This window comes from Dendrobates tinctorius, unplaced genomic scaffold (assembly GCF_039654945.1).
Source record: "Dendrobates tinctorius isolate UK_male_01 unplaced genomic scaffold, ASM3965494v1 ptg000060l, whole genome shotgun sequence".
Lineage (NCBI taxonomy): Eukaryota > Metazoa > Chordata > Amphibia > Anura > Dendrobatidae > Dendrobates > Dendrobates tinctorius.
Genome location: NW_027361728.1, coordinates 43371028 through 43659385, shown reverse-complemented (window position 1 = coordinate 43659385; position 288358 = coordinate 43371028). Strand labels below are relative to the sequence as shown.

The 288358-nt window shown below is 43.1% G+C and overlaps 4 protein-coding genes across 6 annotated transcripts in view; 1 reads left to right on the top strand and 3 right to left on the bottom strand.

Annotated features, from left to right (window-relative positions):
* Window positions 1–34156, bottom strand: part of LOC141092602 (transient receptor potential cation channel subfamily V member 6-like) — a 98723-nt gene extending 64567 nt beyond the window's left edge. For both annotated transcript variants that reach the window (XM_073578930.1, XM_073578931.1), the window contains exons 1-3: window positions 34046–34156; window positions 11588–11679; window positions 4312–4434 (exon numbers count right to left, since the gene is read on the bottom strand). In XM_073578930.1, coding sequence (XP_073435031.1) covers window positions 4312–4434; window positions 11588–11679; window positions 34046–34155 — 325 coding nt within the window. In that variant the 5' untranslated portion in view covers window position 34156. The remainder of the gene's footprint in view (window positions 1–4311; window positions 4435–11587; window positions 11680–34045) is intronic.
* A 3672-nt stretch (window positions 34157–37828) lies between these two features.
* Window positions 37829–63305, top strand: LOC141092601 (uncharacterized). The gene is made up of 7 exons (XM_073578929.1): window positions 37829–38039; window positions 40567–40717; window positions 47576–47669; window positions 47835–47953; window positions 56728–56870; window positions 58981–59178; window positions 63054–63305. Exons 1-7 carry the CDS (start codon window positions 38029–38031, stop codon window positions 63166–63168), a joined length of 831 nt encoding a protein of 276 aa, XP_073435030.1. The 5' UTR covers window positions 37829–38028; the 3' UTR covers window positions 63169–63305.
* Window positions 63306–90560: 27255 nt separating this feature from the next.
* Window positions 90561–280188, bottom strand: LOC141092600 (transient receptor potential cation channel subfamily V member 6-like). Of its 2 annotated transcripts, XM_073578928.1 has the most exons (16): window positions 280121–280188; window positions 248439–248480; window positions 239067–239161; window positions 171354–171476; window positions 169636–169776; window positions 152756–152854; window positions 152201–152373; window positions 143045–143191; window positions 112112–112318; window positions 111910–111996; window positions 111720–111796; window positions 98367–98532; window positions 94556–94622; window positions 92378–92643; window positions 91951–92060; window positions 90561–91370 (listed from the first exon to the last, which is right to left on the bottom strand). In XM_073578928.1, exons 2-16 carry the CDS (start codon window positions 248471–248473, stop codon window positions 91220–91222), a joined length of 1944 nt encoding a protein of 647 aa, XP_073435029.1. In that variant the 5' UTR covers window positions 248474–248480; window positions 280121–280188; the 3' UTR covers window positions 90561–91219. The 2 variants fall into 2 exon arrangements, with proteins under 2 accessions (XP_073435029.1, XP_073435027.1); XM_073578926.1 differs by lacking the exons at window positions 143045–143191; window positions 239067–239161; window positions 248439–248480; window positions 280121–280188 and having other exon boundaries at window positions 171354–171516.
* LOC141092725 (uncharacterized) lies at window positions 183390–211305 on the bottom strand. Its single transcript, XM_073579119.1, has 3 exons — window positions 211279–211305; window positions 205373–205569; window positions 183390–184402 (listed from the first exon to the last, which is right to left on the bottom strand). Exons 1-3 carry the CDS (start codon window positions 211303–211305, stop codon window positions 183808–183810), a joined length of 819 nt encoding a protein of 272 aa, XP_073435220.1. The 3' UTR covers window positions 183390–183807.
* Window positions 280189–288358: the final 8170 nt, after the last annotated feature.

Sequence of the window (288358 nt, the reverse complement as noted above, 5' to 3'; positions counted from 1 at the left end):
GTTCCCTAAAGAATATTGTCCTAAACGCCCACAACCATCTCCCTAAGTGGAGCTTAACATTTTCCTATAGTTTTCATTGCAATATCATGAAGAAGATGAACCAGATATAACTATGGAGAAATCACTGGGATTTTTTTCTTTATATTTCCTGCATTTAATATTGCTCTAAGTGCCATCAAATTGGATATTTTTGTTTGTTTTGACTTTTTTTGGTGTTAGAAGTCTTGTGAGATTGGTGTATTACCTTCTCATATCCTATAAGTGGCACTGTTGTTACTGTCCTATTTCTAAACCTGCAGTTACTACTACCCATCAGTGCATTGTGTTCATGCAGAGCAGTGACTGTACAGAACTAACAGAGTGCCCTTCTGTTGTTCTATGTCTAGTAGTATTTCAAGTGGACTTTTAGATCCTCTCTACACATTCATTGTATCATTTTAATTTACACCATTCTACTCATAGAACCTTATGTTTACTTGAGTTCCAAAATTACTATTTTAATCACCAAACTGTGATGCCAACAGGATTCTTTGTAGACCAAAAACATTTAATTGGCCATTGTGTCTCACTGCAACCCATTGACATATCTCTTATTATATTCAGTGGATAGGGTTACCCCGGGCCCAGTTGGAGTAACCAATGCTCTTAATTATATTAAGTTAATACTGTGATGTAGATATGCTGTGCGGTAAAACAGGGACGCATAGTCTCTTCGCACTGTCAATCTCCTTTCTGTAGCCCTAAGGTTGCTTTAAGCCTGCGGCCAATAGAAAGGCAGGATCATGCAATGGACGACGTGGGGCGGCATGTTGACAATCTCCGCAACAGGACTCTGACGTTCTCTGCAAGCCGCGATACAATGTCATCAATGCATTGGTCAGCCCATTCGGCAAAATCCAGGATTAGGTGAGTATATGATGTTTTTATTTTAATTAGTACTCGTGGTGTGACTGTGGGGGCATCATACAGTCTGGGTGTTACTCTGGAGGGTCATAATACAATGTGGGGGTCTACTGTGGAGGGCCCTCATACAGTGTAGGGGCTACTGTTGGGGTCATCATACTGAGTGAGAATTAATGTTGTTGTCATCATACTGTATTATGTGGGACAAGTGGAGGCATCATAACATGTATCCTGTAGAATGTAAGCCCGAAAGGGCAGGGTCCTCTTCCCTCTGTATCAGTCTGTCATTGTTAGTTTGCTTACTGTAAGTGATATCTGTAATTTGTATGTAACCCCTTCTCATGTACAGCACCGTGGAATCAATGGTGCAATCTAAATAAATAATAATAATGTATAGTGAAGCTGTGGACCCATTATACTGTGTATAGTGGAACTGTGAGGGCATTATACTGTTTATGGAGGATCTTTGGGCCCATCATACTATGTATATGAGAGCTGTACATGGGGGACTCAGGGGACTTAAAAACATTAAGTGGGCACTTTAAAAAGCATTATTGCTATTGGGGCACTCAGGCTGTTGTTACTGTGAAAGGTGCACAAAGGGCATTACTTAGGGGGCAAAATGTGCACACTTTTATGTTTTTTTAGGGCACTTGAACAGGGCATTAATATATTTTCAAGGGGGCAATTTTACCATCTAAAGGGCACAAAGGGGGCACCACTGGCAGACACAGACAGAAGAGGGCCCCTGTGCACAAACAATACATGGGCCCTTTACAGTTCAATAGTTCATCACAATTCACAATTTCACCTGCTTTGAAGGTGGAAATGGGCCCCCTTAGGTCCTGGGCCCCTGTGCAGTTGCACAGGTTGCTCCAAAGAGAAGTCTGTTCTTGAGGGGCACAGTGGTAGGTATTATGTGGAGCAGTAGAAGGAGCCCTGTTTTTGTTCATGCAGCAGTTACAATAATAAAGACACATACGGCAGCTGCGGTTCAGCATTGCGGTGACAATGGGATGAGGATTTTGTGCAGGTTGGAAATAGAAGGGCATGTGCTCAAAATGTGAAGTCAAATGTGACTTTATTGTAAACTCTGCTGACGTGTCGTGCTGGTCTGGGCCAGATGGAAAAGATATGAAAAGCGAATGACCCCATCAGAAAGAACGTCAGCGGTAAGTCACTATCTATAACTGTACTGTAATCTTTCTGATAACTACTACTATATAGATGGTCACCATATGGTGGTAATATCAGTGTTGGTCTATGTATTGAGATTTATTCTCAGTAACAGCCCGATCATCTACTAAGTCTCCCTTATAACCACAATTAGGGTACACACCTGTAGTTGTAAATATAGTTATCTGGTTAGGGGCCCGCCCAGATATTTGCACCTTATTCCCTAAGCTAACTAGCTATGCCTCTGGTAGTGGTATATAAGAAAACTTCAGGGCCTCTAAGTCACAAATTATGATGTGGTTAAAGGGGTTGCTCACTACTTGGAGAACCCCCTCTCAATTGCAATATTCTCCCCTATTAAATAACAGCCTTAACTCACCTTCAGCAATGTCAGTACCAGGTCTCTCAGGATTTGAGCACTGTTATGTCACGTGAACTCTGCAACTAATCCAATCACTCTCCATTCCTTCCGATGTACAGTAAGTGATATTCAGAGGAAGTCAGAGAGTAGCCGCAGCTCTCGTTTCTTCCAGATGTCAGCTTCTTCCTAAGGAAGTGAGAGTGAAACGGCTGCTGAATGGCTGCAGAGATCACATAGCACATAAGCCCAAGAGACCTGGTACTGGCATTGCTGGAAAGGCGCCCGCACTAGAGGGGAGTATAGGCTCTTTTAAACTTACATGGGGCATATAGTTGTCCCAGTAGCGTGTTACCTCTTTAACCTACTACCTCTCTACCCATCATGTATTCTTAGTCTAAACATCCACTAAGCACAAGTTTTCATAGAACTCAAAAATGTTATCAATATTCAATATTGGCTAATAAATGACAATAAGTCAAGGCAATGTATAGGCAGAATAAGTGACTGCTTGGATGATTAGGGAAGGGTGTAAACTATGAATTAAAAAAAGCAGTGCAGTGTCTTTAACCCCTTAGTGATCAAGCCAAATTTTTCAACTCTAACTAACGTCACTTTATGTAGTAATTATCCAGAATGTTTCAATATATCCGATTCTGAGATAGTTTTTTTTTTGTGACACATTGTACTTTATGTTAGTGATAAATTTAGGTCAATCTGTTTTGTGCTTATTTCTGAAGATATCAGAAATTTGCAATATTCAATCTTTAAAATATTTGTGCCCTTAAACCAGATAATTATTAACTATTTTGTTTAGTATAACTAACATTTCCCTTATGTCTACTTTACATCAGCATCATTTTTCAAATGTTCTTTTATTTTGTCAGGATGTTTGAACATTTCAAAGTTTAGCGCCAATTTTTCAAGGAAATTTACAAAACTTATATGTTTCCAAGATCTATTCAATTTTGAAGTGACTTTGAGGGACCTATACATTGAACGACTCCTTAAATTATTAGCATTTTAAAAACAGCACACTTCAAAGTTTTGAAAACTGCTGTCAAGTAGTTTGTTAATCATTCAGGTGGTTTACAGGAAATAAGTTGAATTAATTAATGAAAGAATGAAATGAAAAATTATAATTTTTTCCACTTAAATCCTGACAGGTCACCATAACTGGCAGAACCAAAAGCCATTACTTGGCCTTGGAGGGAACCAACAGTGTCACACAATCACAATCTCAGGATGCTGATGGGGTTAAAGAGGCAGCCCTCTTGCTTTGTTAACCATCTAGATGCTGCAGTTATTATTGATGGCAGCATGTAGGGGTTACGTTTCCTTCAGTGAAAATACCGACCATGGCTGTATTTTCACCTGTCCGATGAAGTTATTTCTCAGGTCAAGAAAAAGACTTATTGGTCGTCATTAAGGGGTTAAGTCTCATTGTACAATCTGTTAGCTTCGGAGAATTTGATGATGCTAGTCCTATACTTTTGCATGGTCAGATGACTCCCTTTTAGTGCAATAAATGCATGATTGATCAATAGGGTGCAGACGGATGGCTGTATTACTCACACAAGGATCACATTGCAATCCTTGGACTGGCTGTTGGCTCTCCTGACCTGAGCGTGACAGCTCCATAGAAATACATTGAGCGGTCACGCTCAGGTCAGGTGAGCCGATAGCCAGTCCGAGCATTGCGATGCAATCCTCGCACGAATAATACAGCAATCTGAATGTGCCCTTAGACTACTATCAGCTAATCTCCACGCACTGAGGAGAGCGTGTATAAATTCCAAAATCCATGCCCTATGCACAAAGGGCATTTGCCCCATGACATATATAGTATACATTTGACTGTCACAACCTCTTACCTTTATATATCTCACATTCTATAGGTGTATTTATCAGGAGAGGGAAAGCATCCAACAATGTAGCTAGAGCTTCTTTATTATTATACAGTGCTGCTATGTGGACTACATTTTCTCCCATGGCACCTAAGACATAAAAGAAATACATTCATAATGTGTTCCCAGCAATGTATTTTCTTAGAATATTAACATTATTTAAAGGGGTTGACCATGTATAAAAAATCATGGCTGCTTCATTTTAGAACCAGCACCACTGAAGTGAGTGGAGCTGAGCTGCAATACCATGGACAACCCTTGAGCAGGGGTGGCACTGTTTCTGAAAGAAAGCAAATAAAGCAGCCATATTTTTTTTTTAATCTCAGACAACCCCTTTAAAAGTCTTTTTAATATTTTCTCACAAAAGAGTGATTTAATTACCCCCAGACTAATGGTTCTATTTTAAAACAATTAATTTATATGTACAGTGTGTTAGGTGTCGGGTTTCTGCCACTGCACAGCAGGAATCCAGAGCCTTGCACCCAGCGGTCTCCCATTCTTCTTCAGCCACAGCGGAGCCTGCTCAGCAGATTCGTCGGTCCCAGTGCTCTGCCCAGGCCACCTCCATGGGTTTGCTTGCTGCTGCCACCTCTGGCACAGCTATGACAATGCATAGTGCTCAGCAGCGAGATTCTCCAGGGACTAAGTCCTCATGTCGGGCCACTGAGCATGCTCGTGGAGTGATCTCTCCATTGGAGATCGAGGGTCACGTGCTCAGGTCCTGCTCGTGTTCGTGCCCATCCGAGAAGGTCCCGGACGCCCGTGGCTATAAAAGGTTCGCATGGCCGCTCACCCATGCGCTACGATCAGACTGTATTTACAGACTATAAGGTGTGAGAGATGTATGCACGTATGAATGTATCTGGTGACTGACTCATTATGAAACCCCTACCCTTGGTACGCATGTGTTGTGCAGCCTAGCCTGCTAGCGCCCAGGCTTAGGTGTAGGTAGGTCAGGGTTTGAGTCAGACATTGGTCCTCACCAGTGATCCAGCACACCTCGGTGCACCTGCTCCACACTCCACTGCCAGCATCTTTAGCGGCGCTCATGGCAGCAACGCTGCGCACTCAGTGGGCCTAGAGGGACTCTAACCCCGTGTCCTTGGGGTAGCGTTCTGTGGCCATACACTGTGCTCTCTTTTAGCTGAGCTGTGTGAGCACAAACAGGCTCCGGCGTTTATGTTCAGCGGTAGTGCGGCTCTGTGAAGCAACAGAGTCCGCCCCCGTACACACTGGGTGATAACCCGCGTGTGTTTTTATAGTATACCGCCATATAGCATCCGCCATTATTGAGCAGCAGGTTACCACCCCTGCACGGTGGACCCCGGGCTGCGAACGCACCTTATTACCATCTTTATTATTTGGTGCATTCCACCAGCCCTAACACAGTGTGTACGGAAAGTATTCAGGCCCCTTTAAATTTTTCACTCATTGTTTTATTGCAGTCATTTGGTAAATTCAAAAAAGTTCATTTTTTTTCTTATTAACGTACACTCTGCACTCCAACTTGACTGAAAAAACAGAAATGTAGAAATTTTTGCATATTTATTAAAAAAAGAAAAAATGAAATATCACACGGTCATAAGTATTCAGACCCTTTGCTCAGACCCTCATATTTAAATATTACTTTTAATTATAACCGTAAATTAGACATGACCCTAGTCCATCTAAGGCTACTTTCACACTTGCGTTTTTTTGCGCTGCGCACCGTGCGTAGTGCAAGCGCACATAAAAAGCGCATCTTGCATTTGTGTGTGTTTTTTTGTGGGTTTGGGTGCGTTTTTTAAAAAAATGCATGCTTTTTTTGCGCATACGTGCGCATTACCATGCGCACGTATGCGCACCCATAGACTATAATGGGTGTTTGGCTGTAAAAAAAACGCATTGCGTGCGCATGCGTTTTTTGGGGGCAAGTCGGATGCACAAAAAATGCAACAGGATGCATTTTGTGCGCCCGAGCACACACTACAAAAAAAGCATGCGCATACAAACGCGTACAAACGCATGTGTATGTGCACCTATGTAAAAGATAGGGAAAAAAACGCATGCTTTTTTTGCGCTAAAAAACAGCGCAAAAAAACGCAAGTGTGAAACCAGCCTAAGATATGCACAGAAGGAATAAATTCTAAATTCCCCTTACAAATATCAGGATATAGTATAGTACATATCACAATATTTATGCCAGACATGATTGAACAAGACTCTTGTCAGTCCACTAGTTCCTGATTCTACAATGTAAAACATACCACATTAAAGTGTCATTGTGCATCAAAAAAAATGTGTGGATATCATCCATTTTGTGCCACAGGGATATCTGTTGTCAGAGTTATTTCATCCTAGACTTGATCCAATTAATCTACCCTGTCATGCCCATTGTATTTGCTTTCACCCTAACAAGGCCAGTACCCAAGTATAGCTTTCTTGCAACAAGAAAAAATGATCCCTCCCGAGTCCCCACACATTTCTTTCTCGGTGAGAAGTCATCAGGGGAGTGTACTTGCAAGTACACTTTAAACTTTAGAAAACAGAAAATCACATTTTATGATTTTTAAATAATTATTTGCATTTTATTGCATTAAATCAGTATTTGATTACCTACCAACCAGCAAGAATTCTGACTCTTACAGACCTATTAGTTTTTTCTTTAAGAAGTCCTCCTACTCTGCACTCATTACCTGTATTAATTGCACCTGGTTGAACTTGTTACCTGTATAAAAGATACCTGTCAACACACTCAAACACATTCCAACATCTCTGCCATGGCCAAGACCAAAGAGCTATCCAACAACATCAGGGGCAAAATTGTAGATCTGCACAAGGCTGGGATGGGCTACAGGAAAATACACAAGCAGCTTGGTGAGAAGGCAACAACTGATGGCACAATTATTAGAAAATAGAAAAAACACAAGCTGTCTGTCAATCTTCCTCAGTTTGTGGCTCCATGCAAGATCTCGCCTCGTGGGGTAACGATGATCCTGAGAAAGGGCAGTAACAAGCCCACAACAACATGGGAGGACCTAGTCAATGACCTGAAGAGAGCTGGGACCACAGTCTCAAACATTATTGTTAGGCGGGGAACTTGGACTGGAGCATTCTCCTGCATAGAAAGACATGCAGCCGCACACTCCGGTCCCGAGTGCCGGATATTGATGCGAGAGACTTGTGTAACTTTCTCGCATTGCACTCGCAAGTGTGACCCCGGCCTTAGTAACACTCTACGCCATCATGGATTAAGGGCATGCAAGGTCCCCCTGCTCACACCAGCACATGTCCAGGTCAATGACCATCTGGATGATCCAGAAGAGGCATGGTGATATGTTATCAAAATGGAACTTTTTGATATTAACTCCACTCAGCATGTTTGGAGAAAGAAGGATTAGTACAACCCCAAGATTATCGTCCCAACCATGAAGCATGGTGAGGGAAATAACAAACTTTGGGGATGCTTTTCTGCAAAGGGGACAAGACAACTGCACCGTATTGAAGGGAAGATTGATTGGGTAATGTATCATGAGATTTTAGATTTTAGCCAACAACCTCCTTCCCTCAGTAAAAGCATTGAAGATGGGTCGTGGCTGGGTCCTCCAGTATGACAATGACCCGAAACACACAGCCAGGGCAACTAAGCAGTGCCTCCGTAAAAAGTATTTCAAGGTCCTGGAGTGGCCTAGACAGTCTCCAGACCTGATCCCAATAGAAAATCTTTAGAGGGAGGTAAAACTCAATGTTGCCCAGCGACAGACCCGAAACCTGAAAGATCTAGAGAAGATCTGTATGGAGAAGTGGGCCAATATCCCTGCTGTAGTGTGTGGAAAAAACTATAGGAAAAGTCTGACCTCTGTAATTGCAAATAAAGGTTTCTGTAACAAATATTACATTCTGTTTTACTATTGTATTAAATACTTCTCATGCAATAAAATGCAAGTTAATTATTTAAAAATCATACAATGTGATTTTCTGGATTGTATTTTTAAAATCTGTCTCTCACAGTTGAAGTGTACCTACAATAAAAATTACAGACCTCTCCATTCTTTGTAGCTGGGAAAACGTGCAAAATCAGCAGTGTATCAAATACTTATTTTCCCCACCATATACTGTATATATCCCAGACACAATGCCTTTATATAAGTTTGTGCACATTACAGTGTATTTCAGTGACTTTGTTTAGATATCCTGTTCCAAGACATCTGTGACATATAGAAAGATTAGCACAAATGTGTCCACTAAATTGAATGGAATGGCACTTCAAATCAAACATAACACTTTCTGGTACCTAATAATACCAGAAATACTGAAGAGAGACATAATACAAAATGATGAAACTTTATTAATAATTATTGTTAAAAAATACAAAAACACAATATTAACAGAGTGCCTCACGGGGAGAGCCACAAAAACAATAAATAAATATACTCAATTATTGAAGTAGGAGAAGAAGCCAGCGGCAAAACACGCTTCGGGGTGTGGGGAGTCCACTCTGCTACAATTTGAGGTATATTATAATGTGATTATGTGTCTTAGCTTATATATCTTCCCCCATTGCTGGGTTTAAGCCATTGGCTGTGGAGATTTCTCTACCTTAAAATATATTGTCAGTGATGTTTCATGATGTTATTTGATTGTTGGTGACTTGCATATGGGGCAGTAGCGTAGCTACCGGGGGGACAGAGGGGGCAGTGGCCCCGCGCTCTGATGGGGTCCACCCGAGCTATACTATGTAAGGCCAGTTTCACATTTGCACTTCAGGGCACAGCGACGGCCGCCGCTAAGCCCCGCCCCCTGCCGCGCCTCTGCTCCGGGCGCATGACGCTGCATGCGTCCCCTATCGTTATCACTGAGGATGCAGGCCGTGCGCAGTATGCGTTTTGCGGCACCTGCGTCCTTTTGACGGTGTGCCGACCAGCACCAAACGCAACCTGTTGCAATTTGGCTGCGCTTGGCGCACCGTCAAAAGGACGCAGGTGCCGCCAAACGCATACTGCGCATGGCCTGCGTCCTCAGTGATAAGGATAGGGGACGCATGACGCATGCAGCGTCATGCGCCTGGAGGCGGAGCTACCGGCGGAGGCGTGGCAGTGGGTGGGGCTTAGCAGCGGCCCACTCAGAAGTTTCGCCCCCCCCGAACCAAAACCCTATCTACGCCTCTGATATGGGGTCTCGCATTGCATACTGTGACTAATTGCATGTCTTTTGCATCAGATTTATTATTTGATTTATCCCCCCTCTTTGAATTATACTTAGTCATTTTATTCTTTTTTTCCTGCTATATATTGATCTACCCCAATTTGTAGCTATTCACTTCTTCAATAATTGAGTATATTTATTTATCGTTTTTGTAGCTCTCCCCTGTGAGGCACTCTGTTATTTTAATATTGTGTTTTTGTATTTTTTAACAATAATTATTAATAAAGTTTCATCATTGTTTATTAAGGATCTCTTCAGTATTTCTAGTATTATTAGTTACCAGAATGTGTTGCTACATATAGAAAGATGTCTGGTAGAAAGCTCCCCATGCATAATTCTTATACATAGATCTTGGTTGCATACTTGAAAATTTATTTTTACACAGATATACTCTAGATCGGATCCTTCTGAACAGCCACAAGTATATAGTAACTACAAGTTTTTTGTGACAATTCCCACCTAGAACGCCAATGTACCCACCGAAAAAAACAATGTTTTGGTCAAAAATTGGCCTTTATCAAGAAGAAATCTAGAAAGACAACAGTAACCTATTTGTGATTGCACTACTCTGTGCCATTGGTTGGTAATGGGATGTAAATCACAACATTTCTGCCATGACTGGAACACTTATGCGTGTGGAGAATTGTTGCCAATGTCCATTGCTATCCATGCATTTGCTCTTTCATTCATCGTTGTATAAAAAGTCTTCAGTCTATTAGGACCATAACATCAAACAGGACAACATCTGCAAGGAGTTTGTATGTTCTCCCCGTGTTTGCGTGGGTTTCCTCCGGGTACTCCGGTTTCCTCCCACACTCCAAAGACATACTGATAGGGAATATAGATTGTGAGCCCCACCGGGGACAGTGATGAAAATGTGTGCAAACTGTAAAGCGCTGCGGAATATGTTAGCGCTATATAAAAATAAAGATTATTATTATTATTATCAAACTGGCTGATAGTTGTGAACTTATTTGTTGCTATTGTGGCGCCCTGCAAAGTCTGGTGTCACAAATGTCTGTGAACTCTGATGGTGTAAGAAGCCAGCTCTTCAGCCATTTTTACACACATGTGTAATTAGTGTAAGGGCTATTGTGAAGTCTGGTGGGTAGCAGGCCCCGCAGAAGAACTGCCGTGCCCAGGAGAAGCAACCCTACTCTCTTGGGATTTATTGGTGATGGAGATCAAGAAGGCCAGCCATTTGCTTTGCTGTGGTGGCTATCGGGACTCCAGCGAAATCTGTGCAACCACATGGGACAAAGTGTCCTGACCGGTTCAAAAAGTGCCCAACTGTCAGACAACGTCATTTAGGGATCAGAGAACAAATATCTAGACTCGATCCTCAGTTGTCAGTGGTGGGAAGAGAGCTGAGGTACTTTCCTGTGAGCCTGAGGTGCCATGGATGCCAAGGTCCAGGTTGAGAGGAGAAGTTTTAGTACACGTATAGTGCTAGATGCAGCGGGAGTGAGGGGCTGGTACACATTGCTGGAAAAGAGCTGGGTTCATCACACCATAAGGGATAGTGTTGGTTCAGTGTACAGAAAAACTGTAGAGCTGTAATGATCATCATCATCAACTGGACACTGCTTATAGAGACAGGCTGATCCTGCATCTCTTCCACAACTCCCTTTTTATTGTGCTGAGGATGGCCCAACAGCCGGAGAGACCACTGTGACAATTGGATGCAATTACACCCCGACTTGGGGGTGGCTGACCCAGACACTATAGTAAATATTCATTGTATATACTGAGAATATACAGTACATTTGTTCTCCATCTTGGAAGCAAACGTTATGTATTATTGTTTCCATTGGTGAATTTATGATGCTATAAAAAATTAAAAAAATATTTAAAAATGACAAAGAAATCTTGTGAGCAATTATGAAACTAGTGTTTTTTTTTTACCCTACAGTGTATATAAATACTTGGTTTACCATATACAGCATTTGATCAATTTCAGAAGACTAGATATGAACAGGGGAAGAAGCCAATTTGGTTAAAAAGCTGAGCCAGTCTGCACGGTTGAGCAACTCATTGACTTACTTTAGACGCAGCATACCTTTCAGAAATGGATCCGCATCACCTCCAATTAGACTTTTCAGAAGTATAACATTATTTTCTTTTGCTGCTTTGAAGAACAGATTTTCCAAACTATTAATATAAAATAAGAGGAAATGTTAATACTGATCTTATATTGAACTTATTTGATTTCCTATCTACAATGTGATTGAGAATTCAAGAGAAGATCATCTATGGTGAATTCACACAAATAGAATATTAGAATATCAAGAATTTATTAAATATCAACCTCCTATATAGTATTCTCATAAGAATGTCTCTTTAACAATGTCTTTAAAGACAACCTGGAATCAAATTCTTATAGCCTGAACCATAGGCAGCATGACCAGACACTGTGTGCACCAGTTAAAGGACAATGTGTAAATAGGTAGAGACTTGTCAGGCAAGGGGAACCAGTTGGGAAAAAACAGCTGGGGAATAGCCTTGAACAAATCATCTGAGACACATAAGTCTCCAGCCTGCTTTTCAAAGTGTGTTCATGGTGAAACACCATAGCGTCTCCGATTAGCCGGTACCTGCCATTAATCGCGAAGCCAGGATCTGATTCATACTACTCCATTATTCAAAGTTAAAATATCTAACAGGGCCTTTGAATATGTTATCCATCACTTTTCAACCCCTTCTTAAATGCTATAGTGTCTCATATAAAATTAAAAAACACATACTCATCTCCCGAACCGAAGCCATTGCTTCGATGTTGACGCCATGAATTCCGGAGTTTACACAACTGCTGCAGCCGATTAGTGACTTCTGATTACTGCAGCAGTCATATGTAATGCAATGTCGCATGAATACCTGAAGTCATGTGAAGCGACACCAGTATAACAGATATGTGTTTATTTTTCTATTTTATGTGCACCATTTACACTTTTTAAGAAGGAGTTGTTCAGTGGTGGACAACCCCTTTAACTCTATATAGAATTTATAGTTTTAGAATACTCTAATATTATAAAAGTACCAATCTATCTCAGGCAACTGTTCCCAGGCATGACTGCAATCTCAGCAATTCATATACTTAAAGAAACCTGTTCCGCACAGCTCACTTCTGCTTTGGAAAGTGAGTGAAGTGATAACTATTAAGTTGAATCCTCACATACCTGCATGGATACGTTCATGACCGCAAAGTGTCATGCAAGTCTTTTAATAGAAAAGGTGCGCAGTACCTGCCAGGTGTGCACATGTCTCAGCAGGTATGTCAGCTGAGCTAGGGATGATAACCATGATGATGATGTTTGTGTGCAGGTTGTGCAGCAGGAAAATAATCCATGGATGTCCCAGCTCAAAAGAACTAGCAACTAGAGCTCTACATCAGCACATAAAGCGGCATCACCTGCTCCTGTCAGAAAAGCAAGCAGACCAGCAATTTGAGGAAGACTCAAGCTTTCCTTCTATCCCTTCTCCTTGTGCTCATCTTTCTGCTAGCAAGGCCATATTCTCAAATAGTCTGCTTCATAATCACCTATTGCTTGTCACACTCTGACTACTGATCATCCATTTCCTCCTTCACACCACCTGGTGTCCATACTTGATTGTGTGGCCAGGAAACAAGCTTATACTCCCCGTCATACGCTGATGACTTCTCAGTTGGACTTTAGGTCTGGTTCCACAGTCAGGCAATGCTTATTGCTTATGCGTTTCCTCCTACACCTCCTTTGCATCCTTCTCCATTAATATGACCCCCAACAGAATCAGGGCAGAATGTTTAATCCACTCTCTGTCCTCAGTCTTTTTATTCTTGTAAGCTTACAGACTAACCATCATTTTAATTTTTATTTCATAAAACAATAGTACACATGAAAATAAGCAACTTTGTAATATATTTTATGAGAAGAATCTGCTTCTTTCTCTGTCAAAATTGGTCATTATCCAAAGTCTTACTTTGAAGGTAAAATTTGTATTTGGTGAAGACAGACTTTCCCATTACTGAGATAGGAGATGGCAGCAGCTATGAATACAATTCTATTCTAGACATAGAGCTTCTCCTTCCTCTTCCTTCTAACTAGATCGAATCTTAGCAGGAGCAACTGCCATCTTCTCTCACCCCAGTGGTAATTTAGCTACAGGTGTGGAGACGATTTTGACTTCATGGATGTTTTACAGAAACAAACAGCAATAGATATTTCTGAGTGAAAATTGCAAATCTGCCATTGTAAATGACCCTGATCAAAAGTTCACATACCCTGGAGATTTTGGCCTGATAACATGCACAGAAGTTTACACAAATAAGTTTGAATGGCTACTAAAGGTAACATCCTCATCTGTGACCTGTTAGCTTTTATGCACATACACTGATTACAAGCAGAGTGAGTTTCTGGGAACCAGACAGACTCGTGCATCTTTCATCCAGCCATTGACATTTCTGGATTGTGAGTCATGGGGAAAGCAAAAGAATTGTCAACCGATCTACGGGAAAAGGTAGTTGAACTGCAGAAAACAGGAAAGGGATACAATAAGATATCCAAGGAATTGATAATACCAGTCAGCAGCGTTCAAACAGTGATTTACAAATGGAAAATCGGGGGTTGTGTAAAAACAAAACCACGTTCAGGTAGACCAACAAAAATTTCATCCACAACTGCCAGGAAAATTGTCCGGGATGCAAACTTGCGGTGTGGCAGATGCACAATAAGGAGGCACTTAAAGAAAAATGGGCGGCATGGTCGAGTCGCCAGAAGAAAGCCATTACTGCGCAAATGCCATAAAGTAACTTGCCTACAATACGCAAAACAGCACAGAGACAGAGAAAGACAGAGAAACAGCACATAATCATCAACATTAACACAAATAAACACTTGAAATAGACCACTCTGTTCGTAATGACTTTATATAATACTAGCTGAAGAGCCCGGCGCTGCCCGGGCATAGTAACTAACTGTGGTTAGTTGTAGCAAATTACAATTATCCTCCATCCCATAGTCCCGTGCCCATATACCCATCACACATCCTCCATCCCATAGTCCCATGCCCATATACCCATCACACATCCTCCATCCCATAGTCCCATGCCCATACACCCATCATACATATTCGCCATCCCATAGTCGTGTGCCCATATACCCATCATACATATCCGCCATCCCATAGGCCCGTGCCCATATACCCATCATACATATCCTCCATCCCATAGTCCAGTGCCCATATACCCATCACACATCCTCCATCCCATAGTCCCATGCCCATATACCCATCATACATATCCTCCATCCCATAGTCCCGTGCCCATATACCCATCATACATATCCGCCATCTCATAGTCCCGTGCCCATATACCCGTCATACATATCCTCCATCCCATAGTCCAATGCCCATATACCCATCACGCATCCTCCATGCCATAGTCCCGTGCCCATATACATATCTGCCATCCCATAGTCCGTGCCCATATACCTGTCAAACATATCCTCCATCCCATAGTCAAGTGCCCATATACCCATCACACATCCTCCATCCCATAGTCCCGTGCCCATATACATATCCGCCATCCCATAGTCCTGTGCCCATATACCCATCATACATATCCTCCATCCCATAGTCCAGTGCCCATATACCCATCACACATCCTCCATCCCATAGTCCCGTGCCCATATACCCGTCATACATATCCTCCATCCCATAGTTCCGTGCCCATATACCCGTCATACATATCCTCCATCCCATAGTCCAGTGCCCATATACCCATCATACATATCCTCCATCCTATAGTCCAGTGCCCATATACCCATCATACATATCCTCATCCCATAGTCCAGTGCCCATATACCCATCACACATCCTCCATCCCATAGTCAACCATTGTGACATCATAATGAGCGGCGGCAGGGCTTGCGACCTATGATGACATCAGCGTCGCCATGGCAACCGTTGTGACATCATAATGAGGGGCGGGGCTTGATACGCACACACTGCTTCCCCAGTATGCAAATAGGGGCATTATGACATCACAATGAGGGGCGGGGCTTGACACGCACACACTTTTTCCCCCAGTATGTAGATAGGGGCAAAATTGTTTGGTGAATTGGAACGCGCGGGGTTAAAATTTCGCCTCACAACATAGCTTAGGATGCTCTCGGGGTCCAGACGTGTGACTGTGCCAAATTTTGTGGCTGTAACTGCGACGGTGCGGATGCCTATCCCGGACATACACACACACATACACACACATACACACATACATACACACTTTGAGCTTTATATATTAGATTTATTTATAAAGCACCATTGGTTTCATTTCTTTCCCTTTCCCTATATCCTTGTTATTCATGTTTCCCTACCCCTATCCCTTTCTCTTTTGTACCCCTTTTCCCTCCTCTTTAAAACGTTTTAAAATTAATACAAAATATTGGAAAAGAAAAAGTATTTTAAAATCTGAAATGTTGTCCTACGGAAATGTATGTTCAGTAAATGCACTCAATACTTGGTCGGGGCTTCTTTTGCATCAATATGGTGTGGCATGGAGGCGATCAGCCTGTGGCACTGCTGGGGTGTTATGGAAAGATAAAAGAAAAAAGTAGCACACACCAGCATAACTGCCATATGGGGGAAATATCATAATATAAGCAATATAGCAAAAAATTGCCCCATAATACTCACAGTACTGTGGACTGTAAAGAGACCAATTGTCAAACTGACATAGGGGGAGGGGGAAGATAAACAACTTCCTGATGACAATAAAGGTCAAAATGTAAAATTGCTTTATTGGACACAGGGCAAGGAACAATACAGATTTAAAATAATAGCTGATAGCTTGTCACAAATAGGTCAAACACACTATGGTCCACACATGCTGCTTCAATGTATCCCATGAAGGGAGGACAAGAAAGTGAGACCAACATTCAATATAATATATAGAGGCATGGCCTACTCAATTTAACAGTGGTAACACATAAATACACTGCAAATGACCATGTAATAAACAGTAAATACGTCCTACATTACCTAATATGTGCTTGTGCACGCAGACAAGTGGAAAGACTCGGTGCCCGGCTGTTTATTACATGGTCATTTGCAGTGTATTTATGTGTTACCACTGTTAAATTGAGTAGGCCATGCCTCTATATATTATATTGAATGTTGGTGTGGTCCCTCAATCTTTGCTTTCATCAAAGAATGGTCCCTTTGCAGCAATTACAGCATTGCAGACCTTTATCATTCTAGCAGTTGATTTGCTGAGGTAAGCCCCTCCCACAAGTTAGTTTGGCTTGATGGGCACTTTTTGCGTACCATACAGGCCAGCTGCTCCTACAACAGCTCAATGGGGTTGAGATCTGGTGACTGCATTGGCCACTCCATTACAGATAGAATACCAGCTGCCTGCTTCTTCCCTACATAGTTCTTGCATAATTTGGAGGTGTGCTTTGGGTCATCCTGTTATAGGATGAAATTGGCTCCAATCAAGTGCTGTCCACAGGGTATGGCATGGCATTGCAAAATGGAGTTAATAGTCTTCCTTATGCAAAATCCCTTTTACCTTGTACAAATCTCCCACTTTACCAGCACCAAAGAAACCCCAGATCATCACATTACCTCCACCATGCTTGACAGATGGCGTCAGGCACTCTTCCAGCATCTTTTCAGTTGTTCTGCATGTCACAAATGTTCTTCAATGTGATCCAAACACCTCAAACTTGGATTTGTCTGTCCTTAACACTTTTTTCAATCTTCCTCTGTCCAATGTCTGTGTTCTTTTGCCCATATTAATTTTTTCCTTCTATTAGAGAGTCTGAGATATGGCTTTTTGTTTGCCACTCTGCCCTGAAGGTCAGCATCCCGGAGCCGCCTCTTCACTATAGACGTTGACACTGGCGTTTTGTGTGTACTATTTAATGAAGCTGCCAGTTGAGGACCTGTGAGGCGTCGATTTTTCAAACTTCAGACTCTAATGTACTTGTCTTGTTGCTCAGTTGTGCAGCAGGGCCTCCCATGTCTCTTTCTACTCTGGTTAGAGCCTGTTTGTGCTCTCCTCTGAAGGGAGTAGTAAACACCGTTGTAGGAAATCTTCAGTTTCTTGGCAATTTCTTGCATGGAATAGCCTTCATTTCTAAGAACAAGAATAGACTGTCGAGTTTCACATGAAAGTTCTTTTTTTCTGGCCATTTTGAGAGTTTAGCAGAACCAACACATGTAATGCTCCAGATTCTCAACTAGCTCAAAGGAAGGTCAGGTTTATAGCTTCTCTAATCAGCCAAACTGTTTTCAGCTGTGCTAACATACTTGCACAAGGGTTTTCAAGGGTATTCTAACCATCCTTTAGCCTTCTTACACAGTTAGCAAACACAAAGTACCATAAGAACACTGGTCTAAGGGGTAAGGTTTCTCCTTGTGGAGAGTGACATGCCAGCTCTGGCTTGTCAAGGTAAGGAGGCTTATTTGCCATGCAATGCTCCTCTGGGAAAATAATATGCAAATTGCCTCTTTAGAGAAAAAGAGGACTTGAACTCTATAGTGCCACCTGTGCCACATGGTGTTTCGAGCTATTGGCTCTCGTCAGTGCAAAGTATGAGAACTGATTTGGCTAGGTGAGAGGCTCTGGACTGAGAGTTCAAGTCCTCTTTTTCTCTGGAGAGGCAATTTGCACATTATTTTCCCAGAGGAGCATTGCACGGCGAATAAGCTTCCTTACCTTCACAAGCCAGAGCTGGCATGTCACTCTCCACAAGGAACGCGCCTGAAAATTGAGATTCTGATTTGGCTTTTATCCTAAGGCCTCTTTCACACTTCCATTTTTGACAATCAGTCAAGATCCGCCAATTTTGAAAAAAAACGGATCCGCCATTTTTCTTTGCGGATCCGTTTTTTTCCCCATTGACTTTCATTATTGGAGGATCCTGACTGATTGTCGTCCGTTGCATCCGTTTTTTTGAGGATCTCTCTCTCTCTCTCTCTCTCCTTCCTGGCCAGCGGTTCCTTTAAATTTCCTCACTTTCAGGATCCGTCTAAATACGGATCCTGTACCATCCGTTCACTTCAATTGACAACGGATCCTCTTGTCTGCCTTTTTGGCGGATTTTAACTGATGCAAATAACTGAAGGGTGAAAGAGGCCTAAGTCATATTGCAAGACTCGTTAAAGGGTGGATTGTGAATTGTAGGATCGCTACTACCAACAGGTGGCGCTATAGAGTTCAAGTCCTCTTTTTCTCTGAAGAGGCAATTTGCACATAAGAACACTGGAGTGATGGTTGTTGGAAATGGGCCTCTATACACCTATGAAGATATTGCATTACAAACCAGACGTTTGCAGCTAGAATAGTCATTTACCACATTAACAATGTATAGAGTGTATATCTGAATCATTTAATGCTAGCTTCATTGGAAAAAACTGTGCTTTTCTTTAAAAAATAAAGACATTTCTAAGTGACCCTAAACTTTTTGAATGATAGTGTACATTTTCACTTACCACTTGCTTTGCCAACCTCATGATAACCCTGTCCCAACTTTTGATATGTGTTGCTGCCATCATCATTTCTAAATGAGTTAGACATTTATCCATTTCATTTATCCATCACCTTCTGATCTGTGTTTTATGTTATGTTGTATATATATATATATATATATATATATATATATATATATATAAAATGATGAGAGAGGCCTGTAATTGACATCATAGGTAGACCACAACTATGAGAGTCAAAATGAGAAAACAAACCCTGAAAATCACCTTGTCTAATTTGGCAAAATTTATTGTGCAAATTATGGAATTGTGGAAAATAAGTATTTGGTCACCTAACATGCAAGATTTCTGGCTCTCACAGACCTATAACTTGTTCTTTAAGAGGCTCATCTGTCCTCCACTCATTACCTGTAGTAATGGCACCTGTTTGAACTTGTTATCAGTGTAAAAGACACCTGTCCACAATCTCAAGCAGTCACACTCCAAACTCCACCATGGTGAAGACCAAAGAGCTGTCGAAGGACACTAGAAATAAAATTTTAGCCCTACACCAGCCTGGGAAGACTGAATTTGCAATAGGCAAGCACCTTGGTGTGATGAAAACAACTGTGGGAGCAAAAATAAGAAAATGGAAGACATACAAGACCTCTGATAATCTCCCTCGATCTGGGGCTCCACATAAGATCTCACCCCGTGGGGTCAAAATGATCACAAAAATGGTGAGCAAAAATCCCAGAACCACATGGGGCACCTAGTAAATGACCTGTGTAGAACTGGGACCACCATAAAAAAGGCTACCATCAGTAACACACTACGCCTCCAGGGACTCAGATCCTGCAGTGCCAGACGTGTTCCCCTGCTTAAGCCAGTACATGTCCAGGCCCATCTGAAGTTTGCTAGAGAGCATTTGGATTATCCAGAAGAGTATTGTGAGAATGTCATATGGTCTGATGAAACCAAAGTAGAACTGTTTGGTAGAAACAAAACTCATCATGTTTGGAGGAGACAGAATGCTGAGTTGCATCCAAAGAACACCATACCTACTGTGAAGCATGGTGGTGGCAACATCATGCTTTGGGGCTGTTTCTCTGCAAAGGGACCAGGACGATCCATATACATGAAAGAATGAATGGAGCCATTTGAGTGCAAACCTCCTTCCATCATCAAGGGCATTGAAGATGAAACGTGGATGGGTCTTTCAGCATGATAATGATCCCAAGCACACTGCCAGGGCAACAAGGGAGTGGCTTCATAAGAAGCATATGAAGGTTCTGGAGTGGCCTAGCTAGTCTCCAGATCTCAATCCCACAGAAATTCTTTGAAGGGATTTGAAAGTCTGTGTTGCCCAGTGACAGGCCCAAAGCATCAGTGCTCTAGAGGAGACCTGCATGGAGGAATGGGCCAAAATACCACCAACAGTGTGTGCCAACCTTGTGAAGGCTTACAGAAAACGTTTGACCTCTGTCATTGCCAACAAATGATATATAACAAAATATTGAGGTGAACTTTTGTTACTGACCAAATACTTATTTTTCACCATAATTTGCAAAATAAATCTTGCCAAGACAAGGTGATTTTCTGGATTTGTTTTCTCATTTTCTCATTTTGACTCTCATAGTTGTGGTCTACCTATGAAGACAATTAGAGTCCTCTCTCATCTTTTTAAGTGGGAGAACTTGCACAATTGGTGGCTGACTAAAAACTTTTTCCTCACTGTATGCACCACAGAGCATGCAATGCTGTATGAATAAATAATTCAAGCAAGGATAATTTTATATTACTTTTTGTGTGTGTTATATACCAAAGAAATGTACCACATATCACATAATACTGTACTGTATGGATGAGGAATTGAATCCAGAAACATTTTTCAAAGCTTTTTTGGAATAATAGACAAGATAGTAATATACCCCAGACCACATAATACTTTAAGGGTAAGTAATTTAACCCAGAACATTTTTAAACACTTTTTTGGAGTGTTAGGCACCACAGTAATGTACCCCAGACCAAGGAATACTGTATGAGTGAGTAATTTAACCCAGTAAAATTTTTTAATGCTTTTTTGGAGTGTTAGATATCACAAAAAATGTATTCCAGAGCACGAAATACTCTATAATAATAATCTTTATTTATATAGCGCCAACATATTCTGCAGCGCTTTACAGTTTAATATTTTCAAACACAACAGTCACAAATAACAACATTAACAATACAATAATTAAAGCAAAATAAGATGAAAATAAGACGACCCTGCTCTTGTGAGCTTACAATCTATTAGGAGGTGGGGGGATACAAAGTACAGGTGTGTATTTATAATGATGGCCCACACACAATTACACACAAAATTATTTTGATTAGGGATAAGGGAGTAATTTAATCCAGAAAAAAGTCACCAGTTTTTTCAAGTGTTATATATCACCAAAATGTACCACAAAGCAAGTAATACTCGATGGATCACACAATATATTCAATTTTTTCACACAAAGCTATATATTTTTCAAGGGACTGCAAAACCCTAATCCCTGTCTACAGACTGTATTCTGCCACTGTCCCGGCAACTCTCCCTCCCTTGATTAAATGCAGAATGTATGTGATATAAACAGCAAAACAAATGATTAACCCTTAGAAGGGCTCTTAATATGATGATTCAGTTTCAGCACCAGCATCAACACTGCAGGACTCTGATTCACTATATTGTGTACACACAGGTCTGGAAAAGCACTCTCGTCCTCCAATGTGAAGTGTCACAGAGCTGTGCAATGGGGTCAGTGTGCTAAGCCTGGCGGTGCATGTTCTTTTGTAATCGCAGATGATGTCACACGGCCAGCCAATCACAGTAATGCCACTGGCTCTGTGACATGCCACAAATATGCGGGATGGGGATTTGAGTTTGAAATCGAGCACCGCCCAATGCTTCCCGAGTAACAAGCACATCCAAGCAACCAGATATTTGAGTGATAACCGAGTATCACCTAGCACGTTCAATCATCCTTAGTGGTAAGTTGTACATATCCTTTTGGCCACACCAAGAATGCACCAAATACATCAATTCGCAAATTTGATTAAACTTCAGTTTCTGCAGAAATTAAGCATGTGCACATGATTGTAATAATCAGATAAGTGCCTCCGTTGTTTTGGTGGGTTGCATTTGTCCCTATGTTATTCTTTGGGTGGTGCACGTGTCTGAATTTTCCTCTAATGAACTCAACGACATCCCAGTGCAATCCAATTTTCACAAACACACTGAATGGAGAAGATCAACATCCGAGAAAATTGGATTACACTCTGATTAACCACTTTCTGATGTCGGACTGTCAGGAACACCGCACTGTACTTGCTCACTGAGCAAGTGCGCGTGTCCTGAGTGTCAGGATCCTGTCAGCGCCGGCGTGCAGCCTTCACTGAGCAGGGACTCACCCACACTGTAGGAGTACCGGGGTCAGGTACAGCCAGAAAGTACCGATGCACAGGACCTGTGGATGCTGAAGTTTAGCAAGCAGACACGGGACCTACGGTCATGTGACTGCAAGGGGGCAGGGCTTAGCGTCCTGCTTAGTGAGATGGAAAGACACTATACAGAATTACTCAGAGTCAGGCAAAACGGGGTTCATACACAGAGAAAGCCGTAACGTACCAAGGATGAGACAGAGCGGATAGTCAGGGCCAAGCAGCAGTCAAAACCAAACAGACATAGAAGGTACCAAGCAGAATCCAAAGCAATATCCAGAGAACAGACCGAGTCATACACAGATTATCAAGCAACCAGAACACAGCAAAAACACACTCAGGGGTCACCACACTATGCCAAGGGCAAGAGTATAACTGACAGGGATGGGAGCGTCCTGAGGCTATAAGAAGCCTCTCCCAGAACCAGGGAGAGGCCACAATCATAGCCCCAGGTGTGCAGGTAAGCCTGCACCGGGATCACAACCTTTAACCCCAGAAATGCCAGTCATCAGCACTGTTTCCAGACATTAACCCCACGTGTGCGAGTCAAACCCACACTGAGATCATGACACGGACCTAATGATCCGTCCATGTGACCTGCGCCAATTTGACCATGGACGGATCATTATGTCATCTCCCGCGATCGCCGCCGGGTGTCTGATTTTGACAGCTGACACCCGGCACTAAGTGCCAGGAGCAGTAACAAGACCGCAGCATTCTGGAAGCCGGCACAGGGCTGACAGCCGGCCCATTGGATCGGAGACCCCACGGCGTGATGCGGGGTCCCAATCGTTGCTATGGTGACCCAATGTCGTCATGATGACATCCGGGTCACCAGAGCTACAGTATAAAACTTGTTAATCATGTGCAGTGCATGATCAGCAAGTCTCTGTCAGCGCAGCGTTGACAGCTTCTATGGCATTCAGATGCTGCTTCATCTGCATGCTATAGAAGCGATCAGCCTGCAAAAGAATTATTGTCCCATAGTGGGACAAAGTAAAAAAGTTAGAAAAAAGTTAAACATTTTTTAAATAATTGTAAAAATATTAAAAAAATAATAAAAAACCAATATATATTCAATCACTAAATAAATATTTGAATGAAAAAAAATCTAAGCAATAAAAGTACACACATATTTGATATTGACGCGTCTGCAATGACCTGACCGATAAAACTATCCCACTAGTTAACCCCTTTAGTAAACATCATAAAAAAGGCAAAAAACAATGCTTTATCATCCTACCGCCGAACAAAAAGTGGAATAACATGCTATCAAAAAGATATATATAAATAAATGTCATCTTGTCCCACAAAAAACAAGCAGCCATATAGCTCCATCACCGGAAAAATAAAAAGATATAGCTCTGAGAATATAGCGGCGCAAAAATTATTATTTTTTTATATAAAATAGTTTTTATTGTATAAAACATCAAAATATAAAAAAATAATATAAATGATGAATCTCTGACGCAAAGAATAAAACTGCCTTATCAATTTTACCACACGTCATAACCCCCCCCCCAAAAAAAAAAGAAATTAATGAATTGCTGGTTTTTGTTCATTCTGCCTCCCAAAACTTGGAATAGAAAGCGATCAAAAAAAGTCATGTGCCCGAAAATTGTACTAATAAAAATGTCAACTCGTCCTGCAAAAAACCTCACATGACTGTGGGCCAAAGTATGGAAAAATTATAGCTCTCAAAATGTGGTGAATGTGATGCAAAAACTATTTTTTGCAGCAAAAAGCGTCTTTTAGTGTGTGACAGCAGCCAAACATAAAAACCCATTATAAGGCATTTTTCACATGTACTGATATTTTCAGTACTGGAGATGTCTGTGCTTGTAATATGTGTGACACACGTGTGGCAACAGTGTGCCGCATCAGTACCACATAGACTGGCACCAGGGAAGAAGCATTACAGTAAAGACGGGGTCACACTAACCGACACAAAATACAGTCCGTATTTTACATGCATAATACGGATGAATGACCCCTAAATAGTGCTCCGTATGTAATCCCTAAGCAAGGTGTGGTCGCGTATTTTGCGCATGTACATATCCGTATGTAATCCGTATGGCATCCGTATGGCGAGATTTTCTCGCAGGCTTGCAAAATGGACATTTAACGGTTGTGAGGCCTGCTAAGTATTTAAGTCATTAGCCTACAGCCTATTGATTAGCTCTGGAACAGGTGGCTGCCTCCATTCTGTCCATTTGTGACCTTGCCTTGACTAGGTGTGTTGGTGTTGTATCTGCAACATGGCAGACAGTCTGAGTTTCAACACAACTGAGCAGGTTCTCTTCAATTGGCTTTTGTCACGCTGCTTTGGTCACCCATACCCAGTGATAGTGGATCCGCGGAGGAGGAGACGCATGTGGGTCCATCCACTTTTGAGGCAACGAGTCACAAGAGGTCATTTTCACTGCCTCTATTCTTCTCTGTGGAATCATCCGGAAAATTTTTCCAATACTGTCGCATGAGCCTTGCAACATTTGATCTCCTCTTGGACACAGTGCGCCCTGGGATCACCTTTCAGGACACAAGGATGCGCAAAGCTATATCTGCAGAGGAGCGACATCTACTCACATTACAGTATGTACTACACAACCACATTCTCTATGTTCATAATGTGTTACCCATAGTATGTTTTTGTTTTTGGACTAATTTTTTGGCCCTCATCTTATTCCAGATATATTTAAACTTACAGACCAGAATGTTATGTGTAATATTTACTGAATATCACGTAGTCATTGTGCGAGCAAAAATATGTGTGCTAGTAGATATGAAACAATAAAAAGTTTGGTATGTATGTACCTGGTGTTTGGTTTATTTTTGCATTCTAAAATGTTCCATTTCGGTTGTTCTTCATCTTCCTGTCTACTGGCCTGTCTTATGCCGCCCTCCACCATGAGTTTCTCATTGGAAGATCTACCATTTCTGGCATAGTCAGGTCGACATGTAGTGAAATATGGTCAAGACAACATCAACTCATCATGCCCGAGCCCAGGATGGAAGACTGGTTGAGGATATCAAGGGACTTTGAGGAGGAATGCCAGTTTCCTAATTGTATTGGGGCCCTTGATGGCAAACATATCCGGGTGCGTAAGCCGCCGAACTCTGGCTCCCAATTCTTCAATTATAAGCAATACTTTTCTGTTGTATTGTTGGCTCTGGCCGACCCTCAATACAAGTTTATAATTGTTGACATTGGGGCCTATGGAAGGACAGGAGACTCTAGAGTCTTCAATACTTCCATTATGGGTCGGCGGTTAGGCACCAACCAGTTGGATCTAACCCCACCACGCCAGCTACCAGGCTCCACTCAAGAATCAGTCCCTTATGTCCTTGTGGCAGATGAGGCGTTTCAGTTAACGCGCAATTTCATGAGGTCATATCCCTGGCGCAACCTGGACCACTGGCGCAGAATTTTTAACTTGCGCTTATCGCGTGCTCGTCGACTGGTGGAGTGTTCCTTTGGCATTCTTTGTGCCAAATGGAGGGTCCTACAGTCTGCCATTCAGCTGAGTGAACAAAATGTTAGAGAAGTTATAAAAGCATGTGTCGTTCTTCATAACTTCACCAGGATACAAGATTGTTCCTCCTCTGCTGGTGTTGTGCGTGGGTCGGACAATGTGCGTAGGGCGAGACCACATATCAACCCTCAATGTAGACCGCTCTCTGGGCTCAAAGTGCGTGATATTTTCACAAATGACTTTATGTCACCAGAGGGGGAAACTTCTTGGCAAGAGCATGCTGTGTCTATGTTATAAATTTTTTATTTCTGTCTGTGTAAATATATATATTTCAAGGCCTTATGATTCTCTGACTGTTTAATTGCCTTGGTAAGCGTATAATATGCTGACACCTTTTTTTATAATTGAGACAGAGACATAAAATGTAGTAGACAAATGTTTACTTTTGCCTTATTTTTTTTGTTTTGAAAAACATATTATTGCCATATGATAAATGTGGCAATGGCCCAAAGTGGCCTTTTTGCAGATGTGCAAATATGGAAACAAAACATTTTTAGAAAAACAAAAATACAACAAAACCATTATGCAAGACCAAAATGGCTACATTACAAATTTTGGTAGGTCGGGGGAGGAGAAGGCGGAAGATCAGCCTGTGTTTGCTGCTGGCTACTTTGCCCAACATGGCCATCGCCCTGTGTGGGGAATACTGTTGCCCATGATGTGGGTAGTATAGTGCCTCCTGGGATTGTGGTGGGTACTGGGCTGACTGAAATTGTATAGGGGCCTCTTGTTGGGGCCCGTGGCTCATACCCACCAAAATAGCCATGTCGTCCCCAACCAGGTTGGGACCAGCCCCAACACTGGGTGGGAACAAGTGGCCATATTGGTGAGGTTGGCTAGAGGCAGATATATGTGGCTGCTGTGGCAAAGGTTGGGTAGCGGAGGAAGGGGGTGAGGTGTAGGCACACGTATTTGAGGAACCTCAGAGCCTGCTTGAGCAAGCATGTGTGTGGGGTGTCTAAGGCGCATCAGATTCCTTGGGGAAAACTGCCACCTCTCCAGATATTCAAATAACTCATATGGGGTATTGGGTGTGTGCTTGCATCAAGCAGGATCTGAAAACATCCTCGAATACGTAGCCTCACCTCACAGGAAAGGGCCCGAAGATAACGGGCCAGGCTGCATGAGTACACCTCCTCGCCATCATCATTATTGACTCTAGCCAGATAGTTCAGTACCCCTGTGTCAACATTGGTACGGGTATCTTGGGCAGGGTTCTGGCGCCTTCTTCTTCCTCGCCGGGATGGTCCAGGAGGCTGTGGGGAGCCCTGGATATGGGCAGTTGGGCTGCTGCTGATGTTGCACTGCTCCTCCTATATGGCGGATGGTGCAGCAGATGGTCCTGCTTGTGGATGTGGTGCTGGTGGTGGGGTTTGTGGTGCAGGCACTGGGTTTTCCGGAGAGGAATCTTCACCCATGCTTCTTTGAGGGGGAGAAGATGGGCCAGCCACCTCTTCCGCTACAGCCCCAGGATCTATGATGGGCTCGGTATCTGAGCCAGTTTCTCTTTCCGTAAGGTTGAACTGAGTTCTGTTATGAAATAGAACAGAGCCTAAATTAAAAACATTTTTTTTGGCCCTGTAAAGTATCTGTGTAATGTGATGTGAGGTATCTACTTACGGTCTCAGATCCAGAATTGGAGCGAGGAAGGAGAGGCGGTCATAATAGATATATTTCCTCTTTATGTGGCCCGCATCACCACTCCTGGCACGCTGCTGACGCTTCCGCCTGTATTGGTCGCGGATGCTGTGCCAGCGTCTCATCACATCTTCCACTGCAATGTGACAGGGAATATTCTAAATTTCACATATTTGCTAGTTCAAATTTGCTACAAGTAGCCTAGGCATGTGGCCTTCTAGGGTTTGCTTTCCCCCCAGGGTGGCATATATAATTGGGGCATCCAGCCCAGATACACAGGGTCACAATAGTTCAGGGATCAAGTAACTACATTTAATAACTTGGTTGGCTAGGAGGATGAGGAGCTTGTGGCCTGGGCCAAATTATGTCAGTGTAAAACAATGGATCACATAAAAATCTACACGCCTCATGAGGCAAAAAGGCCAAGCACAGGAAGGGGGGGGGCTCTGATTCTAAATGCCTTTTTTGATGTGAGGTGATTTTAAACACTTTTTGGGTTGTACTTACTCTTTTGCTGCTGCTCCTCATGTGGCCGATCACCAAAATCGTGGAACATCTGGTGACATATGCGCCTCCATGACGCCTCCTTTCTTGCCCGGTTGGCATAATGGGCATCACGTTGGTCCCAGATTTCCGGACGCTCCTGCACTAATAAAATAAGCATCTCCACATTGTGGAAATATGGTGCTATGATGCTGCATGACTCCGTGGAGGCATACTTCCTGGATGTCTGGAGCGCTTTTTGAGCTAATTAGCATGTCTAAGCTTCCTGATGATGGATTGGCCCATTTCCTGTCACCTGCCAAAAGACCTGCATATTTCTCGCAAGTCACAAATGTGGTCCATGTATAATGCGTATTTTTTGCGCACCCATAGACTTGCATTGGCGTACTACGGGCGTAGTACGCTGACAATCGCAGCATGCTGCGATTGGCACAGACCGTAGAATATGGACGAGAAATATACGGCTGTTGGGAGCTGACCCATAGAGAATCATTTGTCCGTGTGTAATGCGTGGTTTTAATGCCTCTCACTCGTCCGTATTTCACTCTAGTGTGACCCCGGCCTAAGCGCTGTTCCCTGGCGCCGGGTGCTGAACACGGATCTCCTCATTCTTCCATGCTCTGCCGGCAATCGGTGCGAGCAAGGTAGAATGATGAGAATTATATTTAAGTAATAAAAGAGACAGTAGCGGCGGTTGATGGGACTATTACTCCCAGCAGCCTACCCCTGCTGCTGCTAATAACAGTGACAGCAGAAGCGGCTGATGGGGTATTCATCAGCCGCCACCTGCGTTATAAATAAATAATTTTTTTAAAAAGCGGCGTGGTTTCCCCTGTATTTTCTATAACCAGCTAGGCAAAACTCACAGCTGGGGGCTGCAACTCTCAGCTGTCAGCTTCCTCAAGGTTGGTTATCAAGAATAGAGAGGTCCCCACGCTGTTTTTTTTATTATTTAAATAATGGATGGCTGGTTATAGAAAATACAGGGGAACCCATGCCATTTTTTTGTTAATTTATTTATTTATTTACAGCACAGGAGCCGGCTGATGAATACTCCACCCGCAGCTCCTGCTGTTACTGTTACTAGCAGCAGCAGGGGTAGGCTGATGGGAGTAATAGTCCCTTCAGCGACCGTCTGCTGTCTCTTTTATTACTTAAATCGAACTCTCATCGTCCTCCCCTGCTCGCGCCGATTGCCGGCAGAGCAGGGGAGAATGATGAGAGCCGTGTTCAGTACCCAGCGCTGGGGAACAGCGCTTACTGTAGCGCTTATTCCCTAGCGCAGATGCATGTCACATGAATGATATCCATGTGTGTTATACGTATGCACGTGTGTGGGACGTTTTATAGCCCATGCTGACATTAAAAAATGGACATGTCACTGTGTTTTGCCCACGGACACACTGTCCATGGAAAGACACTGACATGTGCACAGACCCATTCAATTGAATAGGCATATAGCGCTCCGTTCCTCCAGTGTATCTCCGCATGGCTAAGTAGCACTGTACATATGTACATATGGGGTATTGCCACGTTCAGTAGAAATTGTGGGACAAATTTTGTTTCCATTTTTACCAACTTCTTGTGTGAAAATGTAAAATCTTTGGCTAAAACAAAATTTTGATTTCAGAAATGTAGTTATTTTGTCTTCACTGCCCAATGGAATAAAATTCTGTGACTCACCCATGGTGTCAATATGATCAGTGCACCCCTAGATGAATTCATTGAAAGGTTTAGTTCATAAAATGGTGTCACTTATGGGGGTTCTGCTATTTTGGCACCTCATGGGCTCTCCCAGTTGGTCACGGCACCTGCAAACCATAAGGGTATGTGCACACGTTGCGGATTCTGCTGCGGATCCACAGCGGATTTGGCCCTGCGGCTCCGCAGCAGTTTCTGCTGCGTTGTACAGTACCTTTATTTTCTATGGAAAATTCAATTCCGCAGCATGTCACTTCTTTGTGCGGAATCCGCAGCGGTTTTACACCGGCTCCATTGTTCAGGTGTCAAACCGCAGGGGAAAACCGCAGGCTAATCTGCAATTAAAATGCAGGTCTTTTTACCTGCAGATTTACCTGTGGATTTTGCAAAATCCGCGTGGAAAAATCCGCAGCACAATCCGCAACGTGTGCACACACCCTAACAGTAAAATCTGGCGCTCCTTCCCTTCCGAGCTTTATCATGCGCCCAAACAGTGGTTTACCCCCACAAGTGGGGTATCAGCGTACTCAGGACAAATTGCACAACTTTTGGGGTCCAATTTCTCCTGTTACTCTTGGTAAAATAAAAAAAATTGAATCTGAAGTAAATTTTTTGTGAAAAAAAGTTAAATGTTTATTTTTTTTAAACATTCCCAAAATTCCTGTGAGGCACCTGAAGGGTTAATAAACTTCTTGAATGTAGTTTTGAGCACCTTCAGGGGTGCAGTTTTTAGAATGGTGTCACTTTTGAGTATTTTCTATCAAATAGACCCCTCAAAGTGACTTTAAATGTGATGTGGTCCCTAAAAAAAGGTGTAAAAATGAGAAATCTCTATTTAACTTTTAACCCTTATAACTTCCTAAAAAAAAAAATTGGTTCCAAAATTGTGCTGATGTAAAGTAAACATGTGGGAAATGTTACTTATTAAGTATTTTATTTGACATATCTCTGTGATTTAAGGACATGAAAATTTAAAGTTGGAAAGTTGCGAAATTTTCCCCAAATCTCCATTTTTTTCACAAATAAACGCAAGTCATATCAAAGAAATTTTACCACTATCATGAAGTACAATATGTCACGAGAAAACATTGTCAGAATCACCAGGATCCATGGAAGCGTTCCAGAGTTATTACCTCATAAAGGACAGTGGTCAGAATTGTAAAAATTGGTCCAGTCATTAACTTGCAAACCACCCTCGGGAGTAAAGGGGTTAACATAATCGGACCGACTTTCTCAGATGTGGACAAAATGGTCATCTGCACCTGCCCTAAAGGTGCAAATTAAGAGTTATATCCTCTAAAATGATACGTGCTTAGCTTATTCTGTCAGAATTTGCTGTCAGACTACCCTTAAAGGTAGTATTTATGTGTGGATGCAATCATAACATACATAAAATTCTCTGGCTGCAAAAATTAACACATACTTTTATTGAGCAGATACATGTAAGTGCTCAGTTTGCTGGAGTTCACTGTGAAAAATCTAATATATAAAGCTCAAAGTGTGTATGTATGTATGTATGTATGTGTGTATGTATGTGTGTATGTATGTGTGTGTATGTCCGGGATAGGCATCCGCACCGTCGCAGCTACAGCCACAAAATTTGGCACAGTCACATGTCTGGACCTCAAGAGCATCCTAAGCTATGTTGTGAGGCGAAATTTTAACCCCGTGCGTTCCAATTCACCAAACAATTTTGCCCCTATCTACATACTGGGGAAACAGTGTGTGCGTGTCAAGCCCCGCCCCTCATTATGATGTCACAATGGTTGCCATGGCGACGATGATGTCATCATTGGTTGCAAGCCCCGCCGCTCATTATGATTTCATAATGGTTGACTATGGGATGGAGGATGTGTCATGGGTATATGGGCACTGGACTGTGGGATGGAGGATATGTATGATGGGTATATGGGCACGGGACTATGGGATGGAGGATGTGTGATGGGTTTATGGGCACTGGACTATGGGATGGAGGATATGTATCACGGGTATATGGGCACGGGACTATGGGATGGAGGATGTGTGATGGGCATATGGGCACTGGACTATGGGATGGAGGATATGTATGACGGGTATATGGGCATGGGACTATGGGATGGCGAATATGTATGATAGGTATATGGGCATGGGACTATGGGATGGAGGATGTGTGATGGGTATATGGGCACTCGACTATGGGATGGAGGATATGTATGATGGGTATATGGGCACGGGCCTATGGGATGGAGGATGTGTGATGGGTATATGGGCATGGGCCTATGGGATGGAGGATATGTATGATGGGTATATGGGCACAGGCCTATGGGATGGTGGATATGTATGATGGGTATATGGGCACTGGACTGTGGGATGGAGGATATGTATGATGGGTATATGGGCACGGGACTATGGGATGGAGGATGTGTGATGGGTATATGGGCACTGGACTATGGGATGGAGGATATGTATGACGGGTATATGGGCACGGGACTATGGGATGGAGGATGTGTGATGGGCATATGGGCACTGGACTATGGGATGGAGGATATGTATGACGGGCATATGGGCATGGGACTATGGGATGGCGGATATGTATGATGGGTATATGGGCACAGGACTATGGGATGGCGAATATGTATGATAGGTATATGGGCATGGGACTATGGGATGGAGGATGTGTGATGGGTATATGGGCACTCGACTATGGGATGGAGGATATGTATGATGGGTATATGGGCACGGGCCTATGGGATGAAGGATGTGTGAAGGGTATATGGGCATGGGCCTATGGGAAGGTGGATATGTATGATGGGTATATGGGCACGGGACTATGGGATGGAGGATATATAATTTGTTATAACTAACCACAGTTAGTTACTATGCCCGGGCAGCGCCGGGCTCTTCAGCTAGTCATTCATAAAGATACAGCATTGTTATAAAGAGCAGCATTTACATACAGCTCTGGCAAAAATTCAGAGACCACTTCTAAATGTTCAGTGTGTCTGAATTTTCTGTTTATAGATATATTTTTGAGTAAAATGTAAATTGTTCTTTTAGTCTACAAAGTTCTGACAACATGTCTCTGAATTTCCACGCAATATATATTTTTTTTCTGAAAAGGAGAAATATCAAAATTAAAAAAAACAGTGCTTTCAGACCTCAAATAATGCAAAGAAAACAAGTTCATAATAATTTAGAAACAACAATATTTTGTGGAATAACCATGATTTTTAAAAACAGCTTTCATGCGTCTTGGCATGCTTGCCACCAGTCTTTCACACTGCTTCTGGTGCAAAAATGTAAGCAGTTCTTGTTTGCTGGCTTGTGACTATCCATCTTCCTCTTGATTACAATCCAGAGGTTTTCAATGGGGTTTAGGTCTGGAGAATGGACTGTCCATGACAGGGTTTTGATGTGGTGGTCTCTTAATTTTTGCCAGAGCTTTATAATTATTATCAATTATGCATTGCTTATATAGCTCCATCGTGTTGTGCAGCACTTTACATACTTCATCAATGTCCCCATTGTGGCTCACAATTTACATTTCTTATCAGTAAGTCTTTGAGTGTGGGAGGAAACTAGAGCACCAGGGGGAAACCCATGCAAACACAGGGAGGACATACAAATGCCATAAAGATGTTGTCCTTGGAGGGATTTGAACCCAGGACCCCAGCGCTGCTTATCTATGTTGCCAACCCCTGAGCCACCGTGCTGCCCTAAAGTTCTCAAATATACTTTCTAGCAAATGTGACGAGTGGGTATAAGCCGTAGCTGTTAGTGCATAATACAAGTAATATACTTAACTGAATAATATATTTAAATGAGTAAAATATAGTTAGGTGTCTATCACATCTTCCCACACATGATGTGTCCCCCTTCTGCCCTGTGTGCCTGGTGCTCCTAGCTGTAGGCAGCACTACAATATTAGTGCTGAATGTAAGAGTTTGCTGGCGCATGATTTACAGATCTGGTCATTTCAGTTAAACCCACAAACACAACATTGATGGTGAAAGATGAAAAATTTACAAAGATAAGACCTATATTTCTGCAGCACTTTTTTAACCATTTGTCTACCTAAATTGACATCATCTGTTTTTGTATATGATCCTGAATATTACTGTCCCATCTTCATGACCATTCACCACAACCTGCTTTCGCATGCCATTAGTTAACACTTCATTTCGGACTTTGCCTATAGTGCTTGGGTTTTGCAGCAGAAAATACATAATATATTTAGGACTTACCCTTTGCTTCTGTCGTCCTGGTAGTTCTGAATATTGATTACACTCTTTCCAGAAGTCATTTTGCCAACTGTATATGCAGACCAGATGTTCCGACATTGATCTCTTTTCATATCTCAGGTTTTCCCATAAAGAAATATGTTCTTCTCTGACTTAACAGACTCAACATGTCCAAAAGGGATTCTTTGTGTCATCTAACAACATGTCCTGCGGCCTTTCTGCAAGGTGTATACAGTAAACAGATGTGCAGTAGTTGTCGTATTTCACCATCACTGTGGTGTTCAGATCACATACAGATCAATGCTGGAGCTGACGGCCTGACTGTAAAACAATTATCAAAATAAAGTGATTCATAAGAGAACAGGTTGTGTGATGCCACAAGATAAGAGTGCAATATGGCCCTCAGCCAGCTTCTGATGTCCCCTTCTGTACTAAGTTCCTAGAAGACAGCGCCTCGAAACACATATTCTAGATGTATCTGGATGTGATTGCCATGAGAATTCACATAAACAGCAATGTGACAATCACAACTGAAAGTCAAGTGTTCATGAGAAGTAGAAATGGGGAATAACAAAACGATGAGCAAAGTACTGGTAGTTCAACTGTAACATCCATCATCTATCTATTATCTATCTGTCTGTCTGTCTATCCATCTATCTATCCATCTAAAATAAAAAGATTGATGCAGCACCAGCAATAGACAAATAATAGGGTGCAAAGCCTCCCAGGTGCGACCAGTCCTCCAATATATACAAAAAATAGAGGCAGCATTCCAAAATAGAAAAATACAAAAATATTGAAAGGCCCATAGCGAATTGCGACATTTCAGTGAGATTGAAGTCTGAGCAATGTAGGCTATAATTATGGACTGCCGCACAGGCGCAGTAGTGTACTATGAATATGCCACTCTAAACATTGCGCGGACAAGTGGCGCTATAGAGTTCTTAAGTTCTGTTCTAGTGATGAGCGAGTATACTTGTTGCTCGGGTTTTCCTGAGCATGCTCGGGTGTCCTCCGAGTATTTTGGCGTGCTCGGAGATTTAGTTTTTGTCGATGCAGCTGCATGATTTGCGGCTGCTAGACAGCCTGAATACATGTGGGGATTACCTAACAAACAAGCCACCCCCACATGTATTCAGGCTGTCCAGCAGCCACAACTTATGCAGCTATGTTGACACAAACTAAATCTCCGAGCACGCCAAAATACTCAGAGGACACCCGAGCATGCTCGGGGAAAACCTGAGCAATGAGTATACTCGCTCATCACTATTCTCTTCCTCTCTGAAGAGGTTATTTGTGTGAATGAGGTCCTGTGAAAGAGAGGATGAGGGGAAAAGAGATGGAGAGCGCTATCTAAGTGTAGTAGATGAGCCAATTCTGTTTGGTGAGAAAAGTACAACTTCAAACTTGCTCACCTGGTGTGGTTGTGCAGGGAGGCAAAACACTGGGACAAGTTTGCAAACAAGGGTGATCCTTCCACCAATATGCCACCTGTCTGTAATAACATGGAGATGATTTTACTCTCCCAGAAAAAATTTTTCTCCACGTGATATTGCAAATAAAGAAGTTTCAAGGCGCTTCCTTCAGAGGATCCTTAACCCAATTTTGAGTAAGAGGGTTATGTAGCCAAAGAAATAAGTATCTCTGATGTTGAATCCGATGATATTTTATTAGCTAGGTAAAATGCAAAATTTTATAAAAGAAAAAACAATGCGTTTCAGCCATGTAGGCCTTCATCATATACCTGATGAAGGCCTACACGACTGAAACACGTTGTTTTTTTAGAACAAAAAATGTTTTAATGTTTTTTTTTGTCTTTTATAAAAATTTTGCATTATAGGTATCCAATAAAAATTGGGTTAAGGATCCTTTGAAGGAAGCACCCTGAAACTTCTTTATTTGAGGTTATTTGTATATTAATTTTCCCAGAGGAGCAAGCTTTATTACAGTACCTTGGCGTGCCAGAGTCGGTATGTCACTCTCCACAAGAAGAAACGTTACCCCTTAACCTCAGTCCAGAGCCTCTCACCTAGCCAAATCAGATCTCATACTTTGCACTGACAAGGGGCAATATCTTGAAACACCATGTCTGCAAATTGACATTGTGATTTGGCTTTTATCCTAAGTCATAAAGAAAGACTCATTAAAAGATCAATAGTGACTTGTGGGATTCCTGCTTCCAACAAGTGGCACTATAGAGTTCAAGTGACAGTCCTCTTTCTCTCCGAAGAGGCAATTTGCATATTAAATTTCCCAGAGGAGCATTGCATGGTAAATAAGCCTCCTTATCTTGACAAGCCAGAGTGTCATGATCCCAGTTCAGTGTTTTGAGCTGCACGTCAGGGGTTAATGTCTGGAGCTCAGTGCAGGTTTTGACCTGCACACCTGGGGCTAATGATTGTGGCCTCTCTTTGGTTCTGGGAGAGCTTCTTAAGCCCCTGGGAAGCTGCAATCCCTGTCAGTTATACTTTTGCCTTTGGCCAAGTGTGGTGACCTCTGTGCCTGTGCCTGTTCGATGTTATAGCTTGATTATATGGTTCTGACCCGGTTCTGTTCCGCGTTGTGAGTTTGCCTGTTGATTCTGTACTGCGCTTCCCTCTCCGTGTTTGACTCATTGCCTGTGATCTGACTACTCTCTGCTTGCCCCTCTTGTACCTTGCAGCTATCTCTGTGTATGACTCATTGGCTATGTCCTGACTATCCTCCCTGTCTATGCCCCTTGTTAACTTTGTCTCGCAGTTACACTATTAGGAGTTCTCTTGCAGCTCCTAGCTCTCTGGAGTTTAGGCCACGCCCCCAGCAGTCACACGCTTCAGGTCCTGCTGCTCTGAAGTACGCATCTACTCGGCTGCTGTCCTCTCCACAGGTATCTTTGAGCACAGTTCGCTTTACTCAGGACACACGCACTGGCTCAGTGAGCAAGTTCAGTGCGGTGTTCCTGACACAGAGCTGGTATGTCACTCTCCATGTAGAGAAACGTTACCCCTTAGACCTCAGTCCAGAGCCTCTCACCTAGCCAAATCAGTTCTCATACTTTGCACTGACGAGGGCCAATAGCCCGAAACACCATGTTTGCAAGTTGAGATTCTGATTTGGCTTTTATCCTAAGTCATATAGCAAGATTTGTTAAAAAGTTGATAGTGACTTGTAGGATTGCTGCTTCCAACATGTGGCACTATAGGGTTCAAGTGTTCTTCTTCTCTTACTTTGGCATGCCAGAGCTGGTATGTCACTCTCCATGTGGAGAAACGTTACCCCTTAGACCTCAGTAATAGAAGCAGCGATCGTGAAATGTACCACATGTCTGCTACATCCAAAGCATCCCTTATCATTATAAGATATTAAAAATGGTCTAACATTTATTTTACCTCTCTCGAATAATTATTGGATAGTATTTTTATTTCCCATGTAAAATGAATACCTCTGTTTTTCAACATTAATACTAAACAGGCTCTGCAAATATAGCATTTTGTCTGTGTCGACAGGGAGGGAACTGAGAGATCTTTATTGGGATCCATGACCAAAAATGACAAATGATGTAAATGATGGGACTGTATTTACGTGGTACTCTTACCTAAGTCGTAAACCCTGTGTGTCCATTTATTCCAAAAAAACTGCACCTACAATGTGTTGTACGGTCATAAAATTCGATTGTGCTCACGTCAGCTGGGACAGTATTAATAATGGATGTACAGTATATCTTTTCTCTCCCTGCCTCCTATTCCTACCATGCACAGATGGCGGTACAGAATGCCTGAATAGACTGAAGAGGAATTCATTGATAAGGAGACACATGGATCTCTGGACAGCGGAAATGACGACGTGTTACCAAGTAACAGATATTGTCCCTGGGGAAACTAGATCCATGGAGTCTTCCTGAACATCCCACAGTGACCGCACAATGCCGGCCGCAGCGGGTCCGCTATGGTGAGCACAAAGAACAAAGAAGTTCTGCAGATGAGAGATACACAGTGAAGGAAGGAGACATGTCAGAAAGGTAAGAAAGCAGGAGGAGAACTTCTGTCTTATTTCTCTACTATCACTTGGGAAAGCAAATGAAAGACAATCTACTGTTACGGGATTAAGTGTCTTATTCAGAGACCTGAACAGCTGACGGTAGCTGAAATGAACGTCAAAAATTGTCTCTTTAATTGAATGTTCGATCCAATTAAATTAACCTTAAACTTTAGATGGCGGCTTATTTAGGAGAGTTTTTCTATGAGCAGATTTAAGTGCCTTTGGAAATAGATTGGAATCATTTCTTCAATTCCAGCGCCATTTAGAAGTCCTTGGAATGAAGTTTTTATTTTACAGCTAAATCTATTTTGCATCAGAGCAGCATTATCCCTAATAACGGCTAATTGCTCCCCGGAATGTAAAAATACAATGTTATCACTTTGAGCTATGCAATTCCATTACATCTCATTGAGAACAGCGTTGAAATAATGTAACACTATGTGCGTGTAATAAAACCTGCATTACCTTTCATTTTACACCAACTGCACACCCGAGCCATACGTTGCCTTGTAATTTGGTGATCCCCGAATGCAATCGCTATCACTTGTTGTAAAGCCTGCATCACACCGCGAATGAGAGCAATATTGCAGATTATAGCCCAGGCATGCTTCATATTTTCTGACATCCGACTATAAAATGTAGAGTTGCAAGGAGTGAATGAAATTGTATCTGTCAAAGGTTTACATTGCATCATAATCTCACAGATCGCATTATTTGCATAGGTTAGTGGCCCTTCACTTTAAAAGAGAGCGCTTATGAAAAATGCATGGTGCAGTACGGGCAGAAACGATTGTATTGCTGTAGTGAAGACAGTCACGTATTTATCACTTTATACTACCAACGAAAGTCACTAGAAGGAAGAAAGTATCTGAAATCGTCAAGCATGACTGATATGTGGTTTGCAGGGTATGACCAGAGCAAGGAGACCTGGGAGCTGCACAGTGTAACAGGGTTTATCCCAATTCCACTTTTTGGATAGTGGTTCTGGTTCCTGTCCTGGTTGTACAGACATGTGACGGCTGCAGCCAATCCAAGCAGGGATAACATGGTCACATGACCATTCTCACAAAATCAGAAGACCTATAGGAGAAGAATGGGTGTTCATTGGCCGTTGACTGTTCACTATTATTATTTTTTTAGTGTGCTGAGCTGCTTTAAAAAATATAACCCCTTTAAAATAAATAAACTGCTGATCACAGGGAAGATATTTTCTGGAATTCCTTTCAGCAATTATATTAAAGGGCAACATTTTCAACTTCTCCTTAGCCAGACATTGCTACTTAAATATTGCAAAAAGACACCCCCCAAAAACTGACCAGTACCTGCTAACACAATAAAGCAAGTGTGAACAGGTGAAAGTGGCTATGACAGCACAAAAAACAAACAAATGAATGCAGCAGCACTCTGCCCCCTCACCCCATATAAACTGCAAACATTGGCATTCAGGGATTTAAAATGTGAATCCACTGACACCTTTATATTTTCTATCTGTTGCTGCATTCTTGAGTAATCTGTATTTTAATTCATATGTGCTCGAATTTAATAAGTGCTCTGGACATGACTAAGCATTTATCATTTCTCTGTCTCCCCAGGTTGTTTCCCCATCCAACACCACCTCTTTAGTTTGATTTAAAGCTTACTGTCTGATTCCCCTGCCTGTTACCTGATGTCACACAGATGGTGAGCTGTCAATTAGGTTTGTGCTGAGCAGGGAAACAAGCTCTGGATGCAGTCGCTCAATAAGTTCTCTGTCATTCCCAGGGGACATAACACCTACTGTGCATATAAATTAAAAGCTAATTATTCAGGATTGCAGCAACAGATAGAGCATAAAAAGGTGTCCTTAGATTTACAACGGATAGATCTCATGCTCAAATATGCAGTTTGGAAGTTTATCCCTTTCACATACACCTTCAATAGCTGTCACATGAATTTTCTTTCTGGGGACAGGTCTTATGGCTTTACCCATGCACATGCACACTCGGCAAAGTAGAATATGCAGGTATTCCTATTGGTATTTAAGAAGACCTAAAGTCTATCACATTTGTCACTTGTAAAATTTGAGGTTATAGAATTTGGAGGTAGTCATCAGACTATGCTGGAGCCCGAGAAGCCCAAAAAGTCCCATGCCATGCACATAAGGAGACCCCAGTATACACATTGCACATAATTTGGGGAAAGGGAGGAGACGTTCAATTTTGTATTGAGGCCCAGCAGCCTTTGTCAATGTTTTATCTAGTCATGCAGGAGTAATCTCTGCCACATTTGTATTACAGGCCTCAGAAATCAATGATGTGGCATAGAAAAGACCGCTTCAGCTTCCTATTTCTCCCATTACTTATTCCAAGAAGAAACTTTTCTGATGATGTGATTTGTGAAATGAAATATTGTGCATTCGCAGAAGGCCGACATCTGTTTGAGGGACAAGCACGTTGACTCGGAATATCGTGCTGAAATGAAGCATAGCTTGTGATTTCCATGCTCCGCTTATAATATTATCTCTTCAGCTCCTCAGGTGTGAACACAAGCAGCAACAGCTTCTCTAAATCCTATTCATCGCACTGCTCGGATCTAAGCGAAACCAACACGTCTTTACCAGTCTTGTCAAGTAACAGACGAGCGTTGCGGCAGAGCTGTGATTCCGGCATTTCTTCCCCGGTGAGAATTTTCTCATTTCCATATGTAGTATACTTATAATGACATGGGCGACCGAAGACCTGAATACAAGTAAATATCTTGTGGCTTTACAGTTTTCTTCTCTCCAGCTGAGCGCAAGCGCTACTTGCGCAAGCGCTACTTCATGTTAACACAAAACATCTCTCCTAGGTCTGTTAACTTATGGAACTTATACAGGATATTGTTCCAATGTCACCATGTCCTAGGAATCTATACTATAAAATGATCACAGAATTTATAAGGGTTGTATCAAAGTCGTCTATAACGTTAGAAAAATGACTTTCGGCAGGAACCTATGGCAGCACATACATTCATCTTTCTACTGTAAAAGAGGTTGAATAAATTTATCTGATTTATATTTAGAGCCATACAGTCATGGCCAAAAGTATTGACACCCCTGCAATTCTGTCAGATAATACTCAGTTTCTTCCTGAAAATGATTGCAAACACAAATTCTTTGGTATTTTTATCTTCATTTAATTTGTCTTAAATGAAAAAACACAAAAAGAAATGTCCTAAAGCCAAATTGGATATAATTCCACACCAAACATAAAAAAGAGGGTGGACAAAAGTATTGGCACTGTGCGAAAAATCATGTGATGCTTCTTTAATTTGTGTAATTAACAGCACCTGTTACTTACCTGTGGCACCTAACAGGTGTTGGCAATAACTAAATCACACTTGCAGCCAGTTGACATGGATTAAAGTTGACTCAACCTCTGTCCTGTGTCCTTGTGTGTACCACATTGAGCATGGAGAAAAGAAAGAAGACCAAAGAACTGTCTGAGGACTTGAGAAACCAAATTGTGAGGAAGCATGAGCAATCTCAAGGCTACAAGTCCATCTCCAAAGACCTGAATGTTCCTGTGTCTACCGTGCGCAGTGTCATCAAGAAGTTTAAAGCCCATGGCACTGTGGCTAACCTCCCTAGATGTGGCCAGAAAAGAAAAATTGCCAAGAGATTTCAACGCAAGATTGTGCGGATGTTGGATAAAGAACCTCCACTAACATCCAAACAAGTTCAAGCTGCCCTGCAGTCCGAGGGTACAACGGTGTCAACCCGTACTATCCGTCGGCATCTGAATGAAACGGGACTGTATGGTAGGAGACCCAGGAAGACTCCACTTCTTAACCCGAGACATAAAAAAGCCAGGCTGTAGTTTGCCAAAACTTACCTGAAAAAGCCTAAAACATTTTGGAAGAATGTTCTTTGGTCAGATGAGACAAAAGTAGAGCTTTTAGGGCAAAAGCATAAACATAGAGTTTACAGGAGAAAAAAGAGGCATTCAAAGAAAAGTACACGGTCCCTACAGTCAAACATGGAGGAGGTTCCCTGATGTTTTGGGGTTGCTTTGCTGCCTCTGGCACTGGACTGCTTGACCGTGTGCATGGCATTATGAAGTCAGAAGACTACCAACAAATTTTGCAGCATAATGTAGGGCCCAGTGTGAGAAAGCTGGGTCTACCTCAGAGGTCATGGGTCTTCCAGCAGGACAATAACCCAAAACACACTTCAAAAAGCACTAGAAAATGGTTTGAGAGAAAGCACTGGAGACTTCTAAGGTGGCCAGCAATGAGTCCAGACCTGAATCCCATAGAACACCTGTGGAGAGATCTAAAAATGGCAGTTTGGAGAAGGCACCCTTCAAATATCAGGGACCTGGAGTAGTTTGCCAAAGAAGAATGGTCTAAAATTCCAGCAGAGCATTGTAAGAAACTCATTGATGATTACCGGAAGCGGTTGGTCACAGTTATTTTGGATAAAGGTTGTGCAACCAAGTATTAGGCTGAGGGTGCCAATACATTTGTCCGGCCCATTTTTGGAGTTTTGTGTGAAATGATCAATGTTTTGCTTTTTGCTTCATTCTCTTTTGTGTTTTTTCATTTAAGACAAATTAAATGAAGATAATAATACCAAAGAATTTGTGTTTGCAATCATTTTCAGGAAGAAACTGAATATTATCTGACAGAATTGCAGGGGTGTCAATACTTTTGGCCATGACTGTATATCCTGACACTTGGCCTTTGCAATGAGCGGTATTGTGTGGCCATTCTTGTCTACATTTAGCAATGTTATCATTGGTTGAAAAGACCATACAATATCAGATGGTTGCTCCAATCCGATAATCTCAGGATGATTTTTTGGGCTATGGAGGTGGAATTCAAAGGTGACTGTAAAAAGTTATGTTTCAAAAAAGAGAAAAATATATAATTGAAGTTTAAGATGTTAACATATTGCTATTGACAACATTGGGTTGTTAATATACCCTTTCAATAAAGAAAGCTTAATTGGAGAAAACTAAGTGCACCCTTCTTGACTCATATTACATGATAAAAAAAATCTGGTCCTTACAAGGTTTTAAAATTAGGTAAATACAGTGTTAGATGAAGCAACATATGACAAATTTCCCTATGAAAATTATTTATTTACCAAAAACTAGGCCACACTGCAGAAGAAGCAGTGTGTTAAAAATTGAGTACAGCCTTACTGCTTCTATAGGCAGTAGGAGGATAAGTGGCAGGCAGGTGATGCTAGTCAAATGAAGAGTGACCATCTATGTAAAAGCAGAAGTTTTGACAGTTTGCTGGTCTGGAGCATTCAAATATATGTTAATACAGTGTCAAGGAGATAAGACATCAGCAATGAGAATCAATTGTTGCTGTCCATCAGTTGATGGTGAGATTATAAGGCTATTTCCAAATCGCAGTCTATCATTATACAGTGATAAAGATTGGAAAGTGGAAAGCTTTCAAGACAGTGGACAACTCTGCAAATTCATCTCAATTCACATAGCCAAAGAGCTACTGCTCAGACTATAAAGGCCTCAGTTAGCATTTTAAATATTTAATTTTGAGACAGTACAATTACAAAAAGACCAAACAATTATGGCTTGTCTGGAAGGGTTGCCAGGATAAAGCCTCTTCTTTATAAAAACAACATGGCAGCGTGGATAAAGTTTGCAAAAATTGCATCTGAAAAAAATACGAGACTTCCGAAACAATGTCATTTGGACAGGCAAAATCAGAGTGGAGATGTTTAGCTCTAAGTATCAAAAGTAAAGACATCCATCCAAAAGCTCTTCTCCGAGAGTGTGTCATGTAACAGGACATCAACCTGTAGCTCAGACTGGCTGAAAAAGAAAAGATAATGCGGTATAATTTTTCATGTGTGTTGTTCATCTAAGCTTGTATTTACCTGTATTTACCTTATTTAAGACCTTCTAAGTAAAGGAACAGATTTTTTGTATCAATCAGCTTTCCCAGCTCTGTAACATGGTGGCTGCAGAATGATTGTATTTTCATGCTGACAATTTCTCATTTACGATCTGTCTTTCTTGCTGTCTTTCTGTCTGGTGAGGATGTAGACCTCAAAAAGAATTCAGACTGGACACTGTCGGCGGGATGCTGTTTTCTGGCTATTTTGGTCCTTTTGCAACCCTGCTTTTACCGTTAGAGAAGAGACTTGAATGACAATGAATGAATGAATGAATGAAGTAGCAGGTGTGCTTATACAATTTAATTAAAATGGGTATAAAAAGCATTACAATTAAAAAAAAGAATTGAAGAAGCAATGCATTAATGTAATCCTTCAATGTCCAGATGCATTTTTTTTTCCTTTTTGAAATGCAGCATGTGCAGTTATTTGGGCACCGATATTGTACATATCGTACATAGGCATTCATGTGTAAGCAACTGCTCGTTCTGCTTTCTGTTGTGTCTTACTCTAAAAATGACTTATTTGCGGCACACAGGGCAAATCTTACACTAGTTCCTTGAACATAAGTCAAGCAGGCAGCATTACTTTATACCATTGTTATGAAGGCAAGTGTTCACCTTACATGTGCCGCATCGCGTTACGTGTTTCCCCATCATTCCTCACAGAATACCAGAAATTAAGTAGTAAACAGACTATCCCAGGTTACTGTTGACTAAATATTAAAAAAGCATTTGTCATTAAATTTGAAGAAAACAGACAATTGTTGATAGTAAAAATATAATAGAAAAGCATGGCGTCGGAATTTTAGTGCACGTGCCAATGAATAGACTGAGTCACTATTTGTGAGCTTTCACGTTACATAAGTCTTCTGTTTTTCTTAGTGCAGCTACATTTCACCTATTACAGCACAATATCTTGTGATATACTAACCATATTTTTGTGTGTGTATGTTTATTTCTATCTACACTGTTTTATGCTGGCGTAATGATTGGCCTTGTAAGAATGGATGTTTTAAGGCCCACATACCCAATGGACTAATGGCAGCTGACACTCAAAGGGTATGAGGGGTCCTTCCTACTGATCATCGGTGGAGATGTCAGACTGCCAATCACTTTGTTCTCTCGAAGATTATCCACCTGCTGAGATCTCTGTCGGCAGCTTTCTTGCACAGGATGGCAAAGGCGAGAGATCGCTCCTGTGTATGGAAGAAACGGCCAAGATAGCTTTCAGCTGTACGATTGGCCAAAGCATCTTTCATCTTCGAGCCATCTAATGTGTATGGCCGGCTTTACTATAGGTATTAATTTGACATCTACATAAAACTTGTAAATTTTCCCTTCAAGGCCACATTCACACTATCAGTATTTAGTCAGTACTTTACAAAAGTATTTGTAAGGGCCCCGTCACACATAGCGATGCACCAGAGATCCCAACAACGATATGACCTTGTCAGGATCGCTGGTGTGTCGCTACATGATCGCTGGTGAGCTGCCAAACAGGCAGCTTCACCAGCGATCAGCACCAGCGACAAGCGGGTAACAAGCATCGCACGTCGCTTAGATACCCGCAGTGTACCTTAGTTACCAGCGCGCTGGTGCAGGGAGCTGGTAACCAAGGTACACATCGGGTTTCTAAGCGGCGCGCGACACTTAGAAACCCGATGTGTACCTTGGTTAGCAGCTACCTGCATCAGCATGGTGGTAACTAAGGCACACATCGGGTTTCTAAGTGCTGCGCGCCGCTTAGAAACCCGATGTGTACCTTAGTTAACAGCGCCAGCTCGCTGATCGCTGGTCTCCCGCCTGCCACACGCAGTGATGCGTGCCGGCCAGTGGGAGAGCAGCGATCAAAAAATGTCTTGGCCATTCCAGGACGATCAGCAATAACCGGCAGGGGGGCCCGTCGCTGGTCAGTGTCACACACAGCGATCTCGCTGTTGAGATCACTGTTGCGTCACTAAACTTGTGACTTGTGATGGGGGCTTAAGCCAAAACCAGGATTGGAACAATCAGAAGAAAGGCATAATAGAAACACGTCACCACTTCTGTATTTATCACCCACTCCTGGTTTTGGCCTTCAAATACTGATGTAAAAAACTCACCAAATACTGAACATGTGAATGTGGCCAATCAGTGTTTTCCCCATTGTACTGTTTTTTTTTTTTCCTCACATTTTAATACGTATTGATGAGTTATTTGCTGCTTGGGAAATTGCTCCATGTGTACCTGTTGTGTAAATAAATTGGAATGAGGATCCTACTGCAACACTGTGTGAATATGCCGGTCTTATATAAGCCACATAATATAAATTCTATGTTAGAACTATTGCAGGAAACCCTTTGAATTTAATAGGCAGCAATTATTTGTCTAAGGCCGGGGTCACACGAGTGTACATTCTCTCACTCAAGAGAATCAAGTCGATTATGTTAATGACACTCTGATTAAACTCTGACGGAGTTTGGTCAGAATGTCAGCTTACTGTGATCCGATTCTCTAAGCATGAAAAAATCGGATCGCAACTGTTGAGAAGATGGAGAACTTAATTGCTCCATCTTCTCCATTGTTTGACGACATCCGAGTGCAGTCCGATGCTTCAGAGGCACCTATCGACTTGTATGGGTGAGTGTGATCTGAATCTTGGATGTACTCGCAACATTCTATGATTATTTTGCTCATGTTGAATCAGCATGAGAAAAAAAAATCAGCTCTTCACTGCCCCATAGTATAACATTTGTCTGAGCGCTATCCGATAAAATCAAATTATTAGTGCTGTTATTCCTGTACCTATATAGAGCCATTAGTTTCCATAGTGTTTTACAGAACATATGTTATTATTTATATAAAACCCCCCGGTGTAAAGACCAATAAAATAGTGTTCACAAAAGTCATTGCCTATGGGTAGGCTCACAATCTATAAGTAATAGGAAATAGACAATAAGTTGTTATTAAAGGGGTTTATCCAATGTTTGAGCTAGATGATCAAAATTATATTTAAATGAGCCATGACTGATTACAAATAATAAAAGAAAAAGGTGCCCAACCTCAGTGATCCCCCAAGGCTGATGTTCCAGGTCTAATCCAGACCCCGCTGTTTGTGCTTCCCAGTCCCATTCTGCTGTAGATCACGATGGTTAAGATTCTTTCTTTTTCTTTTTTAGCTGGCCTGAGCCCTTTTCTGATATGGCCTTGTGTTTCGTCTAAGCTTTTAGTTATTTATTATGTTTTATAATACCCACAGTGCCCCTCAATAGAGGGTAGTCAAGATGTGTACTGAGCCTATGTGATCAGTGTGTTTTCTGGAACGGTGCTGTGATGCCACAGACTATAAAGAGCTTGGTCAGAATTATTCTAGGATTCTCCAACCTCATGTAAGTAATGAAGGTTGATTATATTGACTTTCATGCCGGATGCTATAAGGGTACACGTGCTGAATGCCGTCATTTAGTTCTTCTTTTAATCAAAACAGAGGTAACTTTTACTTGCATATTTAATCTCAATTGTCCTTGTGCGACTTTGGTGATTTCAAGGTGTTGCTTTCCGAGGTTTAATCATTTTCAAGTGTTCTGTGAATGCACATGAAAACACTTCAAAACATAATTAGCTCTTTCTTCTCCGTATTTAAAGCTTCCATGTGACGCGTTCAAATATCTAACTTGGCACAAGCTGAAAGAACATGATGTACAGGGGACTCAAATTCGTTGTCCTAGAGTGAGAGAAGGTAACGTAAGAAGCCTCTTATCTGCAAAAAGCATTAGCTAAAGTCTTACAAAAATGTTTATCCACTCAACCTGAACCATGGATCGCTTCCGTTATTATTATTAGCCGATGAATACCAGGTAGCTGTTTATTCTTTAACGTATGCATACATTTTATATGAACAAAGGGCCGACGGAGGATGAACTTGTAATAAGAGGAGAGGCTCATCTATTCCAAGAAAGGACACAAACGAACGATAAAGAGATATGGAGACAGCGACTGCAAGAAAACTGGGAGAATTGTCTGGTGAGACTAAGTACTCAACTCTTATTTCCTGCAGGTGAAATCTACTATAATCTACGGTATTATAGGCATAGTATAATGTATCTTCTGCCACGATTGTAGTCTTTGGCAGCCCAAGTCATAAATGCTTGCTTTATAACAGTTATTAGATATCCTCATAATTCAATTGTGAATTTAAAGCGAAAAATTAAAGCTATAAACAATGATTAGACAGCCACTAACAACAGTAATTATATCAGCCCACTGTTCTATACTTTTAAAGTATACCGCATATACTCGAGTATAAGCCGACCCAAGTATAAGCCGGGGCACCTAATTTTGCCACGAAAAACTGGGAAAACTTATTGACTCGAGTATAAGTCGGGTACGCATTGTCCCCTCATCCCTATCTTGGTATGCAGGGCCTCCTCATCCCTATCCTTGTATGCATGGCCATTTCATCCCTATCTTGGTATGCATGGCACCCTCACTACTATCCTAGTATGCATGGCACCCTCATCTCTATACTTGTATGCATGGCCCCCATCAGAAAAGCATAAAAAAGTGTATATATTAAATATATGTATATATATATGTGTTATAAAAATTGTACACATAGCTGTATGGCTGTGAATCCTGCACTGAAGTGTTGTGAGACAGTTTTTAAAAGCTGCAGTTGGATGTGCCTGTGTTTGTCTTCCTTACACTCTGCTGATTGCTTATTGCTTGTCACGTCGGCGGTAGTAGCCACCGCCGTCCCTGCAGCGGCGGGGCCCGCCGCCGCCTGTACTCACCAGCGCTCGCCACGCCGCACGGTGCCCGACTCCTCCTCGTTCTCGTCATTCCGGCGCGTGCCTGTCTCATGCGGGCACCTTAGGCCGCGGGCGCGTGCTCTGCAGGTCTCTTAACCCTGCAGCGCCCGCCCAGAAGCCTGAGCGCTCCAATCAGCCAGCATTTTGGGGTATATCAGGCGTCTCCAGCATGGTGGAGACGCCTGATTATCGTGTGTCTTTCCGTGCGGTATCCTGGCCTAGCGTTTAGGGGTTTCCCCTTCTCACTCTCTCTTCATCCTGTACTCCGCTCTCAGTGTCCAGTCCTGTACTCCGTGTCTCCGTCCTGTACTCCGCTCTCAGTGCCCAGTCCTGTACTCCATGTCTCCGTCCTGTACTCCGCTCCCAGTGCCCAGTCCTGTACTCCATTTCTCCGTCCTGTACTCCGCTCTCAGTGCCCAGTCCTGCACTCCATGTCTCCGTCCTGCACTCCGTTCCGTACTGCCTTCTCCATTCTGTACTCCATTCTCAGTCCTGTACCACTCACTCAGTCCTTTGAGCCGCCCCTCTTGGTTCTAGCAGTCGCGGCATCTGTCTTCCGAGGGTCGGCCCCTGTATAGGGGTCGGCACCACCTGGTGCGCTCACCCCCGGGAGCTCCAGTGCCGCGATCCAGAGGGTCCACTCTCGGACGTAACCTTCCTGGCCGTCACAGTATAATCAGGCCATGGACCCTGCTAGCGCCTCGGCGGCCACCCAGAAAGAATTGCTCTTTTTGCGTGAGAATCAAACCAGAATAATGTCCTTTATGAAATCCATGGACACCCGCCTTTCCGCATTACTATCTGCTGATCCAGGGAACACTCCGTTGCTAGCGGGACTCCAGCAAGAGCTCGTGTAGCAGCGTGACGCCCAGTCCCAAATTCTGAGCTACATGGCGTCTGTGGATGACCGACTCCAGTCCCTACAGGCCTCTGCTGCCGCTTCAGCTCTACCTCGGGACCCACTTTCCCATCTGCCACCACGCCTGGGGAAACCTCCCAGGTTTAGTGGCGACCCCAAGTTGTGTCGGGGTTTTTTAAACCAGTGCCGGTTGCACTATGAGCTCCTGCCTCAGCAATACCCCTCTGATCGAGCTAAGGTAGCTTTCATTGTGTCTCATTGTGGGGGAGGCCTTGGCGTGGGTAAATCCTCTGTGGGAGAGGGATGACCCAGTGGTATCAAGCATTCAAAACTTCCTAGATACTTTTCGCAGGGTATGTGGTGAGCCTGGCCGTGTGGCCTCAACCACTGAGGCCCTTTTCAATCTTCGCCAAGGTTCTCTCACCGTAGGACAGTATGCCATCCGCTTCCGGACACTGTCCTCTGAACTGGGGTGGAATAATGAGGCTTTGGTTGGGGCCTTTTGTAGGGGACCTCCGGTAAAATAAAAGATGAGCTTGCCGGCCGAGACACTCATACCACTCTGGAAGATCTTATTTCCCTAGCTACCCGTATAGATTTACGGTTTCAGGAATGCACCCGGGAGTCAGTTAGGGAGAAGAGATCTTTTAGGTTATACCAAGCTCCCATTCCCCGCTCCCCGGCCTCTTCTAGTAATTCCACTCCCGAGCCCATGCAAGTGGACCGAGTAAAGTTGTCCAAGCAAGAACGCAGGGAGAGAAGGACGCAGGGCCTATGCCTTTATTGTGGTGGGGCCAACCATTTTGTGCGTACTTGCCCAGTGCGGCCGGGAAATGCCTCCGCCTAGGCCAGGTAAGAGAGGCCTTCCTAGGTGACACCGATTCCTCTCTGCCCCTTACCATTTCGGCTTTAATTGTTTTAGGTCGAGAGCGCAGATCTGTGGAGGCGTATGTGGACTCGGGTGCGGCTGGTAACTTCATCTGGCTCAAAGAAGTGGACCAGTTTCGGATTCCAGTTGTTACGCTAGAGAATCCACGCGCCATCGCCTCCGTGGATGGCAGACCACTACCTGAACCAATCACCATGGTCACTGTCGAGGTGGAGATACAAGTTGGAGCTCTTCACCGAGAAAAAAATCGCCTTTTATGTTTTGCCCAGTTTGTCCCACGCCGTGCTCCTCGGCTTACCTTGGCTTCGTCTTCATGAACCCGTTCTAGACTGGTGTTCCGGGGAGATCCTCCACTGGGAACACTTCTGTCATGAACATTGTCTGTTGTCGGTATCTAGCCCAAGTCCGCAGCAAGCTCCCACCGATCTTCCTGGGCTTCCTGTGGCTTACCACTTGTATGCTGACGTCTTCAGCAAGAAGGAGGCTGAGACACTGCCGCTGCATCGTTCCCACGATTGCCCAATTGAGCTGATTCCAGGAGCGAATCCTCCCAGGGGAAGAACTTATCCTCTGTCTCCGGCAGAGACCATGGCCATGTCCAAATAAATCCAGGAAAACTTGGCTCAGGGTTTTATTCGGAAGTCATCCTCCCCTGCAGGAGCAGGGTTCTTTTTCGTCCGGAAGAAAGATGGATCCCTTCGGCCATGTATTGATTACCGAGGCCTGAACAGTATCACAGTCAAAAATAGGTATCCCCTTCCGCTGATCCCAGAACTCTTTGACTGCTTGAGAGGGGCCCGGATCTTTACCAAATTGGATCTGCGGGGAGCCTATAACTTGATCCGAATCTGTGCCGGGGATGAATGGAAGACGGCCTTCAATACTCGAGACGGCCATTACGAGGATTTGGTTATGCCTTTTGGTCTCTGTAATGCCCCGGCAGTTTTTCAGGAGATCGTTAATGAGATCTTTCGAGACCTACTCTACACATGTGTCGTCGTATATCTAGATGACATACTCATCTTTTCACCTGACTTATCCACTCACAGAAGGTGTGTCCGGCTGGTTCTGCAACGTCTACGGGAGAACAGACTCAACGCTAAATTAGAAAAATGTCTGTTCGAGCAAATCTCATTGCCCTTCCTGGGGTATATCATCACGGACTCCGGAGTGAAGATGGACCCCGAAAAATTGTCTGCTGTGCTCAAATGGTCACGTCCAGTTGGAGTAAAAGCCATCCAACGGTTCCTGGGTTTCGCGAGCTATTACAGACAGTTCATTCCCTTCTTCTCCTCAGCGACCAAGCCCATCTCTGCTTTGACCCGGAAAGGGACCAAACCAAATGTCTGGACTCAAGAGGCTGAAGAGGCCTTTCTTGCCTTGAAACGGTCCTTTGCCACAGCTCCGATTTTACACCGGCCGTTAGTCAATAGGCCATTCATCCTAGAGGTGGATGCCTCCTCTACTGGTGCGGGAGCGGTCCTTTCTCAGCGGACAACTTCTGGTCAAGTGGTGCCTTGTGGGTATTTCTCTAAATCATTCTCTCCCGCAGAATTCAACTACTAAATTGGAGACCGGGAATTACTAGCCATTAAGATGGCTTTGGAGGAGTGGCGGTATCTTCTGGAGGGGGCGGTCCATCCATTCATAATCTTCACGGACCACAAGAATTTGGTGTATCTTCAGTCTGCGCAAAGGCACAATTCCAGGCAAGCCAGGTGGTCGCTATATTTCTTCCGGTTTGACTTCAAACTTCATTTTCGACCTGGCGACAGAAACATTAAGGCAGATGCCCTATCCAGGTCCCTACATTCACCTGAGGCTGAGGAGGTTTCTTCTCACATCATTGAGCCAGCCAAAGTTATCACCATGGCGCCCGTGACGCTCTCCCCCATTCTGCCAGGCAAGACCTTCTTCCCACAGAATAAGAGGTCGGAAGTCCTAGACTGGGGGCATTCCTCCAAGATTGTGGGTCACGTCGGGGTCAAGAAGACCTTCAGCCTTCTTTCACGCTACTATTGGTGGCCTTCCCTTTGCAAAGACGTGACAGATTTTGTAGCCTCCTGCACGACTTGTGCTCTGAACAAAGTACCAAGAAGTCTGCCGACCGGTCTACTCCACCCTCTGCCTCCTCCTGAGGTCCCTTGGCGACAGAATGGAATGGATTTCATTACTGATCTACCACGCTCTTCCGGGTGTACTACCATCTTAGTAGTGGTTGATCGCTTCTCCAAAATGGCCCATCTGCGGCATCTGAGCTGGCCAAGGTCTTCATACACCAGATCTTTAGGCTTCACGGACTCCCTCAACGAATTGTCTCCGATCAAGGGGTCCAGTTCACCTCCCGTTTTTGGAGGGCACTCAGCAAGCTCATGGGTATATCTCTTGACTTCTCCTCTGCTTATCATCCTCATTCCAATGGGCAAGTGGAACGGATCAATCAGGTATTAGCAGCCAACCTGTGTCACTTCTCTAACGCCCATCAAGACAACTGGGTGTCCCTTCTGCCGTAGGCAGAGTTCGCCCACAACAACCATCCTAATGAGTCCACCACTAAAACGCCGTTCTTCGCGGTTTCCGGCCAGAACCCTGGTGTTCCACTACCTCTCTCTACGCCTTCTGGTGTTCCCGCAGCAGATGCCCTCGCTACCGAATTTTCTCAAGTCTGGAAGGAGACCAGAGAGGCACTTGAAAGATCCAGTATCCAGATTAAGAGACATGCAGACAAAAGACGCAGGGATCTTCCGCCATACCAACCTGGCGACAAAGTCTGGCTGTCAGCTAAGCATATCCGCTTGAAGATACCTTCTTACAAACTGGGTCCTCGGTACATCGGCCCGTTCGCGGTTCTGGGACACATTAACAACGTGGCTTATAAATTAAGACTGCCGGCTTCGCTTCGGGTCCCTAACGCCTTCCATGTCTCGCTCCTTAAACCTGTTGCTCTGAATCGGTATCGCCCTGTCCCACCTCCTTCTCCTCAGCCAGTAGGGACCGATAACATCTTTGAGGTAAAAGAAATTCTTGCCATGAAAAAAGTTTGGGGGCGTACCCTCTTCCTCATTGATTGGAAGGGTTTTGGTCCCGAGGAGAGGTCCTGGGAACCTAAGGAGAATGTTACTGCTCCTCTTCTTTTAAGGAGGTTTTTGTCCAACCTCAGGAGAGGGAGACGTAAAGGGGGGTGTACTGTCACGTCAGCGGTGGTAGCCGCCGGCGTCCCTGCAGCGGCGGGGCCCGCCGCCTGTACTCACCGGCGCTTGCCACGCCGCATGGTGCCCGGCTCCTCCTCATTCTCGTCATTCCGGCGCATGCCTGTCTCATGCGGGCGCCTTAGGCCGCGGGCGCGCGCTCTGCAGGTCTCTTAGCCCTGCAGCACCCGCCCAGAAGCCTGAGTGCTCCAATCAGCCAGCAGCATGGGGTATATCAGGCGTCTCCAGCATGATGGAGGCACCAGATTATCGTGTGTCTTTCCGTGCGGTATCCTGGCCTAGTGTTTAGGGGTTTCCCCTTCTCACTCTCTCTTCATCCTGTACTCCCCTCTCAGTGTCCAGTCCTGTACTCCTTGTCTCCGTCCTGTACTCTGCTCTCAGTGTCCAGTCCTGTACTCCGTGTCTTCATCCTGTACTCCGCTCCCAGTGCCCAGTCCTGTACTTCGTGTCTCCGTCATGTACTCCGCTCTCAGTGCCCTGTCCTGTACTTCGTGTCTCCGTCCTGTACTCCGCTCTCAGTGCCCAGTCCTGTACTCCGTGTCTCCGTCCTGTACTCCGCTCCCAGTGCCCAGTCCTGTACTCCATTTCTCCGTCCTGTACTCCGCTCTCAGTGCCCAGTCCTGTACTCTGTGTCTCCGTCCTGCACTCAGTTCTGTACTGCCTTCTCCGTTCTGTACTCCATTCTCAGTCCTGTACCCCTCACTCAGTCCTTTGAGCCGCCCCTCTTGGTTTTAGCAGTCGCGGCATCTATCTTCCGAGGGTCTGCCCCTAACGGCCCCTGTATAGGGGTCGGCACCACATGGCGTGCTCACCCCCGGGAGCTCTAGTGCCGCGATCCAGAGGGTCCACTCTCGGACGTAACCTTCCTGGCCGTCACATTGCTCCTCTTGTCCTCTTCTTAGAGTATAATAGGCATTGTAACCTGACACCTCACTGGACTGGCAGTCCATCTTACTTTGACCAAGACAGGTTTGAGCTGTTTATTCAGAGTGGATGGTATGTTCAGGAGGCAGTGGGGGAAGAAGAGGGTCACAAGTGGAGAAAGAAGCATATTCCTCTGATAAAATATATTTCAAATTTTCTTATACCCACATGTACTGTTCATTTATGGAAAATTTGTTAAGCAGACAGTGACCATGTAAGACTTCTTTTATTCATGTACTGTATAATATTAAAGCCCTATTCCATCGGGCTTTTTTAGCACTGGAGTGGTGCTACTAAACTAAGGTCCCTGTCTTATTCCCTCCTGCCACCGTCTTCTTCTCCTCTCAGCGCCGCACTGGACGCGAGATGCCATCTTCTGGTGGGAAGTCAGAAGCTATTTCACAAGCTCTCAATGCAAGTCTACAGAACAAGAACAAGGCACTTATAGACTTGCATTGAATTGTGAACCCCGGCTCGTTCCAGCAAATGCTAGGGCAGCCGGCATGTCACAAACTGCTGAAGACTGACAAGATCGGTGGTTCCAGAAGATAAAGACGACAGCTGGAAAATATCAGACTGGATGGAGGCACCTTGAATTAGAATCACCACCTCAGCGCTGCCCTAAAAAAATCTGCTAGAGTGGTGCTTTAAACTTTTAAAGTCAGTGATTGCTGCTTTTCAGTCAACGTTTATGTAGGTGCTTTGGATGAAATATCTACCTTTTTCACCACCTTGCCTGGACTCTGTGAATAATCTATGTAGAACTTGACACATTGAGCAGGATCTATAGCTATATTCTTCAAATACATGTGTCTGTATTTTCTTGTTTCCAAAAAGTTCTGTCCCCAGAGCAGTTTACTTTGAAAAAAAAAATGTGCTTTTATTTATAGGTCCAGTGCTAAATCTCTGCTATTGCCCAAGTCTCGACAAACCTCAAAGCAAGCCGACAAACAAAACAAAAAAAGCAAATGGCATTTTCACATTTCACCTAAATTTGATTTTTTTTTTCTATTTTCTGTAAATTATCTGATGAAATGAATTGTGTCATTAAAAATTACGGTACAACTTGTTGCATAAAAAAAAGCCCCATATCTCTACATTGATGGGAACATTTTTTTAAAAATGTTATGGCTCTTGAAAGAACAGGAAAAAACTAAAATGGAATGTGTCATTAAATGGTCAATACATTGCATTGTTTTGCACGGATAAGTAGGGCTCCCGTATTTAGGCTTTTTCATAATGTATCGAGTAGAACCTGTCACTGCATAGTGATGACAGTTAGAGAAGCTACAAGGGAAAACTTTGCAAGGAGGAAAGAATGGTGTCACTTGATGCACACGAACTGCAGCACTTTTTCAGGGCAGTCGGTCTTTGCAAGTTTTCAGTCTGTTAACCAAGCTCACAATGCATTTCAAGTGATATTTTATCATGTTTTAGCACTCCACGGAGACATAAATCGGCCTTTGCTGGTCTGAACACCGTGTAACACTCCTTGAAATATATATGTAAAACAAAGAGCTGTCTGGAGTCGGAAAGCTGGAAACCATTAGAGACAATAACGCCAGTATGACATGCCTCAGTGGCGGGTTGCCTTCACTGGTGCATACAGAGGTTGCAAAGCTTTGCACTACAAGGTGTTGTAGACAGCCCCAGGGAGCCGAGAAGACTCCAGCTTCAGCGTTGTCTCCTTACAATGAATTCATACATAACAAACTGTAAACCATGACTGACTATGTGCAAATGACTTGTAACGTAAGCCGTGATTGTTAGAAAGAAATCCAATTTTCTCTGAGAGCAGCTGAAGTGGAACTTTTAGCATCTTGTTAGGGAGTATGATAAATCTCAGAAAATCTCCTAGAAATAATATATTCCCGGGAAAATTACATATTGCTGTTTTTCATAATATAATAAAATTTCAATTTCACTGGGAATCGTTTTTTGCCCTACATTTTATTTATGGCGGGTCTATAAATTCCTCAGAAGGAAAGCAAATTGCAAAACATGAAAAATGGGTAAAACCGAATATTGAAAATCAAGAATGGGGTGAGGAAGGTCATATGATGGGAATCAAACCCTGTGATTGACTTGTACTTGTTCATTTGCAGAATATAAATCTGTCTTATCAAGATCTTGGGGATCCTTACCAAGAAAACAACTTTCACCGTATTCTTCGACGTCTGATAAGAATTGAAAGGCTTTGGTTGGTCGACAACTCATTAAAAGACTTGAGTGCCATTCGATTGCCAAGGTGGGCTACTCATGCATGATAAGTGGCTATTAAACAACCAGAAAAAGCTTGATGTAAGAGTAAAGACTGATGAATGTTCATGGGTAGGACTTTGAGTATTATGGTTTTGATTTTTTTAATGTTCCTTTTTTTTTCCATTTACAGTAATTGTGTATGTAGCCACAAAAAAGGAAAACAGGCTAAAACTGTTTGTATCTCTCAGGCCTTCAGTTGAAACTAAGGCCACCTGTACATATTAAACTATTACTCAGTTGGAGCCTCAGATATCGATGGGCCCATCCAATGGTCTAATGAGTTTGGGGGTACCGAACAACTTGATGGTTGTGAGAGATGTTAATCGTGCCTGTCCAATTTAAGACTGTTGATCACATTGCTCTCCCTGAGATAAGATGCTGACTGACATGTCAGCTGGCAGCTTTCTAATAGAGAGCACGAGCAGTCAACTGATTGAGACCTCTTGTTTATGGGATTGTTGGCTGAAATGGCTGCTCGCCAAGAGCATCTCATGTATATGGTTAGCCTTAAGGTGCATTGTTATAGACAGTCATCTTGCGTCTGTACCACTGTTCGAGCAGTCTCTACAGCCATGACAGTATTCAGTAGGGGGTCATAATCTTTTGAGGACCACATTATAATAGCAGAGTTGGTCACCTGCCAGGGCAGTGGGGTACTCAGTACCGGGCCGGTATCTCAGAGGGGAATGTCACAGCAGCAGTGACCTGGTCCGTGGCCCTGGGCACCCATGTAAAAGGGATGAAGTGATGGAATAAAGTTTATGAGTGAATGATTTGTGACGCCACCTGTGGTGTTCGGCAATGAAGATGTTAAGCCGATGCTGCAGACAGATCCTCTGGGACAGATGGTGGGGTGCAGCAATGATGGTGTAGCCCTCCACAGGCAGGGCTGTAGACCCAGGGCAGAGTAGATGAAGAGGATGGGTGTTGAGGAACAGGGTGTAGTGTTTGGCACAGAGATGTAGCAGTGCTGGAGAGTTTGCTGGAAGAAGGCAAGGACACAACAGGGTGCAGTTTCTTTACCTTTACTTAGCTTGGAAACTGCAGTCCAGGGTCCAGATTACAGATGGCACAGGAGCTGGCTAGCCTGGAAGCAACTTAGGAATCTCTCTAGGCAGATGGGTTGTGTAGTCTCCTTCCTAGCGCTTAGTTTTAGGTTCCTCTTGCTTATTCTCTTTATAACTCCCTCGTATGGCAGACAGCTGTAGCCTTCTTCTTCTGGCTTACACGTCGCTGTTGTGCCTCCGAGTCTTATGTGGGAATAGAGCATTTACAGCTTCCTATTCCTCCGATTTCTGTTGCAGGAACATCAGTATCCATACAACCTTGGAGAACGGGCTCCAGATCATGCGCTATAGCTGGGAATGAGCCTGAACTCTCTGCTCAATCTCCCAGCTCTTCTCCTCACGTCCACACACGTTGCCCTCCTCACACGACTTCCTAATTTCCCCTTCCTGGCCCTCAGAGAGCAGCTCTTCCCCCAGTTTTGGGTTCAGAGCTCCCTCTGCTGGCCCGGAGTGGGAGTTGTGTTGTGTGTTGTGATTAACTGCCAGAGAGATCCTTTATTGCTTCCAAGCATGACATCACACTCCCTAGGAGGAAGGTAATGCCACTGTGGCGACCACACTCCTGGGGGCGCCACAAGAGCACAGCCAGGAGTTTGCATAGGATCTAATCAATACCTGTAGGTTTTGTGCACACATTGAGTATTCGAAGATTTTCACCAGCAAAAACCAGAGTGTTGGCAGGAAAAACAGTGTGCAGAATCCTCTTGTTTTTGATAAATTTTTGCTTGTTTCCTCCCCCCCATTCTTTTGAATAGGTGTAAAAACGCTGAAAGAATTGACATGGTTTATACCCTTCTAAAGGATGATTGGGGTCAGACCTCCAGTGATTATTAAATTATCTCTTGTTTAATAGAGACTAACCTATTAACTTGGTACAAACCCTTAAAAGCCACAAATGGTGTGACCTTCAAGGGGTTACATGACTCCTGTTAGCATTTTAGGTTTCAGTAAATGAATTTCTAATTCTTGAGACTTACTGCCCCACATTTGTTATTGCTGTTGAAAATAACAGTGATTTGGTTGTTGCAGGTGCAAAGAGTTAAATTTAAGCAAAAATCACTTTAGGTCCTTTAAGCAGCTGCCAAAGCTTCCTGCAATCCAGCACTTATCACTTGCAGAGAATAACATTGAGTCTTTGAGTGGGCTTGCAGACCTGAAGCATTCTCCACTAGAGTCACTTGTCCTGAAGTCAAATCCATGTGAGTTTTTGGAAGACTACAGACTACGGTAAGTGACAGCCATTATGATGTTAGGGACTCTAGTATGCTTACTTGTAAAGAACTAATTTTGTGGCATTTTTCATTACTTTGTGCTTTTATACTCGGAGACTATATTCAGTATTTACAATATTTAGATGACAAATGATAACGATTACTAATTAAAGTGTGTTACAGACCAATATAAACTGGATTCACAAACCTCCCCTAAATAATACTCATCTTCTTGATACCCCACCTGTTCTGTTCCGATTCTGCCTGGGTCTCACGCCTGGCTCCAGACTTTCTGCTCTGAATGGATGAGTATGTGACCACTGCAGCCAATCACTCAACAGTTTTAAAGGGGTGCAACTCTTTGTTAGAAGCATCTACTAATGATTAGTGGAGGTCAAGTTTTAGAAACTCCAACGATATTGTGTAATCTTTGGGGGAAGCCATTCTAGGTCAATTCTGCAGAGGTTGCACTAAATTTAGTGGGCTGTCAACAGTCTACACACTCTGGTTATTACACCAGGATACTGAACAGAGGACCCTCCTTTATTAACCCTGATATCCGTATTTTGGTATTTTAAAATCTGTTTTTTAAATCATTTAAACACAGAATAGTAGTATCTTTATTTACTTACTTTCAGTGTCAACTTTCTGCACTAAAATACCCCATTAAATTGAACTGTTTTATACTGGAGACTCCTACTCCAAAGAAGCTTGCAGCGGGTTCAAAGCTGAGAACTCCTTTATCCCTTCCATTATCTGCTGTTGGTCAAATAATTTCAATGTTTATACTTACAATGCTGCATTTAAAAAGGAAAGATGCTCAGCGCAGCCCCCATATGACATTAAATGAGGATATCTGGTGTAACAAGTTATCACCTATTCACATGGTAGATGCTGGATTGGTGGGGGTCCTTCAACAGAGACCTCCCCACTGCTGCTCTATTTATTCTTTATAAGACTGTTAATACAGCCATGGTTATCTGTCAATCCCATAAACTTTAATTGTAGCTTTAGTGTATATGTAGTAACGCCACTCTTTTCAAATGTAAGAATACATACAAGTTTTTGTTCATGCGATTTGTGGAAGCACCAATGGATGGAGACCTACCAATCTAGTAGATGTTGCTTAGCTGTGATAATTTGTTAGAACTGGAGTACCTTTTAAAAGGGTGGTGCGACTCTTTGTGACTGCAGTAATAAAAAAAAAAGCAAAGCGATTTGACAGTTCCTTTATTGTAAAAAGCATCCCGTCCAGTTCAACACACTTCTTGAATGTTTTCGGTCATACAATTGACCTTCTATGAAAAATAATTTCACAGTTGATTTAATGAAATTGCAAATCCTGAAAATATTGGAATACTATTGTGGAGGAGTCAGACGTCTGTAGGGCAGCGAGTAATGAAGATGAGAACCATATGAACAGGAGATACTTGAATCTGGCATTTGTACCCCAAAGTATCCTGGTATTGCCAATAATTGGTGCTTGTGTCCACAATTTTGAGCTGAGATTTATTCAGGAAATAAATCCTGTATCATGCGTAGCAGGCATATGTTCGCAATAAAGTAGTGGTACTGTGATAATGAGGAGAGAGTATATCCTGCCCAGGAAGGCAATTATGTCACAGGGAGAGAGGATGCACTGGTAAGAAGAGCACCAGAGGTATAGCGCTTGACCTGTGCCCGGGCGTGTATGCTACTGGTATAGGAGACGCTGTGCATCTCCTATACCAGCAGCATACACCCCCGGACACAGTATAGTATTCCAATATTTTCAGCTCCTTTCAGGTATCTATTTTGGCACCTACTCCATCCGGCTATCACCTACTGTTTGTGGTGTCTATGCACCATTTAGTCCAGCCGACCACGAATCTCTCACACGGACTCTCTACTACCGCCCACGGAACCTGTGGAGTTTCATTAAGCTCACTTGAAACCCTATCTCAGGATTCGCAATTCCATTAAATCAACTGTGAAATTCTTTTTCTGATGAAGGTCAATTGTATGACCGAAAATGTTCAAGAAGTGTGTTGAACTGGATGCTTTTTACAATAAAGGAACTGTCAAATCGCTTTTCTTTTTGAGTGCCAAGTTTTTTTTATACTACATTTGATAGTTGGTTGGATACCTGACTTGTGCACCTCACTCTCATTTATTGAGTGCCGTGTTTTTTTCTATCTTTGTGACTGCAGACTGTCATGCTCCTGGATTCGATCCCTTGAGCTTTTCCATTGTCGGTTTCTCTTTCTGCCAAGCCACAGGAGACACTCCTTTTCTCTGGGTGTTTGGGTTCTGCTGTTCTGGCTACAGTCTGTCTAGCTTAACAAAGGTCTTTTCCTTTGTCTCACCTTTTGGGTGCAGCTTTATATTCTGTCCCTCAGCTGGCATTTCCTGCTGGTGATAGATTCATTGGGATGTTCTGATATTCCATTGATTTTTGCAACCAGTCTGTTAGATTAAAGATAAGAGTTTTTGCTTTGCTATTTCTTTGGTATATTTTGCACCTATCTTCTGTTTATCATTAGGAAATAGCCAGTATATTTTTTAACAGTACTTGGCTTATTCTTAGTTTGGTATTTTGGTATTTACTTTACTCACTCTTTAATCTTTCCTTTCTTCAGCACACTTCTCCTCTTGTAGATAATTCACACTCTGCTCTGCCCTCCAGTTCTTTAGGAGGAATGTGAAGCAACTTGATGGCTGTTTGGGCAGTTTAGGTTCGAGTTGCCATCTTCTAGTCTGTGGTTAGGGCTGGCAGGGCTCAGTTGTGGTTTTTAATCTATAGCCTATTTTCCCTAATTAGTTGCTACATAGGCATGACACAAACTTGTGAATCATCACATCGCGCCCAGTGCAAGCTGTCAGGAGTCTATTTTGCCAATGCCAGTTGTGTGAAAGCAAGTATGTAATTTGCATACATGCTGTCATGAGCTGACTAGATGGGTGCGATCTCACTCAGTGCAAGTGTATTGAGCGAGGCCAGACATGGTCTAGTTGGAATGTGGCTGAAAATATGCAAATTGCATACTTACATTCACATGAGCACCTGCTCCCAGCATCATCACCGGGGAATCCTCACTGCAAAGATTGTGCACGATGTGAGGATTCACAATTCGGCAGTCACATAGAGTGACTTTAGACTTGTATGCCAAGACTGGACAACCCATTTAAGCTTTATTGACACAATTTGGTCATTTTACAGTTTTTAATACTTTTTCTCCAAACTTGCTGAAAAACCATGATATTTTGCATTATGTTTATGAAAAAAGACAGTAAAAAAAGCACCAAGTGACTCTGAAATGTAAATAAACCCTTGTTTGTCAGCTCTGTCAGTTTGTTAAATGATGGCAACATTCTTCTTGCAGCTGAGTTTGTTTTTGTATAAGTTAATTTTTAACCCCTACATTACCTTTGACGAATACTTAAGTCAGAGGCCGTATCCCTGTCTTTGAGGCGCGCTCCAACATTCGTAGCCAGCTCTTGGCTGGCTTTCATAGGAGATCGTGTTTTTTGCTATACTTAGCAGTGCTTCAGAGAATCACAGCTTCAAGTCTCCTAAGGGGACTGTTGAAGTCAATAAAAATTGTGAAAAAAAAAGTTTTTAAAAATATGAAAAAAGTAAAAACAAAACACAAAAGTTCAAATCAACCCCCTTTTGCCACATTGAAAATATAACAATTAAAAAATAAATTCACATATTTGGTGTCGCTACATTCAGAAATGTCTGCTCTATCAAGATATAAAAACTATCCGATATATCTGCATCAGCACCAAAAGCAACATCAATAACCTGATAAAATGCAAATAAATATTAACTTATTTGGACAGGTATTAGACTTGTGATTTGTGTTATTCATCTTTCATTATCACATATTTTTATTTTTAATATTTCAGAGTGTTCTCCCTTTTGCCAAATTTGAAAACGTTAGATGGAATTCCAAAACTTCCAGAGGATTGGTCAGTGGCAGAAGAAAGACATTTTTTAACATTCAAGTGCACAATTTTGTAACTATTTGCTGCACCGGTGCCTGAAATCTGAAATATTTAAGCAAAGCGAATTGACTGGTATCATACAACCTATTTTCACAAGGTGCTGAGCACTTTGTATTTTTGATAATGATAAATAAAAATGTAAAATTTACTGTATGTATCTGTGTTTTGTCATGTCTCACTTCCCGTAAACAGATCCCCCCAAATTTTCTGAAAACCAAAAAAATAACGATCTATAATGCCAAGTTCACACAATCAGAATTTGCAATAAACAAATCTGTGGATTTTTAGAAACATCTGAAACTTTGAATTCTGCCTCAGATTTGATCCACAGCTCTGAAATGAGGATTCCTTGGGAATAAGGAATGTAGTTATTGGTGGTAAGTGTAATATCCAAGGAACTGTCAGTATTCCAGATTTTCTTCTGCATTGCATGTGGCAAAAAAACCTTAATCAGATGTTGAGTCTTCGTGTAAATCTGGACATAATCCACAACATGGGAATATTAGAGATAAGCAGACCTGGCAAAATCCTACTTGTTCAAGAGGATTTTCACAGGAAATTCGATTTGCAGAAAAGTTATTTTCTGTGGAATGAATGTTCCTTATTGTGCTCTGAGGTCTCTTCTTAGAATACTTAATCTCATTTCACTGCTCCCTTACCTGTCCTTCCGATCCGCCATCACCTGTTCAATCCTCGACGAATCTTCGTATCACCGCCAGATATGATGACTAATGCCAGATGTGATGACGATGTGACCTTTGTGCAGTTTTCAATGGGATAGGGATTTCAACGGTTGCAACAACAGTAAGAGGGTGTGATGAGGGGTGTTGAAGAGTGGAGGGGCTGGAAAGGTCATCTGTAGTGACGAGCAAACGTGCTCAGATAAGGCGTGTGCTAACCGAGTGTCTTCGGCATGCTCAAAAAATATGTTCGAGTCCCCGCGCCTGCATGTCTCACAGCTGTTCGACAGCCACAGCATGTGCAGGGATTGCCTGTTCATTAGGCAATCTCTGCTTGTGTTGCTGCTGTCTATCAGCCGTCAAACATGCAGTGGAGGGGACTCGTACTTATTTTTCGACCACCCAGAAGACACTCAGTACACAAGCATGCTCGGATAACGCCTTATCCAAGAATGTTCATTGCTCATCACTAGTGAGCAGTAAGGTGAGTATAAGTATTTTTTTTATATTTAACCTTTTGATGGCCTATTTAAATTCAGAGAAATGGTGGCTAGTGACTGCCATTTTGCTGACTGTGCAATATACACATTTTAGCAAATGCAGATTCCTTGCTAAATTTTTATAGTTATACATATACTGTATATTAATTGAGTATAATTCAATTCCCCTTCAATAAATTTTTTTCAACTCTAGTGAACATGCCTTCTTTTATCATAAAATGAATTGTCAAGGGTACCAATTCTCTTCTTGAAAAGCCTGGTTGTCTTTAATGCACCACTCCAGCATTTATTTTTATTTCAGCACTTGAGTGGTGCCACTAATCTAAGTTCCTTTAGCCTAGTATTATGCTCACCAGCCGCTGTTTTTAGCTCTTCCAGTTGTCGCTTCAGTCCCGATCTCACTCCCTTAGACTTTTATCTTTGGGGCCATCTGAAGGCAATTGTCTACGCTGTCAAGACATGAGATGTGCAGCATCTGAACCAACGGATACTAGAAGCCTGTGCTAGCATTTCTTCTGCGGTGTTGCTATCAGTGTGTCAAGAGTGGGAGATTAGGGTTGCATTGACAATCCAACACAATGGGCAGCACTTTGAACACATTTTATAAGTGGTCATAAACTTGTAAATAACTCATGAAAGAATAAAGTTACGTTAAAATGAAGCACACCATTGTTTTTCTTGTGAAATTCTAAATAAGTTTGTGTCACATGACCCTCTTCCCATTGGAAAAAATAAAGTTGGATCCAAAATGGCCGACTTCAAAATGGCCACCATGGTCACCACCCATCTTGAAATGTTTTGCCCCTCCCATATACTAATGTGCCACAAATGGGAAGTTGATATCACCAACCATTCCAATTTTATTGAGGTGTATCCATATAAATGGCCTTCCCTGTAGTAAGGCAACTCTCACATTCATACTGTGCGCAACGCGGAGCATAGAGTTTCCATCTAAATCACCTAAAAACAGGATTCAGACAAGAATCCAACAAAGCCGTTCACTAAAATAAGACAGACTGAGTCACTTTGTACGCCATCTGACCTCTGAATTGGCAGTGTATATCCTTTTAACGTTGATAAAAAAACAGCTGTCTACCACCCTTTTGATTCTGCCCAACAAATCGACTCATTTAGAGTTGCCATTGGACTCCTGTTTTTCAGAGATTTAGATAGACACCTCAATATTTTGTGCTGAGCAGTGGTGGCGTAACTGTCTCACAGAGATATGGCAGGATGAAAAGGGAGACAGCGGCTGCCAAGGCAAACAAGATCATGGGTACATTAAAAGAGGTCTGGATACATATGATGAGAGCATTATACTGCCTCTGTACAAATCCCTGGCTAGACGGCACATGGAGTACTGTGTACAGTTTTGGGCACCGGTGCTCAGGAAGGATATAATGGAACTAGAGCGGGTACAAAGGAGGGCAACAAAACTAATAAAGGGGATGGGGGAACTACAATACCCAGAGAGATTAGCAAAATTAGGATTATTTAGTCTAGAAAAAAGACGACTGAGGGGCGATCTAATAACCATGTATAGCTATATAAGGGGACAATACAAATATCTCTCCAAGGATCTGTTTATACCAAAGAAGGTGACGGTCACAAGAGGGCATTCTCTGCGTCTGGAGGAGAAAAGGTTTTTCCACCAACATAGAAGAGGATTCTTTACTGTTAGGGCAGTGAGAATCTGGAATTCCCTGCCTGAGGAGGTGGTAATGGCGAACTCAGTCGAAGGGTTCAAGAGAGGCCTGGATGTCTTCCTGGAGCATAACAATATTGTATTTTCCAGTTATTGTTAGGTTCTTTAGAAGGACGTAGATCTGGGGATTTATTCTGACAGAATTTTATAGGCTGAACTGGATGAACTAATGTCTTTTTTTGGCCTTACTAACTATGTTACTATGTTACTATGAGACATCCCCAGGATACTGACTGAAAAACTCGCTGAGGTCTTTAAGCACAACTGTTGAAGGGACTCAGTTCTTAGGCTTCGCAGATCTCAAGACATAGACATAATTAGTTGGAACATTCACAGACAGATCCAAGGATCTCTCCAGTTAGTGATGGTTTCTATTCGGCAGGTGACAATGCACATAAAGCTGTCATTCACTCTCTCTGTCCCAGACTCTCATTTCCACCTGCCGCTGTAATCTGAGAGATGCTATTTTCAAGCCGCCCAGTCTCTCAAGTACCTTCTGATGCCTCAATGGGTGCCGCAATCAATCTGACTGTATGCCTTTTAGGACGCTCTGCTTACAGCTCTTCTTTTCTATTTTTGCTGTAACTTTCTAGATTTCCCTTAGCCACTGGAGTAGGGTTATGTCTGGTTTTGTGTCTACATGACGATACATTGAAGTCATCCCTCAGTTGTGTGACAGAACAGCTCTCAGGATACATGGAGCTTCTCTCCTCATTATGGTGGGAAAATTTTTATTATGGGTGACAGTCCTGGTTAACTATACACAATTTCCATTGGTGAAGAACAACGTAAGGATTTTTTGTGAGCATTTAAATCTCTCCTGTCCTATACACTATGGTGTGGAGGATGTGTTTATAGCATATAGTACAACAGATGCAACTAGCCATACATAATTGCATTTAACTGGGTTTATTGATTTTGAAGTTTTAATAAGGGGAAGAGTGAGGATGGAAAGGTAAGGTTTTAGGAAAATGGGGTACAATTAGTAGAAGGGAAGGGAAATGGGGTGACAATTAAAAGGAGAAAACATCAAAGATACATTTCCATAGTTTTGCATATGAAATTAATGCAGATGTAAATGTGGTGCCCCCAGAAGTATGGTCGCCACAGTGGCATTACCTTCCTCTGAGGGAGTGTGATGTCATGCTTGGAAGCAATGAAGGATCTCTCTATCAGGTAAATCAACACACAGTACGGTTCCCACTCCAGGCCAGCAGAGGGAGCTCTGAACCAAAACTGGGGGAAGAGCTGCTCTCTGGGGGCCAGGAAGGGAAGTTAGTCAGTTCGTGTGAGGAGGGCGAAGTGTATGGACGAGAGGAGAAGAGCTGGATGATTGAGCAGAGTTCAGGCTCACTTCTAGCGTGGCGCATGGTTCCGGATTCCGCTATCCGAGATTGTATGGATACTGATGTTCCTGCAGCAGAAACCAGAGGAATAGGAAGCTGTAAATGCTCTGCTCCCTTCAGTCCCGGCGTCCCCCGATCATCCAGCCTGCGGAGCGGCAACCGGTATGACAGCGCAACCAAGGGCCTGGCCAATATTAACTAGGGGGGAGGAGAATGTCAGAGGCAAGGGAAGATGCAGCGGTGAACGCCACTGCACCCCCCACAGCACCACAAGATGCAGGGGCCAGCGCAGCTGCGGCCCCAATGGTACCGCAGAATCCAGCGGCCAGCGCCGCTTCCAGAGCGCAGCAGGAACAAGCGCACATCACAGCAGTCCCCATAATGCCTCTGTCCATGCCCTATATACAGGGAGCAGCCTGGCTACCGCAGTACTCAGGGGAGTCACATACCCTGAGTGAATTTAAAGAGAGACTGTGCAGTTTGTTTGAGGTGTATCCTCTGTCTGAAAGCCAGATAGTGAACATCCTTATTGGGCCGCTAACTGGTGCAGCGCAAAGGGAAGTAAAAGCTTGGCAGGACTGATAAAGAGACTGTTAAAAAGATTCTGGCTAAGCTAAGAAGCACCTTTTACACCCGCACTGCAGCTGAAATAAAAATGAGATTCTTTGGGTGTAAGCAGAGAGTGCAGGACAGTATACGGGACTATGCTCTTAACCTGCAGGAGGCGCTGCGAGCCATAAAGCAGATTGACCCAGACAGTGTGAAAGATGGAGACAGACTGTTAAAGGGGCAATTTATTGAGGGCCTCCTATCCAGTACCCACAGAGGACAGCTGCGTATCATAGCCCTACAAAACCCTGACCTAGACTTTGCAGACTTCAAAGACAGGGCTCTCCGGGTGCTGCATGAACCAAATGTTAGCGGTCCAGCGCCCCCTAGGTGCCCAGCGATCACATACCACCAAGAAGCAGCATCTTTCCCTCCCAGCCCTGTGGGGGCTGATGCACAGACCTGGATAATGATCCATCTACAGAACTGCGCCTTCAGGTCCAAGAGCTGGCCAAAAGTATGGCTGCACTTGCCAAAACTGTGCAGTCCATGCAGTTGTCCTCAAAGGAGAAGATCCAGCTGGCCTCCAGTCCAGAGAATGTCCCGTGGCTACGGAAGAAGAGGATCCCACCACGCCGAGGGAGAGACAACGATCGCTATGACCAAGACGGACGTCCCATCTGTCGTCGCTGCTGCAAGGCAGGCCACATTGCAAGATTCTGCCACCCTGGGGCAGAGGGCCAACCCCCAGGAGTAGGACCACAAGGCCAAAAGAACTGGCGAGCCAAGTATGTTGGAGGGTGACCGGTCCTCCCAGTGGTGATTGACGGCATCCCCATGAACTCTTTGCTGGACACTGACTCTCAGGTGACAACTATGCCATATATCCTTTACAAGCGGTATTGGGCTGACTCTGAACTTACCCATGGCCCAAGTGATGAACTGACAGTAGTTGCCAGCAATGGTCAGTCTTTGCTGCAAGTAGGATGTAAAGAGATTACCATTAAAGTGGGGCGAGTAGAGTTAAAATCTCAAGGTCTGATAGTTGTAGACATTGATCGACGAGAATGTAACCCAATGATGACGTAATGTGATTGAAAATTGTCTTCCTGAGGTTATTGTTTTGTTGCAACAGGTAGCCGAGACTGCTGGTTCCAGTGAACAACGAGTCCTGCAGAAGGAGATCAAGGCCCTGATGCAAAGACAGCAGGTAGAACTGTCTGGTGGAGAAATTGGCAGCGTCAGAGTGAGTGATTCTTTTCCCATTGCGATACCCCCCAGATGTGAAATGTTAATTTGGTGTCGGGCAGCCATAGGCCTCAGAGGAAAAGATTACCAAGCATTGGTAGAGCCAGTGTACTCTGATAGCAGGCCCACTGTCCTGACAGCCAGAGGGGTAGTTGATGTCCGCAAAGGGAGAGTACCTGTACGCCTCTTGAATTGTGGGGAAGAGGAGGCCACAATACCTCGGTATGCCACTGTTGCTAAGCTGCTTACCATCAGTAACAACGCAATACAGGCAGCAGAGCCCTTGGTCTCGTCCAACCAGGGTGGGGACAATGGCTCTGTAAAGCAGCTGGAGGAGTGGTGTCAGCAACTGCAGGTGGGAACTGACTCCACCCCTTCATACCAAAAGAGTGGGGTCTACCGAGTGACTCAGGAATATGAGCGGGTATTCAGTAAACACCCCCAAGACTTTGGGAAGGCAAAAGGGGTTCAACACCATATCCCCACTGGAGATCATCCACCCATTAAAGAAAGGTACCGGCCTATACCCCCAACACAATATCAAAGTGCCAAAAGTATGTTGCGGGAAATGAAGGAGGCTGGGGTGATCAGAGACAGTTGTAGCCCCTGGGCAGCTCCAATAGTCTTTGTGAAAAAGAAAGATGGCACCATGAGAATGTGTGTTGATTACAGAAAAATTAACAGCATTACATATAAGGATGCCTACCCATTACCCAGAATTGAGGAGTCATTAGCTGCACTTAAAACTATTTTTCCACCTTAGATCTCACAAGTGGGTATTGGTAGGTTTCCGTGGCAGAGGCAGACAAGGAGAAAACAGCGTTTACTACACCGATGGGACTCTGCAAGTTCAACTACATGCCGTTCGGGCTCTGCACCGCCCCAGGGACATTTCAACGGCTAATGGAATGCTGTCTTGGACACAAGAACTTCGAGACAGTCCTGTTGCACCTTGTTTTCTCCAAGACTTATGAAGACCATCTGAAGCACCTGGCTGAGGTGTTTGAGGCCTTGTCCAACTTTGGCCTGAAAGTGAAGCCATCCAAATGCCACCTCCTGAATCCCAAGGTACAGTACCTCGGTCATGTAGTGAGTGCAGAAGGTGTGGCACCAGATCCTGACAAAGTCACAGTCATCCGAGACTGGCAGAAGCCCAGCAACCTCCATGAGGTACGTCAATTCCTCGGGTTGGTAGACTACTACCGAAGTTTTTAATCAAAGGCTTCACTGAGATAGCCACGCCTATGCAAAATCTTCTGGTGGGCCAGCCCAAGAAAGCCAGGAAGAAGAGTCCTACATTTGGAATGAGGAACTGGAGAGGTCCTTCACTCGACTGAAGATGGCTCTCACAGGAGATGAAGTTCTGGCCTACCCAGATTATGACCAACCATTTGTTTTGTATACTGATGCCAGCAACGTGGGACTGGGAGCAGTACTGTCACAGGTACAGAATGGCAAAGAAAGAGTGATCTCCTACGCCAGCAGGAAGCTTTGTCCCACTGAAAGGAACCCTGATAACTACAGTTCCTTCAAACTGGAGTTCCTCGCCATAGTCTGGGCTGTGACTGAACGATTCAAGCATTACCTAGCTTCAGCCAAGTTTACCATCTTCACGGACAACAACCCGTTGACTCACTTGGAAACTGCTAAACTAGGTGCACTGGAGCAGCGATGGCCCGGCTGTCTAACTATGAATTCACCTTCAAGTACCAAGCGGGGCACAAGAATGCCAGTGCTGATGCGCTGTCCAGAATGCCTAATCTGCCTGATGCAGGAGAAGACCCTGAGGCACTCAAAGAAATAGAGTTAGCTGCCTTTCACCGGCCAATTGCGACCCAACGTGCCCAAGGAGTGAGAAACAGATGATCTATCGTGAAAGAGGCCACCATAAATCCATTGCCTCACCATGACTGGGCAGAAACGCAGGATAGCGACCCCGCAGTTGGCCTGGTAAAGGAGCTACTGTCACAAGCTGACTCACACCTAAGTTCAGAAGCTCCTGAAGAAGCCCAGCAGTTATGGAAGGAAAGAGGCAGGCTGTTCATCTATGAGGGAAAGCTGTGTCGGAGGAGTATCAATGCCCGCACTCATGAGTTGGTCTGGCAGGTGGTAGTCCCAAAGAGGAAGGCATCAATGGTCTTGGAAGCATACCACAATGGAGCTGGACACTTTGGATGGAAGAAGTTGGTGGCCTTGCTCCGGGAGAGATTCTACTGGGCTGGTATGAGGAAGGCCATTGAAAATTGGTGCCGGGAGTGTGGACAATGTAACCTACGCAGGAAGGACCGTAACAGCCAGAGAGCTCCTTTGCAGTCAATAATAAGCAAACAACCACTTGAGTTGGTCGCCCTGGACCATGTGAAGCTGGTCCCAAGTCGTTCAGGCTACGTTTATGCTCTTACCATTGTTGACCACTACTCGAGATTCCTGGTAGTCGTGCCTGTCAAGGATCAAACAGCCAGGACAGCAGGCAGAGCATTCCAACAGCACTTTTGTCAACCACATGGATATCCTGAGCGAGTGCTTACAGATCAAGGTCCAGCCTTTGAGGCAGAAGTGTTCCAGGAATTCTGTAACTTGTATGGTTGCAAGAAGATCAGGACAACACCGTACCATCCACAGACCAATGGCATGTGTGAAAAGATGAATCAGATGGTGATCGACCTACTGAATACCTTCCCTTTGGAAGAAAGGAATCTGTGGCCAGAGAAGTTGCCAGATCTGGTAGACCTCTACAATCACATTCCTGTGAATTCCACCAACTGCACTCCAGCCTGCCTAATGAGAGTGAGGCCTGGCAAGCTGCCTATTGATTTGGATATGGGAGTCCTGACACCTGAGGTGACATCACCAGATGCTGACTGGGATACAAAATGGCAGCAGCAATACCGAAGAGTACAAGAGTGTGTAGAAAAGAGTCTAGCTCAGGCGAGACAAAAACAGGAAAAGAACTACAATCAACATGCACCTGCAGTTCCCTTGTCACCAGGAGAGCAAGTCCTAAAGAGGAAAAGAAGGATGCATAAATTGGATGACCAATGGGAAGCTGAACCCTACACCGTCCTACCATCAAACTTTGACAACACCAAAGTGTGCCTTATCAGTAAGGATGGAGGAGAAACCTTATCAGCAGTATCAAGGGATCATCTGAATCTGTGACCTGACCAGCTAAAGGAATGGATGGAAGAACAAAACAACCTTCAACCCATAGAAGAGGAAGAAAAGGTCAGCACTGTACTCGGAGAATTACCTGCAAACTGGACAAGAATGGATCAAGCCATCATAGTTCCTGTCCTAATCATTCCCCAGCCTACTGCAACTGAAGTAGCAGAGACTCAAGACAACTCTGAAAATCAGGAAGTTCTGGCAGCGGATGCCACACCAGCAGTGGAGCCAGAGAATCCTCGCCCTGCAAGTGGTGAATTTGTCATGCCCACAGTGAGTCTAAGTGTTCGTAAACGGCTTCTTCCCAGTTTACCAACAGCAGTAACAGGCCCACTAAACCTAAATAGGCCATTAGAAGTACCCATGCTAGGCAGATCTACCCGTAGTACAAAATGTGAGATCCCAGTTAGATATAGAGATTAAAGTGCAAATAGAAAATGTAAACTGTACATGTAAATATGCAACTTTTCAAGTTTATGTGCCTACAGAGACTCTGTAAGAACCCTTTTTGAAGATCTTATTTTGTTTTGATGGACAATTGGACCACAGGATTATGTGTGGTCAAAACTCTACCTGTACATAGAGATGAGCGACTGCCTTTTTTCGGGTCGAGTCAGGTTTCATGAAACCCAACTTTCTCAAAAGTCAGGTCGAACGAAATCGACCGATTATCGTGAAAAGTCAAAGGCCGACTGAAACACGAAACCCAATGCAAGTCAATGGGGAACCAAGGTCGGCAGGGAGTGGAGGACAGGAAACACACCTACAGTGCCCATTTTAATGCCAAAAACATCAATTCTTATTACTTAAGCTTATCAACCTTAATTTACTTTATAATAATAGTTAGGCATTGAAAACTGGGGGTTATTTGGCTAAAGTTGTGGGGGGGTAGGGCTGGCTCCAGATTTTTGTGGGCCCAGGGCCAAAGAGTGTCAATGGGCTCCTTTAACACATGCCACAATTCATGATCCTCTGATACGGCAGAGAAATAGCGGTATAGTACAATGAAAAATACTTCACTTCATACATCTCATGACTGATATCCATTTTAAATTCTCCAAAAGCTCCAAAAACGGACAGTATATTACTCCATACAGTATTATGGCCACCGCATAGTGCGCTATACAGAGTAATGAGGCCCATATATTTCTCCATACAGAATCATTGGTCCATATAATGTTTGAAACAGTATATGATGAGCTCCACATAATGCTACAGTATATGTTGGTCCCCATGGATAAAGCTCCACTGTGTTATGGGCCCAAATAATGCTCCATATATAATGGGCCCCATTTCTAATGCTGCAGTGCATAATGGGCCCTGTAAATGCTGCTCCAGTGTCTGATGTCCACCTTTGGAATGCTCCAGTGTATGGTGGGCCTCATATATCATTCTCCAGAGTACAGTGCTCCCCAAAAATAGCTGTCCCAACATTGAAAACAATTAAATAAGTCTCCTCGCTAGGGAATCCCTGTACTAGTCTGGACTCCTCGTCGTCCCCATCTTCCATCTCACTGCACTTGGACTGTTTAGGCAGAAGGCGTACAGACGTGATGTCATCGCGCTCTCTGACCAGAATGTCACTGTCAGGAAATGCGGAAGACGTCACGGGAGATGTAAGTATTTCACCTATGCAAGCGCTGTGATCCTGAGCAAGCAGGGGGGCCCACTCGTTGGCGACGGCACTGGCACAGGGCCCCTCATAGTACGCCGGTGTGTCTGACAGAGGGTGTGCACCCCATCGTCAGAGAAACTTGATTCTACTATGAGGGACCTTGTGCCAGTGCCGTTGCCAAAGAGTGTGCCCACCCACCTGTCCAGGGCAATGGCACTCGCACGGGTGCGTGCGCCAGGTGCTGCCCCGGCCCTGTGGGGGGAGGCAGCCCAGTTAGGGAGGTGGAAAAATTGGCACGTGTTGATGTTGGACATTCAGCAGCTGCAAATGGAGTAATTGAAGAAGTCCGCGGAAGAGGAGGACAAAAGCAAGCCATTTTTCTGGCAACCTACGTATCAGCAGGGGAGGGTGGGACAAAATCCTTTGAAACTCATGCATGGTTCATTTTAATGAAGGTTAGATCATCAACATTTTGGGTCGACAGACGGGTCCTTTTTTCTGTCAGGATTGATCCAGCAGCACTGAAGACTCGTTCAGATAACACACTAGCAGCAGGGCAAGCGAGCTCCTGTAAGGCATATTGTGCCAATTCAGGCCAGGTGTCAAGTTTACTGGCCCAATAGTCAAAGGGGAATGACCGGTGAGGGAGAACATCGATATGGGAGGAAAAGTAGTTTGTTATCATAGTTGACAACTGCTGTCTCCTGTCACTTTTGATCGATGCAGTATTACCAGTCGTGTGAGCGGTACTTGAAAAATCAGTCCACAACATGGTCATGAAACCCCTGTGTCCAACGCCACTTCGGCTGTGTGCACCATGAACACCTCTTCCATGTTGCCCCCTACGGCTCGTTGGAAAAACATCACCGCTGCTGTGTGCTGGGAATGCCTCAAACAAACGGTTTACCAGAGTTGCTTGTTTGTTAGCCATTATTAGCTCTAGGTTCTCCTGTGGCATGATGCTTTGGAATTTGCCTTTATAGCGTGGATCCAGGATGCTGGCCAACCAGTAGTCGTCATCGTTCATCATTTTGGCAATGCGGGGGTCCCTTTTTAGGATCTGCAAGGCATAATCAGACATGTGGGCCAATGTTCCAGGTGTCAATGATGCACTGCGATTTCTGGGTGGAGGAGCACTTTCTGGCAAATCCACATCCTTCCAGTCATGCACAAACCCTGTACCTGACCTTGCAACGCCAACATTTTTTCTTGCCCCCTGAGAAGCATCCTCCTCCCCAATATAATCATCCCTATCATCCTCCTCCTCCTCTTCTTCCTCCACCTCGTCCACGAGACTTCCCTGACCAGACAATGGCTCACTGTCATCAAGATTTCCCTCCTCCTCTTCCTCCTCTGCTGCAGACGCCTGCTCCTTATTGTTCATCAAAGTTTGCATGAGCAGATGCTTAAGTGGGATGCTCATGTTTATGATGGCGTTGTCTGCGCTTACCAGCCGTGTGCATTCCTCAAAACACTGAAGGACTTTACAGAGGTCTTTCAGCTTCGACCACTGCACACCAGACAACTCCATGTCTGCCTGCAAACTGCCTGCCGTGTATCCTCCCACAAATTAATTACAGCCTGCCTCTGTTCGCACAGCCTCTGAACCATGTGCAGGGTGGAGTTCCACCTTGTTGCAACGTCGATAAATAGGCGGTGCTTGGGAAGGTGGAGCAATCGCTGCAGCTTCTGCATATGACTGGAGTGTACGGGCGACAGGCGGATGTGCGAGCACAGTCTTCGCACCTTATGGAGCAGGGGTGTTAACTCCGGATAATTATTGAGGAAGCACTGCACCACCAGGTTCAAGGTGTGAGCCAGGCAAGGTATGTGTCTGAGTTTTGAAAGGGCTATGGGTCACTTGGGTAATAGTGATCACAAATTAATAAGTTTTCATGTATCCTTTAATAAGATGTGTAGTAGAGGGGTTACAAGGACACTAAACTTCAGGAAAGCAAATTTCCAACGGATGAGAGATGATCTTGGTGCAATTAACTGGGACGATATCCTGAGACATAAAAATACACAAAGAAAATGGGAGACGTTTATTAGCATTCTGAATAGGACCTGTGCACAATATATACCGTATGGGAATAAACATGCTAGAAATAGGAGGAAACCACTATGGTTAAATAGAGCTGTAAGGGGTGCAATAAGAGATAAAAATAAAGCATTTAAAGAATTAAAGCAAGTAGGTAGTGATGAGGCATTAACTAAATACAGAAGAATAAATAAATTCTGTAAAAAGCAAATCAAAACAGCAAAGATTGAGACAGAGAGACTCATTGCCAGAGAAAGTAAAAATAATCCCAAAATATTCTTTAACTACATAAATAGTAAGAAGCTAAAAAATGATAATGTTGACCCCCTTAAAAATAGTCTGGGTGAAATGGTGGAGGAGGATGAGGAAAAAGCCAATATGCTAAATGACTTTTTTTCGACAGTGTTTACACAAGAAAATCCCATGACGGATAACATGATCAGGGATAAAAATTGTCCATTAAATGTCACCTGCTTAACCCAGCAGGAAGTACGGCGGCGTCTAAAAATCACTAAAATTGACAAATCCCCGGGCCCGGATGGGATACACCCCCGAGTACTGCAGGAATTAAGCACAGTCATAGATAGACCATTATTTTTAATCTTTAAAGATTCCATAATAACAGGGTCTGTACCACAGGACTGGCGTATAGCAAATGTGGTGCCAATATTCAAAAAGGGGACAAAAACTGAACTTGGAAATTATAGGCCAGTGAGTTTAACTTCAACTGTGGGTAAAATCCTGGAGGGTTTTCTAAGAGATACTATACTGGAGTATCTAGAGAAGAATAAACTTATGACCCAATATCAACATGGGTTTACAAGGGACCGTTCCCGTCAGACTAATCTGATAAGCTTTTATGAAGAGGTAAGTTCTGGACTGGACCAAGGGAATGCAGTGGACGTGGTGTACATGGACTTTTCAAAAGCTTTTGATACGGTGCCACACAAAAGGTTGATACATAAAATGAGAACAATGGGGATAGGGGAAAATATGTGTAGGTGGGTTAAGAGCTGGCTCAGGAATAGGAAACAAAGGGTGGTTATTAATGGAGCACACTCGGACTGGGTCACGGTTAGCAGTGGGGTACCACAGGGGTCAGTTTTGGGCCCGCTTCTTTTTAACATATTTATTAATGACCTTGTAATATTTGCAGATGACACTAAACTCTGCAGGGTAATCAATACAAATGAGGACAATTTTATATTACAGGAGGATTTATGTAAACTAGAAGCTTGGGCTGATAAATGGCAAATGAGCTTTAATGGGGATAAATGTAAGGTCATGCACTTGGGTAGAACGAACAAGATGTATAATTATGTGCTTAATTGTAAAACACTGGGCAAAACTGTCACTGAAAAAGACCTGGGTGTATGGGTGGACGACAAACTCACATTTAGTGGCCAGTGTCAGGCAGCTGCTGCAAAGGCAAATAAAATAATGGGATGCATTAAAAGAGGCATAGATGCTCAGGAGGAGAACATAATTTTACCTCTATATAAGTCACTAGTGCGACCACACTTAGAATACTGTGTACAGTTCTGGTCTCCGGTGTATAAGAAAGACATAGCTGAACTGGAGCGGGTGCAGAGAAGAGCGACCAAGGTTATTAGGGAACTGGGGGGTCTGCAATACCAAGACAGGTTATTACACTTGGGGTTATTTAGTTTGGAGAATCGAAGGCTTAGGGGTGATCTTATTACAATGTATAAATATATGCGGGGACAATACCAAGACCTTTCTAATGATCTTTTTACTCTTAGACCTGTGACGGGGACAAGGGGGCATCCTCTACGTCTGGAGGAAAGAAGGTTTAAGCATAATAACAGATGCGGATTCTTTACTGTACGAGCAGTGAGACTATGGAACTCTCTGCCATATGATGTTGTAATGAGTGATTCCCTACTAAAATTTAAGAGTGGACTGGATGCCTTTCTTGAAAAGTATAATATTACAGGGTATATACACTAGTTTCCTTAGTGTTGCGTTGATCCAGGGAGCTAGTCTGATTGTGGAGTCGGGAAGGAATTTTTTTCCCCAATGTGAAGGTTACTGTTTGCCACATGGGGTTTTTTTGCCTTCCTCTGGATCAACATGTTAGGGCAAGTTAGGATAGGATATGGGTTGAACTAGATGGACTTAAAGTCTCCCTTCAACCTTAATTACTATGTTACTATGTTACTATGGCTGCCACAAAATTCCGGCCATTATCACTAACTACCTTGCCTGCCTCAAGATGTAGACTGCCCAGCCATGACTCAGTTTGTTGCTGCAAGTAGTCGGCCAGTACCTCCGCGGTGTTTGTTGTCGCCCAAACACATCATCTTCAACACAGCCTGCTGACGCTTACCACTAGCTGTTCGATAGTGGGACACCTCGTGTGCAACACTGGCAGCTGCGGATGGAGTGCTCGTGCGACTGCGCTCTGTGGACAAGCTTTCGCTTCTGGAGGAGGAGGAGGGTCGAACGCCTACAGCCAACTGTTTCCTATACCGTGGGCTAGGCAGCACTGTCCCACCGCCGCTGTCCCCTGTGGACCCTTCATCCACCACATTAACCCAGTGGGCAGTGATGGAAACGTAATGGCCCTGGCCATGCCTACTGGACCATGCATCTGTTGTGAGGTGCACCTTTCCACTCACTGATTGCTTGAGTGCATGGACAATGCGGTCTTTCACATGCACGTGGAGGGCTGGGATGGCTTTTTCTGAAAAGAAGTGCCGACTGGGTAGGTCATAGCATGGTACTGCATAGGCCATGAGCTCGTGGAAAGCTTTGCTTTCAACCAACCGGTAGGGCATCATCTCTAACGAGATTAGTTTGGCAAGGTGGGCGTTCAAAGCCAGTGTACACGGATGAGAGGATGAGTACTTTCTTGTCCTACTCAGTGTCTCTGGTAGGGTGAGCTGGACTTGAGAGCTGCATATGGTGGAAATAGCGGTGGACATGGCGGACTGAGAGAGGGTTGGTGATGGTGTTGGTGGTGTTGCTGATGACCTAGATTCAGTCTTTCATAGCAATAACATTGTGATTCCATGACTGCTTTGCCCTTGCGACGACACCTCGACATTTGCTGCTGGTGGTGTGCTAACCGGTGGGCTTACAGTGGGGGAAGCGATGTAGTGTTGCTGACTACCTTCATTCGGAGCAGGTGCACATGTGGTACGTGAGGTTTGGTAGTCGTCCACGCTTGCAAGTGCATGGTGGTTAAATGTCTAAGCATGCAACTGGTATTCAAATTTCTCAGATTTTTCCCTCGGCTAAAGGTCTTTGCGCATTTCTTACAGATAACTTTTGCCTGATCATTAGGATTTTGTTAAAAAAAGTGCCACACTGCACTCTTCCAACTATGGAAGACATTTTTAGACCTTGCACGCTGTGCTAATTTGACCTTCTAGCCAAGCTGTCCTGCAACTCTTTTGGTTTTTATAACACGTTTTTGGACTGCTACGGTCCTGCCAGATAACAGCTGTTGCGATGTCGTTGCCTGCTGCGGATCCTCCTCCTCCTCTTCTGAGCTATTGGCAGTGGTACCTTCTTCCCCCAATGGATGCCAATCTGGGTCAACAACTGGGTCATCCATCACCTCCTCTTCAATTTCATGTGCACCTTCCTCTGTGTCACCGTGTAAGGTGGTATAGTATGCGGGAAGGGGCACCTGAGTTTCATCAGGGTCTGATTCTGCCTCAGTACACTGCGAGGACAATGTAGTGCTCTGAGTGAATGTACCAGCAGAAAAATCTAGCAGTGGCTGTGCTTCAGTGCACTCCATGTCAGATTCATCTTGGACTGGGGAATTCACAATTTGACTTGCTAACCCAGGCATGGTATGTGAAAAGAGCTCCATGGAGTAATCGGTAGTGTGGCCTGCCACATCCTTCACTTTTGGTAGGGGTGAAGGACACAAGGAAAGGTGTTGTTCCTGACCAGGAGCCTCCAATGACGACTCAGTGCTTTTATTTTTTGAAACTTCAGAAGAGTAGGCGAGAGAGCTGGAGGCTGTATCAGCAATGTAAGCCAAAACTTCCTCCTGAAGCTCCGGCTTTAAAAGTGGTTTACCTACTCCGAGAAAAGAGAGCCTTCGAGGCCTTGTGCAGCCAGACGATGACGCAGGCTCAACACCTCCTGCCTTAGGTGCTATTGTGCTTTTGCCACTACCAACAGATGCAACACCACCACCACCACCATCGGGACCAGCTGGCAACCCCCGCCCACTTCCATGGCGTCTTCCACCATACTTGCTCATTTTTGTGAAAATGTACCCAAAATACCACCAGCTTTATGGTACTGTAAAAGAAGGTAGAAGGTGTATCTACTATTGGTGAGAATTTGAATCTCACTATTGATTTGAGGACGTTGAACTATTGTCTCTGGCCCAGTAGAGATTACACCTCAATGTAACAGGCTGAAATTGGATGGTGATTGATAAGGTGTAGGGTGCCTATAGGATTGGTCAGAATTTGAACCTAACTATAGATTTGAGGATGCAGAACTATTGTCTCTGGTCCAGTAGAGATTACACCTCAATGTAATAGGCTGAAATTGGATGGTGATTGACAAGGTGTAGGGTGTCTATAGGATTGGTGAGAATTTGGATCTCACTAGACATTTGAGGACGCTGACAATGATGCTCTCAGTCCAAGTATGGATGCAGGCAGCCTATTAAGCAGGACTGCTGCACAGTGTGCACACAAAAGGGTGGAAAAATGAACACTTGGTAACTGTGCAGAAAAAAGGAAGAAAAGTATTTTTGCTTTTAAAAAAGCAGTTTGCACAGCAGTGTGCAAACAGCAATGCAGCTATCAGGGAGCCTTATAGGGCAGCCTAATAACCAACAGAGCTGATGCACAAAAATAGAGCCTCCCCTGTTACTGCACACAAAGTGTTGTGTTGTAAGTGGAAATCACTAACAGCAGAAGCAGTCTTTTTTTGGTTCTTCTTCCCTGCCTAACGCTCTCCATACAGAATCAGCAGCAGCAGCAGCTCTCCCTATGCTAAGATCGGCATAAGTAAGATGGCGGTCGGCATTCACGCCCTTTTATAGCCCCTGTGACGCCACACAAAGGCAGCAAATCACTTGCATGCCCTTCTCAAAGATGGTGGTGACCGATGCCTATGTCATCGCGTTGCCCACAGTGTGCGTCCTCTATCATTGGCTGAAAAAGGGCGCTGGAAGCATCTTTTGAAATGCGACTTTGGCGCTCTGGTCGCCGACCTCGTGGCCGACCTCACGCTATGGTCGGGTTTCGCTTCTTGAAACCCGACTTCAGCGAAAGTCGGCGACTTTTGAATATGACCGACCCGTATCGCTCAACTCTACTTGTACATAGTTTACCAGCTGCTCAGGAAATGGACCATGGACATTGATGCATGGACTAATCATCAAAAGGACTATTGTTGAGCTTTGGTTTTTGTAATTTTTCACTTTTGAAATCTTGTTACATTTACAATTGTTCATTTGTTAATATGTTTGCATGTTTTCTCAGTCCGGGAGTACTGAATTGCACAAGGGGAAATGTGGTGCCCCCAGGAGTATGGTCGCCACAGTGGCATTACCTTCCTCCGAGGGAGTGTGATGTCATACTTGGAAGCAATGAAGGATCTCTCTATCAGGTAAATCAACACACAGTACGGTTCCACTCCAGGCCAGCAGAGGGAGCTCTGAACCAAAACTGGGGAAGAGCTGCTTTCTGGGGGCCAGGAAGGGGAAGTTAGTCAGTTTGTGTGAGGAGGGCAAAGTGTGTGGATGAGAGGAGAAGAGCTGGAGGATTGAGCAGAGTTCAGGCTCACTTCTAGCATGGCGCATGGTTCCGGATTCCGGTATCCGAGGTTGTATGGATACTGATGTTCCTGCAGCAGAAACCAGAGGAATAGGAAGCTGTAAATGCTCTGTTCCCACATAAGACTCGGAGGCACAACAGCAACATTTGAGCCAGAAGAAGGAGGCTACAGCTGTCTGCCTTACGAAGGGCTTCTAAAAGAGAGCAAGCAAGAGGAACTTCAGTGTAACTCAGTACTGCATGTACCTCAGATAAGCGCTAGAAAGGAGACTACACAACCCATCTGCATAGAGAGATTCCTGAGTTGCTTCCAGGCTGGCCAAGTCCTGTTCCATCTGTAATCTGGAACCTGGACTGCATTTGCAAAGCAAAGTAAAGGTAAAGGAAACTGCACCCTGTTGTGTCATTGCCTTCTTCCAGCAACCTCTTCAGCACTGCTACATCTCTGTGCCTAACACTGCACCCTCTTCCTCAACACCTATTCTCACTGCCCTGGGACTACAGCTCTACCTGTGGGGAGCTATTACATCTTGCTGCCTTATACCATCTGTCCCAGAGGATCTGCCTGCAGCGTCGGCTTAACCCCTTCATTGCCGAGCACCACAGGTGGCGTCACGTATCATCCACTTATAAACTTTAACCAGCCATGCTTAACCCCTTTTACATGGACACCCAGGGCCACGGACCGGGTTACCGCTACTGTGACACTCCCCTCTGAGACACCGGCCCGGTACCGAGTACCCCACTGCCCTGGCGGGCGATCCATAAGCTGGATCTAACTTAAGTTTATATCATAAATAACTGTGGGCACTTAATGACCAGTATAAAAAACAAAGTTAGGTATTGACCAGATCTATGAGAGTATTCCATCAGCTGTACAATAGCGCAGATGTCATTTATTATTTGAATGATAAAGTATATATTTGGTTTAAGCTGTAATAGGAATTGATTTCTATTTGTCCATTTCTTTGCGTGTTTCTTTAAGTTTTTATTGATAATAGCGAAGTGTAGTTCCAAAGGGTAGTGCAATTTTCTCCAAAATGTCTGAAAACTTTGGCACATCCATTCTTTTCCAGTACAATGCCAGGGAATTCCTAACCACCAGGAAAATATGTATTATAACAAGACTTATTGAAGGGTCGAGCTCTTCAAGGTCAATAGAGAGAAGAATGGCCTGTGGAGTTAACGGGTAATGCCTCTTGAGAAGGGACTCAATATATATTTGTAGGGAGGAGGACCCCCGCAGAGTGTCTGGGCCGGAACCAAGGGGACCGCCATCTGGGTTCCTAAGGAAACAATACCCGGGGAGCAAAGGAGGAGAGTGGACTGCTGAGAGTGACAGGACAGCAAGGGGAGGGGCGAGTATAAAAGGGACAGGGAGCGTGCAGGGGAGTAAGTTGGTGGAACGGCAGACAGGAGGCAAGAGACTGTGGGAGTCTGAGAGAGCCAGAGTGACAGACTGTGACGAGAAAGGAGACCATCGGCAGAGGAGAGACTTACTGCGGTCTGCAGAGAGTGGGTGCCGTACCTACCAACGAGACTGTCGCTTCACGCCAATCCAGGGCCTCTTCCTGCCCACGGTGGTCCGCAGCTGTTACCGCTGTACTTCAGCCTGTCACGGCTGGTCCGCTGCCCCTCGCAGCTGCTGCCGCTCCACTCCAGCCCGCGGCTGCAGCCTGCCCGCTGCCGCCCCACTTCAGCTCGCAGCTGCGGCCTCTTCATCATCGGCCGCAGTGGACGTCACCCCGCTGCAGTCGGCAGTTGGGGCCTACTCCTTCGCCTAGGCCCAGGCCGTGCACGTGGCCTGCCAACCGCCACTCCTGGGAACTGCGACACAACCCTGCTTGGAGACTAGAGTCTCATTGAACTCGCTTACAATCAGAACCCCGCTGTTTCTACAGGGGGTCACCTCATCAAAGAACTTCCTCAGGGCCTGTTGTGCCCCATCTCCTCCTGGGCGCTGGGTGCCCGAAGCCTACGACAGATCCTCAGCAGCTGGGCCCAGCGGCTGCGACGCCAACGCAGCCTCATCAGAGACGCCGAGGGACGTCAAGACGGATAAGTGACACTATAAGAAATAAGGACCCGTAGTCGGTCATATTGCGGCCCTATACTAACCGGCTCTTGCCGGATTAGTCGTGTTCACTTTTAAAATGTTTGTTTGTGCAGTCCCTGCGAGGACAATAGCTGTTATTAATTTTTGGTTGCTTATTATAGCCCTAACAGCTTAAATTCATAAAAGTTCTATAGTCAAAGTTCAAGTCAGTCTCGTCACTGCATCCTGCGTACCTGCTGTTTACCTACATATTGATACCTGTTTCCATAGGCTTTTAGCCATACATAATTGTGTCTGCTTTTCACTCAGCAAATTTGGAGAGTTCCACCAAGCTTTATTTGACCAGTAGTGCAGTTAATTCCTCTCTAGCATCCACAATTTTGCTTCTGCAGTATGGAGAACATGGCAGTCACTCCTCACTGCTCATGTTTCCACTGTCTCTGGCAAGGTATACTGCTCTCTACCTGGCTGGTCATGGGCACTGCCCAAGCAGTTCGTCCCTATAGCATTTTGCTGCTACTCCTTTGGACATGCGCACTACACAGGCATGCGGCTCAACTGCTTCACTGCCAAGCTGGTCATTTCATACCAGTTCCTCCTAGGTGTGTTATGGCTCATTGCAGCACATCACACACACTCCATCATCTCGAATTGTCCGTCTTCAGCTGCTCTCTTTACGGAGACTTAAGATATGTCAATGTGTCTGATAAGTGCAGGGTCGTAAATAATGGAGAAATATTAGAGTCTCGACTAGTAAAACGAGTTAGAAAAAAGTGTGCTGACATCTTATAAAAGAATGAAGGGCAAAAATGGGTGGATATGTCATTCCTGCCTAAATCAATATAGTTTCATAAACGAAGCAAATTGTGGTGCCTGGTCTGTACTGTGCCACCAGATGACTCTGGCTGATTAATACTCTTCAGCGCTCTAGTCTCATTTCTGCATTCCGCTTTGACTTCAGCTTGCAAATGACTTACAAGAGCATCCCAGCACTGAGTACATTGCTGTAATCTAGCCTTGAGGTGATTAATGTATGTGCCACAGAAAACAGCTCATACATTGACAGGGCACTGCAGATGAAGAACTCGGACACGATAAAACCTACTCTTAAGTGCTGAAGACACCTAGAATGTTGTACTGGCTACATATATAACAGCTCTACATTTCATTCCATTTGGTCTCTGTGTACTATCTGACTACAGAAAGAAAAAGAAAAATGACTTCTGAGTGGACAAGGGGCATTTATAAAGTCACAAAAAGTCATAAGTGATCCTAAAGTCATTACGGAATGGATCATGGCAGTATAAAATAATATTGTTGCTATTTGGTACATAAATTGAATGTTGAACTACACTGCAAAAATACGGTAAATTGTCTATATAATGGTGTAAATTATGCAAGTACGTTTTAGATTAAAGGATTATTTTGAAGTTGTCTCTTGAGCAGCTCACAGCTCTGCAATTTCCTTATTTCTTGGTTACTGGGGGGGACGCTCTTCCTTGATTGACAATTCTGGACAGTTTTCTTCAGCAACTGTCACTGTTCTGAAGTCTATTGTACACTGTTATCACTATATTTACATACAGTGCCTTGCGAAAGTATTCGGCCCCCTGGAACTTTTCAACCTTTTCCCACATATCATGCTTCAAACATAAAGATACCAAATGTACATTTTTGGTGAAGAATCAACAACAAGTGGAACACAATTGTAACAAAATTTATTGGTTATTTTAAATTTTTGTGGAAATTCAAAAACTGAATAGTGGGGCGTGCAATATTATTCGGCCCCTTTACTTTCAGTGCAGCAAACTCACTCCAGAAGTTCATTGTGGATCTCTGAATGATCCAATGTTGTCCTAAATGACTAATGATGATAAATATAATCCACCTGTGTGTAATCAAGTCTCCGTATAAATGCACCTGCTCTGTGATAGTCTCAGGGTTCTGTTTGAGGCACAGAGAGCATCATGAAGACCAAGGAACACAACAGGCAGGTCCGTGATGCTGTTGTGGAGAAGTTTAAAGCCAGGCAGGTCTGTGATGCTGTTGTGGAGAAGTTTAAAGCCATATTTGGATACAAAATGATTTCCAAAACTTTAAACATCCCAAGGAGCACTGTGCAAGTGATCATATTGAAATGGAAGGAGTATCATACCTCTGCAAATCTACCAAGACCCGGCTGTCACTCTAAACTTTCATCTCAAACAAGGAGAAGACTTATCAGAGATGCAGCCAAGAGGCCCAGAGATCTACAGCTGAGGTAGGACAGTCTGTCCATAGGACAGCAATCAGTCGTACACTGCACAAATCTGGCCTTTATGGAAGAGTGGCAAGAAGAAAGCCATTTCTCAAAGATATCCATAAAAAGTGTCGTTTAAAGTTTGCAACAAGCCACCTGGGAGACACACCAAACATGTGGAAGAAGGTACTCTGGTCAGATGAAACCAAAATCGAACTTTTTGGCATCAATGCCAAACGATATGTTGGGCATAAAGGCAACACAGCTCATCACCCTGAACACAACATCCCCACTGTCAAACATGGTGGTGGCAGCACCATGGTTTGGGCCTGCTTTTCTTCAGCAGGGACAGGGAAGATGGTTAAAATTGATGGGAAGATGGATGGAGCCAAATACAGGACCATTCTTGAAGAAAACCTGGAGTCTGCAAAAGACCTGAGACTGGGACGGAGATTTGTCTTCCACCAAGGCAATGATCCCAAACATAAAGCAAAATCTATGGAATGGTTCACAAATAAACGCATCCAGGTGTTAGAATGGCCAAGTCAAAGTCCAGACCTGAATCCAATCAAGAATCTGTGGAAAGAGCTGAAAACTGCTTTTCACAAACAATCTCCATCAAACCTCACTGAGCTCGAGCTGTTTGCCAAGGAAGAATGAGTAAGAATTTCCGTCTCTCGATGTACAAAACTGATAGAGACATACCCCAAGCGACTTGCAGCTGTAATCGCAGCAAAAGGTGGTGCAACAAATTATTAAGTTAAGGGGCCGAATAATATTGCACGCCCCTCTTTTCAGTTTTTGAATTTCCACAAAAATTTAAAATAACCAATACATTTGATTCAACTTCTCAATAGTGTTCCACTTGTTGTTGATTCTTTACCAAAAATTTACATTTGGTATCTATATTTGAAGCATGATATGTGGGAAAAGGTTGAAAAGTTTGGGGGCCGAATACTTTCGCAAGGCACTGTATATAGATAACAGGACATTTGAACAAGCACGTTGATAAGGAAAGTGAGGGCAGTGATTAAGAGAACTGCTCTGGAAACTGCTAATGATAGGGACCAAGGAAATATGATTATGCTGGACTGATTAGAGCAGCTCAGTCAGAAACTGTGAGGGAGGCAGGAGGGAGGAAATAGGCAGCAAACTGCTGTACAGAAATCAATGGGCTGGTGAGATGTGACTGGGTTCCCTTGACTTAACTCCTCAGCCTGGAATGTAGCTATAGCAGAAAGTTCTTTAAAAATTTTTTGATGGTCAATTTCTTGGAAACAACCTATGCACGTTTTAAGATAAAAGCTCTCAGAGCAAGAATGAATGAAAAAAAGCAAGTTTATTGTAAACTTGCTTATTTTCATATTGTCTAACTAAAGCAATTTAATAACATGAGAATACCCCTTTAATCCAATCTCCCTATCTCCCTACCTTGTGAGAGGTTCTCTTTAAGGAATGTTTTAGACGAACCCGATCCTTTACCCTAATGTATCAGTTACTTTAACTAAGATGTTCCTCCAGCTTAAAGGGAACCGGTCACCTCATTTTTAGCTATTAATCTGGCCCCAGTGTGGTGTTAGTGATGCAATGTGCATCACTAACATGTTTTTGTCAAAGAAAAGTTTCAACTATTAGGTTTAAAAAACACTTTATATCGTTAGGGGATTCCGTCACATACCTTTTCTTTCAGTCATAGGGGTGGTGATTTTATCTTTTCAGTTACGGACCAGTAAGTTTGGTTTTGAAATCATGCATGCCCACAGGAATGCGATTGATTGCCGTGACTGGACCAACATCATTGCAACCGCGCAGAAAATCTTGCGCGTGCGCACTACATGGTTGTCATGATGTCAGGCCAGTCACGACAACCAAGCGCAATCCTGTGGGTGTGCATAATGTAATATTTATAAATGAGGTGACAGGTTCCCTGTAAATTAACACATCTCTCTGTGGTTCTATATGTAGGTTTTTTTACAGCATAACTTTTATTCAACAAGAACTTAAAACAATCCTAAATATTCTTATTAATGTATAAGTTGCCTTCCAGCTAGCCATTCAAGTGCCTCATTAATTAGTCTGCATTTAACACATAGCAGGACATGATTAGTCTCATAGCATTTGCAAGGTGCCATCAAGCCCATTCTATGTGCTAAATACAGACTAATTAATGAGGCACTTGCTGCAAGCCCCATATTCATGATTAATAATATTTAGGATTGTTTATTTTTAATTCTACTTTAAAGGTTACATTTTTTTTTCATTTAAGTTGTTTTAAAAGTTAGTATGTGTAATTTGATAGGAACAACAGAAATAGAAAAAGCATCTTATCTCACTTACTAGAAGAAAGGAGGGTGAACAGCAAGCACAATAGGGTCTTATATTAAATTAGAGTCTTATTATTAGATGAAACTAAAGAAGCCCTCCTCCCTTCAAAGTTTTTATTCTCTTAATATATTGCAGTCATCATATTATACAGCCCTGTGGACTTACAATTGCTGGTTTTGCACTTCTACTAGTTAATTACGCTCTATTCCTTTAGGTCTATGACATCATGTGGTTAATAACTGACTAGTTGAATTCTTCTAAGCTCTGTGTAGAAACATGAGGTCAATTTTCTCTGGATGAGTCATCAGTCACTGCAAAAGTCCCTGCAGGGACAAAATACTTCCTGTGTCTACATACAGCAGAGAATAGAGAAGAATTAGCTGGGTAGAATGGCAAAATGAGCATTTGCAAGTAAGTACACAGTGTAATTTAATATGATGGTTGCACTATATTAAGAGGCTAAAAACTTTGACGGGAGGAGGGCTTCTGTAAGGAACTGCTCACCTATGGGGGTTGTGTTAATCCACAATGGAGGAATCAAGATGAATCAGCTGCTTTAGCACCCTCAGATCAGGAATCCCATCATGACAGTCAATTAATAGGAGAATTAGCACAATAAGTTTTTAATTTACTACTGTGGTGCTCCTGAGGAAGAAGTTGGTTCAACGTCAAAACACATAAAGAATAAACCGCCTGGTATTATCACTGCTGGTTCCTGCTACCTATATTGGCAATGCAGACTTTCACCCTCATTCTCCTACCACTTTTCTGGCAGCCTTGTAGGAGGAGTCCCCGCTGTGTAACCAGCCCAGAACAAAGGGGACTGTCGCCAAGGTTCCTAGGGGGACTGTTTCCGCGGGACATAATTAGGAGGCGAGACACAGAGGCTTCTAGAAAGATTTGGGGCGGGGCCAATATGAAAGGGGCTGAGGACGCCAGGAAGCGTCAGACGACGGAGCAGGAGAGAAGGAGACAGGAAGCTAGAGGGCGCCAGAAAGCAAGAGCGAGAGCCAGAGCCAAAGCAAGGAGCAGAGAGCAGTGACTGGAGAGGCAAAAGGGAGACTCACCACTGACAGAAGGTGGACTGGCACCAAGCCACCCAGCGGAGAGACACCGCCCGCCCGACGGTGCTTCCAGCGGCCGCCACCGCCTGACTCAAGCCTGCGTCTGCTGCCTGCCCGCTGCTGCCCGCAGCTGCTACCGCCTGACTCCAGCCCGCGGCTGCGGCCTGTCCGCTGTCATCCACGGTCGCGGCCTACCCACCACCGCCCGCAGCCACCGCTACCTGTCTGCAGCTGGTGGCTGCGGCTTACACGTCCCAGTCCTCGGGCAACGCCGTCCCGTCTCCATCGGGAGATGCAAAACAGAGGGACTCTTCAGGGGCCTATAGTGCCCTTACTTCGCCTGGGCATAGGAATGCCCGAACCCTCCATCAGATCCTCGTCGGCTGGGCCCAGCTGCTGAAACGCCGAAGCAACACTGACCATCACTCTGACGGACATCAGAGAGGATAAGTAACATGTTATAGTTAATACTCAGGACTCGTATTTGGCCATACCGCGGCCCTATAGTGACCAGTCTTTGCCAGGTTAGTCGTGTTCATTTTACCAGTGTATTCTTGTTTTGATCCCTGCGAGGATAACTATTGTTAGCTTGTTTGGTTGCTCAAGATAGCCCTAAGGCCTATATATATATAAAAGTTACATCTTGAGTTCATCCCGTCTCCCGTCTCGTCACTGCATCCCGCGTACCTGTGATTGCATATTTTGCAGTTTGTTAAAGGGTGTCATGGAGGTGACTCACAGACCTCCCCAGTGGAACTCTGTTCACCATGCAGTTTCTCCTCATGTTTGGCCATCCCGCTGAGTCTGCTCCATGCAGGACTGCTACATTTGCATGTGACTTCCGTCTAGCCTCAGGGGGTGTGGCCGGTCTCTGCAGGACACAGCAGGCTGAAATTCCTGCAGAGACCAGCCATGCCTCCCTAAGACTAGTTGGAATTCACATGCAGGTGCAACATGTAAAAATCCACAAAAATCTGATGCAGTCGTAAAAATATCCGACTTTTTTCTTGCACCCATAAACGTGAATAGGTGAATCTAATCCCTTTTCAGAATCAAATCACAGGAAGGAAAAAACACTTCACTCTTAAAAGTTGATATTTTGCAAGGTGATTTTATTGATTAGCATATGTACAAGGTGAACTAGATGGGGTAAATAAGCGACAAAATTATGACATTTTTTTTACAGATGGATTCTGTCATTGGTCATCAGCACTACCCCATGGAAAAACATGGGTCAGTGTTCTATCTGATAAAAAAACGTATCACACTCGTCCGATGTATACACTGGTGTGCACGAGCCCTAATTCTGACAAATGTCTGAAATCTGCAGAGACAATACTAATGCTTCCACCAACAATTTAGATTCACTGAATTATTTGAACCTTCATAAATTCTTGATTTTGAATTCCTAGAATTTACTATTAGAAATAATTCCTGGTTAGGCACTGACATCAATAGGTAGAATGTCAATGAAATAGAAGCACAATGTCTTAAGACACGTAGAAAAACCTATATTGCCGCAGACCCACTAGTACTATTGTTGGCTATATCTGTTTTGCAATATGCCACAAACCCATCACATATTATGAGCCACTCTCATAAACTTGACGCATCTTCTGCCTGGTCTAGTTTTAAGCTGTCTAAATTTAAGACAGTAAAAATCTATCTACCCAGTGTGTTCACACATATCTTTTAGAGAATAATGTGTCAATTATATCTTATTATTGTAATGTACAGACTTGTAGGTAGGCGGCCTATAATACAGTTATTTCCGAGGTATCGTGCATACTGATAATCAGAGAAATGTTTTTTCTAATCATGTCCCAACATAACGCAGACTTTTTGCACAGTACCACTGGAGGTTTAATTTTTTCATTCTCATTTTCATTTAATATTTCTTCAACCCTAAAAGAAAAATAATAAAATAAGCGGAAAAGAGTTACTGTGGGAAGTGAAGATGCAAAAATCATCAAACTCCTATACAAAACACAAGTCAAACTAAAGCAATCCGTAAAAAATGGCTGGTTACGTCCTTGTGGTAAATTTTGTGGTACCCATCTGTAAAATGTTAGACAACTTTGAAATGTACACATTTGGTTGAAATCTTAAGAGGAGAGGAAGAGTGATGAGCGGGTATACTCATTGCTCAGGTATTTCCGAGCATGCTCTTTTGTCCTCCGAGTATTTTGGCATGCTCGGAGATTTATTTTTCGTCGTCTCATCTGCATGATTTACAGCTGCTAGACAGGCTGAATACATGTGTGGAATGCCTGTTTGTTAGGGAATTCCCACATGTATTCAGCCAGTCTACAAGTCGCAAATCATGCAGATGAGACGACGAAAACTAAACCTCCGAGCATGCCAAAATACTCAGAGGACACTCGAGCAATGAGTATACTCACTCATCACTAGAGAGGAACAATCGGAAAAAAGTACATTAGGAACATGCCACCACTTGCCATTTTTTGGGAAAAAAAATTCTCACCCAATGTACCACTTTTGGTCATCTAATCCCAAGGAGCTCCCAGGTATTCCAGTCCGTACTTTGAGAAATCTTGGGACACGACGTTCGATCAGCAGAATGGTTGCAGCAACCTGAAATTAATCAAAAACTTAGGCTGCAAATTTTGTTCCGCTCAACATGTCTTTAGGGTTTCTATATGAGTTCTAGTTCCCCAGTGTCATGATAATTAGTAATTACTTGTAATTAGTGGAAAATCAGCATGAACTCTTAAAGGCGTTAAAGCAATATTACTACTGAATGGTTAAATACATTCACTATGTCGGATCAAGTCCAGATAAGTTTTTACTTTGCAGTATTAATAGTTCTTTAGAAGGAATATTTTAAGATATGACATAATGATTGCTGCGGTTCGTGGCCACCACTGATGTGGAGAATGGGGTACAAATACCTGTATTTTCCATAATTCTTCTCTTTCTTGTGCTATTCGCCAGTATGTGTTGTCCATCATTGCAATGAGCATGTTCAGCAATAGAAGGTAGACAAAAACCATATACACCGAGTATGCAATGTATAACAGAGGGAAAGATGTGTCTGAAGGAATCTGCAAGTCAGTCAGTCCCATCATTATTTCAATGGCAGAATACAACATCATCGCAAAGTCATTCAGGAAAGGGTTAGTTTCTGGTTCCAGTGTCTGGTACATAATATAAAAAGCTGTGGAAAACAAGATTAGATTATATCTATGGATATTTATTTGCAAAATTACAAATCATGGTGTATAACTCAAAGAACTTGTAATACTCCAGTGTTCGGGTATTGCCAACAATTACGATAAACTTCAAAAATTGACATGAAATACTGAAAATTGAAAATACCATTAGACATCAAATGCCCAAAATAAAAAAAAACTTTACTTCCCTGATAAATCCCCTGCCCCCCTGATACACCAATCTGGTTCTCCCCAACAGCCTCTATCTACTTTCATGCTGGAGTCATGTGAAATCTGCCCACTGGACGGGAATAAGATTGCTGAGACCACTGATTTGGCTGCAGCTGTCATATGGATAAATTCCAATTTACTACCATTTGGAGTAACCGAAAACCATGAGGAAGAAACAATAGTCAGAGCTGGAGTGACAGGGGACTTATTGTAACAGATAAGTAATAGTTTTTGTGTTATTTAGCCTAATTTTTGTTGATCCTGGAAAACTACATTCAACTGATCCATACTTCTGAAATGCTCAAAAATGCATGCAAAAACTATACACAGTTCTGTTAATGGTTCCTCGGAGGTATATTATAATTTGATTATATTTGTATGAAACAGTAAAATATTTTAATAAATGTAACTTTGTAACTTATTTTACTATGAAAGTATGAATATTCCTCATTTTTATGCCAGCAGACATTCTGTAGAAATCTGGTAGATCAATAGTTTCATAGTTTTAAGGGTAAGGGACAACACAAGTCCCTCCGGTGCAGTCTATAACATAACTAGAGTTGAGCGAATATGTTCGGAATCGGTTGCCAAATCTGAATTTGCCATATTCGTGCCATATTGTTACCCTATTCATGCCAAATTTATGTTTGATGATCGGTTGTGAATATATTCGGTCATTTCTGCTCCCATTGACTCTAAGGACATTCAGCTGTGTTCGGCGAATATTGCAAAAACAATATTCGCCGCCGATCGTAGCACCAACCGAATTTTTAAAAATTTGCTCCACACTATAGGTTTAGTGTGGAGCGAGAAAGGCAAGAACTTCAAGAGACAGATGCTAATTGCCACATGTTTTAGTCCGGAATGAGTATTTCACCTAATATGGGGCAATCAGACAAGTTCTCTGAATCAACATCCCATCATGGAATCTAGGACCTATAACTTGTAATATTATATTTATAAAAAAAAAAATCCAGACTCTCCTTGTACTTTTTTTAGTAAGTCAACCATTACAATATCATGTGGCAGAGAGTTTCATAGTCTCACTGCTTGGGCAGAAAAGAATCACTGTTTTCTGTAGTTTGCTTAAAGTACAGAAAGTATAGTCCTTCACAATATAAGGGCTTTTGTGTATATGTACGCTGTTATAGTTTGATATGTAGCCAGTGGTAGACTGTAGATTTCATTATTCTAACATCCAATTGTCCAAAATGTTTGCTGTTCTCCCATTAGGCCATAATACCTTGAGCTTCAATCTAAACATGGCAGAAGTTGCTTTTAGTGATGAAACCTCATAGCTGATATACTTTAGCATTTTTCTTTGAACTTAAAGAGACTGTCAATCCAGAATTCCACCTGACGCCACGCAACCAGTCCCGGAGGTTCTTATCTAGCAGTCTTCAGCTTTTTGTGTAGATTTTTGCCTATAAACACTATAGGCACATGGGAAATAAACGCATTTCCCGTTAATTAAAATGCACCACTTAATTTACGTAAATCAAATGTTTTACGTCATTAGAACTAGATTAATGATATCTGCTATTTATTGTGTAGACAATTGTATAGATTTGTAGTAATACAGTTTTTCTATTCTACGTCTTTTCTACTCAGTGTCTGCCATAAATGAAATGCTAAATGATATCAAAGTTTATATTGTAATTAAGCATAAAACCAGTCATCCCTTACCAGAGGTAAATCCGATTATAATAATGAACACTAAGCAGAACCAACAGAGAAGATCCGCGAAGATTATCTGCAAGAAAGAAGATGGAAAAATAAAACTGTGCCAGTAAGCTTCAAGACTGAACAAACAAGCTGCTACTATTGGATTATCCTCATTAGATGACTAAGGAAAAAACTTTTAGGGCGTTAATTAGTAAATAATTTTACTGATAGTTTATATGTAGGAAAGCCAAGACTAATATTTGCTGTCAACTGTATGTCTTTTTTTTTAATTAATTTTAGTTTTAACTTCTAATCCTAAATATTAAAAAATTACATTTTATTCAATGCTCTAAAAATATTTTACTTATTGGAGAAATTGTTTGTGCTATAGAGTTGCACTTTCTAAGTTGGAACAAAAATATGCATTTATGACATCCATTTTGGAAGTTACAGAGAACTTCTTTTGGTCATCTCGTCACATAGGGTCTAGAGAAGTTTCAAGGTTACACAGGTCCTTCACTTTTCCCTAATGTCTGGAAGACTAGTGTATACAGTTGTCCTCAAAAGTTAACATACCTCGGCAGAATTTTTGCTTTCTTGGCCTTTTTCAGAGAATATGAATGATAAGTAAGACCAAAACTTTTTCTCCACTAATGGTCAGTGGTTGGGTAAAGCAATTTACTGTATTCTCAAATTACTGTGATTTCTCTTTTTAAATCATAATGACAACCCAAAACATCCAAATGACCCTGATCAAAAGTTTACATACCCTGGTGATTTTTGCCTGATAACATACACATAAATTGGCACAAATGGGTTTGAATGGCTACTAAAGGTAACATCCTCACCTGTGACAAATGCCTGGAAAATTGTTCGGGGTGCAAAGAAAAACCCACAAATAACATCATACTGGACTCTCTGAAAACTAGCGATGTGGCTGTTTCAAGATGCACAATAAGGATGCATTTGAAGAAAAATGGGCTGCATGGTCGAGTCGCCAGAAGAAAGCGAAATGACCATGATCAAAAGTTAACATAGCCCATTTCTTAATACCGTGCATTGCCCCCTCTAACATCAATACCAGCTTGAAGTCTTTTGTGGTAGTTGTGGATGAGGTTCTTTATTTTCTCAGGTGGTAAAGCTGTCTACTCTTCTTGGAAAAAGCCTCCAGTTCCTGTAAATTCCTGGGTTGTCTAGCATGAACTGCACACTTGAGATCTCCCCAGAGTGGCTCAATAATATCGAGGTCAGGAGACTGAGATGGCCACTCCAGAACCTTCACTTTGTTCTGCTCTAGCCAAAGTGTTTTGGATCGTTGTCATGTTATAACGTCCAAGTACGTCCCATGCACAAATTCTGGGCTAATGATTGCAAATTTTCCTCCAGTATTTGCTGCAGTCATCTTTCCTTCAACTTTGTCCAAGTTTCCTCTGCCTTTGTAGCTCACACATCCACAAAACATCAGCAATCCACCTCTGTGCTTTACAGTAACAATGGTGTTCCTTTCATTGTAGGCCTTGTTGACCTCTCTCCAAATGTAACATTTATGGTTGTGGCCAAAAAGTTCAATTTTGGTCTCATCACTCCAAATTACCTTGTTCCAGAAGTTTTGAGGCTTGTCTCTGTGCTGTTTTATGTATTGTAGGTGAGATACTTTGTGGCATTTGTGCAGTAATGGCTTTCTTCTGGTGACTCAACCAGACCATGCAGCCCATTTTTCCTCAAGTACCTCCTTATTGTGCATCTTGAAACAGCCACACTGCTAGTTTTCAGAGAGTCCAGTATTTCATCTGATGATCTTTGTGGGTTTTTCTTTGCATTCCAAACAATTTTCCTGGCATTTGTCACATTTCACAGGTGAGGATGCTATTTTTAGTAGCCATTCAAACCCATTTGTGTCAATTTCTGTGCAAGTTTGAGCACAACTGTACATGATCCTCTAAATTTGAGTACCAGGATGAGTACAAGTTACAGATTACAACTGAAGAATGAATTGATAAGAGATTCCAAATCAAGCTACATACTTTTGAGATCTACCAGCTGAACACTTTAGATGAAAGATATTTTTTCTGTCCACCTCATACATATACAAAATTGAAGAAAAAGAGATTTGCAGTGTAGTGTTTCTTTATTCGACCATTAAAGGTCACACAATAGAGGACGGGCAGATTACATGAAGCATGCAAGGAAAAAGCGGACAACAGCCATTTCGCGTACACAGACGCTTCAACAGGTACAGGATGCAGAGCACTGTTATCCCTAGCAGCGTGTTGCATACTGTGTGCCGGTGATTGATCCTGGACTAGTTGCTGGTGGATTAGTGCCTTGGTGCCGTTCATCTGTGTTTTCTTTGAATTTAATAATATACAAAAATGACTTGTATATGCTAGCAACTTATCTCCTCCAAGAATTGAAACATCATGCACGCACCCAGGGACCTCTATGTCAGGTGTTTAGGGGCATGAAATTAGATGTCGGCCAACTTCCCCCCTTACAAGAAAATATATCATGCCCCATGTATTGCGAGCATACATGTAGTCAACAATTTTTGGCCATGCTTGTTTTATCTTACAATTCCATATAATTGGTGGCCAGTGACCCTTCAACTTAGAGTATGCACAAACACCTTGACTACTTTACGCTCCATACTGCTGAAAAGACTCCAGAGTATTTGGAGTAGTTGAGATGTTTGTGTGTACAGAGAGCTTATGTGAACTGCTACTGAATGTGTGCTACTAGCAGGCTGCATGAACCTTATAGAATATCTATGAAGACTGTAAGACCGTATCCACTGTCAGTCCATCCTCCATGCTCCAAAGTTTATGCCAAATCCATCTATACCCCATATGGTCACAGACTGCAAGTCTGTCCTCATTCTGTTCTTCTAAGGTTCAGAACCCCTAGGCCTTTCCCTCTCCCATCATAGCCATTCAGCTGCTAAGCTATGACCTGCGAATAATTAGAGCACTCACACACTCATCTCAACACTACTGTTTACTCCTGAAGACTTGATGAGGTATTAAATAAAAGTTGAGATGTGCTTGTCTACAGGCTCAAATAACAAGTAGTCAACCATAAAGCCACTGCCTAAGAAGCTGCTGGCTTAACCGCTTCTAATATTCATGAGAGTGAATTACTGAAGGAAGACTGGGAGCTAACTGCGCTAAGTGCAGGAAAGAAGTCTGTGATCACCACACTCAGTGTTCATTGACTGAAGGATCATAGAGCTTCACTAAATCAACTCTTTCCTCTCCTTGTTTGTTATTCTGTGTGCTTGTACTGCTCATAGCCTTTGGTGCATGCGCAGTACAAACTTAGGAAAAATATAAAAAAAATCACGGACTGTGCTTTTCACTGCTGGGCACTATGGTTGGTACAAAAACACCTGTTTAATGTTAACTGTCTGTAAATGTATGGACTTGTGGCAATACAGTGGAAACTTATAATTTAGAAATAGTATTTTTATTTTTTTCTGGGTAATATTTTGATAGAGATATAAACAAAACTACCAGTGTTAATAGTAATGAAAAAGAAAACTTGGGAAAAAAAGACCAAATAAAAGCTAAATGTAGACTTGATAAACTATGAAGAGCCAAGGCCTAATTGTAGTAGAAGAGTCACACATTCCTTCCGGTAGGAGGACAAGCAGATCCCTTTGGTACTAGTGTGAATTCATTCTCACGTTGCTGAGATGTTCCATGAATTCCCTGTGCATTGTACACAGTCATATATATATGGTGCAGACTATTTTGAAACTCCTTTTAGTTTATTTCCAGGAAAACCAGTGACGTTATTTTCTGCTCTGTTTCCATTTCATATACAAGCTTCTTACCTTCTGAATCATTATTGAAAATTGGCCCAGCATTTTAAATCCTCTGGCAAAGTAGATTGAATTGCACCATCCAATTATTAAAGCCAGAGAAAGTGGAATTGCTTCTCCCTCATGTCCTAGTGCTCGCAATATTGCTGCAGAGAAAATTAACAGCGAATAGCCCACCCTATGGAAAACACAAACTTAGTTATTGGGCTGGTGGATGATTCTGCAGGCATCCGACAGCACTACACAAAGCCATTGACAGGAGATGTACGTATTTGATCTATATCTGATTCGCTTTTTGAATTGTTCTCTACGTGCCGCAATATCAGGACTGCTGTATAAATTAATCAAAACTGATGGATACAAATTAATCTAACAGGCCAAGGCCTAAAGACCTTTGTGTTCTCCATGCTGACAATTCATAATGTAGTCAGTCAATTTGGAGTCTATTAAGCTCCAGTGACAGAAACTTGCCACAATGACAATGTGCCAGACAGCTTGTCGTTATGACATGTTTATAAGCAAAAGGAGAAGCGTTACTTTGGATTAACATAGTAATCAATTGGATTGCGGATGCTGGCAGACACTGTGCTCTTTATTAGGGTTAATGGTTTCGACTCTATAGAAAGACAAAGGAGTTGTGTGAATTTCCATTTCATTGCTTCGACTGTGCAGAGCGGAATGGTTAATCCCGTGCATATGGGAGTTGATAAACATGGCTCGTTTTGCTCGAAAAAACATAATGCTCTTTGATGATTGGAATAAAACATGTTTCTTTTTTTGTAAAGCTGGCACCACAGCAAGCTATGCAGAAAACGCATTGGGTACTTGGCACGGCAAGACAGTATTCTTCACATTGTGTTTACCAAGACGAGCTGAAAATATTGCTTCTATCTACAGAAGTTCACTTTTAAAGGAAGAGTCAGACGGCTGTATAACTAGGACAAGGTTCACAAAGTAATGCTCGGTCTGGCCATCGGCTCTCCTGACCCGAGCATGAATGCATGTATTCCTGTCACGCCGTTTGGTCTGTACCTGTTTGTTGGTGTGACAATGCATGTCTTTACTTTAACCCTTTGCTCCTTTCCCCCAATTGAGCTGGGATACTGTTGGCTGTTACCTGTATGGAACCTTCTCAGTTCCCTGCTCTGCTGTGTAGTCGTACATGTGTTGTTAGATCTTTGCTCTGCTGCATGGCCATCCGCATGTGTGGTCCCTGGTTGCCGCTGTGTAAGCTGTCCGCGGGTTGCGAGGTCACTTGCAGCTGGTGCATGACTTTTCACGTGTGTCTGGGTGTGCAGCTGCTGCCAGGTGCCCTGAGCCTCAGTTCCTGCACTGATTGTGGTGCAATGGTTTCTGTTTGTGCTTAGGGCATGTGCAGCCACACCTCCCCTGCTTTTATCAGGGTTAGTGTGTGTACTTGAAATGCTGTCCCCAGTCAATGGCTGAGGGGCAGCACCTATATAAACTTCCCCTTCCCTGCTGGGCATGGCCAGAGCTACTCACAAAGCTCTTGAACTTTGTCATGTGTTTTTGGTGTTCCTGGACCTCTCCTGTCCATGTTTTGGTACCAAGGTCCTTGCCTTGATTCCTGTTTTGTCCTATTCCTGCACCTGTCCTGGAGGCGGTACATCCAGGCCTGAATCCTTGACATTGTACCTGTCCTGTACCTGACCCTGTTTGAACAGTGTCTGCTGTATTATGTTTCTGGAATCCCTCTGTGTCTGGAGCCTCGCACCCAATGACTTCTTGTAACCAGTGTTCCTGCTGAGCATCTACTACTCTACGCTTTGGCTACCATGCGGTGCTAGCTCCTTGCAGACCCAGCAATCCTGCGGTCCTAGCACCATCACTCTTGAGTTCCTTCCCAACTCTGATGCCCGGTGCCTGACGACCGCACTCTGGAACCTGATGACAGCTGCCTGGAGCTTGGAGCCTGATGACCACAATGGTGCCTTTAGGTCTTGTCAGATGTCGAGAACCGAACGACTCCTGTCTGATGTCTGCCGGTGAACCGGATGTCCTTATGTACCCTTATATCCTGCCTGTGTCCCGATGTCCTGCCTATGTGTGCCTCGGTGATCCGTTGGTGCCTTGGGGTCCACTGGGTGGTACCCTTCTAGGTGATGTGGAATCGGGAGTCTGGCTTAGCCCTGGTTCGTCTACGTAGTGTGTGACTTTACTTTAGTAAATTTTACGTTCTTTATACCTGAAGTTGTGCGGTGTTATCAAGTCCTATGTGTTGTCTCCTTGTCCACATGCTCAGCTGCCACAGAATACCGGTCACTGCCCTTCCCTAGTCTGGGTAGGCTCGAGTCCTCCTCTATGGTATAGAGGGTCCATATTTTGTCCCCGGGGGATGCCCGCCCCTCTCCGTCATGGTCGGTCGGCGTGGAGGCGCCTGCTGGGCCGCGTCTGCGGCTGCAGTTTCCGTGACAATTCCTATGTAGCTGTCATGCTCGGGTCAGGAAAGCCGATGGCTAGTCCAAGCATTGTAATTGCGATCCTCATCTGAGTTACACGGCCAGAGTCTGACTCTTAGAATTCTACTGATTTAACTAAAGCAAAACAAAAATGTAGCTACCTAGTACAAACTTCATTTATTTCCTCCTGAAGTAGGACATAAAATTGGCAATCACATCACGGTTTCATTCACGTTATCTAACTTGTAACTGTCTAATAATATGTTTTATGTAGAATGTGAACAACATTAACCCCTTAGCTAATTTTGACCTTAATGACCAGGCCAATTTTTACAATTATGACCACTGTCACTTTATGAGGTTATAGCTCTGGATGCCTCCACGGATCCCACTTATTCTTACATTGTTTTTTTCATTGCATATTGTACTTCTTGCTAGTGAGAACATTTCTTTGACTTGCGTTTATTTATGAAAAAAATGAAAATTTGGCAAAATTTTTGAAAATGTTGCAATTTTCAAACTTTTAATTTTTGTGTCCTTAAATCAGAGAGCTATGTCACCCAAATTAGTTAATGAATAACATTTCCCACATGCCAATTTTACATCAGCACAATTTTGTAAACATATTTTTTTTGTTAGGACGTTATAAAGGTTAAAATTTGACCAGCAATTTCTCATTTTTCCAACAAAATTTACAAAACCAAATTTTTTAGGGACCACCTCACATATGAAGTGACTAGATGACAGAAAATGCCCAAAAGTGACACCATTCTAAAAACTGCATCCCTCAAAGTGCTTAAAACCGCATTCAAGAAATTTATTAACCCTTCAGGTGCTTCACAAGAACAAAAGTAATGTAAAAAAATAACATTTAACTTTTTTCACAAAAAAATTACTTTTGACCCAAACTTTTTATTTTCACATGGGTAACAGAAGAAAATGGACCATAAATCTGTTGTGCAATTTCTCTTGAGTACACCGATACCACATTTGTAAGGGAAATCCACTGTTTGGGTGCATTGCAGGGCTCAGAAGGGATGGAGAACCGTTTGTCTTTTTGAATGCAAAATTGGCTGGAATCGATGGCGGGCACCATGTCGCATTTGGAGACAGCTTGAGGTGCCTAAACAGTGAAAATCCCACACAAGTGACCCGATTTTGGAAATCACACCCCTCAAGGATTTTATCCAGGTGTATAGTGAGCATTATGAACCCACATGTACGACTCAGAATTTGATAACATTAGACCGTCATATTGAATATGTGTTGGTTGCGGATTATTCCAGATAATCTCCAAGTGTGTGACAACAGAGCTACTTTATTCAGGAACAATATGCTTAATAGCTCAGGAATAAATTATTTGCGTGTCTCTATTTGTGCAGCATCTACAACAGGCTGCTCATCTTCCATACACAGACACAGGAAATACAGTCACATGCTCTCCCTGTGTGAGCCTCTGGGAGTTTTTTTGTTTTAACTTTATAAACCGCATACAAATCTAGCAACTGAACACTCAGACAGGAAAGGAGTTGTTGCACCAAATATATTCCAACAATATGTCATCATTAGTGTTGATCGCAAGTGTTCGCTACTCCAGTTTTCATTGGTGCTTGGGTATTCACCGAATATCATGGGTGCTTGAGTCCCTGTCCCGCATGTTTCGTGTCTGTTAGACACCACAAAAAAACTTGCAGGGATCTGCGATACTCGGTGCATATCCAAGCACCCAATGCAAACTCGAGTAGCAAGCACTTGCGCTCAACACTAGCCATCATATCATCATCATTTTTTTTACTTTTGAAAAAACCCTAATTCGAACTCTAACCCCAACACAACCTTAACTTGAACCCTAACCCCAACCTCTTACCCTAACACAACCCAACCCTAACACAACCCAACCCTAACCCCAACACAACCCTAACCCCAACACAACCCTAACCCTAACACAACCCTGACCCCCAACCCTAACACAATCCTAACCACAGCCCTAACCCCAAACCTTACCCAAACTCCAACCCCAACCCTAACTGCAAAAAATGGAAAAAAAATTAAAAAATTTTATTTTATTATTTTTGTTTAACTAAGGGGGTGACAAAAAGGGGTTTGATTTATTATTTTTTTATTTTGATCACTGCGATAGTATATCACAGTGATCAAAATGAACCAATAAGAAAGATTTCCTATTGTTGCCAGGTACCGGCTGGCAGATCTCAGTGGGTGCACTGCGCATGCGCCCGCCATTTTTTCCAGGAAGAGGACAGAGCAGGAGGGCCCGGAGATGGCATATGAGAGAAGAGAGAAATTAATTGATAATCAGATTTTTTTGTCATCTCCGTTATTCAGTGAATAACGACTATCACATGACATGGGACTGTAAAAACAAGCCCTAATTATGTTCTCCAGGGTCTCATCTATCCTCGGTAGCAGAGATCCTGGAGATTTTCAGACATTGGGAGGGGGGGGCACTATACCCTTATTTCTAACCGCCATTAAAAAGCATCGCTGAGGATTAACTACCCTTACCTGTTGTCATTAAGAGGTATATTGGTGGTCCTTAAGGGGTTCAATCAGATTTGTCACCAGATTTCATAATGCAATCTGCATAGATTATTAAATATAGCTATTAAGTGCAATGAAATTAGTGTACTTACTATGAAAATTCATGTCAGAATGGCTGTACAATCCTCAAATAAAATGAGCATTTTATGAGTTCAGCTAGAACCATGGAAACTCACTGCAAATTATACAGACATTCTTACATGAATTTTCAAACTAAGTATTCCAGTCTCATTAGGTCTAAGATCTATTTAATAATCTGTTTCGAAACTTGGTAAGTAAACTTGGACACATAAGTGGATACAAAACCCACGCTTTGAGGATCCAATATACGATAGGGAACAAATGCAGTATGGATGCAGTTTTATTTGTCAACACGTTTCAAGGTGATCATCATACCTACTGTATCATAGCTAACGTTGTGGTTTGTCCTGATGAAGAGGTATGATCACCTTGAAACGTCTTGACAAATAAAACCACGGCAAATACCATTTTACTCCTTATTTGTAAACCGGATAAGACCCTATTGAGATTTTTGTCATTCCAGTTTTTATTGAAATATGGTGACTAATTTGGTTTAAAACCTTCCTACAAAAGAATGTATTTGTTTCCTGCATTCAGACATACAGACACGTTCTGGGAATGGTAGGGGGACCAGGAGTTGTGGTGGTCTCATCAGCAGCAGATGCTGGCTATAATACACTGCTAAGCTCCCGCTCTATGTGCTGGGACTGTCGCTATCTGCCGAAGGAAGATTGTAAAATTAGGACTCGCTCAAAGTGGTGACACAAAAACAAATGTTTTTCTTTCTTATAAAGTGTATTTACTGTGCACAAATAATAAAAACATACATAAAACTAAATAAATTTGGTATCGACATGATTGTTCTGATGTATAGGATAAAGGTAGCACTTTATTTATGCAGCACGGTAAATGGTAAAAATGTAAACACAAAAAACACAGTGACAGAATTGCTGTTTTATTTATATTTCTCCCTACAAAGAGTTAATAAGTTTGATAATAAGTTTTATGAATCGTAAAATGATGCCACTGACAAATACAACTCGTTCAAAAGAAACAAGTTTTCAAAGAAATATGTCACCAAAAATAAAATTAAAAAAAGTTATGGCTCCTGGTCTAATCTATCAATCAATCTATCAATCTACATATTGTATCTACCTATCTATAAGAAAAAATGGAACAGCACCGTATAGATGAAGTCAGGGTACAAGGACTTCCAAACAAATATCCATTTGTATAAAGAAAAAAAAAGAAAAAGGAGGCTGCACTCCAATAAATGATGAAAAAAGTGGACTTTTTTTTAGCCCATATGATGTGGCAACGTTTCGGTTGTGAACAGCCTTTCTCTTGGTAACAGCTGAAACGTTGTCACACCATATGGGCTAACAAAGTCCACTTTTTTCATCATTTATTGGAGTGCTGCCTTCTTTTTTTCTTTTTTATCTATTATAAAGATTAGAAGCAACACTCCAAAGTAATAAATCAGATTTACATTGATTATTTACTGCCCATATACACTCACTGGCCACTTTATTAGGTACACCATGCTAGTAAGGGGTTGGACCCCCTTTTGCCTTCAGAACTGCCTCAATTCTTCGTGGCAGAGATTCAACAAGGTGCTGGAAGCATTCCTCAGAGATTTTGGACCATATTGACATGATGGCATCACACAGTTGGCGCAGATTTGTCGGCTGCACATCCCTGATGCGAATCTCCCGTTCCACCACATCCCAAAGATGCTCTATTGGATTGAGATCTGGTGACTGAGGAGGCCATTTGAGTACAGTAAACTCATTGTCATGTTCAAGAAACCAATCTGAGATGATTCGAGCTTTATGACATGGCGCATTATCCTGCTGAAAGTAGCCATCAGATGTTGGGTACATTGTGGTCATAAAGGGATGGACATGGTCAGCAACAATACTCAGGTAGGCTGTGGCGTTGCAACGATGCTCAATTGGTACCAAGGGGCCCAAAGAGTGCCCAGAAAAAATTCCCCACACCATGACACCACCACCACCAGCCTGAACCGTTGATACAAGGCAGGATGGATCCATGCTTTCATGTTGTTTACGCCAAATTCTGACCCTACCATCCGAATGTCGCAGCAGAAATCGAGACTCATCAGACCAGGCAACGTTTTTCCAATCTTCTACTGTCCAATTTCGATGAGCTTGTGCAAATTGTAGCCTCAGTTTCCTGTTCTTAGCTGAGAGGAGTGGTACCCAGTGTGGTCTTCTGCTGCTGTAGCCCATCTGCCTCAAAGTTCGACGCACTGTGCGTTCAGAGATGCTCTTCTGCCTACCTTGGTTGTAACGGGTGGCAATTTGAGTCACTGTTGCCTTTCTATCAGCTCGAACCAGTCTGCCCATTCTCCTCTGACCTCTGGCATCAACATGGCATTTCCGGCCACAGAACTGCCGCTCACTGGATTTTTTTTCTTTTTCGGACCATTCTCTGTAAACCCTAGAGATGGTTGTGCGTGAAAATCCCAGTAGATCAGCAGTTTCTGAAATTCTCAGACCAGCCCTTCTGGCACCAACAATCATGCCACGTTCAAAGGCACTCAAATCACCTTTCTTCCCCATACTGATGCTCGGTTTGAACTGCAGGAGATTGTCTTGACCATGTCTACATGCCTAAATTCACTGAGTTGCCGCCATGTGATTGGCTGATTAGAAATTAAGTCTTAACACACAGTTGGACAGGTGTACCTAATAAAGTGGCCAGTGAGTGTATATGATTTATTACATTGGAGTGCTCCTTCTAATTTTACCTTTATTTGGAGGACTATCTATCTATCTCTGTATCTATTTATCTATCTATCTATCTCTGTATCTATCTATTTATCTATCTATCTATCTATCTCATATTTATCTATCTCATATCTATCTATCTATCTATCTCTATCTCTGTATCTATCTACAGTGGGTACGGAAAGTATTCAGACCCCTTTAAATTTTTCACTCTGTTTCATTGCAGCTATTTGGTAAATACAAAAAGTTCATTTTTTTCCTCATTAATGTACACTCTGCACCCCATCATGACTAAAAAAAACCCAAAATGTAGAAATTTTTGCAAATTTATTAAAAAAGAAAAACTGAAATATCACATGGTCATAAACATTCAAACCCCTTGCTGAGTACTGAGTAGAAGCACGCTTTTGAGCTAGTACAGCCATGAGTCTTCTTGGGAATGATGCAACAAGTTTTTCACACCTGGATTTGGGGATCCTCTCCAGTTCCATCAGGTTGGATGTTGAACGTTGGTGGACAGCCATTTTCTGGTCTCTCCAGAGATGCTCAGTTGGGTTCAGGTCAGGGCTCTGGCTGGGCCAGTCAGGAATGGTCACAGAGTTGTTCTGAAGCCACTCCTTTGTTATTTTAGCTGTGTGCTTAGGGTCATTGTCTTGTTGGAAGGTGAACCTTCGGCCAAGTCTGAGCTCAAGAACAGTCTGGAAGAGATTTTCATCCAAGATATCTCTGTACTTGGCCACATTCATGATTCCTTCAATTGTAACCAGTCATCCTGTCCCTGCAGCTGAAAAACATCCCCATAGCATGATGCTGCCACCACCATGTTTCACTGTTTGAATTGTATTGGGCAGGTGATGAGCAGTGCCTGGTTTTCTCCACACATAGCCTTTAGAATTATCACCAAAAAGTTCTATCTTTGTCTCATCAGACCAGAGAATCTTATTTCTCATAGTCTGGGAGACCTTCATGTGTTTTTAGCAAACTCTATGCAGGATTTCATATGTCTGGCACTGAGGAGAGGCTTTCATCGGGCTACTCTGCCATAAAGGCCCAACTGGTGGAAGGCTGCAGTGATAGTTGACTTTGTGGAGCTTTCTCCCATCTCCCTACTGCAACTGTGTAGCTTAGCCACAGTGATATTCGGGTTCTTCTTTACCTCTCTCACCAAGGCTCTTCTCCCATGAGTGCTCAGTTTGGCTGGATGGCCAGGTCTAGGAAGATTTCTGGTGGTCACAAACTTCTTCCATATAAGGATTATGAAGGCCACTGTGCTCTTAGGAACCTTGAGTACTGCAGAAATTCTTTTATAACCTTTGCAAGATCTTTGCCTTGCCACAATTCTGTCTCTGAGCGCCTTGGCCAGTTTCTTTGGCCTCATGATTCTCATTTGGTCTGACATGCACTGTGAGCTGTGAGGTCTTATAGAGACAGGTGTGTGCCTTTACAAATCAAGTCCTATCAATTTAATTAATCAAAGCTGGACTCCAATGAAGGAGTAGAACCAGGGCCGGCTCCAGGTTTTTGAGGGCCCTGGGCAAAAAAGTCTCAGTGGGCCCCCTCCTTAACACATACCACGATTCATGCCTTGTAGCATCCGTGGTGCCAGCCAAAAATGGACATGTCTCCATGTGCATCAAACAGACACGCATGTGATCCACACGGACACACACTCTGTGGCCAAAACACTTTCATGTGAAGGAGGCTATTGATTAGTAGTGTACATATGAAAGAAAGATGAGAAAGAAAGAACAGAGAGAGAAAGAAAGAAAGAGAGAACAGAAAGAGAGAATGAAAGAACAGAGAGAAAGAAAGAAAAAAGGGAGAGAAAGAACAGAGAAAGAAAGAACAGAGAGAAAGAAAGGAAGAACAGAGAGAAAGAAAGAACAAAGAGATAGAGAAAGATTAGAGAGAGAAAGAAAGAGGGGAAAGAACAGAGCAAAAGAACAGAGAGAAAAAGAAAGAAACGGGAAAGAATGAAAGAACAGAGAGAGAAAGAAAGAGGGGAAAGAAAGAAAGAAAGAACATAGAGGGGAAAAGAAAGAAAGAAAGAAGGAAAGAAAGAACAGAGAAAGAAAGAGTGGACAGAAAAAAAGAACAGAGAGAGAAAGAAAGAGGAAAACAAGAACAGAGAGGGAGAGAGAAAGAAAGAGGGGAAAGAAAGAAAGAGAGAACAGAAAGAGAGAAAGAAAGAACAGAGAGAAAGAAAGAAAAAAGGGAGAGAAAGAACAGAGAAAGAAAGAACAGAGAAAAAAGAAAAGAGAGAAAGAAAGGAAGAACAGAGAGAAAGAAAGAACAAAGAGATAGAGAAAGATTAGAGAGAGAAAGAAAGAGGGGAAAGAAAGAGAAAGAACAGAGCAAAAGAAAGAACAGAGAGAAAAAGAAAGAAACGGGAAATAATGAAAGAATAGAGAGAAAGAAAGAAAGAGGGGAAAGAAAGAAAGAAAGAACATAGAGGGGGAAAAGAAAGAAAGAACAGAGAAAGAAAGAGTGGACAGAAAAAAAGAACAGAGAGAGAAAGAAAGAGGAAAACAAGAACAGAGAGGGAGAGAGAAAGAAAGAGGGGAAAGAAATAAAGAAAAACATAGAAAGAAAGAACAGAGAGAAAAAGAGTGGACAGAAAAAAAGAACAGAGAGAGAAAAAAAGAAAGGGGAAAGAAAGAACAGAGGGGTAGAGAGAAAGAAAGAGGGGAAGGAACAGAGAAAGAAAGAAATAGGGGAAAGAAATAAAGAGGGGAAGAAAGAAAGAACAGAGAGAGAAAGAGAGGAAAGAAAGAACAGAGAGAGAGAAAGAACAGAGAGAAAGAGAAAGAGGGGAAAGAAAGAACAGAGAGAGAAAGAAGGAAGGGAAAGAAAGAAAGAACAGAGCGAGAAAGAGGAAAGAAAGAACAGAGAGAGAACAGAAAGAAAGAAAGAGGGGAAATAAAGAGAAAGAAAGAACAGAGTGAAAGAACAGAGAGAAAGAGGAAGAAAGATGGGAAAGAACAGAGAGAAAGAGGAAGAAAGATGGGAAAGAAAGAAAGAACAGAGAAAGAAAGAGGGAAAAGAATGAAGGAAAGAAAGAAAGAACAGAGAGAGAAAGAGAGGGGAAAGAAAGAAAGAACAGAGAGAAAGAAAGAAAAAGAACAGCGAGAAAGAAAGAGTAGACAGAAAAAAAAGAGCAGAGAAATAAAGAGGGGGAAGAAATAAAGAAAGAACAGAAAGAGAAAGAAAGAGTGGACAGAAAAAAACAACATAGAGAGAGGAAAAAGGAAGAGGGGAAAGAAATAAAGAACAGAGTGGTAGAGAGAAAGAAAGAGGGGAAGGAACAGAGAGAGAAAGAAAGAACAGAGAGAGAAAGAAAGATGAGAAAGAAAGAAGGAACAGAGAGAGAGAAAGAGAGAAAGAACAGAGAGAGAGAAAGAAAGAACAGAGAGCGAAAGAGAGGAAAGAAAGAACAGAGAAAGAAAGAAAGAAAGAAAGAGGGGAAAGAAAGAGAACAGAGAAAGAACAGAGAGATAGAGAAAGAAAGAACAGAGAGAGAGAAAGAAAAAAAAATTAGAGAAAAAGAACAGAGTGAGAAAGAAAGAAAGAACAGAGAGAGAGAAAGAAATAGAGAGAGAAATATTCTATAAAGATACCATAGCAGCCCGGCTCCCATTGTAGTGCCCACCTGAGCCTCCCGATGCAGGACATATCGTGATCTGCTCACATGGCCGGCATCCCCGATTCCAAGGTGATCTCGCTGTTCACACTGTCGGAGGAGGACATGGTGATGGATCTAAAGCATTCCCTGAAGTGCCTCCATGGTTCCCTCAAAATCTCCTCCTAAAATTACCTAATTTCCAGTCAGCTTCCAGCACATCACTTCCAGTAGAACGTCGCGTGCGAGTTTTGAAGTGCTCCTTGGGGGTCCGTCATATACTCCTGTGTCCGTGGGAAAAGTAAGCTCCCGGATGGGGCAGTCACTCTCTCAAAATCGGGACTGCCCTGCTGGATCCAGGGCCGGTTGGGAGGTATGAATGCTCCCCACCAAACACATCATACACGCATGGCTTCGCACACCTCATAGACACATGGTTCCGGTTTGTATGCCTCGTACACATGCGGCTCCGCTCCGCACACCTCATACACACACGGCTCTGGGCTCCGCACAGTACACCTCGTACACACACGGCTCCGCTCCGTACACCTCGTACACATGCGGCTCTGCTCCGTACACCTCGTACACACGCGGCTCCGCTCCGTACACCTCGTACACACGTGGCTCCATGCCATACACCTTGTACACACGCTGCCCCGCTCCATACACCTCATACACACGCGGCTCCGCTACGTACACCTCGGACACACGTGGCCCCGCACACCTCGTACACACGCGGCTCTTCTCCGCACACCTCGTACACACATGGTTCCGTTCTGTACACCTCGTACACACACGGGTCCGCTCCGCACACCTTGTACACACACGGCTATGCTCCGTAAACTTTGCACACACACGGCTCCGCTCCGTACACCTCGTACACACACGGCTCTGCTACGTACACACACGGCTCTGCTACATCCCCCTGTAAACCCCTCCTGACACCACACATAAACTTCCCTCATCCAGCACCATGACGACCACCAGCACAGCAGCATCCTGCATACACTGAGGCCCCTGATCATGTGACCCCCTGACTCCTCCCCTCCTGTGACCTCATCACAGGTCCTGTGTGCACAGGACAGCCTGGGACGTCATTGCAGGCTGCGGTGGGACTCTCTGGGTGGGTGACTGGACGAGGATGGGGTCGGTGAATGGGGGGTGTGGCGGCCGGTATCCTAGATAGTGTGAGTGGTCCCCCCGTCTCACCAGGGCCCGGCACTTGCCCGGGTGCTGATGCCGGCCCTGAGTAGAACCATCTCAAGGAAGATCACAAGGAAATGGACAGCATGTGACTTAAATATTAGTGTCTGAGCAAAGGGTCTGAATACTTATGACCATGTGATATTTCAGTCTTTCCTTTTTAATAATATTGCAAAAATTTCTACATTTGTTTTTTTCAGTCAAGATGGGGTGCAGAGTATACATTAATGAGAAAAATGAACTTTTTTGAATTTACCAAATGGCTGCAATGAAACAAAGAGTGAAAAATTTAATGGGGTCTGAATACTTTCCGTACCCACTGTATCTATCTCAAAACTATCTATTATCTATCTATTATCTACAGTATCTATCTGTCTATATCTATCTACCTATATCTATTTATTTCTATATCTATCATCTAAGTCTATATCTATCTATCTATCTCTATATCTATCTATTTATTATCTATCTATCTATTACAAAAAAATGGAGCAGCACAATACAAATAAGCAGGTGGTCGGGCCTCCTCAGAAAGGTATCCAATACTTGCCACAATCCAGACAAAAAAAGCAAAAAAGGAAGGCAGCATGCCATAAAATTTCAAATAGAAAAAAGAGGATTTTATTCAGACCCACATGGCATGGCGACATTTCAGCTCACACTGAGACTTTTTCAAGCCTTTTTATCTATCTATCTATCTATCTATCTATCTATCTATCTATCTATCTATCTATCTATCCTCTCTCATTCATACTGAACATTCAATAAAATGTGTATTCTGTTACCGTACATTAATAAGGAGAAAGGGCCGCCAGTTGATGCATTTCCAATATATTTTTTAGGGCCTAATTTAATAAGTAAAGGGATCTGAAAAAAAAAGTAAAACGTGAAATGAGGCTTCATAGGACCTTGACATTTTGTACTTCTCTAGTGTCTTCTAGCTATATACAGTATAGCCAATTAAGAAGTCAGAAGCATACCTCACTGACAATAATAAAGATAGCTCCAAACAGTGTAATTATCTCCCCCGCCAGCCTCACAAAGTCTTCTGTACTTTCATAGGCTTCCTTAAAGAACATGAAATGCATTGTGTTACATAAGAAGACGTATTATATGGAGTAGATTTGGCTCCTAATGTAATAATTTGCGATAATTAGTCCAACAAAATCTTGAACAACTTACGCAAATATTCCTTTGTTTCATCACAGTTATATTATCCCCTTCTCCAGGAGCCAAGGGCGTCAAAGGTCGATACAGGCTGACGGTTGTGAATATCACCATGTATGCAAGATAGCTGAGCATCCACACGAGAAAAGTCTTATAGCCAAATGAATTCCATTTCTGACTTAGCAGTTCTTTCACTGGTGTAACATCCACAAGTTTACGCACCTAGAGTGAATTCAGACATATACAGGATTTATTATTATGTGAAACTATTATACAATTAAAGGGAATCTATCAAGTCTGAAAACCTCAAACAAAAATAACTAAGGGGTTCCAAAATCAAATATTAAACCAGAGAGCACAGCAAGGAAAAACCCCTAAAATATAACTTTTAATTCAATATTTAAAAGAAACACACACATGTAGAATCACACACAATACCAGGGGGTCCAAAAGAGAAATCTATATGTATTCCAAATATGATAAATAAAAGTACCTTTGACAAGTGTCTGCATTTTAAATATCAAGAAATCAGCATAATAATTCAATAGCAGACAGAAAATAAATGGACGATAAGGACAATCGCAAACTACCTAGAGAGAAAACTGAGCAGAGCTCCAAAAAAGCGAATATAAGTCCAGAGTAAAGTCAAAAAAGTTTTATTTTAATTAAGACACATCCAGATACAAATGGGGGGGAGTGGGCGATAAAGTGCGAAACCGCATGGATAATAAAGGATTGCTGTACAACCAGAACCTATGCAGTAACAAAGCATACATAAAGTTACTAAATTATCTTACGAAGCCACTCCTTCGTTGCCCTGGCGGTGTGCTTTGGATCATTGTCATGTTGAAAGACCCAGCCACGTTTCATCTTCAATGCCCTTGCTGATGGAAGGAGGTTTGCACTCAAAATCTCACGATACATGGCCCCATTCATTCTTTCATGTACCCGGATCAGTCGTCCTGGCCCCTTTGCAGAGAAACAGCCCCAAAGCATGATGTTTCCACCACCATGCTTTACAGTAGGTATGGTGTTTGATGGATGCAACTCAGTATTCTTTTTCCTCCAAACACGACAAGTTGTGTTTCTACCAAACAGTTCCAGTTTGGTTTCATCAGGCCATAGGACATTCTCCCAAAACTCCTCTGGATCATCCAAATGCTCTCTAGCAAACTTCAGACGGGCCCGGATATGTACAGGCTTAAGCAGTGGGACACGTCTGGCACTGCAGGATCTGAGTCCATGGTGGCGTAGTGTGTTACTTATGGTAGGCCTTGTTACATTGGTCCCAGCTCTCTGCAGTTCATTCACTAGGTCCCCCCGCGTGGTTCTGGGATTTTTGCTCACCGTTCTTGTGATCATTCTGACCCCACGGGGTGGGATTTTGCGTGGAGCACCAGATCGAGGGAGATTATCAGTGGTCTTGTATGTCTTCCATTTTCTAATTATTGCTCCCACAGTTGATTTCTTCACTTCAAGCTGGTTGGCTATTGCAGATTCAGTCTTCCCAGCCTGGTGCAGGGCTACAATTTTGTTTCTGGTGTCCTTTGACAGCTCTTTGGTCTTCACCATAGTGGAGTTTGGAGTCAGACTGTTTGAGGGTGTGCACAGGTGTCTTTTTATACTGATAACAAGTTTAAACAGGTGCCATTACTACAGGTAATGAGTGGAGGAAAGAGGAGACTCTTAAAGAAGAAGTTACAGGTCTGTGAGAGCCAGAAATCTTGATTGCTTGTTTCTGACCAAATACTTATTTTCCACCATAATATGCAAATAAAATGAAAAAAAAACAGACAATGTGATTTTCTGGATTTTTTTTTCTCAGTTTGTCTCCCATAGTTGAGGTCTACCTATGATGTAAATTACAGACGCCTCTCATCTTTTTAAGTGGTGGAACTTGCACTATTGCTGACTGACTAAATACTTTTTTGCCCCACTGTATGTATATATATATATATCTCTTTATACCAGCTCCATCCATCAAGTAAACAGCTAGATACACAGATCATTATCAGGTAGCAGGTGACCATTCACCATGGTTAGACAGATATATGATGCCTAAGAAGCATAGTAATAAGAGAGGAAGCATAAATTACCTAATGAAATGGCGGGCAGAGGCTCCAGCAGTCAGCAATCCACCCCAACGATCGTTTCGGAGGGTTACTCCTTCATCAGGGGGCGTGATGAGTGAGGGGAGCTTATCTCATAGTCAAAATGATATTTAATGCTGCTAACGGGCAGACATGTGATTCAATATGCCTCAAAAAAAGTCTACAGCAAAAAATATGGCAATAAAGCACTCAATGAAACCTCAGGACAAGCCTGTATAATCAAGCACACTGTGAGAGCCAGAAATATACAAAGTATGTAAATAGCCCACATAAAAAATCGGGGTATGTCCCAGTCATAAATTTAGGGAGAGGGGTACCAATGACCCTATGTAGCAAGAGGTTAGGTCCACATCAGCATATAATCTTTCCCAGTGGACTATATATACACGGTTTCCACATAAACATAGCAAATGCTTGAAAAGACCATCTCATACGGTTACTCCACTAACCTCCATGGTGCTACAAGATATAATATCACAGTCTGTCACATACAGTGTGCAAAAAATAAATATACTTATCAGCCACTGATAATAGCGCAACCCAACGTGTTTCCCCCTCTGGATAGCTGAGGGTTAATCAGGGGTCAGAACAAAGGGGTCTCATCACCCCTGGCCGAGAGAAAAATACAGTGTGCGGCTAAAACCAGGCGCGTCCGGCGCCATTATTTAAAGATTCAGCGCCGATATGACACGCCCACTTCCGGTCTCATTGTCTCAAAAGATGGATACCAAATGGAACGCAATCTGTGCTCCAGAGAGCGGAGGTGTGTCATCAAGAGGAGGGGCATATCGCACTGGGCGACGTCAGTCAAAAGAGAGATACCAGCGAGATCACCAAGAAAGCGCCGATCAACTATGGCGCATATAGATGATGCGTGCCCTAGTGATAAGCCCCTAGCAACCAAAGTCTCTAGGTGGCTAAAAAGGGGCTATAAAAAACATTCATTATGGCGCTAAATAGATCTTTGCTGGATCCTATATACAGCACATACATATAAACCGCTTACACAAAAATAATAATGTAAATGATGTTTAAAACTCAATCCTTCAATAAGGCGCTACATTAACCCGTGCTATGCCCCAAATGTGATACAGGCATAAAAAGCGCTTCAAACCTATCTATACTCAAAAGTACTCTATGTATAATAGCCCCAGAAATTTAAATGAACATGGAGCGAGTAATTGTGTCCATTAAGATACACAAAATCAGCAGTTCCTGACTGCTCTGACTGGGCTGAATTTGAAGAACAATCTAAAGATCTGTGGGGTAGATTCAGGAATAGAGGTTATCCCACTAGAGCTATTGAACCCGCATATAGACATGCTAGAAAAGTCCACAGTACATCACTTCTAGTCCCCAGAGAAAAGGAGGACCCTAATAATTTTACCAGACTGATGCAGGAAATAACACAGTTATTTAGGGCATTGCTTGTGTAACACATTACTTAATTTTTTCCCAACTTCTAAACTACACCAGATGAAGAAAAAAAGGCGACAGTGTCATGCCACACAGTAACAGGACTGCCTCCCCAATTTAAAACAGTATCCTCATAAAATAAATTCATCACTGCAGTACTAATATCCCTTAATTAGTCCCTATAGTAATAATATCCCCCATCCTGGCCCCCGTGTGTCTCATTTCTGGCTCCAGCTATATGTTCTCCCATCATGCCCTCATGAGTATCCATTCTGCCCCAATGTGATGTCCCATCCTGCCCCATCTGTCTCCATCCTGCCCCATGATCATGCCCCATATTCCTGCCCCGTCTCTCCACCCTGCCCCCTCTGTGTCTCCATTTTGCCCCATATTCCTGCTCCCTGTGTCTCCTTCCTGCCCGGGCGGGATGGAGACACATGGTACATGTATCTCCATCCTGCCCTCGAAACATATTGCCGCTTGCAGATTTTAATAAAAGAAACAAAAAACTTTTTTCTTGCCTGGCCACATTCCTGCGGCAATGCTCCCTCCAGGCATTTCAAGTGCGGAGTTGCCGGCAAATGGCAATGACGTCAATCGCCGGTGACATGCGCGCTGACATCAGCTGCCAGCCTCTGATTGGCTGACAGCTTTTAACTATTGCCGTGCGGGCTCGCACAGCAATAGAGTTTAACTGAACCTTCATCTCAGACGCAGGTTCAGTTTCTGCACCGGCAGAATCCTGCTGCTAGGGCCCGGTGAGCAGATGAGATCAGGCCCGATGCGGGCCTCCTCTGCTCATCCAGCTCCACACACCAGTCAGGGCAGTAATGCCCTTATGGTGGCCCTGCAGACAGCTATGAGGTGCCTGTACCACCATATAGTGTACATTCACACAGCTATGAGGTGCCTGTACCGCCATATAGTGCACAGTCACACAGCTGTAAGGTGCCTGTACCGCCATATAGTGCACGTCACACTGCTTTGAGAGACCTGTACCACCATATAGTGCACAGTCACACAGCTCTGAGGGGCCTGTACCGCCACGTAGTGCACAGTCACAGAGCTATGAGGGTCCTGTACCGCCATATAGTGCACAGTCACACTATGAGGGGCCTGTAGCACCATATAGTGGACAATCACAGAGCTATGAGGGGCCTGTACCACCATATAGTACACAGTCACAATTTGAGGGGCCTGTACCGCCATATAGTACACAGTCACACTATGAGCGGCTTGTACCGCCATATAGTGCACAGTCACAGAGCTATGAGGGGCCAGTAGTGCCATATAGTGCACAGTCACACTGCTATGATGGGCCTGTAGCATCATATAGTGCACAGTCACACTGCTATGAGGGGCCTGTACTGCCATATAGTGCACAGTCACACTGCTATGAGGGGCCTGTAGCGCCATATAGTGCACAGTTACACTGCTATGAGGGGCTTGTACCACCATATAGTGTACATTCACACAGCTATGAGGTGCCTGTACCACCATATAGTGCACAGTCACACTGCTATGAGTGGCCTGTACCACCATATAGTGCACAGTCACACAGCTCTGACGGGCCTGTAGTGCTATATAGTGCACAGTCACAGAGCTATGAGGGGCCTGGTACCACCATATAGTGCACAATCACACTATGAGGGGCCTGTACCGCCATATAGTGCACAGTCACAGAGCTTTGAGGGGCCTGTAACGCCATATAGTGCACAATCACAGAGCTATGAGGGGCCTGTACCACCATATAATGCACAGTCACACTATGAGGGGCCTGTAGTGCCATATAGTGCACAGTCACAGAGCTATGAGGGGCCTGTACCACCATATAGTGCACAATCACACTATGAGGGGCCTGTACCGCCATATAGTGCACAGTCACAGAGCTATGAGGGGCCTGTACCACCATATAGTGCACAATCACACTATGAGGGGCCTGTACCGCCATATAGTGCACAGTCACAGAGCTATGAGGGGCCTGTAGTGCCATATAGTGCACAGTCACACTGCTATGAGGGGCCTGTAGAGCCATATAGTGCACAGTCACACTGCTATGAGCGGCCTGTAGCACCATATAGTGCACAGTCACAGAGCTATGAGGGGCCTGTAGTGCCATATAGTGCACAGTCACACTGCTAAGAGGGGCCTGTAGTGCCATATAGTGCACAGTCACACTGCTATGAGGGGCCTATAGCACCATATAGTGCACAGTCACACTGCTATGAGGGTCCTGTACCGCCATGTAGTGTACATTCACACAGCTATGAGGTGCCTGTACCGCCATATAGTGCACAGTCACACAGCTCTGAGGGGGCCTGTACCACCATATAGTGCACAGTCACACAGCTATGAGGGGCCTGTACCGCCATATAGTGCACAGTCACACAGCAGTGAGGGTCCTCTAGTCCTGTGCTGCTAGTCACCACTGTGTAGGAGCGGGCTGAGAACTTCAGATCATTTGGAGCTGGTGCCTCAGGGTTAGTGCTGCAGCAGTGCGGTACACGTGACTTCTGGGGGTCCTACCTGAAAGCAGTGTGTGATCACCTTCCCCGACACCATGATGAGGCTGCCCGTGTGCTGCTTCCTACTGCTCCTTGTGGCTGGAACCAGAGGTAAGCCTGACAGTCCTGGGATGGGTTCTGCTCAGAGACAGCTGAGCCGCTATATATAGCTGTGCGCCTGCATGCCGTCTTCTGCGACTCACTGCTCCCAGTCCCACGTGGCGCACGCACACCGCTCTGCTGAATGAGGAAGTGGAGCAGAGCAGCGTGTGATGCCACGTGAGGGCGACGCTGGACCATGGTGCACAAGAGGGGGAGGGGCCCGGCAGCACTGCCTGGAAAAGTGGAGAAGCCTGAACAAAATGTAGGGGGGGCCCGGTGCCCGAGCGCGGACCGGGCTGTCAGTGTGCTCGGGCGCCGGGCGGGCCCCCCAGTCACTGGGCGCCATACACCTGTAAGGGCTGTCATGCCCTGATGGCGGCCATGTATCTATGTACCTGCTCTTACCCCCTTGACTATGTAGGTAAAACGAAACGTGAGTTGAGAGTCAGTATAGGTGAACATTTGGGAGACATCAGACACTGTAGGGACACTCCTCTTGCACGGCATGTCAACTTGGTGCATGGGGGAGATGTCAAACAAATCTCATTTTGTGTTATTGAGAGAGTTCTGCCCGCAGTAAGACAGGGAGATTGGGATAGAAGGATCCTACAGCGAGAAACACGCTGGATCTTCTGGCTTGAATCACAGAGCCCTAAAGGTCTGAACGAACAATTGAACTTTAATAGCTATCTATAATCAATGTACAGTCCCAACATATCTCTTTAGCTCTTTTTGAGCTTATCTCCGATTGTGGAATTTGAATTATTTATGATTTTGTGTATCTTATTGGACATAATTACTCGCTCCATGTTCATTTAAATTTTTGGGGCTATTATACATAGAGTACTTTTGAGTATAGATAGGTTTGCAGCCCTTTTTATGCCTATATCACATTTGGGGCATAGCATAGGTTAATGTAGCGCCTTATTGAAGGATTGAGTTTTAAACATCATTTACATTATTATTTTTGTGTAAGCGGTTTATATGTATGTGCTGTATATAGGATCCAGCAAAGATCTATTTAGCGCCATAATGAATGTTTTTTTATAGCCCCTTTTTAGCCACCTAGAGACTTTGGTTGCTAGGGGCTTATCACTAGGGCACGCGTCATCTATATGCGCCATAGTTGATCGGCGCTTTCTTGGTGATCTCTCTGGTATCTCTCTTTTGACTGACGTCGCCCAGTGCGATATGCCCCTCCTCTTGATGACACACCTCTGCTCTCTGGAGCACAGATTGCGTTCCATTTGGTATCCATCTTTTGAGACAATGAGACCGGAAGTGGGCGTGTCATATCGGCGCTGAATCTTTAAATAATGGCGCCGGACGCGCCTGGAGTTAGCCGCACACTGCATTTTTCTCTCGGCCAGGGGTGATGAGACCCCTCTGTTTTGACCCCTGATGAACCCTCAGCTATCCAGAGGGGGAAACACGTTGGGTTGCGCTATTATCAGTGGCTGATAAGTATATTTATTTTTTGCACACTGTATGTGGCAGACTGTGATATTATATCTTGTAGCACCATGGAGGTTAGTGGAGTAACCGTATGAGATGGTCTTTTCAAGCATTTGCTATGTTTATGTGGAAACTGTGTATATATAGTCCACTGGGAAAGATTATATGCTGATGTGGACCTAACCTCTTGCTACATAGGGTCATTGGTACCCATCTCCCTAAATATATGACTGGGCATACCCCGATTTTTATTTGGGTTATTTACATACTTTGTCATTTTCTGTCTTTCACAGTGTGCTTGATTATACAGGCTTGTCCTGAGGTTTCATTGAGTGCTTTATTGCCAAATTTTTTGCTGTAGACTTTTTTGAGGCATATTGAATCACATGTCTGCCCGTTAGCAGCATTAAATATCATTTTGATTATGAGATAAGTGTCAATAAGCTGCCTTAGCTATCATTTTTCTGGTATTATTCCGAGATAAGATGATATTTTTCTGAGAGCGTGTTTACTACGGGATAAGTTTACAGCACTTTACATTAGTTTTTTGGGTATTCTGGGGTATGTGTGTGTTTCTGTTTTTTGTGTCCCCTTTTTGTATACGCAGGGTGGTCTAGGGCATTACTAGGGACGCCGACGTTGAGCGGGGGAGCCATGTCGTCAACAACTAGGTTGCCAACTTCCACGGTCAGGATGGGCCTCATTAGGGCTGTCTAGGGCATTATAGTTTTTTTTGCCCTTTCTGCAATTTATATTCAACCATATTTGGAATACATATAGATTTCTCTTTTGGACCCCCTGGTATTGTGTGTGATTCTACATGTGTGTGTTTCTTTTAAATATTGAATTAAAAGTTATATTTTAGGGGTTTTTCCTTGCTGTGCTCTCTGGTTTAATAATCTATCAAGTCCCCAGACATTTTTAAGGCCCCCATACATATTAGACTAATGTTGGATGAACCCGCCAATATCAACCTTTTCGGCAAACCGTTTAATGTGTATGGGCAAACTTGGTCATCTGATCATAGGGAGAGATGTTGATCGGGCTTGTCTGATTTTGGACAGCAGCAATCATGCAGCCAGGATCTGATACAATGTTGTGCACACAAGGGACAGACTTGTTAATCATCTGCAGCAAGGCTATGGTTCCTGACTGTATCTTTAAAATATATTTTGACAAAAACACTAGTGAGTTTCAGAGGAAAATATACCTGGCTGCAATCTTGAAGCCAGGAACTGATGCATGGTGTCTGTGGTTTGAATAAGGTGACAGGTTCTCTTTAATAATTGGATTTCATAAAATCTTCTGAAAGGGTAAGATATAGGTGTCTCAATACTTTCTAAGATATCTTATTAGGCAAAAATGCCTTTTACCCCACTTGTTAGACTTTTTTTCCTCCATTTTTCTTGAACCGATCTTGAAGTTGATTTTACTGATAGAATATGATTCAGGTTATCAGCTGAGAAATGAGTCTACAGTTGCTGTCAATAGAAGTCTATGGAAAGGAGAAAGGAAGGAGGAGCTAGAAAGAAATGCACGTGGACATGGTGCAGCTTTCTATTAAGTATTCTATTTCCTGACAAGGGAACTTGCTTGTCAAAGCATAGGCGAAACGTGCGTTGGGCACATGCAGTGAGTGCTGGGTTAGTACTTTGGTCAGTCCTATTCATACTCTACTTGCAATGTTTTGTACTCCATGTGTATTTATATCTTCCTATCCTGTTGGGCAACTGGCAATCTTTAGACACTTGTCACTTTATTTATTTCACCTTTTCTTCTTAGAATATTGTCAGTCTGCATGTTCCATCCTGCATGCACTTGGCACTTTATTTTTCTGCTGTAATGAATTTAACTGTTCACGTGAGTCATGTTACACATTACTGAATTTTGATATATCAAGGTCAAAATTCTCCACATGTATTATATGCACTGTTATGCTGCTTTATTTAGCTTGTTAGTTTTGTTGTGGAAATCTTGACTTTTTTCATTTTTTGGACTGATCTTTTTGTACATGGTGCCATCTCAGGTTTATCGCATTTGAATATCATAATTTCTAATATTCTACTACCTGATCTGGCTATCCATTATTGTCCCATTATTTAAACACGTTGACATCACTATATACAGTTGTGGCCAAAAGTATTGACACCCCTGCAATTCTGTCAGATAATACTCAGTTTCTTCCTGAAAATGATTGCAAACACAAATTCTTTGGTATTATTATCTTCATTTAATTTGTCTTAAATGAAAAAACACAAAAGAAAATGAAGCAAAAAGCAAAACATTGATCATTTCACACAAAACTCCAAAAATGGGCCAGACAAAAGTATTGGCACCCTCAGCCTAATACTTGGTTGCACAATCTTTAGCCAAAATAACTGCAACCAACCGCTTCCGGTAACCATCAATGAGTTTCTTACAATGCTCTGCTGGAATTTTAGACCATTCTTCTTTGGCAAACTGCTCCAGGTCTCTGATATTTGAAGGGTGCCTTCTCCAAACTGCCATTTTTAGATCTCTCCACAAGTGTTCTATGGGATTCAGGTCTGGACTCATTGCTGGCCACCTTAGAAGTCTCCAGTGCTTTCTCTCAAACCATTTTCTAGTGCTTTTTGAAGTGTGTTTTGGGTCATTGTCCTGCTGGAAGACCCATGACCTCTGAGGGAGACCCAGCTTTCTCACACTGGGCCCTACATTATCCTGCAAAATTTGTTGGTAGTCTTCTGACTTCATAATGCCATGCACACGGTCAAGCAGTCCAGTGCCAGAGGCAGCAAAGCAACCCCAAAACATCAGGGAACCTCCACCATGTTTGACTGTAGGGACCGTGTTCTTTTCTTTGAATGCCTCTTTTTTTCTCCTGTAAACTCTATGTTGATGCCTTTGCCCAAAAAGCTCTACTTTTGTCTCATCTGACCAGAGAACATTCTTCCAAAACGTTTTAGGCTTTTTCAGGTAAGTTTTGGCAAACTCCAGCCTGGCTTTTTTATGTCTCGGGGTAAGAAGTGGGGTCTTCCTGGGTCTCCTACCATACAGTCCCTTTTCATTCAGACGCCGACGGATAGTACGGGTTGACACTGTTGTACCCTCGGACTGCAGGGCAGCTTGAACTTGTTTGGATGTTAGTCGAGGTTCTTTATCCAACATCCGCACAATCTTGCGTTGAAATCTCTTGTCAATTTTTCTTTTCCGTCCATATCTAGGGAGGTTAGCCACAGTGCCATGAGCTTTAAACTTCTTGATGACACTGCGCACGGTAGACACAGGAACATTCAGGTCTTTGGAGATGGACTTGTAGCCTTGAGATTGCTCATGCTTCCTCACAATTTGGTTTCTCAAGTCATCAGACAGTTCTTTGGTCTTCTTTCTTTTCTCCATGCTCAATGTAGTACACACAAGGACCCAGGACAGAGGTTGAGTCAACTTTAATCCATGTCAACTGGCTGCAAGTGGGATTTAGTTATTGCCAACACCTGTTAGGTGCCACAGGTAAGTTACAGGTGCTGTTAATTACACCAATTAGAGAAGCATCACATGATTTTTCGAACAGTGCTAATACTTTTGTCCACCCTCTTTTTTATGTTTGGTGTGGAATTATATCCAATTTGGCTTTAGGACAATTCTTTTTGTGTTTTTTCATTTAAGACAAATTAAATGAAGATAATAATACCAAAGAATTTGTGTTTGCAATCATTTTCAGGAAGAAACTGATTATTATCTGACAGAATTGCAGGGGTGTCAATACTTTTGGCCACAACTGTATTCTTACCAAACCCACCTCCTGTGCAATTTTATTTATTTTTTTTATCCTATTGAGTTTTTTTCAAATTTTTTTTTCATATTATTGTTATTATTCTGATGTAATAAAATTGTTACTTTTTCTCTAATATGATTTGTGGATCATGTTTAAGGTTAATAATCAGAATACTGTTAAAAGCTGTAGTGGAGGAGAGAGCCATCAACTTTCTGTTCTGGCACTTACTTAGGCAGGCTGCAGCATCTTGCAGTCTGCAAGAGGCTGGCAACATATAGGAAAAATCAGGTGGCACAATTACGCTACTAAATTGCACCGGCTGCGCCAGCCAAGAGACTATAGTAAAGGAGCGCATCACTGATGGATGTGGGTGCAGGACAAGGTGAGTTTTTGTTTACTTTTAGTCTTTGATAGGTACAATGGGGGTCATTATTAAGAGAAGGCACAATGGGAGGTTGTAACAAGGTGGCATGAGGAAGTTTACTAGGTCACAGTCAGTGAGCACCCCGGCAACTTGCACATGAAAAGGCAGGTGAAGTCCCAGTCCTGCGGTTCAGTCAGTTACCTTCAGCACACGTTCACTTCGGTCACAGGGGACGAGGTCTCAGGAAACACCACAAGCCAAAGTTCTGTTCCAGTGGCAAAACTTTACTGAACTTGGTGCAAACAAGACAATGCTTCCTGTACCTTTCCTGCAACTTTAGTAGGCTGCACAATCCCAGCTCCTGTCCTGGTCCCGAACCCCATATTTCTCCTGGGGTCGATCCCGCAGAGCCAATGTCCATGCATGCTGCCTGTCAGCATAGGGCAGTCTTCATCCCCACTACCGGGGAATCCTCTGTCGTAGCTATGGTGCATGTCCTGCCCTGGGTAAGCCTGCCCAGGTACTTCTCTAAGAGCAGGAAGTCCTTTCCTATGTCCCTGGGACTTTGCACTGTCCCCCTTCTAGCTCCTCCCTACAATTTAACCAATTCTGTCCATAAGCTAAATATTTACAAGTCCTTGCACATTTAGAATACAACACATTACAAGACATTACAATATAAAATATTAGTGAACCATCAGGGTGCCGCATGTGACATATGTGCTCGGTGAATAGGAGAGAGGAGGCACGTGAGAGTCCCTGCCACCTCCTTACAAGGGCATTATTAAAAATAGGAACATGGTGGGTTCTTTATTACAAGGAAGCACATTGGAAGGTCTTTATAGCATTAGTCACATTTGTGGGTCATTATAAAAAGAAGGCATAATGGGGGTCATTATTGTAAGGAAGTACACTGGCGATCATTATGGTAAGGAGTCACTCTGGGGTCATTACTATAAGAAGGCCCGATGGGGTCATTATTAAAAAGTGGCATAATAAGGGTCATAATTATAAGGAGGCACATTGGGAGTCATTATTAAAAGGAGGTAAAAAAGGACATTATTATTACACTGAAGGAAATCATTATTATAAGGAAATACACAAAATGGGGGCCATTATTAAACGATGGCATAATAAGGGTCATTATTATAAGGAGGTAAAGAGGGATATTATTATCATACGAAGGGGAATCATTATGATACGGAGGCACAGTGGGGGTCATTATAAAAGGCAGGCACACTGCCATTATAAGGAGGCAATGAGAGACATTATTATTATAAAAGGCACAGGGAATATTTTTATCATTAACACAATAAAGAGGCCCAGAGTTCATTATAGTAAAAGACTGCACAGGGAGACATTATTACAAGGTGGATGTACATTCTTTCTGTATCATGGGGGCCACTGTTACTGTCTGTGGCACAAAATGATGGTACTATTATTGGGCAAGGCACAAAGAAGGTATTATTGCTGTGTAGGCCACTAGTTATAGTACTACATAGTTCTGTAGAGGTGGAGTACGTGAGGAGGATCATGGAAAAGAAATTAGCCAAATATGTCTGGGAGTTACATTCTGCAGAGAAGTCATGGATGGTAGCAGTCATGGCATTCTTGGCTGAATGGGCAAGAAAAGGGAAAACGGATGGCTATGATCAGTGAGAACATCAGTGAGTCACTGACCTCTACCATCTATTTCTCACTGAATGGGGGTAATATCAGTCCTAGTACAGTAGTTCTGGTTAATGATCAGTAATAGTATGCTAGTATTGTCACTACCATACGTGCCGGTACTATTTATGGTTTTTGTAAGAGGGTGACAGGCACCGTCATGTGCCTTACCTCCTGAAAGACAAAATTTGCAAAATGGTTCGGACATGTGATTTTAGAATTTTAGTGTATTTTTATGACTGCCGTAATATGTAAAAATGCATTGAACTTCATAAGAACTTATTGCAGTTATTGTATTGTATTACAATTATCGTACAATTTGACTAATGTGTAGTGTATACAGAAAGTATAGGTTTAGATTTAGAACATAAGATTTAGTACAGGGCTTAGAGGTTAGATTCAGGAAGGGAAATATGCAGTGGTGGGCATATTAGTTGTAGGCAGTAGTGCACAGGATAAGATACAATTAATGTGTTTGAGGCCAGACCAGCATGGAAGGGGAAGAGGTCAAGCAAAAAGGGGAAGCATTTCCAGGTTTAGTTAGATAGAGAAAATCTGAGTTAGTATTAGTTTGCTGTGAAGTTCAGTGTGCACTGGGCTGGAGGCACGTAGAGTACATATCATTCTGGCAGCATGAGGTCGTACCAAATTTTTTTTAGACATTCCTGTAATGTCCAGGGCCTATAATTTAATGCCCTTTGGGCTTATTAGCACAGAAGCACTTTTGCACTTTATAGAAAGTATCCCACCTTGGTCTGTATTGTATGTAACACCCTTTATTTTGGGAATATATATTACCTTAACTGGGGGGCTGCTTCCTATTGTGGTCTATATCTGTTAATTAACTGTTCATGCTGCATATATTTATTTACATTGTGTAACATTTTCTAAGGTGCTGCACTATTACTTTGTGTTTATGTCTGCTGTAACCTATTAGCATTCATGCACTGTTTATTATCTTTCCAATAAATTGTATTTGAGCTTTAAAAAACTCTATTCTTATCTCTTGTTGTGCTTAATAGCTCTTGCACGAGATTCTATTTATTTTGTATAGTTCAGTGAGTTTAGCCCTTTATTATTTTTTCCTGTGTTTGGGGTATTTGTATCTAATCTGTATGTTCTGTTCCACAACAGTTTGATTCCCCTAATGGACTTTAAAGCCAAAGAGAAAGCTTGGCAAGTGAAAGCGTCTGATTTGTTTAAACAGAGTGTTTCTGCTAATTTTAATGATACCCAGAATGATGAAAAGGGACTGTTGTCTAAATATAAAAATTTGACAAATAAGAAAACACGAATATGGTGGACCAAAACATCAATTGATAACTACACTCACTGGCCACTTTATTAGGTACACCATGCTAGTAAGGGGTTGGACCCCCTTTTGCCTTCAGAACTGCCTCAATTCTTCGTGGCAGAGATTCAACAAGGTGCTGGAAGCATTCCTCAGAGATTTTGGACCATATTGACATGATGGCATCACACAGTTGGCGCAGATTTGTCGGCTGCACATCCCTGATGCGAATCTCCCGTTCCACCACATCCCAAAGATGCTCTATTGGATTGAGATCTGGTGACTGAGGAGGCCATTTGAGTACAGTAAACTCATTGTCATGTTCAAGAAACCAATCTGAGATGATTCGAGCTTTATGACATGGCGCATTATCCTGCTGAAAGTAGCCATCAGATGTTGGGTACATTGTGGTCATAAAGGGATGGACATGGTCAGCAACAATACTCAGGTAGGCTGTGGCGTTGCAACGATGCTCAATTGGTACCAAGGGGCCCAAAGAGTGCCCAGAAAAAATTCCCCACACCATGACACCACCACCACCAGCCTGAACCGTTGATACAAGGCAGGATGGATCCATGCTTTCATGTTGTTTACGCCAAATTCTGACCCTACCATCCGAATGTCGCAGCAGAAATCGAGACTCATCAGACCAGGCAACGTTTTTCCAATCTTCTACTGTCCAATTTCGATGAGCTTGTGCAAATTTTAGCCTCAGTTTCCTGTTCTTAGCTGAGAGGAGTGGTACCCAGTGTGGTCTTCTGCTGCTGTAGCCCATCTGCCTCAAAGTTCGACGCACTGTGCGTTCAGAGATGCTCTTCTGCCTACCTTGGTTGTAACGGGTGGCAATTTGAGTCACTGTTGCCTTTCTATCAGCTCGAACCAGTCTGCCCATTCTCCTCTGACCTCTGGCATCAACATGGCATTTCCGGCCACAGAACTGCCGCTCACTGGATTTTTTTTCTTTTTCGGACCATTCTCTGTAAACCCTAGAGATGGTTGTGCGTGAAAATCCCAGTAGATTAGCAGTTTCTGAAATTCTCAGACCAGCCCTTCTGGCACCAACAATCATGCCACGTTCAAAGGCACTCAAATCACCTTTCTTCCCCATACTGATGCTCGGTTTGAACTGCAGGAGATTGTCTTGACCATGTCTACATGCCTAAATGCACTGAGTTGCCGCCATGTGATTGGCTGATTAGAAATTAAGTCTTAACACACAGTTGGACAGGTGTACCTAATAAAGTGGCCAGTGAGTGTATATCAAACAGAAGATTATACCCCGAGGTCTTTGTATACAGTTATATCCGACTTTTGGGTTAGATGATCTTGAATTGATCACTAAATGGGAGAGTGTTTCCTCAGCATGCTCTTTTTCCTTTATGGAAATTATCAATACAAAAAATACTATGATTTTGAAGGAAATGGATGAGGAACTTAATAAATTACAGGTTGAGCTGGCGGCTAAAATACCTAAGGAGATTTTGGATAAATTTTATCGTGACCTTGATCAAGATCTAGAAAAATGGGAAAATCAGATAAGTAAAAACAAAATGAAGAAATACCAACGAGATGTACAAGATTATAATCAGAAAAGAGTTTTTCGTTGGCAAAATAATATTCAATCCTCTGCTAGGAGTCCTTCAGTTTCTTCAATCTCTTCTATTTCGAGTAGTGCTGCCTCCATTCACGAAAGGGAGTATTACACTCCTAGACGTGTGAGAACAAGATTTGAAGGCAGAGCTAGAGGTACATCAAGGTACCAACCCAACTTTGGCACTAGGAAAAATGATAAACCTAAGGTAATAAATCTTTCCTCACATATTCTTTCGAATGAACAGATTGAATTATTAGAAAAGGGATTAACCTTCTCTCCATGTCAACAACTAGATTCCTTCACGGCAATAAAAGATGTGCATTTATTTGCGAGGAAGTTGATACTTAAAAGATTCCATGAGAAAAACAACATGGGATTGCAACTTAATTCGGATGAGGAAAAGGCAGCTCTTGAAATTTTAGAATCTTTAGCTGAAGAAAACCACTCTTCTGAGACGGTGAGTTCCTTCCCCGTTTCTTTGTTTAACAAATCAAAAAAATTTCCCAATATAAATTCATGTCCAGCTGTTGACATTTTTGTTAAACTAGTGACACAAGATATAGAAAAGTTGAAAAATAATTATTATGCTAGTCCAACTAACAAAAATGAAAGAAAAATTATTTCAGAATTGCAAGGCTGGACTGATGTGATTTTTAAAAAAGCAGATAAAGGAGGAAATTTAGTAATTTGGCCATTGGAGCTTTATGAGAAACAGGCCCATACACTTTTGTCTGATGTGAACTGTTATAAAAAACTGACCCATGTACCCCTGCTTGAATACCAGAGAGAACTCATTGATATCTTATCCGATGCTTATGAGTATGGTGTTATTCCTAAATCACTATTGGACACCATTCAGTCATTAAAGCCTAAGTTGCCAACTTTATATTTAATTCCAAAGATCCACAAAAATGTGGATGATCCGCCCGGTCGCCCAATAGTATCGGGCAATGAGGGCCTTAGTGAACTCATTTGCCATATTATTGTTTTTATTTGAAGCCATTGGTGAACACGCTGCCATCTCATATTCTTGATACCACAGCGGCATTATGGAGACTAGATCAAATACAGCTTGATGATGATATGATCCTGGTCACGGCAGATGTGGAGGCTTTATACACCTCCATCCGTCATGACCAGGGACTTGAGGCGGTTTCGTGGTTCTTACAGAACAGCAATCTTGATCCCCCCTTAGTCACCCTGATTTTGAATTTATTAAAATTTATTTTAACACACAATTGCTTTATTTTTAAAGATCAAGTTTTTTTGCAAACACAGGCTACAGCTATGGGGGCGGCGTGTGCTCCTGCTTACGCTAATTTATTTTTGGGATTTTGGGAGAGGGAAATTTTTCAGTGCTCTCCGGTGACAGGTATAGAGAAAGTCCACAATTGGATGAGATTTATTGATGATGTTCTGTTTGTTTGGGAAGGTTCAATAGATGAGTTGAAAACATTGATGTCAGCTTTGAATAACAACAATCTAAATATAAATCTCACCTATTCATATGGACATAGGGTTAACTTTTTGGATATTGATATCCTAAAGAATGATGACGGCTCAATCTCCACAGATATATTTAGGAAGCCGACTGCAACAAATTCAATTTTGCATGCAGATTCCTCTCATCTAAAATCTACTATCCGCTCAATCCCTGTGGGACAATACCTCCGAGCCAAGAGGATATGTTCGTCTGAACAAACGTATCAAAAATAAGCAGCAGACCTATATACAAGGTTTCGTGAAAGAGGTTATGGACATAGGGCTATTCATTATGCCTACAACAAGGTTCAGCATATACCTAGGGATCAGCTTTTGTATAATAAAAAAATTCAAACGGCAGATAATAATCAAGTGAGGTTGATCACCCCATTTAATGAACAATGGAGTAAATTCACAAACATAATTAATTCTCATTGGCATGTATTACATACAGATCCAATTTTTAAAAAAACTCTATCAGAAAGACCTTGTATTACAGCCAAAAGATCCAGGAATTTGTCAGACTTGTTGGTACGGAGTTATTTAGCTCCTAAACAAAAAGTGCAAAAAGGGATTTGTGGGGAAATCAAAGGTTTTTTTCCCTGTCGAAGTTGCAAGGCGTGTGCAAATACGATTAAGATCAACAGTTTTTGCAATTCAGACCATTCTAAGATATTTTCAATTAGAAAATGCTTAACTTGCTCCTCGAAGGGAGTGATCTATTATGCAAATTGCCCATGTGGTAAGATTTATATCGGAATGACCACAAGGGAATTCAGAATAAGAGTTCGCGAACATGTTCGTGACATAGAAAAAGCTAAGGAAGCTAAAGATGAAGAACAACTTAAGACGCTCCCAAGACATTTTAGAATCTTCCACAATTCTGAAGCCAAAGGTTTGAAAATTTTTGCAGTAGATCAGATATCCTTGGGTATGAAAGGTGGTGATCTGTTTCGGGTGTTATCACAAGTGGAGAGTCGATGGATTTATAGACTCAACACTATGGTCCCTATGGGATTAAATGAGAGTAATGGTTTTGGGTCCTTCTTGTAAAAGCTATATGGGTATCTTTTAATGCCTGGTTTTTATTCGTTTTTAATTTTACTTTTTTCATATTCCAGTTCTCTATTTGAGTCGCAGTATATGATGTGGTACGGAGTTCAAGTTTGATGACTGTTGTTTACTTCATGAAGAACACAAGATATACATAAGAAATTTATGGTCCTGTTTATGTGTTTTGATGTATTGTTCCTTTCACATTGTCTGTCCTTTCATCTTTAATAATATAAAGCCTTCTTTTATGTATTTTTACATTAACGTTTTGTCACACTGCATATGGTGGTTGTAGTATGCCATATATTTCGCACATTTTGACTCCTATGACACTTGGTATCTAATAGTGGTGTCTATTTATCATATAGGATATTTTCATGTATCGGTATATAAAAAAAATTTCTTTTCAATTTTTTATGCATATTTATTTATGTGCGTGCACAGTATTCATAGCACACACATTATGTGATTGGTGGCCCTGTGTTTATTGTGGACACATTAATATATTGTACATATTGTATGCCAAGCATACTTTCTTATTACTATTGATCATGCACATTATACATTCACATTTTTTGTTATATTCTGTCTAATTCCGAGTAATTCTTATTCATTTTTTTATTTTTTCATTCTTTATGATTATCTTATTTGTATCTTATGCAATATTTTGTTATATGTTTGGATCATATTTCTTACACGGGTTTATGTTCAAATATGAGTGCTATTTTATATTCTATTGGTCCTCTCTTGTGCGCATGCCCTGTTTTGTCCTCACTAGAAGTCTTCGGACGTGCTCAGTAGGTGGTTGGCTGTTTCTGGCTGCTTTGCAGCCCGAGCTGCCTTCTTGCCGTTGAGCACTGATGACAGACTCCCTGTTTGTTAGGGGGACTTTACAGCGCATGCGCCGCCTATTCTGCGGACTTTATGAACTGGATGAGTCACCACTGACGTTGCTATAGGCGCTAGTGCGCATGCCTTGATTTCTACGTCCCTTACTAGGGAAAGCGGTTCATTGGTTGACCGCATGATAAATACCAGATCCGGGGCATATTGAAACCACGCCTCCTGAGGAAGCTGCGGCGTAACGCGCGTAGGGGCGGCAGGTTTGACAGCAGCATTCACATCACATGTAAGTGTTACTCTTTCACACAGCCCTTATATTCAGTTGTGTATTGCGCATGGGCAGTTGTTATTGTATTTGCTTATATTTAAAGCCCTTTGGGCTTATTAGCACAGAAGCACTTTTGCACTTTATAGAAAGTATCCCACCTTGGTCTGTATTGTATGTAACACCCTTTATTTTGGGAATATATATTACCTTAACTGGGGGGCTGCTTCCTATTGTGGTCTATATCTGTTAATTAACTGTTCATGCTGCATATATTTATTTACATTGTGTAACATTTTCTAAGGTGCTGCACTATTACTTTGTGCTTATGTCTGCTGTAACCTATTAGCATTCATGCTCTGTTTATTATCTTTCCAATAAATTGTATTTGAGCTTTAAAAAAACTCTATTCTTATCTCTTGTTGTGCTTAATAGCTTTTGAACGAGATTCTATTTATTTTGTATAGTTCAGTGAGTTTAGCCCTTTATTATTTTTTCCTGTGTTTGGGGTATTTGTATCTAAACTGAAGATCAAGTGTAGGGATGATCCAAACTGAACGTAAGCAGTTGCTTGATATGTACTGTGTTGATGAAACTGGGACTGAGGATGCTGTGCCCAAAACTGCTTGTTAAAGACTGTTGTATCTGAACTGTCCAGTATAGTTAAACTTGTTATAACAAACCAGGTGTCCTCTGATGTGTGTGTCGCTGATCCTGGACCTAAGGTCATGGATGCAGCTGAGGCCTCCGGCCTACAAGTGAGTGCAAAGCAAACTTCACAGCACAACACTGTAGGACTGGAACACTGATTATTTGTGGGGTGCCAGGGTGTGGAGAAGCAGCAGCTCCCCACATGTGTTCAGACTAACAGTCGCAAATCATTCAGCCTCAGAGACCCGAACATAATATATCAGCATGCCCAGATGCCCGGATAACACCTGAGCATGCTCAGATAAGACGATATCCAAGCATTTTCACTCATCACTAGTACTCAGGCCTAAAAGATGATATGTGCATATTGTCTCACTGTGCTAGTGTCACTATACTAGTTGCTGTAGTTTTGTTAAAATCAGTTTTTTAAGCTGCAGATCTAGCAGTTCTCTGAATGCTGAGCTCTGAATAACCCCGCCCACAACACTGATTGGCAGCTTTCTGTGTACACTGTGCATAAGCAGGAAGCTGTCAATCAGTGGTGGGGGCGTGGTTATACAAAGCTCATTAATATGAAGGACTATATGGCAGCAGTTTTACTAGTCAGCTAGTGATATAATCCTTGGTTTATCAGCAGATCATCAAAACTACAGCAAGCAGCCCAGTAAGGGACACATTGCTAGAATCAAAGTCTCTGTCTCTATATCATGCTGTTCTCAGATTAGGTGTCAAAAACCTGATGACAGAATCTCTTTAACAACACATGTATTATATAAAGACCATAACACAAACTGTGGTCCTGTTGACTTACTTGAGTACATGAATATTTCAAAAGCCCCTAAGATGGACCCCAGCTATAAGCTGGAATCTGCAACTGGGAGCAAGTGTTAAATTAATCTGCCTTGCCATCACATAGTAAATTTACCTTCTCTTAGTATGCACATAAATAATGTCTAATTTATGAACCTGCAATGTCCTTCAGAATGAAGGATGATCTTTGCAGCTACTCTCTATTTGGGCTTATACATGAGGGTCTTATTTTCAGGAACTCCTCCATTACTTTAATATTGATAACCTTTCCATAAGAAAGGTCATCAATACCAAATTGGAGGGGTTGTGACACCCATAACAATCATCTTTTCCTGGTACCAGTGGTCGAATGTGATCAGTTGTGGAGCTGTACAGCACAGCTTGGTGCCCTGTAAACTGGCCACGCTAAGGTACTGCAGATCTACCTTTATTTATTTGCAGATCCACCCCAACTATATCAAGGGGCATAAGAACTTATTCTTTACATCAGCACAAACAAAGCAGTGTATGTGATCAACAGAGCTGTGATATGGTTGAGGAAAATCAGCCTTAAAGGGCAGTCATGAGCGAGTGTGCTCGGGCAAGGTGTCGGGCAAGCACGCTCGTGTGGTAATAGAGGATCTTCCCCATGGCTGCATGTCTTGCGGCTGTTTGACAAAAACAAAACAAACAAAAAAGTTATTCATGCATGTGTTGCGGCTTTTGAACAGCCACAAGACATGCAGCAAGGAGGACTCGAACATAGTATTCGAGCATGACGAAGATCCTCTATTAGCACTCAAGCGTGCTCGAATAATATGTTATCCAAGCACGCTCGATCATTACTATTAAATAGGTTTTCCCACTAGAAAAGTATATTTTATTTAATAGGTCTTGGAATAAAAATAAGTTCCACAATAGGATGAGTTAAAAAAAACTGTTCCTGTGCTGAGATAATGAAATGTGTTCTTGCTATTTGGCGGTGTCTGACCATGCAGGGACATGGTCTGAATGTATCACAGCTACTGGCCAGTGGAGGAAGCAAGAGAGGATACAGACAGCACAGCACGGAATCGCGGCTGATTCTTTTTGTGAGATAAAACATTTTCCTGCCTGTTTTCAAACAATGTTTTACCTTAAAGAATAATCTGTGATCCCATTCTGTAATGACTGTATCCTCTCTTTTGCTTCCTCCCCTGCCCAGGAGCTGTGGTATGATCAGACTATGTTCCTGTACGGTCAGACACAGCCATTACACAGTACACAGCAGGGGCACTTGTATAGGAATATCTCAGCACAGGAGCATTTTTTCTAAACACATCCTATTAGGGAACTTATTATTATTACTCAAAGGTATATTGATTAAAATGTTGATTAAAATTAAGATTGTTCATGGGAAAACCCTTTCAAAGGATTTAACATATTGATGACTTATGCATAGGATAGATCATTAGTTTGTGATTAGCAGGGGTCAGACACCAGTCACCACCACTTAAAGTCAGATGTAAAAACATTGAACAGAGTTGAATAGGAACTGTTCTGCAGTACATGGCATCTGTATCTAAGCATTGAATGGAGTGTGCCGCTCCATTCCATGTGTTTACATTCAGTGGCTGCCAAAGAGAATTATTGCTGACCATAGGGGTGCTAGCTATAAGACCTTAACCAATCTCATGTTGAAGTCCTATCCTGTTGTTACATAAATAATATGTTGTGACTGGACAACCTCTTTAACTAAGGAAAACCTGCTATTTGCTACTTTGGCATTAAAGCAAATTTTAAGGTTCACTGATTCATTTTCATTAGCCAATGTTATACTGGTGACTTGCATGCCTTCTATGCGCCTCCCTATTCACTGCGTGTTCTGCTCTGCTCCACCCAGTACCTGACCATCGCTCTGAGTTGTGTCATTCAACACTTCCAACTCTGCTGTTTCTGCCTGTTGCTGTGAGTCTCCACCCGATTATAGGAAAGCTTGGCCAAACTCTGCAGGAATTTGTATCCACTCTGTCCTGCAGAGCTTTGCTTCCCCGGCCTATAAGCTGCCAGTAGATGATATATTAAGCGACTCCCTTCCTCGCCTGAACTTAGGTTCCTTATGGCTTGTCTCTAGCTCCTGTTTGGGCATGTTCATTCTGTCTCATCTGTTATTGATCTGGCTCATTTACCGTTTATCCTGATCTCTTTGCTCCTGACTTCTGCTACACACATTGAACCTGTGCTGCCTGCTCCTACCTCAGATTCTCTGACTACGTCTTTGTTTTCACCCTCCTGAACCTCGTACCCGTGTCTCTGACCCTCTGGTCAGCTGCTGCAGACTCGGGAACTGCTGTGGAGTGGTACCTGGTAATTACCTGTGGCCAAACATACCCTCACCATCAGAGGTACTAGTGAATATCCGATAGTCAATTAGTCATGCCCCTCCAGGATAAGCCTGGTCCATGGCACAGCGGGTCCATACCCGCCAGCGTTAAGGGCCTGTCACACTAAGCGATATTGCTAGCAATATCGCTATAACGTCACTGGTTTTTGTGACGTTATAGCGATATTGCTAACGATATCGCTATGTCTGATACTTACCTCCGACCGCTCCCCCGCTGGTTATCGCTTCCTGCTGGGCTTCCTGTTGTGACAACGAGCGACGCGTGGACTCGGGCGGGAGGACGTCAGGATCGCCTCGTCTGACAGGTAAGTAGCGACCCCCGACCCCTGCGGTGTCGCTGGTGAGATCTGCCTGTGTGGCAGCTCACTAGCGACCACTTAGCGATGCACCAGCGACCCTGACCGCGTCATATCGCTGGTCGGGATCCCTGGTACATCGCTAAGTGTGACAGTACTTTTACACTCAAAGCTTTTCAATGTATAGTGTAATAAAGTATATGAATAATTGGCAATAAAGTAAATTTGTCTGCCTGTAATTATCATCTCATCATTTTCTATACTCCACAGTCCATGTTTGATCTCCTGTGACCTTCTATGCTCTTGGTCAATAATGGTACAGAGACCCCAAAATGGCACAATTTACATAACGACTCTGTTTTTATTTTCTGCCAGCTATAAATCTCCCACAATCTCTTCAACTCATTAAACAGAAATAATGAGCAGGTGTCCAATAATGTAAAAAGGTTACAGGAAATTAGGCTAAAAAGTCACACTGCCTCTCTGCTACGAACTGCAGTCTGTCTCTTTCTTCCAATCATGAACTAGTTAATTGCATATTTTTAGAGTAATATTAAAATTCATATTTAATTCATCTGGATATTATTAACATGGCTTTTAGCTAGAAATAATTGATGACACAAACTGTTTTACTTCAATTTTAAAAAATAAATATTTATGATGTACATTTATGTTCGCTCGGTGCCTTCTGAGAATTTTGGATCCTTTTAGTTAATGTTGTCTTAGGAACTGGTGAATGAAATTATGCATAAAGCGTGGCTCTTTCTAAGAGTTCTACTATTGCTAATCCTCTTACAAGAAAGCATTTTAATCCTATACTGCTCATATAGTGCAGGTACTCGAGAATTGAAAACATTAATGAGGTGTGAAGAGAAACAAGATTGCAATGAATTGCATGCCTCAAACATTTGAGTCAACATGTCGCAGGTGAAAAATAGCCAATAAAGGGCATTCTGGGAGAATAATGGAATTAGATTACTTGTAAAGAGCACATGTTCATTTCTTCTGGTAGCTAGTGAATGTAAGAGGCAATAACAGGATAATGGAGCAAAATTAAAGTGCACCAAGTAGTCAGAACTAATAGGATGATATTAGTGGATGAAGGGAAAAACTACTTTCATTTTAGCTTTTCCAACTAAAGTCATAAGTATATGTTATGGACAGACACAAAACTAGATTTGCACGTAAAGCAAAACATTAATTAAACAAAAATCATAAATATGTCATAGAAAAGACTCAGGTGACAAAATGGTTTTAGTGTGGTCCCCAATGTATACAGGTGCTTCTCACAAAATTAGATTATCATCAAAATCTATTCTATTATTTCTAAACACTGTTTTTCGGTGATTACTTTGTATCTGCGTTCATACTGCACCCACACACACAAATGATACACCATTTGAAAGGTTGCCCCCTACAGCAAGAAAATAGCCAAACCACACATCCACGATTTGATCACAAAATAAAGTTTAAACATTAATTTTCATAAACCTACAGTAAAGAAAAATGACCTGCAGGTGGCACCACAGTACCCCAAAGCACACTACCACAAAGCTGCTTACAGACATCACAAACAAATTCAAACATTTGCCTGGGTGGGGCTTTCCAGCTTGCCCAACTGCTTGCCCAGCCTATTTTAGCCAAATTGGAGATTGCACACTTCACTGCAGGTGAGGCACATATGCAAACACGTTTGTAAACATGCACTGCCTATTGAATTGCACACTTGCTCCATTCATACTTCACCCACACAAACAAATGATACACCATTTGAAAGGTCAAATTACCTGCAGGTGGCAGTACACTACCCCAAAGCACACTACCACAAAGCTGCTTACAGACATCACAAACAAATCCAAACATTTCCCTTGGGGTCTTTCCAGCTTGCACAAGTGCTTGGCCAGCCTATTTCAGGCACATTAGAGGATTGCACACTTCACTGCAGGTGAGTCACATATGCAAACACATTTGTATACATGCACTGCTTTTTCGCTGATTACTTTGCCCCACATACACAAATGGTGAGTCACATATACAAACACATTTGTAAACATGCACTGCTTTTTCACTGATTAATTCACCCCACACACACAAATAATACACTATTTGAAAGGTAAACTTGCTCCCTTCAGCAAGAAAAGAGCCATCACCTCATGAAATACATTTACATTTGATCAGCTTGCTTTTTCTGAAATTGCCTGTGCCCCCGATGACCAATGTGCGAAAATTTTGCACGGGCCAAACTAGTTCTTCAATACAAAAAGTTAAACTCATATACTATATAGAGTCATTGCGAACAGAGTGATCTAGTTCAAGTATTTATTTCTGCTAATGTTGATGATTATGGCTTACAGCCAATGAAAACCCAAAAGTCATTATCTCAGTAAATCAGAATAATTAACAAAAAACACCTGCAAAGGCTTCCTAAGCATTTGAAAAGGTCCATTAGTCTGTTTCAGTAGGCTCCACAATCATGGGGAAGACTGCCGACTTGACAGATGTCCAGAAGGCAGTAATTGACACACTCCACAAGGAGGGTACGCCATAACAGGTCATTGCTAAAGAAGCTGGCAGTTCACAGAGTGCTGTATCCAAGCATATTAATGGAAAGTTGAGTGGAAGGAAAAAGTGTGGTAGAAAAAGGTGCACTAGCAACTGGGATAACCACAGCCTTGAAAGGATCGTTAAGAAAAGGCCATTCAAAAATTTGGGGGAGATTCACACCCAGTGGACTGCTGCTGGAGTCATTGCTTCAAGAGCCAACACACAGATGTATCCAGGACATGGGCAAGTGTCACATTCCTTGTCTCAAGCCACTCATGACCAATAGACATCATCAGAAGTGTCTTACCTGGGCCAAGGAGAAAAAGGAACTGGACTGTTGTTCAGTGGTTCAAGGTGTTGTTTTCAGATGAAAGTAAATTTTGCATTTCATTTGGAAATCAAGGTCACAGAGTCTGGAGGAAGAATGGAGAGGCACACAATCCAAGCTGCTTGAGGTCTAATGTGAAGTTTCCACAATCAGCGATGGTTTGGGGAGCCATGTCATCTGCTGGTGTAGGTCCACTGTGTTTTATCAAGACCAAAGTCAGCGCAGCCTTCTACCTGGAAATTTTAGAGCATTTCATGCTACCCTCTGCCCACAAGCTTTTTGGAGATGGAAATTTCATTCTCCACAGGACTTGGCACCTGTCCACACTGCCAAAAGTACCAATACCTGGTTTAAAAACAACAGTATCACTGTGCTTAATTGGCCAGCAAACTCACCTGACCTTAACCCCATAGAGAATCTGTGGGGTATTGTCAAGAAGAAGATGAGAGCAGGGCCGCCATCATGGCCTTACTGCCCTGACTGGCGTATGGGGCCTGGTTAGCAGAGGGGGCCCCCATTGGGCTCCAGTGGCAGGATTTTGCCAATGCAGAAACTGGACCTGCGTCTGAGACGCAGGTTCATTTAAACTCTATTGTCATGTGGGCCGGGCCCGCACAGCAATAGTTAAAAGCTACCAGCCAATCGGAGACCGGCAGCTGATGTCAGCGTGCACGACGCCGATGTATGACGTCATTGTCATTCGCCGACGAGTGTGCACTTGAACTGCACGGAAGGAGAATCGCCACTGGAGCCCAGCAAGAAAAGGAGAATTTTTTTAATGAAAGCAGGGGGGCAAGATGGGAGAGACAGGGGGCAAGAATGGAAATACAGGGGAATAATGGAGACACAGGGGGAAGAATGGAGACATGGGGCATGAATGGAGACACAAGGGGAAGAATGGAGACACAAGGGGAGAATGGAGACACAGGGGCAAAAATGGAGACACAGGGGCAAGAATATAGACACAGGGGGAATAATGGAGACACAGGGGGAAGAATGGAGACACAGGAGGAAGAATGGAGACACAGGAGGAAGAATGGAGACACAGGGGGCAAGAATGGAGACACAGGGGGCAGGATGGAGACACAGGGGGCAGGATGGAGACACAGGGGGCATGATCATGGGGCAGGATGGAGACAGATGGGGCAGTATGGAGACACATGGTGCAGGATCATGGGGCAGGATGAGACATGGGGCAGGATGGAGACACATGGTGCAGGATGGATACAATGAAGACAGATGGGGCAGGATCACGGGACATCACATGGGGGGCAGACTGGATACTCATGAGGGCAGGATGGCAGAACATATGGCTGGAGCCAGGAATGAGACACACGGGGGCCAGGATGGGGGATATTATTACCATATGAGATAATTAAGGGATATTATTCCTGCAGTGATGTATTTATTTTATTTTTTGAGGATACTGTTTTAAATGGGGAGGGGCCGTCCTTTTACTGTGCAGAGTGACAATATATCGCCCTTTTTTTCTTTATCTGGTGTAGTGTAGATGTCAGGAAAATAAGTAGTGTGTTCTGTAAGTGGTGCTCTAGATAACTGTGTTATTTCCTGCAGAGATGAGCCCTGGCTGGAAGAAGTGATGGCGGTGTGTGCTGGATGAAGATGAAAAGCAAAGATGAAGGCCTTCACTTAGAGACATTACTGGTGAGTAAGTGTGCTACCTGTACACTAACACTATACACTGTATATTATATACAGCCGTCCTGTGTACAATGTCACCAGCGATCACTGTATTACCTTTACACTGACACTATATACAGAGCTGCTGTGTATAATGTCATTGATCACTGTATAACCTGTACAATATATACAGCACTCATGTGTATAATGTTACTGTTGATCACTGTATTACCTGTACACTGATACTGTATACAGAGCTCCTGTGTATAATCTCACCAGTGAGCATTGTATTACCTTTACACTATACACTATATACAGAGCTCCTGTGTATAATGTCACCGGTGATCACGGTATTACCTGTACACAGACACGGCATACTAAGTACAGATCTCCTATGTATAATGGTACTTATGATGATATTAGTATTGTTTGTTTATTAATGATCAGTATTATAGTATTCAGTCACTAAGTGGTGGTAATATGTTGTCTGGCCATGGTGTGGTGGTATTTGTTCCTTGTATGTGCTGTTATTTGGTCACTCTGTGGTGGTAATATGTTTTCTGGACATGGTGGGGTGGTATTTGTTACTTGTATGTGATATTATTCAGTAACTGTGGTGGTAATATGGTGTCTGGTCATGGTGCGGTGGTATTTGTCCCTTGTATGTGTTATTATTGGTCATTTTAAAAATTGAAAAAAAATAAAAATATACATAAATTATATTGGATATTTTAACAAATGGTTAATAGGATAGAGTAGAATAGAGCTTGACCAAAAAAGTCTACTTTGTCATGGTGGCTGCTTAAAAAAATCTTTTGGCCAAAACGAAAGCTGCTGGCTATATGTGTGATCTGGTGATGGGAACTGTTAATGTGTACTTGGTGAGAACAGTGAAGTTTTTCCAAGAGAGAGCGGTGGGGCTGTGGACAGTTTGAGGGGTGGAGCCTGGGCGGAGTCTCAAGGGGGCCCTGAAAAATTTTCATAGTATGGGGCCCCAAACTTCCTAGTGGCAGCCCTGTATGAGAGACATCAGACCCAACAATGCAGATGAACTGAAGGCTGCTATCAAAGCAACCTGGGCTTCCATAACACCTCAGCAGTGCCACAGGGTGATTGCCTCCATGCCACACCACATTGATGCAGTAACTGATGTAAAAGGAGCCCCGAACAAGTATTAAGTGCATTTACTAAACATACATATCAGTAGGCCAACATTTTGAATTTTAAAATCAGTTTTCAAGCTGGTGTTATTCTAATTTACTGAGATAATGACTTTTGGGTTTTCACTGGCTATAAGCCATAATCATCAACATTAACAGAAACAAACACTTGAAATCGATCACTCTGTTTGTAATGACTATATAATATGAGTTTCACTTTTTGTATTGAAGAACTGAAATAAATTAACTTTTTGATGATATTCTAATCTTGTGAGAAGCACCTGCAGATGCAAAACTACAACTCCCAGCATTCTTTTTCCTTTCTGGTAAAACTACAACTTCTGGCATATGGAATTATAGTTTTACAATAGATGCTATGCAATTAAAGGGGTCTTACCACAAGCAAAGTACATTTTAAGAAATAGATCTTGGAATAATATTAAGTACCACAATTGACTCCGTTAAAGAAAAATGTTGCTGTGCTGAGATAATCTTATAAATGTGCTCCTGCTATATACTGATTTTTGCTATATCAGACCATGCTGAGTTGCTCCAAAGCTCCATACTACAGCTCCTGGCCAGGTGAGCAAGCACAAGTCACTGATGTTAAGTGAGTATACAGACAATACAGCAAGGGCTGAACCTTTCTCAGGTAACACATTTCCCTGTCTGTTTTATCACAGCAGCAAATATTTGTGCTGTGTCTCCAACTCTCTGAGCTCTTCATAAATCAAGTAAGTGACATATAAGGTCAGGGCTTGCTGTAGCTCCTACATTATTGACTTAATTTATGAAGAGGTCAGAGGGCTAGAGATGCAGCAGAAACACTCACTTCCTTTGATAAAGCAGGCATGAAATGTGTTTCCTCAGAAAGTAACAGATGTGAACCCCTGCTGTTTCCCAGTATATGCAATTATCATACATGACTAATGCTTCCTCTCCTGGCCAGGAACTGTGAGATGTGCCGACCATGAACTGGAGCAGCTACGTATGATAAGACACAGCCATTACACAGTACATAGCAAAGGCACATTATTTCATGAGATTATCTCAACACAGGAACATTTTTAATACATACAAATTGTAGAAGTTAATATTATTCCAAGGTCTAGTGACTGAAATGTACTTTGCGGGAACTCCTTTTAGCTCCTTAAAAATTACTAGTACATAAAGAAATACATGATATTACATAACATAGTCTATTCAATGAAAATAATACAGGTATTTAGCTAACAGAATATATGGGGAATTTACCTGGGGTTTTTGGCTGGAGGCTATGATATCCAAAACTGATTTTTGAGTCATCCATGTATCAATATTTGTCAAGTCATATATGCAGTATGATATTGTTCCTATTTTCCAATACACATTCTTTTGCCGCTTAACAAGATAGCTGAACATCTGTGATAGAAATTATATTGAGCATTAAATCTGTATACATCTCCTAATATATTGAAGGTAATATCCACAAATTATTTGGAGTTGATCCAGACAAGGCTATTTCATTGAGTAGCCATATTGACTAATGGCTAATTAATGATTAACCTCATAAAGAAATTTATCGCCTTTCCACAGGATAGGTGAAAAGCTTCTGATTGTTGGACTGATAACATGGAGAAGTAAGGAAAGGAACACAAAGGTGGAGTTTGAAAGAAAAGGTGGAGATCCATGGGGGAGAGGAAATACTGTATATTAGCATAGCTGGGAAGGACAGGGTTAAATACCGGCTCTACAGCGTCTTGATCACTTGCACATGTAAGGTTTTGCTAAGACCAAGATAGTAGCTCCATGGAGTGTCAGTCTGCTGAATGTTGAGCAGAGTTGAGTGTGCTACTGGTGACTGACCAGCCAAAATGTGAGCTGTAGTTGAGAGAAAGACATGCAGAGGTCTCTCTCTGAATGGAGACTGTGCAAAGTAGTGTGTTTGTAAGTGCTGCAGAGAAGTGTTCGGAGGCTGTAGCCTGTTCAGCATACCTCCAAACTTTTGAATAACAGAAAGAGAGAGAAATTATGCGGTGCGCTACTTGTGAAGTAACAAATTTTGGACATGCAACTGGCCACACCCCAATCCGTGACCATTTACAATTTTTTTCTACCATGGCAGTAGGAGATATCAGAGAGCCTGAGATTGCAGGACATAGACCCAAATCCGGGACTGTCTACTGTATCTGGGACAGCTGTTACCAGAGATGAGCGGATTGATTCACGTGACTAAATTTCCAAGCAAAATGGATGTGCTTTTGTGAAATCTCTTCCCTCTATGCGTCCAAAGACACTGCTGAACTCTGAGGTTTTGATGCATTTTTCTCTATAGGCTTCTCCTGAAAAAAACGCATGAAATAAAAAAGACTGTTGCAGTTTTAAGCAACTAATCAATGCTTTTCTATATTATTAAAAAAGCGTTAAAAACTCTGCTTCATATCTGCAACAAAATCACATCAAATAAGGGGGAAAACGCATAAAATAAATCAGCAAATATGCAATAATCAGAGAAGTTTATTATTGCGCTGTGTGGTGAGAGGACACTTGCGACAAGAAAAAGTAGCAGAAAAAAGCAGCATTCACACTGCATGTGAATATGGCCTCAGTGTTACATTTTTATGGGTTTGATAGAGAAAAAATATCAATCATGCCATTTTTTTTACGTCATTTGCCGAACCCAATACATATTCTGATTGTTGTGTTCTGGGGGTCGTTATGACTACAAGGACACCAAATATGTCCATGTTATTTGCTGATTTGTGATGTTTATTATTTAAAAAAAAAAGCATTGTGCTTTTCATTATTTAGTAATTTTATTTGATGAAAAAAATATTTTATTCACCCTCTACAAATAAACAGAAATACACTGCTGTGTACAATTTATCAGTTCAATCTGCCTGTGGAGTCAAAGCCTGCAATAAAGGCCTCATTACATTTAGCGATGCACCAGCAATCCCAAACACGATATGACCCGGTCAGGATCGCTGGTGCATCGCTAAATGGTCACTAGTGAGCCGCCAAACAGGCAGATCTCGCTAGCGATGCAGCAGCGGTCGGCGGTCGTACTCACCTGTCAGACGCGGCGAGGTTGTCCGTCTTCCGCCAGCGTCCATGGCTCGTTTGTCGGCGCCAGCAGGAAACCTACAACGAGAAATGGACCAGGCCGGTCTCGCGTGATCAGCGATAGCCAGCAGGGGAGCCGGTCGGAGGTGAGTATCACATGTAGCGATATCGCTAGTGATATCGCTGCTGCGTCACAAAATCGGTGACGCGCTAGCGATATCGCTATTATTATTATTATTTATTGTTATAGCGCCATTTATTCCATGACGCTTTACATGTAAGGAGGGGTATACATAATAAAAACAAGTACAATAATGTTAAACAATACAAGTCATAACTGGTACAGGAGGAGAGATTATCCTGCCCGCGAAGGCTCACAATCTACAAGGGATGGGTGAGAATACAGTAGGCGAGGGTAGAGCTGGTCATGCAGCGGTTTGGTCGATCGGTGGTTACTGCAGGTTATAGGCTTGTCATAAGAGGTGGGTCTTCAGGCTCTTTTTGAAGGTTTCGATCGTAGGTGAGAGTCTGATATGTTGTGGTAGAGAGTTCCAGAGTAGGGGTGATGTGCGAGAGAAATCTTGTATGCGATTGTGGGAAGAGGAGATAAGAGGGGAGTAGAGAAGGAGATCTTGTGAGGATCGGAGGTTGCGTGCAGGAAAGTACCGGGAGACGAGGTCACAGATGTATGGAGGAGACAGGTTGTGGATGGCTTTGTATGTCAGGGTTAGGGTTTTGTACTGGAGTCTCTGGGCAATGGGGAGCCAGTGAAGGGATTGACAGAGGGGAGAAGCTGGGGAATAGCGGGGGGGACAGGTGGATTAGTTGGGCAGCAGAGTTTAGAATAGATTGGAGGGGTGCGAGAGTGTTCGAGGGGAGGCCACAGAGCAGGAGGTTGCAGTAGATGATGAGGGCATGGACTAGGGTTTTTTTAGATTTTTGGTTGAGGAATGAACGGATTCATGAAATATTTTTGAGTTGAAGTCGGCAGGAAGTGGAAAGGGCTTGGATATGTGGTTTGAAGGAGAGATCAGCATCAAGGATTACCCCGAGGTAGCGAGCTTGTGGGACTGGGGAGAGTGGGCAGCCATTTACTGTAATGGATAGGTTCATTGGGGGGGTCACGTGAGATGGGGGAAAGATGATGAATTCCGTTTTGTCCATGTTAAGTTTCAGAAATCTAGCAGAGAAGAAGGATGAAATCACCCTGCCATCACCGCAGAGAGGAACATCCATACACTATATACAGAGATCCCTGCCATCACCGCAGAGAGGATCATCCATACACTATATACAGAGATCCCTGCCATCATAGCAGAGAGGATCATCCATACACTGTATACAGAGATCCCTGCCATCACCGCAGAGAGGATCATCTATACACTACATACAGAGATCCCTGCCATCACAGCAGAGAGGCTCATCCATACACTATATACAGAGATCCCTGCCATCATAGCAGAGAGGATCATCCATACACTATTATTATTATTATTATTTATTGTTATAGCGCCATTTATTCCATGGCGCTTTACATGTAAGGAGGGGTATACATAATAAAAACAAGTACAATAATGTTAAACAATACAAGTCATAACTGGTACAGGAGGAGAGAGGACCCTGCCCGATATGTGTAAAGGGCCCTTTAAGATCAAGTGTATATATTTCATTATTTCATCAGATGCCATATTACAAATTAGTAAGTCTGATTAAAAGTATTAAATTATTGAGCCATGTAATACCTAAATATAATAGTCAGGTACACAGGACTCAAATTACATAGCTATATATAAAATCCTAAAGCAGAATACATTATATACTGCTGGTAAGGTGTGAAGGATGGCACCAGAGAGATCACTCACAATACCTCTGCTGTCACCACATGTAAAGGAAGGCAACAGAGAGATCACACAGAATCTCACCCCTGCCACCACATTCTCCCCACACAATATGTTGTCTTGACCTCCACAGAAAAAAGCAATTGGCCGTGCTTTACATGAGCATTTAACTCCTTGGAGTCACTCCCTTCCTGCAACCTGGCCTGGACCTAAATTGCCCCTCCTTGCATATAGCAGCTAAAAACCTAAGATGGGCCATAACTCCTTAATGGACCGTCCTAGGGAGGTGGTTTTCCACCATTGGGCCCGGCCGGGACCCGGCTACTTGTGAAGACCAAACACCTGGCTGCTAGAAGCCTTTCTTTTGTATCTCCCCACCACAGGGTGCAATAACGGGTCAAAACCTGGGAGGCTGTTCACCATGTTCTGGGGATCTTGGAAATATACACGAGGTAACATAGTAACATAGTTAGTATGGCCGAAAAAAGACATTAGTCCATCCAGTTCAGCCTATAAAATTCTGTCAGAATAAATCCCCAGATCTAAGTCCTTAAAAGAACCTAACAATAACTGTAAGATACAATATTGTTACGCTCCAGGAAGACATCCAGGCCTCTCTTGAACCCTTCGACTGAGTTCACCCTCACCACCTCCTCAGGCAGGGAATTCCAGATTCTCACTGCCCTAACAGTAAATAATCCTCTTCTATGTTGGTGGAAAAACCTTCTCTCCTCCAGACGCAGAAAATGCCCCCTTGTGACCATCACTTTCCTTGGTATAAACAGATCCTCGGAGAGATATTTGTATTGTCCCCTTATATACTTATACATGGTTATTAGATCGCCCCTCAGTCGTCTTTTTTTTAGACTAAATAATCCTAATTTTGCTAATCTCTCTGGGTATTGTAGTTCCCCCAGCAGTATAATGCTCTCATCATGTGTATCCAGACCTCTTTTAATGCACCCCATGATCCTGCTTGCCTTGGCAGCCGCTGCCTGGCACTGGCTGCTCCAGGTAAGTTTATCATTAACTAGGATCCCCAAGTCCTTCTCCATGTCAGATTTACCCAGTGGTTTACCGTTCAGTGTGTAATGGTGATATTGATTCCTTCTTCCCATGTGTATAACCTTACATTTATCATTGTTAAACCGCATCTGCCACCTTTCGGCCCAAGTTCCCAACTTATCCAGATCCATCTGTAGCAGAATACTATCTTCTCTTGTATTGACTGCTTTACATAGTTTTGTATCATTTGCAAATATCGATATTTAACTGTGCAAACCTTCTACCAGATCGTTAATAAATATGTTAAAGAGAATAGGTCCCAACACCGACCCCTGCGGTACCCCACTGGTCACAGCGATCCAGTTAGAGAATATACCATTTATAACCACCCTCTGCTTTCTATCACTAAGCCAGTTACTTACCCATTTACACACATTTTCCCCCAGACCGAGCATTCTCATTTTGTGTACCAACCTCTTGTGTGGCACGGTATCAAACACTTTAGAAAAATCAAGATATACCACATCCAATGCCTCACCTTGGTCAAGTCTATAGCTTACCTCTTCATAAAAATTGATTATATTGGTTTGACAGGAGCGATTCCTCATAAACCCATGCTGATATGACGTTAAACAGTTATTCTCATTGAGATAATCCAGAATAACATCCCTCAGAAACCCTTCAAATATTTTACCAACAATAGAGGTTAGACTTCCTGGCCTATAATTTCCAGGTTGACTTTTAGAGCCCTTTTTGAATATTGGTACCACATTTGCTATGCGCCAGTACTGTGGAACAGACCCCGTCGCTATAGAGTCTCTAAATATAAGAAATAATGGTTTGTCTATTACATTGCTTAGTTCTCTTAGTACTCGTGGGTGTATGCCATCCGGACCCGGAGATTTATCTATTTTAATCTTATTTAGCCGGTTTTGCACCTCTTCTTGGGTTAGATTGGTGACCCTTAATATAGGGTTTTCTTTGTCTCTCGGCATTTCACCCAGCATTTAATTTTCCACCGTGAATACCGTGGAGAAGAAGGTGTTTAATATATTAGCTTTTTCCTCATCAACTACAACCATACTTTCCTCACAATTTTTTAATGGGCCTACACTTTCACTTTTGATTCTTTTACTATTGATATAGTTGAAGAACAGCTTGGGATTACTTTTACTCTCCTTAGCAATGTGCTTCTCTGTTTCCTTTTTGGCAGCTTTAATTATTTTTTTAGATAAAGAATTTTTCTCCTTATAGTTTTTTAGAGCTTCAACGGTGCCATCCTGCTTTAGTAGTTTAAATGCTTTCTTTTTACTGTTAATTGCCCCTCTTACTTTTTTGTTTAGCCACATTGGGTTTTTCTTGTTCTTTTATTCCCACAAGGTATAAACCGCTTACAGTGCCTATTAAGGATGTTCTTAAACATTTCCCATTTATTTCTGTCTTATTTCTGAGGACATTGTCCCAGTCAACCAGATTAAGGGCATCTCTAAGCTGGTCAAACTTTGCCTTCCTAAAGTTCAGTGTTTTTGTGACTCCCTGACATGTCCCCTAGCGAAAGACAAGTGAAACTGTACAATATTGTGGTCACTATTTCCTAGATGCCCAACAACCTGCAGATTTGTTATTCTGTCAGGTCTGTTAGATAGTATTAGGTCTAAAAGTGCTGCTCCTCTGGTTGGATGCTGCTCCACTGGTTGGATTCTGCACCAATTGTGAAAGATAATTTTTCTTGGCTATTAACAGAAACCTGTTGCCTTTGTGGGTTTTGCAGGTCTCTGTTTCCCAGTTAATATCCGGGTAGTTAAAGTCCCCCAAAACAAGGACCTCATTATGGTTTGTAGCTTCATCTATCTGCCTTAGAAGTAAACTTTCCATGATTTCTGTTATATTTGGGGGTTTGTAACAGACCCCAAAGAGAATTTTGTTACTATTTTTCCCTCCATGTATTTCGACCCATATGGACTCGATATCCTCATTCCTTTCGCTAATATCTTCCCATAAAGTGGACTTTAGACAAGACTTTACATAAAGACAAACCCCTCCTCCACTCCGATTTTTACGATCCTTTCTAAACAGACTGTAACCCTGTAAGTTAACTGCCCAGTCATAGCTTTCATCTAACCATGTCTCGGTTATTCCCACTATGAAGCACTATTATTCCCACTATGTCATAATTACCTGTAGATGTTTCTGCTTCTAGTTCTTCCATCTTGCTTGTCAGGCTTCTGGCGTTTGCGAGCATGCATTTTAGAGAATTTTGCTTTGTTCCAATCTCCTCCCTGTTGCTTCTTTTAGAAATTTTCTTACCTCCCTTCTGAGTATGTTGTCTTGGCTCTTCTTTGCCACACCTCATATCATTCATCAGTATAATATCTGGTTTCATGTTCATTTCTAACGTTTTTCATCCCATCCCCTCTTCTCCTAGTTTAACGCTCTCCTGATGAGTGTAGCGAGTCTTCTGGCGAATGTGTGTTTCCCAGGTTTGTTGAGGTGTAGTCCGTCTCTGGCGAGGAGTCCATCATACAGGTAATTCACACCGTGGTCCAGGAATCCGAATCCTTGTTGTCTGCACCATCGTCTTAGCCAGTTGTTCGCATCAAGGATCCTATTCCATATCCTAGTGCCATGCCCGTCTACTGGAAGGATAGAAGAAAAAACTACCTGTGCATCCAGTTCCTTTACTTTCTTCCCCAACTCTTCAAAGTCCTTGCAGATTGTCGATAGGTCCTTCCTTGCCGTGTCATTAGTGCCAACATGTATCAGAAGAAATGGGTGGACGTCCTTGGAACTGATGAGCTTTGGTATCCTATCGGTCACCTCCTTGATCTTCACACCTGAGAGGCAGCATACTTCTCTTGCGGTTATATCCGGTCTGCAGATGGCTGCTTCTGTGCCTCTCAGTAGTGAGTCTCCCACCACTACCACTCTTCTTCACTTCTTGGCTGTACTTTTTGTTGTCTCTTCTGGGTGTTGCTGTGTGCCCTTTTCTTCTTTGCTTGCTGGTTGTGCCTCATCCTTAGGTGTACCATTGTCATCCTTGGTATCGGTTTGTCAGTTGTGTGGTTGGTGATGTCTCTATGGTCTTTTTGCTTCTTTTGGTCACATGCTTCCACTCATCTGCTTTTGGAGGTTCTCTGACACTTTCTTCACCTTCTGTGACCAGTAGAGATGCTTCTGTTCTGTCTAGGAAGTCTTCATTTTCTTTCATGAGTTTCAAAGTTGCAATTCTTTTTTCCAGACCACACACCTTTTCTTCTAAAAAGGCCACTAATCTACACTTCTGGCAGGTGAAGTTGGATTCTTCTTCTGGTCGATCTGTGAACATGTAGCACATGTTGCAGCTCACCATGTAGGTTGTCACATCTGCCATGTTGCTCCTAGATCCTGCTGACTTGCTGCGTGTCTTCCTTCTTGTGTAATCTACTCTATCAGGCAAGCTTTCTTGCAATAATGTCCTAGAGGCAAAATTACGGCGTGCGGTTCAGCGATGCTTTCCAAGCAGCTGGTCCCAGCTGTATCCAACGATCCTCTTGCTTAGGGAGACTCTTCGCTTTTCCCAGAAGGCACCTGGAATATGCAAATTATCTTCCTCAAGCTTCAATCCCTGGTTCGGCAAGGCTTTCCAAGCAGCTGGTCCCGGCTGTATCCAACGATCCTCTTGCTTAGGGAGACTCTTCGCTTTCCATAGAAGGCACCTGGAATATGCAAATTATCTTCCTCAAGCTTCAATCCCTGGTACAGCTAGGACGTAAAGAATCTCCAAAACTTCTTATGGAATTACGTTTCTAAAATATTTTAGAAGGTTTATTTGGCAGCTTTGATTCAGCATGACTCTACATTTCAAGCAAGCCTTTGTCTTGAGCTTAGCTGGCTCAAGGTGTGAAATCTGTCACTCACAGCCTTTTGAGGCTTGACCACCTGCAGAGCTAGGTGCCAGTTTTCTCCTTAAGGTTTTGAGAATGCAAGATGATCTGCTGAGTCAGGTTTCCTGTTCCTGCTGCACAAAGAAAGTAGGTTTTATAATCCCATGCCAAATAGGATACAAATGATTGGCATGAAATTATATCTACAATATTCTTCATAGAAGGCTTCTGATAATATTGAATGTCCTGGAAGTGAACACTTCACCATTCCATTTATAAGCTGTTTAATTCCTACCGCTTCCAACACTCCAGCATATGAAATAATTTCTATACTGGTGAAAAAAAGGGTAGAGTGTATTGAATGACTTCAACAATTGGACATTTGGAATTTCTACTAAATCCTTTTTTACATATTTGCCTTAAAACTCAGAAAAAAATATAATGGTTTCTGAATTATAAATACATATTTTTAAACATTTCTCAATGTCAAAATAATTTTCTTTCCAGACATCCAGCATACATCTCTCATATGTGTTGGCACACTGCATTATTTATAGTCCCAAGAAAATGGGATTTCAGAAAGTTAAAGTAAAAAGACAGCCAACACTTATAGTCAGGATAGCAGATCAGATGAATAATTGAAGAGTTTAGTGACTAACTTCAATGTTTCCTTCATTGGCTGCCAGCTTTAATGGAGTTAAGCCATCATTATTTTCCAGACGCTCTGCACACCGAGAATCCTTGAGTGGCACAAGGTCTAGGATCCAGTCGTACATGTGACAGGCCAGCTCTTTATTCTGCTGCAGGACTAGCGTATGAAACACAGTGTTCCCTGAAACAAATGAGAATAGATGTAAAATATATTTATTTCACCTAGTGCCTTCCCTATGGAAAATAAAACTAACAATTGTCACGATGTAGTATTGGATGTAGGGGTGGATATGTCTTAGGAACAAGTGCTGCAGATAATAAAAACTCAAACCTGTCATTCCCTCTACCATAAAGTAGTAGTTAAAAATTTAGGACACAAAATCCTGCTCTCGTCACTTCACTTCTATACCTTTTAGCTACATAAAGCAGAATATGTACAGATTTTTGGATGCAATAATTTTGGAAAAGCTTTAACAGGTTTGCAATTTGCAAGTTAAATAAGTATATTTCATCAGCTGTGAAAAAAGTCAGTACTACTTAAAATAAAGTAAAAAAGAATATACCAAGTGAGTCTTGAGCACTGACAGGTGCACCATACTTTAGCAGAAGTTTTGTGATTTCTTCATTCCCTGTGCATGCTGCAAATGATAATGGATATTCTCCTGGAGAAGTAAAGAAGTATGCAACATTATATACAAAAATATAACCTACTGTATATACTATATGCACAGTATAATCTACATGTGAAACCCATAGATCATAAATATATTTACTACTATGTAGCTATGTACTTGTATCCAGGTTTATATATTTGATGCATAATAATTTTCTGTAGACTGTAAGCCTTTATTTTCTGTATCTGTCTGTTAGTGTTAGTTTGTTCATTGTAATTTATATTTGTAACTTGTATGTAATCCTGTCACATGTACAGCACCATGGATTCAATAGTGCTCTACAAATGAATAATAGTAATATTTCTTAAGTTACTATGCACAAAATATATAAATCTGTACACAAGTACATAGCTACAGAATTATTTTAAATAACTTTGAATTGCATAAAATTTGGTTTTAAGAAGTCATAGTTAGCTCATCAGTCACCATTATGCTCCACTAACATCTATCTCCATGGCTTTTTCACAAATACTGTAGACTCCACAGGCTGCATACACAATGTATTGTGATTTCTGATTTAGGCCGGGGTCAGACTTGTGAGAAACTCGGACGAGTCTCGCACGTCAATACCCGGCACTGCCGCCGGCACTCAGATCAGAGCATTCAGCTGCTTGAATTTCTATGCAGCTGAACGCGCCGGTCCCGAGTGTCGGCGGCAGTGCCGGGTATTGAGGCGAGAGACTCGTGCGAGTTTCTCGCAAGTCTGACCCCAGCCTTAAAGAGTAACTCAATTTTTTTTCCCATTTTAAAGGAAACCTGACAGCAGATACGAGCTGCACGAACCACATGCAGCTTGAATCACACACCAGTTTTATAAGGTCAGCCATGTAATTTTGTTGCCTTTTTGCAGAAAACTGATGATGATGATGATGATGATGATGATGATGAACAACTGCTAAGATCCATAAACCATATCTTGTATACAGATCTATCACCTTTGATTGAGGAGAGCAGAGTGTGCACTCTTGTAATGCAGGAGACTGAATACAACACACTGGAGGCAAGAGGCGGAAACAATCAAGGAACAATTTATTTCTATCCGATATAAGTGGGAATTCACAGAGGTTAGGAAATAACATAAAACAGCGTAAACTGCAGTAATCCATACAACAATAAACAAATAATGAATTTGAGAAAATTAAAATAACGGAAACGTCCCTCAAGAATTATGTTTGTGACCTTACAAGGGTGCTACACTCGTTGTTGCAACTAAACTAGCTCTTCCTGCAATAATGGCCCTAGCAGGGGTCACCGGGTTTTGCTGTTAGGCTACAAGTCCTCCTTTCAAAGTCTATCAAGATTCATTGAGCTTCCTGTGTACCAACCATTCCCTGCCCCACCTGTTGTTCGCATGCTATGGCTGGAAGTGACAGCCTGGCTCACTCGTGTCGTCCTTCTGTAACTGCATGGATCCTACTCTGGTCAAAATCTCCTCATGAATCTTTAGTGCTTGACTGACGGCAAGTTTCTCCTAGGCCTGGGGAAGAGAGGGCTGTTCCCCAGCTCTTAATGGGGGTCATCTAGGCTCCAACCATTGTAGGGCGAAGGTTCTGGTCTTGGCCGGCATAGTCGGGTCTTTGGAATTCACTGGGTGTTGTATGGGACTTGTCTGATTGCGGCCAGCACCTGGCTGACTCATGCTCTCTGCCGAGGCATTTAACATTGGCTTCAGCATTGTCTCTTGCCCACATCAGCACCACTCTTCTTCCTGGCACCAAATCCCACCGCGGTTTGGCGGACAGGACTTTTATATCTGGGAACTCCATCCTGCTGGGAACCTGACCATGTCCCGCACATGAACTTGTTCCCCCTGCAAATCTTCTGGTTCAGTTTTGCTCCCACATGGTTAGGTCTGGTCATCAGATGGCAGTCTTTCCTCACTAATGCCATATCACACAGGGGCTCTACAAGGGGTATCATCACTTCCTCTTACACACTCTGCTTATTGGCAGTAACAGTAAGAGAAGTGCAGGAGCAGAATCTGCATAACACACTTGCTGCAAATATAATGGTGCTAGAGCCACAGAGAGCGCTGTGCAGCAGAAGCACTTGGTAAATTAGACCTGAAGTCCATTGCCCTGGCCACAAATGCTTTTACGAGGGTAAGGGGTTGAGAGTTCTTACAGTTTGTGCGCTCTGCCTTCTATAGCATCCATAGTGAGAGGAGAGCAGCACAGCACTCTCTGTGGCTCCAGCATATTTACAGTCACATTGAGAGGGCTGTGCAGACCCTGCTCATCTCTGACTGTGGTTGCTATAAAGAAGACACTGTGTGCACTCTGTGAATCCCACACCCCTCTGCTTTCCTCCTAGAGCCCTGGACAGCAGGTCTGATTTGCTTGCAGCAGCACCGACACAGTGCTTTGTTTGGCGCTAGCATTCAAACCTAATGGGAGTGAGCTCACAGAGCATGCTCAGCGCCACCTCTCCTCACAGTGGCTGTTAGATCAAAGTGCAGGCACAATGTACTCCCCCATACTCAAAATCGGTAGATTCGTACAACTGATATTGAATATGGATTTCAGTAGTCATTTCAGCACAGTTCAGCATCTCTTTTCCTCTTGAAGGCAGCAAAATAAGATAACACTATTTTGATAATTTTGCATATTAAATATCCAGCAATACAATGAAAGAAAAAAGTTTAGTTACTCTTTAACATTTGCATTTTTGTTTCTAGGTGAAATCAATATTGAAACAGACTCAGACATACAGAACATTCACTTTTACGCACAATTTAAATAGCGATACTTTCCAAGGTGACCCTTCCTGCAACCCAAGGGACTTAGCATGTCCAGCACAGATGTAAGTCATATGGCAGTCTGTTTCTGGAAGTATATAATCAGTTTAGCTTTTTATTGTAACCATTCCATTGATACAATATCACAGCTTGGAAACAGAAACTCCGAAAATTGCATTTGGCATTCATCCTATCAAAGGCATAACTTTCACCGTCATTCTGTCACAGCAGAGAGAAAGACACCTTAATTTAAAATTTAGTAAGGGCTTGAAAGCAGTAAATGGCACAATGATGAAGAGCATTCTACACACTAATGAACAATCATTTGGACAAGTAATGTGGGAGCTGATTGCCGAGGATATGTGGAGCAATGATCTAAGTGTATCTGAATGGCTGAAATTATTGCACACTTTACCCTGAATAAATGCAACTCATGAACTTGGCACAAATGCAGAAGAAACAGAAGGCTCAGTTGTATGAATATTTATGGTGGGTGAAAAATGAGACTTGATTGCCAAAGTCATTTTTCCCAGTTAAGGGAAGACTTTGAATAGTTTTAATATGGTCACTTCAAGTACATTCAAAGAATAGGTTGGTGACAATTCCCAGGGCAGTAAAATGTGATCACTCATATGGAGACGGTCATATGTGAAAGGTGTAAAATCCTCGTTTCCATATCCTCAATATGTTGAGTGTACATATAGTGGACGTCTAACACAAAATCATATTTGCAAATGTGACTAAAGCCCCCGTCACACATAGCGATCTTGCTAGCGAGATCGCTGCTGAGTCACAAGTTTTGTGACGCAACAGCAATCTCACCAGCAAGATCGCTGTGTGTGACACTTCTCAGCGACGGGCCCCCCTGCCGGGTATCACTGATCGTCCTGAAATGGTCAGGACATTTTTTTGATTGCTGGTCTCCCGCTGGCCAGCATGCATCGCTGTGTGTGACAGGCGGGAGAGCAGCGATCAGCGAGCTGCTGGTAACTAAGGTAAACATCGGGTTTCTAAGCGCCGAGTAGCGCTTAGAAACCCGATGTGTGCCTTAGTTACCATCGCGCTGGTGCAGGGAGCTGGTAACCAAGGTACACATTGGGTTTCTAAGTGCCGCGCGCTGCTTAGAAACCCGATGTGTACTTTGATTACCAGCTCCCTGCACCAGCGCTGTCACGATCCAGGTTGGATCTGACAGAGTAAATGCACAAAGCAATCTTTTTTTTCCCTTGGCTGTGTGCCAAAGGTGGTTTTGCCCCCGGTGGCCATTAGGGTCATTGCACTGTGGTGATTTTAGTTGTATTTTTCCCCCCGATGGCCATTAGGGTCATTGCACTTTGATTACCTTGGTTTGTGCACATAATTATGTAGCAGGTGTGATAGCTCTATAAGAGAGTATCAGGTGTGTTAATCACTGTTGGTGATAAGGTCCTCATTTGCAAGCAAGCCTGGGTGAAAGATGGAGGTAAAGGAGAGTCACGGGCAGCCCAGTGAGATTCCTGGAGTGTCAGCTATGGTGTCTGCAAGGAGGGCTGGCATGGCGTGGTGGAGTTGCAGTTATGGTGTCAGCAAGGAGTGCCCGCATGGATTGGTGGAGTGGCAGCTATGGTGTAGAGCTGCACTCAAAATGCTGGACGTTCTTGCTGAGAGCTGGACTCAAGCATGCTGGACTTTTTGGCAGAAAAGCTGGACTCATTTGCGGGACTCATTTTCTGGACAGCTGCACGCAGGTGTGGACTCTGTTTGCTCCAAGGCTGTACTATGAGGCTGAGAAGGTCCGTTTCTGGACAGTGAACCCAGATGTCGGACGGTGTAGGAAAAGATGCACACAGGTGGTGGGCTCTGTTGCTGGGAGCGTAAGCAACAGAGCAAAGCTAAGTGGTGTTCCCCTGTTTTGTCACTTTTCCTTATGTGTGTTTAGTGCAGTGGTGGGATTAGTTTCCGCACTGACCAATTCCCTAGTGAGGGTTTAGGTGCAGGGCGAGTCAGGGTTTTGAGGTTCCTGATCGGCGCCCGGTGCGGAACCGGCCTAGGGAACATTAGGAGTGTAGAGACACTGACTCAGGGGAGTGCAGGAGGTCTCCACTTCCCCTTTCCCTATCGTAGGGCCACCATTGTTATTGTTACCCAGGTTTTCCCTATGTCTTATTGTATTAGTTACCGGCCTGCGGGCCACGTCACACTGGACAATTACACTTGCCGCGTCCTGTTGTATCAGTTACCGGCCTGCTGGCCGCGTCACTCAGGACGGGGCAAATGACATTATTGGGTCGCCCTCCCAAGTCTGTGGGTTACTCGGTACCGGGTCCGATGAGCTTCAATGGGAGATGTCACGGGAGCTGGGACCTGGCCCGTGGCCCTGGGCGCCCATTGTAAAAAGGGGAAAGTTTATAAGTGATTTGTGACGCCACCTGTGGTGTTCGGCAATGAAGATGTAAGCCGATGCTGCAGACAGATCCTCTGGGACAGGTGGTGTGGTGCAGCAATGATGTTATAGCCCTCCACAGGCAGGGCTGTAGTCCCAGGGCAGAGTAGGGGAAGTGACACTTAGATGGTGTAGCGTCGGGCGCAAGGGATGTAGCCGTGCTGGCGCATTGGCGCAGGAATAAGTGGAGGACACCAGGGCATGTAGTTCCAAAGCTTTACTCACAGTGTCTTGTGCACACAGGTGCCCGCCTCGGTGCTGTGTTCTTCAGGTCAGGAGCTCAGCCAACTTCCAGGCAAGATGAAGTACTCCCTTCCAACACTCCGCCAACATATGTGCCTTTTCTGAACGTCTTCTCTTATAGCGCCTTTGAGTGAAGTACTCACAGTACTGAGTTACACTGGAGTTCCTCCTGTCAGATGTTCCTTTGAACTCTACTTGTACGGCAGACAGCTCTAGCCTGCTTCGGGGACTCCTTGCTACCTAGTCCCGGCTCACTATCGTTGCTGTTGTGCCCCCAAGTCTTGTGTGGGAATAAAGTGGTCACTACTTCTATTCCTCCGGTGTCTGCTGCAGGACCATTAGTATCCATAGAACCTCGGGGACCGGACCCCGGCCTTGCGCTTAGAACTTGGGAAGGGTTCTCTCTTCCAACCCTGATCCTTAGTCCTCTTAGTCTCCTTATGTTCCGTACTAATCCTTCTTTCCAATGGAGAATCAAGCTTCCTTTCTCTGTCTCTTTCCTGTGCCAGCAGACCCAGGTCACTGTGGCCTGCTGCAGCACTTCCTTCTTCCATCCCTCTCCCGGGGATCTTCTCTTTCTCACTCTCTGTCCTTCTACATCCTCACTCACTGACTGAATGAAAGATTGACTGACTGACTCAACTCTTCCAGCTCTTTTATGTGAACTAAACTCCACCCACCTCCCAGCACGTTTCGTGATCCAAGCAGGGAGCCGCCGAAGGTGCTTTGCTACACTACTTTGTGGTGTGGGGTGCAGGTGTTGGAGTGTGGTCAGGTGTCTCCACCTTACCTGGATGGTGGGGTACCACACCTCAGGAGGAGGTGCAGTACCTCTGTGGCGACTGAACCCTCAGGGGCGCCACATACCCCCCCATTAAACACAGCACATCCGCGGGCCGCAAGAAAACAGAATTTGACAAATACAGGAATATACAAAATTTTTGTAATGCTAATAAACAGTTCTTATCTAATCTTCTCAATATGAGAGGCGCTGTCTCTTGAACGTTGCAAAACAATTTTTTTTTACTAAATATCTATACTTTACTATTGTACCTAACTCAAAAGTGCTTTTAACAATAACTCACTATCACTTCAAGTAACATCATTAACACACTTCTTCACTTTCTCTTTTCTTTCACTTTTACTATTTTCTTTTATTAACCTTAAGCGACAACCGTTGATGCCTGGTTCGCCATCCGCATTTTTCAAATCTTCATCTTTATTCACATCTCTTTATTAAAACATTCTATGAACTAGATTCTTTATAAAAGCTATTCTCTATTAATACTGTCATAAGGCACATTATAAAATACTTCACATCAAAACTTCAATAATTCTTGTAAGTGATGGACACCGCTCCCAGCCGGAATCTCTTGCAGTGTCCTTTAGGTAGGAGCCATGCCCCATGATGAGGTAGTTCTTATCCATAAAAGGGGCTATGTAAAACCAAGAAAGGGCACCTAAAGAGGTGCAACTATTTACAATAAAGTTCAGGATCATTCAGCATCCATGATCTCCACAGTTCAGCCAAGAAAAACGCTGCCAATAAAACTGGGCAACAACTGGAAAAACATGATGCATAAACAAAAATAACTTTAAAGCACAACGGTGCAAATACCCTCCTGGGTTTCAGTTAGTTCAGGTAAACATTATGGCTAGTAGTCCCCTCCTGGGGTTCTGGAAGCTGGTTGCTTGGGCTGCTTCCAGGCGAGATGTGGGGGTTCTGAATTTGTGGTAAAGGAAACCCGTGATGCAGAGTGACACCCATCAGCTGCTCAGGCGCTTCTGCTGAGATCAGAAGATGTCGAATGGGACACACTTGTTCCAGCCTTACTCTTTTCAGCAGAGACTTCTTCCATTTCCCCATCGCAGTTAGCTTAGTGCTTTTAAATTGGGAACACAGCTCTTCCATTTGTCTCATGCGGAGTACCGGCCCATTGCACGCGGTGTACGGGAACTCAGGGGGCAACGCGGTCGCAGGGGCGACGATCATACCTGATGTTCCCCGGTGGTGCAGTCTTGGCTCCGGTGCAGGCACGATGCGGCTCCTGGTGGCAGCAGTGGCAGTTGGAACTGCCCGGTTAAGTACTGGAGACAGCGGTGGAGCAGATAGTGCCTCTAGATCCGCGGGGATCTCTGGGGGGACCTGCACAGCCGCGCTAGGTCCAGGCAGGGGCTCAGCTTTCTCTGCTTCAGGCCACAGGCCCTCAGATGACTCCTCTAGGCAGACAACGCTCAGTGGCGGTTGCAGCATGGAGATGGTGTTGGGCGCTGCCGGTGATATTGCAGCCTCCTCCGGCTCCAGGGGCGCTGCCTGTGGTAGAGCTTGTGCAGCGGCGACGGGTACCAGTGGTGAAGGTACCGTGAGTGTAGGCCCCTCCTGGGCGTGCTTCAGGTTCAGCGTCCATAGGGCTTCTTGCCTCAGCCGCAGACGAGTGGTCAGCTGGGCTATCTAGTCCTCCAGCTGCTGACGGTCCAGATGGGAAGCCAGATCGGAGCCTTCAGCCATTGCGCCGGGGAGGGTCAGCTTAACCTCCCTTCGCTCTTCAGGCCTCCTCTCTCCTTCCATCATGGCGTTCTCTTCCTGTCTGGCCTCTTTTCCCGCCACCAGCTCCCGCTCCTCCTTCTGGGGGTGGCGTCTTCTTCCTACCCCTCCATACCAAGCCAGTATATGAACCCCTCGGGGGGTGGGTCATGTTGCTGTCGCATAGAAGTTCAGACAGGGGAGGCCCAGGACAGTTCGCAGTCTTTTCTTAGGACCACCCATGTTGTCACGCCCTTCTTCTCCGCTCTGGCGACCATTTTTAGCATTCATTTTACAGTCTATGAAATTGGTTATTCTGCACATTTCCACAAACTTTTTAAGTCCAATAAATCGTAGGCACACAGAACCCGGTGGCACCTGGCTTCGTCATCCTGTTCGTGATGCTAAAATTGGGTCACCCACCCAGGGCTGTGGGGTACTCTGTACCGGGCCCGATGAGCTTCAATGGGAGATGTCACGGCAGCTGGGACCCGGCCCGTGGCCCTGGGCGCCCATTGTAAAAAGGGGAAAGTTTATAAGTGATTCGTGATGCCAACTCTGGTGTTCGGCAATGAAGATGTAAGTCGACGCTGCAGACAGATCCTCTGGGACAGGTGGTGTGGTGCAGCAATGATGTTATAGCCCTCCACAGGCAGGGCTGTAGTCCCAGGGCAGAGTAGGGGAAGTGACACTTAGATGGTGTAGTGTCGAGCACAAGGGATGTAGCCGTGCTGGCGCATTGGCGCAGGAATAAGTGGAGGACACCAGGGCATGTAGTTCCAAAGCTTTACTCACAGTCTGTTGTGCACACAGGTGCCCGCCTCGGTGCTGTGTCCTCCAGGTCAGGAGCTCAGCCAACTTCCAGGCAAGATGAAGTACTCCCTTCCAACACTCCGCCAACATATGTGCCTTTTCTGAACGTCTCCTCTTATAGCGCCTTTGAGTGAAGTACTCACAGTACTGAGTTACACTGGAGTTCCTCCTGTCAGATGTTCCTATGAACTCTACTTGTACGGCAGACAGCTGTAGCCTGCTTCGGGGACTCCTTGCTACCTAGTCCCGGCTCACTATTGTTGCTGTTGTGCCCCCAAGTCTTGTGTGGGAATAAAGTGGTCACTACTTCTATTCCTCCGGTGTCTGCTGCAGGACCATTAGTATCCATACAACCTCGGGGACCAGACCCCGGCCTTGTGCTTAGAACTTGGGAAGGGTTCTCTCTTACAACCCTGATCCTTAGTCCTCCTATTCTCCTTATGTTCCATACTAATCCTTCTTTCCAATGGAGAATCAAGCTTCCTTTCTCTGTCTCTTTCCTGTGCCAGCAGACCCAGGTCACTGTGGCCTGCTGCAGCACTTCCTTCTTCCATCCCTCTCCCGGGGATCTTCTCTTTCTCACTCTCTGTCCTTCTACATCCTCACTCACTGACTGAATGAAAGACTGACTGACTGACTCAACTCTTACCGCTCTTTTATGTGAGCTAAGCTCCACCCACCTCCCAGCAGATTTCGTGATCCAAGCAGGGAGCCACCAAGGGGTGCTATGCTACACTCCAAGCAGGGAGCCGCCGAAGGTGCTTTGCTACACTACTTTGTGGTGTGGGGTGCAGGTGTTGGAGTGTGGTCAGGTGTCTCCACCTTACCTGGATGGTGGGGTACCACACCTCAGGAGGAGGTGCAGTACCTCTGTGGCGACTGAATCCTCAGGGGCGCCACATTATCACCAACCATACTTTTTTTTCTGGTTAGCCTCAGGCCATGTTCAGACCTGTGAGTGTTTGCTACTGGGCCTCACTGAGGTGAGTGAGGAGCTGCATGGTGTGAAGCCATTCAGCAGCATTTATCAGGGTCTGGGGCCTCCCGTTTGGCTCAACCAGGAAATCAAATTGCAGCTCCGGCAAAGAAGCCCCCTAGAGTCGCTGCTAGGGAGCAGGACTTGTTCATTCAGGCGGACGTACCCAGACAGGTGGGTGGAGTTGGTCCCCATGGTGCTGTCTGGGGTTCCCCGAGATGAAGGGGTGCATCCCTGTAGTGAGCAGACTGGTGTGATAGTCCGCGGGGTTTATGCCAAATCTTCCATACCACCAAAGAAGCCGCCTCTCCTTGTCGTTCAGAGGAAGGCGACCATGGAGTGTATATTTCCTCCACCTCCCAGGCCCCTCCCTCACCGATGTGAGCAGCTGGTGTGCTGCGGGGGAGTAGGGGCAAATCTCTACCCTCGCCATTGGCCAACCCTGGGAGGCGCAGACCTCGTGGTGTAGAGGGTTGGAGGGTGGTGTTCCCTTGGTGAATAGCGGGGGTGTGAGTGTGGTGACACAGGGGGACACCTCTGTTGTCGATCCTAGAATGAGTTCACCGAAATATGACAAACGAGTGTGTGGCAATAAACGTTCAGGTCCGGACCTGTGTGTGAACGAGCATGTATGGGTGGCCACCAAAAAACATCTTGGAAGTGTGTTGCAGAGTCTTGCCAGCTCATACCGAACATACACATACTCATACATAACTCGTTCCCCAGGTCGACGCTTTGGAGATGAGTGGTGCCTCCAGAACATACTTTGCCAATACCAGCGGTGCATTTGTCATAAACCTGAGGTGCAGGTAGTTGCAGGGGTGAACTCTGGATCTAGGCATCTCCGCTGTAGGTAGTGCCCTGATGAGGAGTGGTCTCAGGTTTTCCTTATTCCCTTTGTCTTATTGTATTAGTTGCCGGCCTGCGGGCCGCCTCACACTGGACAATTACACGTGCCGCGTCCTGTTGTATCAGTTACAGGCCTGCTGGCCGTGTCACTCAGGACGGGGCACGTGACAAGCGCGCTGGTAACTAAGGTACACAGTGGGTAACTAAGCTACGTGCGTCGCTTGCTACCCGCGTGTCGCTGGTGCTGATTGCTGGTGAAGCTGCCTGATTGGCAGCTCACCAGCGATCATGTAGCGACACACCAACGATCCTGACAAGGTAATATCGTTGTCGGGATCGCTGGTGCGTCGCTATGTGTGGAGCATGGTGGGCAGCACGGTGGCTCAGTGGTTAGCGCTGCAGCCTTGCAGCACTGGAGTCCTGGGTTCGAATCCCACCAAGAACAACATCTGCAAGGAGTTTGTATGTTCTCCCTGTGTTTGCGTGGGTTTCCTCCGGGCACTCTGGTTTCCTCCCACACTCCAAAGACATACTGATAGGGAATTTAGATTATGAGCCCCATCAGGGACAGTGATGAAAATATGTGCAAAACTGTAAAGCGCTGCGGAATATGTTAGCACTATATATAAAAAAAAAATAAAGATTATTATTATATGTGACGGGGCCCTTACTGTGGTTCAGACTAAGCTGCAAAGATAAGTATAGCAAAGGTATTTTAATGTCACCCACATGCTGTACCTATTACAATGCTAGCAAGATATACTGTAAACATGTCCAAAACTGTGAGTACTTACAGTGGGGAAAATAAGTATTTGATGTACTGCTGATTTTGCAAATTTTCCCACCTACAAAGAATAGAAAGGTCTGTAATTTGTATCGTAGATGCGCTTCAACTGCGAGAAATAGGATCTTAAAAAAATCCAGAAAGTAACATTGCTTAATTTTTACACAATTCATTTGCATATTTTATTGCATGAAATTAGTATTTGATACTATAGAAAAACAGAGCCTAATATTTGGTTCAGAAACCTTTGTTTGCATTTATAGAAGTCAAACGTTTCCTGTAGTTTTTGACCAAGTTTGCACACACTGCAGCAGGGATTTTAGCCCACTCCTCCACACAGATCTTCTCCAGATCTTTCAGATTTCAGGGCTGTTTTTGGTTTATGGTGGAGAGATTGGTGTCACGACACATCTGTCGGGTGACCCAGGACCAGGGGCTCCTTCCCTGTCCCTAACATGGCAACAGGCAACACCAACAAGGGTAACTGAAAAAACATGCATACAAATATTCACTCACATACCACAGAGGAATGCACCAGGGAGTGGGGGACGAGAAAAAAAAAACAATGAGGAGGGAATTGAATTATCACACTTACAAACCCATGCAACAGTCACAGATAATTCCTCATATAACCACTAAAAACACCTCTCCTCCAAGCCATGCAGCATAAGCTAGCTCAGACGATGTGTTTCAATCAGGACCCAGACTATAAGGAAATAGGAGTGACTAACTGATCTCAGCTTAGAGCTCAGACTCCCTGAGCTCCCAGCATTGTCAGTTAACCCCTGTTCTGCCAAAATAGATTAACACCATTTAAAAAGAAGTTGACGTGCTTATTTTCAGTGCAGGAGTAGGAGCAATCAGACGCTGCAGTCTTCTGGCTCCACTCTGTTGTGGTAAGGCTGCATTCACACGTTCAGGTTTTTTGCGTTTTCACGGCAGTTTTTACTGCGCGATTTTGCCACGAAAATGCAAAAAAACAGTATCCCATGCAATCCTATGGGATTCCGCAATGCTGTGCTGATTTTTCCGCGGCGGAATCGCATCGCGGAAAACCTGTCAATCAGTTCTCCCAGCAATGCTACAGATCGCTTGGAAAACGCTAGCATTCTGCAAGCTAATTATGCTTGGAAATCGCTAGTTTTTCCGCGGGAAATGTGAAAATGTGAATTTCCCGCAGAATGGAATTCCAGAATTCTCGCAGTAACTTCCGCGGGAGTTCCGCAAAGTGTGCACATAGCCTAACAGTTGGAGTGTGATTGCGTGTGTGGACTGTTATTTTTGATGCAGGCAATGAGTTCAACCTGCACAGCAGAAGGGCTTCTTCAAAAAAACTAACAGGTCTGTCAGAGTCAAAATACTTGCTGGTTGGTAGATGATCAAATAATTATTTGAGGGAATAAAATGCAATTTCATTATTTAAAAATCACAGTTTGATTTTCTGGATTTTATGTTTAGATTCTGCCTCTCACAGATGAAGTGTACGTACAATAAAAATTACAGACCTTTCCATTGTTTGTAGGTGGGAAACTTGCAAAATTGGCAGTGTATCAAATACTTATTTTCCCCACTGTATATACAGTACATAACATATTAATCACCCAACCAGTATAGGGCTGGGATACCTTTGGTCCCCTAGAAAACATTATTCTGAAGGCCCTCAGTTAATTTGTATGGAATACATGCAGTTTCCACTTTTTTTTACGTCTTAAACAATGCTGTTAACATTACACACCTAGGTCATGTAATTTTGAAAGTGTTTGCCCCATATACTTCTGAATAGATGATAAATATATCATTCCTGGGGATCCAGATGTTGAGGTCACCACTAATTAGGAGAATTGGAGCTTGCATTGGTGCAACCTGTGCAGCGACAAAGGGGTCCAAGATGTTAGGGGGTCCACTTCCACCTCTAGAGCAGCAATGAGCTTTTGTCATAGACACATGGACTGCCAAGGGCTCATTCACTGTTCTTGTATAGGAGTCCTCTTCTGCCTGTGTGTGCCTCAGGCATGAATGTTAAGGGTTCACAGTTAGGTTCCCAGCAATCATACATTTAGGCCGGGGTCACACTGGCGAGGAATACGGACGAGTGAGAGGCGTTAAAAGCACGCATTACACACGGACCAATGATTCTCTATGGGTTTGCTCCCAACAACTGTATATTTCTCGTCCCTATTCTACGGTCCGTGCCAATCGCAGCATGCTGCGATTGTCAGCATACTACACCCGTAATACGCCAATGCAAGTCTATGGGTGCGCAAAAAATACGGATTACACACGGACCACACATGTGACTTGCGAGAAATACGCACCCGGTGTCTTTTAGCAAAGCCGGCAATTCAGTGCGCTATACAGTAAACTCACACTGACAGGTTTAATAAAGAAACGAAAGAATAGATATAGACACATAGAATACATATATATATATGCATTCTATGTGTCTATATTCTTTGGTTTCTGTTAGAAACCCTGTCATAGGGCTCCATTATATGTCCATTTTGCAAGCCTGCAAGAAAATCTCGCCATACGGATACCATACGGATGCTTACATGCGCAAAATACGCGACCACACCTTGATTACGGATGACATACGGAGCACTATTTAGGGGTCATTCATCCATATTACGCCTGTAAACTACGGACCGTATTTTGCGTCGTTTAGTGTGACCCCGGCCTTATAATTAATCTTGCTGATAGGTTGTATATGTTTATGGGACAATCCTTTTAAATGCTACAGTGTTACTTGTCAACTGACTTTGAAATAAGTGCCCCGGCAATGGCAACAAGACATTGCTTTCCGCTAAACCTTCAGGGCCAAATCTCTGTCAGTACATTGGTACATCAAAGGATCCCTTGTGGCATTTTGACAATCCTGTTCCAGTTACACCACAATAGGGGAGTAATGATGTGCCCTTCCTAATCAGCTACTATATACAGTAGATACTAAACATCAACTAAGAGATTAGGAGTTGGTTAGAAGACTAAAATTAAAATCAGCACCTATTACCGGTCTGGTCTTTCATTTGGATGTGCAATTTGATTCTATGCCCATTGAATATAACCTAGTATTATAAGCTAACAACGAAGGCATAGCTTTTGCTTGGGAACAGATATTCTGATCTTTGTTGTCCCAATTGAATATTCAGTTAAGGCCCCGTACACATAACGATGTCCCAGCGATCCCACCAACAATCTGACATGGATGGAATCGCTGGGACACCGTTAGGCTGATCGCTGGTGAGCTGTCACATAGCCAGCCCCTCCAGCGATCAGGACCAGCGAGCAAGCTGGTTTCCAACGTAAACAGCGGGTATCTAAGAGCCGTGTGGCTCTTGGATACCTACTGTTTACCCTAGATACCAACGTGCGGCTCTTAGTTACCCGATGTTTACGTTGGAAACCAGCATCCAGCGTCGCTGATTGCTGGTCTCTCGCTGCCACACGCAGCGATGCGCGCTGGCCAGTGGGAGACCAACGATCAAAAAATGGCCCAGGACGATCCTGCACGATCAGCGATACCTGGCAAGGGTGCCAGTCGCTGATCCCCATCACACACAGCGATCTCGCTGGAGAGATCGCTGATACATCACAAAATCAGCGATCTCGCTAGCGAACTCGCTGTGTGTGACGGGGCCTTTATTGACTCCTTTCAAGGGATTCGATTAGCTATATAATCACTCCACAAACACAGTATTGTGATTTAAACAGAGTACCTGTCGTTTCTAGTGAATTTCAGAATAGGCTGTCCTGAGTGTATACATAAGGAGCAATATATATACAGTGCATATATATATATATAGAGTATATAATCTGCATCCTGCATATTTCAGCAGTTCTCTCCTCTACAGGCTTTATCTCTAATTTATAGTTTTCTCTGAGCTAGTGGGTGGAGACTAACTTCTATAATATCCTGTATTCTCTGTACGCACAGAAATAATAATATATTTTATTTCTATAGTGCCGACATATTCTGCAGTACTTTACATTTCAAAGAGTATTTTTACAAACAATAATGACATAACAGAGTAAACACATAATTCAACAGATACCAAGAGAAGTGAGGGGCCTGCTCAAAATCTCACTGTCACGATTTAGCTTTTGGGTGACCAGGGACCAGGGGCTCTTTCCTTGTCCCTAACACTAGGGGCTGCCCTAGCTTGCCCTGTTCCCCTGGTTACTTTTAAAGGTGAAGATGCTGGAGCGACATACCTTGCCTTAGATCCTGAATCCACCCTCAGTCTGTACCCCTCCCCCACCCATGGAAGAGGGGAGTGGTAGTGTAGATGTATGTTAGTCAGGACCCAGATTATATAGGAGATGAGAGTGGCTAACAGTGCACAGCTGAGAGCCTTAGTTCCAAGAGCTCTCAGTAAAGCAGACTAACCCCTTCACTGCCTAAATAAATTTACACCATTTAGTAAGAAGGTGAAGTGCTTCTATTCAGCACGTGAGTAAGGCTGGGACCACACTACTGTGTGTGATGCGAGAAACTCACTCGAGTCTCTCGCATCATCATCTGGCGCTGCCGCCGGCACTCAGAACAAGGAGCTGCGGCTGCACAGAAATATATGCAGCCGCACGCTCCGGTCCTGAGTGCCGGCGGCAGCGCCAGGTGATGATGCGAGAGACTCATGCGAGTTTCTCGCATCACACACGGTAGTGTGATCCCAGTCTAAGAGAAATCAGATGCTGCGGTCTTCTGGCTCCTCTCTGTTGTGGTAAACCTGTGACACTTACAATGTATGAAGAAATAGGGGAGACACGAACAGTGAATGGTAAAAAATGCTTGTATAGCACAGTCCCGCCATCAATATAATTAATAGGGTATTTGCCTAATGCAGGATGATCCGGTCACCAGCCAGTATCTGTATCAATACAGAAACAGAGTGCTAATAAGTGCATGAGGGTGTGTAAACATATGCTACGAGGAAGCTGATTTGGAAGGAAATTTTATGAGGACAAAATGAAAATAGTTGCATATGTGAGGTGAGCCAATAGGCCAGGCTAAAAAAGTGCATATTTAAGGCATGCTTAAAACTGTGAGTATTGGGATTTAGCCTGTCTGAGGTAGTGCATTCCAGAGAATTGGCGCAGTTAGCGAGACGTCTTGTACACTGGATTGGGAGGTTTAAATGATTGAGGATATTAGTGTTAGATTAGCAGAACGGATAGCATGGGTAGGATGCTAGACAAAGAATAGGGAGACGATGTAGGGTGGTACAGAACTGTGGAGAGCTTTGTGGGTGACGGTGATAGTGAGTTTATATTGGACTCTGCAGCAGAGCCAGTGCCAGTTGCAATAACTGGCACAGGGTAGAGGCATCGGTATTGTTAGACTTTCATGTAAAATATCCCTATATAAGGCAAAGTTCAACTTTTCTAGTTTTTGAAGTTCAGCTATTTTTATATGTTCCTTACCAAAGTAGAACAAGCATTCAATGCCCGGCACGCAGTAAGTACAGGTGGCTCTGAAATTGCTGACATCTGCTCCATTTTTTAACAGCAAATGGACAATGTCCAGATCCTTTTGCAGAATTGCTATGTGAAGAGCGGTTTCACCTGTAATAAAAAATGATTACTTTATAAATCATGTGGATAATAAGGGACTATTTTCTACTGCATATATTAAGATAAGTGCAACGAGAGCTTGCATGATATGTATATGTGTGTACGTGTATAATTTATTACATAATGTGGGAAGCAGTGATACTAATGCAGATGTCGCAGAGGCTTTTCACAAATGAAATTATTTATAGAGAGAGAGAGAGATGTCATGGAGAGTTATACCATATCATTTATCCCTTTTATGGAAAACTTTCTGACAAGTAAAATAGAATAGTTATTTTCTTATGTCTTAGTATACAGAAAAATGATATGGCGTCACATTCCTTATTAGATTTGATTGAGAATTTGGAAAACTACAATATGTAGAGACTAAAAAGGGGATACAATGCTACCTTATACTGTATATGAACATAAAGTGACTGCCTGACACACATGGTACTTTCCTGAGTTTCTGCCCGGACTGGATATGTGGTTTTAAAGGAGCTGCTCAAGACTCCAATTTTGAACACCTATCCTTAGCATATGTCATCAATATGAGATCGGTGGGGGTCTGACGCTGACAACAACAATCAGCTGTTAGCAGGTCCAACAATTGCAGGAAATACTTGGTGCATGCTGCCAGAACATCACAGCTCTGTATTCATTAATGTCTGTAGTCAGCTACCGTAGCTCCGGTCCTGTTGATGGTATTGGAAGTTGAGTTGCAGTACTCCAGGGCGGTCATAACACAGTGTATAAGAGTTGTAGCGTATCGGCTCCATACACTGTATACTTCCTTAATTGGGGAACCCACCAACAGCTGATCAGTGGGAGTGCAAGACCCCTGTCAATCTGATTTTGATGACCTACAGTATGTTAAGGAAGTCATCAATTTTGTAGTCCTGGGAACGCCCTTAAAAAAATCTAATACATATGGTGGCCACCAGACTGCTCCCCAATAGATTATGTCTAGAAACATAAGAATCAGGCAGTTGGAATTCAATTGCCAAATCCTTTGTTCAGTAGGGAGAATAGCCGTTGAGAGATAATTCTGGCAGAGGTTCTCTCACAGAGAACACAGGAATGCTCAGCCAATGTCACTTCCTGTGTTTGCCGTGACTCTTGATGTGTATGTATTAACAATGCTGATGTCATAGGCAGAGGTTTGGGTCCAAAAAGTAGGTTATTAGAGCATGGCAAGAACTGCAGGACAGTGTGTTCATTCACTTGCGCATTGAAGAAAATTGTTTACCACGTGGGGTACATTTTTATTGTGGTAAAACAATATAGTAGTAATATAACAGCACTACAGAGCCCCTTATTGGATGCAGAGGTCATGTGTAGCCTGTAGTCATTCGGGACCGGCGGTGGAGAGACATCACTGGAGTAGGTGAGGGCGATTATTTTCAACAACCACAAGCATATGGGCTGAAGAAAGTTGAAAGGGGGAAAACCTCTTTCATAATAATTTTAATATGATACATCTTCAGCATTTTGAAAAATTAGCAATACATAGAAATAGCCAAGTAGAGTAAAAGGTAATACAAGCAATAAGACAATCGTCAGTAATAGAGTATTTGTTAATCACATACCTTTGTATATGTCAGACATCATGGGCTCATTAATTATCCATGGTGCACAATCTAATATGACTTTCACCATTTCTTTCTGTCCTTTCAATATGGCAGAATGCAGGATTGTCTCTCCCAGATTGCCTATAATACAGATTTATTTGAAAAAGGGAATTAATAACCACCTTAATTTAAAGTTATTACATCATGATTGAATTGAAATGTGAAATGTAAAATGTGAACCTCATTGCAGATTTTATAAATAGTGAAGGTGTACAGATTCCGAATCTGATCTAGAGGATTTTGTGGCAAGGTCAATAGAAAATATTGATGAAAATCTGTCCATTTTTGGTGGATAAGAAAAATCACTTATGTCTGAATGAGCCCTTGAACGATCCAATTTTCCGTCATCTTCTTCAGTGCTGATATTACCGTATTTTTCAGACTATAAGACGCACCGGACCATAAGATGCACCCAAATTTTCAGAAGGAAAATAGAGAAAAAACTTTAATGTGTCAAATGGGTGTCCATCTTACAGTCCAAATTCAGCTTACCTGGGGGGATCAGCAGCACTGGTGAAGCGGGTTCACAGGGGGTGTTTGGTGGTCCAGCAATATGACTTCCATCCCAGGCTGGTGCAGCAGGTGCAGTGGCCTCTGGTAAATTCCATCCCAGGCAGGTGCGACAGGTTTGGCGGTGGTGCTCTGTGGTGCGGGGGGGGGGGCTCCACCGGCATCTTGTGAAAGTCCGGAGGCCCTGCATATCCATTGCTGAGATGCAGTGGCCTCCAGGAAAATGGCCACAGTGGGCGGTGCATGCTGAGATTGAGACCTCGGCAATGAGACCTCGGCAATGAGACCTCGTTGCCGAGGTCTCAATCTGAGCATGCGCCGCCCCTGGCAGCCATTTTCCCGGAGACCACTGCATCACAGCAATGGATATGCGGGGTCTCTGGGCTTTCACAAGATGCCGGCGGAGCCCCCTGGACCAGAGAGCACCACCGCCGAACCTGCTGCACCAGCTTAGAAAGGGAGTATGATCATCACCCGGCAGCGTTGGACCAGAACTGCCACAGAATCACCCCAGTCCTGCTGCCGCCACAGTATTTGTAAGTATATTCCGACGATAAGATGCACCCCCATTTTCCCAAAATTTTTTGGGGAAAAAAGTGCGTCTTATAGTCCGAAAAATACGGTGTATAATGATGCCAATATACGTTACACCACCGATCTACCCACTCAGAGATCCATACGTTTTTCTTTTATTACCTTGAACAGTTTATCTCCCAAACCATTCCCAACCTCCTTCCTTGGACCACTGCATGTTGGAACACTACACAAGACTTGCAGTTTTGGAGATTCCCTGATCAATGTGACGCTTGTCAGAATTGATTACATCTCAGCCATTTTTCCATCTCCTACAACATCAACACCTGTTTATTCACTTGCAGTCTAATAAATCCCAACCCCTTGTGAGGTGCCATTGGCACAAGATAATTTAGTATTTATTTATTATGTTAGGCTATATATCACCATCATATTCCACTGTGCTTCACTGACATTGAGATCACTGTCTCCATTGGAGCTCACAATATTCACTAACAATATGTTTTACGATTGTGGAAGGAAACTCATACAAACATGGAGAGAACCTACGGGCAGCACGATGACTTTTCAACATTGTGCATCTGGATTTAAATCCCACCAGAGATAACATCTATATCAAGTTTATATGTTCTCCCCATGCTTAGAGGTTTTTCTCTGGGTCCTCCAGCTTCCTACCACACTCCAAAGACATCCTGATAGGGAAACTAGATAGTGAACACCAATAGGGACAGCAATAATAATGTCTGTAAAGTGCTGTGGAATCAATGGCGCTATATAAGCAAGTAAAATAAATGAATAAATAAAAACATACAAACTCCATGCAGTTGTCTTTGGTGGGATTTGACTCCAGCGCTGCTCATAATTAGTTTTATCCACTACCTACGGTTTCAGTCGCATGGTCGATCTGTCCCACTCCATGCAAAAATGTAACCCAGTGCTCGATTTCTGGCTGCACCAATTCTGATTTTGAGTCATAAAGGACACTTTTACTGCATTTTATCTTATTACACTGGGTATCAAAAAACGAAGGAAGGATTAACTGAGATAAATGTCACTTTTGGCATAGACTTTCCCCATTTGTGTGGTCCAGGCATCACTACCATGTTCTGGTTGTTGAGGCCCAATTTATTTACCTCCATTCACAGCAGAAGTAAATCTCACTCTGACCTGAAAAGTAACTCTATAGATCTTTTGTGTCGGCAATGAATAGATGTCATGGACAGGATGCTCTCTGTTTCCAGGCATCTTTGTGCAGGTATCGAAAGCTAGGATTAATCTTTGTTTTATTCATAAGAAACACGGCTATATTATGAGATAATTCCCACAGAATCTCCAAGGCAAGGAAAATATGACAACAGGCTTATTTCGATCTACAGTATTCTGAATTGCTTATGTTATGTTTGGTAGCATACTAATCACAGTTGTGCAGGTTAATGGATGTTATGGATCTTATCGAGCACAAGTGTCCTTATAATAGAAGGCATGAAATAAGATCTTATTTGATTGGTTTTAGAAGGACATAGTGAGGTACCCTGGATTATCTGTATTTCTTCAGTGGCAATCCTGGGGATTTCAATATGACTTAAAATGGATTTTATTACAATTATGAATACAATATTACATAGTTCACAAAAGTTGGCAACTGGTAAAACATGATAACAATATGTCACTCTGTTGCGTATCTATATATATAATTACCTTGTAATGTCTTCAAATCCTGTTGAGTCCAGATGTGTCCGGATCCCAGAATTCCAAGCGGCGGAAGTTCACCGACCGCCACATTGGGACAGCCAAGTGATGAGTGTCTCAATATGGAAACTGATGGTGGTACCAGCCCGGTACTACCGTCGAACCACACACACTCACATGACCGTGTACAGAGCATACCACATCTCCTGGGCAAGAGAGGAAGCAAAAGACAATACTGACAATGTAGTACTCACAGGTACGCGGGATGCAGTGACGAGGCGGAAGACGGGATGTACTTTAAAATGTAACTTTTATATATAAGGATGCCTTTAGGGCTATACTGAGCAACTAAACAAGATAACAATAATTGCCCACGCAGGGGATCAACACAAGAACACATGGGTAAGGCGAACACGACTAACCCGGCAAAGGCTGATCACTATATGGCCGCGGTATGGCCGACTACGGGTCCTTAGTTACAAAGTGTCACTTATCCACTCTGACGTTCGGCAGGGTGCTGATCGATGGTACTTTGGCGTTGCAGCCGTAGGGCCCAGCCGACGAGGATCCGGCAAAGACTTCGGGCGTTCCTACGCCCAGGTGAGGTGGGGGCACAACAGGCCCCTGGGGAGTTCCTCTGCGTAGCACCTCCCGTCGGAGGCGATATGGTGTAGCCCAGGGACAGGGAGTTGTAGACCACAGCCACAGGCTGGGGAATAGACTGCAGCCGCGGGCTAGAGGCTGGAGGTGGCGGCCACTAGGAGCACGGCTGAACGGTCGGCGTCTCCCTGCTGGACGGCTACATCTCCCTTCTGCCTGTGGTGAGCCTCCCTGCAGTCTCTCTGGTCGCTGCTCTCCCCGCTCTGCTCTGGCTCTGGCTTTTGCTCTGGCTTTCTGGCGCTTCTTGGATTCCTTCCTCCTCTGCTAACTCACTCCTCCTGGCGTCCTCAGTCCCTTTTATATTGGATCCTCCCCCAACCTCTCTGGAACTCTCTGTGTACTGTCCTCTAATTCTGTCCCCCGGAAACAGTCTTCCTAGGAACCTTGGTGACAGCCCCCTTGGTTCCAGCCCGGGCACACAGCAGGGACGGTTACTCCTACAACATTACAGCAGGAGATCACAGAGGATTCATTCTGTGAGGTAAAATATTTCACTGACTGTTTTTAAACAATATTTTTCCTCACCAAATGTATCCTCTGTGATCTCCTGCTGTAATGTCCGTATTGTCTTTTGCTTCCTCCCCTGCCTAGAAGCTGTGGTATGTTCTGTACATGGTCAGACACAGACAATGAGAGGAGAAGACAGCAGATGGGGAAAGAGAAAGCGCCTAGCGGTGAGAGAAACTGCACAGGAGTGAGACAGCTCAAACAGGACAGCACATGAGGGGAGAACACATCACAGGAAGGAGAGAGACAGCAGACAAGGGGGATAGCACATGGGGTAGACAGGTCAAAGAAGAGTGCACAGACGGGAGAAGTCAGCACATGGGGAAAGAGAGTCGATAGGTCGGTGAGCACATGGGGGGAGAGATTCTCAATGCTGCAAAGCCTGACCCCATCGTGACATTACCGCCCTCCCGATGCAATAGCATCAGGTCTCCATCTAGTCTCTTTTATAGTTTCCTTCTCCATTTTCACTCTAGTACATATGTACTACTAGCCTCTCTTTCATTCGAGGGCAAAACTTACCTTAATGAATTACAGTTCAGTTCCTAAATTACTTGCATATTGGGGTTGTCCATCCTTAGGCCGGGGTCAAACTAATCGACGCAAAATACGGTCCGTAGTTTACATGCATAATACGGATGAATGACCCCTAAATAGTGCTCCGTATGTCATCCGTAAGCAAGGTGTGGTCGCGTATTTTGCGCATGTCAGCATCCGTATGTAATCCGTATGGAATCCGTATTGCGAGATTTTCTCGCAGGCTTGCAAAATGGACATTTAACGGTGTTGAGGCCTGCTAACTATTTAAATCATTAGCCTGCACCCTACTTATTGCCTCAGGAACAGGTGGCTGCCTCCATTCTGTCCATTTGTGACCTTGCCTTCACTAGGTGTGTTGGTGTTGTATGTGCAACATGACAGACAGTCTGAGTTTCAACACAACTGAGCAGGTTCTCTTCAACTGGCCTTTGTCACCCTGCTTTGGTCAAACATACCCAGTGATAGTGGATCTGCGGAGGAGGAGACGCATGTGGGTACATCCACCTTTGAGGCAACGACTCACAAGAAGTCATTTTCACCGCCTCTATTCTTCTCTGCGGGAGCATCCTGCAAAATTCTACCAATACTGTCGCATGAGCCTTGCAACATTTGATCGACTCTTGGAGACAGTGCGTCCTGGGATTACCTTTCAGGACACAAGGATGCGCAAAGCTATATCTGCAGAGGAGCGACTTCTACTCACATTACGGTATGTACTACACAACCACATTCTCTATGTTCATGATGTGTTGGCCAAAGTATGTATTAATTGCTTCATGGACTAATTGTAATGCCCTCATCTTATTCCAGATATGTTGAAACTTACAGACCAGAATGTTATGTGTAATATGTACTGAATATCACTTAGTCATTGTGCGACCAAATATATGTGTGTTAGTAGATATGGAATCCTAACAAGTTTGGTATGTATGTACCTGTTTTTTGGATAATTTGTGCATTCTAAAATGTTCCTTTTCTGTTTTTCTTCAGCTGTCCACTGGCCTGTCTTATGCCGCCCTCCACCATGAGTTTCTCATTGGAAGATCTACCATTTCTGGCATAGTCAGGTCGACATGTAGTGAAATATGGTCAAGACTACATCAACTCGTCATGCCTGTGCCCAGGATGGAAGACTGGTTGAGGATATCAAGGGACTTTGAGGAGGATTACCAGTTTCCTAATTGTATAGGGGGCCTTGATGGCAAACATATCCGGGTGCATAAGCCACCGAACTCTGGCTCCCAATTCTTCAATTATAAACAATATTTTTCTGTTGTATTGTTGGCTCTGGTCGACCTTCAATACAAGTTTATAATTGTTGACATTGGGGCCTATGGAAGGACGGGAGACTCTAGAGTCTTCAATACTTCCATTATGGCTCGGCGGCTACGCACCAACCAGTTGGATCTACCACCACCACGCCAACTACCAGGCTCCACTCAAGAATCTGTCCCTTATGTCCTTGTGGCAGATGAGGCATTTCAGTTAACGAGCAATGTCATGAGGCCATATCCCCGGCGCAACCTTGACCACCAGCGCAGAATTTTTAACTTGCGCCTATCACGTGCTCGGCGACTGGTGGAGAGTTCCTTTGGCATTCTTTGTGCAAAATGGCAGGTACTCCAGTCTGCCATTCAGCTGAGTGAAGAAAATGTTAATCAACAGTAGTTAAAGCCTGTGTGGTTCTTCATAACTTCAACATGATTGTTTCTCCTCTGCTGGTGTTGTGCGTGGGTTGGACAATGTGCGTAGGGCGAGACCACCTATCAACCCTCAACGTAGACCGCTCTCTGGCCTCAAAGTGCGTGATATTTTCACAAATTACCTTATGTCACCTGAGGGGGAATCTTCTTGGCAAGAGCATGCTGTGTCTATGTTATAATATTTTGGTTTCTGTGTGTCTAAATATATATATTTCTTCCTCTTCTGATTCTATGACTGTTGAATTGCATTGGTAAGCATATGTTGTTATGCTGACACGGTTTTTTAGAATTGAGACAGAGACGTAAAATGTAGTAGACAAATGTTTACTTTTGCCTTTTTTTTTTTTTAAACAAAACATATTCTTGCCATATCAGAAATGTGGCAATGGGCCAAATTTGCCTTTTTGCATATGTAAACATTGTGTGACAATAAAATTTTCACACATAGAAAACAAAAATAACATTAGGCAATAAAAAAAATGGAAATATTATAAATGTTGGTACATTGGGGGAGGAGAATACGGAAGACCAGCCTGTGTTTGCTGCTGGCTACTTTGCCCAACTTGCCCATCGCCCTGTGTGGGGGCATACTGTTGCCCATGATGTGGGTAGTGTACTGCCTCCTGGGATTGGGCTTGGTACTGGCCAGAGTGATAATGAACAGGGGCATCTTGTTGGGTCGGGTAGGCCTGTGTCTCATACCCACCAATATAGCCATGTCGTCCCCAACCTGGTTGGGACCAGACTCCAACACTGGGTGGGAAAAAGTGGTCATATTGGTGAGGTTGGCTAGAGGCAGACATATGTGGCTGCTGTTGGGAAGGTTGGGTAGGGGGAGGAAGGGGGAGAGGTGTAGACCCACGTATTTGAGGATCCTCAGAGCCTGCTTGAGCAAGCATGTGTGTGGGTGGTCTAAGGCGCATTAGATTTCTTGGTGAAAGCTGCCACCTCTCCAGATATTCAAATAACTCATATGGGGTATTTGGGTGTGTGCTTGCATCAAGCAGGATCTGAAAACATCCTCGAATACGGAGCCTCACCTCACGGGAAAGGGCACGAAGATAAAGTGCCAGGCTGCGCGAGTATGCCTCCTCGCCATCATCATTATTCACTCTAGACAGATAGTTGAGGACCCCTGTGTCCACATTGGTACGGGTATGTTGGGCAGGGATATGGCGCCTTCTTCTTCCTCATCGGGATGGTCCAGCAGGCTGTGGGGAGCTCCAGATCTGGGCAGTTGGGCTGCTGCTCATATTGCCCTGCTCCTCCTGTATGGCTGATGGGGCAGCAGCAGACGGTCCTGGTTGTGGATGTGGTCCTGGTGGTGGGGTTTGTGGCGCAGGCAATGGGTTTTCCTGAGAGGATTCTTCACCCATGCTTCTTGTAGGGGGAGAAGATGGGCCAGACACCTCATCCCCTGCAGGATCAATGATGGGCTCTGTATCTGAGCCAGTTCCTCTCTCCGTAAGGTTGGACTGAGTTCTGTTATGAAATAGAACAGAGCCAAAAATAAATCAAAATTTTTGGCCCTGTAAAATATCTGTGTAATGTGGTGTGAGGTATCTACTTACTGTCTTAGATCCAGAATAGGGGCGAGGAAGGAGAGGCGGTCATAATATATGTATTTCCTCTTTAGGTCGCCCGCATCACCTCTCCTGGACCGCTGCTGACGTTCCCGCCTGTATTGGTCGCGGTTGCTGCGCCGGCGTCTCATCACATCTTCCACTGCAATGTGACAGGAAATATTCTCAATTTCACTTATTTGATAGGTCAAATTTGCTACCAGTAGCCTAGGCATGTGGCCTTCTGGGGTGTGCTTTCTACCCAGGGAGGAATATCTAATTGAGCCATCCAGGCCAGATACACAGGGTCACAATAGTTCAGGTATGAAGTAACTACACTTAATAACTTGGTCGGTTAGGAGGATGAGGAGCTTGTGGCCTGTGCCAAATGATGGCAGTGTAAAACCATGGGTCACATCAAAATCTACCCGCCTCATGAGGAAAAAAGTACAAGCACAGGAAGGGGGGGCTGATTCTATATGCATTTTTTAATGTGAGGTATTTTTTAACAGTTTTTGGGTTGTACTTACTCAGTTGCTGCTGCTCCTCACGTAGGCGATCACCAAAATCATGGAACATCTGGCGACATATGCGCCTCCATGACGCCTCCTTTCTTGCCCGGTTGGCATAATGGGCATCACGTTGGTCCCAGAGTTCTGGCCGCTCCTGCACTAACACAATCAACATCTCCACATTCAGAAAATATGGCGCCATGACGCTGATGTACTCCATGGAGGCGTACTTCCTGGATGTCTGGAGCGCTTTTTGAGCTCATTTGCATGTCTAAGCTTCCTGATGATGGATTGGCCCATTTCCTGTCACCAGCCAAAAGACCTGCGTATTTCTCGCAAGTCACACGTGTGGTCCGTGTGTAATCCGTATTTTTTGCGCACCCAAGAACTTGCATTGGCGTACTATGGGCGTAGTACGCTGACAATCGCAGCATGCTGCGATTGGCACGGTCCGTAGAATACGGGCGAGAATTATACGGCTGTTGGGAGCTGACCCATTTGTCCGTGTGTAATGAGTGCTTTTAACACCTCACACTCGTCCGTATTCCTCTCTAGTGTGACCCCAGCCTTAGGCTACAAGTCTTCAGTCACGCTTTGTGACTGCAGATTTGTGAATCCCCACATTGCGCCCACTGTGAGGATTATTCAGTGCTGACGCTGGGAGCTAGCGGTCATGTGATGGCAAGTATGTGATTTACATACAGTCACATGCCAACTAGATGTGCGCAGCTTCACTCAATACAAGTGTATTGAGCGACAATGTACACGTCTAGACGGACTGTGGCCAGAAGTATGTAAATAGCATACTTGCGGTCACATGTCCACCTGCTCCAGAGAATCCTCACAGTGTGCAATGTCAGTATTATTTTTATGAGGTAATAACTCTGGAATGCCTCAACATATCCCAGTGATTCTGTGATAATTTTTTGTGCCACACTGAAATTTATGTTATTGAAAAATTAAGGTAGATATTTTTAATGTTTATTTGTGAAAATATCAGAATTTTGGTAAAGTTTGGCAATTTTCAAACTTCTACTTTTTATGCCCTTAAACCAGATAGTTACATCACAATAAAACAACTAAATAATAAACCACATTCACTACATGTCTACTTTATGTCAACAACATTTTTGAAACATTTTTTTGTTAGGAAGTTAGAAGGTTTAAAATTTATCAGCAATTTCTCATTTTTCCAACAAAATTTACAAAACCAATATTTGAAGTGACTTTGAAGGCCTATATGAGAGAAAATACCAAAAGGTGAAACCATTGTAAAAACTGCACCCTTCAAAGTGCTAAAAATCACATTTGATAAGTCTATGAACTCTTCAGGTGCTTAACAGATATTTTATTTAAGCAATGTGAAAGAAAAAAATGAAAATTTTACTTTTTCCCACAAAAATGTTGCTTTAGCCCCAAAATTTACATTTTCACAAGGTTTACTGGAGAAACTGTAGAGTACAATTTGTTGTGCAGTTTCTCCTGAGTATGCAGATACCCCATATGTGGCGCAAAACTACTGTTTCGATACACGGCAGGGCTCAGAAGTAGTGATGGGCAAACCCCCCGATGGTCAGGATCGGCGGGTTCGCCCGAGTTTTTTTGTAAAGTTCGAGTTCGGGCCGGGGATGATGCAAACTTGCGTCTGAACCCCGAACTCTGACTTTACAGATATGGGATGGGACGGGGGTAGCTGTAAAAAAAAGCCAAAAGTTAATAATAAACATTATAATTATGCTTACCTGTCCAGCGACACGTCCTCCCGTCCCGCATCTGCTTCTGGGGCCGCTCATTAACTTCCGCCGGTATTCACTGCACTCGGCAGTCTTCGTCTTTTTCTAGCAGTGTTCGTGCAAAGCCTTACCCAGTGATTGTGGATCCAAAGAGGCGGAGAAGAATGTGGATCCATCCACTTTTGATGTGACGGCTGACTAAAGGGCATTTCCACGTCTGTATGCTTCACTACGCAGCCATCCTGACAAGTTCTACCAGTGTTGTCGGATGAGCATGCCAACATTTAACATTCTTCTGGACACCGTGATGCACAAGTCTATTTCAGAAGAGGAGCGGCTTCTACTTACTTTACGGTATGTCCAAAACCTCTATGTTGCGTATGTATTTTATGCGGTTATTTCCTAAACACACTGTTTCCTTCCTTTTGTGTGCATTGTTTTGTCCCTTTTTTCAACTAATTTTTTACAAACATTATGCCTTTCACATTCCCTGATGTTTGTATTAGTTAGGTTCCATAAGCATTGTATACTGATATATAACAAAGTTCAGCTCACTGTATGAGACATCTTGGAGAGTTCGGAGCACGGAAAGACTGTGTCAGGGCATGAAATAATCAATAAAAGGAAGGATCCAGCTCAACGAAATAGTGAAAAAAATTTGTGGTCCTTTATTGACTGAGAAATATGCTCAATAGAGGATAAAAAACATTGACGCGTTTCTTGTGACCAGGCACCCTTAATCATGATCATGATTAAGGCTGCCTAGTCACCAGAAATGCATTGATATCGCATTTCATGAACTGTTTATGCTGACTTTTTTATACTCTATAGAGCATGTTTCTCAGTGAATAAAGGACCACAAATTTTTTTCACTATTTTGCTGAGTTGGATCCTTCCTTTTATTGATTGCAAACTGATGTCAATTGTTGAGCCAGGGCTTAGTTTGCACTCTCTGTGAATGTTATGTTGCCCTAAACTCGTACGATGATGCATGGCTATGTCCTATTAGAATTTTTTTTTCTTTGTTTTTTTATTCTAGATTTCTGTTCACTGGGCTGTCCTATGCGGCACTGCATCTTGAGTTCTTTATAAACAAATCCACCAACTCAGGCATTGCCCATTCTACGTGCTCAGAAATTTGGTCACAACTGCATAAATTGGTAATGCCAGAACCAAAAAAACAAGACTGGCTGCGGATAGCCCGTGGCTTTGAGGAGATGTGCCAGTTTCCAAACTGTATTGGAGCCCTGGATGGGAAGCACATCCGTTTACGTAAGCCGCCGAACTCAGGCTCCCAATATCATAATTACAAAGAATATTTTTCTGTAGTGCTGTTGGCCCTGGTTGTCAGCGCATACATGTTTAGAATAGTAGATATTCGGACCCATGGAAGAACTGGAGACTCCAGAGTCTTCAATTCTTCCAAATTGGATCAGCGACTGCGCAATAATCAGTTTGACCTCCCACTCCCACGTCAGCTACCAGGGTCTACTCTGGAAGCGGTGCCTTATGTCATGGTTGGTGATGAGGCCTTTCAATTAACCAGGAACCTCATGAGGCCCTATTCATGTAGAACCATGGACCGGCGCATACGCCTGGTGGAGTGTGCCTTTGGCATTCTCTGTGCCAAATGGTGTGTTCTGTAGTCAGCTATTCAACTAAGTGAAGGAAATATGAATGAGGTTATAAAAGCATGTGTGGTACTTCACAACTTCACCAGAATTCATGACTGTAGTGCAAATGATGGTGATGATGTTGCGGATGGAAATAATGTCATAGCTACTACACATGGACATAATCCACGTCGTTCGCTCTCTGGACTTAAAGTGCCGGATGTGTTTACTAATTATTTTGTCTCACTTGGAGGGATATACTCCATGGCAAGACAATGCAGTATCTACAGTATGTTATCATTTTTTGCAGTTTGGTGTTGAAAATAAAATTATGTTAATGTTTGCAGTGTCTGATGTGTTCTTCTAAATATGTGAAAATTCTGATATGAAAAACATCATCTATATAGTGTCAACACAACAAAACACACACATTGAATTAACTGACTTTACTTAGATAATGTTTGCTAAACCAAATAACCATATTCACATCATATGGCATATACGACCACTATTACCAGCCCTCAAACAAGTTTGAAAGTACAAAAAAAAAAATTATAAACCACCAAAAAAAAAAAATGCATTCACAGATTCTCATATGTAGGTGGAGAAGATGGCGGGAGGGAAATCTGAGTGCTTTTGGCTATTTTGTGTGGCTAATTGACCGTAACCCGGAGTGGTGGTGGAGGCTGCATGACGTAGCATGGACCTGTTGTGGAACATGGTGGTACTGAGCATTTGGGTATGGATTAACATAATACAGGGTATTGGCAGGGCCCATTTGAGTATACCCTCCAGAATGTCCATGTTGACCATACCCATGTAGTCGCCACTCTCCTACACTGGGTATGGTCAAGTGGCCATACTGGTGAGGTCCAGCTGTAGCCATAAAAGGCCATGTTGTGGGCGGTGTTGTATTGGACCTTCATGTGGCTGTGGTGAAGGTCTCCGTGTGGGAGGGGGTTCACCCACTGATCTTGTGGTCTCCTCGGGTAGTCCAGGCATCTGTAGAAGGTTTTGTCTTGAAAGTTGCCATCTCCCAAGGTATGCCAAGACCAGAGTTGGGTTATTGGTTTGGGTGCATGCATCAATAACTATCTGGAGTGCACCTCTGGCCCGCAGCCTCACTTCACCGAGAATTGTATGCAGATTGAGCGCCAGACTCTGTGCATTTGTACCAGTGGCGGCAAGCTCCCTCCTGCGCCGGCCATGGTGTGGGATTACTGCAGGCTGTGGTGATGTATCAAGTGGGAGTGTAGGGCTGCTACTTTGCCCATGGTCCTCCTCTTCTTGAGTTGCCTCCTGTCCTGGGCATGCTGGTGGTTGTGGTTGTTGGCTTGTTGATGGTTGGGAAAATGTTCCAGCCACTTCTTCCCCTTCACCAACATGGTCGACGTGGACCTCGGAGTCCGATGCAGTCTCCCGCTCAGTTATGTTTGAATCAGTTCTGTTTTTCCAAACAAAAACAAACAAAAAAAATTACACATATTACTATTGTACTATAAGGCCACATGTCAAATGTGTGGTGTGGTGATTCATGCACTTACGGATGGAGATCCATAACAGGAGCTAGAAAATTTAAGCTATCATAATAAATATATTTTTACTTCTTTGTGCCCTCTGCCCCACTCCTGGCCCGATTCTGACACTCACGGCGAAACCGGTCACTGCAGCTGCGACACCGTCTAGTGACATCACACACTTCAAAGTAACACAACAAATGTTTGACATTATGATCACAGTGTATGCATAGGCAAATGTAGGTTACAGCCTATTGTGGCATGCTACTTGACAAGTGTAAACTGGCAGGATAGCAAGCATAACATCACATATGATGATGTTAGGTTCATTTGTTGCTTCATTTAAAAGAAATAATTTTATTTTTTTTTTAAGGATAGTGCTTACTCATTTCATGCTGCACCTCAGTTGTACTTTCTTCATATGTTGGAAAAATTTGCCTGCAGTTATGATTCCATGATGCATCCTTGTGACCACAGTCTGCATAATGTGCGTAACGTACCTCCCAAATTTCTGGCCTCTCCTGCACCAGAACAATCAAAAGCTCAACATTAATTTGTCTTGCCATCTTGCTGTACTCCGTGGAGGCGTGAAGGTGGCATGCTCTAGAACGTCCCAGGGTAATTAGCTTCCTGAATAATGGCTGAGGCAATTTCCTGTCACCTGCCCAATGCTTGCGTATTTCTCGCAAGTCACACGCATGATCCGTGTGGTGTGCGATTTTTTCTTGCACCCATAGACTTGCATTGGTGAGACTCGGCCGAGATACACTGATAATCGCAGCATGCTGTGATTTTTCTCGCACTTACAATACGGACATGAAAAAAAAAGCTGATGTGAGTTCCCCCTATAGATGAATACTGGTTCGAGTGCTATGCGATTTTTTTTTCGCATAGCACTCGACCGTATTCATCGCTGGTATGACTCCGGCCTAAATCTTCGAATGGTGTGATTCAGATGAAACCCCGACAAATCCAGACAGCAGAGTTACTCTGGACGCCATCTGACCATTTTTCAGCATTGACCTTTTCAAAAGTGCACAAAATTGTGGCCTGACCACGCTTTTACGCATGCTTAAAGCGAGAGACATCGCCGGATCATAGACCAGACAGAGTCCACAGTGTCCCCATCTGCATCATTAAAAGGAATCTTCAACAAGCCGAGCCTTACTGTGATCTTTGGGAGGAAGATTAAACAAATCAACAGCAGGTCAAGAATTGGTTTTATTTATTTTTACAGCTGTTCCTCATACAGTATAAGTGATTAGACACTTTGGGTTGGTGCGATTTCAGCAATACCAGATTTATCTAATTTTTTTATGGTTGGCTGCTGCCACACATTAAAAATTTTTTCATCACCATATTTTGAGAGCTAAAATTTTTCAATATATCTGGCGATAGAGTCATGTGAGGTTTTTGCCAGGACAAGTTGACGTTTTTATTGGCAACATTTTTGTGTACTTATAATTTTTTGATAACTTTCTATCCTGACTTTTGGAAGACAAAATTAAGTAAAAAACAGAAATTCAGAGTTTTTTTTGTCGTTCACCAAATGGAAACATCCCCGCTCTCCACCCGCCGTCCCATTCTATCCCTCCGCAGCCACGCTCTACATCCATGTCCCAGTGTCCCTCCACAGCCCCGCTCTCTTCTGCCACAGCCCTGCCTCTTCCTTCACAGCCCTGCTCTCCCCATCCACAGCCCCGTTCTCTTCCTTCACAGCCCTGCTCTCCCGCTCTCTCCATCCACAGCAGGGGTCTCAAACTCGGCAGAGTAAATAGGCCACACATAAAAAAAAATTTGAGCTGGGGGGCCGCATTCCTTTCAACCTCAATACACCTCGTACACACGTGGCTCTGCTCCGTACACCTCGTACACACAGGGCTCCGCTCCATACACCTCATACACACAGGGCTCTGCTCCGTACACCTCGTACACACAGGGCTCCGCTCCATACACCTAATACACACAGGGCTCTGCTCCGTACACCTCGTACACACAGGGCTCCACTCCATACACCTCATACACACAGGGCTCTGCTCCGTACACCTCGAACACACAGGGCTCCGCTCCATCCACCCTGTAAACCACTCCTGAACCCACGTATAAACTTACCTTTATCCAGTACCATGACAACCAGCACACAGACAGCAGCTTCTGTTCTACACACACTGAGGCCCCCTGATCATGTGACAGCTGACTCCTCCCCCTCCTGTGACCTCATCACAGGTCCTTTGCAGTGTGTGCACACAGAACAGCCAATGCCATCGCCGCTCCTGAATGCGTGCCTTCCCCCTGCCTCAGGGAGTGAGACATGTGGTGGGCCGCAGATGCCTGCCTCAGGGGCCGCATGGCCAGCGGGCCGCATGTTTGAGACCCCTGCTCTACAGCCCTGCTGTCTTCCTTCCTCCACAGCCCCGCTCTCCATGCACCACACGCGGTGACGCCGAGACCAGGAGAGACAGGTGCGCAGATTGTTCGTTTGGCTGGAGTGGGCGGAGCTAGAGCAGAGCTGCAGCACATGTGATTGGCTGGCCTGCGGGGGCGTGGCCTAATGTGGGAGTCTGGAGTGGGTGTAGCTTGCAGGAGTGGGCGGAGCTGCAGCGCGTGTGATTGGACGGCCTGCGGGGGCGTGGCCTAGTGCTATAGTAGGCCGCAGTAGAAGGCGGGAACTAAATTTAGGCCGGGAAGCTGCAGGGGAGAGGGGGATAGCGCAGTTGGCGACGGGGAGCACCGACTGAACCGGGACAGGGCTCGCAGCATGCTGGTGGGTCGCCCTTCCAGGGCCGTTGGGTACTCGGTACCGGGTCGGTGTCAGGGGGATGTGTCACAGCAGCTGTGACACATTCCGTGGCCCTGGGCGCTCAAGTAATCAGGGGTGTTGAATGGTGGTTTGCAGTTAATGGAATAGTTCGTGACGCCACCTGTGGTGTTCAGCAAGTGGGATGTTGGGCCGATGCTGCATGCAGATCCTCTGGGGCTGGTGGTTTGTTGCAGCCAAGATGGTGAAGCTCCCCACAGGTGGAGCTGTAGCCCTAGGGCAGTGTAGATGTAGGGGAAGAGGAGAGGTGCAGGCAGTGTAGAAGCTGATACCCAAATGTAGTGGTACAGGGTGTGTTGGCGCAGGAATTATTGGAGGACACCAGGGCGTGCAGTTCCAAAGCTTTACTCACAGTCTGTAGCACACACAGATGCCTGCCTCCATGCTGTGTCCTCCGGGTCAGGGACTCAGTCAACCTCCAGATCAGATGGAATGCTCCCTTCCAACACTCCGCCACCACCAACATGTGCCTTTCTGAACGTCTCCTCTTATAGCGCCTTTAAGTGTGAAGTACTCCTAGTACTGAGTTACACTGGCGTGCCTCCTGACAGATGTTCCCAAGAACTCTACTTGTACGGCAGACAGCTGTAGCCTGCTTCGGGGACTCCTCTCTCCTGAGTCCCGGCTCACTATTCTCATTGCTGTTGTGCTCCCAAGTCTTAGCTGGGAGTAGTGCATTTACAGCCCACTACTCCACCGGTGACTGCTGCAGGACCTTCAGTATCCATACAACCTCGGGGACCGGGCCCCGGCCTTGCGCCTAGAACTTCTAGGCAGAGTTCTCCTATAACCCACGTCCTCTCTGTTCCCTTTTACTCCTTCGTTCCGTACTAATCCCTCTCTCTCATAGAAGATCAGGTTTCAGTCCAATGTCTTTCTCCTTCTATCCTTTCCTGTGCCAGCTGGCTCAGATCACTGAGGCAGCTGCAGCACTCCTTCCTCCATCCCTCTTCCAGGGATCCTCACTCCTCTCTGAGTGACTCTCTCCCACTCACTGACAGACTGACTGACTGACTACCTAAACCTTCCCGCTCTTTGTGTATTCTAAACTCCACCCGCCTCCCAGCACGTTTCGTGTTCCAAGCAGGGAGCCACCAAAGGTGCTCTGCTACACTCCAAGCAGGGAGCGGCAATGTGGCTTTGCTGAACTACCATGTTGTGTGGGATGCGAGTGTTGGAGCGTGGTTAGGAGCCTCCAACTCACCTGGTTGGTGGGGTACCACAGCTCAGGAGGAGGTGCAGTACCTCTGTGGCAACTGAATCCTCAGGGGCACCACACTGGCACTATTCAGCCCCTGTCCTGAAGGCTGTCTTCCTCACAGCCCCGCTTTCCATGCACTATCCTGCTGTATCTGTCCTCAGCCCTGCTCTTCAACTGTGTCCCACTCTGCTGGTTCGTGACACACACACACACACACACACAAACATTCAGATTTATATATAGAGATTACTTACATTTCAGTTTTTGTTCTGTGGTATGATGAAAAAGCATCGTTTTTGACACTTTTTTTTTTTTACGATATTCACTGTCTGTATTACAGTGACAGAAGATTCTTAGAACATGCTCCTGGCATGATCTAACAGGCTTGCAGTAGCAGGCTGACCCAGAGGTCATCATGACGACCTCTGGTTGCCATGATAACCATGGGGCCCTCATGATGATGTCTTGGGGGTTCCAATGAAAAGGGAGAGGGAGCTCCCTCCTCAGCCTCCTAAATGTTGCAGTAGATATCGACTGTGGTATTTAGGGAGATAAACAGCTGTGGCAGTGTGAGGATCGCTCCTGGCTGTGACAGCCGGGGCTCGACTATCACGTAAGCTGAGCTCCCAGTGGCAATCACATTGGCACAGCTCTTGTGCTGCGCACGATAGCCATGACATATTCTATATTTCATTGGTCAGGAACCCCTATCCGACTATCAAGTATAGGTACGTCAATTGTGGGGAAGGTTTAAGGGCTTGTTGAAATTTCTGGAACTCAGCACCTGGGCACATACTCTGGTAGCTTTCCTCCTACCTACTCCTGTCAACTGGTGTACAGTCATGTACAGGGTCGGACTGGCCATCTGACAATTCTGGCCAAGGCCAGAAGGGCCTGTCTGGTCATGGGCTGCCTTGTCTGCTATTTTGTTAACAGAATCTGTGTTGTCAAGACACCCATACTGTTAAGAGCTGTGATGAAGCACAAAGTCGCTGACGGGTATCATTGGAAATATTGGTCTGGTAGTAAATCTTGCTTTCCTCCATCCAGGGTAATATTAGTAATATATATCCCATCTGGTGCTTGGGAATAGTGACAGCGTGGGCCTGTGTGATTTCAAATGCCAGGGCTGAATTTCAGTCCCAGTCCGTACCAGGTCATGTAACAAGTGTAATTGGTGGTTTCTGAAAACAGGAAGTCTCCACTGTAGTCAGGGTTAGTGAAAACATCCCTTAAGCTAGTCACATTTTAGAGGTTGTCAGAAGATTGTTTGCCAGTAGGCATCTAGGCTGGCTCTCCCACACAGAGTACTGCTCTTTAAGCTAAGAGCTCCTGAGTTCTCTATGAGAGAGACATGTCTGTCAATAGCTTACAGTGGGTACAGAAAGTATTCAGACCCCCTTTAAAATTTTCACTCTTTGTTTCATTGCAGCCATTTGGTAAATTTCAAAAAGTTCAGTGAATAGCGGTGACGTCACTGATGCTGTGCAGCCTCACAGCCTGACCCACGGTGAACTCTTGAGCGCGGGAAAATGCCAGTTCATTCTCCCACGCTCCACGGTTCAGTGTGGGTCAGGCCAGCAGGGAGGGCAGACTCAGTGACATCAGCGCTTGTATCTGAAGCAAGCACTGGCATCATCTCATTCATTCAGCAGTAGTTTACAGCTGGGACGGTCGCATTAGCACTGCTCCTGGTTGTAAACTGTATATGGTCCAGATATGAATTTACGGAGTGGGATTGAATGCCGGACAGGTATGGTATATTGAAACAAGCTAATGAAAGGTAGCAACATGGTTCAATGTCCATGTAATTATATCTAATCAATGACACATCTAGTTGCCACATAGAGGACAGGAATGTTGACAGATCGCTAAATGGAAAACACAAACACGATCAAAAAAGTCCATTTATATTAAAAATATAATATTTTATTGAAACCTTAGATATTAAATAGACAGCAAAAAGTGTGGGGTACATCCAGTGCAACCATCAGACACAAAAGTGCAGATAAAAAACAAAGACACCCTAACCAATGGGACAGAGAATAGTAAGTGCAAATACAGAGGAATGCCAATGTGACCACCTCTTCACTAATTACTTAGTATTAACCAAAGGTATGTTTATAAGTATCCAGCTAGATGAATAAATGCCTAAAAGGAAAGAATCACATGACATCCATAGACACATGTCAATCCCCTCTATAGCTGATAATGTTAAGCTCAAATGAGACAGGTACCAAGCATGGACACTTATTCATATGAGCGTCATAAACTATATATAAGCAAGTCCATATTTTTTACCTCAAGTGAGTGACGCTGTCTCATTTTCCCAGGGTTAGCGCGTCACCCCTACGCACGTTTCGGATGCTTGTCCTTCGTCAGAGGTCAGGATGGTATGGTATGATATGGTATGTACCTTGTGTATGGTATGTAAGACCCCCCCCTTGCTATGTTACAGAAAACCTCCCAATCTAAGAAACATCATTATCCGAAGTTCAATGCCCTCTGATCACCAAGAGGAACATATCCTTGCAATGAGAGAAGATGCAAAACCTGCATTCATATAGAGACCAAAGACAAAATCCAAATTCCCAACACACAGCAGGACTATAAGATCCCTGGGACATTCACATGTTCCTCTTCCAATGTGGTGTATTTAATTCTATGCAATATATGTCCTGTGGGTGGCCTCTATGTTGGAGAAACAGGACAGAGACTGAGAGCAAGGATGAGGTCTCATCGTCATACAATTACAGACAAAAAAACCCATTTACCTGTGGCTAAACATTTCTGTGGTCCAGGACACAACATAGGCAATATGAAAGTTGTCATTTTAAAAGGCAATTTTAAATCACAGACACATCGGAGAGTGTGGGAGCATAAATTCATTACTATCTTTAATTCTATTCACACAGGACTCAATTTGTCAGAAGGTTTTATGACCCATTACCATATCTGAGCTATCTCCTCCAAGTAGCCCTTTGATCTTCAGAACTTTTCATACTACCTATCTGATCTTACCTAATTAAGGATTCTCTCTCCAAGCTCATTGTTTGTTTATTGAAATGTTGTGCTTTAAACTGTATATAAATAAAGTTTCTTCAAATATTTTGTCATATCAGCCTGATGAAGGGACGTAAGCAGTCCCGAAAGCTTGCTTTGTGACAACATTCACTATTATTTGTTAGCCATTAAAAGGTATCATACCCACAAGATTCCTATTTTGTTTCTCTCACTGAGAGCCCTTTATATATTTTTTTTCTACTGGCGAACACGGTACCAAACCACTTTTTTTGTTATACATATGACAATCAAGTTTTTTTTTCTACTGGGGAACAGGGTACCAAACCACTTTTTTCGTTTTGTGTATGGTATGGTATACTGTTTTGGGTTTTTTTTATTTCTTACAGGAGAACAAGTGTATCACTTGGATTAGCTGAACAATAAAAATGGCAAACTGTGTTAAATGTTTTATTTCATTGAAAGACTTTATTCTGGCTGTGTGTTTATTTAACCCTTTTACTACTATAGAATTAGTAATGGATAGGTGTCTTATTGACACCTCTCCATTACTAAGCCAGGCTTGATGTCACCTTACAATAGCAAGGTTCCTTCAACCCCCAACTATTACCCCATATGCCACCCACTACATGGCAGTGGGAAGTGAGAGGCCAAGTGCCGGAATTGGCGCATCTTAGAGATGCGTAATTTCTGGGGCGGCTGGGGACAGATGTTTGTAGCCGGGGGGGGGGGGGCAATAACCTTGGTCCCTTCCTAGGCTATGAATATCTGCCACCAGTCGCTGGCTTTCCCTTTCTGGCTCAGAAAATTGCACGGGAGCCCATGCCATTTTTTTCCTGAAATGACTCTTTTATTAAATACACACATGTCCCATAATTTGTACATACACTATACTAATAATATTGGTCACTAGCATCTATATATCTAACTATTCTGCGTGTGTTCACTGTATGTCAACCATGTCTTCTATCCTGTCAGCTCCTGCACTGATTTTACAGAAGCCAACAAATGAATTAACGGCTAATCTTTTATCTATATCTCTATGCAATATAAAGATATAGATATATATATATGTGTGTGTGTCACTGACATATGTACAGTATATATACCTATTCTATGTGTATATATCTATTCTACCTATTCTATTCTATACTGTACCCTGCAGATCATTTGCTGGCTTTTAATCTAATCTATCTATAAATAATGTTTTGAAGAATATTTCATTTTCAAACGATGTGTAAATGACTTAGAACATTTTTCTATGTAAAAGCTCATGTTAAAAATCGCATTGTAGTCTGATAGCAAATGCACAGCATTTGAATGTAAATCGGATGCTATGTGTGAAAAATCGGATTGTACTCACACAAAAAAGCATGACACTCGCATGAAAATTGCATTACACTTGTCCGACTTCCTTGCATCAAAATCAGACCGATTTTTAAATCGCTAAGGTGTCTCCAGCCTAAGGGCTCATAACCATATGTGTGAAAAAAGTTTCGATATCAGGACCGGAAAATCGGACAAGTGTCATGCAAGTGTCATGCGAGTACAATACATCCGTATGACAAGCGTATACAATGCATTTTTTTCTCTGCAACTATTTTCTACAATCATTTACAGGACCATTTACAGTGTTCTATACCACAGAATGGTAAGGTATCTGTCAAAAATGGACGGCATACGGATGGTCAGTATGATGTGCGATTTTTTTTTCTCGCACCCATTGACTTGCATTGGCGAATCTCGTCTGAGATACGCAGCAAATCGCAGCATGCTGCGATTTTTTTTTTCAGTCCGATTTCAGCTGAGAAAAAAATAGCAGATGAGATGTAACCCATTGAATAACATTGATCAGAGTGCAATCCAATTTTTTTCTCGAATTGCACTCATCCGTTTTTCTCGCAAATGAGTATGAGCCCTAAAGTGTAGATTCAGGTCACTTTTTAAAATAAGAAACCACATGGAGGAAAATACACAAGGGCACTGAGCAGTGTACCTGTGAATTCAGCTCTGGAATGAACACAAGAAAGAAGCGATGCAGGTTTTTTATGCCTTTGCCTCTGTCTGTGTGTGTTCATTGGTTGCTTCAGCTTGGCATGCAAAAAATTGACTCTTACACAGCTCCATTGACAAACCAATAAATAAGTTATGGGTCTGAGAAAATGGTGACAAAAAACCCCGGAATTTTTACAGGGCACTAAAGTTATTATAACAAAACTATATAAATTGGAAATTGCCGTTGTTATTCTGGCCTGGAGATCCATATTTCCATTTTATTTTTATTCTACAATGAATGCCTTAAGGCTGTGTGCCCACGTAGCGATTTTTAAGCGTTTTTGCCGCGATTTTCGGTGCAAAAACGCAGCAAAAACGTTTAAAAATCGTGTACAGAACGCCCCCCATGCATTCCTATGGCATTCCGCACATGCTGCGCTTTTTTCCGCGGCGGAATTGCATCACGGAAAAAATCGCAGCATGCTCATTCTTTTGTGCGGAATCGCAAAGAAATGCCGCGATTCCGCACCCATAGGAATGCATGAGAATCGCTGACTTCCCGCATGTGGCTATGCCCACCATGCGGGAAGTTAAGCGTCTCATGTGCGGTTGGTACCCACGGTGTGGAGGAGAGGAGACTGTCCTCCAGGCCCTGGGTACCATCCCCCTGTAAAAAAAAGAATAAAAAATAAAAAATCGGGGTATATTTACCTTCCGGTGTCCCGCGCTGCATTCCCGGCCTCAGCGTTCCCAGTAATGCCTTGCAGCACGGTTCAGTGGTAACGTAGTCTCGTGTGACTCTAGCGGTCTCGCGAGATCGCTATAGCAACGTGAGACTACGTCATCACAGGTCTCGCAAGGCATTACTGGGAACGCTGTGGCCCGGGAATGCAGCGCGGGACGCCGGAAGGTAAATATACACCGATTTTTTAATTTTTTTTAGCATTTTAACATTCTATCTTTTACTATTGATGCCGCATAGGCGGCCTCAATAGTAAAAACCTGGTCACACTTGTCAAACACTATGTTTGACGAGTGTGACCAACCTGTCAATCACTTTCCAAGCGATGCTTCAAATCTCTTGGAAAGTGCTTGAATATCGCACACGAAAATCGCGGCAAAATCGCGATCATAATCGCGGTAAAATCGCGGTGAAATCGCGCGGAAAAAATTGCGCGATTTCTGGGAAGGAGTCCGGTTTTTGGTGTGCGTTTTAACACGCACCGTGGGCACATAGCCTAAAAGTGAAATCCAGAAAAAAACAGTGGTGTATTTTTATCACCATGTTAACTCATTTGGATTTTTGTTCTTGTTTTTCTGTACATTATATAGTAAGAATTACATCTCTGTCGGCGCGCGAATTTTGGCTCATCTTTCATCGTTTTTAAGAAATCTCAAGATGGAAGAGGCCAGGAGCCATTTGGTGAGCTGCATTTCTTGCTACATGTTCACAGATTTACCAGTGGAAAAGCCAAACTTCACATGCCACAAATGCAAGCTTGTGACCCTGTTGGAGGAAAAGTTGCAAAATCTCGAAGAGAGGTTAGCTACGTTGAAGATCATTAAGGAAGGTGAAGAGTTCTTGGACAGAGCAGAATTATCTCTTCATGTTACAGAAAGAGAAGAAATTCGAAGTGCACCTGAAGAAACAGAGGAATGGAGACATGTGACCCAGAGAAGCAGGAGGATCAGGAGGCAGTCAGCACCCATACTGCTCAGAAACCAGTACCAGGCTCTCACGCAGGAAAACGATGAAGAAATACATCAGGATAAGACTTTGCCAACAAACAGCAACCTTGTACGCCTTCAGAGTCCTCCTGGATGGAGAAAGAAAAATGTTGTGAAGAAGAAACGGAGAGTGGTGGTCATGGGGGATTCCCTGTTGAGAGGAACAGAGGCCGCTATCTGCAGACCGGATATAACTTCAAGAGAAATGTGCTGTCTTCCAGGTGCAAAAATTAAAGATGTGTCTGACAGGATATCAGGACTCTTCAGACCTACAGATGACTACCCATTCCTGCTACTACATGTGGGGACAAATGACACCGCAAGAAACGACCTGGAAACCATCTGCAGAGACTTTGAAGACTTAGGCAAGAAAGTGAAAGAACTGGGAGCGCAGGTGGTCTTCTCTTCCATCCTCCCAGTGGATGGCCATGGAACAAGGAGGTGGAATAAGATTCTGCAGGTGAACAACTGGCTACGTCGATGGTGCCGTCAGCAACGATTTGGATTTCTGGATCACGGAGTGAACTACTTATACGATGGACTACTTGCTAGAGATGGGGTGCACCTTACGAAGACTGGAAAGCAGGTATTTGGAAGTCGCCTTGCTACATTTGTAAGGAGAGCTTTAAACTAGAACAACATGGGAAGGGAAGCAAAAGACCAGAAAAAGCCATACACCTGACAAATGCTATTGAGAACTCTGCTATTAGAAGTGGAAAGGAAGAACAAAGACGAAAGAAGCTAATTAAAAAAAATATTGGCGAAAGAGAAACCAATCACAAACTAAAATGTTTCTATACTAATGCACAAAGCATGGGCAACAAACAAGGAGAATTGGAACTACTAACACAGGAAAAGAAATATGATGTCATTGGAATCACTGAAACTTGGTGGGACGATACACATGATTGGAATACAAGACTAGAAGGATACAACTTATTTGCAAGAAACAGACTTGATAAACGAGGAGGGGGTGTCGCATTGTATGTTAGAAATGCGTATATCTGCACAGAGATTGAAGCTTCAGAGACTGGGAGTTCTGTGGAAACTGTTTGGGTAAGAATACAAGGACAGAACAATGGAAAGGACACCATTGTAGGCATTTACTACAGGCCGCCTGTGCAAGCTGAAGATATGGATGAACTCTTTATGCATCAAATGGCCAAGTTCTCCAAAAAATATGACATAGTTGTCATGGGAGATTTCAACTATCCAGACATTTGTTGGGAATCTCTCTCAGGTAAAACTAACAGGTCAAGGAAATTCTTATCCTCTCTTGCTGACAACTTTATCTTCCAAAAGGTAAAGGAGAAAACAAGGGGAACTGCTACCTTGGATCTAATCCTTATAAACAGGGAGGAAATGGTTGAGGAGGTAAAAGTGGCTGGGACCCTAGGAGGTAGCGACCATGCTATTTTAGAATTTTGGATAACTAGAGGCGGAAGACCTGTGAAGACTCAGACGTCAAGGTTAGATTTCAGAAAGGCAGATTTTAAGGGATTCAGAAAGAGAATTGGAGGGATCCAATGGCTGGATATCCTTAAAGACAAAAATGTCCAGGAAGGATGGGAAATCTTGAAAAATGAAATTCTCAAAGCACAGTTGTTAACAATTCCGAAAAGAGGGAAGAATAGGAAGCATTTAAGGAAACCAGGATGGATGAACACAGAACTTAAGCACATGCTAAAAAGGAAGCAAAAAATGTTTATAAAATGGAAAGAAGGAGGCATATCTAAAGAAGAATATAATGCTGTCTGCAGAACCTGCAAGGCACAAATCAGATTATCTAAAGCTGAAAATGAATTGAGGCTTGCAAGAGATGTCAAAAGCAATAATAAAGGATTTTGGGGATATGTCAAAAGTAAAAGAAAAGTCAAAGATGCTATAGGATTTTTACAGGATGAAAATGATGAAATGGTAAGACAGGATGTTGAGAAGGCTGAACTTTTAAATTCCTATTTTGCATCTGTTTTCTCTCAGAAAGGAAATGTAACATCAACTGTTATTCACTGTCCTATTAAGGGAATAGAAGAATCCAGGATATCTATAAACAGAAAGATAGTGAGGAAACACTTAGCTAACCTAAATGTATTCAAGTCTCCAGGTCCAGATGAATTACACCCCAGAGTACTGAAGGAGATAGCAGAAGAAATTTTTGAACCCCTCTCCATAATCTTTGAAAATTCTTGGAGAACAGGAGAAGTGCCAGAAGACTGGAGAAGAGCAAATGTTGTTCCTATCTTCAAAAAGGGGAAGAAGGTGGACCCAGGCAACTATAGGCCGGTGAGTCTGACTTCTATACCAGGAAAGATCTTTGAACAAATTATTAAACAACATGTATGTCAATACCTGGATAAGAATGAAGTGATTAAACAGAGTCAGCATGGGTTTGTAACTAATAAGTCATGTCAGACTAATTTAATTTCCTTCTATGATGGTATTACTGATTGGGTGGATCAAGGAAATGCTGTAGATATAGTATATCTTGACTTCAGCAAAGCATTTGACAAAGTCTCTCATACAATCCTTATTGAAAAAATGACTAAGTATGGAATGGACAAGGCAACTGTTAGGTGGATTCATAACTGGCTTAGTGATCGGACCCAAAGAGTGGTCGTAAATGGCTGCACATCCAGTTGGAAGAATGTCTCAAGTGGGGTACCACAGGGCTCTGTCCTGGGCCCTGTATTGTTCAACATCTTTATCAACGATTTAGATGAAGGAATTGAGGGTAAACTGATTAAATTTGCTGATGACACAAAGCTAGGAGGGATAGCTAATACTAGAGAAGAGAGAGAGAGGATTCAAAAAGATTTAAATAAACTGGAGAAGTGGGCAGCAACTAACAGAATGGTTTTTAACAGGGAGAAATGCAAAGTACTACATCTGGGCAATAAAAATGAAAAAAGCATATATAGAATGGGAGGAATAGGGCTAAGTGACAGCACATGTGAAAAAGACTTGGGTATACTAATAGATCACAGACTGAATATGAGTCAACAGTGTGATGCAGCAGCAAAAAAGGCAAATGCAATTCTAGGATGTATTAACAGAAGCATACAGTCTAGATCACGTGAAGTAATTATTTCCCTCTACTCCTCTTTGGTCAGACCTCATCTGGAATATTGTGTCCAATTTTGGGCACCACATTTTAAAAAAGACATCAACAAACTGGAGCAAGTTCAGAAAAGAGCGACCAGAATGGTGACCGGTCTGCAAACCCTGTCTTATGAGGAAAGGTTGCAGGATTTGGGAATGTTTAGTTTGCAAAAGAGAAGACTGAGAGGAGACTTAATAGCTGTCTACAAATATCTAAAGGGCTGTCACATTGTAGAAGGATCAACTTTATTCTCATTTGCACAAGGAAAGACTAGAAGCAATGGGATGAAGCTGAATGGGAGGAGACACAGATTAGATATTAGAAAAAACTTTTTGACAGTTAGAGTGATCAATGAGTGGAACAGGCTGCCACGAGAAGTGGTGAGTTCTCCTTCAATGGAAGTCTTCAAACAGAGGCTGGACAGACATCTAACTGGGATGATTTAGCGAATCCTGCTTTGAGCAGGGGGTTGGACCAGATGGCCCAGGAGGTCCCTTCCAACTCTACGATTCTATGATTCTATGATTCATTCAGTAGCAAGTCCTCAAATGTCTATGTTTACAGAATTATAATAATCTATAGTTATGTCTCCTAGAAGAAGGGAAGAAATAACTAGAGGACAAAAATGAATATTTGGCTGCATTTATGCTTATTTGTGTGGGGTGTTTGGAAGCAAAACCAGTAATATTAGCGCAGCAGAAGAAACCAAGGTGTCAACTAAATGTTCATGGCATGCCTCTTTTTTCTGTCCCAAACATGATTATGTTGTGATCCTTCTTTAATACATCAATTCTTCAAAAGGTTGATACAATATGTCGAAATTTGGATAATACTATCCTGATTTTAATGTGTCTGTCTTATACTGTCATGACTATGACTAAGGATATATTTCTCCTTAGACCTTCCTTCCTTAGGAGCTGCATTGGTAGAGTTAATGATTTCCTCATTACTCTAGAATAATATTGCACAAAATAACCCAGTAAACAAACATCACTCAGCCAAATTTGTGATTTCAATACTTGACAGAATGACAAGACAAACATGAGCACACGGCCTAAGCTTGGAATTAATTCACAGCTTCACTACATTAAGCTAACCATGCACATGATACAAAGATAAAGGTTTAGTTCTGCTGCATAACCTTACTTTAATTATGTTAAAATAATTCACAATTTAATGCTTCAGAAGCCATAGCACATCATCTATAGACAATAAATGTCCTGACATCACAGAGGGCTGCGGTTAAGGTTTATTCTTTTGGGGAATATGAATGTGAATATGTTGGCACCAATATTCGCTGACATCCAAAAAAAAGTATATTTATCTATAAAAAGAACTGTATGCTGCATAGCCATCAAATTATGACTTTTTTTATATTTTTTTTTTTTACAAGTGAGGGTGTTTCTAGGGTTTTACACCCAAGTCATAAGTCCCCCCACCTTAAAAAAAACGCTTTATATACTACTATATATTACATTGTTGCCACTCTATTACCAATAAATATTACCATCATACAGTGATTAGTAGCAACATGTAAGTAATATTTAAAGAAAACACACCATGCAAAGACTAATATTACCAATGATACCGCAATCAAAGGTTCAAATAATACCGTTACATCACGACCACTGTTGTTACACCTACATAGTGACAGGATCGTAGTATTATCCTGTCCCCACAATGCACTTTCTAGATCATTCCCCCAGTTCCATCACTCTCATTCCATTCTTTTGAGGTCCACACCATCAGGTTCTTCCGTCCCCTCTCAGAGTAGCGGTCATATACCAGGCCCCAGGCTCACCCACCCACTTCCTTGACCACTTCTCAGCCTGGATGCTGCATTTCATGTCCTCAGAACTCCCATCCCTTATCCTGGGAATCTTCAATATCCCCATTAACAGCCCTACTTCTACATCTGCATCCCAGCTTCTATCACTAACCACTTCTCTCGGCCTCTCACAGCTCTCAACCTCTGAGGCACACAAGGACGGTAACACCCTTGATCTGGTCTTTGTCCGGCTCTGTTCAATCTCCTACCTAAATAACTCACTGCTTCCCCTCTCTGACCACAACATTCTCTCCTTCACGCTCACAAATCCTCGCCCGCCCCAGCACACTCCTACGTTTCATACATTCAGAAATCTACAAACCATAAACCCTTATACACTTTCAGACTCCCTACACTCTGTCCCCAATCTCCTCTTTTTCCTGTCCTGATCTGGCTGTACATCACTACACTGACACTCTCAGAAGCACCTGGACCAAGTAGTGCCCCTCACCCTCAGAACCTCCAAACACAGAGTAAAACAGCCCTAGCTCACACCGCAAACTCAACCTCTCCAGCAATGCTCTAGGAGTGCTGAACGTTTATGGAGGAAAACCTGCACACCAGAAGACTTCACCCACTTCAAATTTATGTTAAGAACCTATAACTCTTCCCTTCACCTTGCCATAAAGACCTACTTCACCACCCTGATCTCCTCACTATCCAACAACCCCAAGAAACTTTTTGACACCTTTCTCTCCCTCCTCAGGCCAAAAGCACAGGCATTTGTGCTGATGACCGACCACTCACTTCATAGAGAAAATAGATAACATCCGTCAGGAAATCCACTCCCAACCACTAAGTGCTGCGATTCCCATTTCCCCTGGCTCATTCTCCACGTTTGATCCCATCACAGAAGAAGTCTCCAGACTCCTCTCTTCTTCTCATCTGACTACGTACACTACCGACCCCATTCCTTCACATCTCCTCCAGTCTCTCTCTCCAGTCATCACAACTCACCTAACTACAATCTTTAATCTCTCTCTCTCCTCGGGCATTTTCCCATCCTCCTTCAAACACTCTATTGTTACTCCATTATTAAAGAAACCCGCTCTCTACCCATCCTGCACAAACAACTACAGACCAGTCTCCAATCTCCCCTTCATCTCTAAATCTCTTGGAGCGCCTAGTCTACTACCACCATACCCGATACCTCTCCACTCACTCCCTCCTAGACCCTTCACAGTCCGGCTTCCACTCCCTACATTCAACTGAAACTGCACTCAAAGTTACCAATGACCTTCTGACAGCAAAATGTAACAGTGAACACTCTCAACTCATTCTTCTCGATCTTTCTGCAGCTTTCGACACTGTTGACCACTGTCTCCTACTCTCTAGGCTCCAGTCACTAGGCATTATGGACACTGCTCTCTCCTGGTTCTCTTTCTATCCTGACCACTCCTTCAGTATTTTGTTTGCTGGCTCAACTTCATCTCCTCTTCCCTTCACTGTTGGGGTACCTCAGGGCTCAGTCCTTGGCCCCCTTATTTTCTCTCGCTACTCGGCCCCATTTGGACAGATCATCAGCAGATTTGGCTTTCAGTACCATCTTTATGCTGATGACACACAATTATACACATCATCCCCTGACCTTACCCCCTCTGTACTACAAAACTCCAGTGACTGTCTGTCCACAGTCTCCTACATAATGTCCGCACTCTATCTGAAACTCAACCTCTCCAAAACTGAACTTCTTCTGCTCCAGCCCTCTACTAACCTCCCTAAACCTGACATTTCCCTCTCCGTGGGTGGCACCATAATAACACCCCAGCAGCAGGTGCACTGTCTGGGTATTATGTTTGCCACAAATCTCTCCTTCACATCCCATATATAATCTCTTGCCCGCTCTTGCCGCTTAAACCTGAAGAACATCTCTAGAGTCCACCCTTTTCTCACCATGGAAACAACAAAAACCCTTCCTGTCGCCTTGATCCACTCCCACATGGACTACTGCAATGCTCTATTATTTGATATCCCCATTACTCGACTTTCCCCTCTCCAGTCCATACTTAATGAAGCAGCCAGGGTCATCCATCTGGCTAATCGGTACTCAGACGTGTCCGCTCTTCGCCAATCGTTACAATGGCTGCCCATTCATTATAGGATCCAATTCAAAGTACTTGTTCTCACCCACAAAGCTGTCCACAGTGCAGCACCCCCCTACATCTCCTCCCTCATTTCTGTCTATCGGCCTAACCGACCACTGCGCTCTGCAAACGACTTTCGACTAGCCTCCGCGCTAATCCGTACCTCTCACTCCCGACTCCAAGACTTCTCCCATGCTGCACCAATCCTCTGGAATGCTCTACCCCAAGAAATTAGGACTATCCACAATTTGCATAGTTTTAGGCACTCCTTCAAAACACATTTGTTCAGAGCGGCCTATCACGTTCATTAATCAAAGTCATTTTATGTGGAAGTGTGCATGTGTAGCCCATTCACTATCCCCATCTATCCCCCACTCCCTCAAGATGGATGGACCATCATTGTAAATACATCACTGCAAATTCACACATGTACTTTTTATCTCCCTCAAATAATTGTAGATTGTAAGCTCTCACGAGCAGGGTTGTCTAATTTTGCTTTAATTATTGTATTGTTAACGTTGTTACATATGACTTGTATTTTGAAACTGTTAAACTGTAAAGCACTGCGGAATATGCTGGCGCTATATAAATAAAGATTATTATTATTATAACTCACCATGCACCAATTTTACCAATAATACCACTATACAACTACATTACATGGTGTGTGAATAATATTAACAGACTAACTGAGTAATATCCAATAGCCACTCTACAAAGAACAAAATTCTTTAGTAAGGCCTCTTTCACACTTCCGTTTTTTACAATCAGTCACAATCCGCCAGGTTTTGAAAAAAAACGGATCCTCAATTTTTTTTTGAGGATCCGTTTTTTTCCCATTGACTTGCATTAATGGCGGATTGTGACGGATTGCTGTCTGTTGCATCCGTTTTTTGTGAGGATCCGCCAAAAGTTGCTGTCCGTCACCATCCTCAAAGATTTCAAAACGGAGCTTGTAACGTTTTTTTCTCTGGCGGATCCTCCAGACACTCATTTAACCCGAAATTCTTTCTGGGTGCCGGACAAAAAAAAATTCTCTCTCTCTCTCTCTCTCTCTTGCCAGCGATTCCTTTAAATTTTTTCATTTTCAGGATCCGTCTGAAAACGGATCCTGTGCCATCCATTCACATCAGTTGAGAACGGATCCGCTTGTCCGCCTTTTTGGCGGATTATAACTGATGCAAAAAACTGAAGTGTGAAAGAGGCCTAAGACATCAGTAACGTAGATAAATTACAGGTATATACAAGCATGATATGTTAGGTAGCACAGCTATAGAGCAGTATAGTAGTGTACAGGAAGTACATGAGGTCAGGAGATTACATTAAGCAGAGAAACGGACCACTATAGTATATGTAGCAAAGGTAAAGAGCCAGTAGGGGGGCCGTGGGTTCCATGTTCAGAGGGGCCATCTAGCTAGCTCCCTAAGTAGAGATGAGAGAATTTGTGTGGATTTTGGCCTGATCTGATTTTGACGTATTCAAGCCATATTCAAACACTATTCGTGCCGAATGTTTGTCTTATGATCGGTTCTGAACATATTCGGTAATTTCTACTCCCATTGACTAATGACTTTCTGCTGTGTTTGACGAATATTGCAAAAACAATATTTGAATCTGATCGTTTTCGGAACCGAATCAGAACAAATTCGCACATCTCTATCCCTAAGGTCCTGCAATGCCTGCACATGAGGAAAGAGATATTTTGAATTAACAAAAAAACTCCATTTACTCCATTTCCAGAAACTACATTTCTAATTGGAGATATTTGCTCTTATTATTATTACACCTACTACATATTGGGATAGGATATTGGAGATGGGAACACCCCTTTAAGCCTCGCGGTACAGCAGGAAGGCACAATCTCCTTGGACTACCGCTCTCTGTTCTCTAGACCACCGGTGGTTTTAAACCTGTGGTCTACAGAACTGCCGGGGTACCTACGCACATGATGTCAAAGTCCCAGGGTGGTGACATCATCGCAACCGCATCGAGACTCTGACATCCTGAGTGTGCATCAGGGTTATTACATCACATTGGTCCACCCGAGCTGCATCGGTGGAGTCGTCAGGATCCTGGAAGCGGTGAGTATATGATTTTTTTTATTATAGTTAAAACTTGAGGAGGCATCACAAACAATATGGAATCCTGAAACAGTGGAGAGGTCCTCATACTTTATAGGGACTACTGTGGGGCCCTCATAAAGTGTAGGGGGCAGTATACAGTTTGGAGGCCCATTATACAGTGTAGGCACTAAGGTGGGGCCTATTCTACAGTATAGAAGCTAAGGTGTGGCCCATTATACAGCGTGTGAGCTAATTTGGGCCGATTATACAGTATAGAAGCTGGTGTGGGGCCCATTATATAGTATAGGAGCTAATGTCTGGGGCCCATTAAACAATGTAGGAGCTAATGTGAGACCCAATATACAGTATAGGAGCTAATGTGGAGACCCAATATAGAGTATAGGAGCTAATGTTCAGCCCATTATACAGTATAGGAACTACTGTGAGACCTAATATACAGTATAGGAGGTAATGTGGGGCCCATTATACTGTACAATATAGGAGCTAATATGCAACCCATTATACAGTATAGGAGCTGATATGTGTGGCCTATTATACTGTATAGTAGCTAACGTAAGACCCAATTTACAATATAGAAGCTAATGTGTGGCCCATTATACAGTATACGAGCTAATGTGACACCCAATATACTGTATAGGACCTAACGTAAGACACAATGTACAGTATAGGAGCTAATGTGACACCCAATATACAGTATAGGAGCTAATATGGGGCCCATTATACAGTGAAGGAGCTAATGTGGGGCCCATTATACAATGTAGGAGATAATGTAGGGCCAATTTTAGAGTATATGAGCTAATGTGTGGCCCATTATACAGTATGGGAGCTAATGTTAGACCCAATATACAATATAGGAGCTTATGTGTGGGACCCATTATACAGTATGGGAGCTAATGTTAAACCCAATATACAGAATAGGAGCTAATGTGAGACCCAATATACAGTATAAATACAAAAAGGGTGGGGGAACAAGAGGTGCAATAGTGCCCTATCACTAGTGACACTACGATGTGAGTGGTGTAATGCAGTTCCACTCACCTATTCCAGTTGTGTGACCCACAACTGGCTTGAAGACATAACACAGTATCAGCTGCTGCAGGACCTCCACCGACCACTCCAACGTGGAAAAACTGCCAGAGAATATGGGAAGCAAGGTGTGCCACAGTCCGCGCTGCTGAGTCCACAAAATCACCTGGGATGCAAGATGTTGTAACAAAGTACTTCTTTATTCCTTCCTACGTGTTTCGGCGCCCTTCCTGGCACCTTCCTCAGGGTAATTACACCAGCAGGGAATTTATAGCCCCTTCCATTAGCAATTATGGGTGTGTTCTGTTTACATATGATGTCATAATGGTCATCACTGGGGGAGGGGCCAGCATTTTTGGCACAATTTCACACAAATAACATAATAAAACAAGAAAATCCTTCAAAATACTTGCTAAAATATACATAAAAATCCTACCAGTAAAATGATATGAAGACCTTCATAAAAATTGCAGCGGAAACATAGCCAAAGTATCCAGACTGTCAATGCAAAAACAAAAAAAAAATTTTTTTAAAAAACATTATCTCCCGACTTTCAGGGTAGTAGAACCCATGTGTTTACTGGTTTCATTGTTTTCTCTTGTGACTTATGTTGAGCGCCACCGTCCTGCTGATATCACTGCCTTTGGAACATAGGTTCTATGAACTATTTTTTCACAAAACTATCCTGTTAAATATGTGATTCTATGGTTTGTTAAAAAATTATTATAAAAAATTGCAATGAACAATTTTCTTTATTTTTGTTTTGTAGGAGGGAATCAAGGAGCGATGCTACTATTAAATAAACTTCATAAAATAGATTATTTCTAAAATTAACTGCTTTTAAAAAACTTTAATTTTTATTTTCATTTTTATTTTTATTATTTATTATCAATAAAGAATTATCTAAAAATTACTATTAAATAATTGTATTATTAAAAATGGCCTGAAAAATGTGTCTATCATCTTCCGTGTAGTTATGGTCACTATTTTATATATTAATTGTGGTGGTGTCACCCATGAAATGTGTGTCTGTTGGTCTAGCACACCTGGGTTCTAGTCCCCAGGAAAGTCACAGGTCTCCATGCAGGCATAAATGACATAGTACAAGGGACAATCAGGAAAAATTATAAATTGTTGTGAGCTTATGCATATTAAATTAGGGAATTGTGAAATTCTAGATAGGATACCAACTTTGATATATATTTAAACAAAATAAATGTGTCATTAGGTGTATGTGAGACATTAAGTGTTTAGATATACCCGTGCGATCAAGAAAGTAGTCAGACGAAAAAATAAATAAAATGAAAAAAGATAGTATGAAAAAATAAAGTGAGGTTTGCTTAAGTGTGTAACATAAGGATGCAGGAATTCCTCCTACTATGGTGTGCCTTTCTTACCCACTCAGGATGTGACCAAGAGGGGGGGGTTGGGGGATTATAATTTATATAACCCGTAAAAAAATATAACCTGAAAAACTCCTCCATGTCGCCAACTTCCGTGTCCCAGATCAGGAATAAGTCATCAATAAATTTTTTATATAAAACCAAGCCATTCTTGTATTTGTTTCCATATATATGTATGTCTTCAAAAAGACCCATAAAAAGATTAGCGTATGAGCAAGCTGTTTTCGAACCCATAGCTGTGCCATACTTTTGATGGTACATGTCACCATCAAAGGTGAAAAAGTTATTGTTTAATATGAAATTTAGGCCATCCAGAATGAAGTTGATGTTCCTTATATCCAATTGTATGTCTCTTTTTAGATAGTATTCAATACAGAGTAATCCTATTTCATGACCTATATTCGTGTACAATGATGTAACATCCATGGTGACAAATCTATATGATTTTTTCCATGTGATTCCTCCCAAAATCCTGATCATATCCGTAGAATCCTTAATATAGCTTTCTAATTTCACCACGTATTTCTGTAAATTTCTATCAATGTAGGTGGCAAGGTTACTTGTCAGGGAATCAATTCCTGAGATTATTGGTCGCCCAGGGGGATTGTCCAAGCTTTTATGAATCTTGGGCAAGTGGTATAGGAATGGAATGGGGGGTTGCCTTTTTATTAGAAACTTCTTTAAGTCCTTATTGATTATCCCCTGTTGGAATGCCATGTTTATTTTTTGATTGTGTATTTTTGTTAATGTGGGGTACGGGTTATTTTTTACTTTCTCATAGTATTTAGTGTCCGACAATAATCTTAATGCTTCTTTTTTATAATCATTGGTGTTTTGTATCACTATGCCGCCCCCCTTATCGGCTGCCCGAATCACTATTTCACTATTCTTACCCAAATTTTTCAGGGCTTCTCTCTCTTTCTTCGTGAGATTTTTCTTATCCCCCCTTATGTTGCCGGCTTTCTTCATTAAGGTGTCCTTTTTAAGATCTTTTAATAGTAAGTCTTGGAACGTCTCTAGTATATGACCCCTACCTATATTAGTTCTGAAATTATGTTTAGCCCTCTCGGTTTTAATGTGTCCAGTTTAAACATCCAATATTTTTCACGTTTTTTGAGCAGCTCAAATCTGTTGGGTATATTCACTGCTATATGATCGATCGGGGTTATCTTGATTGCTGTTGCATCTCTGTTATGATACGTGTCATAATGGAATGACACTCCATGTGCTCTATACCCACTCTTTATATTTGAACGATGTTTGTTTAGCCGCTCATGAAGTGGTCTGATAGTTCTGCCAACATACTGCATGCCACATGGACACTCAAGCAAGTAAATTACAAACTCTGTAGAGCAATTCATGTCATGTTTAATGGTAAAGGATTCATTCGTTGATGCGGATTTAAAGCTGCTTGTCTGTTGGATGCTCCGACAACAAAGGCATCTATTTTTTCTACATTTTGATGTCTTCTTATGCAGTACTTTGGCATAATTCGTGGTTGTCTTCTGTTTGAGCCTACTAGGAGCTATTATCCCTTTAATGTTTGGTGCCCTGCGGAAAGTAATTCCTGGTCTATCAGGTACAATGGATTTTAATATTGGATCACTTAGAAGTAAGTGCCAGTGTGTATGAAGGCATTTTTTGATTGACTTGTGACAATTATTATAAGTCGTTATAAAATTGAATGCTTTGTTCTTCTCTGTCCCTTTTCTGTCTTTCTGTATAAGGAGGGTTTCTTGCGGGATTTCTCCACTGTGCTTTTGTGTGCTGGATATCAATTTTTTTGGGTATCCTTTCTCTAGGAATCTTTTTCTGAGTATTTCAGATTGAGAAGCGTAGTCATCCTTGGAAGTGCAATTCTTCTTTATCCTTCTAAATTGATTGGACGGTATATTACGCAGCCATTTTGTGTAATGTCCACTCCTGAAATCAATATACGAATTCCTGTCCGTAGGCTTAAAGTATGTTTTTGTATGTATCCTTGTGCCATCAGAGAAAATTGTTAGGTCCAGGAAGTTGATGCTTTCTTCATGTATTGTTCGTTCAAAATTTATCCCCCAGTGGTTATTAATTATGTCACTGAAAAACTCCTCCATGTCGCCAACTTCCGTGTCCCAGATCAGGAATAAGTCATCAATAAACCTTTTATATAAAACCAAGCCATTCTTGTATTTGTTTCCATATATATGTATGTCTTCAAAAAGACCCATAAAAAGATTAGCGTACGAGCAAGCTGTTTTCGAACCCATAGCTGTGCCATACTTTTGATGGTACATGTCACCATCAAAGGTGAAAAAGTTATTGTTTAATATGAAATTTAGGCCATCCAGAATGAAGTTGATGTTCCTTATATCCAATTGTATGTCTCTTTTTAGATAGTATTCAGTACAGAGTAATCCTATTTCATGACCTATATTCGTGTACAATGATGTAACATCCATGGTGACAAATCTATATGATTTTTTCCATGTGATTCCTCCCAAAATCCTGATCATATCCGTAGAATCCTTAATATAGCTTTCTAATTTCACCACATATTTCTGTAAATTTCTATCAATGTAGGTGGCAAGGTTACTTGTCAGGGAATCAATTCCTGAGATTATTGGTCGCCCAGGGGGATTGTCCAAGCTTTTATGACTCTTGGGCAAGTGGTATAGGAATGGAATGGGGGGTTGCCTTTTTATTAGAAACTTCTTTAAGTCCTTATTGATTATCCCCTGTTGGAATGCCATGTTTATTTTTTGATTGTGTATTTTTGTTAATGTGGGGTACGGGTTATTTTTTACTTTCTCATAGTATTTAGTGTCCGACAATAATCTTAATGCTTCTTTTTTATAATCATTGGTGTTTTGTATCACTATGCCGCCCCCCTTATCGGCTGCCCGAATCACTATTTCACTATTCTTACCCAAATTTTTCAGGGCTTCTCTCTCTTTCTTCGTGAGATTATTCTTATCCCCCCTTATGTTGCCGGCTTTCTTCATTAAGGTGTCCTTTTTAAGATCTTTTAATAGTAAGTCTTGGAACGTCTCTAGTATATGACCCCTACTTTCCAAGGGATAGAAATTGGATTTTGTTTTCAGAGTAGGGTCAGATGATGCTTCACTTTTGTTATCTTTCGTGTCATCTGGCTTTAATAAGAAATGCCTTTTGAGAGTCAACCTCCTAATATACTGATGCACATCTATGAAAAGTTTAAAATCGTCTGGTTGGTTCGTGGGGCAGAAACATTTATTTTGTTTAAATATATATCAAAGTTGGTATCCTATCTAGAATTTCACAATTCCCTAATTTAATATGCATAAGCTCACAACAATTTATAATTTTTCCTGATTGTCCCATGTCATTTATGCCTGCATGGAGACCTGTGACTTTCCTGGGGACTAGAACCCAGGTGTGCTAGACCAACAGACACACGTTTCATGGGTGACACCACCACAATTAATATATAAAATAGTGACCATAACTACACGGAAGATGATAGACACATTTTTCAGGCCATTTTTAATAATACGATTATATAATAGTAATTTTTAGATAATTCTTTATTGATAATAAATAATAAAAATAAAAATGAAAATAAAAATAAAAGTTTTTTAAAAGCAGTTAATTTTAGAAATAATCTATTTTATGAAGTTTATTTAATAGTAGCATCGCTCCTTGATTCCCTCCTACAAAACAAAAATAAAGAAAATTGTTCATTGCAATTTTTTATAATAATTTTTTAACAAACCATAGTATCACATATTTAACAGGATAGTTTTGTGAAAAAATAGTTCATAGAACCTATGTTCCAAAGGCACTGATACCAGCAGGAGGGTGGCGCTAAACATAAGTCACAAGAGAAAACAATGAAACCAGTAAACACATGGGTTCTACTACCCTGAAAGTCAGGAGATAATGTTTTTAAAAAAATTTTTTTTTTTGTTTTTGCATTGACAGTCTGGATACTTTGGCTATGTTTCCGCTGCAGTTTTTATGAAGGTCTTCATATCATTTTACTGGTAGGATTTTTATGTATATTTTAGCAAGTATTTTGAAGGATTTTCTTGTTTTATTATGTTATTTGTGTGAAATTGTGCCAAAAATGCTGGCCCCTCCCCCAGTGATGACCATTATGACATCATATGTAAACAGAACACACCCATAATTGCTAATGGAAGGGGCTATAAATTCCCTGCTCCTATGGCTGGTGTAATTACCCTGAGGAAGGTGCCAGGAAGGGCGCCGAAACGCGTAGGAAGGAATAAAGAAGTACTTTGTTACAACATCTTGCATCCCAGGTGATTTTGTGGACTCAGCAGCGCGGACTGTGGCACACCTTGCTTCCCATATTCTCTGGCAGTTTTTCCACGTTGGAGTGGTCGGTGGAGGTCCTGCAGCAGCTGATACTGTGTTATGTCTTCAAGCCAGTTGTGGGTCACACAACTGGAATAGGTGAGTGGAACTGCATTACACCACTCACATCGTAGTGTCACTAGTGATAGGGTACTATTGCGCCTCTTATTCCCCCACCCTTTTTGTATTGATACAGTGAATCATCGTTTCTGTGGGAGAGTGACGGTGGTTGGGGCTTAGCATCCCGTTTGGAACAGAGTGCTGCATAAATTTTGCGTGATAAGATGGACTATTTGCGTGGAAGATTTGCTTCCAGAGAGAAGTTGATACAACGCACCATAGGTACTGGTCGAACATCTTCTGAGGATAATGTGACTGGTGGTGAGAACTTTAGTGATGAGGAACTTAAGACTATGAAGGAACTTTTGCATGCTTTGGAGGATGCCCTCAAAAAGGAGGTGCAGTATGGCATTGATGCCCGGTTTTTGACTGTTTACATAGAGGAGAACATCTGCCCCAGGGGGCTAAGATTGGTATTGAATTCTCCATTTCCTGATGATAATGACTTTACCACAAATTGGAACTTTGTTTTGAGAAAATGTATGAACACGCTGTTGAGTATTTTATGTGATAAAAGGTCAAAACTTGCAGATGCTGCAACAGAAGAAATTAACATAATCAGAGCAAGCTTGAATAGGTTTAAAGCATGTACTGAATTTAAAAGAATATATTCTAATATCAGCACTAGTTTGATGCAAATCGAACACGATACAGTAATTAGGAAGTCCAGGAAGCTCAACAGAGATAGACAGGACTATTCCCAGTACAAACCTGATATGGAGAATAATACATATAGGAGGAATAGAACTCCCACACACCACAAAGAGCATAGAGGAAGGAGTTTCTCCAAGAGCTCCAGGAGGGGTAAGACCCCTGGTGAGAGAGACACAAGAAATAACACTAGTAATAGTCAAGACAGTCAAAACACTATAGATTTTAGGAAGAATAATACGGAGATAGCACCTACCGGGAACAAAATGCAGACAGAGACAAAAACAGTGTCCAGGCACGGCCCTGAAAAATCCAGCACACAGGGACTGAACCTAAGATCCACAGTGACTGTGAGCACTAATGAAATTGAGACAATGGATGAGGAGGAAATAGATAGCAAGGAGGAGTCAAGCCTTTTTCCAGATGAAATATTTGATGATGAGGGTTTCATCGTGATAGAAAAATTACCTAGCAGCATGACAAGATTAATCAATGGGGATAGGAATATAAACAAAGAAGCATCCAATAACGAGCCAGCTAGCAGCAATCAAGTCATTACTGTAGCACAAGTACATAATAATGCAGAGGATCCAAAACCTGTTGGAACTGGAACAGTTAATGTTGATGAACATCTTAACAAAATCAAAGAACTCATCGATAGAATCAACCGAGAGAGGCCCCTAGACCCAATCATATTACATGACAATAATAAGCCTTTGAAAAACAATAAAAACCCTGTACCCGACTTAATGATTATTACAGAAACTGATCAGAACCAGGAGGATTTAATCAGTATAGTAACACCAACACCTATAGAAACAGGTAGCAATATCCCTACACAAAAGGTTATACTAGACAACTCAAAAAATCAAAATAATGGCATAGTTCCTTTTTTAGCCGCTGTAAACGTAACAAATCAAAATATAACGAAATTTTTCAGTCCCACTCTTGGAAAAAGAAAAAAAGGGGAAAGAGAGGAAGAGGAAATAAAGAAAAAAGCAAAGATCACTTTCCGGGATTGAAACAGATAACGGTAACTAATAATAATGTCATTAATTTATCAGACTATTCATTGACAGAAGAAGAAAAGGAGCTTCTGAATAAGGGCTTACTTTTCTGCCCCACAAACCAACCAGACGATTTTAAACTTTTTATAGATGTGCATCAGTATATTAGGAGGTTGACTCTCAAAAGGCATTTCTTATCAAAGCCAGATGACACGAAAGATAACAAAAGTGAAGCACCATCTGACCCTACTCTGAAAACAAAATCCAATTTCTATCCCTTGGAAAGTAGGGGTCATATACTAGAGGCGTTCCAAGACTTACTATTAAAAGATCTTAAAAAGGACACCTTAATGAAGAAAGCCGGCAACATAAGGGGGGATAAGAATAATCTCACAAAGAAAGTGTCATGGTTTGAACAGGGTTCTTGCCCTGCACTCACAGGGTTAAGTGTTCGTGGCCTCTTTCTGGATCTGGGAGGGGTATTTATACTCACTCTTTACCAGGGTTCTCTGTCAGCTATACTGTTGTTCTGGTGTGTCTGACCCCTGGTGTGCGTGTATTCTGCGTTGCTTGTTTGATTCCCGTGTATGACCCGGCCTGTTCCCTCACTCTGTACTCCGTCTCTCGCTTTGGTACTACTGTCTTCTCCGGTTCTGACCTCCTGGCTTGGCTATCGTTACTCCGTTACAGTTTGTCCCTATTGTACCGTCTATTGCCCGTTCTGGTTTTCTGACCTATTGCTACATCCTGACTATCCTTTCTGTCTAAACCCCGTGGTACTGTATTGCTATCTGGTGTTTGACCCTGGCTTCGTCTGGTTTCTGTCTCTGTCTATGCCCCTTGGTAACATTGCCCTGTAGTTACCTTTCTAGGAGTTTCCCTGCAGCTCCTAGATCTGTGGAGCTTAGGCCACGCCCCCAGCAGTCATGTGCTTCAGGTCCTGATACTCTGAAGCACGCATCGTCACCGCTGCTGCCCTGCTCCACAGGTATCTGTGAGTACTGTCTTTGTACTCAGGACACCCACACTGGCACAGTGAGCAAGTGCAGTGCGGTGTTCCTGACATTATAGCTGACCATTTCAGTTTTTTTTTTTTTTTCTGAGAAAAAAAAAAAAAAAAAAAGTGTGTTATCCTCATGGATCCCATACAAGCCTTGGCTGATCAGGTCAAGCACCTGACCCAAATGTTCCACAAACTTAATGTGGAACAGCGCATGATGGCCCAGACCCAGCAACAGTTGGTGGATACGGTACAGGGGGCTGCCTCTATAGGGGATTCTTGTGCTGGGGATAGAGATGTGTCATTGGCATTCCCAGAATCTCCGGTCAAATTGCCAGACCTTTTCTCAGGGGATAAAAAGGAGTTCAGGTCTTTCAGAGAAGGATGCAAGCTTTTTTTTTCTCTGAGGCCCCGCTCTTCCGGGGATGAGTTCCAGAGGGTGGGGGTCGTCATTTCCCTACTTCGGGGGGCTCCACAGGCATGGGCTTTCTCTCTCTCTTCCTCTGCTCCTGAACACATGTCTATGAATTTGTTCTTTGAGGCTCTGGGGCACATTTATGATGAGCCTGATAGAGTGCGTCTGGCAGAAGATATGGTGATGAGTGTGACACAAGGAAGGAACTCTGCTGAATGGTTCTGCTCTGAGTTCAGACGCTGGGCAGCGGAGGTCTCCTGGGATGACGCTGCCCTCCGGGGTTTGTTCTGTAGAGGCCTGTCCGAACGTTTGAAAGATGCCCTAGCCCTTCATCCTCCACCGGATTCTTTGGAGGACGCTATGATCCAGGCTGTCCGCATGGACCGTAGGCTACGGGCAAGAGGGGTCATGCTGCAGGAGACCCCTTTATTCTCCAATCTGAGAGACTCTGCATCTAGTCCTGAGCCCATGGAGGTTGGTGCCACATCATTGGAGGAAAAAGAGAGGAGACACCGAAGAAACAACCAATTGTGCTTTTACTGTGGATCCGCTGGACATTGGAGAAGGAACTGTCCTTCTTGCCCTTCTTCAGTGAAGCCGTCAGGAAAACGACTGAGTCTGGGTAACAATCGAGGAGGTTGCCCAGACTCCCAGGTACCCTTTTACTCGCTTACTAAAATTCTGCTTCCGGTGGAACTGGAACTTACAGGCGGCCCGGTTGGGACTACCGCCTTTGTTGACTGTGGTTCTTCTATTAATCTGATCGATGCCAAAGTTGTGACTTTTCATAAGATAGGGACAGTCAGGTTAAAAGATCCTGTTAAAATCGTGGCAATTGATTCTTCTCCTATCACCCAGGAGGGAATTTGTTTCATGACTGATACCTTTTCTCTGAAAGTGGGTTCCACTCACGTGGAAAAATTAAGATGTTTTGTCATAAATAATCTGCCGGCTGGACTGATACTGGGTATGCCTTGGCTTCAACGTCACAATCCTACTATTGACTGGGTCACAGGGGAGATCATTCAGTGGGGTTGTATGGCTAATGGTCTATGTTGTAACTTGACAACCCTTGTCACCCCAGTAAAATCTGTGTCAGTGTCGTCTGTCGATCTGGAAGGTATTCCGGAGTGCCTGAAAGATTTTCAAGACGTATTTTCTGAAAGTGAGGCTGAGGCGCTACCACCACATAGACCCTTTGATTGTGCCATTAATCTAGTCCCTGGAGCCAAGTTACCCAAGGCTCGCCTGTTCAATTTGTCCGGGCCCGAACGTCTAGCCATGAAGGAGTACATTACTGAGAGTCTCCGCAAAGAGCATATTAGGCCTTCTGTTTCACCTGTGGCTGCGGGCTTATTTTTTGTTAAGAAAAAAGATGGTGGTTTGCGGCCGTGCCTCGACTTTCGGGAATTAAACAAAATTACTGTGAAAAATACATACCCTCTCCCCCTAATTCCTGATTTATGTAACCAACTCACCGGGGCCAAGTGGTTCTCTAAACTGGATTTACGTGGGGCATATAACCTTATAAGAGTCCGTGAAGGGGACGAATGGAAAACAGCATTCCTGACGACTGAAGGGCTGTTCAAAAACTTGGTTATGCCCTTTGGTCTCACCAACGCTCCTGCTGTTTTTCAGAATTTTATTAACGTAATTTTCTCTGATTTAATCGGTCGTTTTGTGGTTATCTATTTGGATGACATTCTGGTGTACTCGGTGGACAGTCAATCTCACTTGCACCATTTGCGGATGGTTCTCATGAGACTGAGGGAGAATCATTTGTATGCCAAGCTGGAAAAATGCTCATTTTTCATGCAAGAAGTATCCTTTCTGGGGTTGATTGTGTCAGGAGAGGGGTTCCACATGGATCCTAAGAAAGTCCAGGCTGTTACGGAGTGGGTGCAACCTCATGACTTGAAACGGTTGCAACGATTTTTGGGCTTTGCCAACTTTTATAGGAAATTTATTAAGGGCTTCTCGCAGGTGGTAAAGCCTCTAACGGACCTCACTCTCAAGGGAGCTGATGTAAAAAATTGGTCTGTAGCTGCAAAAAACTCTTTCATGACATTAAAAAAGTGCTTTTCTTCAGCCCCTGTATTGGTACAACCCGACCCGTCAAGACCTTTTGTCGTGGAGGTTGACACCTCGGAAGTGGGGGTGGGGGCAGTTTTGTCTCAGGGCCCTCCTACCCTTACTAACCTGAGACCTTGCGCCTTCTTCTCTAAAAAATTTTCCTCTGCTGAGAGAAATTACGATGTCGGCAATAGAGAGTTGTTGGCGGTAAAGTTGGCTTTTGAAGAATGGAGGCACTTCCTGGAGGGGTCTGTTCATCCCATTACAGTCATCACTGATCACAAAAATTTGGCCTATATCGAGTCTGCCAAGAGATTGACCCCCAGACAGGCTCGGTGGGCACTTTTTTTTCTCGTTTTCAGTTTACCATCACATTCCGCCCGGGATCTAAAAACATCAAGGCTGATGCCTTATCCCGAAGCTTTGATTCGGTGTCCCCTCCAGAACCTCCCTCCTCCATTCTTCAGCCAGGAGTAGTGGTGGCCGAAATCTCATCTGAGTTACAGAGAGGGATTTTGGAGGCCCAGGCTCGGGCTCCTGGTGGTAAACCCCCGGGTAAATTGTTTGTACCGGAACGTTTCCGTCTCGGACTTATGCAGGAATTTCATGATTCTGTGTTGAGTGCCCATCCTGGGATTGCAGCTACCCGGGGGGCAATTGCGAGGGATTTCTGGTGGCCCTCTATGGTAACAGATATTAAAAAGTTTGTGACTGCATGTGGGGTGTGCGCTCGTTCTAAAAGTTCTCAGGTCCGGCCGGCCGGGGAATTGGTGCCTTTGCCAATTCCGGATAGACCATGGACACATTTGTCCATGGATTTTATCACAAATCTTCCCCCTTCCAGGGGCAACTCGGTGATATGGGTGGTGGTGGATAGGTTTTCAAAACAAGCTCACTTTGTACCTCTCCCCGCGTTACCATCTGCTGAAACCCTGGCCCGCTTATTTATGCAGCATATAATTAGGTTACATGGAGTGCCTATGAATGTGGTGTCAGACAGAGGGGTACAGTTTGTAGCCAGGTTCTGGAGGGCTTTTTGCAAAAAGCTGGGGATTTCGTTGTCCTTCTCCTCTGCCTACCACCCAGAGTCTAATGGACAGACGGAGCGCACGAACCAATCGTTGGAGCAGATTCTGAGATGCTTGGCCTCTTCCAGGCAGGAGGACTGGTGTGAGGTATTGCCCATGGAAGAGTTTGCATTCAACGGTCGTGTGAGTCAGTCTACTGGGAAGTCTCCTTGTCAGGTCAACTATGGCTTTAACCCACATTTTGGAGAGTTTTCCCGTATGGATTCAGGTTGTCCTGGTGCTGAGGATGTGACACAACGTCTTAGAATTCTTTGGAGGGAGGTTCAGAGGAATATTTCCAAGGCCCAGGAAAACTATAAGCGGTTTGCTGACAGGAGGAGGGGGCCAGGTCCAGCATTTGCAGTAGGGGAGAAGGTGTGGCTATCCACCCACAATATCAAGCTTAAGATACCTTCTATAAAGCTGGGCCCCAAGTTCATTGGCCCATACAAAGTTGTGGAGGTTGTTAACCCAGTAGCCTACCGACTGCAGCTGCCCACCTCCTTTAAAATTTCTAATGTCTTCCACAGGTCCCTGTTAAAGCCTGTGGGGACGGTGAGAGAGGATCCCTCATCAAATGCTCCGCCAGTGCTGGTAGAGGGGCAGCTGGAGTATGAAGTAGGGCGCATTGTTGACTCCCGGTGGGTGCGCCGGAGACTCCAGTATCTGATACACTGTAAGGGGTACTCTCTGGAGGATCGGTCATGGGTTCCGGTCAGTTCGGTGCATGCCGATCGTCTGGTGCGGGCTTTCCACGCCAGATACCCAGACAAGCCTGGGGGTCCAGTGGCCCCCCATTAAGAGGGGGGTACTGTCATGGTTTGAACAGGGTTCTTGCCCTGCACTCACAGGGTTAAGTGTTTGTGGCCTCTTTCTGGATCTGGGAGGGGTATTTATACTCACTCTTTACCAGGGTTCTCTGTCAGCTATACTGTTGTTCTGGTGTGTCTGACCCCTGGTGTGCGTGTATTCTGCGTTGCTTGTTTGATTCCCGTGTATGACCCGGCCTGTTCCCTCACTCTGTACTCCGTCTCTCGCTTTGGTACTACTGTCTTCTCTGGTTCTGACCTCCTGGCTTGGCTATCGTTACTCCATTACAGTTTGTCCCTATTGTACCGTCTATTGCCCGTTCCGGTTTTCTGACCTATTGCTACGTCCTGACTATCCTTTCTGTCTAAACCCCGTGGTACTGTATTGCTATCTGGTGCTTTGACCCTGGCTTCGTCTGGTTTCTGTCTCTGTCTATGCCCCTTGGTAACATTGCCCTGTAGTTACCTTTCTAGGAGTTTCCCTGCAGCTCCTAGATCTGTGGAGCTTAGGTCACGCCCCCAGCAGTCATGTGCTTCAGGTCCTGATACTCTGAAGCACGCATCGTCACCGCTGCTGCCCTGCTCCACAGGTATCTGTGAGTACTGTCTTTGTACTCAGGACACCCGCACTGGCACAGTGAGCAAGTGCAGTGCGGTGTTCCTGACAGAAAGAGAGAGAAGCCCTGAAAAATTTGGGTAAGAATAGTGAAATAGTGATTCGAGCAGCCGATAAGGGGGGCGGCATAGTGATACAAAACACCAATGATTATAAAAAAGAAGCATTAAGATTATTGTCGGACACTAAATACTATGAGAAAGTAAAAAATAACCCGTACCCCACATTAACAAAAATACGCAATCAAAAAATAAACATGGCATTTCAACAGGGGATAATCAATAAGGACTTAAAGAAGTTTCTAATAAAAAGGCAACCCCCCATTCCATTCCTATACTACTTGCCCAAGATTCATAAAAGCTTGGACAATCCCCCTGGGCGACCAATAATCTCAGGAATTGATTCCCTGACAAGTAACCTTGCCACCTACATTGATAGAAATTTACAGAAATACGTGGTGAAATTAGAAAGCTATATTAAGGATTCTACGGATATGATCAGGATTTTGGGAGGAATCACATGGAAAAAATCATATAGATTTGTCACCATGGATGTTACATCATTGTACACGAATATAGGTCATGAAATAGGATTACTCTGTATTGAATACTATCTAAATAGAGACATACAATTGGATATAAGGAACATCAACTTCATTCTGGATGGCCTAAATTTCATATTAAACAATAACTTTTTCACCTTTGATGGTGACATGTACCATCAAAAGTATGGCACAGCAATGGGTTCGAAAACAGCTTGCTCGTACGCTAATCTTTTTATGGGTCTTTTTGACGACATACATATATATGGAAACAAATGCAAGAATGGCTTGGTTTTATATAAAAGGTTTATTGATGACTTATTCCTGATCTGGAAAACAGAAGCCGCGGAGACACCATCACGTGTTTCTCAACGCAAGCAATGACCAGCCAGGTCTTTGTCCGGGAAGGAACAACCACGGGAAGGGCAGTCTCCAATGAAGGAAACCACCTATGCCAAAACATGGTATCCATCCACATACAGCTGTTTCGGGGTATTGCCCCTCATCAGTGTGGAGTAGCCTCATCAGTGTGGAGTAGCCTTGCTACACTTGTAAGGAGAGCTTTAAACTAGAACAACATGGGAAGGGAAGCAAAAGACCAAAAAAAGCCATACACCTGACAAATGCTATTGAGAACTCTGCTAATAGAAGTGGAAAGGAAGAACAAAGACGAAAGAATCTAATTAATAACAATATTGGAGAAAGAGAAACCAATCACAAACTAAAATGTTTCTATACTAATGCACAAAGCATGGGCAACAAACAAGGAGAATTGGAACTACTAACACAGGAAAAGAAATATGATGTCATTGGAATCACTGAAACTTGGTGGGACGATACACATGATTGGAATACAAGACTAGAAGGATACAACTTATTTGCAAGAAACAGACTTGATAAACGAGGAGGGGGTGTTGCATTGTATGTTAGAAATGCATATATCTGCACAGAGATTGAAGCTTCAGAGACTGGGAGTTCTGTGGAAACTGTTTGGGTAAGAATACAAGGACAGAACAATGGAAAGGACACCATTGTAGGCATTTACTACAGGCCGCCTGTGCAAGCTGAAGATATGGATGAACTCTTTATGCATCAAATGGCCAAGTTCTCCAAAAAATATGACATAGTTGTCATGGGAGATTTCAACTATCCAGACATTTGTTGGGAATCTCTCTCAGGCAAAACTAACAGGTCAAGGAAATTCTTATCCTCTCTTGCTGACAACTTTATCTTCCAAAAGGTAGGGGAGAAAACAAGGGGAACTGCTACCTTGGATCTAATCCTTATAAACAGGGAGGAAATGGTTGAGGAGGTAAAAGTGGCTGGAACCCTAGGAGGTAGCGACCATGCTATTTTAGAGTTTTGGATAACTAGAGGCGGAAGACCTGTGAAGACTCAGACGTCAAGGTTAGATTTCAGAAAGGCAGATTTTAAGGGATTCAGAAAGATAATTGGAGGGATCCAATGGCTGGATATCCTTAAAGACAAAAATGTCCAGGAAGGATGGGAAATCTTGAAAAATGAAATTCTCAAAGCACAGTTGTTAACAATTCCGAAAAGAGGGAAGAATAGGAAGCATTTAAGGAAACCAGGATGGGTGAACACAGAACTTAAGCACATGCTAAAAAGGAAGAAAAAAATGTTTATAAAATGGAAAGAGGGAGGCATATCTAAAGAAGAATATAATGCTGTCTGCAGAATCTGCAGGGCACAAATCAGATTAGCTAAAGCTGAAAATGAATTGAGGCTTGCAAGAGATGTCAAAAGCAATAATAAAGGATTTTGGGGATATGTCAAAAGTAAAAGAAAAGTCAAAGATGCTATAGGATTTTTACAGGATGAAAATGATGAAATGGTAAGACAGGATGTTGAGAAGGCTGAACTTTTAAATTCCTATTTTGCATCTGTTTTCTCTCAGAAAGGAAATGTAACACCAACTGTTCTTCACTGTCCTATTAAGGGAATAGAAGAATCCAGGATATCTATAAACAGAAAGATAGTGAGGAAACACTTAGCTAACCTAAATGAATTCAAGTCTCCAGGTCCAGATGAATTACACCCCAGAGTACTGAAGGAGATAGCAGAAGAAATTTCTGAACCACTCTCCATAATCTTTGAAAATTCTTGGAGAACAGGAGAAGTGCCAGAAGACTGGAGAAGAGCAAATGTTGTTCCTATCTTCAAAAAGGGGAAGAAGGTGGACCCAGGCAACTATAGGCCGGTGAGTCTGACTTCTATACCAGGAAAGATCTTTGAACAAATTATTAAACAACATGTAAGTCAATACCTGGATAAGAATGAAGTGATCAAACAGAGTCAGCATGGGTTTGTAACTAATAAGTCATGTCAGACTAACTTAATTTCCTTCTATGACGGTATCACTGATTGGGTGGATCAAGGAAATGCTGTAGATATAGTATATCTTGACTTCAGCAAAGCATTTGACAAAGTCTCTCATACAATCCTTATTGAAAAAATGACTAAGTATGGAATGGACAAGGCAACTGTTAGGTGGATTCATAGCTGGCTTAGTGATCGGACCCAAAGAGTGGTCGTAAATGGCTGCACATCCAGTTGGAAGAATGTCTCAAGTGGGGTACCACAGGGCTCTGTCCTGGTCCCTGTATTGTTCAACATCTTTATCAACGATTTAGATGAAGGAATTGAGGGTAAACTGATTAAATTTGCTGATGACACAAAGCTAGGAGGGATAGCTAATACTAGAGAAGAGAGAGAGAGGATTCAAAAAGATTTAAATAAACTGGAGAAGTGGGCAGTAACTAACAGAATGGTTTTTAACAGGGAGAAATGCAAAGTACTACATCTGGGCAATAAAAATGAAAAAAGCATATATAGAATGGGAGGAATAGGGCTAAGTGACAGCACATGTGAAAAAGACTTGGGTATACTAATAGATCACAGACTGAATATGAGTCAACAGTGTGATGCAGCAGCAAAAAAGGCAAATGCAGTTCTAGGATGTATTAACAGAAGCATACAGTCTAGATCACGTGAAGTCATTATTTCCCTCTACTCCTCTTTGGTCAGACCTCATCTGGAATATTGTGTCCAGTTTTGGGCACCACATTTTAAAAAAGACATCAACAAACTGGAGCAAGTTCAGAAAAGAGCGACCAGAATGGTGACCGGTCTGCAAACCCTGTCTTATGAGGAAAGGTTGCAGGATTTGGGAATGTTTAGTTTGCAAAAGAGAAGACTGAGAGGAGACTTAATTGCTGTCTACAAATATCTAAAGGGCTGTCACATTGTAGAAGGATCAACTTTATTCTCATTTGCACAAGGAAAGACTAGAAGCAATGGGATGAAACTGAATGGGAGGAGACACAGATTAGATATTAGAAAAAACTTTTTGACAGTTAGAGTGATCAATGAGTGGAACAGGCTGCCACGAGAAGTGGTGAGTTCTCCTTCAATGGAAGTCTTCAAACAGAGGCTGGACAGACATCTGACTGGGATGATTTAGCGAATCCTGCTTTGAGCAGGGGGTTGGACCAGATGGCCCAGGAGGTCCCTTCCAACTCTACGATTCTATGAAACTGGCTGGTAGGAGCAATGCCTAGTAAAAAGACTATGAAGAGGAGGATGAATGAACTCATGGAGATCAACATCCGACACTGCGGAGACACCATCACGTGTTTCTCAACGCAGTGATTCTAGAGCACTGCCCCCATCCCTTATGGGAAATATGCAAAACATGCAAAACAGAAGCCGCGGAGACACCATCACGTGTTTCTCAACGCAAGCAATGACCAGCCAGGTCTTTGTCCGGGAAGGAGCAACCACGGGAAGGGCAGTCTCCAATGAAGGAAACCACCTATGCCAAAACATGGTATCCATCCACATACAGCTTTTCGGGGTATTGCCCCTCATCAGTGTGGAGTAGGAAACTGGCTGGTAGGAGCAATGCCTAGTAAAAAGACTATGAAGAGGAGGATGAATGAACTCATGGAGATGGGGCAGTGCTCTAGAATCACTGCGTTGAGAAACACATGATGGTGTCTCCGCAGTGTCGGATGTTGATCTCCATGAGTTCATTCATCCTCCTCTTCATAGTCTTTTTACTAGGCATTGCTCCTACCAGCCAGTTTCCTACTCCACACTGATGAGGGGCAATACCCCGAAACAGCTGTATGTGGATGGTTACCATGTTTTGGCATAGGTGGTTTCCTTCATTGGAGACTGCCCTTCCCGTGGTTGTTCCTTCCCGGACAAAGACCTGGCTGGTCATTGCTTGCGTTGAGAAACACGTGATGGTGTCTCCGCGGCTTCTGTTTTGCATATTTCCCATAAGGGATGGGGGCAGTGCTCTAGAATCACTGCGTTGAGAAACACGTGATGGTGTCTCCGCAGTGTCGGATGTTGATCTCCATGAGTTCATTCATCCTCCTCTTCATAGTCTTTTTACTAGGCATTGCTCCTAATAGGCCAGTTTCCTACTCCACACTGATGAGGGGCAATACCCCGAAACAGCTGTATGTGGATGGATACCATGTTTTGGCATAGGTGGTTTCCTTCATTGGAGACTGCCCTTCCCGTGGTTGTTCCTTCCCGGACAAAGACCTGGCTGGTCATTGCTTGCGTTGAGAAACACGTGATGGTGTCTCTGCGGCTTCTGTTTTGCATGTTTTGCATATTTCCCATAAGGGATGGGGGCAGTGCTCTAGAATCACTGCATTGAGAAACACATGATGGTGTCTCCGCAGTGTCGGATGTTGATCTCCATGAGTTCATTCATCCTCCTCTTCATAGTCTTTTTACTAGGCATTGCTCCTACCAGCCAGTTTCCTACTCCACACTGATGAGGGGCAATACCCCGAAACAGCTGTATGTGGATGGATACCATGTTTTGGCATAGGTGGTTTCCTTCATTGGAGACTGCCCTTCCCGTGGTTGTTCCTTCCCGGACAAAGACCTGGCTGGTCATTGCTTGCGTTGAGAAACACGTGATGGTGTCTCCGCGGCTTCTGTTTTGCATGTTTTGCATATTTCCCATAAGGGATGGGGGCAGTGCTCTAGAATCACTGCGTTGAGAAACACATGATGGTGTCTCCGCAGTGTCGGATGTTGATCTCCATGAGTTCATTCATCCTCCTCTTCATAGTCTTTTTACTAGGCATTGCTCCTACCAGCCAGTTTCCTACTCCACACTGATGAGGGGCAATACCCCGAAACAGCTGTATGTGGATGGATACCATGTTTTGGCATAGGTGGTTTCCTTCATTGCAGACTGCCCTTCCCGTGGTTGTTCCTTCTCGGACAAAGACCTGGCTGGTCATTGCTTGCGTTGAGAAACACGTGATGGTGTCTCCGCGGCTTCTGTTTTGCATGTTTTGCATATTTCCCATAAGGGATGGGGGCAGTGCTCTAGAATCACTGCGTTGAGAAACACGTGATGGTGTCTCCGCAGTGTCGGATGTTGATCTCCATGAGTTCATTCATCCTCCTCTTCATAGTCTTTTTACTAGGCATTGCTCCTACCAGCCAGTTTCCTACTCCACACTGATGAGGGGCAATACCCCGAAACAGCTGTATGTGGATGGATACCATGTTTTGGCATAGGTGGTTTCCTTCATTGGAGACTGCCCTTCCCGTGGTTGTTCCTTCCCGGACAAAGACCTGGCTGGTCATTGCTTGCGTTGAGAAACACGTGATGGTGTCTCCGCGGCTTCTGTTTTGCATGTTTTGCATATTTCCCATAAGGGATGGGGGCAGTGCTCTAGAATCACTGCGTTGAGAAACACGTGATGGTGTCTCCGCAGTGTCGGATGTTGATCTCCATGAGTTCATTCATCCTCCTCTTCATAGTCTTTTTACTAGGCATTGCTCCTACCAGCCAGTTTCCTACTCCACACTGATGAGGGGCAATACCCCGAAACAGCTGTATGTGGATGGTTACCATGTTTTGGCATAGGTGGTTTCCTTCATTGGAGACTGCCCTTCCCTTGGTTGTTCCTTCCCGGACAAAGACCTGGCTGGTCATTGCTTGCGTTGAGAAACACGTGATGGTGTCTCCGCGGCTTCTGTTTTGCATGTTTTGCATATTTCCCATAAGGGATGGGGGCAGTGCTCTAGAATCACTGCGTTGAGAAACACGTGATGGTGTCTCCGCAGTGTCGGATGTTGATCTCCATGAGTTCATTCATCCTCCTCTTCATAGTCTTTTTACTAGGCATTGCTCCTACCAGCCAGTTTCCTACTCCACACTGATGAGGGGCAATACCCCGAAACAGCTGTATGTGGATGGATACCATGTTTTGGCATAGGTGGTTTCCTTCATTGGAGACTGCCCTTCCCGTGGTTGTTCCTTCTTGGACAAAGACCTGGCTGGTCATTGCTTGCGTTGAGAAACACGTGATGGTGTCTCCGCGGCTTCTGTTTTGCATATTTCCCATAAGGGATGGGGGCAGTGCTCTAGAATCACTGCGTTGAGAAACACGTGATGGTGTCTCCGCAGTGTCGGATGTTGATCTCCATGAGTTCATTCATCCTCCTCTTCATAGTCTTTTTACTAGGCATTGCTCCTACCAGCCAGTTTCCTACTCCACACTGATGAGGGGCAATACCCCGAAACAGCTGTATGTGGATGGATACCATGTTTTGGCATAGATGGTTTCCTTCATTGGAGACTGCCCTTCCCGTGGTTGTTCCTTCCCGGACAAAGACCTGGCTGGTCATTGCTTGCGTTGAGAAACACGTGATGGTGTCTCCGCGGCTTCTGTTTTGCATGTTTTGCATATTTCCCATAAGGGATGGGGGCAGTGCTCTAGAATCACTGCGTTGAGAAACACGTGATGGTGTCTCCGCAGTGTCGGATGTTGATCTCCATGAGTTCATTCATCCTCCTCTTCATAGTCTTTTTACTAGGCATTGCTCCTACCAGCCAGTTTCCTACTCCACACTGATGAGGGGCAATACCCCGAAACAGCTGTATGTGGATGGATACCATGTTTTGGCATAGGTGGTTTCCTTCATTGGAGACTGCCCTTCCCGTGGTTGTTCCTTCCCGGACAAAGACCTGGCTGGTCATTGCTTGCGTTGAGAAACACGTGATGGTGTCTCCGCGGCTTCTGTTTTGCATGTTTTGCATATTTCCCATAAGGGATGGGGGCAGTGCTCTAGAATCACTGCGTTGAGAAACACGTGATGGTGTCTCCGCAGTGTCGGATGTTGATCTCCATGAGTTCATTCATCCTCCTCTTCTTATTCCTGATCTGGGACACGGAAGTTGGCGACATGGAGGAGTTTTTCAGTGACATAATTAATAACCACTGGGGGATAAATTTTGAACGAACAATACATGAAGAAAGCATCAATTTCCTGGACCTAACAATTTTCTCTGATGGCACAAGGATACATACAAAAACATACTTTAAGCCTACGGACAGGAATTCATATATTGATTTCAGGAGTGGACATTACACAAAATGGCTGCGTAATATACCGGCCAATCAATTTAGAAGGATAAAGAAGAATTGCACTTCCAAGGATGACTACGCTTCTCAATCTGAAATACTCAGAAAAAGATTCCTAGAGAAAGGATACCCAAAAAAATTGATATCCAGCACACAAAAGCACAGTGGAGAAATCCCGCAAGAAACCCTCCTTATACAGAAAGACAGAAAAGGGACAGAGAAGAACAAAGCATTCAATTTTATAACGACTTATAATAATTGTCACAAGTCAATCAAAAAATGCCTTCATACACACTGGCACTTACTTCTAAGTGATCCAATATTAAAATCCATTGTACCTGATAGACCAGGAATTACTTTCCGCAGGGCGCCAAACATTAAAGGGATAATAGCTCCTAGTAGGCTCAAACAGAAAACAACCACGAATTATGCCAAAGTACTGCATAAAAAGACATCAAAATGTAAAAAAAATAGATGCCTTTGTTGTCGGAGCATCCAACAGACAAGCAGCTTTAAATCCGCATCAACGAATGAATCCTTTACCATTAAACATGACATGAATTGCTCTACAGAGTTTGTAATTTACTTGCTTGAGTGTCCATGTGGCATGCAGTATGTTGGCAGAACTATCAGACCACTTCATGAGCGGCTAAACAAACATCGTTCAAATATAAAGAGTGGGTATAGAGCACATGGAGTGTCATTCCATTATGACACGTATCATAACAGAGATGCAACAGCAATCAAGATAACCCCGATCGATCATATAGCAGTGAATATACCCAACAGATTCGAGCTGCTCAAAAAACGTGAAAAATATTGGATGTTTAAACTGGACACATTAAAACCGAGAGGGCTAAACCTAATTTCAGAACTAATATAGGTAGGGGTCATATACTAGAGACGTTCCAAGACTTACTATTAAAAGATCTTAAAAAGGACACCTTAATGAAGAAAGCCGGCAACATAAGGGGGGATAAGAATAATCTCACGAAGAAAGAGAGAGAAGCACTGAAAACATTTGGGTAAGAATAGTGAAATAGTGATTCGGGCAGCCGATAAGGGGGGCGGCATAGTGATACAAAACACCAATGATTATAAAAAAGAAGCATTAAGATTATTGTCGGACACTAAATACTATGAGAAAGTAAAAAATAACCCGTACCCCACATTAACAAAAATACACAATCAAAAAATAAACATGGCATTCCAACAGGGGATAATCAATAAGGACTTAAAGAAGTTTCTAATAAAAAGGCAACCCCCCATTCCATTCCTATACCACTTGCCCAAGATTCATAAAAGCTTGGACAATCCCCCTGGGCGACCAATAATCTCAGGAATTGATTCCCTGACAAGAAACCTTGCCACCTACATTGATAGAAATTTACAGAAATACGTGGTGAAATTAGAAAGCTATATTAAGGATTCTACGGATATGATCAGGATTTTGGGAGGAATCACATGGAAAAAATCATATAGATTTGTCACCATGGATGTTACATCATTGTACACGAATATAGGTCATGAAATAGGATTACTCTGTATTGAATACTATCTAAAAAGAGACATACAATTGGATATAAGGAACATCAACTTCATTCTGGATGGCCTAAATTTCATATTAAACAATAACTTTTTCACCTTTGATGGTGACATGTACCATTAAAAGTATGGCACAGCTATGGGTTCGAAAACAGCTTGCTCGTACACTAATCTTTTTATGGGTCTTTTTGACGACATACATATATATGGAAACAAATACAAGAATGGCTTGGTTTTATATAAAAGGTTTATTGATGACTTATTCCTGATCTGGGACACGGAAGTTGGCGACATGGAGGAGTTTTTCAGTGACATAATTAATAACCACTGGGGGATAAATTTTGAACGAACAATACATGAAGAAAGCATCAATTTCCTGGACCTAACAATTTTCTCTGATGGCACAAGGATACATACAAAAACATACTTTAAGCCTATGGACAGGAATTCATATATTGATTTCAGGAGTGGACATTACACAAAATGGCTGCGTAATATACCGGCCAATCAATTTAGAAGGATAAAGAAGAATTGCACTTCCAAGGATGACTACGCTTCTCAATCTGAAATACTCAGAAAAAGATTCCTAGAGAAAGGATACCCAAAAAAATTGATATCCAGCACACAAAAGCACAGTGGAGAAATCCCGCAAGAAACCCTCCTTATACAGAAAGACAGAAAAGGGACAGAGAAGAACAAAGCATTCAATTTTATAACGACTTATAATAATTGTCACAAGTCAATCAAAAAATGCCTTTATACACACTGGCACTTACTTCTAAGTGATCCAATATTAAAATCCATTGTACCTGATAGACCAGGAATTACTTTCCGCAGGGCGCCAAACATTAAAGGGATAATAGCGCCTATTAGGCTCAAACATAAGACAACCACGAATTATGCCAAAGTACTGCATAAAAAGACATCAAAATGTAGAAAAAATAGATGCCTTTGTTGTCGGAGCATCCAACAGACAAGCAGCTTTAAATCCGCATCAACGAATGAATCCTTTACCATTAAACATGACATGAATTGCTCTACAGAGTTTGTAATTTACTTGCTTGAGTGTCCATGTGGCATGCAGTATGTTGGCAGAACTATCAGACCACTTCATGAGCGGCTAAACAAACATCGTTCAAATATAAAGAGTGGGTATAGAGCACATGGAGTGTCATTCCATTATGACACGTATCATAACAGAGATGCAACAGCAATCAAGATAACCCCGATCGATCATATAGCAGTGAATATACCCAACAGATTCGAGCTGCTCAAAAAACGTGAAAAATATTGGATGTTTAAACTGGACACATTAAAACCGAGAGGGCTAAACATAATTTCAGAACTAATATAGGTAGGGGTCATATATTAGAGACGTTCCAAGACTTACTATTAAAAGATCTTAAAAAGGACACCTTAATGAAGAAAGCCGGCAACATAAGGGGGGATAAGAATAATCTCACGAAGAAAGAGAGAGAAGCACTGAAAACATTTGGGTAAGAATAGTGAAATAGTGATTCGGGCAGCCGATAAGGGGGGCGGCATAGTGATACAAAACACCAATGATTATAAAAAAGAAGCATTAAGATTATTGTCGGACACTAAATACTATGAGAAAGTAAAAAATAACCCGTACCCCACATTAACAAAAATACACAATCAAAAAATAAACATGGCATTCCAACAGGGGATAATCAATAAGGACTTAAAGAAGTTTCTAATAAAAAGGCAACCCCCCATTCCATTCCTATACCACTTGCCCAAGATTCATAAAAGCTTGGACAATCCCCCTGGGCGACCAATAATCTCAGGAATTGATTCCCTGACAAGTAACCTTGCCACCTACATTGATAGAAATTTACAGAAATACGTGGTGAAATTAGAAAGCTATATTAAGGATTCTACGGATATGATCAGGATTTTGGGAGGAATCACATGGAAAAAATCATATAGATTTGTCACCATGGATGTTACATCATTGTACACGAATATAGGTCATGAAATAGGATTACTCTGTATTGAATACTATCTAAAAAGAGACATACAATTGGATATAAGGAACATCAACTTCATTCTGGATGGCCTAAATTTCATATTAAACAATAACTTTTTCACCTTTGATGGTGACATGTACCATCAAAAGTATGGCACAGCTATGGGTTCGAAAACAGCTTGCTCGTACACTAATCTTTTTATGGGTCTTTTTGACGACATACATATATATGGAAACAAATACAAGAATGGCTTGGTTTTATATAAAAGGTTTATTGATGACTTATTCCTGATCTGGGACACGGAAGTTGGCGACATGGAGGAGTTTTTCAGTGACATAATTAATAACCACTGGGGGATAAATTTTGAACGAACAATACATGAAGAAAGCATCAATTTCCTGGACCTAACAATTTTCTCTGATGGCACAAGGATACATACAAAAACATACTTTAAGCCTATGGACAGGAATTCATATATTGATTTCAGGAGTGGACATTACACAAAATGGCTGCGTAATATACCGTCCAATCAATTTAGAAGGATAAAGAAGAATTGCACTTCCAAGGATGACTACGCTTCTCAATCTGAAATACTCAGAAAAAGATTCCTAGAGAAAGGATACCCAAAAAAATTGATATCCAGCACACAAAAGCACAGTGGAGAAATCCCGCAAGAAACCCTCCTTATACAGAAAGACAGAAAAGGGACAGAAAAGAACAAAGCATTCAATTTTATAACGACTTATAATAATTGTCACAAGTCAATCAAAAAATGCCTTCATACACACTGGCACTTACTTCTAAGTGATCCAATATTAAAATCCATTGTACCTGATAGACCAGGAATTACTTTCCGCAGGGCGCCAAACATTAAAGGGATAATAGCGCCTATTAGGCTCAAACATAAGACAACCACGAATTATGCCAAAGTACTGCATAAAAAGACATCAAAATGTAGAAAAAATAGATGCCTTTGTTGTCGGAGCATCCAACAGACAAGCAGCTTTAAATCCGCATCAACGAATGAATCCTTTACCATTAAACATGACATGAATTGCTCTACAGAGTTTGTAATTTACTTGCTTGAGTGTCCATGTGGCATGCAGTATGTTGGCAGAACTATCAGACCACTTCATGAGCGGCTAAACAAACATCGTTCAAATATAAAGAGTGGGTATAGAGCACATGGAGTGTCATTCCATTATGACACGTATCATAACAGAGATGCAACAGCAATCAAGATAACCCCGATCGATCATATAGCAGTGAATATACCCAACAGATTCGAGCTGCTCAAAAAACGTGAAAAATATTGGATGTTTAAACTGGACACATTAAAACCGAGAGGGCTAAACATAATTTCAGAACTAATATAAATTATAATCCCCCAACCCCCTCTCTTGGTCACATCCTGAGTGGGTAAGAAAGGCGCACCATAGTAGGAGGAATTCCTGCATCCTTATGTTACACACTTAAGCAAACCTCACTTTATTTTTTCATTCTATTTATTTTTTCGTCTGACTACTTTCTTGATCGCACAGGTATATCTAAACACTTAATGTCTTACATACACCTAATGACACATTTATTTTGTTTAAATATATATCAAAGTTGGTATCCTATCTAGAATTTCACAATTCCCTAATTTAATATGCATAAGCTCACAACAATTTATAATTTTTCCTGATTGTCCCATGTCATTTATGCCTGCATGGAGACCTGTGACTTTCCTGGGGACTAGAACCCAGGTGTGCTAGACCAACAGACACACATTTCATGGGTGACACCACCACAATTAATATATAAAATAGTGACCATAACTACACGGAAGATGATAGACACATTTTTCAGGCCATTTTTAATAATACGATTATATAATAGTAATTTTTAGATAATTCTTTATTGATAATAAATAATAAAAATAAAAATGAAAATAAAAATAAAAGTTTTTTAAAAGCAGTTAATTTTAGAAATAATCTATTTTATGAAGTTTATTTAATAGTAGCATTGCTCCTTGATTCCCTCCTACAAAACAAAAATAAAGAAAATTGTTCATTGCAATTTTTTATGATAATTTTTTAACAAACCATAGTATCACATATTTAACAGGATAGTTTTGTGAAAAAATAGTTCATAGAACCTATGTTCCAAAGGCAATGATACCAGCAGGACGGTGGTGCTCAACATAAGTCACAAGAGAAAACAATGAAACCAGTAAACACATGGGTTCTTACTACCCTGAAAGTCGGGAGATAATGTTTTTAAAAAAAATTTTTTTTTGTTTTTGCATTGACAGTCTGGATACTTTGGCAATGTTTCCGCTGCAATTTTTATGAAGGTCTTCATATCATTTTACTGGTAGGATTTTTATGTATATTTTAGCAAGTATTTTGAAGGATTTTCTTGTTTTATTTTGTTATTTGTGTGAAATTGTGCCAAAAATGCTGGCCCCTCCCCCAGTGATGACCATTATGACATCATATGTAAACAGAACACACCCATAATTGCTAATGGAAGGGGCTATAAATTCCCTTGCTCCTATGGCTGATGTAATATCCCTGAGGAAGGTGTCAGGAAGGGCGCTGAAACGCGTAGGAAGGAATAAAGAAGTACTTTGTTACAACATCTTGCATCCCAGGTGATTTTGTGGACTCAGCAGCGCGGACTGTGGCACACCTTGCTTCCCATATTCTCTGGCAATATATACAGTATAGGAGCTAATGTGGGACCTATTATACAGTATAGAAGCTAATGTGAGACCCAATATACAGTATAGGAGCTAATGTGGGACCCATTATACAGTATTGAAGCTAATTTGAGACCCAATATATGGTATAGGAGTTAATTTTGGGACCCATTTTACTGCATATGATCTAATGTAGGCCCATTATACAGTGTTGGAGCTAATGTGGGGCCCATTATACAGTATAGGAGCTAATATGAGACTCAATATACAGTACCTATCGTCGAGCAGGAGTGTAACCCCTGCCTGACCCTAGCAATAGGCCCTGGTTAGGCAGGGGATGGGGTAGGCACTAGTCAGTCTCCACTACAACTAAAGACAAAGAGGGAAAGCGGAGGTGAGGAAAACACGTAGCTTGAGAAGACAACCGAGATGTTATGCCAGCAATCCTCCAAGAGTCCTCTGGGAAGGAACTAACCAACTGTAAGAGCTAACACCCGCACCATGCTGCAGCAATTGAATGTATTTAAACCTTCAGCCCAAGTGTGTGATAAGCAGCAGAAGGTGGAAGTAACTTTTGGTCCCAGAGAGAGAAGGATATCGCTCCATAACAGTGATACAAAAATCAAGAAGGTGCTTGAGCTAAATGCAAAGACCTTCTACAGTCGGATCCAGGATGACTGTCTGTCACATCTGACACACCCGTTACACCAATTTTCAGTATAGGAGCTAATGTGGGGCCCATTATACAGTTTAGGAGCTAATGTGGGGCTCATTATACCGTTTTGAGGCTAATGTAAGGTCCATTACACAGTATAGGAGCTAATACGTGGCCCATTATACAGTGGAAGAAGCTAATATGGGGCACATTATGCAGAGTGGGAGCTAATGTGAGGCCCAATATACAGTGTAGGAGCTAATGTGGGCCCATTATACAGTATAGGAGCTAATCTGGGGCCTATTATGAAGTATAAGAGCTAATGTACGGCCCATTATACAGTGTAGGCGCTAATGTAGGCCCATTATGCATTGCAGGAGCTAATCTGGGCCAATTCTACAGTGTAGGAGCTAATATGGAGCCCATTATATAGTATAGGAGGTAATGTGGTGCCCATTATACAGTATAGGAGCTAATGTGGAAGCTAATGCAGGGGCCATTATACAGTTTGGGGCTTAGTGTGGAGCCCATTACACAGTTTGGGGGCTAATGTTGGGCTCATATACAGTTTTGAGGCTAATGTGGAAACCATTATACAGTGTGGAAGCCAATGTGGGGAACATCATACAGTTTGGGGGCTAATGTAGTGGCCATTATAGAGATTGGAGGCTAATGCAGGAACAATTATGTAGTTTGATGTCTAATGACTGTGAGGGCCATTATACGGTTTAGAGGTGAATGCAGCAGCCATTATACAGCATGAAAGCTAATGTAGGGGCCATTATAGAGTTTGGGGGTTAATCAGGGGCAATTATATACAGTGTGTTCCTAAAATCATGGTGAACTTTTGACCAGTCACAGGAAAGTGTACAAGTATACCACGATCCCTGGATCTGACGCCCTTAAGGGCCCGTTACACACAGCGATCTCGCTGATTTTGTGACACATCAGCGATCTCTCCAGCGAGATCGCTGCGTGTGACATCCAGCAGCGATCCCCCCCCCCGTGGGGTATCACTGATCATGCTGGATCGTCCTGGCCTGTTTTTTCATTGCTGGTCTCCCGCTGGCCAGCGCGCATCGCTGCGTATGGCCGCGGGAGCTAGCGATGAGCGACGCTGCACGCTGGTTACCAACGTAAACATCGGGTTTCTAAGGGCTGCGGGGCCCTTAGAAACCCGATGTTTACCCTAGATATCAGCGTGCACTGCAGGCAGGGCGGGAGGTGGAGGCAGAGCGGCGCACAGACTGGAGTAGCTCTGCTATCTGCTACTCCAGTCTGTCAGACCAGAGTAGCAGATAGCAGAGCTATGCCAGTCTGTCTGCGCGGCTCTGACTCCACCTCCCGAACAGCCTGCAGTGCATGCTGGTATCTAGGGTAAACATCGGGTTTCTAAGGGCCCCGCAGCACTTAGAAACCCGAAGTTTACGTTGGTAACCAGCGTGCTCGCTGGTCCTGATCGCTGGAGGGGCTGTCTATGTGACAGCTCACCAGCGATCAGCTAACAATGTCCCAGCGATCCCACCCACGTCGGATCGTTGGTGGGATCGCTGGGACATCGTTATGTGTAACGGTACCCTTAGACTTTTACTTTTGGGGTTATGTGAAGCAACATGTGTACATTGAGCGTATCAACGACATTAATCACTTAAAACAGAGAATCACAGACGTTATTCACTCTGATACACCAGACGTCCTTACCCGTGTGTGGCCAGAACTTCACTATCGTTTGGATGTATGTAGGGGAACAAATGGAGCCCACATCGAACTGCACTGAATATGTATGAATCTGGGATAGTTTTTCTTTTATTTGGAGCAGATTTTACATTTCTATAGTTTTTTGTTGCTTTCCAGTGACTGGTCAAAAGTGCACCATGACTTTACGGACACACTGTAGTTTGGGGGCTAATCTGAGGGCCATTATACAGTGTGAAGACTACTGTAATGGCCATTTTACAGTATGGGAGTTAATTCAGGGGCCATTTTACAGTTTGAGGGCCAGTGTTGGGACTACTGTGGAGGCTATTATACAGTGTGGGGCCATAATACAGTGTGGGTTGTATTGTGGGGGCCATTTTACAGTGTTAGTGTTTCTGTAGGGGTCATTATACTGTGTTTATGGGGACATCATGCTATGTATACAGGAGCTGTGGGGGTGTCTTTCTGTTTACAGCAGAGCTGTGGGCCTACGATACTGTGTATAGGGGAGCTCTGGGGACATCAATCAGCAGGTGCAGAAATAAGAACACATACGACAGTAGTGGCTCAGTATTGTGGTATCAACAGGATGAGGCATTTGTGCAGGCTGGGAGTAGATGGGGACAGTGCTGGAAATATGAGAAGTCTAATGTGACTTTGTTGTAATCTCTGCAGCTAAGTCGTGGCTGGAAGAAGTTGTCATGTCGGTTTGGGCCAGATGGAAAACACTCAAAAATATGAAAGAGTCCATCAATGTCAGCTGTAAGTAACTTTATATAACTGCACTGTAATCACTTGTATATTCTGCAGGACTGGTATCTAGTCTACCGCTGCATATCACCATAGGGCAGTAAAATCAGTGTGCCAACAGAGTTGCAATCAGGGTTACCGGTTTGGGACCCACTCACATGTGTCGCGCCTTGTGAGATGAATCCCTAGCTATGCCTCTGTAAAGAGCAGTACAGTACATTGTAGTACAGGCAAAAAGTCTACAGAAGGGCCAATACAGTGCATATAGCAGTTGTAAACAGCAGTATAGTCCATGAATGACAGGTGCAGTTCATGAGTACAGAAGAGTACAAAAAGCAGGGGAACAAAGCAGTACAGTGCATGTAGCACAGCTATAGATCAGTACAGTGCATGTAGCACAGCTATAGATCAGTACAGTGCATGTAGCACAGCTATAGAGCAGTACAGTGCATGTAGCACAGCTATACAGCAGTACAGTGCATGTAGCACAACTATAGAGCAGTACAGCGCATGCAGCACAGCTATAGAGCAGTACAGTACATGTAGCATAGCTATAGAGCAGTACAGTATATGTAGTAAATGCAGAGAGTATAGGAAAGATGCAGCACAGAGCATACAGCACATGTAGACAGCAATACAGTATGTGAATTACAAATGCAGTACATGAGTTCAGTATAATACATGCAGCACAGGATTGGATCAATGCAGCATATGCAGCACAGGTAAAGAGCAGTCCAGCACATGTAGTACCAGCAAAGAATATAGGTAAGAGGCAGTGCAGAACATATAGCACATGTAGACAGCAGTAAAGTACATGAATTACTGATGCAATACATGAGTGCAGGACAAAGGCATATCTAGCAAGCTTCAGTTTTCCCCATTCTTCTGCAGCACATCCCAACACAGTGCCCTTAATAGTAGCTGTGTCTTTATATCGCTCCTGAATAAAAAATATATTGATTCTACTCTGTGCCCTTGAATAATTGCCCCCATTGTGCTCTCTTAAAAAAAGATGTCACACCCACTGTCTATCTTATGGTTCATGTCCTTCACACTGTCCTCATCTGTGAATGATTTCCTTCACACTGTCAACTTTTATGAGCTATTGTCTGCACTTATTAGCTATATCACCACACTATCCCTTATGTAATGTCCCTCTATACTGCCCAGTCTTTATACTATGCCCCCCTCCTCACACTTCAACCCCTCTGCATACTTTTCCTTAATTGCAGGGCCATTACACTGTCTCCCCACACTACCTCATCTTTATCCTGTCCCCTACACTATCCTTTCTCTATACTATGAACTCTCTCCCTTTTATCCACACTGTCCCCTAATACATTACTCCACCATGCTGTCTCATTACACGTTTCTCCCATACTGTTCCCTCACATATTTCTCTCCCCATACTGTCCTGTCACACATTTCTCCCCTTGTGCATTTCTTCCCATACTGTCCCCTCCTATAGTTCTCCCCCATACTGTCCCCTCACACACATTTCTCCCCCCGTACTGTCTCATCACATTCCTCTCTATACTGTCACCTGAATCTTCCTCCATACTGTCCTCACACACATATTTTTCCCCATATTGTCCCTTCACACTTTTTTCCTCCCATACTAGCCCCTCATACATTCTTCCTCCACTCACCATCCTGAACCCCTCACACTTTCACCCTCACCATGCTGTTCCTTCACAGTTTTCTACCCCCCATATTGTACTCTTTTTGTTTGCATCCCCATACTGTCCCCTCACACTTGCCACTCTGTACTGCTCCCTCACAATTTTCTCCCCACATACTGTCCCCTTACGTTACCCCCATACTGTCACATCACCCTTTCTCCCCCATACTGTCCCCTTGCACATTTTTCCACCACCGAATAAAACTTTTCTGTATCCTCAGATTCATTGGAGCGCTTACCTTGTTGCACACCATTATCCTCTGCAGTAACATCAGCAGTGTGATCGCCGTGACTGCATTATTGTGAAGGAAAATTGTGCAGAAACTGGTCATCACAGTGGGTAGAATGTTGGGTGACTGCCAGCTGCCACTCGTGGTCTCCCCATTAGGAGCATTGGTATTGCACCTGTTTACAAGGCCACCTATGCTATCTGCTGTTCACAATGAGTATTTCTTCAATTTCCTGGCATAGCTTTTGTATCTTTATCGCACAGAGGTAGTCTTCTACTAGCAAAGGACAATTATCTTTATCACATCCATAAATGAAGCAGCAGAGGCCAGAAGGAGAACTTATTCTTCACTGTCCAGGTCACAGTGATGTACACCACGATTAAGGACAGTTCTTTGTCAAAAATGTGTAGTTTTGCCCCTGGATGCAATATTTATAATTTACCTAGAAACTTTTAAACTGTACTAATAAATTGGTTAAGTTTTATACACAAACTGCTGGACACCTTCGTTTGCATTCTCAGTGAGGTACCCTTTAGTTATTTCCCATGCTTTTTATTTACTAATCACTCTGTAATGTTTTTGTATTACTTGTTAAATTTATTCTAAAGTCAAACAGTAGCAGTAGCACAATAGAAAAAGCGAAATGTAAAGACAAAATTCACTAATAAGTAGAGTTGAGAGACTTTGGTCGGATCGGGTTTCATGAAACAAAATTTGTTTCAGATGAAACTGGTCCGACTAGGGCAAAAAAAGTCGGAGTTTCATCCAAAACCCGACCCCAATGCAAGTCAATGGAAAATAACATTCATCCACTTAATGCCGACTTTTATTCCCCATTGACTTGCATTGGGGTCGGGTTTCGGACGAAACTCCGACTTTTTTTTTGCCCTAGTCGAACCAGTTTCATCTGAAACAAATTTTGTTTCATGAAACCCGATCTGACCAAAGTCGCTCAAGTCTACTAATAAGCAAACGGCTCAGGAGAGATTCCCACCTCTAACAGAAGGGTCAATATCTTCTCTTTGCAGAAGTGTCCTCATGGCTGAGAAGTCATTTGAAGCAGCGGCTTCGAACAAAAGGCAGCTGTCCCTATAAAATAAAGCAAATCATACGATATCACTGACACATCCGTGATGAAAATCCCTAATAAGATGTGACACAAAATTCTACAAGACAAATGAAATTGAGAAAGCGAAGCTGACTCCTGTAGCATATTTGATCTCTGCCATTCTAGGGGGAGCAGAAAACATATTTGATTCCAAGACCATTCTGAAAAGATAGCTGAAATTTAGTATCGAGTCACTGCTAGTTCTGAATAATATCATCTACCAAAAATCCAAATAGCATAGCTTGCTACTTGAAGCCTCAAAAGACAGTTTAGTAGAAAGGCAAAGATCATAGCATCTTCAGTCGTGAAAGCTACGGATACTCTTCTTATAGAAAGTCATATTAATTTCAGGGAACCTGCCATTTGAAGGTGAAATTTAATTTCCAGCATACAATACAAAGTACCATATAAAACTAAATATAAAAATCAATATTTGTAATAATATGCAATACATAAATGGAAGTCCATAAAGTCTAGTTAGTTTGATCTCTAATGTCCTAGATAATTTGTTACAATGTTTCCGAATAGATGAGATGTATCAGCGTTGAGTCCATAATATTACCTAGACTGGATAAAACTGTGGCAAACTTTCATATTCAAAGCAGTTGATATAGATAAGCTGAGTACAGTGCCTTGAAAAAAGATTAATAACCCATGAACTTTTCTACATTTTTCACGTTATGCCCACAAATATATTTAATTGGAATTTTATGTGATCTACAGTAGGAATGGTTTTCCTTTCATCATAGGCCTTGTTGACCTTTCTCCAAATGTAACCTTTATGGTTGTAGCCAAAAAATTCAACTTTGGTCTCATCACTCCAAATTACCTTGTTTCAGAATTTTTGAGGCTTGTCTCTGTGCTGTTTTGTGTATTGTAGGTGAGATACTTTGTGGCAATTGTGAAGTAATGGCATCTTGAAACAGCCACACTGCTAGTTTTCAGAGAGTCCAGTATTTCAGCTGATGTTATTTGTGGGTTTTTCTTTTTATCCCGAACAATTTTCCTGGTAGTTGTGGATGAAATTTTTGTTGGTCCACCTGACTGTGGTTTTGTTTTTACAGAGCCCCTGATTTTCCATTTGTTAATCACAGTTTGAACGCTGCTGACTGGCATTATCAATTCCTTGGATTCCTTGGATATCTTTTTGTATCGCTTTCCTGTTTTATACAGTTCAACTACCTTTTCCTGTAGATCCGTTGACAATTCTTTTGCTTTCCCCATGACTCACACAATCCAGAAACGTCAGTGGCTGAATGAACGATGCAAGAATCTGTCTGGTTCCCAGAAACTCATTCAGCTTTTATGCACACACACTGATTACAAGCAAACAGGTCACAGGTGAGGATGTTACCTTTATTATCCATTCAAACCTATTTGTGTCAACTTCTGTGCATGTTATCAGGCCAAAATCACCAGGGTATGTGAACTTTTGATCAGGGTTATTTGGATGCTTTGGGTTGTCATTATGATTTAAAATGAGAAAACACAGTAGTTTTTACAATAAATGGCTTCACCCAACCACTAACCATTAGTGGAGAAAAAGTGTTGGTGTTATTATTCATATTCTCTGAAAAAATGTCAAGAAAGCAAAAATTCTGCTGGGGTATGTAAACTTTTGAGCACTGTAAGTAGCAAGTGTTTGTGAAGTGTAGAGGAAATGATTAATGATTTTCTAAATATTTTAAAAATATAAATCTGAAAATTGTGATGTGCATTTTTATTCATTCCCCCTAAGTCAAAATTTTGTTTGACCACTTTTCACTGCAATTACTTCTGCAAGTCTTTTGGGGTATGCCTCTACCAGCATCGTATATCTAAAGGCTGACATTTTTGCCATTCTTCTTTGCATATTAGATCTAGCTCAGTGAGATTGGATGGAGGCAAATGTAAACAGCAATTTTCAGGTTTTGCCACAGATTCTCAATAGTCTCTGTACAGTGACTGGGCCTCTCAAATACATGAATGTGCTTTGATCTAAACCATTCCATTGTAGCTCTGTCAGTAGGTTTAGTGTTGTAGTACTGCTGGAAATTAAATCTATACCCCAGTCTCAAGGCTTTTGCATCCTCTAACAGGTTTTCCTCTAGGATTGTCTTATATTTAGCTCCATCCATTTCCCCATCAACTCTTACCAGCTTTCCTGCCCCTACTAAAGAAAAGCATTCCCACAGTATGATGCTGCCACCACCATGATTGACGGTGGGCGGTGGGGATGGTATGGTAAGGTTCTGTGTTAGTTTTCTGCCATAGTATTTTGCATTTAGCCCATAAAGTTTTACTTTGGTCTCATTTGATCATATCATCTTTCTCAACATGTTATGTAGAGGACACAGTTAGCATGTGGAAGAAGGTGCTCTAATCAGATGAGATTAAAGAAAACACCCTGAAAACACTATCCTCACCATCAAATATGTGGTTGTAGCATCAGAAGGGACAGGGAAACTGGTCAGAGTTGATGGGAAGATGGATGGAGCCAAATACAGTTAAATGTTGGAGAAAAATCAGCTAGAGGCTGCATAAGACTTGAGACTGAGGTGTTAGTTCACGCTCTAGCAGGACAACGACACAACAAACCTACTGCCAGAGCTACAATGGATGGTTTAGATCAAAGCATATTCATGTGTGTGAATGGCCCAGTCACAGTCCAGACTTAAATCCCATTGAGAATCTATGGCAAGACATGAAAACTGCTGTTTACAGATGCTTTCCATCCAATCTCACTGAGCTAGACCGAGTGTGTAAATAATAATAAGCAAGCATTTCAGCCACTACATGCGCAAAGCTGGTAGAGACATGCTGTAATGACAGTGATAGGAAGTTCTACAAAGTGTTTGCTTAGGGGAACTGAATACAAGCGCACATCACAATTTTCAGATTTTGCTTTTAAAATATTTTAAAAAACACCAATCATTACCTTTATGTTTCATAAATTCGCGGGACTCATTGTTGGCATATCAATATCACATAAAATCCTCAAAACATACATTTAAGTGTATGAGTATGAGTGTAAGGTGAAAAAATATAAACCAGTAAATGAGTTGCCATGGTAAGTACACCCATCTCACTTTCCCTAATTTTACGGTTCTGACATTGGACGTACTATTCCGTCCATGTGCCCTGGGACTTAATGCTCATGGACGGAATAGTGCATCATAGGCGATCAGCCGCGCTCTCGGGGGGAGCGTGGCTGATCGTGGCCAGGTGACAGCTGATTCTCACAGCTCACACCCAGCACTAAGTGCCAGGTGTGGTCACGGACCGCTCCCGGCACTTTAACTCCCGGAACACTGTGATCAAACAAGATCGCAGCATTCCGGAGCTGGCACACGGCCTGACAGCCCCTTCTACCTTTGGATCGGAGACCCCACGGCATGACGCGGGGTCCTGATGTCGTCATGACGACATCCGGGTCTCCAGATCTGAGAGACATCCTGTCATGCGCAGTGCATGTCAGGAAGTCTCCGGTTAATGTGCAACTCCGTGCAGCGCTGACAGTTTCTATCAAATGCAGATCTGCATGCTACAGTTGTGGCCAAAAGTATTGACACCCCTGCAATTCTGTCAGATAATACTCAGTTTCTTCCTGAAAATGATTGCAAACACAAATTCTTTGGTATTGTTATCTTCATTTAATTTGTTTTAAAATGAAAAAACACAAAAGAGAATGAAGCAAAAAGCAAAACATTGATCATTTCACACAAAACTCCAAAAATGGACCAGTCAAAAGTATTGGCACCCTCAGCCTAATACTTGGTTGCACAACCTTTAGTCAAAATAACTGCGACCAACCGCTTCCGGTAACCATCAATGAGTTTCTTACAATGCTCTGCTGGAATTTTAGACCATTCTTCTTTGGCAAACTGCTCCAGGTCCCTGATATTTGAAGGGTGCCTTCTCCAAACTGCCATTTTTAGATCTCTCCACAGGTGTTCTATGGGATTCAGGTCTGGACTCATTGCTGGCCACCTTAGAAGTCTCCAGTGCTTTCTCGCAAACCATTTTCTAGTGCTTTTTGAAGTCTGTTTTTGGTCATTGTCCTGTTGGAAGACCCATGACCTGTGAGGGAGACCCAGCTTTCTGACACTGGGCCCTACATTATCCTGCAAAACTTGTTGGTAGTCTTCTGACTTCATAATGCCATGCACACGGTCAAGCAGTCCAGTGCCAGAGGCAGCAAAGCAACCCCAAAACATCAGGGAACCTCCGCCATGTTTGACTGTAGGGACCGTGTTCTTTTCTTTGAATGCCTCTTTTTTTTCTCCTGTAAACTCTATGTTGATGCCTTTGCCCAAAAAGCTCTACTTTTGTCTCATCTGACCAGAGAACATTCTTCCAAAACGTTTTAGGCTTTTTCAGGTAAGTTTTGGCAAACTCCAGCCTGGCTTTTTTATGTCTCGGGGTAAGAAGTGGGGTCTTCCTGGGTCTCCTACCATACAGTCCCTTTTCATTCAGACACCGACAGATAGTACGGGTTGACACTGTTGTACCCTCGGACTGCAGGGCAGCTTGAACTTGTTTTGATGTTAGTCGAGGTTCTTTATCCAACATCCGCACAATCTTGCGTTGAAATCTCTTGTCAATTTTTCTTTTCCGTCCACATCTAGGGAGGTTAGCCACAGTGCCATGGGCTTTAAACTTCTTGATGACACTGCGCACGGTCGACACAGGAACATTCAGGTCTTTGGAGATGGACTTGTAGCCTTAAAATTGCTCATGCTTCCTCACAATTTGGTTTCTCAAGTCCTCAGACAGTTCTTTGGTCTTCTTTCTTTTCTCCATGCTCAATGTGGTACACACAAGGACACAGGACAGAGGTTGAGTCAACTTTAATCCATGTCAACTGGCTGCAAGTGTGATTTACACTGTGTTCCAAATTATTATGCAAATTGGATTTAAGTGTCATAAAGATGTAATTTTTTGTCTATCAAATAAACTCATAGATGGTATTGTGTATCAGGGCTCTTTGGATCACTGAAATCAATCTCAAATGCCTGTGATAATTAGTTTACCAGGTGAGCTCAATTAAAGGAAAGCTACTTAAGAATGATGTTCCACATTATTAAGCAGGGCACAGGTTTCAAAGAATTTAGGAAGTAAAAAGGATCTCTCTGCTGCTGAAAAGCATCAAATAGTGCAATGCCTTGGTCAAGAGATGAAAACATTAGATATTTCCCCAAAACTTAAACGTGATCATTGTACTGTTAAGAGATTTGTGGTTGATTCTGAGCACAGACATGTTTGTGCTGATAAAGGCAGAATGAGGAAGGTTTCTGCCAGGCAAGTTCATTGGATTAGGAGAGTGGCTGCTAAAAAGCCATTACAAACCAGCAAACAGATATTTAAAGCTGCTGGTGCCTCAGGAGTCCCTCGAACCTCATGTGTAGGATCCTTCAAAGGCTTGCTGTGGTGCATAAATCTACTATTCGGCCACCCCTAAACAGTGTTCACAAGCAGAAATGGTTGCAGTGGGCCCAGACATACATGAAGACTAATTTTCAAACAGTCTTGTTTACTGATGAGTGTCGAGCAACCCTGGATGGTCCAGATGGATGGAGTAGTGGATGGTTGGTGGATGGCCACTATGTCCCAACAAGGCTGCGACGTCAGCAAGGAGGTGGAGGAGTCATGTTTTGGGCCGGAATCATGGGGAAACAGCTGGTAGGGCCCTTTAAGGTTCCTGAAGGTGTGAAAATGACCTCTGCAAAGTATTTAGAGTTTCTGACTGACAGCTGTCTTCCATGGTATAAAAAGCAGAAACGTGCCTTCAGGAGCAAAATCATCTTCATGCACGACAATGCACCATCTCATGCTGCAAAGAATACCTCTCAGTCATTGACTGCTATGGGCATAAAAGGAGATAAACTAATGGTGTGGCCACCATCTTCCCCTGACCTCAACCCTATAGAGAACCTTTGGAGTATGATCAAGCAAAAGATCTATGAGGGTAGGAGGCCGTTCACATCAAAACAGCAGCTGTGGGAGGCTATTCTGACTTCATGCAAAGAAATACAAGCAGAAACTCTCCAAAAACTCACAATTTCAATGGATGCAAGAATTGTGAAGCTGATATCAAAGAAGGGTTCCTATGTTACCATGTAACTTGGCCTGTTAAGCTATTTAACTCCAAAATATCCTTTTTGTTCAGTGAATGTGACCTCCTAATGCTGCAAATTCCACAAATGAGCATTTTCATTTCTTTAAAACATATCAAATGTTTAGAAATTCTACTGTGCCTAATAATTTGGAACAGTGCAATTTGAGTTTTTATTCATTTTGGAGATTATACTGTTATTATTGGGAGGTTTCTTCAACAAAATTTGATGTATACTCTAACCGTATACTTTTATTAGACTGACTGTCATTTGTACCGACTAATTAGGAAAATCAGAGAAAAATATCATTTGCATAATAATTTGGAACACAGTGTAGTTATTGCCAACACCTGTTAGGTGCCACAGGTAAGTTACAGGTGCTGTTAATTACACAAATTAGAGAAGCATCACATGATTTTTCGAACAGTGCCAATACTTTTGTCCACCCTCTTTTTTATGTTTGGTGTGGAATTATATCCATTTTGGCTTTTGGACAATTCTTTTTGTGTTTTTTCATTTAAGACAAATTAAATGAAGATAATAATACCAAAGAATTTGTGTTTGCAATCATTTTCAGGAAGAAACTGAGTATTATCTGACAGAATTGCAGGGGTGTCAATACTTTTGGCCACAACTGTCTAGAAGCAATCAGCATGCACAAAATGAGTGTCCCATAGTGGGACACAGTGTAAAAAAAAAATGAAATAAAAAAAAATTAAAATAATTGCAAAAGTATTTAAAAGAATAATAAAAACTAATAAAAAATAGATATTTATTCTATCATTAAATCAATATTTGAATTAAAAAAAAATCTAAACAATAAAAGTACACATATTTAGTATTGCCGCATCCGTAACGACCAGACCTATAAAACTGACCCACTAGTTAACCCTTTTAGTGAACACCATTTAAAAAAAGGCAAAAAAACCAATTCTTTATCATCATACCGCCAACCAAAAAGTGGAATAACACGCGATAAAATATAAATAAACGTGGTACCGCTGAAAACATCATCTTGTCCCGCAAAAAACAAGCCACCATATACCTCCATCACCAGAAAAATAAAAAAGTTATAGCTCTCAGAATAAAGCAATGCAAAAATAATTATTTTTTTATTTAAAATAGTTTTTATTGTATAAAAGCGCCAAAAGCTATAAATGAGGTATCGCTGTCATCGTACTGACCCAAAGAACAAAACTGCTTCATCAATTTTACCACACGCAGAACGGTATAAACGCCTCCCCCCAAAAGAAATTCATGAATTGCTGGTTTTTGTTCATTCTGCCTCCCAAAAGTTGGAATAAAAAGCGATCAAAAAATGTCATGTGCCCGAAAATGGCACCAATAAAAGCATCAACTTGTCCCGCAAAAAACAAGACCTCATATGACTCTGTGGGCCAAAATATGGAAAAATTATAGCTCTCAAAATGTGGTGATGCTAAAAAAATTTTTTTAATAAAAAGTGTCTTTTAGTGTATGACAGCTGCCAAACATAAAAACCCGCTATAAAAACCAACTATAAATAGTAAATCAAAGCCCCGTTTATCACCCTCTTAGTTAGGGAAAAGTAATAAAATAAAAAAAATATTTATTTCCATTTTTCCATTAGGGTTAGGGTTGAGGCTTAGGGTTAGGGTTGAGGTTAGGGTTAGGGTTGAGACTTAAGTTAGGGTTACGGTTGAGGCTAAAGAAAGGGTTAGGGTTAGAGTTAGGGTTGGGGCTAAAGTTAGGATTAGGGCTAGAGTTGGGATTAGGGTTAGGGGTGTGGTTAGGGTTATGGTTAAGGTTGAAATTAGGGTTAGGGGTGTGTTGGGGTTAGGGTTGGAGTTAGAATTGGGGGGTTTCCACTGATAAGTCACATTAGGGGCTCTCCAAACGCGACATCCTGCTGATCTCAATTCCAGCCAATTCTGCCTTGAAAAAGTCAAACGGTGCTCCTTCCCTGCTGAGCTCTGCCATGTGCCCAAACAGTGGTTTACCCCCAGATATGGGGAATCAGCATACTCAGGACAAATTGCACAACAACTATTGGGGTCCAATTTCTCCTGTTACCCTTGGGAAAATAAAAAAATTGGGGGCAAAAAGATCATTTTTGTGAAAAAAATAAGATTTTTTATTTTTACGGCTCTACATTATAAACTTCTGTTAAGCACTTGGGGGTTCAAAGTGCTCACCACATATCTACATAAGTTCCTTAGGGGGTCTACCTTCCAAAATGGTGTCACTTGTGGGGAATTTCCACTGTTTAGGCACATCAGAGGCTCTCCAAATGCGACATGGCGTCCGATCTCAATTCCAGCCAATTTTGCATTGAAACGTCAAACGGCGCTCCTTCTCTTCTGAGCTCTGCCATGCACCCGAGCAGTGGTTTACCTGCATATATGAGGTATCAGCGTACTCAGGACAAATTGTACAACAACTTTTTGGGGTCCAATTTCTTCTGTTACCCTTTGTAAAATGAAACAAATTGGATCTGAAGTAAATTTTTTGCGAAAAAAAGTTAAATGTACATTTTTTTTAAATATTCCAAAAAATTCCTGTGAAGCACCTGAAGGGTTAATAAACTTATTGAATGTGGTTTTGAGCACCTTGAGGTGTGAAATTTTTAGAATGGTGTCACTTTTGGGTATTTTCTATCATATAGAACCCTCAAAGTGACTTCAAATGTGATATGGTCCCTATAAAAAATGGTGTTGTAAAAATGAGAAACCGCTGGTCAACTTTTTGCCCTTATAACTTCCTAACAAAAAAAAAATTTGGTTCCAAAATTGTGCTGATGTAAAGTAGACATGTGGAAATAGTTATTTATTAACTATTTTTTGTGACATATTTCTCTGCTTTAAGGGCATGAAAATTCAAAGTTGGAAAATTGCAAAATTTTCAAAATTTTTGCCAAATTTAAATTTTTTTCACAAATAAACGCAAGTCATATCAAATAAATTTTACCACTGTCATGAAGTACAATATGTCACTAGAAAACAATGTCAGAATCACTGGGATCCATGGAAGCATTCCAGAGTTTTTACCTCATAAAGGGACAGTGGTCAGAATTGTACAAATTGGCCTGGTCATTAACATGCAAACCACCCTTGGGGGTAAAGGGGTTAAGATGATCACAGACTATATGTACAAAATAGAGAATACACTGTTAAACATTACTCACCCACTTTTCACAGTTTCGTCCATAATGAGTCTCATCTATCATCTAAGAATCAGAAAAAAAATAAGTCATGACCATTTCTACTTTGAGAAAGTTCCATTTACATGTGAACTGTACTTTCAACAAACTTTACATAAATCAATAGTATAAACCAATATAAGAAACTTTGTAATATATCTCATCCATGAAATTTGCTTCTTTCTCCATCTAGAGTCTCTTACTCTCTCCCCGCATAAACTAATCATTCACACTCAAAAAACATTTCATATCTGTTTTGCACAGATCGGTCTTGCTCAAGACAAGTGCCAGCACAATGAGGTCTCAGCTTACACAGCATTGCAAACTTTTTGTAGAGAGTAGTGATGAGCGAGTATACTTGTTGCTCGGGTTTCCCTGAGCATGCTCGGGTGATCTCCGAGTATTTTGACGTGCTCAGAGATTTTGTTTCTGTCGCTCAAGCTGCATGATTTATGGCTGCTGGACAGCCTGAATACACATGGGAATTCCCTAACAAACAGGCATTCCTCACATGTATTCAGCCTGTCCAGCAGCCATAAATAATGCAGCTGCATCGACAGAAACTAAATCTCCGAGCACGCTAAAATACTCGGAGGCCACCCTAGCATGCTAGGGGAAACCAGAGCAACAAGTATACTCGCTCATCACTAGTAGAGAGGAAAAAAGTGGAGTGAGAAAACAGACTGAGTGACAGAGACCTTTCTACATTTTTATTTAGCTTATTCCAATTCAGAATTCACAGCTACACTGCTTAGTACAGCTATAAAATATCATTTATGCCTCAGCTGTTTTGGTCTGTTTGATGCCTATGAAATAAAGCAGGAATACCTATCTACAATAACTGTCTGTGTGCTGTGTATACGAGACATCATGACAGCTTGTCTCCACTACACCCACTAGTTCAGAGTCAATTGCAAACTATAGATAGAACCTGCTGAGTAAAAAAAATGGTGAAAAGTCATGTACAAGTGCTTCTCACTAAATTAGAATATCATCAAAAAGTTAATTTATTTCAGTTCTTCAATACAAAAAGTGAAACTCATATATTATATAGAGTCATTAACACCAGAGTGATCTATTTCAAGTGTTTATTTCTGTTAATTTGACGACTATGGCTTACAGCCAATGATAATCCATAAGTAATTATCCCAGTAAATTAGAATTAACGAAAAACACCTGCAAAGACTTCCTAAGCGTTTACAAATGTCCCTTAGTCTGTTACAGTAGTCTCCACAATCATGGGTAAGACTGCTGACTTGACAGTTGTTCAGAAGGTAGTCATTGACACACTCCACAAGGAGGGTAAGCCACAAACAGTCACTGCTAAAGAAGCTGGCTGTTCACAGAGTGCTGTATCCAAGCATATTAATGGAGAGCAGTGGCGTAGCGTGGGGGGGGGCGGTCCGCCCCTGGCGGCACGTGTGTGGGGGCGGCGCGGCAGCAGCAGCAATTCCTCTTTGTGGGAGAAGCGCGGAGGCACAGTGCAGCAGCAGCAGATTTTGGCGGCGAGGGCAGGTGGGTCACGGGGTGCCATGCTGGATCCACCCCTGGCTGCTGAGATCACTGGAGACATTCAGGGCAGCGGATCAAGTGCACTGTCCTGTAATCGATTGCCGAGCGCCTGGAGCTGCCAGCCTGTATTTATTGGCCGTGTGTCTGGGGAGGCTGCTGCTGCCTGCTTCATCCATTTCTCTGGGTTTGACCAGCTGTCCCGGGCTAACCCCTGCCTGGCTCTGTGCAGATCATGGAGGAAGTGGGAGCTGGATTACCCTCAGCTGCAGCACAACTGCCCTAGTGCCCAAAGCAGCAGCAGAGCACCAGAGGCGGCGGCAGCCATGTCCCCAGGGATGGCAGTGTGGCCCCACATGCCCTGCTAAGGTAATGGCAGCCGTGCGCTCCGTGCTGCTACAGGTGACGGAGGAGGGATGGGAGGGGGACACAAACTTGTTATTGTCTGGCACTGTGTCACTGTGCTGCCGACTTGTTGATTGCAAGAGGAGGGGAGGGAGCTGTCACCCTGCCTGTCACAGTGCTGTCACCCTGCCCCTACCTGTCACACTGCTGTCACCCTGCCTGTCACAGTGCTGTCACCCTGCCCCTACTTGTCACCCTGCCCATCACTGTGCTGTCACCCTGCCCCTACCTGTCACCCTGCCCCTACCTGTCACCCTGCCCATCACAGCGCTGTTACCCTGCCCCTGCCAGTCACATTGCTGTCACCCTGCCCCTGGATGTCACCCTTCTCCTGCCTGTCACACTGCTGTCACCCTGCCTGCCCCTTCCTGTCACCCTGCCCCTACCTGTCACTGCGCTGTCACCCTGCCCCTACCTGTCACCCTGCCTGTCACAGCACTGTCACCCTGCCCCTACCTGTCACCCTGCCTGTCACAGCGCTGTCACCCTGCCTGTCACAGCGCTGTCACCCAGCTGTCACGCTGCCTGCACCGCACTGTCACCCTGCCTGTCATAGCATTGTCACCCTGCCCCTGTCTGTCACCCTGACTGTCACAGCGCTGTCACCCTGCCCTGGCTGTCACTGCACTGTCACTCTACCCCTGACTGTCATCCTGGCTGTCACCCTGGCTGCACCGCACTGTCACCCTACCTGTCATAGCATTGTCACCCTGCCCCTGGCTGTCATAGTGCTGTCACCCTGCCTGGACTCATGGTTGTTATACCTGTCTGCCGCTTCTCTACCTCCCTTCCTGTCCTCCTTGTCTTGCCTATCTGCATGTCACCCCGCTGTCCAAATGCTTATCCTGCCTTATCTGCCTGTCACTCTTCTGTCCACCTGCTGAATTTTTTTCTGCTACCTGCTTCTCTAATTTTCACGGTAGCTGTTACCTGTCCTGTCTATCTGTCATCCTGCTGTGCACCTGTTTATCCTGATTCTGCTGCCGGCCCTACTACATTTCATCCAACCAATTACCAGTGCCTACCCTGTCTATCCTCCTGCCTGCTTGTTCAGACTGCCTGTCACTCTGCTGTTCACTTGTTTATCTTTGTTCTATTATTTCTACTTTTACAATGTCAGTGCACAACATATCTGCCTGTTTGTCTGTCACTGGTGTCTGTCTGCCTGTTACTTGTACCTGTTTTTTTTTTTTTAATTCTGCTAACTGCTTTTCTACATTTCACTGGTGCCTGAGCCTTTTCTGCCTGCCTGTCCTGCTGCTGTCCATCTGATAATCCTACTTATTTTGCTGCTCGTCCTTCTACTTTTCATCCTGCCTTTCACCAGTGCCTGCTCCCCCATTTTCCTGCCTGTCACCAGTGCCTGCTCCCCCATTTGCCTGCCTGTCACCAGTGCCTGCCCCTATGTTAAGCTACACATGTGTACATCTGGTGTTATATGCAGCCATTGTCAGTCAGTGACTGTAATAATGCTTCAGCACACATGAAGGTAGAGAGGGGGGAGTCTGTGTGTCTGAAATGTTGGGGTGCATAAACTTACTGGTGATGTATCTAGATCACAATCAGTCTTGACCACCATTTTTTTTTTTTTTTGCTCACACAGTAAGGGCTTGTTCAGACAGGCGTATAATTGGGCAGTGTGCTGTCTGTGTGCGCCATGGACCATACATGAGCTCTTCGGATGCTTCTGGATTATCAACGACCAAAGGGGCGGCAAATTTTTCGACCGCCCCGGGTGCCACAAACAGTTGCTACACCACTGATGGAGAGTTGAGTGGAAGGAAAAAGTGTGGTAGAATATGGTGCACAAGCAACCAGGATAACTGCAGCCTTGAAAGGATAGTTAAGAAAAGGCCATTCAAATATTTGAGGGAAATTCACAAAGAGTGGACTGCTGCTGGAGTCATTGATTCATAAGTCACCACACACAGATGTATCCAGGACATGGGCTACAAGTGTCACATTCCTTGTGTCAAGTCACTCACAACACAAGAAGCTTCTTACTTGGGCCAAGGACAAAAAGAACTGGACTGTTGCTCAGTGGTCCAAGGTGTTGTTTACAGATGAAAGTAAATTTTGCATTTCATTTAGAAATCAAGGTCCCAGAGTCTAGAGGAAGAGTGGAGAGAGGCCACAATCCAAGCTGCTTGAGGTGTAGTGTGAAGTTTCCATAATCAGTGATGGTTTGGGGAACAATGTAATCTGCTGGTGTAGGTCCATTGTGTTTTATTAAGACCAAAGTCAGTGCAGCCGTCTACAAGGAAATTTTAGAGCACTTCATGCTTCCCTCTGCTAACAAGCTTTTTGTAGATTGAAATTTCATTCTCCAGCAGGACTTGGCACCTGTCCACACTGCCAAAAGTACCAATACCTGGTTTAAAAACAACAGTATCATTGTGCTTGATTGGCCAGCATACTCGCCTGACTTTAACCCCATAGAGAATCTATGGGGTATTGTCAAGAGGAAGAGGAGAGACACCAGACCCAACAATGTAGACAAGCTGAAGGCTGCTATCACAGCCACCTGGGCTTCCATAACACCTCAGCAGTTCTACAGACTGATCGTCTCCATGCCACGCCGAATTGATGCAGTAATTGATACAAAAAGGAGCCCCGACCAAGTATTGAGTGCATTTACTGAACATACATTTCAGTAGGCCAACATTTCAGATTTTAAAATAATTTTTCAAGCTGGTGTTATAAAGTATTCTAATTTACTGAGATAATGACTTTTGGGCTTTCATTCGCTGTAAGCCTTAATCATCAACATTAACAGAAATAAACACTTGAAATAGATCACTCTGTTTGTAGCGACACTATATAATTTATGAGATTCACTTTCTGTATTGAACTTTTTGATGATATTCTAATTTAGTGAGAACACTTGTAATAGCCAGAAATAGTATTATTCCATAAGTACCCACACATTACAGCTTATTCTTAAAAGTTATATGTAAAAATAGATATCCTTAAAAAATACAATAATGTATTTTTGCGGCAAAATCGTGCGTTAAAAAACGCCACAAAAAACGCGACGTGTGAACGCAGCCTTACTCTTTTTAAAGGGACTGTATTACCGGACATAGCTAATCACTCCAGAATGTCAACTAATTTCTAGAAATCCCATCCACTATGCTGTAACAACTGGTTGCTGCGGTTTTGATGCTGCAAAAATACAAAGCGTCAAAACTGCAGCATCCCATGCGATCCTATGGGATTCCGCAATGCTGTGCTAATGCTGCGGATTTTCCCATGGCGGAATCGCATCGCGGAAAAATACGCAGCATGCTCATTATTTTGCGGAATCGCGGCAATCCCGCATCCATAGGATTGCATTGTTCTGCTTACTTCCCGCATGTGGCTGTGCCCACCATGTGAAAAGTAAGCAGAACATTTGCGGATGGTACCCACGGTCCAGAGGAGAGGAGACTGTCCTCCGGGCTGTGGGTACCATATCACTGTAAAAAATAGAATAAAAAATAAAAAAAGGTGTCACACTCGTCAAACATAGTGTTTGACGAGTGTGACCAACTTTTTACTACTGAGGCTGCCTATGCGGCATCAATAGTAAAAGATAGAATGTTAAAAATAATTAAAAAAAATAAAAAATGGTGTTATATTCACCTTCCAGCGTCCCGCGCAGCCTTCCCGGGCCTCAGTGATGCTTTCGTTCCCAGTAATGCCTTGCGAGACCTTTGATGACATCGCAGTCTCGCGATAATGTAGCGGTCCCTATTCCTTGCGAGACCGCTACAGCATTGCGAGACCGCAACGTCATCAAAGGTCTTGCAAGGCATTACTGGGAACGGAAGCATTGCTGAGACCTGGGAAGGCTGTGCGGGACGCCGGAAGGTGAATATAACACCATTTTTTATTTTTTTAATTATTTTTAACATTATATCTTTTACTATTGATGCCGCATAGGCAGCCTCAGTAGTAAAAAGTTGGTCACACTCGTCAAACACTATGTTTGACGAGTGTGACCAACCTGTCAATCAGTTCTCCAAGCGATGCTACAGATCGCTTGGAAAACGCTAGCATTCTGCAAGCTAATTACGCTTGCAAATCGCTAATTTTTCCGCCGGAAAATCGCGGGAATTTAAAATGCGATTTTCCCGTGGAATGGAATTCCGGAATTCTCGCAGTAACTTCCACGAGAATTCTGCTACATGTGCACATAGCCTAAGAATGTAAAGCTACATGTGGTTGCAGCTATGACGCTTCACATGGTCTCTGCCGCATCTCTTGTGATGATAAAACCTGAGCCAGCTTTTAATGCAATAAAAACTAGCACGCTGGGATGTTTCCATATGCACGGTATATCTAGGGTACTTTAGGGCACCTCAAAAATGGAGTAAACAGGATTTATACTATAAAAAAATAGTGCCAAGGTCTTGTTGAATGGGATCATATTAGTATTCTGAAGAAATATATGTCACAATAATATTTTACAAGGCACGATGAATTAAAGATGTTGTGTTGGGCCCAGACAAGTATTAGCTTCAGGCAAAATTTTGTCCTACTTTATTTCTTAAACAATACCACATGGCAATCCTATAGTGAAAACTGAAAATGTGGATCTCATCTATTTATTGGATAGATAGAATGTGTCCAGATCATTTTAGGGTGTAACGTTCCTCCATGTAGAGAGTGATATGTTTTACATGCCAGTGTGAGGAGGCTTGTAATCCATGCAATGCTCCATACTTTGCAGTGACAACTAGAAACTCCCTGAAACATTGTCTGCTAATTGAGATTTTGGTTTTGCTTTTTATCCTAAATCATGGGACAAGGCTCGTTAAAAGGTAGATATTGACTTTTAGGATTGCTATTGTGACGACTCCTGGAGAGGACCCTCTGGATCATGGCACCAACCTTCCCAGGGCGAGCTGACCTAGTGAGGACCACCCCTATACAGGGAGTGTCAGGGGCAAGCCCCAGGGGGAGAGGTGCCACGACTGCTGGCACCAGGTGGCCGGCTCACAGCAGACACGAGTGATTGTGTCTGTAGGGACGTATAAAGCGTGGGCACAGGAACACGTGGTGTACAGGACGGTACTGGGTGTACTCGGGAACACAAGGCGTGTACACGGGAGCACGTATGGCGTGCAGCGACTAGTACATCTAGGTGTGAGCAAAGTAGGATGCGTGCAAAGGAGCATGTCAGAGTACTGAATTAGGCAGCAGGTGTGCCAGGAGGTGTAACAGAGTACGGGAGCAGGGTGTGTGCCAGAGGGCACAACTGAGCATAAGACAGAGTACAGGATTGGAGCGTGTGCCAGGAGGCACAACTGAGTATGAGACAGAGTACAGGTCAGAGAGTGTGTCAGGAGGCACAACTGAGTATAAGACAAAGCACAGGATCAGAGTGTGTGCCAGGAGGCACAACGGAGTATAAGACAAAGCACAGGATTGGAGCGTGTGCCAGGAGGCACAACTGAGTATAAGACAGAGCACAGAATCAGAGTGTGTGCCAGGAGGCACAACTGAGTATTAGACAGAGCACAGGTTCAGAGCATGTGCCAAGAGGCACAACAGAGTAAAAGGCAGAGGACCCGAATACAGCGCGCAGCCAGGCAGGGACATGGCAGACCAAGCCAGGAAGCACAACAATAATCAGGCACCTCCCCTAGGAAGAGGTAGCCTGATATAGCACATGATCACTAGGGCTTCCGGTCAAGTCCTCCAGTACCATAGAGAGGACGGACCTGGAGACTGAACTGAGAAAAGTGCGCAAGCGCGCACATAGCATGGAGGGGACAGGAGCCTAGGTACGAGAGGTAACATAGTAACATAGTTTTGAAGGCTGAAGGAAGACCTTATGTCCATCTAGTTCAGCCTATTTTTAGTGCAGCTGTTCTGCATTGTTGATCCTGGGGAAGGCAAAAAATCCACAGAGTAGAAGCCAATTTTCTCCATAGGGTAAAAATTTCCATCCCCTAAGCTGGGTCAACCATCTACCTATAATATTATGTTATTCGTAACCTTCTATACTGTTACTCAAAAGAAAAGCATCCATTCCTTTCATAAATTCATTCAGTGAGTTGGCCATCACCACTTCCTCAGGAAGAGAATTCCAGAGCCTCACTGCTCTTACCATGAAGAACCCTTTTCTATGCTGGTGCAGAAATTGTCTTTCCTCCAAACGAAGAGAACGCCCCCTTGTTCTTGTCACAGTCCTTGGTGCAAACAGTTCATTGGAGAGATCTCTGTATTGCCCTCTGATATACTTGTACATATATATTAGGTCTCCCCTAAGTCTTCTCTTTTCTAGAGTAAATAGACCTAATTTTGATAACCTTTCTGGGTATTATAGTGAACAGGCTCCGGAAGAGATGACGTCGGGACCGAGGTCCCGCCCACAGGTGAGTGCAGCGTGACAGCTATTTCCATACACGAGACAATTTGCATATTCTAGATATTTTGTAACACTAAAAATGGTTAAAATTACCCAGTAACTATACGCAATATCTCATCTCTTATTATGTATCTTGAAATACATTTTGTGGGATTCACATCATGTAACCTATCAGCACAGGAACGTCTTTTTTGCTCTGTAAGCCCAAAAGGCTTCAAATCCATGTATCATTTGTAGCAATTTCCTTAAAGTAATCAATCATATATTTGCACATGATTTTGCCATGGTGCAGTAATGATGCTGCTGTCTGGTGCATCGTTTTTGACTGTGTGAATACACCCTAAAGAATTTTCAAACACAAATTGGTATTTAGGCTTCTGTATCTTGTTCTGTAAATCTTCTATTGTTACAATATCAGCATTATTGAATATGCTTGTAAAAAAAAAATTACATACAAACAATACAAACGCACGTTAAATCACAATACAGATAGCTATGCTCAACATTGGAGCAATGGAAAAAATATGTACCGCTGAGTGAATAGAATGCAACTAGGATAATGCCAATCATAGATAAATGTCAGACGTGTTCTACATGATAACTAACAAAATATGTATGCCCTGTAGCTAATAATCCCTGATCACTTCAATACTATGGATAAGTCCTTACCTGGCTGCAAAGATTGCCACCCTGATTAGTATATGATAGTGGCGCCCTTGATCATCAATGGCTCTCCCTATGCTTTCTGTAGTTTACCCTACATACATTCCATAAGAGCAAGAAAAAGTAAAGTAGTTGATGGTGAATAGTCATGATTAATATGATAAACGTACCCCAAATTAAAAAGTGCACAAAAAACTCTAGAATTAGGGACCTTAATACTGCTATACAGGGGTTGGACAAAATAATGGAAACACCTGGAAACATCAACAAAAGTTATGTAGGTCCACCTTTATGAAAAAGTCTGGTATAATTTTTAGCTGCACCAAACGATAAATCAAACAACGGTATTGCGATAACCAACATCCAATGTGAATTTTATTTTCACAAGGGTAACAGGAGAAAATGCACCATACAATTTATTATGCAATTTCTCCTCAGTAAACTGATCTGTTTGGGTGCACGCAAGGCTCAGAAAGGATGGCGTGACGTTTTGCAGCACGGATTTTGATGGAATGTTCTGTGGGTACCATGTGGCGTATGGAAAGCCCCAGATGTGCCTAAACAGTGGAAACCCACACAAAGGACCTCATTTTGGAAACGAGACCCTTCAAGGAATTTATATAGATGTATGGTGAGCACCTTGAACCCACAGGTACTTCACAGAATATTACAACGTTGATCTGTGAAAATGAAAAAAAATTCTCCTGCAATATCCTACAAAAATGTTGTTTTAGCCCCAATTTTTTTTTCATTTTCACAAGGATAGCAGGATCAAATGTACTTCAAAATTTGTTGTGCAATTTCTCCTGAGTAAACCAATGCCCCATATGTGTTCGAAAACTACTTTTGAGGCATAGTGCAAAGCTCAGAAGGGAAGAAGTGGGATATTGGAGTTTAGATTTTGCTGGACTGATTTGAGGGTGCCATGTCACATTGGTAAAGCACTTAAGGTGCCAGAACAGCAGAACCCCCATAAGAGACCCAATTTTACAAACTACAGTTCTCAATTAATTCATCTGACGGTGCAGTGATCATATTGATACCAAAAATAATTACAATTTCTCTACAAAAATGTTGTTTCAGCCCGAGATTTTACATTTTCACACTGGGAAAGAGGTAAAAATGGCACCAAAATTTGTCCCACAATTTATGCTGAATGTAGAAATAGCCTATATGTGACTGTACAGTACTTAACCACATGGCGAGACTCGGGAGGGATGGAGCACTATTTACCTCCTGGAGCTCAGATTTTCTTAGAATAGTTTGCGGACTCCATATACAGAGCCCCTAAGTGCTACGAGGGCAGAATCCCTCCTCAATTTATCCCATTTTATTAATAATAATAATAATAATAATAATAATAATAAATTTTATTTCTATAGTGCCGACATATTCCGCAGCACTTTACATTTCAGAGGGGATTTGTACAGACAATAGACATTACAGCATAACAATAATCACATAGATCATAACAGATACCAAGAGGAATGAGGGTCCTGCTCGCAAGCTTACAATCTGTCAGGAAAAAAGGTAGACACGAAAGGTGGGTGGTAACATTTGCCCTGATTGTATCGGCCAGCCACAATGCTAAGTGTGTAACAGTACAGACACAGAGGGCTAATAGATGCATAAAGCATGTGGGAACATGATGCGGGGAATCTGGTTATGGTAAAACTTTTGACTGTGCCACACAGGAATAGTTAGGTTAATGTGTTGAGGCGGTAGGCCAATCTGAATAAATGCATTTTCAGGGCACGCTTAAAATTGTAGGGATTGGGGACTAATCGTATTGACCTGGGAAGTGCATTCCAAAGAATTATTCCCCTTTGGGAATTTATCTACAGGTGTAGTAATGATTTTGACTCCATGGGTGTTTTCCAGAAACAGGCAGCAGTGGATGTTGCTCAGTGAAAATTGCAAACTGCCATTGCATTGCCCAGTACGTTGTAGTGCCCAGCCCATGCTTCTGGAGACAGGCACCCGTAAATTAGGCAGGCTGTCCCCAGTACAGAAGTGCCAAACTTGTGGATGCTAAATGTGGTTTAGACACACTATATAACTCAGAAGGGAGGGGGTATTTGGATTTGGGAGCACAGAATTGATCAAATTTGTTTTGGTGGTCAAAGAGGTATAGAGCTTTTCCAGACCATTTGTGCTACCAGTAACACAGAAGCCTCTATAGTTCTGTTAACAAACAACAGACCTGAGTGGGGACTTGCGTTTTTTGTGGATTGATTTCAAGCTTTTGTTGGGGACATTTTACATAACATTTATTCGGCGTGATAAACAGCACTTATATTGGGGTTTCCTTCTAAATCTCCAAGTGTTGTGATTCGATGAAACCCACGAGGGAGCCACTCACTATAATGAGGCAACAGAGTTATTCTGGACCCCATCTGTTCTATGTTCAGGGGTCTCTTTCTTTTCAAAAGTGATCAAAAGTGTGACGTCCACTGCCAGATCATAGTACAGACAGTGTCCACAGTACCTCCATCTGCCTCATTATAGGGAATCTTCCGCCAGAGCTTCTGTTTGAATCACGTAATTTCAGAGATTTACATGGAAACCCCGGTGTAAGCGCTCAGTGCAAAGCGCAGGATAAATGAGAGCCAAGCTTTACTGTGATCTTTGGAAGACAGAACTAACATATCAATAGCAGGTGAAGAATTGGTTTTATTTATTTTTTACGCCGTTCCTCGGGCAGTATAAGTGATATGGCTACTTCATTCTTTGGGTCGGTGTGATTACATCGATACCAGATTTATACCTGGATTTTATGTTTCGCTGCTGTCACACACTAAGGCTACTTTCACACTTGCGTTTTTTTGCTGCACGTTTTTTGCGCACACAAACGCATGAAAAAAACGCATCATGCGTTTGTGTGCGTTTTTTTGCGGGTTTTGGTGCCTTTTTAAAAAAAATGCATTTTTTTGCGCATACGTGCGCATTACAATGAGCACATATGCGCACCCATAGACTATAATGGGTGTTTTGCTGTAAAAAAAAACCACATTGCGTGCTCACGCATTTTTGGGGGGCAAGTCGGACGCACAAAAAATGCAACAGAATGCATTTTTTGCGCCCGAGCGCACACTACAAAAAAACGCATGCGCATACCAACGCATGTGTGTGTGCTCCTATGCGCACCCATGTTAAAGTATAGGGAAAAAACGCATTTTTTTTTGCGCTAAAAAAAGCGCAAAAAAGCGCAAGTGTGAAACCAGCCTAAATTATGCTTTTTTTTTGCAAAAGCAAGTTTTTGCATCTCCACATTTTGAGAGCTATAATTTTTCCATATTTCTGCTGACAGCATTATGTGAGGGCTTTATTTTTGTGAGTGAGTTGATGTTTTCATTGGTATGATTTTCGGGCGCATGACTTTTTTTTATCGCTTTCCTATTCCAATTTTTTGGAGGCAGATTGAATAAAAACCTGTTAGTAGTGGATTAATCAGCGTAACATCCAGAGTCAGCAACACAGAATGTAGATTTATTCGTATCCAGGTTGAACAGCTTACAGCATGAAATGTGATCAGTCTGGTATCTGCTGTGGCTTGCAGCATGGGAGCATTACAACAACAAGAAGGGAAGAGAAGGAGGGGGCATCCTGTCTGTTTTTTTTTTTTTCTCACTGAACTTTGTTAACAATCTCACAATATGCACAATATATAAAACAGTACAGTAGTAGTTGTTGCAATACATACAGATCAATATGCATTATTCCAACACCCCCACTCAACAACTACTTATCCTCTTTTAAAACCTTCTTCCAACAAGACCTTATTCATCTTGGTATTCCATGCTCTTGCTGATTGCTTAAGACCATAAAGGGATTTTTGTAGTTTGCAAACAAGATTCTCTTCACCCCCTTTTACATAACCTTCAGGTTGAGTCATGTATAAGTCCTCCTCAATGTCACCATTTAAAAAGGCAGTTTTTATATCCAAATATCTGACATTCATCTTTTGTACAGCAGCTAGAGCTAACAAAGTTCTGAACGTGGTCTGTTTAGCGACCGGAGCAAACGTAGCATCGTAATCTTCGCCATACCTTTGAGAATATCCTTTTGCCACCAACCTTGCTTTAAATCTGTGGACTTTACCTTCAGAGTCATATTTGGTTTTGAAGACCCACTTGCACTTGATTGCATTTTTACCCTGTGGCAGCTTGGTGAGTTTCCAAGTTTGAAGTTGATGAAGCGATTTGATTTCCTCATTAGCAGCATTGATCCACTTTGTTCTTTCATGGACAGGTAGTTCTTGCATTTCATCCCATGACTGCGGCTCTGATTCAGGTAGTGTCTTGACTATGTAGGATAGACGTTTAGCTGGTACGCCTCTGTTTGATCTTGAAGATCTCCTGATTTCAGATTCACCTGATTTTTCTGTTGTTCCTTCAGTGGTTGAAGAATCCAGCCAGACCTCTACATCCTCCTTGTTATTGTCTTGTAATTGTGACTTCAGCTGAACTACTGGCGTGATGTCACAAAACTTGGGGGACACAAAGTTCTCATCAATCACTACATCTCTACTAATTGTGACCTTGTTTGTTTCTGGGTGTAGAATCCTATAACCTTTCTGGGTTTCACTGTAGCCTACCAGGATCCCTTCCTTAGCGTGAGATTCCCACTTAGTTCGCCTTTCTTTGGGAACATGTATAAGCGCTTTACTTCCGAATATTCTTATATGATGTAGTTTTGGCTTTCTGCTGTTCCATTGCTCAAACGGAGTTTTCTCTGTAGCTTTACCTGGTAGTCTGTTCTGAAGATAACAAGCTGTCATGATTGCTTCACCCCAATATGCTGTGGGCGGGTTTGCATCAAACAACATACTGCTTCCACTTTCACAGTGTTCGGTTCCTTCTTCTGCGACACCATTTTGCTCAGGATTGTACGGTACAGTGGTCTGAAATAGGATTCCATTTTTCTTTAAAATGCACTGTGTCTCATTACTTGTGTATTCAGTCCCATTATCTGCACGTAGAATCTTTGGCATTCTCCCAAATTTACTATATACCTCAGCTAGATATACTTCAAGTTTCTCTGGAACTTCTTTCTTGCTGTGAAGCAGATGGACAACTGTATATCTTGAATGATCATCAATAAATGTGAGAAAATATATCTTCTTCCCAGGAATCTGAGTGCTCATTGGACCACAGACATCTGTATGTATTAAATCTAGTGTCTGTTCTGTTCTTGTAGTACTTCTCTTAGGAAAAGCTTTTCTAGACATTTTCCCTTTGATGCAGCTAGTACATTTCATTATCTGGTGACATAGATCAATTGTAATGTCCTCAGCTAGTTGCTTTTGAACTAACTTCCTTATTGCTTCTGGGTCTCTGTGTGCTAGGCGCCTATGCCATACATGAATGCAGTTATTGTGCCTTTCTTCCTGAGCAGTATACACACACTCTTTGCATTTAAGCTGGTAAAGTTCATTTGTGATTTTTCCTTCTGCTAGTGTGTGGCCCTCTTTTGAGATGATGCAGCTATCATGCTTAAATGTAACTTCATTTCCTTGTTTTGTGAGTTTCTTTACAGATAGTAAATTACTCTGAAGACTATGCACAAAACCTAACAATTGCTAATAGTTACGCAATAAAAAATAGGCTAAAATTCATATGCAGCAATCTGAAAGTATAAACAATGCATTAGTGTGCAGAAAATAGTACATTGTGTTCTTTGCTTAGAAAGGCAAGCCCGGACGCCTGCCCCAAAGGGGCTACAGGGAGGGCGCACATGACTAAGGAGGGATGCTAGGCCTGAGGGTTAGTGAAGGGTAAGGTGTAGTGCTTTTGTGTTTGTGGGGAAGGTGTGGGTTGGAGCTATGGGGCTTATGGTGCAATGTGAGTTGGCAGGGAGTGGTCAGTAGTGCTTTGTGCTTGTGGGGAAGGTGTGGGTTGGAGCTATGGGGCTTATTGTGCAATGTGAGTTGGCAGGGAGTGGTCAGTAGTGGGATGAATATATAGGGCAGAACTGTGGGGGGATGGTCATTCCTTACCTTGCAGACGTCCGGAATCGTCCGCTCCTCACAACTGGGACTTCAGCTTGAATCTTTGGATCCAGAAGATGGAATACCTCGTGGCACAGATGAAGAGGATGATGGAGCAGCGCGGCCAGCAGTGGATGAAGGAACAGCTGCCGCGATGGTCTGGTGATGGCGACGGCGGAGAAGATGGGACCCCTCTGCCTCCGAAGCGGCAGCGACGCTCACGGCCTCCTGAGCACCTCAGCCCGGAGTTAAGTTTGCAGCGGAGGATGAGCCCCATTAGCAGACCTGTTGCAGAAGACATCGCGGGGCCGGAGCCAGAAGTCGAGAAGCAGGCAGCGAGGTAACGGGGCGGTGAGTGACGTGGCCGGCCTCCCCTCCATTTCGGATCGCGTCACACAGTGGTGACGCGCACGTCGCGGCCACGTTACCCGGCGTGGTCACCTGACCCGGCGCGGTCATCGGCATCGGTGGACGGCGGTGACGTGACGCGGCAAGGAGCCCGGTGGCGAGGTGGTGTGTGACTTCACCAGCCTCATTTCCTTTCTCGCGGCGCTGGGGGGAAGCGGGCGGTGGCTCGGTCATGTGGCCACCCTTCAGCTGCCAGGGGCCACAGGTCATGTGGTCCGGCGTCGCGTTCCCCCGGCGTTGGGTGCCAGATTCAGGAGGTGTTGCCTGCGGCTGGAGCGCCAACCTCCCCCCCCTGTTTGAGGCTCCGAGCCAGTGACTTTTTGCCATGCGTTCCCGGACGGACAGTCGGTCTGGGCGCTGGCGCTGCGGCCCAGGAGGGCTGCAGTCAGCGTAGATCCATGGAGAAGATCGCAGTTGCGGTGCTCGACGCGGAGGACACGTGACGGCTGTTCCGTGGGGTTCCGCGGAGTCAGCCTAGTAAGTAAGGCTCACTTAAACCTTTATTAATGTCTAGATTCTATTGGTTGGGAAGGGTGTTGCTACGTATGGTTTCGGGTGTTTGTCTGGGGGTTCGGAAAGATGCGCGGCTGGTCCATGTGGTCAGCGTTCGAATCTGTGAGGGAATGGTTGCTTTGTGGTCCAGGAGGCTGTTTTGTGCACTTCATGAGTGTTGGGAGGTATTTTTTAATTTCATGCTAGTTTGCTTTTATGATAGTGGGTATATCTATAGGTGACGACATCATTTTATTTTGGTTAGTATAATTGTGCTTGCATTCTCTGGGTGTTTGTGTATGACTGGTGGTGATTCCATGGCGGTTTGTGAGTAATTCAGGTGGTGATACGGATATTGGCAGAGCGGTGGTGGATAGCCATATCCATGCCAGTTTTATGGTTTATTGTTATAGGCATGGGGTCTTTGGGCTGGAGGATTATCGCCGCGCCAAGTATTTGATATTGGTTGGATGGCAGTTCACTGACGTGGTGATCTGTTTGGGTAGTGCATCGGGCGGCTTAATCTTTCACGTTACAGTGGGGTGTGTTCTATTGCTGGTCAGAGGTGAGGGGGTAGGTGGTCGAGTTTTCATTAGGGTGTGTTTTATTTATATGCCGGGTTCGGTTCTCCAATAGGGGCTTTGAGTGTACTAAGGGTTTTCATGTTCACTAGGGGCATTTTGGTTTGTTGCGGCAGACGTTCTGGTGAGGTCGAGATGCTTGGGACGGCAGATCTTTCGGGAACCTGCCTTTCTGGCAGCAATGGATGACATTTCCCCCGGGGGGCTTGGAGTTGACCTTTTACCGGATTTGTTTTCCTGGTTAATTTCTGGGGATACGTAGATATGGCGTGGAGCTGGGGTTATGGTTGGTCAATGTCCGGTTGTTGAGGTCCGTGGTTTGGTTTCTGTGTGGTAGTCGGGGATTATCTGGTATTAGGGATGGTGCAGTGCTTATTTTCTGTTCATGGTCCAACCTGGAACTACTATCTGGTATTAGGGAAGGTGGTGTGCTTATTTCTGTTCATGGTCCAACCCTTGACTACTTTGGGTTTCTTCATGCTCAGGGCGTTGTTGCGGTTATCATGTGTTTGGATAAGTCAAAGTGTTTGATTCACCTGGGGCCCTATGTCTAAGTCAGGTTAGGTTAACGAGTACATCGTGTCAGGTCGGGGGGTCGTTATTAGGTTCCCGTGTATATCGTGCTGCTGTTTTGGGGGGTTGATTTTGGTTATTGAATACGTGGGGCTACGATCCACTGGGGGTTTTTGCATGATCTGCAGTCATATGGCGTTCTTACGGTAATTTGCTGGTCGTGGCTGCCCTGGGGCAGTTTTAACAACTTTTGTACGTAAGGACTGGTGGGTTCTCACTGCGGTTCTTTAGGGTTGCCGATTGAGCTTTTGGCAGACTGTATCGGGTGGTATTTGTTACAGCCGTTGATTGTAGCTACGTAGGAGTTTATTATACAGAGTGGATAGTTTTTCGTTACAATGGGCTAGGAGGTTTATTGTGGGTGCAGCTGGTCCTGCTTTGCCTTCTGGGTATACAGCTCTCCTTAGAGTCTTTTCTTTTTGGGTGCCCCCGGACGGGGGGGCCAGGGTGAAGTGTTGCGCAAGGATGATGCAACATTTGAGTTGGGTAACCCAGCGTGTGCTTTACTGGTCTCGGGGGTCCTGGTTGGTGAACGGCTTGTTTATCCAGCGGGTGTTGTTCCATTTGTCAGGAATTCTGTATAGAGCATGAGGCAGGACATGTTGTTTCGATGGCCGTGTGAATGGTCTCCCGCGTGGGTGTAGCCCGTCCGGCAATACATGGCTATGTCATTTATTCCGTTATGCGCACTTGTCAGGACCGGCTGGTATTATGGGGACACGGTTGTGGTGCAGCGCTGCTGCGGGGGAGGTGTACTTTAGGTAGTGGGTTAGCAGGTTGCAGCTATAACATTACTTTCATTAATGTCGGGCTGGTGGTACGCTGTGGCAGGGGAAGCTAGTGCGATGTGCATTGACTTTTAATGATTCTAAGGACCTGGTAATCATCTGGGGCTGTGCTCCGTTTGGGGGTGCTTTTTGCGGTGCTTTAAGGCTGAGTGGTGGACAAGCATCGGGCACCGGTGAGTGCAATGTTTTGACGGATGGCCCGGGTTTATGGTGTCTGGGGTTTTCGGGAGACGTGATGTGTGTCTGAGTTTTCCTGGACTTCAGGTGGTGTGGAGTCGCTTTTCTTTCTTTTGTGAGTAGTGTCGAATCCGCAGTTCAGCGGGGAATGGGTGCGGAGTACATCTCACTTTTGGTAAGAGGGTGGCAACAATAGTGTTGTGATTCTGGGTTCGAAGTGCACGGGTGATGCACACAATTAATTCGTTCCGGGTCGTGGTGATTACGGGGTGGATTGGTTTATGTTTTCTAGTTGGGTGGATATTTTAAGATAGATGCTATCACACAGGGTTGACGGGACCAACAGCGTTTTGGTACTGCACGTGTGTGGTGGAGACTTGGTCGCTGGGGCGTCAAGGAGTTTGATCTGAGACATCGGGCCTGAATGCTCCTGCCTGGGAGCCATGCTCGTGTTGTTGTTCATGACTATATAGTGGGGCACGTTTTTCAAGAATCTGTCGGAGGTTGGGGAACCAGTGTAGGTTCTGTTGTTACGTCTATAATGGTTGGCTTTGATTATTATCAGGTGGAGTGCAATTTTCTGCCTGGGAGCCGTGCTCATGTTGATGTCCATAGGGGCTCCTGTTTGGAATGACTACATAGTGGGTTTTACTGGGCACATTTTCAAGAATCTATCGGAGGTTTGGGGAACCAATGTAGGTTCTTTTGTTCACGGCAATAATGGTTGGCTTTGATTAATTATTAGGTGAAGTATAATTTTCGGAGGCACCTGCAATGTTGCGGTCTCAACGAGGCAGAGGCGGCGGCTCAGGTTGGGGACTGGTCGCGCAGGCGGTGCATAGGATTGGACGATGCGGTTGGCTAGTTGCAGGTCTTGGGTGTGGCTGACCTTGTTGTACTGGTATTTTGGTGTAGGTTGGCATTGTGAGGTCTAATGGGGATCAGTTTTGATTGATTGGTCTTGGTACAGAAACATTGGTTACTCGAGCCGCAGAGTCGGCTCGGGTTGGGTTTTTGGTGGTGGTACTCGCACGTACAAGGTGTCATACGTGCTCGCGGTGGCGGAAAGGAGGGGGGTATTTGAAGTCGGTGGATTGCACAAAGAGCGGGGGGGTGAACCCAGTGCAGGAGCGGGTTACCCCTGGTGGTGCAATGGTATACTTGGTTAAGGTGGGTCCCAGCTGTGCTGGGTCACAGCGGGACATGTTAACGTGGGACCCTGCTGTGCTCGGTCACAGCGGGGCATGTTAACGTGGGTCCCTGCTGGGCTGGGTCCCAGCAGGACATTGGTTGGGCAACACTCGGCTGGGTGTCCTCGAGCCGGTGTGGTGCGGCTGAGGGCACGTGGTGGAGCTGGTGTTGCAATCATGTACAATGGGTTTTGCAACACTCGGCTGGGTGTTCTCGAGCCGGTGTGGTGCGGCTGAGGGCACGTGGTGGAGCTGGTGTTGCAATCATGTACAATGGACTCTTCATTTACCCCCCCTCCTTTTGCTGGTGGTTATGTTTATGGAATATTTCTACGTTTATGGATAGAATGTTATTGCTTATTTGGTGTTAATAAACGGGGCTGCTGTGGCCTTTTACATCCAATGTCACTCAGTCGTGTCTTATTTAAGTTAAGAAGGGGTAAGTGTGGGTTTTGGGAGGGGTCATTACAGTGAAGCCGTCAGTCAGACTTTCCTAAGTCAAGGCAAGCCTGGACGCCTGCCCCAAAGGGGCTACAGGGAGGGCGCACATGACTAAGGAGGGATGCTAGGCCTGAGGGTTAGTGAAGGGTAAGGTGTAGTGCTTTTGTGTTTGTGGGGAAGGTGTGGGTTGGAGCTATGGGGCTTATGGTGCAATGTGAGTTGGCAGGGAGTGGTCAGTAGTGCTTTGTGCTTGTGGGGAAGGTGTGGGTTAGAGCTATGGGGCTTATTGTGCAATGTGAGTTGGCAGGGAGTGGTCAGTAGTGGGATGGATATATAGGGCAGAACTGTGGGGGGATGGTCATTCCTTACCTTGCAGACGTCCGGAATCGTCCCGCCCTCCCGCCCTAATTTTAGGATCTTCTGGAGATCGACATGGTGAAGAGAAGAAGAGGTTTGACGTTGTCGCAGCAGTCGGCGGAAAAGGAGGGGGGTATTTGAAGTCGGTGGATTGCACAAAGAGCGGGGGGGGTGAACCCAGTGGAGGAGCGGGTTACCCCTGGTGGTGCAATGGTATACTTGGTTAAGGTGGGTCCCAGCTGTGCTGGGTCACAGCGGGACATGTTAACGTGGGACCCTGCTGTGCTCGGTCACAGCGGGGCATGTTAACGTGGGTCCCTGCTGGGCTGGGTCCCAGCAGGACATTGGTTGGGCAACACTCGGCTGGGTGTCCTCGAGCCGGTGTGGTGCGGCTGAGGGCACGTGGTGGAGCTGGTGTTGCAATCATGTACAATGGGTTTTGCAACACTCGGCTGGGTGTCCTCGAGCCGGTGTGGTGCGGCTGAGGGCACGTGGTGGAGCTGGTGTTGCAATCATGTACAATGGACTCTTCATTTACCCCCCCTCCTTTTGCTGGTGGTTATGTTTATGGAATATTTCTACGTTTATGGATAGAATGTTATTGCTTGTTTGGTGTTAATAAACGGGGCTGCTGTGGCCTTTTACATCCAATGTCACGCAGTCGTGTCTTATTTAAGTTAAGAAGGGGTAAGTGTGGGTTTTGGGAGGGGTCATTACAGTGAAGCCGTCAGTCAGACTTTCCTAAGTCATGTATGGATGCCCCATCTGTGTACTCTGCTGGATGCCATCTGGAATCATAATCTTCTCTTTTAAAATCAAGCTGGGAATTCTTGATTTTTTTCTACTCATTGATGACAATCTTTTTGAAGCACTGGTTTACAAGAAAGGAAAATTATTTTATATAGGCAGATAAAAAACTTTTAAAATCCATGTCTGCAAATGATAAAAATAAAAGTTATACCACGGTTTCCTGAGTAATATTTCATTTCATACATTGAAGTCAACAATCAAAGGGGTCCTGTTTGTTTCTAGAAGTCATGTTACATCTTCTACAAAGCTCTACTGTTCATTCAGCTTTTTATTCTCACCTACACTAGAGGTGTGACAAACTGCTAGTGGTATAATGTTATTTGTGTAATGCATTCATATAAAGTACAGAACAATGCAGTAGGTGCATTGGCGATTTGTACCTTTGTAAATAAATTAAAAAATGATAAAATAATAAACTTGTTTTTCTTAATTTATTTTTCTAACATGCAAAGAATCATGCATTTAATTTTAAATTGGAAGAAGTTATTTCACCACTACAATACATGGCAAAAAATTATGCTTAATCATTGTTCTTACAACGCTCTACTCTTGCATCAATATTAAAGGGGATATACCCCTGTAACATATCAGGAGAGCATTATTGGTCTCCTAATTAACATTTTTTAATGATCTCTTCATTATAATTAGGTGTTTTTGCAGTGTGTTTAAAAATAATGTAAAATAATGCTAGTGCGCGTATACCTGGACTAATCCAGTAGCTCCCTCACTCATCCCTGTAGTTCACTACTGTAGTATTGTGCGCACAGCGGTGTGATTGACAAACCAGAGTGAGCAGGAATGAAGCGAAGAGGGGCTTCTCTTTAGGAGGAAGCGAAGAGGGGCTTATCTATTGCAAGAGGAAGCAATTAGGGTAGAGGATTCTCTCCAGGAGGAAGCAAAAAGGGGCTTCTCTTCTTTGGAAAGAAGTGAAGAAGGGCTTCTCTTCTTCGGAAGGAATTAAAGATAGACTTTTCTTTGGGATAAAGTGATGAGGGAGCTTTTCATCAAGAGGAAGCTAAGAGGGGTTTCTCTTCTTCAGGAGGAAATGAAGAGGGGCTTTTTTTTTTTTTTTTTTAGAGGAACCGAAGAAAGGTTTTTCCTCCTCCTTGCTGTCATCACATTTTCAATCACGCCACTGTGGATGTGGTACTAGCAAACAACAGGGATGAGGGATGGTGGAATTGTCTGGGATACACGACCAAAGTTCAAGAGAACATACTTGAAAAGTCGCAGAGGACTGAGCTGCATTGCAGACTAGTCTGACAGGTGGGTCCCCAGAGGCTCCCCCCTGCCCGCTGATCTGGATTGAAAGGTTTCTGGCTATAAGCACGTATAGCCAGAGACCTGTCAATCCAGGGCTGCGGGAGGATAGTATGTTCTCTTTAACCTTGGTTATGTAACGGAGTAATGTTATAACAAGGCTAATAAAGTGCTCCAAATACATTTTTACATCCCTTTGCCAGGTTTCCTTTAAGGCATCAGACCTGTATATGCAATTAATTTTTATAACTCATGTCGCTTTTACCAAATTGATTATGGGTGGAATATTTCTTCCGATCATTGCGCCATGTTAACACGTGAGCAGTTAGCCAATAAATAAGCAATTGCTTGCTTGTCGGTTGATTACATCTTTTATCTGGGCCTAATAATGGATGTCGTATAACAGGGGATGTGCCGCACGTTTTTTTTGTAGTTGGATTTCCCAGGGAGATGCTTACAGATAATGCACTGAATTAATAATAACTATGATCCGATTGGATAATTACAATATCATATACTTATTCACTCATTGATGAATAAACGTTGATTTCTCTCCTATCTGAATTTTCCATAGCACTGCAGCTTTTTGTGCATTACTGAAATGCAGGTGTCTTTTCCTGGAATAGTTTCCATGTCAGGCAGAGTACAGCTACTATAAACCCTCATTTAAACTGCACCAACGTTAAGGGATTTACTGGCTCACTATGTACTTCTTATTGGAACTTTCTCAAGATAATGTTATTGTTGCGCTGGAACCAGATATCATAAATCACTATAATAATAAATGCTGAAATGAGCAAAAGCAACAAACTGCTGCTTTCCAGGACACAGCAAGAACAATGCTATCGAACCTGCTGTCATGGCACTGGCTAAAATAAAGTATATGTTTCTGTACTAGTCTGTTAAAGGGGAAGTAATGCTATTTAATCAGACAGTGTAAGCTTATTTCAGCATGGTGCTATGTGAGTAATATTTTTCTGGAGTAAGACTATTAGCTACTCTACTTCTCAATGTGTATCAATTGTGAACAGAAGAATGCAAAAACGGAAAAAAACAAAAACGACACTGCAGCCCGTGAAACAGCCAATCAGTAGAGGTGTAGAGAATCAGACCTCCACCAACGTGATAGGAGTATGTTCACACTGCATCATTCAGACGCTGGCACAGCCGTCAAGTTTTCCCTGGTGGTCATTTGGCTTTCAGTCTATACCATTAAGTATAAAGAGTGGTGGAAGCTGCCCAAGTAATGAACATGTTGGGGTTTCCAAACTATGAAGCGGTTAAAACAAGTGACATACGATGGAACATATGCAGAACAATGTTGTTTAGCAATGTGTTGATTCAATGGGGCACTTTTTCATGAGGATTCTGGGTGAAACCCACCTGAAAAAGCGCCGAGTGCACATACTCTAAGGTTGCAGCAGTGCTCCAGGTGCGCCGAACGTCTGTGGAGAAAATCCAATCTACACGAAGATTTCATCCATTTTAAGTTTATTCTTAGAACATAAAACACTGCCCTTCACCTCTCCAAACAAGCCTATTTCAACACCCTCATCACCTCACTGTCCAATAACCCGAAACGTCTCTTTGACACTTTTCATTCTCTACTCAACCCAAGAGTACAGGCCCCAACCACGGAGCTCCGAGCTGACGATCTGGCCAATTACTTCAAAGAAAAAATTGACCAGATTCGACAGGAAATTATCTCCCAATCATCTCATACCATGCACTGTCCTCCCTCCCCCACTGCATCTAACTCACTCTCTGATTTTGAACCAGTCACAGAAGAAGAAGTAAGCAGGCTCCTTGCATCTTCTCGCCCAACCACTTGCACCAGTGACCCATTTCCGTCACATCTCCTCCAATCCCTTTCCCCTGCTGTCACCCCTCACTAAAATATTTAACCTCTCTCTCTCTTCTGGTATCTTTCCCTCCTCATTTAAGCATGCCATCATACATCCACTACTTAAAAAACCATCCCTCCACCAAAACTGTGCCGCTAACTATAGACCTGTCTCTAATCTTCCCTTCATCTCTAAACTCCTGGAACGCCTGGTCCACTCCCGTCTTATCCGCTATCTCTTTCATAACTCTCTTCTTGACCCTTTCCAATCCGGTTTCCTCTCTCTACACTCTACTGAAACTGCCCTCACTAAAGTCTCTAATGATCTACTAACAGATAAATCAAGTGGTCATTACTCCATGCTAATTCTCTTGGATCTCTCTGCAGCATTTGACACTGTGGATCATCAGCTCCTCCTCACTATGCTCCGTTCCATTGGCCTCAAGGACACCGTTCTCTCATGGTTCTCCTCCTATCTGTCTGACCGCTCCTTTATTGTATCTTTTGCCGGTTCCTCCTCCTCTCACCTTCCCCTTACTGTTGGGGTTCCTCAAGGATCGGTTCTAGGCCCCCTCCTCTTCTCCTTGTACACTGCCCCTATTGGTCAATCAGTAGATTTGGTTTCCAGTACCATCTCTATGCTGATGACACCCAATTATACGCTTCTTCTCCTGACATCACGCCAGCCTTTCAAGAAAACACCGGCGATTGTCTAAATGCTGTGTCTAACATCATGTCCTCACTATATCTGAATCTGAACCTGTCAAAGACTGAACTCCTGGTGTTTCCTCCCTCTACTAATGTACCTATACCCGACATTGCCATTTCTGTGTGTGGTTCCACTATTACTCCCCAGCAACAGGCCCGCTGTCTTGGGGTCATACTTGATTCCGAACTTTCCTTTGCCCCCCACATTCGATCACTGGCTTGCTCTTGTCATCTGCACCTCAAAAACATTTCTAGAATTCGACCTTTTCTTACTTTTGACTCTGCAAAATCTTACTGTTTCTCTTATTCATTCTCGTCTCGACTATTGCAACTCTCTTCTATTCGGTCTCCCTCTTACCAAACTCTCCCCTCTCCAATCTGTCTTGAATGCTGCAGCCAGGATCATATTCCTCACCAATCGTTACACCGATGCCTCTACCTTGTGCCAGTCATTACACTTGCTACCCATCCACTCCAGAATTCAGTATAAACTTATTACCCTCACTCACAAAGCCCTCCATGGCTCAGCACCACCCTACATCTCCTCCCTTGTTTCAGTATACCACCCTACCCGCGCCCTCCGTTCTGCTGATGACCTGAGGTTAGCATCCTCAATAGTCAGAACCTCCCACTCCCGTCTCCAAGACTTTACATGTGCTGCGCCAATTCTTTGGAATGCACTTCCCCGGTCAATACGATTAGTCCCCAATCCCCACAATTTTAAGCGTGCCCTGAAAACGCATTTATTCAGACTGCCCTATCACCTCAACACATTAACCTAATCTATCCCTGTGTGGCACAGCCAAAAGTTTTACCATAACCAGATTCCCCGCATCATGTTCCCACTTGCTTTATGCATCCATTAGCCCTCTGTGTTTGTACTGTTACACACTTAACATTATGGCTGGTCCATACAATCAGGGCAATTGTTACCACCCACCTTTCGTGTCTGCCTCTGTCCTCATAGACTGTAAGCTTGCGAGCAGGGCCCTCTTTCCTCTTGGTATTTGTTATAATCTATGTGATTATTGTTATGCTGTAATGTCTATTGTCTGTACAAATCCCCTCTGAAATGTAAAGTGCTGCGGAATATGTCGGCGCTATAGAAATAAAATGTATTATTATTATTATTAGGTTGGGCTGCAGTAATAGAACAGTTTTCTTGGTGTTGTGAATAGTCAGTTCCTGATTGTAGGTGTTTCTTGCCCCACCCAATATTAATTTTATAATCATACCATAGAGCAATTTCTACCTATAAGCTATATCAGAGCATGCTGTATAACAAAATACTAAATACTGTTCCTTCAAAAATAAATATGAAATAATAAATTTGATTTATATCGTGCCATCGTAGTCCGGAATCCCTTGCAGAGTAAGGCTTCATTCAGGCGTCCATTTTTCACATACCTGTTTTATCAATGGTATTTGTAGATAGAACACATTCCCATTATAGTCTACAATGCTTTAAACATCTCCATGTTTGTTTGCGAGACATGTTCATATGTGATTGGAGTGACGAATCAAAATTACAGTGGGGAAAAAAGTCTTTAGTCGGCCAACAATTGTGCAAGTTCTCCCACTCAAAAAGATGAGAGAGGCCTGTAATTGACATCATAGGTAGACCACAACTACAGTGCTATGCAAATTAATTGGGACAAAGCATTTTTTTAAGTAAAATCGTAAGTTGGTTACCAGTCAGTGATTCAAACCAGTTTTAACTGCTTTGAACAGGCACTCACACCTGTTCAAAGCAGTTAAAACTGGTTTGAATCACTGACTGGTAACCAACTTACGATTTTACTTAAAAAAATGCTTTGTCCCAATTAATTTGCACAGCACTGTATATAATACATATATTATCTATCTATCTCGATCTCTATATATATATATATGTGTGTGTGTGTCACTGACATGTGTATATATATATATATATATATATATATATATGTGTGTGTGTGTATTCCAAGTGTGTATATCTAGTGTTTTGTGAGCTGTCGGTGTCATTTTATAGTAGCATGAATTTCCGGCTTTTCAAAGGACACCGATGCGTAAAAATTGGACAGCACTCACATGGTGTGAGTGCTGTGCGATTTTTTTCTCTCACCCATTGATTGCATTGGCGAGTCTCTTCCGGGAATCGCAGCAATACGCAGCATGCTGCGATTTTTTTTCTCAGTCCGATTTCGGCTGAGAAAAAACTCACAAATGAGATGTCACCTATTGAATAACATTGGTTCGAGTGCAATCCGATTTTTTATTGGAGTGCACCCGTCCGTAATTCTCGCCAGTGAATATGAGCCCTTAGGGAGGAAATGTGAAAGACCAGGCAAAAGGGTGTCTTTTTTGGACACATTTAAAACAGTAGAAACCCGGAATAACCTGTTTTTTTGAGTAGTGCATTCTAGAGAAATGGTCCAGCACAAGAAAATTCTTAGAGGGCAGCTTAAAATTCTTGGATTCCAATGCAAAAAAAAGCAAACAGCCTACCATGTGCCATCGTGGCATTTATAATACTAATGTTCTGTTTTCCAGCAAAGTAGTTTTTTGTGGCCACTTAAGAACAAGGGCCGGATCATGAAGATTGTAACCTCAACACTCCGATTAGCTACACTTCTGATATGGCTATGCTATATGGATATTATACACTATGTATTTTATTATTGAATTGAGACTAATTCACACTGTAGGACTGTCAAAAGGTGCAGAGCTCAGGTGCCTACTATTAAACTTGGCCTTGCCATTATATGAACAATAAACTTAAATAAAATTTAGAAACTTAAATAAAATTCAGAGTGAAGACAGTTCATTGGTTAATCACATCGATCTGAATAATCTAGAAGTAAAATATCTGGCTTTTATGGCTTATTCAACCAACACTTAATAAATATTTCAATATAATCACACAAGAAACCACATTTATATTGCAAATACGTGGTTTTATGGCACAGTCAGTCTCATGAATGGGGGTCCAAAGTAATGGGAATAGTTCCATCAAGGTTGTGTGTGTCCCCAGTATTTTCTTTAGCACCATGATACACAGCTGACAGGACGCTGTACCTGTATCCACAGGCAATATCCTCAGTATGAGTGGCGGGTCCTTGTTAGTGTAGGGCTCATTTTACTGCTTCACTGTAAATTATCATATCATTTCTTCAATTAACTGCATAGCAATAGAAGCTCTTTTGCTCTAAATGTCTAACATCAATCGTCCTTCAGACTAATGGAGTGGTCATCATGGAAAACCTCACTGTAACAGAACTTTTTCAGAAATAGTAATTGACTAATCAGAAAACCCCCAACAAATCATATTTAAGTCTATGTTCACACACAGCATTTTTGCAGATTTTTTAAATGTAAATAATTAGCTGTGCTTTACACTACCAGTAAAAGTAGAGATTTCAGAAATCTCATTCACACGCTTGGTTTTTATTTTATTCCTGACTGATTTTGAAACTGCAGCGTTTTGATATCTGCAGCAGGTCATTTCTTTCAGCTATTTTTGCAACAATTTTTCACCCATTAACCCCTTTCCTTCATTGGCCGTACTATTCAGTCCATGTGACCTGGGACCTAAGTCCCAAGGATAGAATAGTACGTCCAACACGATCAGCGGCGCTCACGGGGGGAGCACCGCTGATCGCGGCCGGGTGACAGCTGACTATCACAGCTGACGCCTGGCACTATGTGTCGGGGCGGTCACGGACCACTATTGGCACATTAACCCCTGGCACGCTGCCGGGGGCACAGGGAAGCATAGGGCAGGGAGGGGCTCCCTGCATATTTCCCTGAGCCCCCCAGAGCGACGCGATGTGCTGCATCGCTCCGAGGGTCCTCCTCCCTGGGAAAATAAAAAATTAGGGGCAAAAATATCATTTTTGTGGAAAAAAATATAATTTTTTTTTTTTATTTGGCTCTACGTTATGGCTCTACGTTACAAAGTTCTGTGAAGCACTTGGGGGTTCAAAGTGCTCACCACATATCTAGATAAGTTTCTTGGGGGGGTCTAGTTTCCAAAATGGGGTCACTTGTGGGAGGTTTCCACTGTGTAGGCACATCAGGGACTCTCCAAAGGCGACATGACACCTGCAAACAATTCCATCAAAGTCTGCATTCCAAAACGTCACTACTTTCCTTCCGAGCCCCGACGTTTGCCCATACAGTAGTTTTCTCCCACATATGGGGTATCAGCGTACTCAGAACAAATTGGACAACCACTTTTGGGGTCCAATTTATCCTGTTACCCTTGGGAAAATAAAAAAAACTTGGGACTAAAAGGTCATGTTTGTAGAAAAAATATGACTTTTTTATTTTCACGCCCGGGCGTTATAAACTTCTGTGAAGCACTTGGGGGTTCAAAGTGCTCACCACACATCTAGATAAGTTCCTTGGGGGGTCTAATTTCCAAAATGGTGTCATTTGTGGGAGGTTTCCACTGTTTGGGCACATCAGGTGCTCTCCAAATGCAACATGGCGTCCGATATCAATTCCAGCCAAAAAAAAGTCAAATGGCGCTGCTTCCCTTCTGAGCTCTGCCATGCGCCCAAATAGTGGTTTACCCTCACATATGGGGTATCAGCGTACTCAGGACAAATTGCACAATAACTATTGGGGTCCTGTTACCCTTGGGAAAATAAAAATTGGGGGTGAAAAGATCATTTTTGTGGAAAAAATGATTTTTTAATTGTACAGCTGTACGTTATAAACTTCTGTGAAGCCCTTGGAGGTTCAAAGTTCTCACCACACAGTGGTGACTTCAAATGTGATGTGGTCCCTAAAAATAAAATGGTGTTGTAAAAATGAGAAATAGCTGGTCAACTTTTAACCCTTATAACTTCCTTAACTTCCTAACAAAAAAAAATGTAGGGTCCAAAATTGTGCTGATGTAAAGTAAACATGTGGGAAATGTTACTTAAGTTTTTTGTGTGCTATATCTCTGTGATTTAAGGGCATAAAAATTCAAAGTTGGAAAATTGCAAAATTTTCAAAATTTTCGCCAAATTTCTATTTTTTTCACAAATAAAAGCAAGTTATATGAATGACATTTTACCACTAACATGAAGACAAGATGTCATGAGAAAACAATGCAAGAATCACCAGGACAGTGGTCAGAATTGTAAAAATTGGCCCAGGCATTAATATGCAAACCACCCTTGGGAGTAAATGGGTTAAAGCAATGAGAAAATGCAGCAAAAACACTGCGTGTGAAGATAGCCTTAAATATAATTTGGTGGAAGTTTTCTCATTAGTCAATTACTATACCTAAAAATGTTCTTTTACAGTTCAACAGGTTTTGATGTATTTTGCAGTGTATTTTTTGCTTTTGGTGAAAAAAAACTAACTTTATTATGCTTTGGTTGTATAGTGCCATCAAACATGAGGAGAACATACAAACTCCTTGCAGATGATGTCATTGGTTGGATTTGAACCCAGGACCCCAGCACTGCAGAGAAACAGTGATAACCACTGAGCCACTGTGCTGCCTGGTAAAAATGCCCTGTAGAAAAGTCACATGTGTAATCTGCAGCTAAAAGTTGCAGCCTTTTTTCTGCCAAGAGAGCAGGTTTAGGCTTTGGACATAAAACACTCTGTGAGCACTGCCTAAAGGGGTTTCCAACCCATCAAATCACTTATAAGGTGTTCAAAAACTCCAAATCTAACTCAAATCCATGTACTGTCTATATTACATTTTGTGCCTTTCCTGGAGCCTCCTATTGTAACGGGAGTACAATGCCATACGTTCTAGCACCAACTTCAATTGCTGGCCATTAATATGGCAGGTATTGTTGCTGAGGCTCCTTTGATGCAGGACTACACATCATCTGGAAACCACCAAATTGAAAAGGGTAGCACAACAGAATCTCTTTTTAAACAGTAAAGTGATTTTTAGGATCAGGAAATGCCCATTAGGTAAACACCACTGATGCTAAAATGTATATATTCCAAATCCAGTAGTAGAAAGTGACCACACCACACTTTGTTTCCTTGTGGGATGTGTAATGTGTTACTATTTGGAGAGGTTGGTAATTTCTGGCATGTATAGAACTGAGCATATGCTGAACATGTCTACATTGCAGACCTAAGGCTGTGTTCACATCTTGCATTTTTGACGTGTTTTTCTCTACTCTCTTGGTAGTAAAGAAGCTGCTTGCAAAAAGTAGCTTTTGCTGCATTTTTTTGCTGCGTTTTTCAGGATCCCAATGTTCAGCTTTGCTCTACCACTGTGTGTCCTACTCCTACGCAGTGTATGAGTGCATCTCATAATTAAGTGAAAGATAAAGTTTCCATGTTTTTATAGTTCTTTGTAAAAAAAAATGAGGTCACATTCGCCATGCACTAAGTGAATGCACAAGTTATAGATGTTCGCAATTCTTCTGTGTCTTTGTTCTCCACTTCTATTTCTCTCAAAGTTCTCGTTTCCAGAGAGCTTTTCATCACTCACCAGAAAGGATGAATAGCTTTTGGATAAAAAAAAATTTATCTTCAATATCGTGCTTATTAGAAACGGCGTTAGTTATTCCTGTGATTCTATTAATTGTTATACACACAATCACCAAATTACAATAAGTCCGTCTACAAGACCCTGCCAGAATGTCTTCTGCGTATTTGTATGACACAATACTACCCAATGAAAATAATTAAATTTCATCACTGGCCATTAAATCCATTTTGAATTTCGATGTAATTTTGTCCTCGCTGGCCAATTGCTACAGCTGCTTCATCTGTCCCCATTCCTTCCAACATCATAGAACTACGCACCTTCACTATTCAATCTGGAAGCACTTGGTCACGGTTAACGTTCTTTGTCAGCCATATTTGCTGATAAAAGGAAGCCTTGAAGAATAGAAAGGCTAGGTGCAATAAATAGCTTTCTTGCATGAAAAATTAAATTGAATGAAATAGTAGAGTAAGTCACAGAATAATACTCTCCATGTCCTTTATGTAGTTCTGTCATAATTTAGAATATTTCTTTACCAGTTGCACTTCTATTACAAAATATATACAAAATTAGCCAGTTTACACATTATATTACAGTATTAGAAAAATATGGATTCAGCTTTCATCATTGAATATTTTTCAATAACCACATGCTTAGGACTAGAATAAGAAATTCTTACTTGCCACAATACGCTTCAAGGTGAGAAGTCACTGCGTCTTCTCTTACATACTGGGATTCAGACTTATGGTCATGTCTCCAGATATCATCTGTGGAGGGAGTGGTGATGACATCTGCTCGATTCCTCCTACTGCTGTCATTTATCATCTGATTGATGAAGTAGACTACTAGTTGACAAAACTAAGCAGCATGATTTCACATACAGAGGCAGAGGTATGCCAGAAAACCAAATGCAGGTCATCAGAAAACCTCAGTGGAAAAGACCATTCCAGATAAATTCAGATGGAGACCACTAGAAAGACACTAGTACTATGAGGACAACCCACCATTGTTTCAAGCTATCTAGGAAATTGGTGTATGTGAATTATGTGCATATAGTAATTTGGGCACATTGCTGGGAATGTCTGCCATCTAACCTGCATGATTTACAGGCAAGGCTGCCAAATCCAGGTAACGAGGCTGTTGAGTCCAGGTAACGAGGCTGCCGAGTCCACGTAACGAGGTTGCCGAGTCCAGGTAACGAGAAAAGCAAAACCATTGGCACAACCCTGGTTTAGTGGTGCACAAGTAGGATCCCAATCCGTGAAATACTATATTTAAAGACTTGGCACACACAAGTGAGATCCAATGCACAAAGATAATTTAATGTGGTACAGTACATACATACAGACGTTTCGGTCTATGACCTTCATCAATGTACTGTGAAAGAATAATAAGAAATAATATAATAACATACAGAATAGGTGAAATAAAATACACAAAAATATCTGGTACGCCAAAAATACAGGACCTGATATAACGCATAAGCACGTCAGATACATCATAGCACGGTATAGATAGAAAACATCAGGAATCTAGACACAAATCGAAAACAAGATAAATATATGAAGAGAGGCACATACCAAGGTATTGTACTGTGAGCTCCTAAGTGGCGAGGCCTGGGGTGAGAGAAAATACATGTGCGTATGTGGCGCCACAGAGGCTCAGTCGCCACAGAGGTACTGCACCTTCTCCTAAGGTGTAGTGCCCCACCATCCAGGTAAGTTGGGAACTCCTTTCCACGCTCCAACACTTGCACCCCACATAACAGGGTAGTTCTGCACAACCACATTGCGGCTCAGTGCTTAGAGAGTAGCAGAGCACCTCTGGTGGTTCCCTGCATTGAACACTGGATGTGCTGGGAGGTGGGTGGAGTTTAGATATATAAAAGATGGGGAAGGTTTAGAATTACAGATCAGACTGGAGTTCAGTCGGGGTTGAGTCTGACAGAAGCCACTTGGGAGGAGTGGGGATCCCTGGAAGAAGGGATGGAGGAAGGAGTGCTGCAGCTGCCTCAGTGATCTGAGCCAGCTGGCACGGGAACGGAACAGAAGGAGAAAGACGTAGAACTGCAACCTAAGCTTCCATAAGAGAGAGAAGGAACAGTGCGGAATGAAGGAGTAGGAGAACAGAGAGGAGACGTGGGTTGGAAGAGGAACCCTGTCTATAGGTTCTCAGCGCAAGGCCGGGGCCCGGTCCCCGAGGTTGTATGGACACTTATGGTTCTGCAGCAGACACCGGTGGAGTAGTAGGCTATAAATGCACTACTCCCATCTAAGACTTAGGGCACAACAGCAACTGAATAGAGAGCCAGGACTTCGGAGAAGGGAGTCCCCGAGAGAGGCTACAGCTGTCTGCCATACAAGTAGAGTAGTTAGGAACATCTGACAGGAGGAACTCCAGAGTACCACGGTACTGGAGCACTTCACACCTTAAGGCGCAATAGAGGAGTCGTTCAGGAAAGGCACATGTTGGCGGAGTGTTGGAGAGGAGAATCCTGACTTGCACGGGAGGTTAATTGAGTCTCGGCCCTGGAGGACACGGCACAGAGGCAGGCACCAGTGTGTACCATGGACTGTGAGTAAAGCTTTGGAACTGCAAGCCCTGGTGTCTTCCATTCATTTGTGCGCTAACACCGTCAGCACCGCTACATCTGGGTACCAGCATTCCTTACACCGCCTGCGCCAATCCTCTTCTATTGCAATTACACTGCCCTGGGGTCACAGCTTCACCTGTAGGGAGCTACACCATCTATGCTGCAACACACCATCAGCCCCAGAGGATCTGCACGCAGCGTTGGCTTAACATCTTGCTTGCCAAACACCCCAGGTGGCGTCACGAACTTTTAACTACATATACATTCCGCCACTGACTTGGGACCCAGGGCCACGGTCCGGGTCACTGCTGCTGTGACACATTCCCCTGACATCGGCCTGGTACCCAGTACCCCACAGCCCTGGGAGGGCGACCCACTTATATTAAGCATAGGGTGGTCAGTGATGAGTGCTAAGACCTAAACAACTAGGAAAGCTACATACCAATAAAGAGGAGGCACTGGGAGCCGTCTCTCATTGGATCTCACTTGTGTGTGCCAAGTCTTTGAGTCCAGGTAACGAGGCTGCAGAGTCCAGGTAACGAGGCCGCCGAGTCCAGGTAACGAGGCTGCCGCACATTTTTGGCATTTTTAATAATATATTAAGTGTTATCCCATTTACATAATGTCTTAGTTTTCATGCAATTCACATACCTATATTCTTGTCTTGTGCAGACTTTATAACCTTGTCAGAAACCAGAGATTCTCTTAGTGTTATGTACACAAGGTTATGCGATCAATGGACTGTTTTCACAACATGGTGGAAGTTCTCACTTCAAGAACATGACTTGTCTTATTTACCCTTTTAAGTGAAGGTATACAACGTCCAATAATAGAAGTGAAATGTACAGAGACAAATAGGGAATATCTCACTTTATGTCTTTGGAGTTTGTTTTCTTTCTACTCTGTTGTAATTTGAAGTACACTGTGTTCCAAATTATTATGCAAAAAATATTTCCTCATATTTTCTCTAAATTACCCATATGAATTGCAGCCATTGTTATTTTCCAGTCATCTAATATTCTAGTATAATTGCAATGTTTTTGAACAAACTGCCTATGAAAACAGTATATTTTTAAAAATAAACACTCAAAATGCATGTCCCAAATTATTATGCACAGCAGAGTTTTCAACCTTTTTATTTTTATTTTGAACAAAAAAATGGTCAATTGTGAAATTATAAGCATTATCAGCTTATTACAAAATGAAATCAAACAGTTTTCAAGTCAAAACTTTATTCTAGGTGATGTTACATTTGCACATAGGACCCCTTGTTCGAAAGAAGCTTCTGAACTCTCTTGTCCATTGAATTTGTCATTTTTTGGATGGTTTGTGCTTCAATTGTTTTGCATGTGGACAGAATACCCTCCCAGAGCTGTTGCTTAGATGTGAACTGCCTCCCGCAATCATAGACACTCCTTTTGATGATGCTCCAGAGGTTCTCAATGGGGTTGACAGGGAAGATGGTGGCTACACCATAAGTTTGTCCTCTTTTATGCCCATAGCAGCCAGAGATGAAGATGAGACGGTGCATTATCATGCATGAAAATGATCTTGCTGCGGAAAGCACGGTTCGTCCTCTTGAACCATGGCAGGAAGTGCAGTTTTAGAAACTCCACATAGATTATGGAGTTCATCTTTACCCCTGCAGGGATCCTAAAGGGGCTGACAATCTCTCTCCCCAGGATTCCAGCCCAAAACATTACTCCACCTCCTCCTTGTTGGCGCCTTAGCCGTGTTTTCATGGGGTGTCCATCAACCAGCCATCCTCCACTCCATCCATCTGGACCATCAAGCGTTGCACGGCACTCATCGGTGAACAAAACAGTTTGGAAGTCAGTCTTCATGTATCGTTTGGCCCACTGGAGCCATTTCTGCTTGTGTGCAGTGGATAGAGGTGGTCGACAGGATGACTTACGCACAGCTGCAAACCTCTGAAGGACCCTGCATCTTGTTCGGGGGATGTTGGAGGCACCAGCAGCTTCAAAAACTTGTCTGCTGCTATGACAAGGCATTTTTGCAGCTGCTCTTTTAACCTAATGCAATTCCCTGTTGGAAAGAGTCCTCAATTTTTCCTTATTATCACGCACACGTGTGTGCTGGGAATCAGCTACATACTTCTTGATTGTGCGATGATCACGATGACGTGTCTTAGCAATGTTGATTGTAGTTATGCCTTGACCTAAATACTCCACAATTTGTTGCTTCTCAGCAGCCGACACATCCTTTTTCTTTCCCATTTTGGCAAAAAATGTAGGCTGCTTAATAATGTGGAACAGCCTTATTAAGTAGTCTTGCCTTTATTTGGACAAACATGCCACTAACAATGAGTTTAAATGACAAACAAAAAATTCTAACCTTATCACTCCTAAACTCTTTTTGCATAATAATTTGGAAAACAGTTTGTTTGCCTTTGAATCCAGACTCCATCTTTCCTATTTCTTTTTTTCCAGGGGCTGTCTAACCCCTTTTCTTGCTATGTTATTTATTCTAAGGCTGGAGTCACACATAGCGACTTACCAGCGATCCCGACAACGATATCAACGTGTCAGGATCGCTGGTAAGTCGCTATGTGATCGCTGGTGAGCTGTCAAACAGACAGCTTCACCAGCGATCAGCACAGCGACGCCGCGCGCGCGGCATCGCTGTGTTCATTAGCGCTGATGCCATGGATCCATGTAAAAAATATAATTAAAATAAAAAATATTGTTATTCTCACCTTCCGATGTCCCGCGCAGCATTCCAACCTCTCTCCACGCTCCGGTCCCAGTAATCCTTTGCGAGAATTACCGCGATGACATCCGTTCTCGCGGTCATTCTTGCAAAGGCTTACTGGGACCGGAGCGTGGAGAGAGGCGGGAATGCTGCGTGGGACGTCGGAAGGTTGAGAATAATAACAATATTTTTTATTTTTTTTTATTATTTTACACCTGATCGCTGGTCTCCCGCCTGTCACACGCAGCGATGCGTGTTGGCCAGCGGGAGATCAGCGACGAAAGAAATGTCCAGAGGTTTCTTGCAGTGATTAGGGGGCCGGTCACTGATCGCTGTCACACACAGCGATCTCGCTGGTGAGATCGCTGTGGTGTCACAAAACTTGTGACTCAGCAGCGATCTCGCTAACGAGATTGCTATGTGTGACTGGGCCTTAAAATAGGACACACATGCCTGCCTTATATCTATTAAATTCCATAAAGACAAATCAGTTACTGAGAAGTGCACCTCAAGCTTTCTTGACATTATATCCATTACCTACACCACGTTCCAAATTATTATGTAGATTGTATATGTGTCATAAAGATGTAATTTTTTGTTTTTCACAAACTCATGTATGGTGTTGTGTCTCAGGGTTCTTTGGATCACTGAAATCAATCTAATACTTCTGTGATAGTTTGCCAGGTGAGCACATTTAACCCCTTAACGACCAGGGGTATTTTTGGTTTTGCATTTTCATTTTTCCCTCCCCTTCTTTCCAGAGCCATAACTTTTTTATTTTTCCGTCTATATGGCCATGTGAGGGCTTATTTTTTGCGGGACGAGTTGTAATTTTAAATGACACCATTGGTTTTACCATGTCGTGTACTTGAAAATGGGAAAAAAATTCCAAATGCGGTGAAATTGCAAAAAAAGTGCAATCCCACACTTGTTTTTTGCTTGGCTTTTTTGCTAGGTTCACTAGATGCTAAATCTGACCTGCCATTATGATTCTCCAGGTCATTACGAGTTCATAGACACCAAACATGTCTATGTCCTCTTTTATCTAAGTGGTGAAAAAAAATTCCAAAGTTTGCTAAAAAAAAAAAAAAAAATGTGCGCAATTTTCCGAGACCCGTAGCGTCTCCATTTTTCATGATCACGATCACGTGACGGGGGTTGGTGATAAGGTCATTTCCGGCTCGGCGGCCGGAAATGCTATTTAAAAGCCCACTGTCAGCTTTGACAGCGGGATTTAACTAGTTAATAGGCGCGGGTGGACGGCAATTCCGCTCGCACCTATTTCAGGCACAAGTCAGCTGTTCATAACAGCTGACATGTCCCGGCTTTGATGCGGGCTCAGCGCCGGAGCCCTCATCAAAGCAGGGGAGATGTCTGATGACGGACTGTGTCTGTCATTTAAAGGAAAACTACTTAGGAAGGACATTCCACATTATTAAGCAAGCCACAGGTTTCAAGCATTATGAGAAAGAAAAAGGATAGCTGAAAAGAATCAAATAGTGCAATGTCTTCGACAAGGTATGAAAACATTAGATATTTCACGAAAACGTAAGCGTGATCAATGTACTGTGAAGAGATTTGTGGTTGATTTAGAGCACAGAAGGGTTCTTGCAGATAAAGGCATAACAAGGAAGGTTTCTTCCAGACATATTCATCATACTAAGAGAGCAGATGCTAAAATTCCATTACAAAACAGCAAACAGGTATTTAAAGCTGCTGGTACCTCTGGAGTCTCATGAAACTCAAGGTGTAGTATCCTCCAGAGGTATGAAGTTGTGCATAAAATCATCTTCATGCGCCATCTCGTAAGCTTAAGGCTGTTATTGACAAGTTTGGAAAAGAAATCATTAGAAGGAAGAAACAGAAATTTCAGCAGGACAGACTTGACTTTGACACCAAAAGAGCATACAAATGGTCACATCAGGGAAATGCAAGATCAATAAAACCCACTATGAAGCAGTTGCCTGTTTCTGCTACTTATAAAATAGCCTTTAGTGATTTTTTTATTGTCAGGACCCAGCGACACAGACACTGCACCACTAGGGGCAGACGAAAGTCTTTAAAACAATCAAAAGAGGGACAGGAGGTACAGAAAGTGGTCTCTGACCTTCAAGCGAAACACATGATACAACAAGAAAAAGTAATGCATGAAACGGATGAAGACAATTGACATTAAAACTTTTGTATCATCAACCATCATTAATTGATACCCTACCGAAGGACGAAAAAACATCCTGATAGAAAGATCTCTTTTCCTTATCCAACATCAGCTTTCAAATATAGGATGAATGGATTGCTTTTCAACATAATATCATCAATAAAAAAGAACTGGATTTACTTTCTAACCATCATCCTGTTATCCCAACATGTTACATACTCCTGAAGGTGCATACATTTCTGAGAAACCCCAGCATCCTATGTCAGGGATTCATTGCACCTACTTCAACAACTGAAAGACATGGATATACCAGCAGATTTTCTGGACCTCAAAACATCATTGGAGGGATCATCGTGGACAACAACCCTGTTTCGGAAACTAACTGCAACGAACAGTTTACTAAGTTACTTTCATCCAACTTATGTAAAAAATGGCATTCCCAAGGGGCAGTTTCTAACTGTCAGGACAAACTGCAGCACCCAACAGGATTTCCAGCAACCGACACAAGACTTAATGAAAAGATTGGTCTACGAGAATACTGCAATTCATTATCCACTTCCGGCACATGTCATGCCTTGCACAGTGGCTCTCCTGGCTTTAACTTCAGGTAATCATTTGTATTGATATACAGTGGGTATGGAAAGTATTCAGACCCCTTTACTTTTTTCACTCTTTGTTTCATTGCAGCCATTTGGTAAATTCAAAAAAGTAAATTTTTTTTCTCATTAATGTACACTCTGCCCCCCATCTTGACTGAATAAAACCAGAAATGTAGAAATTTTTGCAAATTTATTAAAGAAAAACTGAAATATCACATGGTCATACGTATTCCGACCCTTTGCTCAGTATTGAGTAGAAGCACCCTTTTGAGCTAGTACAGCCTTGGGAATGATGAAACAAGTTTTTCACACCAGGATTTGGGGATCCTCTGCTATTCTTCCTTGCAGATCCTCTCTAGTTCCTTCAGGTTGGATGGTGAACAGCCATTTTCTGGTCTCTCCAGTGATGCTCAATTTAGTTTAGGTCAGGCTCTGGCTGGGCCAGTAAAGAATGGTCACAGAATGTTAGGCGTCGGGTTCCTGCAGCGACACAACAGGAATCCAGAGCCTCACATTCTACGGTCTCCCATTCTCTATCGACCGCAGAGGAGATTGCTCAGCAGCCCTGTCGTTCCAGACTCTCTGCCCAGACCTGCTCTGTGGGTCTGACTGTTGCTGCCACCTTTGGGTCAGCAATAGCAATGCAGGCTGCTCAGTAGCAAATCGCTCCAGAGGCTAAGTCCCTCTGTCGCTCTACTGGGCATGCTCACGAGACGATATCCCATTGGAGATCGGGAGTCACATGCCCAGGTCCTTCTCCAGATCTGATTGGTCTAGCTCAGGGATCTGGAAGCTTCCAGAAAGTCCCGGCTAGTATAGACTCTAGTTGCTAACTGTGTGAATGATGATGGATGC

Bases quoted from the DNA above. Each gene is read 5' to 3' on its own strand.
- LOC141092601 (XM_073578929.1), top strand. The intron at 47,670-47,834 runs GTAACGTAAGAA...ATATGAACAAAG, and splicing joins TTGTCCTAGAGTGAGAGAAG to GGCCGACGGAGGATGAACTT. The intron at 56,871-58,980 runs GTGGGCTACTCA...TGGTTGTTGCAG, and splicing joins AGTGCCATTCGATTGCCAAG to GTGCAAAGAGTTAAATTTAA.
- LOC141092725 (XM_073579119.1), bottom strand. From the start codon at position 211,305: ATGATTCACTGTATCAATACAAAAAGG. The intron at 205,570-211,278 runs GTGGGGGAATAA...CGAAACACGTAG, and splicing joins ACTGTATCAATACAAAAAGG to GAAGGAATAAAGAAGTACTT. The intron at 184,403-205,372 runs GTGAGTGGAACT...TTGGAAAAACAG, and splicing joins GGGTCACACAACTGGAATAG to AACTGATTCAAACATAACTG.
- LOC141092600 (XM_073578928.1), bottom strand. From the start codon at position 248,473: ATGAGACTCATTATGGACGAAACTGTGAAAAGTGG. The intron at 169,777-171,353 runs GTATGTGATTAA...TTTTTATTACAG, and splicing joins GATGTCTGACATATACAAAG to GTGAAACCGCTCTTCACATA. The intron at 111,997-112,111 runs GTAAGTTGTTCA...ATGTTCTTTAAG, and splicing joins TGAAACAAAGGAATATTTGC to GAAGCCTATGAAAGTACAGA.